The 278,518-nt window shown below is 45.9% G+C and overlaps 13 protein-coding genes and 1 long non-coding RNA gene across 18 annotated transcripts; 5 read left to right on the forward strand and 9 right to left on the reverse strand.

The window, feature by feature from the left end:
* Positions 1–5,785: 5,785 nt before the first annotated feature.
* On the reverse strand, positions 5,786–10,718 carry LOC136554591 (uncharacterized). Its single transcript, XR_010783353.1, has 2 exons — positions 9,467–10,718; positions 5,786–6,097 (listed from the first exon to the last, which is right to left on the reverse strand). It is a non-coding gene; the product is annotated as an uncharacterized lncRNA (long non-coding RNA).
* Positions 10,719–11,604: 886 nt separating this feature from the next.
* Positions 11,605–38,006, reverse strand: ZNF318 (zinc finger protein 318). Its single transcript, XM_066546663.1, has 10 exons — positions 37,638–38,006; positions 32,478–32,623; positions 27,030–27,663; positions 24,417–25,841; positions 21,888–21,987; positions 20,849–21,135; positions 17,459–17,662; positions 16,887–16,986; positions 15,775–15,893; positions 11,605–15,377 (listed from the first exon to the last, which is right to left on the reverse strand). The coding sequence occupies exons 1-10, from the start codon at positions 38,004–38,006 to the stop codon at positions 12,633–12,635; spliced, it is 6,129 nt and encodes a 2,042-aa protein (XP_066402760.1). The 3' UTR covers positions 11,605–12,632.
* A 7,383-nt stretch (positions 38,007–45,389) lies between these two features.
* Positions 45,390–61,594, forward strand: ABCC10 (ATP binding cassette subfamily C member 10). The gene is made up of 21 exons (XM_066546664.1): positions 45,390–45,550; positions 46,466–47,834; positions 49,109–49,336; positions 49,535–49,691; positions 50,385–50,524; positions 50,977–51,056; positions 51,195–51,366; positions 52,361–52,459; positions 52,677–52,866; positions 53,237–53,314; positions 53,699–53,890; positions 54,190–54,325; positions 54,704–54,899; positions 55,627–55,970; positions 56,122–56,291; positions 56,590–56,750; positions 57,165–57,418; positions 58,107–58,252; positions 58,706–58,803; positions 59,000–59,112; positions 61,090–61,594. Exons 1-21 carry the CDS (start codon positions 45,390–45,392, stop codon positions 61,223–61,225), a joined length of 4,620 nt encoding a protein of 1,539 aa, XP_066402761.1. The 3' UTR covers positions 61,226–61,594.
* A 661-nt stretch (positions 61,595–62,255) lies between these two features.
* Positions 62,256–72,209, reverse strand: DLK2 (delta like non-canonical Notch ligand 2). Its single transcript, XM_066547901.1, has 6 exons — positions 72,140–72,209; positions 69,888–69,989; positions 68,274–68,337; positions 65,745–65,875; positions 65,036–65,180; positions 62,256–64,460 (listed from the first exon to the last, which is right to left on the reverse strand). Exons 2-6 carry the CDS (start codon positions 69,958–69,960, stop codon positions 63,683–63,685), a joined length of 1,191 nt encoding a protein of 396 aa, XP_066403998.1. The 5' UTR covers positions 69,961–69,989; positions 72,140–72,209; the 3' UTR covers positions 62,256–63,682.
* Positions 72,210–82,828: 10,619 nt separating this feature from the next.
* On the forward strand, positions 82,829–122,990 carry TJAP1 (tight junction associated protein 1). 2 transcript variants are annotated; one of them, XM_066546665.1, is made up of 12 exons: positions 82,829–82,928; positions 83,902–83,976; positions 105,606–105,700; positions 107,806–107,859; positions 109,979–110,137; positions 113,170–113,198; positions 113,851–114,012; positions 114,618–114,684; positions 115,147–115,176; positions 116,423–116,530; positions 117,225–117,308; positions 118,991–122,990. In XM_066546665.1, the coding sequence occupies exons 5-12, from the start codon at positions 110,012–110,014 to the stop codon at positions 120,305–120,307; spliced, it is 1,923 nt and encodes a 640-aa protein (XP_066402762.1). In that variant the 5' UTR covers positions 82,829–82,928; positions 83,902–83,976; positions 105,606–105,700; positions 107,806–107,859; positions 109,979–110,011; the 3' UTR covers positions 120,308–122,990. The 2 variants fall into 2 exon arrangements, with proteins under 2 accessions (XP_066402762.1, XP_066402763.1); XM_066546666.1 differs by lacking the exon at positions 115,147–115,176.
* Positions 122,991–124,264: 1,274 nt separating this feature from the next.
* On the reverse strand, positions 124,265–130,484 carry LRRC73 (leucine rich repeat containing 73). Its single transcript, XM_066546667.1, has 6 exons — positions 130,108–130,484; positions 129,478–129,638; positions 128,302–128,424; positions 127,020–127,120; positions 126,290–126,473; positions 124,265–124,702 (listed from the first exon to the last, which is right to left on the reverse strand). The coding sequence occupies exons 1-6, from the start codon at positions 130,377–130,379 to the stop codon at positions 124,632–124,634; spliced, it is 912 nt and encodes a 303-aa protein (XP_066402764.1). The 5' UTR covers positions 130,380–130,484; the 3' UTR covers positions 124,265–124,631.
* Positions 130,485–135,213: 4,729 nt separating this feature from the next.
* Positions 135,214–140,425, reverse strand: YIPF3 (Yip1 domain family member 3). The gene is made up of 9 exons (XM_066546668.1): positions 140,311–140,425; positions 140,028–140,234; positions 139,839–139,945; positions 139,190–139,235; positions 138,814–138,906; positions 138,351–138,482; positions 137,721–137,834; positions 137,130–137,253; positions 135,214–135,719 (listed from the first exon to the last, which is right to left on the reverse strand). The coding sequence occupies exons 1-9, from the start codon at positions 140,389–140,391 to the stop codon at positions 135,598–135,600; spliced, it is 1,026 nt and encodes a 341-aa protein (XP_066402765.1). The 5' UTR covers positions 140,392–140,425; the 3' UTR covers positions 135,214–135,597.
* Positions 140,426–140,464: 39 nt separating this feature from the next.
* POLR1C (RNA polymerase I and III subunit C) lies at positions 140,465–143,885 on the forward strand. Its single transcript, XM_066547902.1, has 9 exons — positions 140,465–140,564; positions 140,647–140,718; positions 140,926–141,033; positions 141,568–141,700; positions 141,805–141,924; positions 142,128–142,280; positions 142,445–142,594; positions 143,126–143,242; positions 143,566–143,885. The coding sequence occupies exons 1-9, from the start codon at positions 140,496–140,498 to the stop codon at positions 143,682–143,684; spliced, it is 1,041 nt and encodes a 346-aa protein (XP_066403999.1). The 5' UTR covers positions 140,465–140,495; the 3' UTR covers positions 143,685–143,885.
* A 1,080-nt stretch (positions 143,886–144,965) lies between these two features.
* Positions 144,966–174,464, reverse strand: XPO5 (exportin 5). 4 transcript variants are annotated; one of them, XM_066546669.1, is made up of 33 exons: positions 174,203–174,464; positions 173,836–173,957; positions 173,142–173,214; positions 172,439–172,576; positions 171,947–172,129; positions 170,892–170,933; positions 170,028–170,054; positions 169,551–169,736; positions 168,795–168,871; positions 168,259–168,358; positions 166,768–166,851; positions 166,238–166,363; positions 165,925–166,015; positions 164,210–164,338; positions 163,352–163,467; positions 162,427–162,582; positions 161,971–162,012; positions 161,238–161,345; positions 159,777–159,976; positions 159,043–159,142; positions 157,989–158,170; positions 153,154–153,254; positions 152,135–152,231; positions 151,465–151,601; positions 150,782–150,879; positions 150,296–150,342; positions 150,026–150,120; positions 149,120–149,182; positions 148,540–148,622; positions 147,820–147,927; positions 147,502–147,639; positions 147,174–147,338; positions 144,966–146,668 (listed from the first exon to the last, which is right to left on the reverse strand). In XM_066546669.1, exons 1-33 carry the CDS (start codon positions 174,305–174,307, stop codon positions 146,528–146,530), a joined length of 3,660 nt encoding a protein of 1,219 aa, XP_066402766.1. In that variant the 5' UTR covers positions 174,308–174,464; the 3' UTR covers positions 144,966–146,527. The 4 variants fall into 4 exon arrangements, with proteins under 4 accessions (XP_066402766.1, XP_066402768.1, XP_066402769.1 ...); XM_066546671.1 differs by having other exon boundaries at positions 161,238–161,327; positions 174,203–174,463; XM_066546672.1 differs by lacking the exon at positions 170,892–170,933.
* An 81-nt stretch (positions 174,465–174,545) lies between these two features.
* Positions 174,546–184,022, forward strand: POLH (DNA polymerase eta). Its single transcript, XM_066546674.1, has 10 exons — positions 174,546–174,750; positions 174,849–174,983; positions 175,076–175,317; positions 175,579–175,748; positions 178,944–179,047; positions 179,890–180,009; positions 180,629–180,752; positions 181,383–181,448; positions 182,103–182,266; positions 183,052–184,022. The coding sequence occupies exons 1-10, from the start codon at positions 174,614–174,616 to the stop codon at positions 183,917–183,919; spliced, it is 2,130 nt and encodes a 709-aa protein (XP_066402771.1). The 5' UTR covers positions 174,546–174,613; the 3' UTR covers positions 183,920–184,022.
* A 2,117-nt stretch (positions 184,023–186,139) lies between these two features.
* Positions 186,140–196,780, reverse strand: GTPBP2 (GTP binding protein 2). The gene is made up of 12 exons (XM_066546675.1): positions 196,598–196,780; positions 194,332–194,358; positions 193,545–193,729; positions 193,126–193,234; positions 192,386–192,583; positions 191,935–192,109; positions 191,086–191,305; positions 190,525–190,660; positions 190,056–190,114; positions 189,151–189,322; positions 188,736–188,900; positions 186,140–188,352 (listed from the first exon to the last, which is right to left on the reverse strand). The coding sequence occupies exons 1-12, from the start codon at positions 196,778–196,780 to the stop codon at positions 188,155–188,157; spliced, it is 1,827 nt and encodes a 608-aa protein (XP_066402772.1). The 3' UTR covers positions 186,140–188,154.
* A 1,204-nt stretch (positions 196,781–197,984) lies between these two features.
* MAD2L1BP (MAD2L1 binding protein) lies at positions 197,985–199,320 on the forward strand. The gene is made up of 2 exons (XM_066547904.1): positions 197,985–198,170; positions 198,790–199,320. The coding sequence occupies exons 1-2, from the start codon at positions 197,985–197,987 to the stop codon at positions 199,318–199,320; spliced, it is 717 nt and encodes a 238-aa protein (XP_066404001.1).
* Positions 199,321–199,826: 506 nt separating this feature from the next.
* LOC136554600 (epoxide hydrolase 1-like) lies at positions 199,827–210,627 on the reverse strand. Its single transcript, XM_066546676.1, has 10 exons — positions 210,521–210,627; positions 209,188–209,211; positions 208,071–208,284; positions 207,097–207,277; positions 206,067–206,297; positions 205,564–205,693; positions 205,030–205,244; positions 203,040–203,148; positions 202,581–202,700; positions 199,827–201,642 (listed from the first exon to the last, which is right to left on the reverse strand). Exons 1-10 carry the CDS (start codon positions 210,547–210,549, stop codon positions 201,441–201,443), a joined length of 1,455 nt encoding a protein of 484 aa, XP_066402773.1. The 5' UTR covers positions 210,550–210,627; the 3' UTR covers positions 199,827–201,440.
* Positions 210,628–217,945: 7,318 nt separating this feature from the next.
* LOC136554260 (plasminogen-like) lies at positions 217,946–230,295 on the reverse strand. Its single transcript, XM_066546106.1, has 11 exons — positions 230,247–230,295; positions 227,307–227,442; positions 226,563–226,669; positions 225,404–225,518; positions 224,191–224,354; positions 223,497–223,626; positions 223,256–223,374; positions 221,646–221,808; positions 220,659–220,789; positions 219,666–219,825; positions 217,946–218,153 (listed from the first exon to the last, which is right to left on the reverse strand). The coding sequence occupies exons 1-11, from the start codon at positions 230,293–230,295 to the stop codon at positions 217,946–217,948; spliced, it is 1,482 nt and encodes a 493-aa protein (XP_066402203.1).
* Positions 230,296–278,518: the final 48,223 nt, after the last annotated feature.

A 278,518-nucleotide genomic window follows, 5' to 3' on the forward strand; every position in this document is an offset into this window, starting at 1 on the left:
CCTCTCCGCCGCGCAGCCCGCGCAGGAATGTGCGGCGGCCAGCGGCGTCGCGGCAACGGGCGGGGCAGGGGGAGAGGACGGGGCGGCGGAAGGGTCAAACCGCGCCAGGGAGCGAGAGTGCGTCCCCACCCTGCAGGACCCCGCTCATGGCCAAGACCACAAATCCCGGCATGCCTTGCGCGCGACACAGCCTTTCGCCAGGGGCGCCGGGTGCCGAATAAAATCAATAAAATAATAAAATCAATAAACGGAAGCCGTTTCAGTTCAATTACTAAATGGAATCCGCGGATCTCGTTTCTCCCTCTGCTCCGTGGCCTGGCGGCGCGGGCTGCAGGAGTGTCCCGGCCGGGCCGTGGCGTTCAGGGGCGTTGAAGGCAGTGCTGCGCGGGCTGAGCCTGCCCGACCACAGAAACTCCTGGAAGCGACGCTGGGGAGGCTTCCTTAAAAAATATTTTAAATTCGGGGGGCAGGGGAGGAGTGTAACAGCGTTCACTCTTTCCAGTTGCTCAGCCTGCTCCGAGGTGTGAAAAATGCGTATTGTGTGATTGGCTTTTTGCAAATATTAAAATGAGTATTATATGTGTTGTGTTAGAAAGGTATGCTGTATTAATTTTCTTAAATAGTGTGTTAAATATAGTTTTAGGTTATAACATAATGTCAAAGTAGAAACTATGCTATGTAAGATACTTTTTTTTTCTAAAGAAAGGACTCGCAGTGTCCTTTAGGACAGCAGCCCCAGGACACCTAAATCTTTCAGAGAAAGAGAATTTATTGCTCCATTATCAGAAGAAATGAACTTCTTCCCACCTCGCTCGGGCAGGATGACGCCGTCAGGATTAAGAGGAAGGAGTTGACACTGACCAGACAGAATCCTCTGTTTGAATGGAATTTATGCATCATGTATGAGATGTATGAATATGCAACAGGCTATTGCTTTTAAGGGTTAATCCTCTTTTAATGTGTGTCCTTTTTCGGGCTTATGCTGCCCAGAAAAAGGTACTCAGATGTCCATAACTCTTTGTTTCTATTGCCTCATATTGTCCTATTTCAAATTGTCCAAAATTTTTATTACTCTAATTATATTGTTATTTTTGTAACCATTTTATTACTATTAAACTTTTAAAATTTTAAAAAGAAGTGATTGGCATTTTTCAGAGGGAAAGCCGTGCACGTGGGTGCAGATCCATGCCCAGGAAAGTGAGCTCACTTGGGCCACAGGGGATGATCCCGCCCGCTCCCTGCAGCCCTGCCCGCCTGCCCGGGACACAGCAGACCCACAGAAAGCACGGCAGGAAAGGAGGCACGGATAAAAGGATATGTTGGGATGACTACACCATGCTAGGGAAAGCCAAAACCACTAGTGCCAAAAATGATCCCAGTCTGTCACCCACCAGCAGCGAGCTGGTGCTGCAGGAGGGGAGTCCTGCTCTTCATGAAACTGCCCTTGGCAGGCACAAAGCAGAAAAGCTGCACTCAAAATATGAAGGATCTTGTAGCCTGAAGGTAAAGGAGGATAAAGAGTAGGGATCTTAGCCACCAGTTCTACTACTAAAGACATGTCAGTCTACACATTTGGAGGAAAATTGCCTCCTAAAGACTAAAAGCTTAGTGTCAAAGGAATAATGCAAGCATTCTGCTTTGTGTATTTGCTTCTAGTTGTATAGTGGTTAGTACAGTGTAGCCACAGCCTGCTTCAGTTTTTTAAAAAGAAAAGAAATAAAGAGTTCTGGCAAGCTGCTTAATCACTGCTGGGCTGGGAGAATGACCTGATTTTCCTTTAGTCCATTCATTTTCAATTCAAAGCATCTCAGGTGCTGTGCTTGGGAGCCTTGCCTGGGTGGATAGTCTAAACTGGAGATCTGGGCAATTGGGATTTTCCTCACAAATTCAACGCTGCTGCTTAAAGCTTGTGACCTTTTGCTTGTTTGGTTGACTTGGGGGGTTCTGTTTGGTTTTTGTTTTGTTGTTTTGCTTTTGGGTTTTTTTTATTTTTATGTAATGGTTGAATTCACCTTGCTTGCATGGGTGGAAGTGTACAAATCTGGGCAGTAAGTCCACAGTCTGATTCTGCTCAGCTGCTCATGGTCATGAAAATGTTTAGCCCTTATTTCTGAACTTTTTTTTTTCTTTTCTAAATATAGGGTTTAAAAGCATTCACAGGAGCAAGCAGTACATGAAATAATTCATTTTGACACACTGACACTGTTCCCGTGTCCACTCCTGAATCTGCACACATTGAGAAGCAAAGATTTTGTGCTAATTTCATGAGGACATTTGCTGTCATCTTATATTTACTGCTCAGATAAGCATTGGCACAGAAGGGTCATATTCATCTTGGCACCCAGCTGATGACATCTGCCTTCTGAAACAAATAAATGTATTTCTCTCTTGGTTCAGTTGTGCCAACACTGCAGGGTAGGGACAGTTTGGAAGGCATTTTCTCCAGTCTTATCACTCAGTTCCGTAACTGCTTTAATGTCTCTTCTGTGCTGTGAGGACCAGCAGTTTCTTTAAAAACATAAGGATTTTGTGGCTGGGGAGAAGAACAGTTGGAGGTGTGATGCTAACCCAGAGCAGGCAGCTACAATTTTCTCCTGGGGACAGGAGTGAGTGCTTTGCTTTGTCATTGTCTCTTATCAGTCGTGATTTTTTCTTTTCCTATCTACATAGGGTTTTTCACCACACAAATTATGGAGGCATGGGAGGTGTGAATGGCCACTGTGCAGCATCCTGGCCCCCCTAGAAGAAATTAATTTTGACACTGGACAGTTTTTGAGTACAAGTGCTTCTTGAACAAAATCATATTGTCTTGAGCAGTCTGCTGTTGCACAGTGAGATGCAGAGTAACCTGCAGACAGGTTACTTCCGAAAGCAGCAGCCACTTGGGCTTTTGGCTCAGGGAAGGGCTGTAACTGGGGTAGATTTCCTTAGGCTACACAAGGCTCTGCAGACTTGTCAAGCTGCAGAACTGAGCTCAGCTCCCCTTGGGTTGTTCTCTCCCTGGGGTAGGTTTGTTACACCTACTTCCCTCACTCACAGAGACCTGGAGGACTGGGAGTCCAGTGTCCCTCAGGCAGCTGGACTGCAGTGTCCTGGCTGGAGCCATACATGACTCCCTGCACTGTGCCACCACTGGAAAAGCCAGGTACTACTGGTTTCTCCTATGGGGAGAAGCAAACCAGCCCAGACTGCTGCTCTCCTCTTCATGGGACCCCTGTAAACCCCTCCTGGCCCCTTTAGCCCTGGAGGGATGGGGCTGTGTGTGGTGGATATTGGTCAGGTGCTCCCAGGCTGTTAGTACAGGTTAAGGAAGTTGGCAGCCCATGCATGGCCTGAGATATATTTATTCTGAGAGGTGTGGGGTGCTCCCCTGCTTGGATGCCAATTGTCATTAAACAAAGACAATTGGTTTCGTGTGTACTTGCCTTTTGTGATTGATTGGTTTTGGTATTTGAGATGCTGTGAGCTCTGACTGAAGATAAACGACTTCCTCCTGTGCATATTCTCTCACAGTTAATAAAATAAGGCTGTAGCCCCTCCTTCAGCTTTGCACCAAAAGAACCTGGCACCAGTGTGGAGGAGGCTTGTTGAACTTGCCCAGGTCACTGAAGACACACCCTGATGGTTTAAACCTCACTTCCATAGCAAAGTTTGCCAAAACCAACAACTCTAAGGCAGGCTTTATTTCATTACAGACTAACTATTTTCACACAGTTTACACCACCCCACCTCAGGTCTTGCCCCACCTCAGGTTGGTTCTGTGGCTGTCAAAAATCCCATGACAGAGACATGAAATATGAAATCTGTACTTGCAGATCAGCATGAAACACACATGAGTGTTACCAGGTGTAGAGTAGTGAAGTGCTGCTAAGCACTTTAGTATCAAAATCAATTTTTTTACTAATTTCTCTGAGGATGCTGCAGCTTCTTCAGTGTGTGGATGCAACAGAATCCAGCCTCTGTGCTGCAGCTAAAAGCCCACTGTCTGCCAGCTGGATTTGCCAGCTATTGAGGAATGCCAGTTCTGGCTCAGAGCATGCTCTGGTTAGCCAAAAGGCCTGCTGGTGATACTGAAGGAAAGCAGAAACCACGAAAGACCAAGAGCAGGACAATGACAAATGACACTTCCCCTACTACTCACCCACCTTCTGACTACTTTCATCTCTCTGGACTTTCTTCAGTCCTTACTGTTGTGCCATGAGGTTCTGCCTGAGAGGATCAGAGAGCAGAGGGTGCCAGGGCCAGCTGGCAGGGGGACTGCCCAAGGTTGGTTATTGAGCAGATCCACAGCCTGTGGGTGCTTCTGTTATAGATGGATGAGATGATTGGCTCTCACAATTAAAAATTAACTATTGTGTGAATATTAAGAAAAGCTTTAGTGATGTATAGTTACATTATTGTGGTTTAGATGTCCTCTGTTCTCCCCATAGTTCCCTTTTCCCCCTGTATTGTTGCCATCAGACAGGTGGGGTTGTCTAGGACAGGTAAAAAAAAGGCTGCACATGTATCCCTTACATGGGGCAGTTGGGAATAGACAAGCTTGGTGCTTAGGGGGTGTGGCATGGCAACATCTGACCTCCAATCAAGTTACAAGAAAGCAGTTTCTACTGATAAATGGCATTAGTCCTGTTTCCATTTGCAGAAGTGCTGTTTTCTGGTTTTCTATGTGTTTGTCTGTGTGCCTGGCCATGTGCACACACACAGGTGTGTTTGTGTGCTTACTGGGAATACACACACAGCCTTCATGCTGCCTGGACCTGGTGAGACAAAGATGCAGGCAGCTTCACTTCTGTTGGGCTACCAGGTTTATCAACTCTAACCAACACTTCTACTGCAGGCAAGAGGTCATTTCTGCTAAAGAACACGATTAAAATGCAGCCTTTGTGTGGAAAATAATTTTTTCACTAGCTGTACAGACCATGTTCCTGAATATTTTCTGGAGCAGCTGGACCTCTGCTGCTGTGATGTTTTAATTATGATTAAAGTAGAGGCCATCCCTTCTAGGCAGGCTGTTTGAATTCACCCTGGATTACACCTCTATTGGCCAAAGGATATCAGTGCTATAGTAATTAGTTTATCAGTCAGCCTCTGCAGCAGTAATTAAGGAAGGAGAAAGAGAAAGTGGATCTATAACACAACAGGCTAAGAGCTGACAATTCAATACTTAGTATTATACTCATGGGTATGACTGACTGTGTGAAGTTTGTGTGGCAAAAATAAGAATTTCTAAAATGTTCTTCCTTGAGCAGCAGCAACAAGCTAGTTTGTGGGGTTTTAGTCATATATAAAGCAGGATGAGTCTATCTGCACACTGTAAAGCGATCTCTCACACACAATTTTCGAGAATAATCAACAGTTATAATAAATCTTTGGGGGAAAAAATAAGCACAGGCTGTCTTTATTCTTTTACATGCCTGGCAGCTGCTGTCAGGATATTTTTGTTGGTGAAACACAACACCACTTCCCTTGAGATGAAATACTTGTGACAAGAGTTAACAAGGCACTTCTGTGAACACATGACAAAGAAGTTTGCATGAATAATTTAACAGGGTAGCTGAGTTCAAAAATAGCTGCAAGATTCCAAATTAAGTATAGAGACAGGAGCTTTAAAAAGACTTTTTCCCTATTTTAAGCAGCTTTTCCAAGGGATACAGAAAGGCCCTATGAATCAAGAAGCTTCAGAATCCAGCACCCTCTCTTGCCACTATTAATACCTCGTAGTAGACTGCACTTTTTAAATCCTCTTTAGAGAATAATTTTTAAACCAACAACACTCAGGAATGAGTATGATTTCATAAAAGTTTAATGTTTGTTTTAAAAATAACACTATTTAATCGAGAGAAAGGAATCCACACATACAGAGTCTTCTTGGATGCTGGCAAAAGAACTTAAATTAGAGATATACCCATGACCAGCAGGTTTAACCAGTAAGAATATAGAGAAAGTTTCACTGATTAGTCACATTAATATTAAGAAAAAGAATGTGCCCTCCAAAGAGAGGAGCAAAAGATACCATTCCAGTCATGCAAATCTGCACTCACCTTCTCAGAACAGGTTTCCACAAGTCTGGTAATTCAAGATGACATTTTCTTAGCTCCTGTGGAAAGTAATCCAAAATACAAAGAGGGAAAGACTTGTTACAGCAAAAGATGTTCATCCTAAAATCCCACTTGCTGAAGCATCTGATGGGTTTGACTGTTACAATCCCAAATCTTAGGCCCTTTTAATTGTTTCCCTACCCTCTGCAGCAAAACCCTTCAATAGCTAAACAGCTGGTCTGGTAGGAATGTGTCAAGCTGCTAGACTGGAATGTTAATGGACAATGACTCAGACAGTCAGCCACTTGGCCGCTTTTGCTGTCATGTGCATCATCACAGCTCAGGTGCAGAGGGGGCACAGCTGGGGTTTGAGCCAGATAAGGGACAAGGGTGATAAAAAGACCCTTTGGAAGTGGGGTAGCTGGGGAGGCATTGGGACATTCACACATAGGCCTCATGCTCATCCCTCAAGACAGGGCATAAAATAGGCTGTCATGAGAGGCAGCTGTCATGTCTTAGAAGGTGTCATACACCACAGAGACCCCCAAAGTGCCCTCAAACTAATTTCTGAGGCTTTCACCTATCCTTTCTCTCTTTTTTCTTTTCTTTATACATTTTCTTGAATGTTATTTTTATGTGTCTGTATTGTTATGTTTCTACAGATAATAATCAAACCTACATACCACCTATCCTTGACAACCAAATTGTTCTGAAATAAACCTGGCAGATATATACATATACACACTGGTAATTTAGTGTCATTTCACTCTAATCCACCCCAAGGGATGTATTATTAACAAGAACCTCAGTTACCCCACTTTCAGGGATAGGTCATAACACAAGCATAATACAAAATGAAAACAGCTGTCAATGAACACTGTGAAGGTAGACAGTTCACTAGGAGAAGGGATTTGTAGGAAGTAGGATAACTAAAAGCCATGTATTTGATGCTTTAGTCTAGGATGCTAAACATATAAAGCGTAAGGTTTCATCTTACAAACCTGAAATAAACCTTCAACCTGTAAGCCTTTCTTGTATTCTGAAGCACAAATTTGACTCTTGGAGAAGTAATTACACTTACTATCTTGGATGATCTCTCTTCTGTAGACACTGTAGCAGCTTGAGGCAGGTTGTCCATGCCTGTATCTTGTATCAAATGCCAGACAGATCAAATGTGAATGATGAAGGACTATAGCAATGCAAATATGGGATTTTTTTTTTCACCCAGCCAAACTGAATCCATTGCATGACTTCATTCCACTGAATACGTACAACAGAAGTGTGAATTACTTTTGTAACCCTAGCTTGGATATGACAGGGACACACTGATTTTGAACCATTCCCTCACCTTGGTGAAGCAATACAACGTGTGAAACTAACTAGCAGAGAACATGAAATTTAAACAGTACCTGGAAAGCAGCACATTAAATGGGTTTAATTGCATTAAGCCTTCAGTTCTTAAGAGAAAATGCAGTGACAGATATTCCTTTGCTAATGGACTTTTTTTTCTCCACTAATCAAGCATGTCTAAATACCCATCTTGCAGGTGCCTAGCTACAAGACTCCTCTCATCTAATTATTGGCACTTACATTTAATTCCTGTTTTTTTCATCTCTGACAGGATACGAATACAGCTTAATGTGAGATCTGATATGAAGACCATCCCTATAATTTCTTTACCAGATAGCTATTACAGGGCTTTTCATCCACCACAGCTACCATGGCTCCTAAAGCATTATTTTGTTTCTACATTCATCTAAAGTTTGTAAGGAAATTAAACAGGGTGGTAACACAAATGGCTTGTAGTATTTCAGTGTTACTTAGGTTCTGGCTGAAACTCCCCCACAAAAGCAGCTTCTTGAAGAAAAACTGTATTTGATTAAGAATTGAAAACATTATCTTGTGTGCTCTACTGTCTGTAAAATGAAGATTCTTCAGTCAGGCTGCTGGAAAAGGGAATACTGTTTGCCTTGAAGCAGCTCTGATGCAGCTTTTATTTCCTGCAGGTGTTCAACTATTACCACCACCTGCCCAACCAATTCTAATGGCTCTGCTGTCTGCATCCACCATTGATGGACAGCTTCACAGGAATTGTAGCAGCAGCTTGACTCATTTTACCAGAGCCTAGAATGCTAACATACAGTAATCAGCCTTCTCATCACAAGCAAGATGACAGCCCAAGAAGAGGTGGAGGTGGGATCAGAAAACAAAACCCAGAAACTAATTCTAACTGTGGAGCCTTGGATTTCTGCTCTAAGGCAGAATATAACAGTCTGCAGCTGGGCTATTCTGCTCAAGTTGGTTACAAACATGAATACATTCATATTGTCTGAAAATAGCTGACAGAAAGGATCGTCTAGCAACCAGAACTTGCATCTCCCTCTTCTTCATGCCAGACAGAAGAGAGGAGTCAAGTAAAATAAATTTTATGGCTGCTTTGTACTCCCACACTGCTGGCACGTAGGCTGTTTGCACATAACCCAGCAGGCACAAAAGGACTGAGGTCTGTCTCAGAGAATAATTTTGCTCCCTTATACCTTTTGTAATGTTCTGAGAGAACATAATAACAATAATAGTAATAGTAATAATAATAATAAACCAGCACGGTATTACATCAGGCACCACATGAAAACCTGTCTCAAGTGACTCCTCTTGCTCTCTACATTAAAGAAATATAGTTCTGTCATGCTTTGGGATGCACTGGTTTGGTGGATGGTTGTGGTTTTTTGCTGCTACCATCACTTACTTTCACAGGTATTTCTAAAAACTGTTTGGGGTTTACCAGGGTAAAAAAATAATTGACCTTTGCCCACATTCCCTACTGTTTCCATGAGAAAGTTTAAGTTCTTTGTGAAGCTTCTCTTAGATAAGAATTAGGCATTTATTTCCACCCTTGGCAAAAATTAAGGAATCATAAAACCACAAAGATTGGAAAAGACTTCTAAGATGTTTGAATCCAACCATTAACCCAGCACCGTTGTGTTCACCGCTGACCCATGTGCCACATCCAAATGTCTTTTGAATACTTCCAGGGATGATGATTCAAGAAACAGCATGATAATTCTGCCAAACAGCAGAGACCTCATATCTTAATCTACTAATATAAAAGTATAATCTCTTATACATTTTACCACTAGAGCACAAATACATTTGGAAAAAATTTAGTAAGAAAATGATTGTTGCTACATTTCTTCCCTGCTCACACGCTATTTAAAATTCTAAACCAAACAAAAAATCCCCCCTAAAGCCTATCTACGGCTTAGTTAAAACTTGGTCAAAGACAAGATTCCAGCAAGCTAGAAGCAAGGTTTACCTACCCAACTGACTACCCCAGGAAAAATTACTGTGTTTTGCCTAAAACATTTGAAGATTTCTTCTCCTTTCCAAACGTACATTCAAAGAGACTGGAAGATGAATTAAAAACCCACCTGGCCTTAAAACAGATTGATAGGATGACTGCAGCTTTTCTATCTCTCTTCTCCCACTGCTTCTTAATCAAGCTTGGTTTTCCAACAAACTTCATCCAGGAGAAAGGATGTGCCGGCCTCCATCATGACAAACTAAAGGTTACAACATCAAATCGCTTAAGAGTTAATCCACTCTTCTTTAAATTTACTAGGTATTTGTGCCTGGTTTGAAGTAAAGATAGAAACATTCAAACTATATTGTTTCCTTCCTATCAGAAGCTTTCTGAAAACCAGGAAAAAGGTAATTTCTTGTGCTTTGTGCAGTTTTTAGAGAAGTATGTCAGGAAGGAGAGGTAATGTATTGCACCATTCAAACAGACAAGTAAATCCCCATTAACTCACCCCTCCTCCTGAGGATCTGGAAGAGTCCAAGGCCAGCCTAGAAATAAGGCTTCCCAGTCAGTGCACTATGCTACAGCTCTGTCAGCACAGGGAACGAGCACAGTGGATAAATCATTTACTGCAAGCCTCTGGAAATCACAGGGAAAAAAACAGGAAAAAAAGAAAGAAAAAAAAGAAAAAATACATAAATAAAAATACATGCCATTTCATGAAATTACAGTGTTAATGCCTCTTGTATGCCAATCTGCCTAGATGTCATCACCTACACCACCCATTATGTTCTTGGCCATTCCAGAGGTTCAAGGATTACTGTTTACTTCTTCCCCAAAAGAGACCAAGTTAATCTTCCTTCCAGGAGTAAAGAGCCCTACCTCCTCTCAGAGATAGACTAAAGGGCATGAAGAAAAGTAGTATTTAATTTGGACCACAGGAAAATTCATATTCTGGAAAGCTTTAGACATATATGGGGTAACAACTTCCAGTTTCTCCTTTGCAAAATTCTTGCTTGCCCTTGGCACTAGCTCCTCTCCATTCATGGCCAGCCACGTTCAGCACTGACCACGACCACTACTTGTAGAAGCAACTGTAGAGCACAGAACAAGGATAACAGAATTATATTGTCCTTTCCTCAAAAATAAAAGTTAATTTAAAAAATTAAGTTATACACAGATAACACAGCATTAAATAAGGTTGTCTGAAGACTGTCCACATTGCTGTTTGCCAGTGTATGCACTGAAACCTTCATGAAAACCAATCTGCAGAAGGAAACTAACCAGAAAGCATGTGTGTTTTACAAAACAACACTATCTAAAGTGCAGAACTCTAGAAAAATTCAGCCTTCCCTTTAATATTTTCCTTCCCTGCACTTACATCTCTCAATACAAGGCAGGTAAGAAAATCAATTCCCCTCTTCCTCTGTAGATTTACAAGAGACCAAGCACTTTACTGAAAAAATTGGAAAGAAAACACGGGGGAAAATTTATCTGTCAAATGCAAACAAACAAACTCAAGTGTATGATAAAAAATACAGGATAAAACCAAGAAGCAACTACAAAGGACTTTTTTATAAATCAGGATTTAAGCAATCTCTACTCATTGCCCAACTCCATTTTAAACTATCAAAGCATTTCAAACCTTGCTTGCTTTGGTTTTGACAGTCAATCAGCTATCTGATGAAAGTAGGGCAACAATACTAACAAAGATTTCCTATATTCAATGCAGTAACTGCTTAACATCATAAAACCAGCTCAAAGAGATTTTCTCAAAACTCTCTTCCTTTCTTAATTACTTTTTAACTGTTGACTTGACCATTTATACTAGATTTCCAAATTCAGCTTAGACAGTTCTTACATTTCTTGTATGAAAACACTGCAAGACTCGGAAACATTTCATACCTTCCACACATACAAGTCATGGAAAACGAAGACAAATGGTGATTTTGCCTTCTCCAAAGGTCCATGTGCAGGCAGTGATTACAGAAATTCAAGCTCTGCTGGGGTCCCTCCCTGATGCCCCACCTCTGGTTTTACACAGGGTTCAGGACTCCAAGCAGACTTCCACTGACGATGTTGACAGTAGCTCTACCATTGACTTCAGCTGGAAATAAACTGGTTTTTACTGAGCAGGCTAACTGTTGAGTATCTTCATCCTCTACAGTTTCTCAATTTTATCAACTACTACAGGAGTCAGAAACTAATTGAAAAAAAAAAACCACTTTTACTGAGTTAAGGAAAAAAAAGAAAACCAAGAAGAAAGCCTTGTTGACCTCCATATGTTTATTTTTTTAAACAATTTACAAATAAAAATGTTATATTTATCCAAGGAAACACATTGAATACTTTAGTCTTTTACAAGCTATACAAATGAGAATCATCACACTCAATAGCTCAAGGACCATTCAGGGTAGGCATGCATGTGTCTGTATCACATGAAGCGAGTCCAATTCCTGACACCAGGGTTCTGATCTTCTACTTCTTCAGAGCTGGTCAGCTGCTAAATGATTTAACACAAATAGTTACTGGATCACAATAAAATGAAAGAAAGCCCATTTCAAATCACGTAAGTGACCTCAATATGTCTGGTCCAGGTGTCAGGCCACAGAGCCTTACCGATTAGTTTTCTTCTCCAAAAGCCAGTCGGGACAGATTTTCTCCCCTTGCTTAGTGATGTGCCATCCATACATGTGCTTATACAATACACTGAAACACCTTAAGTACAGATGTAATACAACAGGAATTACAAAGCACAGAGACAGATAAACAGACAAAATCGACTCTGAACACATTCTTGCATTTCAAAACAACAGAAGTAATCGAACCCATGCATTACAGTTCAAAGAAATTTTGGGTTTTAGTTCTTCTGCAAGTCTCCATTTCCTCAGTTCTAAATTGCTATTCTTGAGCTTGTCTCAGCAGCTGGGCTACTCACGGTGCTACTGACACAAACTGGGTGAGCTGGAAATCTTTGACCAGGAATGGTCAAAGAGTAAAAGCCCCCAAAATAAAGAAGACGCACGCATTATAAACGAGATTCCATTTTAATAGCAGAGTGTAGAAAAGAAATTGGCAACAAAATTCACATGAAAAAACATTTTACACAATTAATTATGTACAGAATAAAGTATGTGACTGCCTTCTTATGATTTACGTTTCACTTTAGTCAAGTCCTACCACAGAATGCAAAATACACCCAAAACTCTCAGCTGGAACAAAAAGAAAAACAAACAAAAACCATATACATAATCCCAGCTCTGGCTCCTCAAATATTGGGACTGGCTGGGTTTACTTCAACCCACTGGGCTTTCTGCTATGCTTTCAGAAATTCCTGATTTCATTGTAGCTTCCAAACTACTGTCAGGAGCTTCTGTTTGCTCAGTCTTCTTGCTCAGGATGGTGCACATTCCCTTGCCTCCTGAGCCACCCACCTTCCCATGTGTTTCTTTGAGCCCAGGCGTTAAAGTTTCCACGCACCCAGAAACCTGACTTTCTGTGCTGCCTCTGTCACACCTCAGAGACAGCATTTCAACAGTGCCACCTTTGCTCTCCTTCACTTGCACAAGTATCTCAGACGTGGGAGAAATGCCCTGCATTTCTAGAACTGGCATGACCACTTCTGTAGTGTCACTATTTGAGGTCTGTGATCCAGGCTGCAGCATAGGTTTCTGAGAAATCCGTGTGCAAATTTTATCTTCACAACTATCAGAAGTCAATGTAGTAAAATCAGTAATCTCTGTTTCATTCACTGTTCTGTCAATGCCCACGTTTTTAACTTTACTGGACTCTAGCCTAATGGACGCAATAGTTTCTATTTTTGTGACTTCTTCTGTATTTTCCTTTAAAAGTCCTTCTGAAAGGATGCTGAAACATTCATGTTTTACCTTATTGTCTCCCAGATTTAAATCAGTGCTTTTCAACTCAAGATCTGCTTTCTGGGAGGGAGTCTTCATGTGTTTCACATCCTCTGATGGTCTCTTGAAAAGAAAATTATCTAATCTTGCATCAGATCCAGTGTGTCCTAATGACTTTTTTTCATTTTCAGCTACTAATTCTAGATTGGATCTGAGTTCAGCAATGTTCAAGCAGGTATTGACTAACCGTTCAATGCTCTCCTTCTGGGTTTGGTTATCTAACACTGTATGGCCCAAAGGTTTAGGTTTAACTTTTTCTTGAGCTTCTAATAGGGTACTTTTAGTTTTTGTCTGTCCCTCTATCAACTCTGAAGCATCAACCTCATTAGAACCAGATTTTATTTCTGGATTTGGAGTATTTGATAGATCCCAACTACTTTCAGAACAAGAATGAGTTGTGACTATCTGTTCTTTTCCATTACTAGTTCTGGAAGTGCCCCAGAGCAAGTCTGGACTATCAATTTCTGAGTGAGTTCTACAGTTATCATTTAACTTTACCAAATGGGAATTTCCCAAACTTTTAATTTCGCTCTGTGTCTCAGGTAACAAAGTCTTTGTGTGTAGACCATGCTTAGGCTTTACTGCTTTTATTTCCCAGTCTTTTGTCTCTGTCTCCAAGGTACCAGGAACATTTGTGTTTGTAACTGGAGTTTTATTTCCATCTTCCTGTCCAACCTTCTCTTGGACCTCAGATTTCTGTAGATCACAGAATTCCAGACAGCCTGCCTGCTCTCCACCTCCTGTATCAACAAGTCCACTTTCTGCAGGCATCTGGATACCAGAAACAGGTTTTTTTCCTGGTAATTCTGTGACTGACATTTCTGAGAGGTGAGGCTGAAGTGATTTCTTGCTCATTTCAGCCTGATTTTCAACAGGAACCAAACTCCCTGTCACTTGATTATTACACTGTGAGGAATCCACAGTCTCAGAATCCTCTTTCAACGAGGATGAGCTACTATTTGTTCTGTGATTTGCAGATGAATCTGCAGGTTTTGTTATGTTAGGGTTTTCTCCATTTGGAAGTGCAGAACTTGCAAGCTTGCTGTCAGCTGAACCCTTTCCACCACTACTGTAGAAAATATCATAGAGATCTTTAGCATTGGCTGTGGCCAAGCAAGAATTTCGTTTCTCTATCTTTTTTGCTTGTTCACTGAAAGCAGTTGAAGGTGGTGGTGGTCTCACAGGCATTGCCAACATTGTCTGTTCACTTTCAGACACACCTGGCGCTACTTCATCTGCGGGGATGAGAGCTGCTGGCTGGACTGCTGGTGGAGCATGAGGTGGAGGTAGTCTATCTGCAGGCTGAGAAGACTCATTTTTCTCTGCTGCTTTCAAATCCTCCTCTGAGCCTTTTAAAATTACTTCTTCTCCTCCAAAAGCTTTTGATATGATATCTGGAGGCAGCAGAAGATCTGCATTTGTTTCTTTTACCACTGGCAGTGGTTTGGTGGTAGTTCCAGAGGATTTTATGGATAAAAAGGTGTTCAGAGGTGGTGGTTTACTAACTGTTGGAGTATTGGACTTCCTGAAAATCATGGTGGGGACTGGTAAATTGGGAAGAATTTTTGTTGGTGTTGGTGTGGAAACAACTGGTATCCATGGGCTAGTGTGTGGAATAACAGTTTTCCCAGACAGCTTGATTTCAATGGGCTTTATATGGGATTTCACAGATTGACACTTGTTCTCCTCTTTGTTTCCTTCTGTATTCTCTTCCTTTGCAACAGTTCCTGGGGTTTTATCCTCTCTCTCAGTCTTTTTCCAGCTGAATTTCCCAAAGGAGGTCTGGCTTGGTGATTCCTTTTTCAATTCTTCTTTCTTTTCTTCTTTCTTCTCCTCCCCCTTCTCTTCCTTCTTTAGCTTTACCGTAATACCCATTTTTCGCCCAGAAGAATCAGTTTTGCCTTGAGTTTCATTATTCCCTTCTCCTGACTCTGGGCTGCTCTTTACTTCCTCCTTCTTTATTATTTTTGGGGTTTTCTCATCCTTCTCTTCCTTCTGTTTCTCAACCAGTTTCCGTTTCAGCTCATTTTGCCGCCTGCGCTCTGTCTCCAGAACCACAGCCAATCCTGCTTGACGGTCTAGATTTCGCCTCTCTTCATAGAGTGGGTTTTCATCTATGTATTTCTGTGGAAATAAACAGCAACATTTTAGCCACCAATTTTCATTTCCATGAAAAATAAATAAATAAATGCAGCTCTCTGACAATTCTGACTTGCTCAGTAAGTGCCATCTCAACACTAAGAGAACAGGGAACTTTTTCCTACCAAGAAACTGAGGTATTACAAACTGCTTGCAGCAGTGCTGTCACTTTACAGTACACACTGTTTCAGCTTCATGCAGATAAAATATCTCTATGTACTGGTGTAGTGGGAAGTTCTGCTTATTTAGTTCAGTAGAATGTAGTGAAGATAACCAAACACATATACTCCAAGAAGTTAAATGTCATTCTTCAGGAAAGGAAGACAGAACAAACAGAAGATAAGGTAGGGAACGTCTCTCGCCTAGCACATCAGTTACCAACCTTATACTTCTCATTGTGGGGATGACTTTTCACATGCTGCTCTGCTGAGATCTGATCTCCAAAAAATTCATGACAGAGCTGGCAATAATATCCAGTGATGGGAATCAGAAACTCAGAGCCTGAAAAGGCCAAAGAAAATTATCAGAGAAACAAAACCTAATAAGTGCCAAGCTCTTAACAAAGTTGGTCAAAGAACAACAGCAAAACCTCAAGCAATGTTCTTTTTGGAAAAGTTAATGCTGGTCTCCTTATAGTATCATAGGAACCACCACTACCAGGAACAAACATGCAAAGTGAAGAAGTTTATTACTATGGTTCAAGATTTAAGTGCTCTGCATCATATTAACCTACTTGAATACTCAGTTACCTTAACATTTCCTACAGCCTTGATCTATTTTCCATCTTTCTGATATAGTCTGCTCAAATACTAAATACCTGGTTTAGAAACAGAACACAAATATTTTTGTTGAAGTTCAGGAAAATTGCACCCTTGTGCCTAGAGAACCTGCTACAGTTATCTAAGACACTGCAGATTCTTCTTTAGTGGGCACTACCAGAAATATATAACAGATTAATAAAATGAATTGATCACTGGCAGGCCTTTTAGACATTCATATTTTAAATCCTATATTAATTTTCAACTCAGTTACAGCTCCTTCCAAGTGTCTGTCTCAGATTCTCTGTATCTGCACTATAACAAGTACTCATTAGTCAATTTTCAGGGAGACCTCTGCTAAAAATGTACTGAATGAAAGTCTGCTACGAGACTGTGTGGAATACTGTGCAAGATCTACCCAAATACTGCCAACTATTGTGGTCATGCTCTGAATTCTAATATGTTGGCAAAAATTATTTCAGAACTACACTGAAAGACAACTGGTATTCAAAATAAAAAACTAATCTCTAAAAAGAGAAGAAACCACACTTTTCCTACACTCTCGCTTCAAGACCTTTTACACAAGACCAGTCAAGAAACTAAATAATTTGCCTTTTTCCTAATAATACAGTATCTATATACCAAGGTAAAGTTTTGGAAATTCCTTTCCCTGAGCAAGTGGGACTTGCTGGAGGGCAAAGAGGGATGATAGCCAAGTTAATAAAAATCAACATACCTTTGGCAGGAACCGTTATCTTATCAATGCGTTTTATGGACTCTTGTTTGGTCTCGCTCTGGGTCTTCGAAGCCCAAGGTCTGTTGTAAGGATCCAGGGTCTATTTGCACAGTGACAGAGGTATATAGGCTCATATATTACACTAGCAAGGCAAGTACACTTGTCTTTTTCCTTTTTAATATCCTTTTAGAACACTGAACATTAAAATCAACGTGCAAATATTTACAACAACTTATTTCCCTCTCTTTTCCCTCCCACTTTGCAATTTACAATGACAAGATAACCTGTGAAAAGTGTAAAATGTAAATGACTGCAAAGAACAGGTAAACATGTGAAACACAAGTGGCAAACCTGAGCAAACTGAACACAGGCCCCATTTATACTATTTGGAATACACCAGTAGCTGTACAACTGCTCAAGTCCAACATTAGGGGAAAAGGATTTGGTAAGTTACTTCTTGGGTTTGTTATTACTTCAGGTTCTCTTGTAAAATGTAGTTCTGTGATGTATGTTTTAGTGTTAATATTCATAGCAATATGAAATGCACTTAGTGAAGGAAGCCTGCAACATACCTGTCTGTGTTTCTTATTATGCATGTGTGTGAAAAAGTCAAACATGGTCCCGCAGATGGTATTGCAGTCTTTGCACCAGTGGTTCCCTGCATCATAATATTCATAAATATTGGCCAACTGGAAAGGATGTTTGGAGGACTGTGAAGAGGATTCTGCTGGCTTCGGGCTTCTACCTCTCGATTTTTCATTAGTAGTTTTTGATTCCTAAATTGAACAGAAGGAAACACTTCTCTAAGACAAGGCAGGACAGACAAAATGCTCTAAAATTCAGAACCTGCCTCCAGCAGAAGCCATACACACAAAAAAAATATATCACCTGCTTTTCAGCGCCCAGGTTAATTCCACTGTTTCAGAGAGCTGGTATTGCCGACTAAGATGCTGCGTGGCTGCAGTGAAGAGGTTCCAATAAGGGTCCCAGATGTAATGGCTGGATGGTTGCAGGTAATCAAGGAACCAAATGAACAAATTCCCTGTGGCATGCACCCTTCCCACTTTATTGGTTTCACATAACAGTTCCAATTTACCATACTAGCCAAACAGTGCCCAGAAGACCTCAAATAGTTCCCCTAGAGGCATTCAGAAGTTACTGTAAAAGTAGTTTGGATGAAAGCAGAATGGAAAAGGAAGCAAAAATCAGGTGACTAAAAGTATTTAACTCCATCAGTTTTATCAGATTGAGTGTTCCTAAACTCTCCAGAAAACTTATTGTTTAATAATAAGAGAAAGATGGTGTTTTGTTAATTACCTAAGTATATAGGGTGAAGGATCTTGTGATTTAAACATGTGATGTTTGCACTTACATTGATCTGTACAGAAAGACGCCATATAGTGATATACAGACATTTCAGGACTCTATCCAAAATTAATACCAAACTAAACTTGTAGCAAAACAAATATTACCTGAAATATACCATGAATGAGCCCTGGTAATTTAGATTACAATAGTACTAGATGTATTTTGAGTTCTGAGTTACATTTTCAATGGCATAAAGTCCATCATGTTATCATTTTGCATGGCAGTCTGGAAAGAACAGCATGTTAATTTAGCAGACTCGAGTTGGTTGCATGATTTCCAAGTTATTCACTACCAGCACTGAACAAATTTATTTAAGCAGATTCAAAATTGTCAAATAACATCTGCCTTACTTTAAATTCCTTAACACCGCCCCCCACAACATGCACTGTAAATCAAAGAATGAAGAGACAGCCAGGCCACTATGCACCCCACAGATATCCATATCCCAATATATTCTAGTTCTTGGTAGCAGAATAAGAAGTGACCTCAGGAATATTTGCACATATTCTGTCAGCAAGAACATAGCAGACATTCTCTTGAACAATGAGATCAGCTTATGATCTGCAGGAGGTGCATGGAAGGATGTTCACAATGTCACACAAGCATCAATGTTTATGTTATTTATAGACATAGACCTATAAAAATACTATCTCAATCAAAACTTTAAAAATACAATATTTCTCAGACAGACAGGTGACAGTCCACTCTTAACTCCAGTTTGTGCATTACCCCAGCTCAAAGATGCCTCTATAATTTGCTACTATTTAGAGCCCAGACAGGGTGATCTGTCTGTTTAGCACAGTGACACTGGCTTAACCTCTGCATTGACTGTATAACTACAACACACAGACACAGGGTCAGCAGCAAGGGACCACAAGGTGCCTTGCAAATAAGCAGAAAGGCAAAAGCTTTTGCCCTCAGGTTGGCAGAGTCAACCAATCTCAGTGTTGAAAGGCCAGCACCATCCTTCTTTTCATGAAAAAAAGTTAATCAGAACTACAACGTGAATTGTAGTTCTGTAGAGGCTGAAGGCCATGTCCTATGTGCCTACATATGTATGAAAATACTCAATGTTCCTGTCCAGAACTCACAATTTTCCATGTTAAAATAAGGAACTACAAAAAGGAGATCAAGTCATTACGGGTTTGGACGACACAAACAATGCAAATTAAAATAATGAGAAGTATATTCACACATGCCATATCTCAAGAAAAGAAAACAATATAACTTAATGCAATGTAGGACTTAACAAACATTTTTGCCTACTTTAGTTTTATGAAGTGGTGATTGAAGCAAACAATTTGTTAAAGTAAGTGAACAGTAAACTTCAGAGATGTTTTGAGAAACAACAAAAAAAAACCAAAAGCAAGTCTTTAAATTAAAGATACCTAATGAGTTCTCAGACCACAATAAAGCATAAAGAAAATTTTACAGGATAAACAGATTTGAGTGGCTTTGGAGAAAATACAGAATCACAAAATGAGTAAGGTTGGAAGGGACCACAGTGGGTCATCTGATCCAACCTCCGTGCTGGAGCAGGGTCATCCCAGAGCACATGGCACAGGATTGTGTCCAGATGGTACTGGAATATCTCCAGTGAGAAAAGACTCCACAACCTCTCTGAACAATCTGTTCCAGTGCTCAGTCACCCACACAGTGAAGAAGTTCTTCCTCACATTCAGCTGGAACTTCCTGTGCATCAGTTTCTGCCCATTGCCTCTTGTCCTATTGCTCAGCACCACTGAGAAGAAGAACCTGGCTCCATGCTCTTGACATCCTCCCTTCAGATAAATTGATGAGGTGCCATTTCAGTTTTTCTTATATCTCTTACCCTACTAATGTTTTCCTCTCTGCAAAAAATATATATCTGCTAAGATCTACACAAAATTAATCTACAATTTCGCATTAGCTATTTCTGTTACATATTTGAATAAACATCTGAAAAGCAGGATAATTGATTTCCTGAATACAAGCATAACCTTTCAAATGGTAGTATCCATACTACTTTCAAAGTAAAACTATCTTCTGGAATGCTGGTACATCTAGCCCAGAGTAGTACAGACCACACCAGAGAGACCATACTGATGCATAATGACATTTCTGAAGAGAGAACATGTGTACATAAAAACCATCTTATGCTGACCATCATCTTTAAGTCTTGTGATTTGTTACTAATATTACCAAGTAAGAAGACCAACAAAGTTCCCAACTTTGAAAGAGCTTTACTGCTATAAACACTCCTATATGGCCTGAAAGGCCATGACAGAAATTTTGTAGAGAAAAAAGAAGTCTGTCCCCCTGGCATGGTATTGAGACCAAATAGCTATACACACTCATGATACTGTTCAATCCAACCAACACCTCAGCAATATCAACAGTAAGTGGTGCTGAACTGCACAAAACCTGAGGGACATTATATACACTGATACATCAACTCTCACCTGCATGCACTATCAAAGCCAGTATATGAGATGTGGTAACAAATGACACCAGACACCAAATGATCCTTTAGTAAATATCTGGGACCAGCTGTCTGCCCAGTGCCCTCTTCTCTTAGTGGGAAAATCATTAGCACACAAACTTGAAGACTTTACCTTGTTGGAGGAAGATGTTTTCTCTACAACTTTTGCATTTTCTGACTTGCTGTTCTTTTCCGAGGAATCTTTAGTTTCCACAGATGGTTTCCGGGGTTTTTCAAATATGTTAATCCCCAGGATTTGTGCTACTTTGTCAAGCTCAGACTGCTTCTTGTCAGCTGCATCAGATTCTTTATGCAGCTCTGCAATTTCCTTCATAATATTCTCTTGTAGTCGGTTCACCTCAACCAACAAGGGGTCTTTGTGTCCATCCTTCTCACGACGTTTTTTCCTCAACATCTCGCCTGAGCCAATCAAGGAAGCAGAAGAGTCAGAAATGCAAGAGGAAAACTGACTTTAGATCTGTACAATAATTCCAGCAACAAGTAAAATACTAATACAAAATATTAAGGCTAAATCTTCACTATAAAGTTGTAAAGATGGAACTGACTCTCAGGTACAGCATCACTAAATCTGCATGATGTGCATCTATAAGGATTATCATAATACACACCCTAAGAGAGGCACCATAATTCTCCAGAGTATAAATTTATCATCACTACTTCCCTGTGTGCCAAACAAGCAAAAGTTAAATTGCCTGTTCTAATCTGAAAGTATCATTTTCCAAAGATGAGGGAATTAAGTATTTACTTGGACCAAACAAGTTTTAAAGACACAAAAAATTAGCTCTCTTGAGAGAGGACTTTTCCATTTCCAGATAAGATTCATGAAAAATTGAAAGGCACAATAACATCTTCAGTCACTATTTCTCACTTCTTCTAAAGAAGCACTAAAATGCATAAAGTACAATTCCTTTAGCTTATCAAGGCAAGAAGATGCAAGAGCAACTGTCTGCTCAAATTTTGATGTAATTGATCTTAATATAGTAACTAGGTCACTCCTTTTTTATGAGTTGTGCATTGCCAGGAGCATGAAAATACATTATGGACAATTCTTATTTTGGTTCTCCTTCTCCTGTTAGATACCAGGACTTGTGACACATCCCAATGGGGGAGAAAAAAGAAGCAGGGGCTGGGAGGGTGGTAATGCACTTTACCTTGTTGTTTACGAAGCCTGTCCAATTCAGTCTTGAGATAGTAAAGCTTCTTCTGCCGCGCTTCTCGATCAGTCTTCAGTTTTTCTCTCTCTTCTATCACCTAAATAAATTGGAAGGTGTCTGGATTTTCTTCTCTTCCCAAGTTAAACAGTCTTGCAAGAATAACAGGAAGACCTCAGCTTTCCAGACACAGAACACTGCTCAGTATTCCCAAAATGCTCTTGAGTATTTTAACACAATAAATACACCTCTCCCTCTGTATCTGAAAGTAACTGTGTGGTCATGCTTCAACCCAGTTTGTAGGCAATTTTTTTTTTCTTTTGGGCAGTGTTTTCCTCCAAATTGCTCTGTTTGTTGCAACACTTCCCAAGGCCCTTAGGCTCAGCTGACTACCATCTACAGGGCTAATCGAGATCAAAGACAAATGGCTGTTCAAAACTCATGCAGAACCTCTACAGCTGGCATGTTCCATCAGCCTACACAGCCCTTCACCTTGCCTCCTGCTTTGACTCTGGCTCCTTTTAGCTGTTAGTTAGGTTTTGCTTCAATCTGACGTAAAACATCAGGATGAAATTTGTTTCTTGTTCAATAAGGTAAAAACTGTGGCATGAGGAGCTCACAAATCCTTTTTTCACTGGTTTTCATTGATTCTCATAGAAGGAAACAAAGCAATATGCTAAAATGAAACCTGAAAAGTTCTTTCAGTTTCTTTTCCAGCTTCATTCTTCAAGAGACAAATCCCATTTTTTTTACTTTTACAAGACTCTTAAAGCTTACTACAGACTCCTCCCTTAACAAACAAGTCATCTTGATCTTGACTTCCCTAGACAATCACTTCTACCACAGCAATGTCAATGTTGGCAGGATCCCCGAATCCTTCCTGAAGTAGTTCTACCAACACAGTTAAGCTACATCTTAAACAACATAAGAAATTTTTTTTATTATTATTTTGGCTTTGTATGCTTTTTTTATCATCAAAGCACCATTCTTTCCTTCTGAGTTTTCTGCAGTATGGGGGCATCAAGTGGAACATGCAAATTTTTATACTCCAAACCATCCCAACAAAAAAACAGTGGACTAAGCCCTAGACAAAGATTTCTGTAGTGCAGACAAAGCCTTAGAAGTTCTACCAAGATGCACAGATGAGCTACCAAGGTATGTCAGGGCAGGAGAAAAGCACACACCATAAGACAAGAGAGCTTTTCCAAAAGTACTAAATTACATTAAGAACAAAATTTCAGCTGTGTTAGCTGAAGAAATTATTATTCCTGCAAGAATTGGAAGCTCACTTATTTGCTGATTTAGCACTTCATACAAGTGAAGAAAAGGCTCTTATAATAAAAGATGATATTGCAGCCTCAATACCTAAAGGGGGCTTGAAAGAAAAATCGGTAGATATTTTACCAAGGTCTGTAGTCACAGGAAAAGTGGCAACAGTTTCAAACTAAAATAGGGTAGATTTAAACTGGATATAAAGGAAGCATTTCTTTTCAATGTGGATGGTGAGACATGGAAACAGGTTGCCCATAGAGACTGTGGACTCTCCAGCCCTGAAGTCTTCAAGGCCAGGTTGGATGGGGCTCTGAGCAATCTGGTCTAGAGGAATGTGTCCCTGCCTGTGGCAGTGGGGTTGGAACGAGATGGTTTTTAATTGTCCCCTCATACCCAAATAATTCTATGCTCTTATTTTAACAACAACGACCAAGTGGACACCAGTCTGAAAACTGAAACAACTTTTGGGAATCATCCAGTTCTTTGACAGATGTGTAAGTACAATTTCCTATTTTAAAATACATTCTTCCCCACTACTTTCTAATTATTGTACAAACCAAGATAATTAGAAGAGGAAAACACTAATACATATGACCCAAACTGGAGTCATACTTGGAGTCAGAGCCTCCGAGTAGTTTCCCCTAAATTCTTCTAGTTTTGTGATTTTTGTAAGAGAATTAATATAAATGTAGAGGGAAGATTGTAAGTGATGGTGAATGATGATACCCTTTAGTAGGTATTAAAGAATGCCTAATACAGATATAACTGTGGTATTTTGTACAATGTAGCATGTCCAGATGGAGCCTCCTGTGTTTCAGTGCCTCTTGTTCTGCCACTGAACACCAGTAAAAAAAGCCATTTCATTTTCTTTACACTGTCCCTTCAGATTTTTACATATCCCCAGATATCTTCAGGTATTTCAATACTAAATCTCAGCAGAATAAAGCCAAACTGTGGCTACCATGTGTTTTCTCTAAGATTTTGGCTGGTTCAAAGAAATTCAACTTTGTATTTGATTCCATCTGTTCTGTCATAGCCAATGGCATGCAACTTTGGGAGATTTAAAAATGCATTTTTTACAGGTGTCATTGAATATTACAGACAAATGCTTAGGGATATTTCACGGGAGTAAACTAGGTCGAACTATTTTTAAACTAAAGCAAATCCAAAAAAAAAGGTGCACCTTTAGAGAAAAAGCTTCTACCCCACCAATCATGCAATCCAACACAATCTGAAGTATCAGAATTCCTAACATACCTTCTGCTTTTGAGCTGCCCGATTTTTTTCATCCGACATCCTTTCTGTGGTATTTTTCAGGGAGTGTGACGACAGACGAAGGGGTGCTTTGGAATGAGAAGGAGTGGTAGGGACTTGAACAAGCACAGAACCATCTCTTTTTACATCAGGGACATCCTTTCCCAGAGAGACTGTCTCAATCACCCGGAGATTGGGACGCGTGGGGTTTGCTGACATGGCCATAGTAAGAAGACCGTGAGCTTCTGGTAGCGTAGGATTAGGCTGCTGGGCAGGGGGGTACATGGGCCAGCCAGGGGCTGCATATGCCATATAGTGCCCATATGCATCATATCCTGCAGGAGCCATTGTGGGAGGGGGATAGTTTTGGGAAATTTGAGCAGCAGTGTAGTGGGAATAGTTGGGAATTTGGTATTGGGAAACAGAAGTAGGTGTAGGTGGCAAACTAGCAGGAGTTGGTGGAATTGAAGGAATGAGAGAGACAGAAGGAAGAGGCTGTTCTGGTGCGTGTGGAGGTATCTCCTGTCCCACTGGGTTGCTCTTAGCATAGTCTGATTTGTGAAGAGAGGACGCATCTTTGGGCTGCGGGAAGGAGCCCGGAGGCGACGCTGAACGCTGCTGGCCTGACTCAGGAGAACGAGTGTCACTGCGGCTGCGGCGCAGCTCCCAGGCATCCAGCCTGCGAGCGTCCGAGGAGCGGCGATCCGGAGAACGAGACGCCAGCTTTTTGCCATGAAGGCGCTCCTGGGTACGAACAGCCAGTTTGCCAATTTCAGCAACACCAATGTCAAGTCCAATGGTTTTGAGCAAGTCGTGGATCTTTGCGTACTCTGCGTTTGGCTCTTCTAAAGGATCCATCTTGACAGCTGGAGCAGGAGAGGGAGGTGGGCTCATTTTCTGTATTATTATCTCATTGCCACAACTCACTGGGGGCTTCTCTATGGGGAGAGATTCAATTTTGGTCTCTTCATCCTCATCGCCATAAAGAAATTTCTCTTCGTCCTCAATGTCAGGAAAGCTACGCCTCCTCTTCTCCTGAGCACTGACAGAATCAGCCATCATGCCCAGAATTCGGGAGAAACCACTGCCATCCTGACTGGCCCTCTCATGAGGCAGCAGGAAGTCAGTATGGCGATCGGTGGGCTCTGACTTGGGTTCTACTTTTTCTTTGTGACTTAAGAAGCTTCCAAACTTCTCTTCAAATATCAAAGTGTCTTTGGGAGGCCCAGAGAGTGGGTTCCACTCACACAAACCTTCATGCAACTCCTTGTCTGAAGCCTCCACAAGAGAGCCTTGGTTAAACCGTTTGAGAAAGTTTTCCACTTCAGAAGCAAAAGGAGCTACGTCGTTGCTCTGGGGCAAAGAAGACTGACTAGAAAGAAGAGGAAGATCCTTGCTGGGGCCTGGACTGCTTGAAAAGCCCTCGGGCTGAAAGAGAGAAGATACTATTTACTTCTAAGACGCTATGCACCTCACAGAACAAAGGAACATGTTCATTTCTCCTTCAGTTCACAGCTGAATAAAAGTGTTAGAAGAGACAATATGCAGTTGAAAGAGAACACAGAAGATTACAAACCAAGTTGCCCGATGATTCTGGAATGCCCTGTCCAACAATGAATGCTTATCTCAGAGAACACACAAAATCACAATTATATTTCAAACTTTTTGCAAGCATAAGAACTGAAAATTAAAAACTGAAACCCTATTACATCATTTTGGATATGCTTTGAGTTTAGTCATAGTCACATAGGATTTCAATACCTTAAGTCAGATAAAAACTACTGCATTGAGGTTATTCTCAGTCACTTCTTCAGATATTCATAATTAATGCCATATTAAAGAGCATTTCCAGTAATAGGTATGGAATGGGATGCTCAGTATCTGAGCACTCCTGAGATAAGTATGTCACTATCAAACCAACACTGATCAGTAAAACAGGCAAATCAAAGTGATGTGTTAAAACACAAAAAGTCAGTTTATCACAGTAGTCACAGACATTTATCTGTGCATTGCTCTAATTTGGAGATTCAAATTTGGTATAGGTTTGGTACAAATTAAGTCCCAAACCTATAGTTCCAAACCTGATCCCAGCCTATAGTTCAAATGGAAAAAAATTAAGAAATTTAAAAGTTTTCAAACAGAGGTACTGAAGAAGCATTAGGCAGTTCTCTAAGTCTATAAAGAAACAAGAAAGAGACACTGCTACAGGGGAAGAGCTTCAATCAATATCTGACTGCCTGTGGTACTATGAGACAATGAGACCCAGTTTTTCTTTGAAAGCTAGCCCAGATCTCTGCATCATGGGTTGAATTTCCACAAAGACATTTTATTCTGTCTCAGACTATATATATATATGGGGGTGTGTGTGTGTATATATATATATATATATATAGGGGTGTATATATATATATGATTCCTGATTAAATGCCATAACAACCATTTAACGTTTCTAAAGCACTTCAAACTTTTACAGCCCTGCAGAAAGATACCTGTCCTCTTAAGGAAAGGGAAACAAAGATTTGGCTTTCCTATTTTGGAAAGCAAACTAACATTCTGTATCATGAAGTAACTGTTTTGGAAAGTAGAAGCACATAGACAGACATAAAGAGACCAAACCTGAACAGCAGACTCTACTTCCATCTCTACTCGTTTCTTCAAGATAGATTTTTTGGGCATGGGTGGGATTTCTTCAGGCCTGTATGTATAGCGAGGCTCAGAAGTCTGTAGTGTGTTAGTCAAGCCAGGGATGGTGTAGCCAGTGCCTGAAACATCATGATTCAAGTTTCTGCTGCGCTCTTCCTCTTCTCTTTTCCTCCTTGCACGGTCAAGCTCTCGGAATTCTTCATTCAGGTATGACGGGCTCAGGCTTCTACTACGGCTGCGGCTTCGCCTGCGGTAGTTCCGCGTTCCTGATGAGAAGCCCTGATGCTCTGCGCTCACACCATGCATCTTCTCATCCTTTTCATACCGTGGGCGCTTTATTTCTCGGCCCCTCTCCTCTGCCCTCAGTGGGTAGGGGGATCTCCTCAGTTTGTCACCATCTCTGTCAGATGCGCGAGGCAGCTCCTCCCGGCGGCCGTAGTGCGGGCTGTAATCTGAGCGGTGCAGGAAAACATCTCGGCTGCGGTAGTCCTCATTGTGCCTCGGGATGAAGGGACTCAAAGGCTGATCTTCATGGGCTGGGTATCTCTCAAGGCTGCGAGGACACGTGAGGCCTCTAGTGAATATTGGACCATCAGCCACATCATCCCTGTGTGAGAGAAACACAGAACAGAAGTATTTGAATCAGGTTAAATAAAGTCTTACTCCTACTCAAGGGTAAGAAATTTCCAAACCAGTTTCAAAATAACATCTCCCTTACTAAACAGAACTAACATTTTACGTACTTAAAATGCAGGGTAGAGAGGGAGAATTCTTTTTAATGGTACTGAAATCCCTCCTAGGAAGTTACCTGCAAATGCAGTGACATGAACAATTCAACTCATACTGAGGAATTAGAGCCTTGAAAAATTGATAGGATGGATTAGTTTCTGTGAATGTGAGAGACTACACATTTTAAAAAACCCTTACTATCATATTTCAGACCACAATCCCTTTCCTCGCCTCTCCCAGTCAGATGCCAAGGTCAGATTTCCTATGAATTATTCAAGGTATAATTCAGTTTCACACTGGCAAATGCAACCAGATCCTTTTTTTATCTTCAGCTGTGGACAAGGACCACAAATTCTACCAACATTTACTTTTGCAACAGATATGCAGACAGCACTGTCACTAATCACATGAACCCCATAACTAAAAAGAAGCACAGTTTCTGGTATCTATAAACCAAGGAGATTAAGTGTAATGGTACCATTCTTCTGTGCCAGCCTCTCTGCATTATTACAGTGGATGGTGCAACTGTCACAACATCAGAATAACCAGCTTCTTCTCTTGGAATATCTACTTTTGGACCAACTCCTACAGACACCTACAATTAGGGGTACTGTTTTGGCTAAGGCCTTTTCCTTGATGCTTAAAAACTTTTCTGCAACTTCTCTTCAGATAAGGCAGAAACAAACCAAACCACTTTAAAAGCTACAATCTGCTGGTTTTACTTATTGATATTTCAAAATCTAGCAAGATCATCCAAGAAAGAAAATGTGCTCCCTAAGTGACATCAATGAGACAGAAGACTCTTTCCTGAGTGAATCAATTTGAGATAAACTATGGATAATGGCCTGAATCCACAAAAATCACCTCCTCCTACTCCAAAAGGTCCCTCCATAGATTTGAGAAGGGACAAAATCAAGTCATGCCAGAAGACATCTTCAAAAAAATCTGCAAATAAATTACAGCCCCAGTTTTTCACAACAGACTAAAGAATAGCAGAGATGCACAGACAAGGTCTTTTTCCTGGGTATTTTCATAGTTTACACATGCATATTTAAGAACAAAATCAACACAAAACTTCACTTTACCTTGCATCATTGCAAAGCATTTATTAGGTACTTTATCAGTCCAACACATCTTATAAAACAAATCTGGCATGCACCTGTACCCATTGTATTACATGGTATCTTTCCAGTTTTCAGCAAACTACACATATCCACCTCCTCCAAAAGCACAAAAACATCTACAAATAGCTAAATTAAATTTCATAAATAAATGTTGGTTTCACCACCTACATAAAGGTATGTCTATTTCCAGTGGCACGTTTTCTGAGAGCCTGCTAAACCTGTACAAGCTGCATGAACACACTTGATGGAGTAACAGATATGTTTCACCATATACCTTCAGCTGATTTTTGTGCAAATAAAATTATTTAGATGCATGTCTGACAGCTGTTGCCTACAATTCAAACTGACTGCAGTGACAAAGCACAGGAATTTTTAATCATACTTTGGAAAGAAAGGAACAGCAAATCTATTGTATTTAAAACTAGCAAGACATTCCAAATACACTTTGAACAGCTAAAATGCAAATTTAAAACCTGAAAATTAAATACAGCTGTGGGAAAAATTATTTCTTGCCTTACAGAATTCTTTGAAACATGTTTTCTGTGCATACAGTCCAACAGAGTTACATCCCTCTTAACTGGTTTGCATGCTTTCAGCCAGTGAAGTTCACTACTAGCTACTGCATCCTCGAGAGAGGATACAAGGTGGTACCACTGTGACCATCCCAATTCCTTCACCAACAAAGAATCCATGAATCACTGGAACTTGCAGTTTCAGAGATGGAAAACAGACCACAGGCTACACACACATGATGCCTCAGAGACCTACAACTAGTGTAAGGTAATTTACTTTGTGGTGTATTTATTCACATACACAGAAATAGAAATAAATAGTGGTATTCTGCTGTCAGCAATCAACAGGACTCCACTTTAATACACAGTCTCTGAATAGGGAGTCAGATGAGCTGTTCATATTCCAGCCAACTGTTACTCTTGATATCATGCCAAAAAAACGCTATTTCAGAACACAGCCTAATGCAGACCAAGTCTCTGCAGTGATTTGGTCTATCTTTTGTATTAACCTCAGATGAAAGAATTGGTGGGATGCTCTCTAGAGCTTGTGCCAGCACAGATAGTAGTAGAATGTCTTAAAAATACTGAGAGCTGTACAGATGGAAGACGGGGAGAGAGAAAAAGATTTATTTCTCACTTTGACAGATTGAGGTTCTGGAAGACAAAAAAAACACTTATTGGTCCAAGCAGGAAACTGAAGCTGCTTAGGTGACCTTGACCTCACAGTCCAGCAGCATTCAGTGTGCCTATTTAGACATGTGCAGGAGACCAGCTTCCCTAGAAACATGGGGCAAGCTCTTACAGATGTTATAGGACAGACCTGCATGGGAACAAACACCCTTAGAAAGTCTCCTCAGACATCCTGAACATCCACTGCTGCAGGAGACTCTAAAAGCCTCCCTGATTTCTCTCCTTTGGTATTTTATTTCCTTTATAGACTAATGAATCTCTCTATCATCCCAAGGCCCTGTAAATTACAGAGAATAATGTGTCAAAGTGATTGCTTGAAATATCAAAGTAGAGTAGTTAGCAAAAATAGCTGAGAATAACTAAATTCAGAATTATTTGCTCCAATTACGTCAAAATACTTTAGGAAACACTTTTTTCTTTTGTCTTTTTTTTTTTTTTTTAATTAGAGTAAGAATGTACCACACACAAAATAAAAATGTGATAGAAGCAGTAACAGACCATTTTACAGCCCAGTGATAGACATAAAGTCAGTGTCCCAGTGCCAGGGCAGCCTCTCAGGGAAGGGAAAAAATACATGATGAAAAATACCTGATAAACAATGTTCTTAATCAAAAACCAAGTGTCTTTTGAAAACAAATAAAATGGCTAGCAGTGAAGAAACTTAGAATTCAGAAGCAGTACCTAGACAATTTAGGAAAAGCTAACAGGTGACTTGGTTGTCACATACTTTAAGCTTCTGGACAACGGGCAACACTCAGAAAAGCGCAGCCAGCACAGATTAGACAAAAAAACCCAAATGTAACAACATGAAGTTCTTGCATACTTACACTACAAATACAAGGAAGTCATTTAATGATTAAACTCTACATGGTCTCACTTTATCTTCTTCTCATTCTAACTCATCTGTCACTTTTAAACCTTCTCTGGAGTCTATTCTTACCATTCTGTTTCGCATCTATGGGTTCTGTAATAGAGAAGTCAACTTTTGTGATTTCTCACTCTTACATTAAATAAACTGCACTATACCTGATGTTATTTCTAACCATGCATCAGCACCACAGAAGAGGTTAAATCTAAAATCTCACCTGAGAACATGAAGCAATGGGACAAACACCACCATCCACTGCCCCCTCAAATGTACCTAATTTGCCAGAGAAGTGCCAGTTCCCAACATATCACTTCCTTTTCCTTCCAACCACTGTACTCTCCCTGAGCATACAAACTCATTTCATTTACAAGATTGCAGACTGCACAGGGGATTTACAAATCAAACACTGATGCCAGGAGAACTGAGGTAAAGGCATAAAAGTGACAGTAGCAAAACCCAAACTCTCATTTGGTTTTCTACACCTGCTGAAACTTAACTTTACACCTGAGAAAGACAGGAAATTCATTTCTTCTGCTCACTTCCCTCTCTCTCATATTTTTTTTAACAGTTGATGATATTTGCATCAAAAATGGAAGTGGTAATGGTTTTTGCTGTGCTGGATGCTTATCCCTGACCTGAAAGTGCAACTGTATGCTCCAGGGCACAAGCTATGCCATCTTTAATTTTGCAATTCAAAACAAAGAGAATTATTTGCACAATTTTCTGATTTTCTTTCCCCAGATTATACCGGTTCTCCTACTGAAGGCAAAGAGTTCCTAATTCTATTTCTAATATTTACACTTCACTCTTCACAGCAGTGAAGTATTTTAACACAAAAGAATTCTCTCCATTAACTGTTTCTCTCCAATTTCAGTCAAGGGATCCTAAGAATTCTAACACTTCCTTTATAATGTATGAGACTGTCTGACTATGTTCTCTTCTGCAAGGTTTTTAAAGTCAAAATAATAATCTCCTTCAAGCTGCTTTAAGAGTTTTCTTCTAGACTAGTCTCAAAAATCAGGAAAGTAGACAATTAAATGGGGAAGTTGAAGCTTTACATCATCTTTATACTAAACAACCTTCCTTTCAATAAGGACTAGGTAGGTTCATAAGAAACAGAAGGTGGCTGAAGCAGTAAATGTCAAATGAAGTGTCTCCATGTGACATCCACCCTTAAGGGGAAGGAAGCACTGGAGGGATTGACATCACATACCCTTCTGCAATATATCATGTGCATGCTTAGTTAATATGGGATTTAGAAGCAGCTGACAAAATTAAAGAACTATCTGTTTAGAGTTACACAGGCAGAGACTTTTGTTCAGGAATTCTCTGTACCACAACTTGCAAGAGGCTGGGGAAATATTCCTGGGAAGCACCACTCCATGCTTACCCTCATTCCCTAGGCATTCAGTGGGCTAATGAGATGTTTGATCTCATCCAACAGAGCCATTCCCACGCAGTTTCACCCAGGTGAATCCCCACGAGCAGAGGAGCATACCTGTCACTCAGGTTATCAATTGGTGAGCCCAGTCTATCAGGCAGCCTCCTTCGCTCCGGCGTGCCAATGCAATAGCGGTCATTACCAACAGTAATCCGCAAACTGTGCTCCAGGGAAGACTCAGAGCGGAGACTCGGAGAGCGCCTCTGTAAATTGAAGAGAGAGTGCAAGCCCATCAATCAGGGGATTTTAATCTCAGCCACAGAAAGGAAAGTGATTCTGCTCTGCTTAATAAATTCGACTTGGGGAGATGGCTCAATTAAAAAAATCAAACTAGAAGAACAACTGTTCCAAATACTTCAATTCTATTTAGTTACTAAATAAAGGGGAGGGTATTGACTGCATTTAACTTCTCATCCCAGGTGCTAACAACATGCTCCATATTGAAATTACCTAAAAATTTTCAACTCAAAAATACATTTCATAAATCCCCATTTTGGAAGATGTAAAATCAAAGAGAAAGTCACAAAGTTCCAAATTTACTGCTGTTCTCCTTTCTTTGTAGAGAAGAAGCAGCTAAATAAACATTGCATAAAAAACAGTGCCAGGAATTTCTGAATAAAGTGTCTGGATTTCTGGCCCTTTACAACTTTAGTAACAACATGAACCAGTGTAAACAAAGATTTTCCTTGCAGTGATGTTTTTAACAGTTTTCCTCACCTCATGCTGCTTTCAGCAGATAAGCACAACATAATACTAAAAACCAATGCCACTAGAAACACCTTCTATAGGTGTCTAAAATTCCCATTATCATTATTTAAAGCTGGTAAAGATAAACCAGAGTAAACTAAATAAACTTGCCTCGGAAAAACCTACAGCAGAGAAGACCTGAGCTCATTGCCTCTACACAGACCTTCCTTTGTACACATACACAGTACACAAAACACCATCACTGTTAAATTATGCTTAACTAGTAGTTATGCCTCACATTATTCTAGAATATAGCACCGGAATACAGAACTGATCAGAGTTAAGGGGAGTTCCATAAGAAACAGGTGAGACTGGCTAAAGACAGAGATACTTGATTTGCTTTTTTAAACCAACACAATATAGATTCTGCCTAACAGGAAGCAGTGAACCAGCTTCAGTTCTGCCAAACCAGTCATGCACTGCACACTGCTTTTACTGCTGAAAACTGCAGTAGCAAGCAGCAGGTGCACTGAGTGTCCACATCCACCCTGAGAGCATGCAGCAGGTTCAGCTCAATCCTCCAAGAGACCAAAGGAACAGTACATAATCTCCAACAAAAGCAAAAGAATTGCTTTACAAGTTTACCTAATAAAATTCACTTGCACTACAAATCTGTACTAGAATCCATTGGGCATATAGCTTTATTCTAAGCTAACATATTAGTGATTTCTGTTTTGTTCACTAAGTTGAATCCCAGCATTTATCAGAACACACTTTAATTACTTTTGAAGACCAACTGCCCTGTCCAGCACAATTGTCCAGCCCTGCAACAGCCTGGCTGAGAAACAACATATTCAAGGTGCATGTGTCTCATACAAACACATTCTGACTTGTGCCCATTGTAACACTGAATTTTGCTGGCTGCCTCAAGAAATTACTATCTTCAAGGCCATCTTCTCATCATCAAGACTGGGCATACAAATGACAATCACCTCCACTGAAGACAGTGAAGTGATGGTTACATCTCAGAACAAATTCTGAGCAAAGGAAAGAAATAGTTTACATTCAGAATGTTTGGGATGTTTGGATTGCTTATGACTGATCTATACAAATTGCCCAGAGACAGCAGTTAGGGCAGTAAATATTTGATCTTCATGATTTTTTTAATATTTTTTTTTAATTGGAGAAGCTCCACGTTTTTTTGTATCTGGAGCACTGAACACTACCACTAGTCATACCTATGTGTACACTGCACTGCATTTTTCTTCCTTCCTGCTCTGCCACCTAAACCACAGTTACCACTGCCGTATTACTGAACAGGTGGCATACCTGCTTGTCATTTCTCCATCCTCTGTTGACCCCACATGCTCCAGTCCTCTAATCTCAGCCAATTTTCTTACAAGAAAGCAAAGAAGCTAAAACCTTTAAAAAGAACAAGCACGCAGGTCAGCAGGGATAAATAAAAGCAGTATGTGTCAGCCTTGCAAGAACAAATGAAAGTCTGCCAAAATCTCTCACTGTAAAGCCCTGACCTTCCTCTCCTCCATTACATTTCTCAGTACTCACCCCAAACCTTTGCTGTCACTCCACGTTCTTCCAATCACCACAGTTTTCCTCAGCTATTAAGAAACTAACACCATCCCTGCTTACAACATCCAATACAGGGCTCCACTGCCTGCATCCCAGTTATGCACAACAAACTGTGCAACAATGCTGTAACCTGGAAATACATGTACTCCATCTCACAAATAATAATTTTTTTAAAAATCTCAACAACAAAAAAACCAAACCAAAACAACTCCCAGAAATAAGAAAATTTAGTAAGAAATCTCTGAGGCTGCTGCTTTCATACCTCAATTCATATATAGGATAGGGACAATGACCTGGAACTTGTACTCAAATTCATTTTCTCCATTTCAACCCCATGCCCTTATCCCATCAGTGTCTTCATTCTACATATTACATCTCCCACCCTTATGCATATGTTCTTCTCTTTCAAGTCCTCCCTCCTCACTGCAACCTAAATTCCTCTTCCTTGGGCTTCTGAATTCATGTCCTCTCAGTGACAGCTCCAAAATCCCACTTACTAATATATTTGTGTAACTTCCCAAATCTGCACATTTCATATTCTCAAGCTTCTGAAGAGAAGAGTCTTAAGTCATAAAATCTTAAAAATTTAATTAAAACTTTACCCTGACCAGTCATGATAACCCAAAATATCTGCTGTCTGCTCTGTTTCCATCACATTTAGTGCCACTCGTTGGAAAATGACAGCATAATCCCAGCTTTTATCTTTCTCTAATTAACACTACTTTTGTAAACAGTACTCTTAAAAAAATAAAACAAACCTAAATACGTATTTTATGCTTTCTAACATCACTTTGAAGAAGAAGTAGTGTCAGTTCTCAGTCAAACACCTGTTGGGGAACAAAAGCTTCCATGGAAAAAATGTGGATATTACACTCTAAGAATTACTTACAGCGGGCTTTACCAAACGCAAGAGTCAGCACAATATAGGTTGAAGAACTCTATTTAATTGTCTCAAGATCTCTTACTGTGACAATTGCTTCCTACAGAAGGGCTTTCCTTAAATGCAGTAATCCTGTAAATAAACAAAAAATCCATTTGGCTCATCAGTACAGCATTAGCTAACCTGCTAATAACCTGCTAATGCCGCCTAATTTCTAGGATAAATAGTTTCTCAATCCTTCTCTGAAGTTTCAACAGGCAAGAAAAAATCATCAATCTGTAACAATTTGCTGAGATGACTGATTTAACTTGAGCCAGGAGAGTGTAAAGTAACACAAGAAGAGCAGCGTTTGTCAAAAATAATGTTCGTGTAAAGTGGACATTTTTGGTGGCCTTCCCCCCCGATCAAAGAGGGAATGAGAGGTTTCTAGTAAAATCTCCTAGATCAAATTTCTCCAAGTCTGGACTACCAACACAGTCAGCAGCATTGAAAGTTTTGTTACAGCCAGCACAGGTTCACAGCCTATCGTGGATACAATGAAATGGGAGACTGAGTGATGAAGTCAGTTTAAGAAAGTTCTGTCCTGTATCCCAGGTTTGCCGCCCATCAGTTGTGAACATGCAACTGTCCATCAAGCCACAACACAAACTGACATGAATCAGACAGAAAAACATTTCCTCTTTAAAAACTACTTATTTTCATCGTGGATATTATTAGTAATGCAATTTGCAAGGGCACACAAAGGAAACTAAAGAGGATGGAGATAAGGGTGAAATACCACGTGAAAACAAATGGCCAGAGGCAAGTTTCATAGCCTGGCCTGGCTTAACTGTCCAAGATAACATTATCTTCCTGCATCTCCAGGGCAACTCACCTTTCAGTAAGAAATAACACCAATACCTGAATTTTAATGCCGCTACAATCACCCGTGACCTCTTCTATGGCTGCGGCTCCAAAGAAATTCGGTAAGAACCTGTATCACCATGATAAAGGGCAATCCCCATTCTCCCTTGGGAGAGTCCCATCAGGCGATGGACCAGGAGTTAACACACTTTTGTTGGACTTTCAGCTACATTGCTTCCTCACATCAGCCCACCCTGCCACTCACAAATCCACGTCTGAGCACACGGGAGAGGGCAGAATATACTACAAAGCAAGAGGGAAAGGCGAGTACACTGTTCTTTGCAACTGCATGTGTGCTGGATTGAGTGACCATGCAACCACTGCCTAGAGTACCCCAGTACGGAAATCTTTTCTTCACGGTAGCACAAATGCACAATGAACTTTCTACACACCACAGCTCAGAATCACCAGACAAAACAATCACTGCAGCAAGGAGCAAGAAGACAAAATCTAGGTGAGCCAATCCCGCAAAAAGAAAAAAAAAGTCACGCCAAAAAAAAAAAAAAAAAAAAACCCAAAAAACTTCACACTTTGATTTATGACGAAGGTGTCTGCATCCAAGATGCCATCCACCACAGACACCAAAACAGAGCTTCGCTTGCCCAAATCAGACTTTGCCAAGACAAAGTGAGAAGACTGGGAGACCCTGTGCACAGCCCCAGCTACAAAGTGGTGCCTACCAAAGAATCCCTCTCAAAGACATAAATCAGTAAGAGCCCTCTTTGTACGCCCGCCGTGACAGCAGGAAGAATTCAGACAAAGTACTCATTCAACATGCTGTCTAAAAAGTTATATTCCCATAAGTTAAACGATATTTATGCACTAAACCCAATGTGTTAAATGGAGGAAAATGACATCCTCTGCCTTAGCGAAAAGACAGCATCATCTTCGAACCTTCTCTAAAATGGCTCTAGCCAGTAAGACAAATAAAAACGCAATGGAAACTAGTGGGAAAACATCACTTAAAATGGAAATTTTTTTTTCCCCATTTGGCTCTCTAAGGAATAGGGGCAAATTGCCGCTCTCCCTCAGCACAGGGAGAGTCCGGGCCGGTGTAATTTTGCAAGGACCTGGCCGCGCCGGCTTAGGGGCTCTGACAGCCGCCCAGGCGGGGGCAGGGCCCGTACCGAGCCCCCTGGGTGCACCGCAGTATTTACCCGGCTGCTGCTGCCGCCGTCTCCGTGCTCGCTGCCCCGGCGGCCCCGGGGCCCGCCGAGCCCCGCTCCTCCCGGCGGCGACGGCAACCTCCGGCTGCGGTGCGGCGACGGGGACCGGCGGCAGGGCCCGCGGTGGCCCGATGGGGAGCGGTGGCGGCGAAGCGGCGGAGGACGGGGCGAAGCGGAGCGCGGCGGCGAGGCGGCGGCACAAGCGGCGGCGGGCATCGGCGGGGGAGGCCGGCCGTGGCCTGGCCCCGGCCCCGATGTGCTGAAGCGGGAGGCGCGGGACGCCGACGAGCCGCCCTCCTTCAGCCGGTGGGAGGAGGACGAGGACGAAGGGCCGGAGCGGCCGCTGCTGGAGCGGTACATGATGGCGCCAGCGGCCCGGGGGTCCCGCGGCTCCTCCGGCCCGGCCCCCCCGGCGTGCGCGCTCCCCGCCGCCCTGCGCGCTCCCGAGCCGGGCGGGGGAGGGGGAGCCCGGGCGGGGGGGGGCGGTGCCTGGGGACGCCCTCACAAAATGGCGGCCGGCGGTCGGGTGGGAGTTGGGAGGTGCTGCTGCTGTGTTCGGCCGTGCGGCTCCTCTTTGCCTCCCTTCGCGCCCCAGCGGCCGTGACTGGGGCACGCTCGGCTTTGGTGTTTTTTTGTTGTTTGGGATTTTTTTCGGTTGTTTGTTTACTTGTTTTTGTTGGGTTTTGTTCACTCCCCTACGCGCACGCACGGTGCTGCGGAGCTGGTCGGTACAGGTGGTGTTGTCTTCAAGCAGGAGTGTGTTGCAAAGCGAGCCTTGCCTGATCGATGACGGGTGCCGAGGCTAAGCCTCCAGCTCAGAAAACTCCTGAGCCAACTCCCGTGCTCTGGGCTGCCGGGAGCAGGGATGGCAGGGGAGGAAATGGCTTCTTCCCGCCTCCTCCCTCTCCCACCTGAGCACCGACCGCGCTTCCTGCGGGACAGCGGCCGGCACAGCTGCGACTCTTCTGCCACGGCTGAAACATTTCTCTTACTCTGTTCTGGGGCTGTCTCCAGAGAGGAAGGGGGTTTTGGTTTTCAATTAACTAAAATGGGGTAGCGGTCAAAAGAAGTGATAGCAGAGAAATGAAGGTTCTCCTAAAACTCTTCAGCTTCACTTCCAAAATCCACAAGCTTTTATATTTTGATTTGTAATTTGTTCTTAGCTGAATGACATGTGAGGGATTTTATTTGAAGAGCCAGTTGATTTCTGGCTGCAATTCTGCTTGTGTGTTTGGAAATGTATTTGCTCGAACATCACACCATTTTGAAGCATGCTATTTTATAAGTAGTAGCAACAAAGAGCAGCAGGATGATGATCTGTCTGATAAGATATTTCTGCTGGGAGTGGTTTACTACAATTGTAATAAAACTGACCCCCTTTAAGATTTTCTGAATGAGTGCATCACTACCCAGGCTCAGGAAATGCACTCAGTCATCAAAATAAACATGAGCTATTTAAAGACTTATTTTCTGCTACCATTGTCCTCTTCTCACCTCCTTTCTGTCCTAAGGCTTGCAGTGTCCCTCAGCGACCTTAATTCAACTAAGAATTCCTGGGATAAGGACTTCATCTTTGAGGATGTGCAGCAGACTGTGAATCTACTTCCTGTGGGACCAATGGATGCTCAGCCTGTTCCAATTAACTACCCTAAGCAACAGACTCAGTGACACCCAGAGAAGCAAAACACTTTGAGATAACCACAAAATTGGTGTGTATTTTGGAACTTCCCCTCTATTTTTTTGCGGTAGATCACATGCAAGTAGCTTATCCCTGTAAGGAATATACTGTTACCCAAATATGTTCTGTTACTTTATTCAAAGGAGGAACATGTTTTCATGCCTTAGTGTCAGGTGTCTGCATCAAGCACTCAGTCCGACCAACTGAAGTAAATAAAAATAGCTGCGTGTGATCAAAAGTGTGAGAAAAATTACTTGTTTGGTTTTGGACATCTCTTCCATGCTGTTGCTGTTTTTGATGTTAACAGCATTAGTTTTTAACTATAGTTTGATTTTAAAATGGACAAGTAAAGAGCCACAAACCTAAGAAACTCTGCAAAACATTTTTAAATTCAGCTTTCTACAATAGTTGGGCATCTAATACCTAAAAGTTTTGCAAAATGTCAGAAAATAATTTTTTTCTAACTTTTTTGCCTTATAGCCAAAGGAGGTCTACAGGAGTTATTCTGCTGGTTTTTGCTCATAGATTTTAGTGGCATTTGGAAGGTGAAAAAGTCCAGATAATAAAAACTGAAGAGAAAGTTCATTAAAGTGTCTTATCTGCACACCAATAAGAAAACTGCTCATGGGAGAAGTGGTAGAAAGAAAGCAAACACCCTGTGTGTTGTGATGTTAAGAGTTCCTAAGAGAAACATTCCATTTGTTGGAGACTGACCAGTGCTCATTAACATTTTCTAGCACCCTGTCATCTCACTGAGCATTGCCCTACAATTACAATTTATAATTGCAATTTATAAACTCATTTCCAACTAGATGTAGTATCATCTTTTAACCACATGCCTTACAAAGCTAAGTTTTTAAAGGGACTGAGCATCCCTAGTGGGGATCCAGTTAAATTATTCCTAAAATCAGTACTGAAATCTGAGCCCTATGGTGCAGAGCAAATTGAGACTTCTCACATCTTAGGAAGAGGAAGCACTACAGTTTGTCTCGGGGATTGAGAAAGTTAGGCAAGGTCCTTACCTGCTTTGCAGAGGTTTATGTAACATCTCTGCAACTGGTGCTCTAGGCTCTCACTGGATGACAGAGGTGCCAGTCAGTCTGTTCCAGTAGAAGTTCAGCTCCTGGACTCCTCTTTGGAATTCCAAGGCTCATAGTTGAACTTGCAATTAGCTGCTGCTTGGAGAGGTTTTAGCTAATTGGATGCCGAGGTCAATGTTGGGGTAATAAGGTATCTCTGAATTCTCGTTAGGCCCCAAATAACAAAGGGGAGTAAATGGCATTCAGAAAGAACAGAATAAGAAAAGTTAGGAGTAGCTTTGTATAAACAAGTAAACAGAAATCAGAATTGAAGTTAATTCAGGTTGAACTATTAGGTTAAGAAGCAGACCAGTACAAGAGAAAAAATTTTAATTGTAATTTTTTACCTTCTTGTATGAGTCAAGACTAGATCCAGGGGCATGAGACAACCATCTGATGTGGAATGGCTTGGCTATGAGTAACAACAAAGACAATTTCTGCGTTTCTATGACAGAATTGGTGTTCTCATGAGGCGATGCAGTAGAAGATACTAATCTGTCTTCTTGGCATTAATTTTTTTCCCTGGAAAACAGGGCATAATATCTATCTTGTGCCTTCAGGTCCAGGCAAATCAGCGTGTTCATGAAAAATTTTGGACTGAGCCGAGTAATCAAACCTTCCTCGGCTGTGTCGTCATGGAATTTGAGGATGGTTCAGCTGATAGCAGAGTCCTGGCTGGGAGCACAGAAAACACATCCAAACAGACAATTGCTTTCAGAGATTTTACAGCTATAATTACAAGGTTGATAATTCTGAATTTAAGGCTTGTCTAGGCTGGCTTCTGTTTCAGCTCAATATTTACTTATAGCTGGGAAGTGGAATGGGCATGCAGCCTACACTGATTCCCTGAGTCCTGGGATTGGTATTAAGTAATCTGTTACAAAACAAACTCATCAGAAAAGGGGGGGCAGTCTCCCTTTGCCAGATAGTGCTTCCTCACTGGGGATTTATCCATCTAGAGCATTAACAAACTCTGGATAATAGTGAATAAAATCTGGCCTGCATGGCCTGTGGGGGTGGATTAAATTAAACCTAATGTTGGTGGGGTTTTTTTGAATTTTGAATGCTCTGATTTTTTTAATAATTGCCAGGTGTATGATTATTTATAGTGTGCAAGGTACTTTGTATGCAATATCACCACCACTCCACGTGCCTGCACATCTTAAATCTGTCAGATATGTAGCAGTAGATGGTGTAGGCAGCAATATTCAGGAGCAGGAGAAATAGCCAAAAGGAAGGTGGAAAAGGAGGAATGTCTACTTAAATTCTTGCTGTGATGCTAATGCACTTACGCAGAACAGGCAAAGTGATTTCAGATCAGTTAAGGTGAGTTGGTATTTTCCTGTAGTTCCTTTTTTAATACCCTTTGTGTTTGTTTTCCCATATGAGTGTAGGCAATGCTGTCTGGACCAAAAAGGAATCTGTGGCATGTGAAAGTTTTCCATCCTTCAGGTGAAGTGATAAAGTTCATGGTTTTGAACCTGAAGAGTTTAGGAGAGATGAGCAAGCAGGATGCAGCACATGAAAAAAGAGAATGCTAAAATACAGAGTGGCTGAATGGAAAAGCTCTGAGAGTGATTAGTTCAGGGGTGAAAGGTTGTTCTTTGTTGATACCCAAGAACTCCTCTGGTATCTTAAGATGTGGAAAGTACTTGTGTAGTTGGTGTTGTGGGTATTTTGAGGGTATCTGGTTGGTTTTGGACATTTTTAAGTTGTTTGGGTTTGTTTGTTTGTTTTCATTTGGAAATAAATAAGACATCAGAACCATTAAATCTGAAATCAGCTTCACTTGTGTGCAATTCAGTGCTTCAACCTCACACAACCCCTACTTGCTGTTTTGAGAGTTTGCTGCTTTCACAGCATTTTCATTGAAGGGAAGCTTCTCTGAGCAGAGAGGACATAAAACTCAACTCTCAAGGCCTCCTCAGGAAAGTTAAGTCTAGAAACCTTTGGATGACCTGTGGAAAAGAGCAGGCTGGCCAAATACAGTGTACAGTGTGAGTAGCTTGGTCATGTAAAGGCAACCTTGTAACTCTGACACACAAAGATTGCTGTCAGGCATGTGAGAAAAGATTATTAAACAAGGAGGGAGGGGGAGAGAGAGCCTTGCAGAAAATGCACTCTCCTGCTCCTTTCAAGGAAGCCATGATTAGAGAGTAGTGTGGCCACTGAGCTCTTGCTCTTAGCTGCTGTTCCACACTCCCTTAGCCAGATTGCTCTGTTTTCTCTGGAAGGTCACTGATACTTTCCTTCCTCAGCACTGCACTGATAACACTCCAAGCTCAGAGAATGCTTTTTGTATCTCTGGTGAGTTGCATGTTGAAAGTAAAGTTTTCTACCTGTGGTGGTTATATGCTTATTTTCCCTGTCAGGAGCACTGAGGAAGGGTTTGGGACAGTTGAAACATTCAGATCATCTGCTATAAAAATCACCAATAGCAGCTAAAATTGCTAGGTAGTGTGGTGACATTTACAGCACCCTCCTGTTACTGTATAATAGTCCAGAGCAGATGGAGCTGGATATCCTCTCCAGTTTGCTTTCTCTCATCTGGAAAGTTGTGCGTTTACTCCCCCCACCCCAATGCAACATACTCTTATAGTAAAGAATGAGTGTCACATTTGGGGGTGCTGCTTGCATGTGTGTTCATGCTCCAGACAGTCACTGAACACAACACAGGTGAATCAGAGAGGATTTGTTTGCCCTGTGTTATTCAGATGGTTGTGTTAGGTTAACATCATGATCTCTCACTATGCCAGGAGAGCTCTGCCACTGTGAGTAGACCGATGTGTTATTGGCAAGGTGCTCTTATAGTAATGTTATTTTCATCTTGTAGTCTTCTGTCTTACAAGCAAAGAATGCTGTGCCTGTAAAAGTAAATTTATACCTGTAAAAGCACTGCCTGGGCTATACCTGCTGATGTTTGGGTAACACAGTGGTCCATAAATATTCCTGTCCTGGTTGACACAGTAACACTGCAAGTCTGTAATGTGCATCCGGTGTCTGTCAGTGTGTGTGAAAAATGCGTATTTTATGATTGGCTTTTTGCAAATATTAAAATGAATATTATATGTGTTATGTAGAAAGTTATACTGTATTAATTTTCTTAAGTAGTGTGTTATAGTTTTAGGTTATAACATAATGTTAAAATTGAAACTATACTATGTAAGATACTTTTTTTAAAGAAAGGAATGAGATATTCGCGCCTGAGACAGCAGCCACAGGACACCTAAATCTTTCAGAGAAAGAGAATTTATTGCTCCATTATCAGAAGAAACGAACTTCTTCCTGCCTCCCTCATCCCTGAAGATACCATCAGGATTAAGAGGAAGAAGTTGACACTGACCAGACAGGATCCTGTGTTTGAATAGAATTTATGCATAAGTGTATGAGATGTATGAATATGCAACAGGCTATTGCTTTTAAGGGTTAATCCTCTGTTAACGTGTGTCTTTTTTTGGGCTTATTTTGCCCAGAAAGAGGTACCTGGACTCTCCGTAATGCTTTGTTTTTATTGTCTCATATTGTCCTAAATCCTAATTGTCCAAATTTTTATTACTCTAATTATATTACTACTTTTATAACCATTCTATTACTATTAAACTTTTAAAATTCTAAAAACAAGTGATTGGCGTTTTTCACAGTGTGCAAACAGTTCAGGTGCTGTGAGCCAAAAATCATAGGAGAAGGAAGGGAGGGATGTGATCACCAGGACAGAACTAGAGGAATTTTGAGGAAAATCACGTTCATGGCTGGAACCTAACTTTTAGTTTGAGTAATTTATATTTTTTAACCGGAAGGTGGAAGTCTGAGCGGGCTGTGCGTGCTGCATTGGCTCGCTCTTGCCTCTGAGCTCGGCCTGCTGCTCCGGCCTGGGCTCGCCTCGCCGCTGCCGGGGCTGCGCCGCGTCCTCCGGGCCGCCAGGGGGCGGGCCCTGCGCCGCGGGGAGCCGAGGTACCGGGCCCGGGGGGCGGCGGGGACGGCGGGGGGCGCGCCCGGCCCGGGCACGTGGCGGCCGCAGCGCCGCCCCCGGCCCGGCTGGGAGGCCCCTGCTGGGGTGCTGCTGAGCCGGGGTGCTGCTGAGCCGGGGTGCTGCTGAGCCGAGCCGGGGTGCTGCTGTGCTCAGGGCCGCTGTGCCGAGGGCCGGTGTGCCGTGGTGCTGCCGTGGTGCTGCAGTGCCCCCGCTGTGCCCCCGCTGCGCCCCCGCTGTGCCGGAGTGCTGCCGTGCCGGCGTGCTGCCGTGCCCGGGTGCTGCAGTGCCCTCGCTGCGCCCAGCTCGGTGCAGCGCCCGGCCCGTGGCGCTCGGCCGGCCCCGGGCTGGAGATGGGACGGGCTGGTGTGAGCAGAAATCCCTGTAAAGCCGAGGCCTTGCCAGGTGTGCTTCAGTCCGCGGGGCGGCACACAGAGAGGGCTGGCGGGCCAGTCGGGTGTAGCTTACGGGTACCGCCTGCTTCAGGATGGGCACCAGCATCCTCCCTTGCCGTTTGGGGGATGTTTAATGTTACACGCTGCCTCAAGGAGTACCTTGGTGGGAAGTGTTGTGAACATGGAAATACAATGAATAGGTTATTGTTTAAGCAGCTCAAAATATTTTTCATGCCAATCCATAGACAGGAAAATACTTCCTTAGACGGGAAAATACTTCCTTATCCTACTTATAGAGGATAAACTTGCCATGGGAAAAAAAAAAATCAACCTGAAAATAAGAAAGCTTCAAACTCACAGGGCATTGCAGTCCTGGGGTGACTTAAGGGAATAAACAAGATAATTTATTTTCAGCTGGCCCTTGATCATTTTCTTAAGTAGATTATATGATAGTGAGTGAACAACAGCCGGGCTTGGACTATGATCCAGGAACTTGCTTCTAGCTCTGTTAATTACTCGTCACTCCATCTTCGACTGGGGCTGCAGTTCTTATGTTTTTTACCTCATGCTGCTTTTTCTTTACCCTAGGACATCCTGTCTCTCAGACTGAATTACCAGCAAAGGATGGAGAATATCCTGGCTAGCTTGTGTGGGACCAGCCCAGAAGATCCACTCCCTCTGTGGGTTCGTGGCAGCGTTGGCCATTGCTTTAACCAGCTGACACTAAGCGTGATTCCTCATGTGATCCTTGCAGTGGTCAGTGCCTGCTTCCTTGGCACTCCGAGGTATGACAACTGACTCGTCTGGCTCTTGATTGCTATGCAGGACTGGAGGTGGAGTGGAAAGGCTGGAAATTGTATCTCCCTATCACGTGCTGAATATGTAATTAGGGAAGGACACAATATTATAATGCTATTATATTTGTCAGCATCCATTTAAATTCAGTGTACAGAAAGGAATGCAGAAAGAATAGAGAGGATTGTAGGCATAAAATCACAGAAAGTAATTAGAAACTTTTTCAGTGAGTGAGGACTGGGGAAACTGGGAGTATTCTGGTAGAGGATATAAATCCAAGGTGGCATAGAAGATATATATAAGGCAATAAGGAGTTTGGAGAAATGCAGAATTGTTTTTCTGTTTACCCTCTTCTGAAATTCCTAAACATGACAACATTCACTGATACTGAAAGGCCACAAAGAATCCAGTGATAATGAAGTATTTTGATGGGCAATAGATTATAGACCTTACAAGCACAGCATCACTGAAACTCACAGTGATGAAAATAATGTTTCTAGAAAAAATATCTGACAAAGAAATCAAGGATGTGATGCAGGGAATTTCATCATCCAAAATTTGTGTTAAAGAGGTTAAATATACTTTTTCTTGCATTAATCCTCAAGGATTGGAGTCTGACCTGACCACAAAATATCATAGTTTGCAAACAAATGTCTGTAAAGAAATGCTTTTCTTTGGTAGCATCTAAATCTCTGGTGTTGACCAAAGAGTGGGCTATATTGACCTGATGTAGTTTAGCAATGCTTACAGTCAGAAAAAGTTACAGATCTAGGGAGGTGTATCCAGAAGGTTAAGTAGGAGTGGATGTATAAACATGGGGAAGAGGAGAGAAAGAAAGGACAGTACTGACGGAGAGGTAGAGGAATTCCAACTGTAATTTATTTCACTGCTCTTTCCTCCTCAAGGTCTGGCTCTGGTGTGCCTTGCAGGCCAAGCTGGGGGTGGAGAATCGCTACCTCCTTCATACTTGCTGGCTTGTTCCTTGCTGACACCATCCCAGCCACCATTTCCCAGCAGGAGCTGGGCCCCGTGTACCTGGAAGTGCTGGCCAATGGCACCGCTGCCCTGGCATGGCTGGTGCACGGCTTCGCTCTTCTCATGCTCCACAGATCCATTCACGGCTTTACCAGGGGCCCTGCAGCCCTGGTTCTCCTCACTCTCTTACCCCTACCTTCCTCCATCATCACCCTGCTGTGGTACTGCCAGAGGGGGACAGCTTGGTCCCCTGCCCACCCCGGTGCCTCCGCCAGGTTCACCATTCTGTGTCTGCAGCTGGCCTCTCTGCTTGCCTATGTGGTCAGCTACCTCTTCCCCACTGCTGCCAGGCAAGACTTCCTCTCCATCAATCGTTCCTGGCAAGAGGACCAGCCCGTCTCAGAGCCAGGGATCCCAGTGCCTGACCAGCAGAGAGTGGCAGAGGATGGTGAGAGCTGGCTCTCCCGCTTCTTTTACACCTGGATGAACCCCCTTATGAAGCGTGGCTACCAGCAGAAGCTGAACCAGCCACAGGACGTCTATGTGCTTCCTCACCAGCTCCAGGCTGCCAGGGTCTGCGACCGGTTCTACTCTTGCTGGCAGAAGAAGGCAGCTTTTCAGCAAGCAGAGGAGGAGACAGAGTCTCTTACCAGCCCAATCATTGCTGGAGGTGATGGGAGCAGTGGTGCTCCAGACAGCCCACACCATGCCCAGAAAGCTGTGCGCCTCCTGTCAGTCCTTCACGCGGCCTTTGGGTTTCGTTTCTACACCCTTGGACTTCTCAAGCTGGCTGACAGTCTGCTGGATTTTTCAGGTCCTCTGCTGCTGAACTTGCTGGTGAACTTCATGGAGTCACGGCAGGAGCCCTTGAGCCATGGGATTCTGTATGCCCTTGGGCTCTTTGCTGGCTCCTTCCTGGGCGCTCTCCTGCGGAGCCAGTTCAGGTATGAGATGAACAAGGTGGCTCTGATGGTGCGGGCTGCCGTCATCTCTGCCATCTACCGCAAGGCTCTGCGCGTCAGCAGCACCAGCCTTGCCCGCTTCACTGTGGGGGAAATTGTCAACTTCATGAGCACGGACACCGATAGGTTGGTCAACTTCTGCTACAGCTTCCATGAGTTGTGGAGCCTGCCTGTCCAGCTTGCCATTACCCTCTACCTCCTGTACCAGCAAGTGGGGATAGCCTTCCTGGGGGGCATGGCCCTGGCACTGCTGCTAGTGCCCATCAACAAGATCATAGCTAACCGCATCATGGTGAACAACGAGGAGATGCTGAAACACAAGGATACACGAGTCAAGGTGGGTGAGGGGCAGGGGTGTCTCTCTGAGTTTGTAATTTCTCCCTGTTTGTCCCAGAACATTGGCTTCTTGCCACTTAGTCATGGTCCAAAGCAGATTAATTGAATCACAGCTGTTGAGAAAAATGCCAGAAGGGGCACACACACAGACACACACATACACACATACACACACACACACACACACACACACACACACACACACACACACACACACACTTTGGTCAAAAGTGTTTCAGGGTGATGTAGTTTCACCTCCCATAAGATCGTGAACCTTTAATGCTTGTCTTGTCCCCTGGGCTAATTTAGGTTCCCTTGCAAGTTTCTTTTCTCTGTGTAGTAAAGGTCAGACTCCCAATGACTTCCTCTAGGTTTGCATCCATCCTATTGCTCCAGTGATGCCATCAGTGATGAAGTGGCTTTCAGTCTGGACAAGGGCAATGATCATGGATGTAATTTTATATGGCTCAAGGCTTGGCACTCTCAGTCATCTTTTCCACTGCTTTTCTCCTATTTGCAGTGCCATCTCTCCTCTCCACATTTGATTCCCACCTTTTAACATTGTATCTCTAATTTGAGGGGACAGCAGTTTCACTCATGCTTTGAAGCATGAAACTTATGTCAACTCCCTGCCAGAACTGTTGGCAGCTTTAAAAATACATATTTTCCCAACAGTAGGTGCATCTACTAGAGTTGTATCTGATGATGCTGAACTTTCTCCAACTGTTGTAAGACTGGTTTGCTGAATAAAGTCTCTTGTTAGTCTTCTTTAATGTTGGGCAGAGACACAGTCAGCTTGCTCTACTTATGCTGACCTGAGAACAGAAATGAGAGGACTGCATCCTGCAGGGACACCAGAGTTCTGGAAATGAGCCAGCCAGGCTCTGGATACAGACCAGCTGTGTCAGGGCAGGACCAGTCCCGAGAGTCAGATGTTATCTCAAGGCACTGTCAAGTCAGCACAAGTGAATAGTATCCAGGCTGGAGCTAGCAATTCCACACATCCCTTCACCTGTGTTGTTTATCTTTCACTGGGAAAGTAGTGTAATATTTTGCCTTTTTCTTGGTTGTGCACAGCATGGGTGGATGAAGAAGCTGGTGGGATGGATGAGCACAAAGTTTCCAATAGTTGTCACTTAGGTTTATGCCTTTGTTAGCAATAGATGGTTCCTGACATCTCTAGCTTGACCCTTAGCAGGAGACAGCTGCACACCCAGGCACAGCCCAGGTTGGCTGGGCACTGTTTGCCTGATGTTCTTTTCTCGTTGCCCGCAGCTAATGACAGAGTTCCTGTGTGGCATTCGGGTGATCAAGTTTTACGCCTGGGAGCAGCACTTCAGCACCAGGATAAAATCCTGCCGGGCTAAAGAGCTGCAGAAGCTGCGGGCCATCAGTTACCTGGATGCTTTGTGTGTGTACATGTGGGCAGCGCTCCCTGTTGTTATCTCCATTGCCATCTTTGTCACCTATGTCCTGTTGGGTCACCAGCTCACTGCCACAAAGGTGAGTAGGTAGTAGGGAGAGCTCCAAACTTGTGCAGAACACAGTCTATGCTGGAACTGCAATGCTGAGGCATCTTCTCTGGGAAATAAACCCAGCCCATGTCTCTCCACAGCTCTTCAGGCTCTCACTGGTGAAGCTGTTTGGAGGATACAGGGGAGGTGCTAGCTCCAGCTCATGGCTGTTTGCTTACCCATGCAGGTGTTCACAGCATTGGCCCTTGTTGGGATGCTTATTCTACCCCTTAACAGCTTCCCATGGGTGCTGAATGGGATCTTGGAGGCCAAAGTTTCCCTGGATCGAATCCAGCAATTCTTTGAACTCATGGACCAGGACCTGGAAGCTTATTATGCCCTAGGTAATGGTTAAGGAATCTGAGCTATCAGCAGACATTCAGAGCAGAGAGCTGAGGTGCAAGGCCCAGGGGCAGTGCTGGAGGGCAGCTGGCTGTCACCCTGTGATTCAGGATGTTCAGTTGGGTAGAGGCAGAGTGGATACATTTCTCTTAATTTCTGTGGAAAGCAGGAGATAAGGCTATAACATTCCACTTTACCAACCATAAGCCACTGCTTGTCCCAACAGAGCCATTAATGTCCAAGTAGAACAAGCAGCTCTGTCCTCTGACCAAAGCTCTTCTGACACTGAAGCCACCAACAAATATGGCTTCACATGGCAGAAAGGCTTGAGTGGCTGCCCCTCTCCTAAGCCATATTAGCTCCCTTTCCTTCTTTCATTGCCTTTGGCCAGCTCCCTGCCATTCTTTTACCTTCAGCAATAATAAAACCAGGTTATATCATTACAGTGTCTCCCTGACAGCCACATGTGTCTGGTGTGAGCTGGAGACAGAAGAGTTGGAAGAAGGGATGTATAAGTTTAAGGACAAGTCAGTAGGCAAGAGTCTCATTCTGTTGTTGGGTTAGGGGCATCATGCAGTGCCTCATCCATGGTCTCTGCATTTGGGAACAAAGCTGATGATATTTGTGATGCCAGGTGCCTTTAATTTTCTGGTATTCTCATAGCAATGCTTTGCTGTTTGGGTTTTCACTTGTAGATAACCCTTCAGATCCTGCTACTGCCATGGAGATGCAATGTGCAGACTTCTCATGGGTGCCAGCTGAGGAGGAGAGCACCAGGCAGCCCTCATCCACAGGCACTCTGCAACTGCACATCGAGAACCTGTCAGTGAGAAAGGTGAGCAAGGACATGGGAGGTAATAGAGAAAAATGCATTCGAGAAAAAATACTGGAAACTAGAAATAATGGAGCAGAGATGGCATGTTTTCCTCAGTCTAGGAGCTGTGCATCAAAATCTTCTCTAGGTCAAGCGGCACAGGACACTGAAAGGCTGAAAGGCACTAGAGAGCATCCATGCCTTACAGACAGGAGATTAACTAGTTCTCTCTGCTTTCTACTATTGCTGCTGGAGACAACTGGACAGGGAACAGAGCAGGGCTCTAGAGTTAACACTCCTTGCAAATCTGTGTCCTGTCATATCAGGAGTCTGACAACTGTACCCAGCTGCACTGCTGAACATGAGATGGTCCTAGCAGTCAGCTTCCTTACAGCCTACGTGTGGCTCAAGAAATCTGGACAAGCTACCCTGCATTAGCACATCAGGTTGCTTCTTTTCCTTTCCCTTTGCAGGGAATGCTCCTGGGTGTTGTTGGGAAGGTTGGCTCTGGCAAAAGCTCTCTGCTTGCAGCCATCACTGGAGAGCTCATTAAGTAAGTAGCCTAAAGAGTTTTCCCTGCCTGGTCCCTCCGTGTGGGAATTGTCCAGTGCTATCCCGACTTGTGGGTAATTTGGATCTGCCAGCTGTTTTTCTTTGTTGCCCTTTGTGCCCACTTCTGTTGTGCTTGCAGACAAGGTGGACGAGTGTATGTTTGTGACCTGGAGCAAGGATTTGGTCTGGCCACACAGGAGCCTTGGATACAGTTTACCACTGTGCGCAAAAACATCCTTTTTGGGCGGGAATATGATGGCAGGCTGTTCGAGGAGGTGCTGGAGGCCTGTGCCCTCTCTGAGGACCTAAATGTGAGTGCCTAGGCTGGAAACCTGCCTGGGCCTTCTTGGCAGGCTTTTACATCCATCCTGAGCCTCATGGGATCGGTGTTTATTGTTTCAGACTGCTGCTCCAATGTCCCATCACACAGTGTTGCTCTGATTACCAAGCCCACACCATTCCTAGTGTGCCCATACTTCTTTAAGGTGTGAAGTCAGTCTTGTAGCACTTTGGGTGGTTTCTTCTGCTGCTGAGCCAAAAGCTTTTCATGCTGGGGAAAGGAGTTGTTCTTGCAGAGCTGATGACTGTTGTGTTTTTCAGGCAGAACCTATCAGCAGCTGATGCTTTTTTGGGGGGAGGATCAGAAGCAACTTCTTTGGGGTTTTGAAGGGCTAAGTCAGTGCTCTTGACATATATTCTAAATTTGAGGTTTATGACTGTATTAGCCAGTAAACCTGGCTGTACATATGGTATATATAGGAATCTAGCCTTCTCCCAGTTTATAAGCTAATTTCTGATTTTCTGAAGTACCAAGCTTTAGCAGCTCCTGTTTATTTTGGCTGGAGCTATGAATACTCTGTAAAGGCATGATTTTTATTTGAGATTTTGTAAAATACACCTATGCTACCAAACTGAGAGGAAACTTATTTCCAGGTACTGAAAATTGGTAGTTTTTACTGCAATGCTGTTTGTAAGGACCCTGACATAATTTTGATGCAGACACAGCCCTTGTTCTCACAGAAAATTACTGTGAGCAATTACCTTGGACCAGAAGTTGCTCTCAATAGGTAGTTAAGATGTGACCACCCTGTTCTGGAGTGTAAGAGATTTGTGTTGCATAAATAAACCTTGCCGGTTTATTTATGCACTGTAGAACCAGTGCATAGATTGTTGCATTGTTTAATTGTTGGTAAGGTGTCAGCCTTAGAAATTACTGCCAGAGACTGGAGAGGGGCCCATGTATCCTGGTTTTGAGTCCCCAGCAGTTTCTTGTCCCTTTCTAAATTTTTTTCTTGAATATTTCAGATTTTACCAGCAGGTGACCAGACAGAGGTGGGTGAAAATGGTGTGACACTCAGTGGGGGACAGAAGGCTCGAATAGCCCTTGCCAGAGCTGTTTACCAGGTAAATAACAAGGGCATTATTGTGTGGCAGATCTTGCCAAGTCAAATATAAAGAGTCTGGAAGCACTCAGCTATACAGTTCTGGCAGCATGTCTTTAAAGCACATTGTGCTAGCCTAAAGGTGCTGCCACACAGAGACGCTTGAACTTTTCTGTACAGCACTGCCTGCTCCAGCAGGGCCAGCAGCTGTATCCTTTTTTCTTTTGTTCCCCTCCCAGGAGAAAGAACTTTACCTCCTTGATGATCCTCTGGCTGCTGTTGATGCAGATGTAGCCAAACATATTATGTGGAAATGCATTTTCGGAGTTCTCAAACATAAGACCAGGGTCCTTTGCACTCACAGGACAGAGTTTTTGGAGAAGGCCGATGCCTTGTTGCTGATGGACAATGGCAGGATAGTTAAGACAGGTACACTGTCTTCTCAGGCATTCACTTGTGCCTGTGTCTTGGAATGGCTTGAGGGGACTAGGATTGACTAGTGGGGAGTCCAGTGATAAAAGAGCACACTGAGAACACTGCATGTATGCAAAGATGGGGCGCAAGAGGATGTGCAGATGTATGGATGAAACAGGACAGCCCTAGATGTGGGGAGCTGATAAGGCAGAAAGAGTAACAGGTTGAATGGAGCGGAGCCTTCAATGGTACAGTTGCTGTACAACATAGGGAATATTATGAGGGAACAAAACTGGGTCATTTCAGAGCAAGAGGCTGTGGGAGGGTGGAAAGTTGTCACCCGCTCCTCACAGATGCTGAAGAATTTGCATGTCTCTCTCTGCAGGCACACCAGCTGATATCCTGCCACTCATTGAAGCCTTCCCCAAGTTCAAGGATACAGACAAGGGGGATAAGGATAAAGGTCTGTTCCTAATGAGCTTAAGGGTAGCTGGGGCAGCACAGCTGACCTTCCAGACAGAACCTGTACCTGATGGCTTTAGAGCAGAACTCCCATCATCTTGTTCTGCTGTGGCAGTGCTGATATGTGGGTGGTGTATACACAGAAGGACAGAAGGCCCACATATCATTGGGTATTGGTCTGGAGCAGTATTTGAACCTCTTGTTCCACTTGTAGTCCAGTTTTGGATGAAGAACTGCCAGGGTTGGCGCACCTGTCTTGAAAGAGGAGAGAAGAGGGGAAAAAAAGTGTCCCTCATAGTTTAGGCTTGCTCTGTTCACATTTAGGAACAGCTGCAGGAAGAATTTAACACTGAACTAACCTTTACTTTTGCATCTATACCCACAGCCCCTAATAATCAGGGACAGGAAGAGGCCATAAAGACAGAGGCAGAAGAACCAACCCAAAACCATAATCTCATCCACAAGGAGGAAGAGAAGAAAGAAGGGGCGGTGGCTTTTCAGGTGTACAAGGCCTATTGGATGGCAATGGGCAGCTGCTTAGCAATATCAATCCTCTTCTCACTGTTCCTGATGCAAGGTGAGGCAGTGACCCAGCAGCACATCTCTCTTTAGACACTCCTCTCCTCTTGTCTCATTCCCTGGCTGCATGGAGTCCAGAAGGAAAGATGCCAGGGCTTTGAACACTCACCTCTGTAGCAGTGCGGTGTTGCTGCTGCCCTCAAGGCTGTTCACTTGCTCCTGCTCTGCTACTGACAGGGGAAAGACTGTACTGGGCAGTGAGACTATGCAAAAGTTGTCCAGCAGCTTCCCCTTCAGCTTCATATTTGCTGATTCAGAAGCAGAATTTCTCTTTACATAGTCTGTCTTTCTCTGCAGCATCCAGAAATATCTCGGATTGGTGGCTGTCATACTGGATCTCCAGCATATCCCAGACAGCAAATACCTCTGTGATGGCCTGCTCAGCTTCCCTGCCTTCCCCAGAGCTGCTTCTCTTCTCCACTGCTGGGCTTGTGTAAGTAAATATGGTCCAGAGGTACCAAAGGGAGCAGGAAATGTCCTTAAGTGCATTTTGGGTGAAGATCCTGGAGAGCAGGGATAGATAAATTGACTACTTCACCTCAGAGGATGTGTGTGGCTGCCTTGACGAACAGAATCAAAATCCCTGACCTGATAATGTGCCAGAAAGGCTTCTGTCTGGGGCTGATGGAAGACCCCTAGCTGCATAGTAATCAGAGTATTTGTCCCAACATGCCAAAGGTGTGTAACAGGAGTATCAGGCTAAAGTATCCTGATTTCCCCTGGAGTATGCTCTTTGGGTTCTCGTGCCCTGTCTGTAAGTTTACTGTCAGGAGGATGTTGGCAGATTCGTAATCTTCCTCCTTTTTTCCAGTTCCCCCATTCAAGATCTGGACAAGACCCCAGCCCCTCCCAATGGCTCAGTGGATGTGAATTTCTACCTGATAGTTTATGGGAGCATTGCAGGGGCCAATTCCCTGTTCACCATTATTCGGGCGTTCCTCTTTGCTTATGGTGCTCTCCGGGCTGCCTCTGTCATTCACGACCGCCTGCTCCAAAGGGTTCTAAAGGTAATGGGCACAAAGTCCAGAGCAGCTCTGAGGCTCCTGCAAGCTGCCATTCTTCTCATAGCTGGGAGTACGGGTGTGGGAGATAGATTAAGGTTTCTATTGGTATTGGCTGGTAGGACTGTATTCCAAAGGGCTGCACCACAGCCAGCACAAGGGGCCAATGAGTGGGGTTCAAAATGTGTCCTGTTCATTCCATGGAAGGATGATTTACGGCTCCCACCTGCATCTGTTCACTCATTAGCCTTAGATGTATAGCCAGTCAAGTCCAAGTAGCTTTTACAGGATGGTGAGTTCAGGTTTAGATGAGATTGGAAGGAGTTATTAAGCAAGATCTGGGGCTGATGTTGGCATATGTCAGTTAACTTTATGTTTTTGGCTTCCTTGGGTCCTCAGGCTAGAGTTAGGATTAGGAGATTGGAAGTTCAGATTAGAGGCTAGATTTGCCTTGCTGCTGTTGGGCCATCGTGGTGTCTGAGTGCCTGCTTTCTCAGTAGCTGTCAGCCATTCGATACAGAAGGAGTGCTTCCTTTTTCCATGCAAACAGTATGTGAGTTGTTTGGCTGCTAGTGGATGCTGGCTTTGGAGGCTGAGGTAAGGAAGTGGGTTGTGGTGGCCACCTCCTTGTGGCCTTATCTGCTCCCCTTGGTGCTGCTCTCCTGCACACTGTTCTGTGGTTGGATCTCACAGCACCTGACTGGCTCTTACTGTCTGATTCCCTTACTGCCAGGCCACAGTCACCTTCTTTGACAGCACACCAACAGGCCGCATCCTGAACCGCTTCTCCTCAGACCTGTACTGTGTGGATGACAGCCTGCCATTCATCCTCAACATCTTCCTAGCCAACATCTACGGGCTCTTGGGCATGCTGGTGATAATGACCTATGGCCTCCCTTGGATTGGTCTGGTCTTGCTCCCTCTGGCTGTAGTCTACTTCTTCATCCAGCGCTATTACCGATTCACATCGCGGGAGCTGAAGCGCCTGCACAGCATCACCCTGTCTCCCATTTACACCCACTTCTCAGAGACCCTCTCGGGACTGAGCACCATCAGAGCCATGCGGGCAACAAAGAGGTGAGCAGGGAGCACAAGCACCCAGAGAGACAGAGGCTCAGAGCCAAGGCCTTCCTCTTGTGGGGCTGGTTATAGGATGGCTGAAATGCCCTTTGTTCAGGGCAGCAGGAGACGAATTTGATGATGCAAACCTCTGTTGTGTGCCTGACAGGTTTGAGTTGGAGAATCAGCTGCATCTGGAGCAGAACCAGCGCTGTCTCTTTGCCAGCAAAACAGTGATGGAGTGGCTGGACATCCGCTTGCAGATGATTGGGGTTGCTGTGGTTACTGCTATAGCAGGGATTGCCATCATCCAGCACCAGAAGCAGCTGGGAAATCCAGGTAGGCTGCCAGGGACTGATCTATGTCCACTCCTAGGCTGTGCCCAAGGGGTTCCTCCACTCCCAGCCCAGAGCTACACATTTTCCTACACTGGGGTAAGATCCAGAGCTCCTGCTTCCTTGCTAGCAAGTCACCCACAGTGTTGTGCTTCCATTCCTATCTCTGCTCCTGTGTGTCCCCAACCTCAAGTGTGACCCTAAGACTTCAGATTCGTGACTTTTCCTTTTTTTTTTTGTCTGCCCACATGTCAGCTCCTCCCCTGCCACTAACATTCTTGCTTATGCTTTTGTCCTCACAGGACTTGTGGGCCTGGCACTCTCATATGCCCTGTCTGTCACACACCTGCTCTCAGGCCTCATTGACAGTTTCACTCACACAGAAATGATGATGGTGAGTGTGGAGCGGACAGAGGAGTACACCACAGACATCCCTATGGAGCCTCAGGATAAATTTGTCCAGGTAAAAGCTCAAATGTGTTCTCAGGAGCCCATCTTCTGGCTCTTTGCCCTGCACTTGCCCCCCAGGGAGATCACAGGGTTCCAGTGAATGGGTGGAGGGCCGTCACCACAGAAACCACCTTGACCACTCATCTTTTACTAGTGTATTTCCTGGGGAGGCTGAATCTCTGGCAGGAACTGGTGAAGGTGGGAGTGATGGGAAGGAGTAGGGAAGCAGAACGAGTGCTAGATACAAGCTGTGATGGAAGAACAAGCCTAGGAGTGGGCTGGAGGTAGGACTGGGCTGTGTGTTGGTTCTTCTCAGAAGCCAAGCAACCATCTAAAGGGAAGGGTGGGGCTTGGACTGTGGGGAGGTGATGCTGAAGATGACAATCAATCATTATCACGCCCTTTCTTACCTGTGTATCCCTCTTAGGTTTCTGCTGACTGGCCAAGCAAGGGGCTTGTGGAGTTCCAGCAGGTGGTCCTGGCATACAGACCAGGCTTGCCTAATGCACTTGATGGCGTGAGCTTCACTATTTACCCTGGAGAGAAGCTGGGCATTGTGGGTCGCACAGGCTCTGGGAAATCCACCCTTTTCTTGGCCCTTTTCCGTATGGTGGAGATGAAATCAGGCCAGATTCTCCTTGATGGTGTTGACAGCCAGCTAGTGGGCTTGGAGGAGCTGAGGTATGGCTGAGCAGAGTGAAGGGTAGCTGATGGTGGCTGAGAGCTGTCAGTGGCTGGATGTCAAAGTAAAGAGTGAGGAGCAAAGGACTCACTGTTGTGGCCCCCTCTTCTCTGATTGTGGCAGCTTTTTATGAGTCTCTCTGTTGTTGCTCGACAGTTGTGCTAAGGAAACCAGGCTGAATATGTGACCCATGTCTCTGTGCCTCTAAGATTCATAGCAAACTAAGACATTGTAGCCATATTTCTCTTCACAGAGACAAGCAAGGCACAATTCTTCCCAAGAATATTCTTATCTCATTTGCTGTGCCTGTGTTTGTGCAAAAGTAGAATACAACATGAAGATTGTTTATGCAAAGTCATGGTGTTTTGTTTCCTTGGGCTATCAGGGCCGAGAGTGTGTGTGTGTGTGTGTGTGTGTTGGTACTGTCGGGTGACAGTCACGAGATTCAGTACAGTGTGTGCAGTTGAGTGCTTGGCAGATTCAGTTTTAGATGTATAGAATAATATAGCATAATAAAGTAATAAATTAACCTTCTAATATCAATAAAGTCAGATACATCATTCTCTCCCCTCGTCGGGGCCATCACAACATTGCTCTAAGACACCCCATGAAAAAAGAAGTAGCAGATCTTTGCTTTTCTGCAGAACCTATCCCATGAGCCCTCAGCTTTTGTTTGCTTGCTTGCAGATCTAGGCTGGCCATCATCCCTCAGGATCCATTTTTGTTCAGTGGCTCAATCAGAGAAAACCTGGATCCCCAGGGAAAACGGACGGATGCTGAGCTCCGCGAGGTGCTGGAGCAGTGCCACCTGTGGGATGCTGTTACTCAGATGGGTGAGATGGAAACCAGCAAGAAGCAGCTGATGAGTGCGGGCTCTGCAAGAGGAGGGAAGGGCTTAGCTCAGGCAGGGAGCTGAGGTGGATGCAGTAGGGAATGGGTTTAGGCAAGGTTAGAACCAGTGTGGGAACAGGTCTGTGGGACCCGGTGGCATTACCTGACATTTGGAGGCAAATGGACTGGCAGGTGATGGATTGGGTGGCAGAAGTTTGCTGATGAAATCAGGCCTCAGTGGGTGTTAGAGGAGCAGCTGAGAGATAAACCCTGCCTTAGTTCTAAGGGAACTGTGCCAGATGTTGCTCATGTCTAAGTGTAAAGGCTCCAGTTCCTGAGGCCTGGGCCTGAGCAGAATTGGGATTTTGTGTGTTACTGGGAAAACCTTGGACTGGTGGAGCTGTCTGGGGCCCTGTGTAGGTGATGCAGGTGACTGCTGATCTTGATCCCTGCAGGTGGACTGGACAGCGAGCTGGGAGAGAGGGGAAGGAGTCTGTCTGTGGGACAGAGGCAGCTGGTGTGTCTGGCCAGAGCCCTCCTGACGCAGGCCAAGGTGAGTGCCCTGCCCCCGTCGCAGCAAGGGGGAGGGTGACCTGCTGGTGGCTGCCTGGGGACACCAGAGGAGAGTGGCAGAGTTGGAGGTGTAATGGGAACAGATATCCTGTGCTAACTTCTCAGGCTATCTCTAGCCAGGGAGGGGGGCTCTGCTGTGGTGCCTGGGAGCTGCCTTCACTCTGTGTCCCTGGCAGGTGCTGTGCATCGATGAGGCCACAGCCAGCGTGGATCAGAAGACAGACCAGCTGCTGCAGCAGACCATCCGCCAGCGCTTCGCTGACAAAACTGTTCTGACAATTGCCCACAGGTATGGAAGAACCTCGGTGCCTAAATCATCCTGCCACTCTCAGGGAGAGGTGGCTTCACATGCCATGCCTGGGCCTCAAGCTGAGCATGGAGGTCTCTGTGATAAAGTTTTTTATGTGCCAAAGCTTGATCTTGCCTTTTGGCTTTTCTGCTGGGTGCTGGAACAACTGGATGTGAAAAGAGGAAAATGTTGTACCCAGAAGTTGGTGTCAGCAAAAGGCAAAATGAAGCATCATATCACAGATTTCTCTTCCTGGGACTGCCTGCTGGTAGGGCAGGTGAATCGTTCCTTGTGGTTCTGCCACATGAGGGCGAGGAGTAATGGAGAACTATCCTATGGAAAGGGGCGATGTGGAGACAGGGGAGGAGCCGGTGTCCCTGGCTCAGTAGAGGGCAGTGCAGGACAGCCAGCAGCAAAGGGCTGCAGCCAGCTCCTGGATGGTTCTGTCTTCTGAGTTTTAGTTCTAGCCTGCACCTTATGCCAGTGAGATAGACACTGCCCAGGCGGGACAGGACAACAGTGATTGCCTCCCATCAGAGAGATTAGGAGTAGAATCAGTGGATGGATGCAGCCAGAGGGAGGAGGGCAAAACATGAATACTGCAGAGAAGGGATGGATGAGCATTAGGTGATGTTTTCTGCTCTTACTCTTGCCAAGTGGAGGAGCGTTTGGAGGAGGGTTATGCAATTGTATGGAGGGTGTTTTCAAAGCACAGAGGTTACCACAAAAATAAAAATCAAATGAGCAGATGGCAGAGGCTGGTGTCCTGCTGCACAGGAGTGGGAGTGATGGATGACAGGCAGGGTGGGCTGGGCCTGGCAAGTGAATCAAGTGGGTCTTGTTAAATACATTATGTAGGAGGGAGGCAGGAGGGGTGTGAAGGGAATGTGGTTCCTACTCTAGGGATGTTAGGCATAAATAAAGTAGAAGTGCAAGGGCACTGTGGGCTGAGGTGTATGTTTGGGTTGGGTGTGGGGAGGCCACCTTTGATGGGGGAGTAATTAAAGAGGAGAAACAGCAGAGGAAGGAGTGGCAGAAGGCAAAGCAGCAAGACTGAGTTGAAGATGGCCCCAGCCCCTTTTCCACTGGGATGAAGAGCAATGGGGGAGAGCAGTAAGGAGAGAGAGGTGATGATGGGGTTGTTTTGTATCCATGGTTTTTCCATGCCATTCAGCTTTGGGTAAAATCCAGGATGGGAGGTGACTCTGGACTTGTCTCTTTCCCCTCCAAGTAATTTCTAGTACTGCAGCCTGCACTCTCTTGGAGATGAAGGTGTAACCAGAGTCTTGAACTCCATAACGCCTTTTACCTGCTCAAATCCTGTGTAGTGTCTTCCTTGTGATTTGCAGCTTCACAGGGCTGTAGTTTCACACTGAATGATGCACGACTGTGCAAAAACATTCCTGCTGTCCTGTGTTCCCTATCCAGAGCCAGAGGTTGCTGCTCTGCTGGCAGTCTGGGCAGACCTAGGCACATATCTGTGCAGTGGGTCCTGTGGTTGGCTGTCTGGCAAGTACAAATCTGGTGGTGGTGGTAGTATAAGCAAAGGTGCTAGACTGCAGAGGAATAACAGCTGATGCACAATTTCTGCTGCCCTTGGGAGGTGGCAGGTGAGGAAATGTTTGGGCAAATAAAGCAACTCATTAACCCCTGCGGGGATTGAGACATTTTGTGCAACCCCAGAATCAGACATGCCCTGAGCTTCCCCCCACAGAACTTCCCTCTGTGCTCCTGGTGCCCTGCCATGCCCAGCAGCTGGAAGGCATCACTGTGCTCTCCTAAGAGGTGCTGCACTTCAGCAGTGAGCAGAGGCTCTCTGGGGAGCTGCACTGCACTGTGGCCTTGAGCGCAGAGGGAGATCCTGCACAGCTCCTGATGCTGGCCATGTCTTGGGCTGCCCTTAACAGCAGGGGAAGCAGTATCCAGAGCTTCTCCTCAGATCCAACCAACATGTGTCCTGGCATTTGTTGTCCACAGGCTGAACACCATCCTGGACTCGGACCGTGTGCTGGTGATGCAGGCTGGGAGAGTGGCAGAGCTGGATTCACCCGCCCGCCTCAGCCAGAAAGATGGCTCCTTGTTCCAGCACCTCCTGCACAGCAGGCAGCAATGATCTCCCTCCTGGGCTCAGCCCAGGCAGCTCTTCCAGCTGGGTGCCTGGCATTCCTCACACCTCAGACACCAGCCCTGGCCCTGCAGGGCCAGGAGCTGCTGAGGTGAGGGAGGGGCTTATTCCTACCTGCAGGCAGCAGTTGTGTGTCCTCAGGGACAGGAGCATGGCACTGTGGCCTTTCCTTTAATAGGGAAGATGTGGCCTGCTGTTCACTGTTATGCAAGCCTGGTTGGTGGGATCCTGCTCCCCTCCAAGGCTTCCCTTTGAGATCACAGAGGGATTTTCTACTCACTGAAGAATCAGTAACTCCTAGTTTGAGACTTAGTCTGATGTATGCAATGTAAAATAAAGTGGTAATATCCTTGTGAAGCTGTTGATTCAGGTCCTTGGCCCTTTTCCTCACCAGACACTTATTTCCTTATGAGATACAAGAGTGGTGCCCTCTCTACATGAAGACAGCCCTACCTACCTCTGCTATTCCCAGAAGGCTTTTCCAAGCCCAGAAGGTTGCACCCAGGGACCTTGCTACTTTTCCTCTGGTTTTCAGTGGAGAAGGCCTTTCCCTGGAGGGGCTAGAATGCAATTGCATTAAAGGCTTCTAAGGCTAGTTTATTTGAAGACCACTCCCTCAAGGGAAATTCTCTATCCCTCCTGCCCTGCTCCCCGCTGCACAAAACCCACAGCTGCTTTCAGTTTTAGGATCTTGCTTTTGCCATAGGCACCTGGGACTCCTTCTTCCCAACACTGTTAAGGAAATGCCTAGCCCACACCTTTGCTATGCTGTCCAAGGGTAGGTGCCATTCGTTTCCCTGAAGCTGTAGGAGCCATCCCCATCCCTGCAGATGGAGAATAAGGCAGGACAACTCCTGTGCCACAGTCTGGGTTTGCATTCTTGAGGGAAGTGATGGAGATACTCAGATGCTCAGCAAGTTGCTGAGCAACCTGATCTACTTGGATCTGCTGAGAGCAGGAGGTTGGTGTTCAGAGGTCCCTTGCAACCTAAATTGTTTTATGATTCTCTGATACACTGTTTCTGAGCTTGTACTTGTTTTATTTGATAAAGGTACATAATCCATCCATGTATTAAAAAAATAATCTTTCTGATGAAGCCCCAGTCCCCTCTCCCAGGTCTCACTCCTGGCCTGAGCAGTCACTTGGCTCACTTCACACCACCTTGGACCCAGCTCTGCAACCCTACAAGCCAGTAGTAGGGTTTGGGTTGTGGGGAGTTTTGCCCCACTGCTTAGCTATTCATGCCCATGAGGAGGCACAGAAATCCCTGGTCCTGGGAGAGAGATTCAGGTCCTTATGCTTGCACACCAGACCAGCACAGGCAGGAACAGATCTTGTACAAAGGCTAAGTGACCTGACCATCTGCTGCCTCTCAGCCATGCTTTAGCAAAGGTGGAGAAGGCAGTGTTGTGTCTGCTTCCTGTGTTCATCCCAGGCTCACATCCACTGTGGGGAGTTCAGCCTTTGGTGTATTGAGGAACGCTGCAGTGACTGATTTGAGGTTAGAGCCAGCTGCCTGCCTCAGAGTGAATGGGAGAGGAAAGGAGGACCTGGATCATGTATTGCTCCTGAACCAGCCACAGCACAGCCTTGTCCCTCTCCAGCTTCACCTATGAGGACATATGAGAAGGACCAGCTCAGGCCCAGAGGAGAGCAAATAGTGAGGCAGAAGTGCACACTGCAGAGGCAAAGGATCTTGGTCATTTGTGGCCAGACCAGAAAGGACGGCTTAGTGAGTCAGAGAGACTCCTGGATTATCAGGAGGAAAGTACAGAACATGTTTATAATCCCCAAGTCTGACAGCAAGAGGAGGGTGCATCAGCCAGGGCAGAAGAAGGGCATGAGACCTGCAATGATTTTTGAAGTCTCTTTGAACTGGCTCACAGAACCACAAGGCCAGGGAGCAAGGGTGTTTGCTCACTCCCTAGGGACATGGCATCTGAAATGACAGCCTCCAGAAACAGCCAGGAACTACCCCATACAGTACTGTGGCAGGGAGACCCATGCAGCCACAACTGTATCAAAGGCCCCAGAAGAAGCATCCCAACACCAGCAGAAATGAGGATAAATCCCCTTCTCGTAGTCACAGAGAGGAGTTACAAAGGGTCTGGCAGTATTTGGGCTTGCAGGAGGGCTGTGCCCTCCTCAGCACTACCTGTCCTGTTTCTGAGAGCTGGATCAGATGACAGTGGTGCCTTGGCTGGCCCAACACAGCCCTGCCTTCAAATGCCATGAGTGCCAGCTGAGCCAGCCAGACAGGAGACAGCTCAGACCCAGGCAGGGCCATCACACCAATGCTCAACACCCAGGGTTTTGTTGACGTGTTTGCTGCCCTGGGAGCCCCTCCCTGCTGCCCAGTGGGTGCCAGTGTGGCTCCGCAGGGCGCAGTTCAAGGGGTTTGCCAGCACGATGACCTGCCAGGGCCTGGTTCAGAGTCCTCCCAGCTCACAGCTCTGTGGTCTTCCTTGGCTCAATCAAGATGGTGTTGAGCATGCCCACCTGACACTCCTGGTCTTGGAGCTTTCTTGCAGCCTGAGAAGGGCTTTGGCACCAGTTCGACCTTTGACGGCCTCTCTGCCAGTTCCTCAGCATTAGCAGGACAGTGATGAGGACCAGCACTGCTGTCAGCACCCCAAACACCAGCACTGTCACCAGCTGGGCTTCACTCAGCCCTGAGTCCCTTTGGGTCACCACCTCCTTCACAGAGATTTTCAACAACCCTCCCCCCGGCTCCTTCTCACTGTGGTTGGCCACACGCCGCCCTGTGACCACAGTCCTGATGGGCTCTGGCTGCGTCACTCCCGGCGTCTCACTTGTGGTGCTTTTCACGCCTCCAGCATTCTCATGGTTGGCAGGGTGGTAGGGAGGAGACCAGGTGGGCTCAGGGACGGAGATCTCACATGTCTTGCCAGTGAAACGGTCAGGACACAAGCAGTCATAGTCATTGATGCGGTCATAGCACTTTGCCCCATTTTTGCAGGGCTGGCTGGCGCAGTCGTTGATGTTGATGGTGCAGAAACGCCCCTCAAAGCCCACCTGGCACTGGCAGGAGAAGCGGTTGACGCCGTCGTGGCAGGTGGCCCCGTTGGCACAGGGGCGCATCAGGCAGTCGTCCACGTCGTGCTCACAGAGAGCCCCCACAAAGCCAGCCAGACACCGGCAGGTGAAGTTACTGGCAAAGCCATTTTCATCTTGGCATTGCCCACCATTCTTGCATGGAGACCTGTGTGGAGAGAGCAAGGATAGGTCATGGCCCTGGAGACCAAGCAGCTTCCCCTACCCCAGGGAGGTAAACAGAGCTGCTTGCATGGTCAGTGTGTCCAGCTCTCTCCGTGTGGGCAGCTATCTCTAGGAGAAGATTGGGTAGGAGTTTCTGTCTCCTTGAGTGAGAGGCCTCACTCCTCAAAGCTCCTCAAAGGCTCTGGCTGTGCACAGCCCCACCATCCACCAGGGAAGGTCTTCAGCTAAATGACCTGCAGAGGAAACATGCCCTCCTGATGCTCCCCAAAGGCATCATGGATGTTAGCTCATCATGCCTACAGCAGTTTGGCTGCCTGGGAGATAGGATGTCCCACGCATGATGAACAGATTCCTGTCCTCTTACAACAGGGCCAGGAATCTGTTCAGATTGCAACAAAGCCCTTTTCCTGGTGGGACCGTGCACTGCACGCTGCTAAACCAAAGACAAAGGTGATTTTGGCTTAACTCCATAACTGTACAGAAATTCACAGGTAACAAGCCAAGCTGGGCCTCCACTTGGCAGTGTGTGACCCAAAGTTAATGGTGTCTGTGTCTCACCCTGCCTTCTCACATGGCCCTGTCTTCATCTCACAGTCCTTCCCGTGGAAACCTTCCGGACACAAGCAGGAATACTCCCCATCTCGATCGTAGATGCACTGTGCCCCGTTCTGGCAGGGGGACTGGTGTTCACAGATGTGTATGTCTGAGGGGAAAAAAATGGTGTGAATTAGGGAGACAAGAGGGTTGATGTGGCCAACTCAGTGCAAACACAACCCACCAAACCCCCTGGGGATGGAGAAATGGCTGGAGCTTCTCTCTTCACCCCTCCAATAGGCACATGCAGCAACAGAAGTGCAGTGCCTGTGTGGTTGTGAAGATGCAGTGCATGCCAACTGTCTGACCAGTGGAGACCCCCTGGTACAGACAAGTCCCTGGGGATGGAGAAGGGGAGTCCCCCAGCCACCTGCTGAAGGCAGGAAGCCTTGGGAAAAGCAGGGAATGCTGCTTGGAGTCCTGATGCAGCACGGGAAATGCAATGAGTTCATCTGCTCCATTTCCCGAGGCTCTTGCCATACAGCCAGGGAACAAGTGTCAGCAGTCTGACCTCTTGCAGGAAGGGAATGGTCCCAGCTGTGGCTGCCAGGCAACATCCCATCTCCCAGGCAGCCAAAACGGCATCACCCAGGTGGCTTCTGGCTACGCTGGCTGACATATCCATGAGGGCGTGCTGGGCACCAGAGGAAGGGATGTCAAGCCCACGACTCACCTTTGTCACAGAACTTGCCAGCCCAGCCAGAGTGACAGATGCACTGCCAAGGCTGGTGGCACGTGCCGTGAAGACAGCCCGGCATGCGCACGCACTCCTCGCAGTACTCCCCCTCCCAGCCTGGATCACACCTACACGAGGACAGGGCAAAGCACCAAAATCAAATCAAATCAAATCAAATCCAAGCAGGGGCTGCACAAAAGCTGTCTGTGCACTGTGCAGGGCTCCTACAGGTACAGCAGTGCTCGGAAACCTTCCCAAAGGCCCCATGGACCTCCTAGCTCCCTCCTCCAGAGGTAAGTACTGATGTCTCATCTGCCCAAAGAAGCAAGCAGACAGAGCAGGCGCAGACACCCCCTGCAGCCAGGGTGGGTGAGTGGCCAGCAGCAGAGCTCAGCAGCTTCACTTTCACTGCCCACATCCCTCTGCTCTCCTCCAACCAGCCACTCTATATACACCCCTGCTCAGGAATTCCTGTGCCTCCCACAGCAGGCAGCCACTCTGACAGGCAGAGAGAAGCCCATTCCTAACTCTGAGCTTCCTGAGGGAAAGGGACAAGAGGCTGCTGAGGTCTGTGTGTTTCACTGCTCCTCTCTGCTTTATAATGTGTATCATTTTTTGTCTGGAGTGCACTGTAAGCCAGCAGTGAAACCTTGCTTGCTATGGCTGGTGCACAGAACAGACTCCTCAGCCAGCTCACAGGGGCAGCACAATGGGGGAACCTGCAGCACACAAGGAGCCTTCTGGCCCCAGAAGAGCAGGGCAGTGGCAATGCCTAAGTAAAGCCAAGCTGCATGGCTCCCGTGGCAGGCATCCCTCAGACCTGCCAGCTCCAAGGCAGAAAGCAAGTGATAACAAGATGAGAGCTGAGAGGAGGTGGCACCAAGCCACAACAAAAGATATACTCAAACCAGCACAAAATGAAACCCAACAAAAACAACACAGTTTCTAGAGTAAGGAAGGGGGTTCATTTTCATGGCTCATTTCAGCACAAAGTGTGGTGACTGCAGTTTTTTTGGGCTGGGCCACAGCTGCACTTTCAAACCTAGGCTGGCTGTGGTCACTTGTATGTAGTTCCAAAGAGATAAGGAGTGAGGAAAATGGTCAAAAAAATGTGTGTCTATATATATATATATATACACACACACACATATATTAATTAGAGGTTTTTCTATGAGACTGGAGATGATGCCATGGGCCTGGTATATTCTGGGGAATTACATTCATACCTGGACAGCCGTGAGCAGAGGGATGTGGATACACCCACCCCCCAGTACCTGCAAGGAGCAGGTGCTATCAACTCTTCCACTTCTCCAAAAGGGTGCTGGCCAACCTAAAAATTTCCAGGAAGGGGGCAAGGTAAGCAGCTAAGTCTCCTTGAGTTTGAGGTGATTTGAGGTACTGCCAAGCCACAGGGTTCAGTAAATGCTCTGGAGGCCTGAAATCAGCAGCAGCAATTCACGTGCAGAAAGGTCTGCAGCTGGGACACTTGCCACATGGTGACATGTGGCCTTTCTCACTGGGCTTTGCAGCACCCTGCTCCCCCAGGCAGCCACAGCTGCTGAAAGGGCTCAGGGAGGAGCTCTGCACAAACGGGGCCCAGCCAAACCAGAGCTGGACACTCCCCAGTGCAGCAGTCAGCAGGAACAAGTGGCCCAGCTGTGGTGTGACACCAGGGGCTGTCCTGTGAAAGGGCACTGACCATGCTCTGGTGAGGAGAACGGGGTGGCATTGAGCAGTCTGCCCCCTTGCACCCAAGGTGCCCCAGCCAGCCCAAAGCCAGCCTTTGCCCCCTGGTGCTGCCTTATAGAGCAGGGGCTGCAGATGGCCCTACAGTGGGACAACAGGCAGTGGGTCTGTGGCAGCCCAGAGCACTTATATGGGTGCTTCCCAGGCTGAAGTGCAGGCTCAGGCTCTGAGCTTTGACCCTGCAGGATCTGGGCACCAGCTGGAGCTGGGATGCCAAGTACCACATATGCACTTCTGCTGCTGTAGCTCACAGCTTACTGGTAAACCTTTTATGAAAAACATCCAGAGATCTCCACCACAGCTCAGACTTCTGAGAGGGGACCCCTGAAGCCCTCAGGTATATGCATGGCTGGAAGCCTTCTCTTCCATGCCCCAGGGAGAGCACCTCCATCTCAGTCAGTGAGGGGGCCAAGCAAGCTGGCCAACCCTCATGCCTGCTCTGCTGCCTGATGACTTTCCCTCATCATATCTGAGCCTAAAGGCTGCTTCCCATCACCCAGGCACGGCCAGGCTGTCCTAGGCTTCCCTCTAGACAGAAACGGCTCAGCAGAATAACAGTGCTCTGTGTGTGATGGTGGGCAGGGAGGCACTGGAGCAAAGGCTAGCGGAATCTCTCACTCCTGAGTGTGTCAGGTAAGAAGAGAGCAGAGTCATCAGTTCCAGATGTGGGTGAGTGGAGGAGGAGGTGCTTCAGCTCTGGGCAGGGGTGTAGGCACCAGGGACACAGTATCAAGGGGAGCAGTCACAGTCAGGAGCAGCAGAGAGCCAGACAAGCCATACCTGCACTTCCCATCCTGGTCACAGCAGCCATGGGCGAGATTGCAGCGCTCACTGCAGTCATCCCCTACAAGACAAGAGACATGTGAACTTGGGTTAAGCAGAGACTATAGATTATTCCAGATCTTTCCATGGCCCTGGGTGTTTCCTTAAGTGCTCAGCCTACCTGTCCCCAGAACTGTAAGGTGGGGCACCTTCCTTTCACTCACTGATGTCACACAAGAAATGAAGATTTCACAGTCCACTGTCTATAACTCTGTCTTTATTGAGAAATGGGGCTCTGCTTTAAAACTACCCAGCCTCTGGTCATCTTCCCCACCTTTTCTCTGCTGCCTCCCTTAGATTTTGGGCCCTTCTGGGCAAGAGCTGGGGTTGCCTGTGCATTAAGACAACCTGTGTAATAGGGACTGACCCACCTGGGACCTCGGTCTTGTAGTAAGTGTGGTGGGAAAGCTCAGGGCCAAGTACTGCAAGGGGCACAAAGGGGCCAAGGATGGAAATGGAAAGAATGGTTCTTCACCTCCCAGGATGTCGCTGTCTCCAAGGACAGCTATTGGCACTGAGCAGTCTGACAGGGGCTCCTGCCCTCTTCTGGGACCTGGTTGCCAGCACTCCCCTTCCAGCACAGGGAAGCAGGACTTGGCCTCACATGGGGCCAGGTATCCGGTTCTGTTTATTTATTTAAAAGCCACAGAAGCTGTAACTGAGCCATGGCCTCTCTGTGCCACTTCTCATCCTCTCCTTTGTGCAGGTGTTCCCTTTCATCTCCACCTTCCCCTCTTCCCCATCACTTGCTTGCATCTTAGCTCCACAGAGGAGCTGGTTCACTCTGGCTCCATGAGCAGCAAAACTAGAGCAGATGTCAAGAAGCAGGGGGTTTCTCCAGAAGACTTGTGCAAATCTTGTGCAGGCCAGGCCCAGGAGGTGAATGTCCTTACCTGAGCCCCTCCAGCCTGGACTGAAACAGATTAAAGCCCCCATGCCTCGAGATGCACTCAGGCTTCCCAAGCAGCATTTTGTGCTGCCTGGGAAAATGAGCAGGGGAAGAAATCCCCTGTGCATGCAATTTTGCTGCAGTGAGGCAGCAGGTCCCACTGCACAGGGTCAGAACCTCCTTTAAACAAGTCACTATGGAGCTGGAGCAGCATCCTAGGACTGCTCAGCCCCAAGCCTGGGTATTGCCACCTTTCCTATTTGTAACCATCTCTCCTGGCACAAGGCTTTGGGAATTCACTGCTTATCTAGAGCAGGGATAGAGCAAACTAATCTTTGGGAAAGGATTTTGTCTCACTGGATCCAGGGTTAGCTGTTCACTTTTGGGACCTTCTTTCCCCTGAGCAAGCTCATAGGGTGAATGGGTTCCCAAACCAAATGGGGAGAGAGCAGCAGGGATGTCTCTGTCAGTCTGCTCAGGCACTGCCACCCCTGTGGGCGAGAGTTTCTAAGGTGCCTCCAGTGTCACACCCCAGGTGATTTAACAACCAGGCAGCATTTTCTGCTTTTCCAAGTCAGAACATCTCGATTTTGCATGGGAAACTGAGGAGACTTCAGGAATGCCAAGGACAGGTTTGGAAAAATGGATATGAAAGAGAAGAACCCATGTCTACAGAGACTCACCTTGCACAAGCTGGTGATGGGCCAAGAGGATCCAAATCAAGGACATGAGCTGGAGACAGAAGCTCCTGAGCATGGTCAGTGTGGCCCCACCGAGATGAACACCTACAGAGAGAAAAAGAGCAAGCTCAGGAAAATCCCTTGGCTGACACCACAGGTCCTCTCTACTGCCTGGGAGTTTGAGTTGAAACATCCAGTTTTATACAGCCTTGTCACCACATTCCCCTCTGTTCCATCCAGACTCCTTCCTCTAAGTCAGCATTGGGGCACTAAGAATTAAAAAGCTTTTGAAAATGTGTGTACAGGAGAACCTAGAGTGCAGACTCAATCCTGAGTGTATAATAGCTCAGGCTGTTATAGCACACCTTGGAGCATCTGCCCCAGTAGCTGCTGTCAGGAGATCAGAAACCCAGAAACACCCACCCAGCTGTGGGGACCTTCACCTTCCCTCCCTAGATCTGGGACACTTCAGCTTTGTGTTAAATAAGGTCCTCCTGTGCACATTTGCATGAATAGATGGGCTCAGTGTTCTTGACAGTGCCCAGGCTGCTTTTCAAACCCTGCAGCAGAGCAGGGAGTCCAGTGGATCTAGCAGAGGAGCAGGCACAAAACAGCAGCCCTCTTTCACTGTCCAAGCAAGAGAGTGCATCAACAGGCACTAGAGCGGGGCTGCAGCCCCAGGCAGGAAATGTGAACACACATCTCTCACTAGGTGTGGTCCTTTTCCTCAGCTGTCCTGCAGAGAGCCCCGTCAGCCCAAGGTTCCTGCACCCATCTATTTTCCGACCGCCTCCTGCCCTCTTGAAGTAGCATTAAATACTTTCCAAAAATGCTTCATTCCCTCCCAGCCTTCTGGGGTTGTTAAGGGCAGGAAATTCGAGGGTGATATCATAAATATATTACTGTAATGAGATGGGAGGGGTTAAACAGTTCTGTTAAGAGAATGGTGAAGGTATGGAGCAGACTCTACCCAGCTGCGTGGGTGTGATGAACAGGGGCCATTCCACTTTCAGCTTGACTCTTCAGCTCTGGAAGGTTATGTTTGGTCCATAGTTGTGTGAGAGACTTCTAAGATGGGGACATAAGTCCTCCCACTCACATACACATGCATAGCAGGAAGAGGTTTTGGGGTCCCTGCTAAGAGCTTCACCTCCCTGGACCGGACAAAATAGCCCATAAAAGCAATGATGTTGCTTGAAGCATCTCTCCAGCAAACAAACCACCACCAACTAAGGATGCAGCATTTTCAGAGGGGCTACAGGATGTTACTGCCACTGCCCCAGCCAAATCCCACCATGGATTGCTGCATCTTCCCTCCCCACAGTCCCTTTGACAACATGCTTGCAGGACCCTCCTTTGCCTCCTGCCTCTAAATACTGGGCAGTGGCAAACAGCTGCTGCATTTCACGGGAGGGTGAAGCAATTGCTATGAAACTTATAAAATAATTTAGGGCTCAAGAGTGGTATCATGTTCCTTCAGGACTGTGAGAAGCACAAGCTCCGATCATATGCCATTGCAAAGGCTGTGTTTTCCCCATTGCAAAGGCTGATTTTCCTCCACAGCTCCCTACTCGAGGCACAGCCTCTCAGGCCTCCTGACCTAGTCACCCCGTGGGTGCTGCTCCCGCGGCACCTTGGCAGAGGTGCGCCTCGACCCGGACCCCGGCATCCTGGTTGGCAGCTGGTGCCCGGGAGAGGAGTGAGCAGCTTGCACCTGGGCAGGCCTGGCTTTGGGTCACACGGACACGGGCGACGGAGCTCCCTCCGTCCCACTCGTCCGCCTCTGCCTGGCCGGGCTGGGGGCTACCAGACCTCCGGGTGCTGCGAGGACGATCCCCGAGTCCATTAACCTCCCTTTCGAGGGTATCAGGGACCTCTGTGCGCTTGGGGACTACCAGGGACATCCCCAGGACGCGGCTCTCAGGCACTGCTGCAAGTCTGAAGCCTACCGGGACCCCTCCGGGCTGGGCTCCGGGGGCAGGGCTGGGAGCCCGGGGGATGCCGCGCCGCTGCGGCTCGCTGCGCCTGTCCCCCCGACCCCCTCCCCCCGGGGCTTCGGGACCACCCCAAGTCCCGGTGCCCCCCGGAGGGGCACGGCCACGGGGGGTTCGCCTTTCCCCCAGCCCCACCCCACCCCAGGGCTGCCCCGGAGGGACCCTCCGCGGAGCCCCGCCGGTGCCCCTGCGGCCGGGGCGGCGGCGGGGAAAGGGGGCCCGGCGGGGCTGGGGCGCTGCGGCTCCCCGGCCCCTGCTCACCTCGGCGTCGCGGCGGCTCGTGGGGCTATCGCGGGGCGCGGCGGCGGGGGGCGGCCATGCCCGGTGCGGCGGCGGCGGGGCTGGAGGCGCGGGGCTGCGGAGGGAGCTGCCGCCGCGTGTGCCGCGCCGCTCCGCCCGCCGCCGCCGCCGCCGCCGCCGTGCAGCCCCGGCCGCCTGCCAGCGGCTGCGTGTGCCTGCACATCCCCGCTCCCTCCCCGGGACATCCCGCCTCCCGCCGCCCCAAACCGCAGGCAGCCCCCGGCCCGGCCCGCCCTGCCCTGCCCGCTCACCCCTGCCCGCTCACCCCTGCCCTGCTCCCGCCGCCGGGGCCGGGGGGACCCCGGCACGGCCCCGCCCGCCCCCACCGCCCCGGGGGAGCCGCGGCTGCGAGGGCTCAGCGGCCCCGGCCCCCAGCAGCGATCGCGGAGCACCGAGAGGTGCCCGGGCCGGCGATCCCGCAGGGGCGCGCCCTCGCTGGGGTACCCCCGGCCGGGGCTCGGGGGATGCAGCGCTCGCCGCCCTCGCCTGGGCTGGGGCGCGGTCCCGCGGGGCACGGAGCCGCTCAGCCTGGCGCCCCTCTCGGAAATAGGTGCGCGATGATCCTAGCCTTCGTCTCGCTCAGATTATGTGAAATAATACGAATAACCAAAACCACCTCCTGCAGCCCCTCCCTGATGTCCCCGGGGTCCACTAAAACACCTCCACTGTAGGATTAAGAAGCCCCATCCTTAAAATAAAGGTTCAGCTTGTAGTAGTCACCCCCCAAAAAAGAAGCCATCCAGAGAAGCTGTGGTCCCCAGCATTTTTCTCGCTGCCACTCACGAGATGTGGACATCAGCACTTCAGTGGACAATAGGGAACAATAAGGCAACCGTGGGAGAGGATCTGGGCTGCCACATCTTCAGATGAAACAGCTGCCTGCTCTCCTCCTCACCTTGCATGGCCTTTCTGCTGCTTGACAAGATCATAGCCGTCACCTTCAAAGGTCCTAGCAATCCTTAATTAGATTACAAGCTCACATCACTCAGCTCTTTTCTACCCCTGTATCCCACAAGGTTTGCTCCTTTTCACCAGGAAGGAAGAACCATGTCCTACAGGCACTTAATGGATGCTTTCACACTCCATCTCATCTCATTAGACAAAGCTTAACCTCTCCCTGCTCTCGCCTTCTCTAGTCCCCCCCAGCTCTCTGCAATTCCTGACAGCCCTGTCAGCACCCTGTGGCAGCCATGGGTAGCTCTGCAGGTCCCAGGACCTAGTAAGAGACCAGGTGCAACCCCATCAAAGCCAAGGTCTCTGCCAGCTCTGAGTAGGGACCCCTCCTTGCTCATCCTTGGCATGCCTGGACAACACAACCTGACTGAGCGATAAAATGGGGGCCTACCACCCTGCCTACCTCTGCAGGAGCTGCCTCCTTCCTGCCTCCTTCCTGCTGTCCTGTCAGCCAGGAGCCCTGTTACTTTCCTTGCCCTCTTCCTCCTCCTGTCTCTATAACCCCATAGACAGAGGGACAGAGAAGTCCAAACCTCCTGCTTAGGTTGCTCCATCAGCTCTTCGGAAATTCGCAAGACAGGTGTGCACCAGCTCTGTCCTGAAATGCTTCCTGTAATTCTACATCTGTTCTCATCCCCTGCTCAGCCTGCTTCTGAGCCCTGATTCCTACCATGTCTGGAGTTTACAGCAAAAAGGAGAGGGGGAGGCTGAGGGCAAAGCACAGCTTCTGGTACTTGGTTTAAAACCAGACAGCCTCTCCTTCCATCACTACAGCTCTAGGACCTGGAATGATCCACATTTCTGCTCTGACACCCACAATACCCTGCCTCTTTGCCAGTCATGGTTGGAGGCCAAAGGTTTACTGGTGACACCTTCAACACTGAGTGTAGGCTGCTCGCCCTCACCTCCTCCTTGGCATCCTACTACCTTCACTAACTGTGTCAGATAGAGTACCACCTCCTGCAACATCCTCATCTGCTCCCGCATTCCTCGCTGGGATCTGCCCTGGTCCTGACCGCACTGCACTGCAATGTCATTGCCCCGGTGCCCTTAAACCTCACTTGCTTAAACGTGCCTGAGAAAACCCTCTGATGCTGTGTGTACATTTGAATGGGCAGAGAGGAGGGGGCCTGCAGAGGGACCCCGGCACATGCTGATATCCGTAAGCATCTGCGCCCACAGCACGAGCACTGTGAGAGAGGGAGATGGGGCTAGGGTGCAGCCAGCAGAATGGGACACCTGGCTCTCCCTGTGCTGCCTCTCTTGGAGGTGAGAGCTGTACCAGCAAGTCAGGGCTGTCCAGGCTGAGGAGATAAAGTTGGTTGCTGAAGATCTGAGCTCCAAGGAAGGGGAATGAAGAACAAAATCCAGGGTGGGATTTCAGAAGGTGAGATGTCTGAGGAAATAATGTGTTTTGTGGCTTTAGGTTTGGCTTTGAATGTGAGTATCACAGAGAGAAGCAGGCAGGGATGGATGGGAGTAAAAGGGGAATACAGAGGAGGGAGAAGAGACTCATGCAATATGAACCTTGGATGCACTCCTTCCTCCACACCAAAGGGCTCCAGTCCCATTCCCAGGCACTATCCTGTGTCTCAGGTTCGCTGTGTCAGTCCGTGGACTGCCCAGTACTATTTATTCAGAGCAGCTCTATTTGCAGACCCAAGAAGTGGGCATTGAAGGGATTCCTGTGGTTGGCTTATACCCTGCTCTACTAGGCTCTGATCCCTGCCGTGCCATCCCTAGAGGCGTCTCAGATGGAACAGCTGCTGGATCAGAATTAGGAAGGATTTTTTCCTAGCCATAAGAGTCCCTCCATGGCTTTTCCCTCCAGTGAAGGTAATCCCACAAAGCAGGGACCTGGAGTGGGAACTGGAGCAACCTCTTGTCATGGTTTTCCCTCCAATGCATGCTAGATGAAGACTCCCTCCCCCACCATCATCCCAACACACGGTCACCACTCACAGACAGAGGGAGGAATTACCTGTCAAAACCAGCTGAAGCTGCTTCCCTTTCTTCCGGAGTCTGGAACTTGCACCTTGGAGGCAGCCAGACATCAGGGACAAGAAGCAGATGGGCTGAGAAAACAGATAATGTTGCCTCTTCTCCTTCACAAAGAAGCCTTCTCCAGAGCAGAAACTCTTCCCTGTGCAGAAGCCCAGAGAAATTCACCCCTTCCTGCTCACTTTAATTCCTCAAGAAAGGCAGAAAAACAGCACAAAGAAGCTGGAGAAAGACTGCAAACACCTCTGAGCTGCCAACTCAAATGATCATCCTCTTCAGCTCTTGCTCTGGGTCACCCTCTCCGCCCTATGCACAGCACCAGCCCAGGGTCTCTAGGTTAAAACAAATGTTCTCCCCCATCCCACCCCCCTTGCTTTTCCAATTCCACCCCAGCCCACAACAAACAGCAGCTCGCTGGCCCTACAGCCATGTAACCCAACCCCAGCCATTGTTTCCCTTCCACGAGGTCTATATTTGACTTTGCAGCAGCACCGTGGCTGTGCATGTGTGTGTGTGTGTGTGCATGTGTGTGCACTCTCTGCACACACACACGCTCTGATACTTGTTCAGAGCCTCATTCCCCAGATGCCCGGGATTGCTTAGGAATAGCTTCCATGGGCAGTAGGTGTTTGTGCCTTCAGCGGGGAAGTGGAGGGGGCAGGCAAAAGAGAAGCAGGGAGGGGGTGGGAGTTAAAGGTAGAAAACCTCCTGGCTCTTTTCTCGCTCTTTGCACCATCTTGATGCTCTGCCACACTGTGGAGCATGGCCAGGCTGGCAGACAGTGATGCATGCACTCAACAGTGGAACTGATGGCATATCTGGGGAATGATGGAGAAAAGGACAAGCTGTGGTCTTGGTGACTCTATCTGGTGTTACCTTGCCCCAAGTTTTGCTCTCTGGTGGCAAAAGTGCTCTTAAGCCTCTAAAAACTTTTCAAATCTTCCTAGGCTGAGACCACCAGAAATGCCATTAGGAGGTACGAAATTCCCCTGGCCTGGTGGCTGTGCAAGGGATGCCTCAGGGAACGGGAGCTGCCCTTGGATTCACCTTCCTATGTTCCAGTACTGCACTAAGAGTAGCCATCCTGGGTTACCCCAAGATGTATTTTGTATTTGCCCAAAGCCTCCAGGAATGCTGCCCAAGTCCAATATCACAGTCTCTGTGACCCCAGAGTATCTGGGAACACTGCCTAGACTTGGCATGAGCTTCTTTTATTTCCTCCTTTTGTGACCTGCCAGGATGTAAGGCAAAATGAGAAAAAAAGTGCAATTCGAATGAATGACAGGGAGAATTACTTTCATCCTAAACACTGATGATCCAGTGAACTCATTGCCACTGGGTAAGAAGAAAAGGCATTCATTAAAAAAACCTGACTAGATATTTATATAGACAATGAGAATAAAAAGGAATGAACTCCAAAGAGCTATAAACCCTCTTGCTCCAGGGCATTGAAGACGAGTTCTAGGTGATGGTATAAGGAGCAGCTTTCCACAAGGGCACATTCTGCAGTAATTTTGTGCAGGGCAATGTTTGTACCTTTCCCTGAGCCATGCAGGCCCAGCCCTGGGAGACAAAGGATGCTGGCATGGGTAGGTATCATCCATGCATACCCGGTGCACACATTTACCATTAGCAAGGCTGAGGCAGGATGAACTCTGTGGATGCCCTGGTGGTGCCTGTGAGATGTCCTGGAGAGGTGATTCCCAGCTGCTCCAAGCCAAGTGTCAGCCTCCATCCAAGCTTCTGATCATCAGCTTGCTTCTCCTCCTCCCAGAGCCAGATGCAGGGAGTTCTCATCACCAGGGCTGCTGCTTCCAGAGGGGTGGTCTGCACTCTCCACTGGCCTCCAGGCAGCTGCTCTGTTGGGACTGACTAAAATCTGACTGCCTGCTGGACTGCTCCACTGAAAGGGATCCTCTGAATGTGGGAGAATGCATGTGTCACTGTGATGGACCCGAGTTCAGTACCCTACAGCCTTCAAACCTGCTGTGAGGAGCAGCAAAAGTAAGCTTAAGTCACACGTTATTTTTGAGATACAGATTCCTCAAATCCACCCTCAGTACTTCAATCCAAGACAAGACAAAGGTACCAGGGGAAAAAAAATTAAAAAGAAAGAATAAATACTAGAGGAAAAATACCTAGACTTGAAGAGGGGGGAAAGGAGAGTGATGTATGTATGGCGGGCAGTTAGAGAAAAGAGGTTTTACCTGTGTCCCCACAGCTCAAAAGGCTGAGTAAACCCCCTTCAAAAAACCCTCAGGAGTTCATGAGAAGGTATAGGATCTTGTTTTGCCCTGTGATTTCTGGCTTCCCTCTGGGTGCACGTACAATAGTTAATGTCAGGGCTCTCCCAAGGGCACTGATTCAGGGGGTGTACCCGTTCCCCCCACCTGCCTCCTGCTGCCAGGAGGAGGTCTGGAAGGGCTGGAGTGGGAAGGAGATGTCTGCCAGGCTTTCCCTTTGCTGGCACACACCCGTGGGTGCCTCAAAGCCCATCTCCAGCTATGCAGTCTCCCTTTGCCTTTCCAGCTGGCAGCTCTAGCAATGAAACCTCTTAATCTCACCAGGAGCACGCAAGCATTTCATGGAAGACTCTTGAAGCAAATCTTTTGTGCTTTCTTGGTGCTTGCCTCTGAGCTTGCTCCTGGGTGTTTACAGGGGATGGCATATCTTGGTGTTTGCAGTGAAACCTGGCAGGAGAGCCTGTTGCAGAGAATGTCAAGGTCATTTCATGAAACTGTGGCCTGTGCTTAGAAAGACTTGAACCCTGGCTGCAGAGGAGTCCATAATTAGCAGCCCCAGGGGATGTGGACGAGTGTTGGGAGGGAAGCTAATTGTAGACTGACTGTCTCCTTGGCCTTCAGCAGCTCCCGTGAAGCGAGAAGCGGTGTGCTCAGCCAAGCACCAAGCGTGTCCTAGGGAAAGGTAATTCCTCCCTGGCCTGCCTGGACCCGTCCCTATAAACAGCAAGAGCTCCACAGGGAGAGCAGTGCTGCAGATTTCATGAAAAAAAAAGTCTCTGTGAGTTGGAGGCGCATGCTAGCCACACAGAAGGGTTTTTTGAGAGACAACACACAGCCATGTGTGTCTACATGATAGAGTCCACGAGTCCCTGCTCTGCCTCAGAGGGCTTGGGGGATCAAGCCCTCCCCATTTGTGTTCCGTGGTGAAGTGCCAACCCCCGCACCCCCGTGTGGAGTGTCCTCCCCTTGCACATGGCAAGCACTGTGCCCAAACCTGGATGAAGCCCTGTCTGCCTGCACACACCAAGGAGAGCTGGTGTTACACCTAGCCCTCTGCCACCTCCCCATACGCTCCAGGAGGCATCCTCCCCCTTCCTCTCCACATACTTCTAACTCAGTTCATTTCAAACACTTTATTAGCATGACAAGCTAAACAAGTTTTGACGAAGGGGAAGGGAGGCAGAGCCCCTTGAGTCTTGGTCTGAGGCTGACACAGTGACTCCAGCCTTTGCTTCCAACAGGGTTTTGCCTTGCATTGGAGCAGGCATCCTGCCTGTCAGGCACATTCTCTCCACCCCTTCACCAAAGTAAATCACTGATCCAGGAGGGCCCTTCAGTCTCTGTTGCACAGCAGCACTCATGCTGGATTTAGCACCCAGTGGGGTGAAGAATTTACAGTGAGCTTTGGTGAGGCTAAGGTGAGGCTGCCAGGAGGAGAAACTGTGCAGTGTTGGGCAGCTCCTTCTGTAGGGAGCTGACCTCGAGGAGCTGTGGTGTGGGTTCCAGCTGGGAACTGAGTTTTTTTGGAAAAAATACCCTGAATAAGGTCACAGCCCAATAACTGTTCCCTTGCAGAGCCCTGCAACTGTGCAGAGTAAGAGCTGGAGGCACCTGTACAGGTCTCAGTGCGAGAGCTGGGATCGTGGCATGGAGCTGGCGGTGAGCAGAGAAATGAGTGGGATGCCACAAACAAATACTTGAGGTCAGAAAATCCCAATTTCAGCTGTCTGCCCCCAGGAGTGATGCAGCCAGCACAAAGTGAGTGCAGAGAGCACGAACACACCACTGCCAGGCTCTGCGCTCTGTGCCTCGCATCGAAATACTGCACCTCAGCAAGAGCTCACTGAGGCTTTTTGTGGCTAGTTAGAAATGGCCAGTAGGGGTCACTGATATATATTTATTTAATTCTATTTTTATACACACGCCTTTATAAATATATAGAAGACTTGCATAGGCAGCAATTGTAATGGGCAAGTATTGATGGGCAGCGTATCCTTCAAGCACAGAGGCTGGGGGAAAGTGCCCCTATGTATGTCTGAAATACCAGTGTGAGCTTCGTGCTCTGCTCTAACCTGTGATGGCATGAAACCACCGAGCTGTGCCAAGCACCCGGGTGCTGCAATGGTGGATTTTTGTCATTGCTCCCCAGTTCTGCCTTCACCTTCCGTTTCATATTCACAGAGGTGCTTTGAGAGAGATTCAAAAGATTCAGAGATTCAAGCCTTGAGGGCAGGATATTGTGTCTGCTTGTCTTTCTGTGCAGTGCCCAGCACAACTACATCCCAGCCACAGTGGGTGCCTTGGGCAGTCCCGTAAGACAAACAGCATTTTGGGTTGGGTTGGGTCATCACAGTTTTGTTCTTCAGGCACTGATGCTGGGGAACGTGTTTGCTTGTGAAAAGACTCCAGTGGTTTTTTGAGGGTTGAATCTCTATTAAACTCAAAATTGAGTCCCAGCCCTCACTTACGTGGTGGGATGGCCTGAACTATACACGTGGGTATGTTTTTAGCAACTGTTTTATTGGCGGGTTGGCTGTATTTGTCTGGTAGGTGTATGCTCCAGGCATACTGGCAGAATGTGTTTGGCTGTCCAATTCGGCATCCACAGACTTGTTTGACTGTCACAGGCTGGCAGTATTTCACTGATCTTATTGTTCCTGAAATGCTGTTAGTTTTGGGTGCTGAGCTCCTCTTGTATTGGCCTATCCCAGAGTGAAAACTCTGCTTAAACTAAGTTTCTGGTCTTTTGGTGGGCTCATCCATCCAAGAAACATCTTTTGCCTATGAGGCTTTCCCAGCTGATGTCTACTGGGGAATCCTCTATGCAACTGGAGTTAGAGAAGTAGCTGAGGAGGCAAGTGTTTCATAGGGGTCCCTTCACCACTGCAACTCTCAGGCAGGTGACAGCCTCCAAGTCAGCCACCAAGGGGCTGTCCAGCACTCGCCATCTTCCTCACTTGACCAGGTTTGATGGAAAACTTGAGAGGACCAAGCCTGCACTGCCTTCTTCTGGTGGGGAGACATTATTTCTCGCTTCTCCTTTTTCACTAGCCAAGACCATAGGCACTTCAGAGGGATTTGTCCTTCCACAGGGTGGCACCTGCCCCTCCAGGGGTTCATTTTATTCAGTTACAAGGGTCTATATAAAGTGCTGCCAGCTGGAAAGTATTTTGAAGAGATTCCTCCCTGCTCTTCACTAAGGGTCATAAATTCAGCTGGTATTTGAGAGAATCTCAAATGTACTTCCAGGACTGTTTGCTGAGGGCTTTACATCCGCCAGAGGCCCCTTAAAATAAAAGGATTATTGGGAGTCAAGTGTTAGATTACCTGGTGCTTGTTAATTGAACTTCAGAGGCTTTAGCGAGCAACTGGCTCTAGCAGGGAGCTGCACTTTGGTATTAATGGTGTTGTACAAATGAATCTAATGTAACCCAGCGTCATGGTTCTGCATCATGTCACAGCTCTAGGCTCAGGGCAATGCTGAGTCCAGCTCACAGGCATACCGGATATGGGGAAAGGCAAGGCGGATGTATGTGGAGAGGAAGCAGGATTGGGAACCAAGGCCTTTGGGATCTGAGGGAAGAGTGTTTTTTGGTGCTCGGAGCAGGTGACTGGTGCTCAGCCAGCCCAAGTCAAGTTCCTGTCTCCCTTTGGTGGTCTGACCTTGACATCTGATTTTGAGAAGAGTTGAATTTAATGGAAGCAGTCAATGACAAGACCATCTGAAAATCAGCCTCTCTTCTTCATTCAGGGATTATTTCACCTAGACTTGCCAAAAGTTTGAAGATCCTACTCTGACAAATCACTAAAAGAGAGCAAAGTACTCTAATCATTGCTGCCATCAGTGCTCACCCACGGAAACCTGAACAGACCACAGCTGTGAAGGCTCCAGGGCAGCAAGGCCCGGTGGAAATGAGAAACCTCATCAGCTATGAAAATTTCATCAGCTGGCGCTGTGGAAGCAAGAATCTGGAAGTGCAGAGCAGATGGGCAGCCTGGATTCTTGGAGCCATTGTCCTTCTGCTTGTTATCTGACTCCAGCACAGGGAGGATTTGGAGAATTTATGGGGGCACAAGTACTGAAGGCTCTCTTGAAATATCCCTGGCTGACGCGCGGTGTGGTGCAGACATTTTTGGACAATATTCCCAAGGTCATGGAAGTGGGGTCCTGCTGAGCACCTGTCTTTTATTGTGTAAGAGAGGAGACCATTTGGGCAGAGTTTGCAGTACTGTGAGCCTGGTACTACCTGAATGTAAATCTGAAGGCTTTGTAAATGTAGCAGTACCCTGAAGAACATCATGTAAGTTCTATCAGGACTTTTCTGAACCGGGCAAATGTCCTCAGAACTAGGCTCCATTGTTTACTGTGTGAATCATCAATTCATGAGATGTTTGTGAAAGAAAGGATAACAGGAAATGGAAGCAGTGGGTGAGTAAGTCTACAGACTGGGCATGAAAAGCAATGGAAAAAGTACCTGTCTGCGCTCAGAGTTGAATAAATGGGATGATTTGGTTAGAAATTAAAATGTACTGAGTTTTCAAAGACCCAAGATTAGAACAACACAGTGGAAGATTTTGCAAATGAATTCCAAAGCACATTCACAAATTGTGTCAGGGTTTGACTAGCTCTTGCCTGCCACACGCTGTCCTCAGCACCTCTCCTTTAAGAAGCAGGCAGTTGTCCTTGGGGCGTTTCAGGTGGGTTTCTCCATTTACTACTCCACCTTTCTGCCTCCCTCTCCACCTGCTCCCACGATTGGGTTTCTATTTCCCTAGCGACAGGCTGGGATACGCCCCAGGCCGTCGGGTCGTTTCTCGGGACACTTAGGAAGGGGCAGGAGCAGTTCCCGGCCCCCGGCACTGACAGCGACAGCTCCCGTCCCGCCACCCCTCAGGGTGTTCCCAGTTCCCGGGGCAGGCGGGAAGGGGCAGGAGCGGGTCCTGGTTCCCATCCTGCCACCCCTCAGTGTTCCCAGGTCCCGGGGCAGGCGGGAAGGGGCAGGAGCGGGTCCTGGTTCCCATCCTGCCACCCCTCAGTGTTCCCAAGTCCCGGGGCAGGCGGGAAGGGGCAGGAGCGGGTCCCGGTTCCCGGGCCCCGGCACTGACAGCAGCAGCACCCTTCCCACCGCCGCTCAGGGTGTTCCCAGTTCTCGGGGCAGGCGGGAAGGGGCAGGAGCGGTTCCCAGCTCCCATCCCGCCGCCTCTCAGGATGTTCCCGGGTTCCGGGGCAGGCGGGAAAGGGCAGGAGCGGTTCCCGGCTTCCGGCACTGACGGCGACAGCTCCGCTCCCGTCCCGTCCCGTCCCACCGCCCCTCGCGCTGCCAGGACCGCCCCGCCCCCCGCGCGTGCCGTCCGATGACGCAGCCGCGCCGCGACGTGGGGATTCCGCCGGATTACCCGGCGTGCCCCGCGGCAAAATGGCGGCCTGAGGCGAGAGAGCGGGGCAGGGGCCGGGCGGGGGCAAAGTTTGGAGCGGGCCCGAGGCGGGGCCGAACCGAGGCCGAACCGGCCGCAAAGTCACTGGGACCCCTGGTGGAGCCGAGCCCGACCGGGTCAGAGCCGGGCTGGGGCTCTGGGGGCGGGGAGCGGGGAGCGCGACCGGCTGGGAATGAAGCCCCGGGCGGGGCCCCCTGCGCTCCTGGGCCTCTGCGGGCTTCGGACGGTGCCCAGCGAGCGGGGTGGGCCTTTCTGTCCACGTGTGGGGCGAGGAATTGTAGAGTTCCCCGAGGACAGCGGGTTCGGGCGGGTCGCACCGTGGCCGGGCGGGGGCCGAGTGCGGGGTACGGCGAGGCCCCAGGGAAGGGACGGGCTCCGTGGGGAAGGGTGGTAATGCCACTGCCTCAGCCATCAGGGCGTTACGGAGCCCTTCCTCCCGGGGAGAGACCCGTGTCAGGGAGCAGGCACGGGATCGGCAGGCAGAACCTGGTGCACGCAGAGTATAGCTGTTTCTGAGCGATGGAGAGTTAGGTGGTGTGGGGAATGAAAAAGCAACATCTCTGCAGGGAGCAGGAGCTGCAAAGCAGAACAAGTCTGGGCCAGCAGGTGTGTTAAAGAGCCGGAGTGTAACTGGCAGAGGCCGGGTTGGAAGGGAAGAATCAGCATTCCTCTGGTGTCAGACTCGGCAAGGGTTAATGGGAAATTCTCTGCCAGCCTAGACATCCTCTCTAGTGCAAGGGGTGCTTCTCCCTGTAGAACCAATGTGCAGCCTCTGGGAACATGGGGAGACTTTAAAGGAAAACAGATGAATAGTAAATGCTGTACTGCTTCTGCCTCTGAGCTTGAGCACTCTGCCTAGAGCAGAGTAAAGGGCTGAGTGCTAATACACAGGTTTTTGGGTGTGCATGAGGTTGCATTGGTAGGCATCAGGGTGTGGAAATGATACACAAATCTGCCAAGGCTGAGAATGACCTAGATCTGAGAGATGCCAGGTGGATCTTGTCCACTGAAAAGAATCATCCATCACAGGAAGATAGATAGTTCTGTGCCAGTGAAAACTTTTCAGAGCTATGCATTTCTGTTTTACAGGTTTGGAGAAGGAACTGGGATAAAGGGCCTATATAAAATGAAGCCATGAATCCTCACTGAATCTTCAGAGAGCAGGTAAGAAAGCCAGGAATGATCTAATGCTGAGTCAGACTGTGTTCTTTTTGTATCACTACCTGAATTTTTGAGAACATGTGAACCACATACCTGAAACAGTGGCCTTCTTTGTGGTGTTCTCTGCATCATAGTAGGCCTGTATTGCCAGAATTGAGAGGCCAGGGGTGTCAGTGAAAGGGGAGTGACCCTGAGAAATTCAGCAAGAGCTTCTGGAAAGAAAGGTTCAGTTAAAGATGTAAGCCAGTGCTCTTGACATGCCATCTGGGAAAGCAATCTTTAATGTGCTCTATCAGTGCCAAAGTAGCCATGCTGTCTGTATCATTCACAAGGGATCTGCCCAGCCATAATCCAGATGAAATCCTTTCTGGTGATCCTGCTCTTGCAATAATGGCAGTGTCAAAGTTAGGTGGTTCTGGTGGCCCTCTGTTCTGTCAGGTTATTTGTTTCCACACAAATTTTCGCTGTTCCTGTGATGGGTGGTGCAGGTGTACCTGAGCTCACTGTTGAGATCCAGTTTAGAGGAGCAGCTATTTGGTACCCAGCAGCTGGTTTTTGATTGTACACTGTCAGATCACCTTTATAACAACTCCTTGCTCTCTTCTTCACTTCCCAGCGGATCACTGCAGAAAGCACCTATATCTATCCCAGCAGTGCTTTGCATACAGTGTGTTTTAGCTCCTGGGTGTTAAATCAGCACTTCAGCTACCAGGTCTTAGCTGTGGTATCAAGAGGAGTTTGTCATTCCTTCCCAGGCACCCAGTGCTCTTGGAATCCTGTGAATGCATTTCAGCAGGGCCAGAGGAGTTCCAAAGGGCAGCCCATGGTTATCTTCATCTTTAATATTAACAAGGCACTGGGTCAAGAGGGGATGAGTTACTTGCCAAGACCTGTTGCCTCTTCACTCTCCAAACCAGCTTTCTGAACTAAAGATGACCTTGCGTGCTTTTCCACTCTGTTTCAAGTTGTTTGTTGGCTGCTGCTAAGTCGCTTGCTTTGCAGCCAACAAACCTTCAGTTCTTATCTCTGCCATCCACCCTAAATACAGTCATGGTATAGCTTGTCAGGGAGATAGGCTAAAGCCTTGAAAAAGGTGTAGTCTTCTGCAAGTCTGCCTGCTTCTTGTCTCAGAGCAGAGCAAATCAAGTCAGATGGACAAATGATTTTTGTTTGGCTTGCTGGTCTGAATGATATCAGAGCTGGCTTGGAAAAAGGGCTTGTGGCAGCTGCTGTGGCATATAAAATTTTTTAAAAAGGCGAAGAAAGCCAAGCTATTTGAGAGGTAGCAAAGAAAACAAGTTTTAGTAAAATGTAACTGTATTTTTTGGTAGTTGATTAGATGCTTGTGAGTCTTAGAGCCTGATGGTTTTTCTGAAGGTGAGCTCCTTAACTTCTTAAAATGTCTGCCATGTTTTATGGAGAATCTGCTGAAAACTGGATTCTGAGATTTCCATGTGTCACCACATCTACAGTGTAGACCCAAGAAGCAGTTCTGGAGGTTATGTCCTGACTAATTTACTGTATTATGTATTTGTTGTCACGGGCCTCGCTTCTCCAGCACAGAGTGACAACAGAACTCTATGCCTTACGTGTTGCTGGGGGAAGTGCAACATGTAGAGGTCTCAAATGAGCCTGCGTGTGATGGACATTGAGGGTAGGATTCCTCTGCTAATAAATGAGGATCTGGCTTGACACCATTTTGATTCATCTTGCTTCTTTTACTGGGCTTGTCAGGACCTGGAATTCTCATAGTAGAGCAGATTTTCTTGACCATTTGACTTGATTAATGCTTTGAGAGTAAATTTAAGGTCCTGAAACTGGGTATATTCATCTCCTTGCTAGAGGGTTTTTGGTTGGCAAGGTATCTCCTTTCTGTATGACACCCTGAGCTGTGGAGAGAGAGTGCTTGTTGGCATTCAAGCCAGCTGTGTGTATTTCACAGGTAAATACCATGCTCTCTGAGATTCTTTTACGCAGGACTGCAGAGGAACTATGTGTGTAACCTATGCAAACAGGACAAATGCCTTAGGGCATGGAATCATCCATCCTGTTTCCCTGCCAGTTCCCCTACCTGAGGGCTTTTCCTTAGATCTAGATTGGCTGAGTCTGTAACTGTAGTAGGAAGAATGTTACTTTTTAAAGTTGAAATACCTTTACAGCTGGTTGGAGGGGAAGGGCGATGTTATGGTCAGAAAGATACCTCATTTCTGCCACAGATTTATTGTGTTCAGATCATTACTTTTCTTACTCTTCATTCTTTGCTTGGAAAAGACTAACACCAGTCTTACTAGGGATTTGAGGATGAACCCATAAGTGTGTAGATGCTTAGATACTGTGGTGTTGAATGCTTTAGTAAAGCTCAGTGGAGGAGAAATGAGAAGGGTATTTCAAGCTCTGACTTCAGAATGAAGCAGACCCCTGTGTGATGTATTGTCCTGTGTATTCTGTGGCATGGTGAAGTTGCTGTGGAGTGCAAGTCAGGCCCTGCCTTGTTCAAGGCAAGTGGGCACTCTGAGACCTCACGTTTTTGCCTTCCCAGGAGCTGTTTGCTTGTTTTGCTCACATCTAACCTTGCCTGAATATTTTTGACTTCTAAGATAGTTTTCTCTTTTTACTTAGTTGTTTGTTCCATTCTCAGAAACCGTGCTCTTCATTGTCAGGATGTTCATGTATGGTTTTATTCCAAGTATGCTCAGCCAGAGAGGGCCAAAAGCAGCAGCTTGCAGGATGTTTTGTAGTTGGAATGACATGAGCCAGCCTCTCTGGAGTGTCCTCCTGGGACAAGCTGCTCTTAGGAAGGAAATGGCGTGGAAAACCACGTAGGAGTGTGAGAATAGCTTTGCAATGGTTGGAATGCAGTATAAGCATCACTTGGGTGGGCTCAGTTTTCCTCTGCTTTTCAACAATGCTGGGTGCCAAGCCTAAGGAAGACTGCTGTGCAGGGGTAAAGGAGCTGGAATGTATTCTTCAGTTGAGGTGAATGCAATTCAGTGAAACTGATAGGCATCAAACTGAATAATGATTTTAAAGTATTTTCACATGATGTCTAATCTGTGGAAATTCACTACCACATAATAGCGCTGAGGCTAAGAGCTGAGCGGGATTCAGAAAGATCAAGCACTTAGGAGTGGAAATGTTCAGACTTGCTGTAGTTAAAGAACTTGTTTTAGAAGGTATATTTTTCAGACCTAATCCAATCTCTTAACATTTTGAAGAAATGGCAGTGTGTTCCATAATTGTCACTGAGGCTTCTTGCTCCAGCTACTAAACCACCTTAATGTATTGGTCTGTGTCAGGGGCAAGGTATTGAATCACTTACGTGCTATGTTAGGTTGCTCACTGACCTTGCTTTTTTGTGGTAACTGCATTAGGGGAAAAAAAAAGCCCAACAAATCACCAACCAAAGAACAAATCCACAAAGCACTGCAGCTGCTCTGATTAGTCCTGGTAGTTGAGGATTTTAAACTGGTGAAGAGCAGGGTCTGTGGAAAGATAGTGTGGTTCCTAGAGGAGGAGTGTCTTATGATAAACGTGGAGACTGCAGCTATTGTCATTTCATGCTGAGTGGTCAGGCAGAGCACTTGCTGCTTCTTCCCTTTGTTTATAAGAGGGGAAAGAATGTGTGGAGTTTGGCCTCTCCACGTTGCAGTCTTGGTGTGGACTTTGGTCTGTAAGGTGTCTGAAAGGCAGGGCTTTAAGGCTGTTCAAGTGACTTCTGGTATGTTGTAGCATGAGCCTCAATGTACTAATGTCTGTGAAGACAGTTTGTGTCCTGTGCTCATGTCCAATCTGTTGAGGATCAGGAGAATCATCAGTGCTGCAAGTAGGTATAAATTCAATTTGATGTATTGGCTAATAAAGATAGGTGGCAGTGGCATGAAAATATGTATAAAAAGTTGTGTGTTTGTAATGTTTGCCTAAATGCAAGGAGAGCTGAAGGAAAGAGTCTGTGTATTTGCAAAGACAGCAGCACAAGATCCTGGTATGGGCCCTATGGGCTTCTTTGGGAACAACATATGCTTTAGGGCACATGTCCTTAACCCTTTTGTGGCAGGGCTAACAGCTGAGAATAAACAGTTACTGACTTTCACGGAAGTTTTGTATTGCTTTTAAAGTGAAATGGTCAGGATTGGAAAGTAAGTTTTCCTGCAAGGCTTAGACTGATTTTTAGGCAGAAAGTATCTGACCAGCTTCTGGTGACAAGAGAGAACTGGTTTAAATTTTTGATTTCTTAAGGGTTAGCAAATTCAGACCTGGAAGTCCCACAGCAACTTCTATGTCTTTGGTTGAGTTCTGTATTTGTATTGGGAATGTTATAGGAATTATAACTGGATTTTCTTACTCTTGTGTTACAGTCTCAGTTGTCCAGCTGTGTTAATGTAACACTCATGCACAAATGGTTCTGAAATCAAAAGGGACAGATAAGGTAGTCTCTCTAACTATTGAGGAATTACACATAGACTCATAAAAAACCTTAGGCAAGTTTTACTTTATAGCATTTGTTTCAAAAGAATATAAGTTATTTTCCAAAGGGAATAATTAGATAATTGTTGTGGCTGTAAGGTTTTTGACCATTATTTTGGCATATGCTACTCAGAGTAACTGGTTTTGGACCTGCATATGTCTTACTTCACAAGCTCTCTGCAGTTCTCAAAGATGCCTTGCTGCTCTGTCTCCTGCATCAGATTTCTTCCTGCAGCTTTAGTGCTCATTAGTGATGACTCTGCTGCTGCCCAGCAGGAAGATTAAAAATATTCTAGGGAGATGAGTTGAAATCTGGTCTCTCACAACTGAATAGTGATTGCAGTTAAAGCTACTGTTCTGGGGTTTTTTCCCCTTGAGTATTTTATTTATAATTTTTTCATTATGGAGAACTCTTCTCCCTTCTCTTTTATCAGTGGGAGATTCGTACCCAGTGTATTGTATGAAAAGCATTTTCAAGTGGGGGAAAAAAAGTGGAAAATGACAGGATGTTTGTGCTTAAAATTAAGTTGTTCTAAGTAACCTTTCTTGAGAATGGACTTCAAGCTTACATCCTGCCTTTAAGTGCATTTATTTTTCTGAGCAGAAAGTGTCTTGTGCACTAAAGTATGCAAAATATCTTTATTTCACTTTTAAAATTTAAGCATCGCTTACACTACAGTTATGTGAATAGCGGGAGATGAAAACTTTGCTCAGAAGGGTTGTCTCAGGTAACTGCATTTTGCTAGAGATACACTCTGTTATTAGATGTTTGTGTAGGCACTCAATCCAATTTCTTCTATGACTGATGTGGAGAGTCATTTTTGGCACACGTCTCGTACCAGTTTGGTTTGATTCCTGAAAGCAAATCACCCTTTCTGGGCTGCAGAATTTTGGTAGATTCTACTTATAAGCATATTCATTTTTTCCATGATTAGATGATGCCTTTGCAAATAGGTTCCCAGATGTAAGTGAAATAGCTAGAACAGAATTCAGTGTCATCAAGGCCCCAGCTGGATGGGGCTGTATTATTGTGCAGCTCCAGAGGTGATTTACTGCCTGACTGACAACTCGCAATATAAACATTAGTCCAAGCATGATCTTGTCCCAAAGCCCCGCCTACGCAGGGAGCCAGGAGCCTTCCTGCCACGCGCCATAAATCGTTTATGGTTTGCTCATGCCCGTACATTTGAGAAGCAGCTGTGGAGGGGGGATTAGCAGTTTGCAGAAGGCCCGTGCGGGGCTAAATTAGGGTCTCTTGCTTTGGTGGTGAATACCAGTGTTGGAATAGCAGGAGTGCTTCTCAGCAGTGGAGGGCAATTTACTCTGGGAATGGGGGTGGGTACAGCGTATCTGTGGGGGTGCAGCAGCCAGGAGAGAGCGTTGGATTGCAATGCTCCAATTTGAGCTCTGAAGCCTGATTGATATCTGCCCAGCACTGTGTGGGGTTGAACAAGTCATTGTTAGTTCTGTGGGTTTAACATTTTATTTATAGATTTATTATTTCTACGTATTTTACACATATATATAGAGACACAAAATGTAAGCCTACCTCTTCTGTCTCCTAGGAGCTGAAGGATGATAGAGATTTTAGTGTTTTTTTTACAGTGTGAAGAGTGATTTCCCTTTTGCTAGCCCACGGTAGCAGAATCAAATGATATGCAAGGCCATTTGGGGCTTCACAACTAATTTTAAACTTTTATAAGAAGTTTTACTGTGCCATTTGGATTTACTACAGCTTTGCAACTTCAGCTCCCAAAGGAAAACTATTTTTGTGCTGGCTGCGATAATTTAAATTACCTTCTGGAGCTTCTAATGACTAACTCATGTTTATGGTGAAAGCTTCCATTTATCCAAACCCTGAAAGCACATTCTGTTTTGTAATATAACTCTAAATGAATTGATGCCTTATATCAATGGCAAGTACATTGGAGCCCAAAGTCAATTGGTACCTTCAAGTCTTGCTGTAATAAAAAGAATATGGAGGTTTTGCTGTACAGATGGGACTAGGCAGTACAGTTCAGAGATCTGTGTGCTGGCTGAAGGACCAGCTGCTGAGTAAAGCAGATATGAGTAGATCATTTTCAGCTGGGTTGGTTACTCATTAAGGAATTCTTTCTTGGGTGGGTTTGGTAAGAATCTAGGTGGAATGTGTCAGCAGAGTGTCCCCTCTATATGCATCAGCTGAACGTGAGTGCTTCCAGACTGTACCATGAGCATCCTTGGGGCCATGGGCAAAGACAGCGGGCTCTGGGTAAAGCAGGTGTTTGTTTCCAATATGACACAATTAGGAGACTTCTTACTATTTTATTGAAGCTTCTGCATGGGCTTCTCTCTCAAGTAAGACCATGTTCCTGGAGCTTTCTGCTGTGCTCGCTTCTGTTGGAGGTTTGGGGAGAGTAGCTGGAAGGGCTGATCCTAGGCTTATATTTCTTACGGCTCTTGGTGAAAGGCTTCATCTGCTGAGATGGAGGCCAGATAGCACCAAATATATTTGTGGCTGTTTGTGTGGGCATTTTGAGATTTGGAAGGCACTTTGCTAATGAGCTGTAGGTCATTTCATGTCAGATTGGCTGAGTTTCCATTGAGCTGGGTCTTTGTTGCGGCAATGCATATGAACTGTGTATGTTTGGGGATCCCTATTACCTATCTCAGATGGAGAGGGCTTTCCTTCTCTTTGCTACCTCCTCTCCTCCCCACAAGAAAAAAATCCTCACCCGGAGAGCTGTTAACCTCCAGATTGAATTAGAGGTTTTGCTGTTACTTATGTAGACCTTTCAGATGTATACAGAGGTTAGAGAGGGGCGTGGATATGTGATCGTATTTTGAGCTTTCCTTCCTTCTCCGTGTTTTTGATACTGAAGTTGGAATTCACCCTTCCCTTTCCCCGGGAACTGATGTGAAGGAATTGCTGTCACCCAGAGGAAAGCTCAATCGTCTTTGCCTCGAGGCCCTGCCCCTCCAGGTTAGGACTTTGCCTGACTTCTACGGGCAACAGTTTGTTTATGAGCTTTTGTTAGGTGTGGGTCTGAAGGGTACTACTGTTCAGGGCAGTGGAAATCTCAACTCAGCCACGATAGGGAAGGAGAGGAATAGAGTTAGTACAGTTAACTCATCCCCCCCCACACCCTCCTTTCTTCCCTGTTTCCTCACCTGCCCAGCTGTGTAGTAGGTTAGCAGTACGTGTCTGTTCTTATTCTTATGAAAGTAGACTTTGTTCTCTGAAGACTGCTAATCATGCCCCATGGGGGTGTAATCAGTTATAAGGTATTTAATACAGTGCAGGCGGGAACAGGCTGCCTGGCCGGGCTGGCAGATTGCAACACTACAATTATAAAGGGCCCCTTTCCCCCACTCACCCACCCACCGGTGGCAGGATGAGGGTACCTTGAAACAGTATTGAGTCTATGAAAAGCAAAGATGTAGTGGGGGAAGGGAGAGGAGAGGCTGTAGAGGCAGCTCCTATTCTGGGAAACAGGCAGACCTACATTCTGTGAGAGCTGCAGCCATTGCAGGTTGCACTGTTGAGACTTGTGGAGTTCGGGTGCCGTCGCCATCAAAGTGGATTGCACAGGGATGGCCCTTGGCAATGTGTAGAACAGCAGGGGCTTCTGTCCTGTTTGAAATGTGTTTTCTTTTGGTGGCTGGGGTTGGAGAGGTATGGAGTGGTTAGAAGGGGAGAAGCCCATTCTCCTGCATGCAGTGATTTAGACACCTAATCTGTAAATCCTGCCAGGCTTCTATTTATATCTTTGGATATAAATCTATTGGTAAATTTGGCCTTCCATGCCTCATTCTTCCAAGTACTGGAGCTACTGCAGTTTATGAAGTGAACAGGTAGCCTGAGGCCTTGAATTTCAACAGGCATGAGAAAGTCTACTGGACCTCAGTCTGGTCTGGTCTTGTTACTTAATATCAGATCATTTGCCTCTGTGAGGGCCTTGAAATGCACATGTGGGGTGTGGAGCAGCTGGGCCGCAAGCCTTATAAATCATCCCTGCTCCAGCAGCCTGCTAGATGCATGGGTATGTCTGTGGAGCTTATGGCTACATTGATCTTTCCCCTTTGAGGTTCCCTAGAGGTTACAGTGTTTCAGCCCTTAATTGGTTCTCTCTGAATTTCCTGACACTGTTTTGTGTCTGTTAGGTTCAAGTCAGATATATTCCTGCTGCAGTGCTCTTGAGAGTGTTGGTTTTCCTGTTTGGTGCTGTGAGAACACTGGCTATTGAATCTCAGAGTTAGTCCTTAGCACTGGGATGGATTTTTAAGGTTTTCAGGAGTGGGTTGTTTAGTTATGTTGCACAGAGTAAGTGCAGATTCACAGTGTGAATCTGGGGAGTTCACAATATAGTCTTGAGAATTCTGCTGACAGTTTCACATCTGAGGCATCCTTCAGAGTAACTTCATATTTGAGAATGTGAATTCTTTGGAAAGCTTTAGGATTTGTAGGAGTGCCGTATGAAGGAGGAATAATGTTTTTTCTGACTAGAGCACAGAGTCTCTTTGCAGCTCTAAAATGATGAGGTTCTGAGATAAGAGGTTACCTTATGTCTTGGATATTTGTACATTAAGTTTTTCTTCTCTTGATCACTGAAATGACCCGGTGTCAGTGCTGTAGTGGAAGAATGTTGTACAGTGAAGGTCAAATATGTGTGTGTGGGCAGTGGAGACAAGCATTTACAGAAGGATTTTGGGGTAATGAAGAAGTGCCTCCATCCCAGAAAAGCTACTTGACTTAAGGTAGGATGGTTTTCTAGGGGTAGAAAAAAACCTGGATCCTTCCAAGCATCCCTTTTGCCCAAAGTCAACTTCTTATTCAGCCCTGTTCCCTCATCTCAAGAGGTCTCAGTGTTATATTTGTCCCTTGTCTTAGAGGAAGAGTCAGGGAAATTCCCTTCTCAGGCTAGTGCACAGAGCTATTCCTGCCCTGGACTGTGGCTACTTTCCAGCCCGGGTGACAGCACTTCTCCCTGTGGCTTGCGTGCCCAATTGAGAACTCTCCTGCCTTGCTCTGTTTCTCTTGTCCCATTGGCTCAAGAAATTGCCTGCAGAACTTCACCCTCACACAAATGAATTCGGGGCTGAAGCTGTCCTTGAGGTCCTGACAGTGGCTGTGCAGGCAGTGTGGGGAGGGAGCATGGCGGGTGTCAGCAGGGTGGGTGTGTGGGCTTGCTACTTGTTTTCCTTCTCTGCCTGATGAGGAATGCAATGTGTTTGCCTTCCTTGGCCTGTGGTTGCAGCCGCATTCCTGCAGTGGGAGTCAGCACGGCGGCGGGCGGCGTGCTGTTCATGCCCCGTGGCTACATGCTTTCAGCTCCACATCAAAGGTGTATTTTGTGTGTAGCTTGTGCCATTCCTGGCCACACCTGGTGGCCTGCAGGCATGCAGGAGGTGGAGTCTGGCTGTGTTTGCAGATGGCATTCAGGGTTCAGACTTTTTGCTTGTGGAAAGGCTGGAGCTGAATCCATGCTAAACAACCCCAGGAATGCACCGGGAGAGCTGAGCGGCACAGTCACTCCAGGGGCATGTCCTAGCAGCAATGTTTCCTTTATAGCTGCAGCAAAATAACTCATGCCTGCTTCTCCAAAGGAACTGACTGTTTGCTTGGGTGTGTTGTAGGGTTTAATTTACACCCATAAGGCCAATTAAGGTTGGTTGGTCCCCCCTGCAGCCAGCGTGCTCTTGGCAATCAGTAGATGATTGAGTGGTTCGTGCTATGCAGCTCGCTGCTCAGTGCACGAGATGTCTGCCTGGAGATGGAATGGCTCTGGGATTTAACCCGGGCAGGAGTGCTTCCCCCAGTCAGTGGGTAAATGTTCTGCTTCTGTTCCAACTTCTTCTGGAAAATCTTTCTTTTTCTAGCTGGTACCCCAAGAGCTGAGGACAGGAAGTTTGCTGAAGGATGGCAGATCAGGATGTAGCTGTTATTTTGGGATCCTTGACATGATATCTGTTTTGACAAATGGTCACTAGTTTGCTATGCACCTATCATGCAAGCCGTCCTTGTCCTCTATGCAAGTCTTTCATTTGCCTGGCACAGAGGCTTGTGGAAGTACTAGCAGATCATCTTCTGTGTTCTGGGTAAGCCCTGGGCTGTTCATTACCCCATTTGCCTGGATCCTCTGCAGTTTCCCTTTTGGCAATTTCTAGTAGCCTGAAATTCTGTGACCTGCCAGTCATTTCCTTATTAAACTTAGTCTTCTGCAGAAGACCTCCCTACTGCCATCCTTAGGTAGTAGCAGGAATGAAAGAATTTGCTCTCAGAGGTTCTCTGGCTGTATAGCTTAGTTTTTGCTTTTTAGCTGTCGCTACACTCACCCCATGAGTCACCACAGAGCTCACTGCAAAGAGGTCCATGCCACCCTCTCTCCAGAAGGCCGTGTCACTTTTCAAAGCAGGATCTCAGTGATAGGTGTTTAAGGGAATGTTACTTGTTCCAAGGCTCATAGCATTGTGAAACAGTTGGAAATTATTCACATTGGGATCTCTTCTCTTGGTTTCATGTAAACTGTGCTTTTCATTTCAAACTAGTTGCCACTGACTCCATATGTGACTATTAGGGCTTGGATGCTGAGAGAGTGTGTTGTCTGTATCTTCATTTTCCTTCCTCTGTTCTGTAGTGGCAGGCTGGACAGTATGCCCTGCAGCAACAGGAGGTGGTAGCAAAATATAAGTAAGTCTAAAATCAGGTTACTGATAGAACATGGAAGTGTGTATAATCATTGCCATACTGCCTGTTTCAGCTTTGTCATGCAATACGGGCTATGGCTTCAAAGATGGATCTCTTGTTTACATACTGCTTCTGCTGACACTTTCCAGTTGCCAGGAAAGGAGTGAGGGAGCAAAAATGAAATAGATGTGATGTTGGCCAAGGAGGAAGTACAGATGATTATTTGCCTTTTTCCATCCTATCAGTGAGTTTTAATATGTTGTGAGAGAAAGTCACTAAGTCCTCGTTTTGGCTTCCCTGCTCTGGACTGCAAGGCTGTAGGAATCCAGGCCTCTGTGCTCCTGTGTCCGGGCAGTGTGTTCCTCTGGCTAGAGCTGTAACCCTCCCAAGTAGCTAGATCTCCCCCTGGTGGAACAGAGAGCAGAAGGCACTGCTACGGCTGGACGGTAAAACTGGGAATTGGTCTGATCCTGGGCACCTTGAGCCGGCAGCAGATGTGGTGTCCAGTTGAGACATTCCAGAGTCACAGACTCAGCAGAGCCGTGCTCGTGCAGCTGCACGAAGCTGAGGCGTGAGTGAACAGCTCACTACTGAGCAAACACCTGGCCTGTGCAACATCTGCCTGGCTATGTGCTGGCATTCCTCCGTGGCCTTTGCCCTTACCTTAGCAGTGAGCTACTGGCTCTTTGGGTTCTTGTCTGACGCTTGACAAAAAAAGGTACCTGGAATGTGGTGGCTTGCTTTCTTTAAGATATCTGGGGTTTATTAGTCCTCAGTTAGAGCCCCTTTGAGGATAGGTGATTTCACTTGTAGCTCAACTGTTTCTCATTCCCTGCTTGCTCTCTGAAGAGCTGCATAGGGTTTATTTATGGGGGATCTACAGGAAGGAGCCCTGGGTAGGAGAGGAGATTGTGTGTTTAGCATTACTAAAAAGGAGTGGTTTTCCTTAACCTTAGAATAGTATATGGACTTATGCTATCCCAAAGGACAACAGTGGTAAAGGCATTTCAGTTTTACAAGAGCAATGCCAGGCAGGGGATGTGAAGTAGACTGGAGAAGCTGACCTTGTGGTAAAACTGAAGTGATGGACCTTTGCTGCAATTGCCCCTTGAGACAATTGATGCTCATAATTAGCTTCAGCTGAAGAACAGCACTGGTGCTAGCAATGATGACAGATGTGGAGGGAGGCAGTTAATGGGAACTCTCTCTGACTCATCTGCCACAAAGAGAAGTTGTGTCTGAGGGAAGAGCTGAAGCAACCCAACTTGGTCACAAGTGGGGAATCTGTGGTTATCCCCCTCCAAGGGAGGAAGGTGAACTAGCAGGTACACTACAGTATGTACAGAAGGACAAGCAGTGCAGGCCATGACTGCTGGTGACGGGCAGCTTCCCTGTGCAGGGCAGGGGGTGGAGGTGTGAGTCCCCTCTGCTGTGGCTGAGGTCCTGCTGTTAAAAGGAGTGACTGGAGCCCAGGGGAGCAGGGAGAGAGGAGCTGCAGTCAGTTGCGTGCTTTACACAGGTCATCAGTGAAAGATAGATGGGTGGATCTGTTTGTTTTTCCTAAGCTGGATTAAACCATGTTGTATTTCTGTGACTGAACTCAGGATGAAATCTCTCAGTAATTCAGTGGTGCTGAAGACTAAGAGAACCATTAAAAAACCCAACCAAAACCAAAAAACCCAAACCAAACAAATGAGGCAAACTGAGGCAGATTAACTACAGGACCACACCACAAAAAAGAGGGAAGAAGCTCCAGGGTTACATGCTGCTTCAGGAGCCATGCTGCTGTATTGTTGACAGAGTTGAGACAAGTTTTGTGCCTGTTCCTGCCCCTGGCTCAGGCTCTGAATCTGCTAGGCCAAAAGCATGGATTTGAAAGCCATCTCCTTGTTCTGCCTTTGTTGCCTGTTGAGATGACTACTGCCAGTGTGTACAGGAGTGGATGCTCTAACACTCAGCATTGTGCCTGGATACAGAGGCTGAGTGGAAATCAATGAGGAATACTTGTTTTAGCCTCCAAAGTACGCAGTGCCTGTGACATGGGTTAAGTGGGAGATCTCTGTGCCTGGTAGGAATCCTGCTTTGCCAGGGAGTCAGTAGCAATACCACTTGTAACCTCTGGGAAGAGAAAGGGCCAGGATATAATCAGCTTTGGGAAAGGGCTGTGATAACCCCTTTTCTCTTTTATCCCTTTGGCTGGATAGTTTTACTCCTCAGACATCACTTTGCATCTCTCAGTGCTGCTCTGCTTTTCCCTGCCAGCTTACAGCAAGTTACTGCTCGTTGTAGGTGATGCAAGGTTCAGGCAGCTTGGTTGAAGAGCACCCCACTGCTGTCCTCACACAACACCGGTGTCACTGGTTGTACTTCATTATGCTGACTGCTGTATGTATTCAGTGCCACAGAGATCATAAAATATTTCTGTGCTGGGTCTTCTCTGATGAATAGCACAGAGGATGTCTCGAGTTCCCATGGCAATGCTTCTGAATGTGCTTCTGTCATCAAAGAAAGAGGGACTTCCAGATAATGAAGATTTGAGGATTTTGTATGAGAAAGGGGATGGTGGTGAAGCTGCATATAATTTGTCTGCCTGCCTTTGGATGTGCCTCTGACTGATACATAATCTGGAAAAAGAGGAAGCTGACATTTGGCTAATGGCAGAGATGGCCTGTGTCATGCAAGCTACAGCTGGACCCCTGGACATGCTTAACTGTTCAGCTACAGATGCAGCTGCACAATCACCCAACAGTTAAGCCTATACCATTCTCTGCCTCTCACATCTGACCATCTGCTAGGGAAAAGCTAATTAAACCAAAACGATTCTTGCTGGGATTAAACCCCAGCAGCAGAAAAAATTGAGTATAGTACAAATATTGTTCTACTACTGGATCAGGGCTGCTGCTTTATTTGTTCTTATAAAGAATTGCAGCTATTCAACTCATTTGCTGTCAGGTAGGTGTTTAGCTCATGCACACTTTCCTCTCTATTTTCTATCCCAGATCATTCTTGTTTTAAATGCAAGAAATAAGACTGTCTTGCTGATTTTTATTTTTTTTGCAGATCTTTCTTATGACAGCTGAATCTGTTTTTCTTTAACTTTGCAACTTAATGAAAAACCAGTGCAGCAGACTGGTTTTTTGTCCTAGTGCCTCAATTCCTCTACTTACTTGTGGAAACGAAATTGTTCCTACCTTCTTTGCATGTGTTTATGGTGACAGTGAATCCTAGACTTGGTGTGGGTCCACATAACTGTATAGTTACATCAGCGTGAAGCTGAGACTTAAGACCAGTTTATTGCAAAAATATATCTGAAACCCTTTGAGAATTGAAGTTTAAATCTTATAAAACCAAAAATGTGTAGGTTAGCAGCCAAATTTTGTATACCTACAATCTTTGATGCCATGTGGTTTGGGCTTCAAAACAGCTCTTTAAAAAAAGAAAAAAAAAGAAAAAAACTTACAATTCAGGTTGATTTCAGGGCTGCTCTGTGTACTCAAGTGACAGTTCACCACTTTATTCGAAGTTGTGGCACAATTTAGTTTCTGAAGGCCAATGAGGGATTTAGTTCTCTTCAAGGGTTTCTGAGAGGTTCTTGATGATGTCTTTCTGTGCTAAACTTGGAAAATTTGCATTGAAGAGGAAGTTAGTTCTACACATAGTAGTTCAGAGGCAGCAGTGGAAGGTGGCCCCGAGGAGAGAGAAATGGTTGTGTTGCTGGTATGGATGTGAAGAAGACTGGTAAGCTCGAAGAGACACAACTGAAAAAGCAGGTAGAGATGAAAGAGTGCCAAGAGAGTGAAGATAAATTTAATTTTGGTATCCAGGGGGAAGAGTTCGAATAGTTTTTAATGAGGAATGGAAAAAACACTACTAATTTTAGAATTGTTGAAATTTAATTTTGACAGATATGTTTCCTGGGGAAACGCTGTGGGAACTGAGGAGATGAGAGATGATGTTAGACTGTGAGTTTGTAGCATGTTAGGTCTGTGACCTGGGATTTGGTTTGTGTCTGTGCTTGCCCCACAGTTAACAGGAGAACATGTTGGTAGAAGAGGGTCAGTAGTGAGACTGCGCCTGGGGCAGTTAGATAACGTGCTCTAACTCCACACTCCAGTTGGCTCAGATAAGCTGTTGGTGAGCCATACCCTTAGGAATGGGCAAGTGGGGACCATTGGCTTCCCAGAACTGCCCCAGGGATGCTGGACATCAGCAAGCAAAAGCTGTGTGGGAGTATGGAAAACAGTGTACAGTGTGAGCATTTGTGATCACCTTTTCCATCTTGCTTGAGGAAAGTAGAGAAAATACTAAGCTGCACTGGTCTGAGCATTGTTATGATGTTTATTTGGCATAGGATTAATAAAACTTACAAGACATTTATATGTCAATACCTTTAGTGTCTTAATATACCTTGTATAGTGTAGTTAGCTTATTTTGATTGTGAGAGAGGCCACACTGTTGTGGGTTTGGGTTTTTTTGGAAGAAAAAACCCCAAACCAAACATAAAACCAACAAAACCTTTGGGAGTAGAAAAGTGCAAAAAAGGGTTAACATCAATATCAGTAAGGATTTTGCCATTGCAGGGAAGTTGGACTGATTTAACTTAATCAGATTAGAGACAGCTGTGATTATATTAGTGCAGCATTCCTGTATAGGCATCCTTAATTTAGTTTGTGTCTTGTATCTATCTATTTAACTTAAGTTGTTTCAATGTAAAGTGCTCTTAAACTGAATTAAGAACATTTGCCCAGGAGCGTTATACTGCTTTATATTATTTTCAAAGTCAATTTAATTTAGTACAGTATATACGTAGACAAGACCTTGGGGAAAAAGCTGATCCTTTTTATTACTTGCTGAACAGTCTGTCATGTTTGGCTGCAGCCATGTGATCATGGAATGAAAGAGCCTGTTGTGGTGCGTGTTGGTGGAGGATGGGTGAACTGATCATTGTAGCCTTTGTACAACTCTGTCATTCTTAGCTGTAGTGTTCAATTAAAGTAGGTTGATCCTCCTTGTAAGTGAGGCCTTTTTCTATTTAGAGCAGATGTGAGACCCCTATAATGTTAAGTTTTGTACTCTGCCTACCAATAAAAGTACCTGCAATGTGGTTAGTGTCCTGTCTGTTCAGTCAGCAAAAGCAACATCTTAAAACCTGGCACAAATGTTTAATGTTTGAAAAAACTCAGATGGCTGAGCAGGTTTGAGCTGAATTTTGCTACTGTTCTTCATCCATAGCTTGAAATAAATGTCACCCAATTTTGATGCTGTTTCTTTCCTGGTCTGTCTCCCAACGGTATGTGCCACCTGCTATTTGTGGTGACTTACACACATACAGAACTTATGGCCAAGGAATAAGTAAATACTGCAGATGTCAGTTCTCTTTCTGGTTGAAAAGGATAAATCTAGTCAATACATCTTGTGTTCTGCTTGCTGGTAAAGGCTCTGTGGGAACAAAACTGGCATGTGAATTACTCTGCAAGTGTGGTTGTAGTGATAGCATTTCAGAATAAAGCTGACTGCTGTAAACAGCCATTTTATTTCTTGAATTTGTTTTTGTCAGCACCTGCAAGCATTAGGGCTGGACTTAGCGCCTCCTCAGCATTGCAGATGCTCTGTAGGCTAGGTCACTGTAGCAACTTGTCCATCTGTCCTCTGTAAATAATGCAAATAATGTGCTCTGCTTCATTGTCCCACTGTGTAGATAGTGCGTAGTGTGTCAGCCATCTGTGCATCACTGAGAGCCTCGGACAGAGGGCACGTTTTGGAGAGTGGATTGTGGCAAGTGTAGCATTGAATGCTCCAGCAATGGAGCATTCTCTGGCATTACTGTATCTGTGCTAGAGTGGCAGCTCAGTGACATTCAGTTCCTGGCACTGAAGAGGTGGAGATTGCCGTTTGCCCAGAGCTTCTGAACTAAAGTTTGAAACAAGAGGACTGCTGATATTGCTGGGGGTTGTGTGGGACTCAGGGAATACTTACAGGGGCTGAGAATCTGCCTTTCATTAGTTGAAAACGTTAAGCTGCTTCTACCTTGTCCTAATTAAATGCCTTATGATTTTATGCTCTGGGAAGGCAATGTATGAATTTTCCCCCTCTTCTTCCCCTCCTACACAGCACAGGATATGACAGAGGTCTGGGAAAGGAATTCCTGCATGATGATTTTTGACAGAAATCCCCCTCTTCCACTTCTCTTCAAATGTTTGCTTGTGGTAGCTATTCCCTTGCTTGTGTTAGAGAAAGTTTAAGGCCATGACTCCCAAATTTCCCTCTTGTGAAGTATCAGCTTTATCCAGATACATGTTGTTAGAGTATCAAGATTTACTTTTTCTAGCTGGGTCCTAACACTCCCAGAAACTTTTGAGAGTTCTCCTAATCTCCATGAGTTTTTATCTAATGTTCTGGTATTTCTTTAAATTTCTGAGCAATGTACTCCAGAAGTCTTCTCATGGGAAATCTTAAAAGAACAGGAAAGAAGACAGAGTGAGGAAGGACATGAAGCCCAGGGTGCTAAGATGAAGAGACTCTGAAAGTTTGTAGCCTAAAGTACCTTGTGAGAGTTGGAAGGATCACTGAACAAACTAAACACGCTTCTGGTGTGTCAGCAGTTCTGAATGAGAAGCTGTCATTAGCCCTTGGTGTAGCTGTCTGTGCTAAAGGTAGCTTGGTAAATGACCTTTTGCTGAGCTGGTTCTTGTGCAATTTCAGGTGTAGCCATTAATGGTGGTTCTATGTTTTATATGTATTAAAAAGCTGGTGCTCATTTCCTGGTCAAAATCTCCCCTGGGTATTTTTATTCTCCATTAACATTCCTTCTGGGGATTGAATTCTGGTCCTTTGCTTCCTGTCCTGTTCCTGTTCAGATGTTAATCAGCTGTTGCCTTCTATTCCAGTTACATGTTAGTGATGCTAGCATTTCTTGGTCAATGTTGACCAGTCCTCGCTTCTATAAAAGAATTAGGGAAGCTGAGCTACTCTTAACACAGCAGAGAGTAGATAATAAAATGCACATTTAAGGGTGTGGAGTGCAACTGAATTATGGGGACTGAGATCTTTGTATTGTGGAAGGAGAGAGCAGGACTGTAAGAAAAGTGCGATTCTGATAATTTTAAAGAGAATTCTGCATGGTGCAGTGGATGTGACTGATACATGATATGTCCTGTGGTATTTCCATTCAACAGGAACTATGTATGACTGGAGTCCAGGGATTTCATTTTCTTTGGAAATGTGTTAGGTGTTAAGTAGGGCTTGTTACATGGACTGTTGTCCAACATCTAGCCTGATCCCTTTTTCTTGATAGCTCTTGGAATTGTTCCCATGCAGAGAACAGAGGTTTCTGCCTAACAGTCAAGGTCAATTGGTATGGAAAAGCAGGAATGAGCAATAATCCTCCTGAAATTCTATTTTAATCCAAGAGTCACTATAATGCTATTACTCAGCTCTGAATCCTGAGCATTAACATACAGGCAGAACTGAGATGTGAGTCTGCACTTGGAGCTGTCATCCTTTTATTTTAAAATGAGCTTCAACATAGCCAGCAGTAGAATGGATCTGAACATTCTTTTGAGATGCCTTCTCTGAATGAAAAGATCTTTCTCATTAAATGTTAAAGGGCCCTTTAATAACCTTGCAGTCCTTTTCTATTGTGCTTGGCACCAGCAGTCTACAGGTGCTGTTTTTAATTTCACACAGCTTGTTTTCCTGTCCTGGACAGACATCCCTTGGTGCAGCTATGGCATTGTCCATCTCCCTGGTTAGTTGTCTTGTCAGGCTTTCTGCAGCAGCTTCTCAGGTAGTCTGGCTTGAGACATCTGAAATCTAAGGTTTCCTCTGTCCATAAGCACAGGAAGGCAACTAGACAAAACTCTCTTGTGTTTGCTTTTCATGAAGCTAGTCAGGAAATACTGATACCTCCTAAAGCAGGATGTGCCAATATCCTGTATTGGATAGGCATGCAGAATATAGGTGGGCCCACAGAGAGCAATAGTCCAGGTTAACTGTGGTGATCAGATATGTGTCACAGGACATTTGGTTTTGTTACTTGTGGGTATTGTACCTGCAAGTTTTTGGAGTGTGCTGACTCTGATAGCCACAAAAAAATCTTTCTGTGGTGTTGCATTAGAAACAAATGTGACTGTGATTGTGTTATGGAATGTATTTTTTCATTATTGCAAGTTTATCTTTCTCAATAAAAAGCAGTGCTAAAGAAATGCTGCTGTTAAGAGGAAAAGCTGGAAAGGTGATACAGTACCTGAAATAAAAAACTGCATCTGCATCATAATCACTGTATTTCTCTTGAGGAAAGGACACTCAGCACTGGTCAGAAGGCTGTTTTATAAGGTCAGAAAAGGCAACACAAGAAAAGGTGATGATGAAGAAAAGCCTAAAAGTCCTCTGCCTCTTTGAAGGGAGTGTTCAGCTGCTGCAACTACAAGCAGGCAGAAGTTGTGTGCATCTTAGAACCAAAGTGTTGGCTACCTCAGGCCTCAAGGGGCTTGCCAAATATGAGGAAGACACTAGGTGCCTATAAATGTTGCCTTTTTTTATTTCTCTTGTTCTTGCCCTTTTTGTCCAAAGCATTCCTGTTTGAACCTTCCTTTCTCTGCCAGGGACCTCTGTCTTGTTACTGAAGATAAAGCAATGCTCATGGGTGGTGGTGTGGTTTTGTATGCATGCCAAGTGGCTGTTTATTCTGTACAGGGCCCACAGAGCTGTCTTAAGCAATTCTGTGCGAGATGACATCTGTTTGTGGTGTGTGGTAAAGGTTTTGCCTTTCTCAGATCACACAGAGAACAGAGCTACCCTGTAAGTGGATTTTACACTTAGGGATGCTCTCTGGTAAAGTCAGCTAGAGTCAGGTTTGTGTGCTGCCTGTGCAGCTGCACTCTGTCACTGCGTTGTGGTTAATCCCGGCTGGCAACCAAGTACCATGCAGGCACTTGGTCACTCTCCCCTCTGCCCCCAGGGGGATGGGGGGGAGAACTGGAAAAAAGTAAAACTTGTGGGTTGGGATTAGAGCTGTTTAATAATTCAAATAAAGTAAAATATAATAACAATTATAATGGCGAGAGGTTGTAATGGAGAGAGGGAGAGAGGAATAAAACCCAAGAAAAACAAGGGATACACAATGCAATTGGTCACCACCTGCTGACCAATGCCCAGCCTCTTCCTAAGCAGCAGTTGGCCCTTCCCAGCAGCTCCCCTCAGTTTATGTACTGAGCATGATGCCATTAAATATGGGATATTCCTTTGCTTGGTTTGAGTCAGCTGTCCTGACTGTGCTCCCTCTGAGCTTGGTCAGCTGTCCTGACTATGCTTCCTCCCAGCTTCTCATGCACCTTGTCACTGGCACAAGAAACTGAAAATTCCTTGAGTTCGAGTAAGCACTGCATAGTAACAGCTAAACCATCAGTGTGTTACCAACATCATTCTCATACCAAATCCCAACCACAGCTCTGTACCTGCTACCAGGAAGACAATTAACTCTGTGCCAGCTGTAACCAGGACATGGTGTCCCTGTGAAGAAAGAGTTTGTGTGTGTTTTGTCAGTGTGAGCCTTGTGGCCCTTGTAAGCCAATCCAGTGAAGTTGTTATTGTCAGTGATCTTAGAAATCCTACTGGAACAACAGTGGGTAATAGCTAGAAGACAATAGAATTGGACCTACTGCAGGTAATAGACTGGTAGAAAGAGGACTGTAAATGTTAAGGAGCATTACTGATGAGAGGTGGAAAGGATAAAAAGAACCACGAGTTTAAGTTTCCTCTTGTATTACAGTGCTAATTAAAATAGCTGAAGAGCTGCCTCCTGCTGTAGCTCCAGGCTAAAATTGAGCTTCTGCAGGGTAGTCTTAATGTGGACTTGACAGCAAGCTCCTTCAGAGAGACACTTGTGAATAGTGTGATGAGCAGAATTAGTGCCTTCTTCTATTTCTGGATATTACCTATATCCATTTCTGCCTTGGAGCACAAGGTCCATCTGTTCTGCAGAGAGTATCTGCTCCTCTCTGAACAGAGGTGTGGTGAATTGAACCACCTCGGGATTCTCACTGTGCTAGCAAGAGATGCTCAGGTATTGTAGATGAGGAGGCCTTTGCTGTGCTGTTCACTGCAGGGTTGTCTGCAAAACAAAATTAGGTTGGTGTGGAAGAGTGGATGGAGCAGAATGACAGTGACTGGATTCTTGATGGTGGACAGGAATGCAGGTGGGGAAGCAGGGACCCCTGGAGAAAAAACAGCTGCCTTTCTGAGGTCAGTTACTGGTCTGCACAGGCATCCTGCTTGGTGGAGAGACGGCTAAAAGAGCTGTGCTTTCTGGGATACAGTGAAGGCATGGAGCTTTTACAGTGAAGCCATTTTACCTGGCATTAGATAGTAGTCTGATGGTGCAGCAGTTTGCTGTTGACTTCTGCCCTGTCACCTGGCTATGGGTTGCTCTGAGCATGCCTGGTTGTTTCCATGTTTTGTGCTGATAGGTGACTGACACCAAGTTTCCTTTCTCATGTTTCAGGAGCTGTTGGCCAGATGCTGCGGAATACTGACAGGAGAAAGCTGATTCGGAGACAAACGACCAGAAATGTTTGGACACGTCGTCACTTTGGATCTGTAAGTCCTTGTTTGAGGGAAAGTTGTCTGGCAGCCCTGTGAGTTTTTAACTATCTATGGAAATTCTCAGATCATGAGGGTAGATTTCAAATCCTGGGTTTTTTTCCAGATAAGTGGGAATGAGATGGCAGGTAGCATAGTTACTGCCTCTAGGGTAGGAAGCAGGAGAGTTCTGTTTGAGCCTGAGGAACAGTGTGCTGAGAGACAGGGAGGCCCCTGGCAAGTTTGTTCTGAGCACAGCTGCAATGGAAACATACATGGACCCATGGGTGCAGCTGTTCCTGGAAACCTCTGTCTGTCTGCCATGTGGCTGGTGGTTATGCAATGATGCTGAACCACCTTCTAGGTTGGGAGTTGATGGAAAGTAGATTCAAACTATGCTGATCTGATCCCTCCTGGAGGTGCACGTTCTCCCTCTTTCTCCCATCATACTTTGCAGTTTGCCCCACAGAGCAGTTGCACTGTTGTGAAGCTGTTTTTCCGTGTGCTAGTTGAGACCCGACTCCAGCATTGTAGCAAGGAAAGTAGCCAGACAGCTTGTTGGGGCAGGGCCAGCACTGGGGCAGCTCTTCAGTTTGTTTTGGCAGAACCTGATTTTGCATGGTCCTGGTTGCCTGCTTGTTCCTTTCACCTTCAGTCTGACTCTCCCTGCATGTGTATATCTGCTCCACCCTGCCTCGTGTCCCACCTCCCAGGGCTTCATGCCACTGACATGGAAAAAGTAACATAGCAGCAGTAGTGTTTCAGGGAAAGGAAGGCTTTACTGAAGCCTTTACTCATGCCAGTGGCAGAGTGATGGCTACAAAGCTACTCTCTTACAGCTGACTAACCCAGATTAACCAAATTCTGTTCTTGTAGCGATGGGTACCTGTTGTGTTTGATTTCCACTGGCAACTAAGCATCACACAGCTGTTGACTCACTTCTTACCCCTCCGTGGGATGGGGAGAGATTTTGGAAAGAAGTAAAATTTTGTTGGTTGAGATACTGACAGTTAAATGGGACAGAAAAGGAGGGGATCATAATAAAATAAGTAGAATAGACAAAACAAGGGATGCACAGTGCAATTGCTCACCACCTCCTGACCAATGCCCAGCCAATTCCTGAGCAGTGGCCTGTGGCCACCTTTCCCCCTGGTTTGTATCCTGACCATGATACCATATGCTGTGGGACATCCCTTTGGACAGTGAGGGTCAGCTGTCCTGGCCATGTCACCTCTCAGCTTCTTGTGCCCCTCAGCCTACTCACTGATAGGGCGAGAATCTGAAGAATCTTTGCCTTAATGTAAACACTGCTTAGCAACATTTAAAACATCAATGTGTTATCAACATTATTCTCATCTGAAATCCAAAGCACAACACTTACTAGCTACTAGGAAGAAAATTAACTCTATCCCAGGCAAAACCAGTTAAATACCCCAGGCTTTGACCAGAGAGGAATGTTGTTTCTGAACCTGTTTTGTGTCCATGGTTGGCTGGATACTTTACAGAGGCCTGTTAACAGCAAGGTAGAGTATGATATGCTGCTTGATGGCAATCAGAGCGTGGCTTGCCTTCCTCTCCCTTGTGGAGGTGTGGGTTATCACAGCTCTAGGCACAAATGTTTTGGATTAAACAAAAGCCTGATAATTGCCAGCTCATTTGTGGGTGAAAAACACTGACTTAAAAGGATGAGTGAGATAATTATTAGCATCACCAAACTTCTGTTCCGAAGGCTTCACAGTTAGCATCCCTCTGCAGTGCCAGGGGAGATTAGCTGGGAGGGTCCCATTCTAGAGGAGGTTTGTTTAGTCGTTTCTGCAACCAGTGTTGCTTTGAAACCATTGCTTCATGAATTTTGAGTTTATGTGATTCCAGTTGCCTGAGTGCCTTTACATTTCCTTGCCATGTGCCTTTCCAGCTCTTGCTGGGCCATGTGGCCAGGTATTTTTAAGTTCATTTTCTTTACTTTCAGAAGATCTGATGTGGGCTGAGGCAGCTACCTGGAATGAGGTGGCCATCCCAGTTGTCCTCGGCTATAAATATTCCCTATGCCTTACATATTTGTGGGATGAGATTTCAAGCTGGCTGTTTTGGTGGATGCTTAGCTATTTGTTTCTCTTCTTCAGGTCATCTGAGTGAGTGTCCTGGCTTCATGAGGCTTTGAATTTGAGCCCAGGCTGGTAAGTGCTCATGTCCTTATGAACTAGAGAAATGATTGTGATTTCAGCTGGGCATATCTTCATGCACATCTCCTGTCCTTAGCCTGGCAGAAATTGAGAGAAGAGTCCCCTAGACCACCTGTTTGATAGCGGGCCATTTACAAAGCTTCTTCTGGCTTTTCTTTTTGAAAAAGAGAAATGTCTTCCCAGCAAATCAGACCTGATGCAGTTTAACACCACAACACAGACCTATCTGTTTCGCTTAGGGATGCAGTGAAATGTGCATTCAGTATTATGGATGTAATTTTTCTAAAATATTAGAGATCTCTGCATCTACTTGAGTCTTTTTAGGAGAAGGGACTTTGAGGGAATGACTGCAGCAAGGGGAAGTTCCCAGCATTCTGATGGGAGAGATTTACAGGTTAGTCCTAGGAAGTTGTTTGTGTTTGTGGAAAGGTTTGAGAAACTTTTGTGAGCTTGTGTTTATAGCAGAGTGAAGGATGGTTTGCAAATGTACCTGTGAAGTGTAAAGCCTGTTATGGCTTGGGACTGCTCTGTGCTTGGTGCAGACACCTGCCACTTGCCTTCCTCTCAGGGGACTCAGTCTGGGTATCAAAAGAGGCAGCTAGATAAGAATTGGAGAGAATTCTTGAGGATAAGAACTGGGGAGAATTCTCAAGGCTCTGTTAGACCATTACCATGTCTAACTCCACTGTCCTACATACAAAGCAAATGAAGTCTGCTGGGTCACGGGCCCCGTGGCAGCCATCGACTGCAGGTATGTAAAAGGGACTTGTGTGGCCCTGCTTGTGGAAGTGGGGAGAGGAGATGATCTGAGTGGACACAGGTCCTGCCTGCACTTTGAAGGTCTGCAGGTCAGGTGCTGAGGGTTGCAGAGATGCTGGGCATGCTGGGCTTGCTGGGTGTAAGGGTCTTGCAAGGGGAATGAGAATTGGGCACTTACTCCAAATATAGGACAGCTATGAATGATGCATATGTGGTCACTGGGAAAAGTCTGGAATTGGGCTCTGCAGCACTTGCTTGATAGCTCTGAGACTTCTTGTCTTGTGTACAACAGAGTGGTTTACATTTTGGCTGCTTGTAGGGAAGTCTTCCTGTCCTCAACTGCAGACCTAGAAGATGGAAAGAAAGCTGTCTTGTATACAAGACAGCTGCTTTTCTTCTACCCTATTTTTTGCTCTTGTACTGTTCCTGCAGCAGGAAGAATCACAGTATAGCTAGGGTGAAGGAACTAATCTTTCCACTAGTGGTACAGCTGCATGTCTACATATGTGCACTTATTCCCTCTAGGGGTGGTGAGGCACTGGACCAGGTTGCCTGGAGAGGTTGTGAACTCCTCATCGCTGAAGGTTCGAGGCCAGGCTGGATGGGGCTCTGAGCAACCTGGTCTAGTGGAAGATGTCCCTGTCCATGGCAGGGGGGTTGGAATAAGATGATCTTTAAGGTCCTTTCCAATCCAAACCATTCTGTGATTCTGTGTTGCAGAATCTCGCCTTAAGTACCAAGGGGTCAAAACTGCTACTCCCTAATTTGATGCCACCTGTGACTTGGGGGTTGTCTTTGTCTTTTCTGCCAGAGTAATCAGTTCTCCTTCTAACAAATCTCCTGTGGTCTGCTGCACTGGTCCCAGTGTAAGCCAAAAAATTCTGGGCTCTTTAATGGCTAAAGTCTCCTCCCACATAGTCCCTGCTGACAGTGACAGGACATGATCAATAACTCCTGCTCCAGCTGTCAGTGCTGCCTGTAAGGCTTGCAGTTTCCATATTGAAAAAGGCCTTTCCTAAAGAGCCTAATCAATATGCTGCTGTGAGGTCTGTTCTCATTTGCTATATATAATCTGGACACACAGCTACGTGAGTGAGCGTGTGTAGAGGGGGGAGAGGATGTGCCAGCCCTCTGCTCTCACTAGCTGGGAGAAGGACACAGCTGCCTCTTACTTTGCTCCCTCTCCTGCAGCTGCTGCTCAAGGCTTGTGGCTACATCCTTTACCTGCTCTATTAGCACTCTGCATGGGGACCTGCTCTGGGACTCCAGGGGAGCCAGATTCCTGCTGGGTCACTTCTAGGGTTGGATGGAGCAGCCGTGACTCTGTCTTGTGTGCCCTTTCTGCTGTTGGTAGGTAACCCGCTTTGGGAGCCACGCAGGTGGGAGGATGTCGAGCACGGCCCCGTCAAAGAAGCCTTACCGCAAGGCACCCCCGCAGCACCGCGAAATCCGACATGAGGTGCCCATCATTCGTGACGACCAGGATGGAGTGATCTTGGCTGAGCAGAGTCAGGTAACAACTTGCCGGGTGACAAAGGGCTTAACACCATTGCACCAGCAAATAGGGTTTAGTTACACCGAGGCAGGCCAGCTCGAGCAGGCAGAGGGGTTTGAGGTTTGCAACCTGAACTTCTCCTCATCGTGGTCCCTGGAGTCCAGCAGTGAGAAGGAAGTGGCAGGGTGCAGAGCAGAGTTGAACGTCAAGAGCCAGACTGCCTCTCCAGCGCTTCAGCGTGGTGGGAAGATGGGGCAGCGAAGTGGGAAGCGGTGCCCGAACCGCAGTCGTGGGCACCGCAGCAAATTTGTGAGCCGTAGCATGGAGACAGTTCTGGTGTCTGGAGATGAAAGACACCATCCCACTTGCTCCTTCAAGAGCAGAAGCCTGGAACGCTCACTTATATTTAAAGAGCCTCCTGAAGTCCTGACACCGAGGAAGTTTCGTGTCTCCTCTACACACCTGCCTCTCAAAGGGATCCTGAAGCAGACCAACATGACTGGCTCATGCCCTGAGAGCTTGTGCAAGTCCCGCTCAGTAGAGACGCTTTGCCACGGTCGTGGCTCACGCAAATACAGTGATCCTGAGCTCTGCCTCAGTCCTGGGGAGAAGCGCTCCCTGGAGCAAAGCAGCAGCAGGGCCGCTGGCTCTGTCAAGCGCAGGGGGAAGCTCACAGAGGAAAAACTGCAGTTCTCCAAATTCCTGGATGAGATTACCCAGCGGGTGCTGAGTCCCAGCCGCTTGCGCTCACTGGGAGAGACCAGGGGAGCAGAACAAGACCAGAACTCTCCCCGTTTCCCCAGAAGCTCTGTACCAGAAGGCCAAGGGGAAGGTCGCCTAAAAGGGGTCAAAAACAAGCATGCAACTGAAGGATCCCCCTGCCCAAGCAGAAGAAAAGCAGAAAAGAAAAGTGAGGGGCTGGGACTGGCTTCGGGCCAGAGAAAATATGCTGAGGAAGCTGAGAGAGCTTCCAGAATAAGAAAGAAACCTGCCCTTGGGAGGAAGGACAGTAAGGGAAAACCCCTTTCCTTGGAGAGAAGGGTAGTAGATCTATGTCAGTATGAGCTGCAGCAGCTGGCAGACGTGGGGCTGGCAGGGACATCCTCTGGGCAGCAGCATTCACTATCTTCATGGAAAAGCAGTGCAGAGGGCAGAAGGGATGAAAGCAGTCTCTGTTCACAGCTAATACAGCCACACCATCAGTGTGCTAAGCTTGGGCAGAAGCATACAGTGGAGCCGAACTACCCAGAGAAAGGATCCTGCTCCACTCCAACATGCTGGAGTCGGGAGGAGGGACCTACCCCATCTAGATCCTCCCCTTCCTTCAACCTGGCACTAAACAAGGTAGGTGCCAGGGTCACCGACTTGCAGGCAGGGCTCTCACAAAGGCCAAACCCCTACCTGGATCTCATCTAGTCTGGAATGCCAGGGCAGAGACTGAGAGCAGGCCTCATGTTGTGGGTGCTTAATCACCAGAGGCTGCTCTCTTGTGGGTGCCACTCATGGCTGTGCTAGAGGTTGGGTATATCTTCCTAGGAGTAACCAGCTTCCCTTTGGCCCCAAGAATTAAGGAAGGTAGAAACTGGTGCTTTCTCCCCACTGCAAACTTCCCAGTTGTTTGCTGGTTGGAGGCCCTTCAGGCTGCTGAGTAGTAGGTGTGTGCAGGCAGCTCCGTTGTCAGGAGGTGCTGGGATGTTCCTAGTGCTTTGTGTGTGCCCTGTGCCTATCTGCCTCAGGGTACTTGATCTTTGTATGATGGCTGTTTCAGGTCCTTTAAGCTTTCTCCTCTTTTCTGTAGCCTGCTTTGAGGCAATGCCATTACCCTGTATTAATAAGAATCACATTATCCCCTTTGCCTTGTCACTATCATCTGCTGTTTGTGTATTTGTGGGGGCAGGGGAGGCAGTTGCTTGATAATTCTGTGTGAATTAACTGATTTCCATGTGGAGTCAGGAGGTAAGAAAAGAATGGATTGATGCTTTGTCCTTAGGAACAGGAGGGTGTATGCAGGTGTTAAAGACCATTCTTTTAAAGTGTGAATTAATGAAGATAGCAGCCTCATGATGTCTTAGGGCCAGAACTGGGATGGTGTACTTTATGGAATTGTTAGCAGCTTGACTGTCCGACATGGTCTCTCAGCCCAGAGCTGACTGTGACACTTAATAGACTGTCTGAAGCGTGGCTGCACTTGGGTTTGTGAAGTGCTCCTGGTATCAACCACCAGAAATAATCCATGGGCAGTTTGGACTTTGTTAGAATGGTCAGAGTCTTGGCTTTCACAAAAAAAAAAAAGTTGTTTCTACTGCTAATTAATTATCTCCCAGCCATCCTGGCAGGCAGCAGCCATCTCATGGGTTAGCACAGAGAGCTCAGAATAGCTGAGCTGTGTGCTCTTGTCACTGCTCTCTGCCTTCTTGTTCTGCAGGGCCCTGCTCCAGCTATCTCTGGGGATCTTGCCCATAACATTTTCTTTTACAGGCTTTCCTGACCTTTAGTGCTTCTTCTGCTACCCCAGTATAGTTACAGTGGCTGGTTTCACGTCTGCAAAAAGAAACCTTTTTTTGCAGCACAATCTGGGTCATATAATTGGTAGCCACATTTTTCAGCTCCCAAATGATTCTCACTCATGATTTTTGTGGGGCTTCAGGGCCCCACAAGTGATTGCTGTGGTGACTAGTGAATCCTGTGTATGCTGGTCTGTGAGATTCCTGCTGCCCACCAGCTGTGGATGTGGAGGAAGCTGAAAGACCTAAGGTGGTGATGTTACCAAAGAGATGCTGAGATTGCACCATGGTAGGGTAAAGTTACCTAACTTGTGTGGTGGTTTCTAGTCTTCTACCCTGAACCAGAGCACACAGCGTGTTTTGGTATCAGACAGCTGAGCAGTGGGTACAAATCCTTCTAGTTCTAAGCTTGCCTAGTATGAACTGTCAGAGCAGGGGAGAAGGAGTCACAGCTAGGGTCTAGCAACCAAGACTGCCTTTTAGGACAGTGTGAGAGACCAACTCCTCTTCTAAAAGAATCTCACAGCTGTTTTCTTCCCTGTGCAGGAACCCTTGACGGATGCAGAAAGGATGAAGTAAGTGTCCTGCTCCCCCTTTATGCCTGTCATACTGCAACTGTGTGGGTGCTGATTCCTCACATCCTGCTTGTGCCACCTGTGCAGTGAAGCTGACTGGCCCTGCAGGCTCCTCTCAGATCTTCAATCTTCCTGGGGCCGTGTGGGCAGAGCTTTGGTCTGTGCCTTGCATGTCCCTCCCGCTGGAGGAGGAGGGAACATGGATCCCCAGTGCAGGTGCAGGCAGAGGAGTTGGTGGGTGTGAAAGAAAGTAGATTAAGTCTTTAACAGAGATGGAGAGAGGATTTTTCCCTTCTATTCATCCATCCTGGACTGGGATAAATTATTGATTGCTTTTCATTCATCAGTGAGGGACACTGGAGCTGTGCAGCTCATCTTTATGCAAGCACTGTAACCCAAGAGGGAGCTGGGAGCCATGGCTGGCCGGCTGGCATGTACTTCTTTGCCCCTGCTCCAAGAGTGTTTGTCTGTCTGTCCTGACAGAGATGTACCTCTTGCTTCATGCATTGGAGTCTCCTGAGTATTCAGTTCCTGACTTCCTGGGGCCCCTGTGAGGGCTCTTGGGCCCTGGTGCAGGGGAGTGGGGTGGGGGTGCTGGTGTGGAATCCTCCCTGTGCACTCAGTGGTTCCTTGCTCCTGGTTCCTGCCCCAGGCTACTGCAGCATGAGAATGAGGAGCTTCGCCGACGGCTGACATACGTGACTAACAAAATGGAGGCAATGGAGAGGGAACTGGAGTCAGGTCAGGACTACCTGGAGATGGAACTGGGCCAGAATCGTGAGGAGCTGGAGAAGTTCAAGGACAAATTCCGTAGGTACGACAAAGAAAATGAGAGGGGTAGAGTTAGAAAGATCCCTCACACCAAAGACTCCCTCAGCTGGTGTGAGCAGGTTGTGCCCTATTGTGCAAATCAAAGGTGTGCTGCATCCTTGAAAAGGTGCACCTCCAGACTCTAGGGGAGATAAAGGCTCTGCAGCCATTATTTCTTCCCAGGTACAGGAATGCTGCCAGCATGAAAGGCTGATGACAGGGAGTTTTTCATCTGTTGGATGTAAGCATGCGTGCAAAAAAAGCCACTGGTGGCTGCAAAAAAATACATCATTGCTTCACCTGAAAAGTACCTCAGTTAAAAATCAGTGCCAGTCACTGGCATGAGCATAGACATAGCTCAGAGGAGTCCTCCAAAGTCATCTACATCCCCTCCTGCAGGATCCTTTCACCCTGCCAGCCTCATCTTGCCTCCAGTAATTTGGGGTCTGAAGGCCATCATGTCTCAGAGGTGAGGCATAGTTAATATGCCTGATTGTCTTAGTAGCAGTCTTTCTGAGTTCTGGAGTTGGTAGTTTTCTTGGCACCTATGGAGCCAACTTGAGTAGATGCCTGAAATCCATTCCCAAGCATACAAACTTGTTTCTATAGGTTGCAGAACAGCTACACTGCTTCCCAGAGAACTAACCAAGACCTGGAGGAGAAGCTGCATGCCCTGGTGAGTGCCCTATTAAGTCACTAGAGAGATGAGGTGGAAGAGACCAGTCTGTGTTTGGAGCAGATGGGGGAAGGGGTCCTGTCCTTACCCAGCAGATGTGGCAGTGGGTGAGGGGTGAGATTCTGGCCATGATCATCTACTACCCATTCTGGCTGGTGTCATGAGTGGCTTTCTTGATTTACTGAGCCTGTACTTGGTCATGCACGAGAGCTTTGGTTCCTCACAACATAATTGCATGGTATTCCGTCATGTTGCTTCAGTCCCTCTCAAAAAGTGCCAGGGATGTGTCCGGGGTGGTCATCCTGGGAGGATGGGGGCAGTCAGAGCAGAGCCAATGTGCGTGTATGTCTGTTGTGTGCATTCATAACACTCATGGCTGTTTCTTTTCTCTCCCTCCCCCTCTCTTTCTCTTTCTCCTCCCCACGCTGCCGCTGGCACACTCTGGGCGCACTCACCTCTCAGGCCTCTCTCAGCCAAAGCTGGATTTTTGCAGTTGCGTCTTTTCGTTTGTGTGTTTTTCCTTTTTCCTCTTTACGTGTCTCAGCCTGTTGGTCTCATTGTCAATCCCACATACCCCATCTCAGATGGAGGGGCCCCAGCCCTCGTCCAGCCAAGGGCTCACCTGGTATCCAGCAGCTGCCCGCAGATGCAGCAGGTCCTAGCTTGCAGGGCTCCATCTTAAGAGTGTTTGACTCTGAGCCAGCTGGAGCATGACATGTTGGGAAGTGGTGCCCATAAGCTGCAGCACTGCATAAGGTGTGGATGGCTGTGAGCCTTGTTTGCTCCCTTTCCTTCCCCTTCTGAGCTGTGAGCAAGCAAGTCAAATAGCTGAGGTGCTGATTGCCTCTGTGTAGCCCAGGATGAGATTTCTTTGGTTCTAGAACTTGAATTTCTTGGGTTAATATTCACTAGCAATTATTCGTTGTGCTGGTGCCTGAAGAGACTGCATACTGGTGAAGTACTGGCTCCCCTATCCACTTGCCTGTTGCTGTGCTGTACCTGTGATGCACAGCTGGCCCTGCTGGTCACAGCTTCACAGCACCCTTGGGCGGTTTGGAAGAACTTCTTGAGACAGCGACAGCTTGGTTGTTCTGAGCTGCTGTCCCTCTTTGCTGTTACCTCTGAGTCTCTGGCAGCCCTGTACCTGAACTGTTAGGGAGTCTGAAGAGGCAAGGTTCCCTGCTTTATGGAGGACATTAGCTGAACTTCAAATGAAGCCACAGGTCCTTTAACTTACTAGAGCAAGGCTTAAACTCTTGCGAGATGGTGCCTCCCCCCTTTTGTCCATTCAGTTTTGACTGCTGGATCTTTTCAGGCAGTATTCTTGTTTTGGTTTCCCTAGGAAAGCCCCCCCAGGAAGGAGGGCTGGGTGTCACAATCTCAGAGGTCTTTGCTTTCAGTGTCAGGTTGAGATTGATTGCTCAAAACCACTAGCTTTTTGTGAGGCACCATGGGAACCAGAGGTGGAGAGGAAATACGCTGGTGCTGCAAGAAGAGATACTGCGTTAAGGCGATTCTGACTCAACCTCTTGTCTCTGTAGCTAGCAGAGCAGCTGGTCCCATTTGGCTTTTGGAATCACCTTCCTTTGAAGAGAGTTGTCTCCCTTGTCTGTCTGTCTGTCTGGAAGTTTTTTTGTGTCCCAGCTGAACATGTCATTGTGCTATGCTTGGGCTGAGGTGGGTGGTAAAGCCAGGTTCTGTGCTAGGAGGTTTTAAACCTGGTGTTCTTGCATCTCAGATTAAAAAGGCGGAAATGGACCGCAAGACGCTGGACTGGGAGATTGTAGAGCTCACTAATAAATTGCTTGATGCCAAAACCACCATCAATAAGCTGGAGGAACTCAATGTAAGTGTCAGTCTGCAAATGGCTGTGAAATTGTGTGAGGTGTGGGCTTTTCCTTTTGTTCAAAGTCATTAGTGTAAAGGAGCACATGAATGACTCCAGTGTGTATGGAAGTGCAGGAGCTGTACAGGATAGCAGGGACAGACAAACAGAAGAGGGTACGAGGGGTTGAACAGAGAAGAACGAATCTTCAAGTTTGATGTATTTGCTCTTTTGAGCTTAGGGTTTGACTTGAGTCTGGGCTGTACCTAAGGAGGGGTCATTCACTCCAGAGCTGGGAGGGAGCTGATGCCTTTTCTACACTATTAATATAGAAGTTCCTGGATCCAGTGCTTGTCTCTACTAACTGCTCTCAACTCCTTCCAATCTGTTTGCATCATTAGATATAGCTGAACTGTGGGATGGGAGAGAAAAGGTGTGATTTTTGGGGATGTTTAAAATCCCCAGAGGGAGTGGGGCTTGATACACTGACAGAGGATAAGCCAGGAACAAGGACTGGAGTTAAAAGGGACACCGTGGCTGAGTTGTAAGAAAATACATAAAAGTATAGGGAAGAGGGAATGGCAGTGCCCTCATGAACGATTCATCAGATGCCTCTTCTGGCTTCTGTTCAAACAGTATCTGGTCAGTTGGTGCCTTTTTGGGTAAGAGTTTGGGCAAGTCTGACAGTGTTGCACACCTGTGCCCTCTCTTGCAGGAACGCTATCGACAGGACTGTAACCTTGCAGTACAGCTGCTCAAGTGTAACAAGTCGCACTTCAGGAACCACAAGTTTGCTGACGTGAGTAGTAATCCTGCTGAGGTGGGGAAGAAGAAGGGCTCATGGACTTTGACTGCATTTTGCTTTCTCCACAGGGCTGCTGGCCTCTCATCCTTCAGTCTCAGAGGTGGGGGGAGGTTCCTGTTCCCACTCCTACTGAGAAGGCAGCACAGAGCTTCTGCCAGCTCCTCTTTCATGAGAGCTTCATTTCACAGTTCAGCCAGGAGCTGTTATAAAGAGCACAATAACCTTGAACTTGATAGTCTGCTGGGTGCATGCTGGTAGCTGGCAGGAGGACAGACCTCTCTCTTACTCTGCTCCATCCTTTTTCCTTCCTCTCCTGGCCACATGCAAGGGCCATACTGCTCATAAGAAGCAGCAGTAGTCTGACCCGATGACACTTATTACTCTGAGGAGAAATGTGTGAGGCAGCATTCAGGGTTTTCTAGGCCTTCTGAGCAGGAGAAGCTGGTGCCAACTCAACTCACTGCCCCCTGTGGGGAGGGATGAGGGTGTGGGCAGCTTAGCTCATCCTGCTCTCATCTCCTTTCACATTAGTAGCATCAATTCTTTAGTTGAAAGTATCGTCCAGGCCCTTAGCCCAGCTCTCTCTTTGCCATACCTCTAGTCTCTGTCCCTTCTTGTATTCCTCTCAGCAAAACTACATGCTTGTCTTTTTTAACTTAGCAGGTGACCACTTTGTCACCCTCCCCCATTGTGTCTCAAATTAGCACTCTTGAGGTCAGTGTATCAGTTACTGCTGAGGTAACCTTGACCTCTCTCCCAGCTGTCCCCCCTCTCTGGAGCTTTGAATTCTGCCCCCCAAAGCACTGTGTTCCACGTGGCTGCCACTGGAGGGAGTTTGGTGCTGAGCAGCTGTGCACACAGCCTGCCTCGCACCCAGCTGCTCTTATGCAGTGTGCCCTGCACGCCCAGATGTGGGTGCAGTTTCCTTCTGGCTGTGATGGGACAGACCTCGCTGTGCCACTGAGTGGCTTGGGGACCTCCACTCTCCGTGCTTCACTTGCCTGTGGTGACCCAGGTGAGGGCAGCTTGGCAGGGCAGTGGGGAGAGCAGTAGTGCCCATTTGCAGGATGAGGGGTAGTGCTTACCCCCTGGTGAGACCCCAGTCCAACAACTTTGGTAATAAGCCCTATGTTTGTCTCTCTGAAATGGAGAGAGTGAGGGAGCGGGGTGACGTGTTGGAGTTGGTAGAACACAGGAAGGCATCGATCCTGGTCTGTGGGCAGGCTGCCAAGGCAGCATGGCTGCAATTATGCATTCAGGGAGCACTGTGGATCTCAGCAGTGGGGGCTGTACAGTCACTTCAGTGCAACCACCCGCTGATTTTCCACAGATCAATAGACCCCTTCCTAGCATGTGCTGGCTGGGCCTTTTCTCTGTGCTCACAGGCATGTGAGACTGAGCCCATGTGCTGTCTTTACCTGTTTGCTTTGCCACATGGGGCCTGTGAACCATGGCCTAGAAGCATGACTGCTGTGACAGCTAGAGAGCCTTGTTAGTCACTCATGGGGCAGGTTTGCTTTGAAAAAAGATACTCTTCTGAAGGCAAGGTAGGTGAATGTTAGGGTCAAGATAATGACTACAAAATACACATGTAAGTTGGTTAGAAAAAGTAGATTATATGAAACTAAATTACTTGCATGGCAGCCCCCTTCTAATGTCACTTTCCTTCTCCCTAGCTTCCCTATGAGCTGCAGGACATGGTGAATAAGCATTTGCACAGTGCGCAGGAGTCTGCAGGCCCTGGCCAAGAGGCAGCCCACACCTTGGCTCCATCTGATGTTGTGCCCACCTCAGTCATCGCCAGAGTCTTGGAGAAACCAGAATCTCTGGTTCTGAATTCAGCTAAGTCTAGCAGTGGCAGCTGTCCCATGGCTGAGGATGTCTTTGTGCATGTGGACATGAGCGGAGCCCTTCCTGATGCCTGCAACAGTGCAGGGCAGATGGGGAAGGAGGGAGGAGATGCGGGGAAACAGCAGAATGGTGGCTGCAAGCCGCAGAGTAGTGTGGAAAGTGTGCCTGAGGAGGTGCCTGCCTTCGAGAAGCTAAGCCCATACCCTACTCCCTCACCTCCCCATCCTATGTACCCAGGGCGCAAAGTGATTGAGTTCTCTGAGGACAAGGTAAGGATCCCAAAGAACAGCCCCCTGCCCAACTGTACATATGCTACACGCCAGGCCATCTCCCTCAGCCTGGTGCAGAGTGAAGATGAGAGCTGTGACAGGCACCGGACACTCCCCAGCAGCCCTGCTTCCGAAGGACACCGTTCAGCCTCCAGCTGTTCCTGCCAGCAGTCCCCTAAAGCAGCCAGGGCTCACGGCTCTTCCCAGAGCAGCCCATTCAGCAGCCCTCCCCAAATCCCGAGCGCCTTTGCCAGCTCTGCCAGCTCTGAGGAGGACCTGCTGGCTAACTGGCAGCGAATGTTTGTGGATAAGGCACCCCCCACCTCGGAGCGAGTGCTGATGAACCGCACGGCTTTCAGCCGTGATACGGCCCCCGAGCTCCAGAAGAGGTTCAGCCGCTCCATGCAGGAGCTGGGTAGGGCAGCCTCAGCTTACTCGGATGGTGAGGAGTCTGCTCAGAGCTGCAGCTGGACCGTGAGCCGGGACTCAAGCGTGGACACAGACAGCACCGAGTCCAGAGCCCGCAGGAGCCATTTCTCCTCAGACTATGGTACAGATTTCTCCCAGGATGAAGCCCAGAAGCTGTTGCTTGAAAGCGGTGGAGGCACTGCTGAGCCTGAAAGCCCCTCACCAGAGAAGCACAAGGACTATGTAGACCTTGGCTTGCCTGAGAGCCCGGCTGAGGAGAGAGAAATGCTGCTCCAGGGAGACAAGGAGAGCAGCCAAGGAGGTGTCCAAGAGGAAAGCGGAGAAGGCAGGGTCAAGCCTCCTTTCAGTCGGCCGCACCGCAGCCCCAAGAGGATGGGGGTGCACCACTTACATCGCAAAGACAGTCTGACACAAGCCCAGGAACAGGGCAACCTTCTCACCTGAGGCACAGCAAGAACCAGCCATGCTTAGCAGAGCTGTGGGATGCCCCCCATCACTCCACCTGAGGGAGAAGCCTCCCTTAGTACCCTCCTCCCAGGGGAAATCTGCTCTGAGGTTTTATATTTATTCTCTTCTTTTGCTACCTGGAAGAGCTGGGATCTCCCTTGCCTGGCACCTCAGACCCTTAGTACAAGCACACGCAGTGTGCAGAAGCACACCCACTGCCCTGACACACTCACAGCTCTCTTCACAGCCTCACACTGGTGCCTGTACCAGAGCTAGTTCTTGGTACCCCTTGTCCTGGTGCCTGTGCCTCTTTTTGCTCTCATCCCCCTTCCCACTCAGGTACCTGAGGCCCTGGGTGCTCTCTTGTTGTTTCCCCACAGCTGCTCTGCTCTTTTTTAACTTGTGCCAACAGGGCAGAGTGCCTGTGTGGTGGTGTCTGATTCCCTGGGAGCCCCAGTGGCTGTGAGTGGGGCACGAGGACTCTCCCAGCAGATGGCTGTGTGCCGTGGGGATGAGCTGGGATTGCTGGTGTCTCATTTTCCTCCTGGTTTTGTTTTCCCCAGCCACCCACTGGGTGGGTCTTCAGAATCTGCCTCTGCAGGTCGCTGTTGTGTGTCTCCATGGCTGGGCTCGGCAGCTGGTCCCCACTGAAGCAATGCACGGGGGCTGGTGCTGTGCTGTGGGGCATGGGCGCTGCTTGCTGAGGTCGTTTGGGGAGGCAGTGCCTGCTGGGCTCTGGGGTTTGTGTTTGTGTGTCTCCTCCCTCACACCTCTTCCCCTGTTCTCTGTGCTGTTGTTTTGTTTGAACGGTGCTGATGCTTTGCTCTTGGGTGGGCTTCTTTCTTCTTTCCAAGCCTTTGGTTTTGGGGTGTATTGTTTTTTCTTTCCCCCACCCCGCATAAACAGACACAGCCGTTGGCAGCCGGTCTGATGCCTGCACTGAGGGTGTGTTGAGGAGTCTCGGCTATCAGAGCTGCACTTCCCTCTCATCCTGGCCTCCAGCCTGCAGAAACCCCTGCAGATTTAAGAATAAGGTTTTGCCCCAGGCAAGCAAGGCGTGAAGGATGCTACCGGATTTTCTGGGAAGGGCTTGGTGCAGGGCCAGCAGGGATGCGAGGGCAGCGTGCTGCGGAGCTGCTCCCTGCAGATGCACTACCTCATGGCTCGGCAGCAGCCCTTCACCAGGGTCTCCTTGCACGGCCCCTTCTCTGGGGGGCTCCAGGCTCTGGGGCCTCTCTGGGGCCTCCCTTCCTGGGTAGGGCTCTCTGCGTGTTTTTCCTAGCGTAGTGTGATACTGTGTGACTTTTCCTCTCAGTCTTGTGTGCTCAGTGTCTTGTTGGGGGGGAGGGAAGGGGAGAGGTCTGTAGATGTAGGTATTTTTTTTGAGGGCTTACAAAGCCCAGGCCTCCTGTTTTAATTTTGTCCTGTGCCCTTGTCTGTCTGGTGTTTCTTGGCTTCCATGGGAGTGCAGGGCAGAGAACAGCCCAGTTCCCTTCACCTTAGCCCCTTCAACCCTGCCCTCAGCCTGCTGTCTAGTTTTTGAGTTGGGTTTGTGTTGTCCTCTCACCCTACACCATGCGGGCTCTTCATTGGGCTGGAGGAGACCATCCTTCTCTCCAGGAGGGAGCATCTGTTCATATGCTTGCATCAAGATTTGCAGCCTAGAGCTTTCTGGGGGCCTGCTCCCCTCCCCAAACCCCTGTCTCTGTAAAGGGCTTGCAGCTTGTAGCTGGGGCCAGCCAGGGCTTCAGCTTGGGCCTGGAGGCTCCAGGGCCAGTGAAGGGGAGCTGCAGGCCTCTCTGGCAAGCTGTGTAGGTTGTTTTATGTACCCTAGGCAGAGCTGCTGCCTTGTTTCCCACTCACCTTGTTTCCCACCTGGAACAGTTGTAGAGTTGGATGCCACCCTCTGGTGGGGAAGTGGGACTCAGTATTTCACTGCAGTGTTTTGCTGTGCAGACAGGCTGAGAGTGGGAGCCTCCTCTGAGCCTGCAGAGTGTTTATCTCCCCTGTCCCAGTTGTGGAGGAGCAGGGGGTTGTCCTTGTGTTTGCTGCCATCAGCCACTCCACTGCTGCATTTCTTTTGTTCTTCTGCAGCACTGCTGAGGGTTTTCATCTTCAGCATCTGCCAGATCCTGCCTCACAGATGTCACTGGGGTTGGCTGCTCACTGAGTGAGTTGCTCTGGCTCTGAGGCTGCTGGTGGCCTGCAGTGAGGGAGGCATTGCCCACCAGGGCTCAGCCCCATCTCCCCTGAATCCTGGCATGCTGGCCAGTGGACAGAACTCTTTTGCTGAGGTAGCTGGTGCTGATGATGCTGAACAGAGCTGGCTTCGCTCTGCTTTTGGTCAAGGTAGACTGAAAAGCAAAACAGTGAAGTGGAGGGGTGGCAAAGGTATGCCCACCACCTCACCAGACACTTGTGCTTTGCAGCATTAGGATGCTGGCAGAGGTTGAGGGGGACTGGTGGCCTCAAGCAGCAGCAGAGCCCTCTCTTGACCTGTGGGCATTGTGTCCTCTGCACTCCTGCCCACCTCCAGCAGTATTGGCTCTGGGGCCTTGAGCCCGTCTGAGTTCCAGTGTCCCAACTCCAGACTGTTAATCTGTAACTAATGTGGGGGTTTTTTCTGAGATTTTCAAACTGATGTATATTTTAAGACCAGAAATAAACTATTTTAAAAGTAGATGGCAATGGCTATATTGTACTTGATAGTGGCTAAGACCTGGACTGGAATGATCCTGAGCATGTGAAGGTGTAGAGCTAGCTACTCATGGTACAGTGTCCCAAGTTTGTTGAACTGTGCATGCCACCCATTGTCTCGTCCGGAGAGAGCAATCCTGTGAGCTGGTGCTGTAAGAAGCCCTCAGTGTTACTTGTAAGATTCTGCCGACCTCATTTCACATATTTTGCTGGCTGTACTGGCTGATCTGCCTTGGCCGACCTCTACATTCTCATCTAGCATAGGATAAGGTGTAGCTAATCCTTTTAATAGCTGTTGGTTTTCTTGGAGTCCCAGCTTTTGGAGTCATCTGAGAGTACCACTTCACTTCAGAAACCAAATACCATACCCCCTTGCTGGGGTTCCTAAGAGGTTTATAATTCTAGATTCAGTATTGTGTGAGGAGGGAGGATCAGGGGTGACTGGACATATCCCTGTCTGGAAGCCTTCCAAACATGAGGCAGAGAGTTCGTGCAGGATGCTGATACAGACAATTGGAAGTGTTTCCTTTTCACGTTGAAGGGTGCTGCAGAGGTCACAGGGCTGTGATGAATTTTCCTCCGTCTCCCAAGTTAGCCTGCCTGTGCCTTTCTGAGCTGGCTACATGCAAGCCTAACACTAGAAAGAGTGTCTTGTTTCTTTGTCCCCGTAATTAATGATTTTATTCCTTGTTCCCTTGAGTAGCAGCTGCTACCACAATTTAATCTTCCAGCCTAATCTGAGCCTTGAAACACGATCTTCCTTGTCAGCAAGGACGCCTGGCAAAGCACAGGCAGCGCAATCCATGGTGCTACTGCGGGCTGAAGCCTTCACCAGGGTGTGCACGGCTGGTGTCAAGCTCCCTGCAGAGCTAGATTAGCCCAGCCCGCTTTCTCCTGGCCCGAGGGAGGGCCTGGAGGACAGAAAATTGGGCTGTCACCGACCTGTCCCCAGGGCCGGCGCCGAGTCGGGAGGCGCGGCAGAGCCGTGAGGCGGCGGGCGAGGGGCTGGCGCCCCCTGCCGGCGCTCCGGGTCCGCGGCTCCTGGCCGGGCCTGGCCTGGCCGGGCCCACAGCGTCCGCCCGCGCCTGGCACCTGCCGGTTGCTGTCGGCACCTCGCAGACCCTGCCCGTCCCTGCCGGTAGCTGTCAGCACCCCCCAGACCCTGCCGCTCTCTGCCCTTACCAGCTGGTCCCGGCCTGTCCCTGCCGGCACCCGCCCTCCCTGGGTCGCACAGTGGCGGAGGCGGACGCTGCCGAGTAGTGCCACCACATCTGTGACCTTTATAAAAGTCTCACCGCGACAGCAGTACAAGCGATAGAAAGGACATCTCTTATACACATCTGAATAAATACAGCCAGCGCCCTGCGGGCGCAGCCGGGCGTGGGGGTGGCAGGGCGGCGTGAGCTACACATGCGGCGACGGGGACAATCACAAGCGGCCGACGAGGCGTGTGAGGACACAGAGACGTGTGTAGAGACTCGCTTGGAGCAGGCTCCTGCGCTCAGAGCCCAGGGAGGCATCGGCAGGAGGTGAGATGTGTGACAAGAGGGCTGGGGAGCCCAGCCGAGGCTGGGGCTGGGGGAGCACGGCGCTCTCCTCGGCAGAAGCAGGCAGGGTAGCCCAGCTACATTTCTGTTTCTGCTAAGAGGCTGTCACCGAGGCCTGATGTCATCAGGACCATCTGGGAGCTGGAATCTGTGTGGAGAGAGGGAGAGAACCATGAGCCGTTCGGGCTGCCGGAGAGCGCTGGGCTGTACTCCAGATCCAGAGGTGAGGATGAGGAATTCAATCACAGCAGGGTGGGAAGAAAACTGCTGAGAGAAGTGGGAGATTAAGTGGGAGCTAGGCCTGCTCTGGCTACACAGCAGAACAGAATTGATTTTTGGGGGGAGGGAGAAAGCACAGACAGCAGCAAAAGGCCAGAGGAACTTCAGGTCTGAACCCCTGACATGCAGGTGATCCTGGTTGCACTGGCCCAGCCATGCCCTTGCCCAACCCTGCACAGGCCTTTAAATCTGCACTCATCGAGTGTTTCTCAGCAGAGAGACAGTGTCCAGGTGGGGCAGGCTTCAGGCTGCAAGCCAGCTAATGCCACACAGGGTGGTGGTGTTGCCTTCCCAAGAGCAGGGAATGCTGTGGGCAATCAGCCATGTTTCAGCAGCAGAGGCCTGGAAATAGTGAGTTTCTGCACTGCATGAATGGAGGGTTTGTGCAGCCCTCCCCTGCCTGCCTCGGGGAGGTGAGGGCAGCTTGCTGGCTCTGCCATGGCTCAGAGCCACAGGCAGGAACACTGTGACTCTCCCCACAGCAAGTGAATCAACTGCAAGGAGAATGGACCTGCATAGCAAGTAAGAAACTTAGCAGGGTACCAGTTTCCCATCCAGAAGCCTTTTGAAACTGAAAAAAAACCCTGTTTTTTCCTGGGTGGAAGGGAGATCTCTCATAGCAGTTCTGCACATTCAAAACTGCTGCAGGGGAATCTCTATTTCAGGAATCAATTTCTGTAAGCAAGATCCAAAACTTGGCCAAACTGTCACTAAATTATTTTTCTGGGTTTAATAGATGAGGATCCAGATGTTTTGAGGCTCAAGGATTGGTTGTGCTTGTCTACTGGTAGTCTGATATGAGAACTGTGAGGGGTGAAGGACAAATGAAGGTAAAAAAAAGCAAACCCTCAAACGAGCTGGATCACAAGGTAGGCATGACAAAATACAGTATCATATATGCAAACTACACAGAACAGGCTACTGCTATCTCTGTAATATACCTTTTTTCCATTACACGCAACAGACAGACAGTGGCACCTGGCTAACCCTTCACATGTTTGGGATGTAGAGATAGGAACAGCTGATGCTGTGCAGATTGCAAAGAGGTTCTGGAAACAGTGAGGAATGACACAAGTTTTGGCTAGGATATCTGGCAAAGGCTCCCAAGATCTTTAATATTCCTGCCCTTGAGTTTTAAGACTTTGAGATTTCGTTCTGCAGCATCAGAAAAAAGCCTCAGAGGTACCGTTTAGTCTCTTTGCAGCAGCTGCATTGTCCTTGGAGGCTGCCTTTCCAAGAGAGGCGCAGCCAACGCTGTTTAACATGAAGGTCATGCCTGGAGGTGTATGTATTCCATGGAGGTTGTATGCATTCCATGGAGATTTTATGTATTCCAGTTCATGGGGAAAAGGGACAGGTGCATTCACCAACCCCGCTGCAAGAGGTCAGTGCCACTGGAAACACCCGACACCTCAGGAGCCCCTCAGCTCCTACCCCCCACTCCCAGAGCTCTTACTGTTCTGGCAGATCCAGGGATTCTTCTCCCTGGCTGTGACTTCGTGGACCTCCGTCTCCTCCTCTTCCTCGCCCTCTGAGAGAAGATCAGAGATCTGCTGCTGCAGCTCAGGACTTATGTTGTTCTCTGCCAGGATGAGTGTCCGTAGGGCTGTGGGGTAATTCTCTACCATGTCCAGCAAGGTCTAGGGGGAGAGTAAGATAAGAAGGCTGACAAGCATCACAAGGGCTGAGCAGAAAGAGTGTCAGTGCTTTGTCTACCTGTGAATTCCAGCCCCCCTCTCCTTGCTTCTGCCTTCCCTTGACCTCCCTTCATCAGGCTTTATGAGAGACTGAAGACTTCCCATCTTCCTGTGGGAAGAGCTGAGTTTGGATTTTCTGGCTCTATCTAAAGAAGAAGGGACTGCTCTACACTGTTGCTGTCACACATCCAGGTCCATTCCCTCTTACCACTAGAAGCTGGAGATCTGAGAGTCTGTGCAACTGAACCTTGGCCTGTATTTGTCCACAGAGATTTAGTTCTGGTTCTCAGCCAAAAATCCAGCCTCATTTCTTCCAAGAAAAGAGCCAGGGGAAAGCAAGAACCCCCCTGGGTGCAGGGAGGGAAGGGGGTGCTTGTAGACTCCAGGGTGTGGTTGGAGGCAGGTGTGGGTCCTGGGGCCTCTGCAGACACCCCAGCCCTGGGCCCTTGAGCTGTCAGTGATGCTGTAGGGTAATTGTGAATTGCTCACCTGAGCTGACTGGTTGGTAAGTCCTGTTCCCTCCAAGTCCAGCACTTCGAGGGTTCGGCTGGAGGCCACAGCCACGGCGAGCATCCCGGCTACCTGGTCACCTGTGGGAGGAGCACACCAGGGATGTCAGCAGAGCCTGCCTTCCCTCTGTAATGCCACATGCCCTCATGCGCCTGAGGCTGCCATGGGAACATCCTCTGAATATTTCTGCCATCAGACAACCTTCCAAATCTGTTACCTCATGGTGGGAAAAAAGCTGTTAAAGGAGAAAAGAGACAAGGAAAGGTGCGCCATTTTGTGGTTATGGGAGCAGTCACTGATTATCAAGGGAACACTGTGAGATTGGTTTTATTCCCCAAAGAACCATATCTCCCCAAATCTTCTTCCTACTCAAGGAGGCAAGGGCCTTTAACAGTCCCTGTAAGGGCATCCCAGACACAGAATAGGAGCTGAATATTTCAGTCTAGGGAAAGGCTGGAATCAGACAGAGGACTCTGCACCAGCTGGCAGACTGCCTCCCTGGAAAAGGGGTAGACTTTGATGGGGGATGCAGCAGGATGAGGAGCATTGAAAATTGATGTTGGTGAAGAGATAAGACTCAGAATGTGTTCTGACATTCTCTGTTGAGTGTCAAGATGCCACACAACTGTGACACCTTCTCTTGGAACAAAACCAGCCTGCTGTCAAGAAACACCTGGGGCTTTTCCTGTCTAAGAGGAGGTACCTGGTCAGAGAAGAGGGCCTGGGGGAGGCTCTGCTGGCAGATAGGTTGAGGAGGGGAGTGTCATCCTGATGCTCAGGCACGGCCGGATCTCCTCCTCACCACCTTGTAGCAGAGCAGGAGAGAGTTTGTTTCTATGGCAACGAGTGCCAGGCTCTCCTCCTCCTCCCTGCTCCCCCAGGAAGATGAAGGGGGGAGCGCGGGGACATACTGCATCTGCCAAGCCAGCTTCAGCGCCCAGGGCTTCAGGGAAAAGGGAGACATAGAGGGTCAAACGTGACGACAAAGGCAGTGGAGTAGGCAAGGCACAGCCTCCCTTTTGCACCTCCCCACAGGGCATGTGGCCACCTCACACAAGCAGAGCAGTGACTGTGGCTTCTCCTAGAGCTGAAGGTGCCTGGGAGGGTGAACTTGCTGCTAGGGAACAGAGGGCACCTATGCAAGGAACTTCCCCATCCTGCTCTACCACCTTTCCAGAGCTTGGTCCCTGGCCCCCCACTGGTGCAGGTCACACAAACACTGAGAGGCAGGAGTGCTCCTCCTCCCCGGCCCCCAGCTTACCTAGGGGGTTGTAGTCCAGGTTCAGCACACGGAGCTGTGAGCTGTGAGCCACTGCAATGGCCAGGCGTCCCCAGCCTTTACTTGTGATGCCTGGGTTGGCGCTCAGTGTTAGCTCTTTGAGGCCTGGAGAAGAGAGAGAAGCCAAACCAGAGCCTTAGGGTCCCCAAAGCAGTCACAGGAGGACTTGTTCAGCTCACCAGAAGAGCTTTGGATTGTGTCCTCTGTACTCTGTAGGGCTTAAGGGCTTGGTTTGCTCTGACAATTGTCACGACATATTTCAGTGATCAGTGCAATATTTCACTGCCTTCAGCTGTGCCCTTCATCTAACTGTGCTGCAACTGCCCCATTTATCTGCCCTCCCAACCTGCATCCTGCTTACCCTAAATAGCAAACACAATGGAAAACGCAATGGAAACCAAGGGGTGTGTGAGAAAACTGATTGAGCAAAGAAGGTGGCATGAGGTGACAGGCTGGAGAGAGGATAACAGGGACAGTAGGCTCCAAAGCCTGCACCTGAGAGGGGTGGCCAGCAGAGATAACAGCATCAGTGGCATTGTGCGCACACAGAGGAGGAGGTGCTGGGAAAAGGTGGAAAGCACTTTGGAGAGTCAGAAGGAAGGAGTGGTATTACCTCAGCATATGCCAGCTCTCAGCTTGAGTGGGTCATTGGCCTCACACCACCAAAGATCATTCCCTGCAAAGACCTGAGTCTTGGCATGAAGGCTGTGACCATACAACTACACACTCATGGAATGCACCACAAACAGGGACAACTCCCAGGCCCTGATAATAAAGCTAAGTGCTGAGGTAGGGGCACACAGTATATTTATCTACAGTGATTATCAACACACAAATGCAAAATAATAAATTCCAAGTCCAAGCTGTCCTCTCCTCCAGTTTCAAATGCTGCTGACATGAACCAGAAGCAACCTGTTAGTCCCTGAGCTCCAAATTGCCAGCAGAACAGATCAGTAGCAGAAAGTCCAAACCTGCCCAAGGGAACCACTTGTCTATTGCTTGGCTTATCTGCTTTTCTTAAGTTAGGGGAAAGAAATCCTTAGCCCTGGCAAACCATAGAGCCTGCCTCCTCCAGGGCTGAGGATTTAGTGCTGCATACATCTGATCTATGTGAAAGCTCCACCAGTCATTGAGCAGCCCACAGCCCCTGGTGCTTACCAGACTTGGCCCCATCAGGCGGCAGGAGCCCACAGATAAGGTTGATGCCTTCATCACCCAGCATGCAGTCTCCTAGATCCAGAGCCACCAGCGAGGGGTGGATGGAGAGAGCAGGGTTGAGGAGGGCCAAGCCTGCATCTGTCAGGGGACTCCCATGGAGGCTGTGCAGGTAAAAGGGAAAATTACTACGGAGCCTTCTTCCTGGGGGCTAACTAACCTGACAGGGAGGAAGAAGCAGACAAAATGAGGTGGATGACAAATACTAACCCCAAGTGGGCAAAAAGCTTTGCAAAGCCTCTGTCGCTAGGGTGGGCTGGTCGCTACGGTGGCCCTTCTCTCCCGGCCGGGATGAGGGGCGCAGGGGATGCCAGCGTTGTAGGGGCAGCCCCACCACGGGGCTGGAGGACCGAGACTGAGAGGCAGGGCCGTGCCCAGCCGGCGGGGACAGAGGTGGCTCCCTCCCGGCCAGGTGATGGGCAGGGGCTTATCCTCCGCGGCATCAAGGGCATTTTCCCTCCGACAAGACTCAAATTCAGGGACTGGCCCCGAGCTGATAGTCCCCCGAAAGAGCCGTGCCCGCCCGGGAGAGGACCGGGACGCCCTCGGCAGCCCCCGCCGCACTATACTCACAAGAGGGACTGAACGGAGCGGTTCGTCTTCAGGGCCTCGGCCAGCTGCTTGACGCGGTTGATGTTGGAGACGATGCCCAGGTTGAGGTTGAGCTGGGCGAGGGAGCGGGACTCGGCCACCCCGCGGCAGACGTGCCCGAAGTCCCGCTCGGAGAGCTGGCAGCCCCGCAGCGACAGCAGCCGCACCGAGTTCTCCCGCAGGCTCTCGCAGATGTCTCGGATCTCCGCCCCCGACAGCGTCTCCCCGGAGATCTGGATAGACCCCGGCAGCATCTTCCCCCGGCTCGGAGCGCCGCCGATCCCGGGGCCGCGCAGCCCGGGGCAGAGCCGGGGGAGAGCCGCGCTGCGCGCTGCGGGCCGGGGCGGGCAACGCCGCCGCTGCTGCCGCCGCCGCTGCCGGGCAGTCCCGGCCCGGCCCACCGCGGCCCCGGGGGCGGCACCGCGCTGCCTCACCGGCGGCCGCCGTGCCGCCCCGCTCCGCCCGGCGGGGCGGTGTGACCCAGGGCAGCCATCGGCGGGGCTGATCCGCACCGGGACGCAGGGTCGCGCCGCCCCGCAGCGCCGGGCGGGGGCCGGGCAGCGCCGCGGGTCCCCGCCCCGCTCCGCCCGCACCTGCCGGGCCGCCCCGCCTTCCCCCGGCCGCCGCTCCGGGCCCTCCTCCCCGCCCGGCCAGCGCCTCCCCGCGCGACGGAGCAGGCGTGGAGGGGGGTCCGGCATCCCTCATCCCACCCCGGCATCCTGCCCGGCATCCCGGGCCCCGACGCCGCTCAATGCCTGCGAGGGGCGACGGCAGCGCCCGCTGGCACCTGCCCGCTGCCTTGAGGAGATGGCGGGGCCAGGGCCGGCCGGGCTGGGTCCCCGACACTGGGGGTGCAGGAGGGGAGGGAGTGTGTAAGAAGCACCTGGGAAAGGCTCTCCATGCCAGCCCTACTCCCACTTGGGGAAAGGGGCCCAAGCCATTGGTGCACTCTGGGGGCTTGGTCCGAGAAATTGTGGTGTTCCATGGCTTCAGTTGCCTTTAATACTTAAACTCACTAAACCTGAATCCTTGACCCATGACTTAGTGGTGAGGTCAGATCTGCTCCTCATGGCCCAGAGTGTGCAAGAGCCAGTGCTTGGAGGCAGCTGCCTGGAGGTGAAAGTTGGAGAGCTGGGGAAGGGCCACAAACTTCCTTATCCTTGAGCACACAGCCTCTGCCCTCAGCCTGACCTGAGGTATATGGGGCGCACCCCACCTCCTGCTAATTCACAGGTATGGATCACAGGGATTTGTCCCCTCTCTCCCCATTGAGTAATCCTGTACTTGGAGAGAAATAGGAAGCAGGGCCCCTGTGTTTTCAACTTCACTGAGCTGAAAAAGGAAGGCAGTGATGTGGAAATTAGGTTAAACCGCCTAAGTAGGCAGCTTTCTGCACGTAACTAATCTGGCTGCTGCATATAGCAGTGCTCAAATGAATTCCAGCCCAGTGGGTAACACTGGGACAAAACCAGGCTCCTCTGCTTGGTTTGCAGGCCAGGGCCCAGGAGAGGGGATGGAAAGGGAAGAGAAAAATAGGGTGTGGAGGGGGATATGGAGCACTTCTCCTCCATTGAAATGGAGGAGCAGATCACCTGAGCTGAGGATGCATATTAGGTCCTGGATGAGGTAAGGGGAGCAGCAGCTTTAAGACTTTGGCTTCAACTCGCAATGTGGGTATCACCACGCCCTTTGAGCAACCCGTGGCTGCTCTCTGGAGTACCTACACAGCCTCCTCTTTCTTTCTCTGTTGCACAGAGATGCATGACCTTGATACTGTTCTGCAAGATACACCAAGAACAGACCACTGGCCTCACACTTCATCTCTGCTGCAATATGAGCAGCAGCTGCAAGCATCCAGATGTGGTACAGCTGTGGTACTGTGGCTTTCAGAAATGCAGCAGCTCATCTCTAAGGTCACATTAAAAGACCCAGGTGAGAAGGCGATGCTACATATTACAGGATGGTGAGGGACAGAGTTTTCAGAATTATAGCCAGGGGGTAGCCAAGAAAATCCCAGCTGCTGCTACTGCATGCAGGTCAACTAGAAGGCTACACTCAGACTCACCTCTCAATTACCTCCAGGCACTACTCAACCCACACTTTTTTAAACAGACTATTATTAGAGAGGTGCTCGGAGGAGAGCCCCTGGGACATGTCCCACTTCCATTGCAGCAGCAGTCTTGAAACATTGATGAAGATGCTCTAGTGCCTCTTCACTGCCTGTTGTCAGGAGCCAGAGCACATTGAGGAGACAAGTATCCCACCTACTTTATGCTCAATTCATTGAAAAAGTGGCACAGGAGCTAATGGTCCAAAGTTTTGGCTCACCAAACCTAATACAGGGCTATGAAGAGGGGACTTTGGCAATGCTATTTTGTGTAGAACTAGGTATTTCTTCCTTGTCATGTGCAGTTAGCAGCAGGTATGAGGAAGGTCATTTATTGTTTACCTACCGGGGGCAGAAAGAGTGATGGCATTGAGAGTTAACACATAAACAGAGAAAAACAGTGGATGAACAGCAACTACAGTGAGAGAAGACACAGGAAACAAATGGGAGAAGAAAGAGCCCACCTGTAACCCAAAATCACAACTAAGGTGACCATTAGTACAAGGATAGACTGTAAGAAGAGTTGGACACTCAGGTACTGCATAGGAGAAGAGGAGGTCATAGATGCTTTAATATTAATTTTCAGCTTTAATATACAGCTTTCTCTTTCTAATCTGACAGCTTTGTATGTTTGTTCCATATTTAATAGAGGGGCTTACACGGAGCTACCTTTATTCAAAAGGGGGAAACGATGAGTGGGTTATTTCAGATTTGCTGCAAGGGAGAAGGGCAAAAATTATTTGAGATTTGCTGCAAGAGCTGTGGCAGGAAACAAAGACAGATATAGTATTGCACGATAGGGTTGTAAGGCATGTTCTGCTAACTAGAGGACTTGAGTAAGCACTGAGATGCCCTCCCACAAGGACTTCATTAAGCCTGCGTGCTCAGCATGCTCCCTGGAACTGCAGCATGCATGCATTTCTCTGAAAAAACATGTCCTTCTCTGTCAGTGAAAGGCAATGCTGAAGCTCTCAGCCGAACACTGAATTTCTGGCAGTAAAGAACAGTTCAGCTTCCAGCTGCTGCTGCACAAAGAATTAATCAGGGCTGAAGAACTGGAGCAGAGCAAGCCCCACAGGTTCCAAGAGGGTGGTTGGTTGTCACCCTGATCATGTCCCCAGCTGACACAACACACAAGCTGCTCAGGGGAAGCATGAGGAGTTTACTCACTGCTCTCTGTGCTTTGAGTGAAAACACAGGGCACAGCTTCACCCCTCTGGTTCAGCTGAGTGGCTCAGTGCAGGAGGGAGCAAAGCTGTTCTCCAATTGTGTCATAAATCAGCAATGGTACAAGATTGGTGCAGAATGATTTTTTTTTCTCAGCTGAACTTACTCCAGTGACAATTGTCTCCTTCTCCTTTCCTTCCCCCCTGCCTGTACTTCCAGAGTTTGCACCAAGAAAAATAGATCCATTCTAGGCTGCCAGGGCAAGAACTTGGAATTAGAAACAAACCTCCCATGGAGATATAAAGAGGGAAATACCAGAAGCAGCATTACAAACTGACATTTCCATTTTGTCAAGTTTTGAAGTAATAGAAATTCTAGGAGCTTAAAGTGGTTCAATTGGTCCAAAAAACCCCATGGAGACTACTAGCCAAAATAATTAACAATTCCCCCAAGTAGCTTGCTCTGAGTGCTCTTCTTCAGACAAAAATGTTTCCTAAGGAGGGGGGTCAGCAGGGGAGAAGAGAGTGAGGAAACCTGTCTGTTATATGTGTGAGTGTTAGCAGAGAAGCGTTTTGCTCTTGAAAGGGGGACAAATTATGAATGTGGGAATAAACAAATAGTGGAAAGTAGGTCTGTGACTGAAAATAATCAAGTCCTGTCCAGTGACATTTTTTTCAACTGAAGCAGATGAAAAACCTGATCACAGTAGCTGGCACTGTCTTCCTCTCTTTCATTGCACCTTGGCACTAGTCTGAATGCCACTACAGCTGCATCCTCTCCCATTAATATCAACAAGGGACCAAACAGTGCAGTTCTGACATACTGCCTTGTGCACTTGTGGGCACACCAGGAAAGGGCCATATCCTGGGTTTCTTCTGCCTGAGTGTAAAGATGACCTTCTCTGAGGGGTGGCTTCTCTCCCCCAGACATCCAGAACCACAGGGAGAGAAAAGATGAAAGCAGACCAATAGAAGTTCGAGCAGTGAGGGAAGGCTGAACTACTCAGTTGTGAGTTACTGCAGTGCAGGTAAGCCTAGACTGGGCTGCTCTGCTTACCCATCCTTACTGGAGATTTCCTGCATCAATACACTGGAGATTAATATGGCCACTCTATTTCCATTACACACTCTGCTACTTCTCCCTTTGTTAAATGGAAACACCAGAGGAAAGCTTGCCAGAGACTCTCAAGGCCCCAAGAGTCCTTTCAAACAAAGGTCTAGACTCAGCTTGAAAAGCCAGGCAGCACACAGCAGAATGGGTGTCTGGGGAACAGAATGCCACTCCTGCCCAGAGGTGACAGTCCCATGGCTGGGAGACATGAGGGCCAGCAGCACAAGGGTGGGCTGAACTGGCCTCCGAATAGAAATATCCACTGAAAACCATGCACAAATGTGCTGCCCTGCATGTCCCACAGAGCAACATGGCAGAAGGGTGGCAGGAACAAAGGGTATAGTGAAAGCGTGGAGACAGATACATTTCTGACATCCAGAGCAGAAGGGATGCTGAGGTGAGATAGCAGCTCGGACCAAGTGAAGAGAGAGGGATCAATAGGGAGTATGACAAGAAATAGCATGTGGTTAAACACTGTGCTGTTCCTGAAAATCACCAGAGAAAGTGAAGTTCCTGTGCCTTTTGAACTACTATGCCTTTGAAAAAGGTGCCCAAAATAGGACATGTCTCACAGAACATTTGAAGAAGGACAGCAGAAAATTGCAAAGAATCCTGCTTTGAGTCTAGGACAGGACAGATGAAGGCACAGAGACCCAAACACCATGCTCCCAATTAGACAAGCAGGCTCAAGCATAAGACATCACTCAGCACCAACATCAATTTAATTCTTCCCTCTTCAGGACAGGAACAGGGCAGATACTCCTGGAGTTACATCAGCAAGCGGAAAGAGGGCTAAGGAACAAACTGTGCTGGGAAATCCCAGCTAAACATGCAGGCAACAGAACCACTCTATTCAAGATAGCCCACACCTGGATGGGGGAAGAGTACAGCTCTTCTGAGTCACTGAGGTGTGACTCGCCTCTGCTGAGTCCACTCAGCTGCCCAAAACCTTAATGCAGAGGACAGGTCCAGGAAAACAAAACCAAGTTGTCTTCTTGCTGTTCTGTCCTGTTCCTAACAGGCAGCAGGTTACTGTGGCCCTATGCAGCCCCAAAAGTAGTGAAGGAAGCAAGTCCAAGTCTGTAAAACTAGAGGGTCAATGCGATGGCTTTGGCTGTTGTGTTCAGTACAGCATTGGAAACCACTGGAATGTCTCGGGCAACTCTCTGGAAGGGCGGCATGTTGGGTCCTTCTAATGTGTCCAGGATACCTGGAGAACAGAAAAAAGGGGAGAGAGGCAAGAGTTAGTTCAGATGATAATAGACAGCACATTTCTTCTTGCTTTCCTCTCTGTCCAGGTAGGGGTTGAGGGTGGCAAGGCCCAGAACAGGCAAAGCACTTGCAGGCAATGGGAGGAGACATCTAGCCCCAAAGACTGAACAGGAGTAACGCTTCCATCCAGAGACCACAGGGTACATACACATCAGAGCTTGTGCTCAGGGCAGAAAAACTGCATGTTCCCAAAAGGAACACAGACCCTTTTGCTTTGAGAGTGTCAGATCCAGTCCCCTGCCATTTGACCTGAATGCAGGTACTGCCAGAGATGTTGCCCTGCTGAGGGAAATTGATAAAATCCTGTTTCTACTTCATCCCAGCACAGATCTCGCTCTTAGACCAAGAGTCACTTTCATCCTGATATACACTTGCAGACTCACATCAGGAGCTGCAGCTGTGCTGCAATGTGGAATTTTTGTCACTGCAATGCACAGACCACGCTTGGCAGGAAATACACAGACCAATGCAATTGTCCTCAAGTCTCTGTCAATTACCCTCTTAAGACTGATAATCAGTTTTGGAGTGCTTTGAGGAAAATTGCTTGGAGTATATTCTATTCTATTTAATCCGCCAAAAAGCTGCAGATCAGAACCTTTGCCATAAGAACAGATTCAGGAAAGACAAGATTTATATCCAAAAGGACTTGTAATGCTATTAAGCTAATTATGAAGATTTATCAGAAATATCACAAATGGGTCTGGCTGCCTAAACTCATACAAGAGACTTGCAGAATTGCATATTTAGGGATATTTAGGGATCTGGAAACTCTCTAGAGATGGGGTGGGAGAAGATTTTTGCTTTGGTTTTTTTTTTTTTTTCCAAGGAAGTTGAGACTTTGTTAGGAGAAAAGAAGAAGAGATAGAAGGAGGATGTGAACATGCATGGCCTGGTTAACAGTATCAGCTGGGGAAGATACAGCTTCTACTATCTGCTAGATAGTAGAAGATACAGAAAGATGTTAAACAAAGAAGGAAAAACACTTATAACACATTTCCTGATCAGAGAAAAGCAACCCGACTTCAACAATATTCAGGAAAGGCCTGGACATCTGCATGAAAGAACATCAGTGCTGTTACACTTCACTTGTGCAGAACTAATTAGGGTCCTGCCTCACAAATTGGGTCTTAAGTGCTAAAACTCAGTGCACAGTAACTACCCCAATGTTTACCTGCTGCCCTATTTGAACAGTTTCTTCTAAAAAGCTAGTGGTAGTGATTTTAGAGTTGGAAACTGGCACAGATGCCCTAAGGGCAGATTCAACTGTCCATCCTTTCTCTCAGAGAGAGAAAAAACAACTTCTCTTCCCCCAAATCTAACAGGATGTCTTTGTATCTCCCTTGCTTACCTTCTACCACCTTGTGATAAGCAAAGTGCAGATAGAGGAGGAAAAGCATATGCAGAGCAGCAAGAGTCCCACACAGGATGAGCCGCTGGGTATGTCCCACGGTGCGTGACACCAACACGGCAACCTAGGAGAGAGGAGGTGATCAGAGACAGGGCACCTGTACCTGAGCCTCTGGCACTGCAGTCAGGAACACATGGAAGAACAGGTCAGGCAGCGAGAATCTGCAGGAACACTGCACTAAGTCTTTTTTGCAGTTTTCACCAACAAATTTGGAGTAATTTGGCACTGTTTTGTGTAGGTGAAATGTGCCAGTCTTGCCGAGAGTTCAGGATGCTCAGGCATGGCTCTCCACAGCAGCAAGGGCTGTAAGGGAGTAAACGAACCTCCTGTAGCTGTTAGAATGGGTGAGGATATTAATGGAAGCAGCACCTCCATACACCAGTGGCCAAATTATGCAGGAGCATAGTTTTCTCCACAGCAGTTTGCCTGGCTGTGAAATGAACCACCACACCACGGAACAGAAAGCAAATTCCACTTCCCTCCCTTTTTCTGTCCCAGGAAGAGGAGGACCCCAGGCTGCCTGTCCCTTACCATTCGTAGTGTAGAGAGTCCACCAACGACCAACCAGAAGATATAGAAGAGGGAGTGGAAGTGGATGTTATAGGTGACAAAGAGAGTGATGCAGTGTCCAAAAAGACCGTAGCCCTGACAAAACAAAAACGTCCATGTTACAAGCACCAGTCCCACACAAAGGGCCATTGATGAAGAGCAGAACAGCCTATTCCTGCAACACTTCACCATGGCAAAGCCTCACAAACCACTCATTCACTGCCCAACAGTCAACCAGAACAACAATGGCATCTCACACACAGATAATAGATCTGAAGGATTCACAGGCATGTCAGAGATTGCAACAAGGTGGGAAACAGAGGAAAGATCCTCCAATCCCAGAGAAACTGGAGTCTCCTGGCTTTTAACCACCAGGTTCTCAAATCAGGAAGTGCAAAGCAGGAGACCTGCACGAAGGAATTGCCTCTTTGTACTATTGCTGTGCCTGGGATGGGGCAGGTCAGAAGAACATCCTGGAATTCTGGGTTATTACAGTGCAGTTACCAGCAGTTACCAGCAGTTTACAAAGACTTTTCCTGGTCTTTGTGAAAAGCTTGTTCTGGAACACCATACAGCCAATGTGCATCAAAGGGTAGCTCCATGAGTACATACCAGCAGTGACAGCATCTGCACCATCGTGATTTGGGCATTGCACAGATATGCCAGGAAATACATGAAAGATGAGACGCCCAGCCAGTAACCGAAGCAGGTTCCAATGGCTGTGCCCATCAGTGTGCCTTCCCTCTGTGGAGACAGTATCAAGATGGGGAGAACAGTGACCTGCCAGCACCCAAATTAACCCCTGAGAGTCCCAGACACTTTGTCGGAATTATCAAATAGGTGGCCAGCAGCATTCAGGGGGGCCACAGGACCTACGCTCCAAGCTCTCCCAGCAGCAGTGTCAAGAGTTTCTGGTACATCTTTCCTCCCACCCCCAAACCAACATCCTCAAATCAATCTGCTTTTCAGCAAGATGCTTATTCAGTTATAGAAGAGGTTTCCTGTCCTTTTCTAGTGTCAGTACAGCAACCCAGAGCCCAGTCAAACCACCACTTATCACTGAAACTCGACGTACAATGATGGTGTCTGAGGTCTTCATTCCATGCAAAAGAATGGCCACCAGTGTGAAAACCAGCATGAGGGGTCCATACAGCTCGCCTGCAATCTTCTGCAGCAGGAGACAGGTGAGGGAAAGTTTGGTTAGAGCCTCTGAATATCATGGTCCCCACCACAGGCGATGTGAGAAGTGCACTGGATGGAGTTTATCACCTGAGGTTAGGTGACAGCACACTGAGGTTTGGAACAACCATGGAAAGGAGCTACAAACATTTTCAGGGAGAAGAACACCTAAGAAACTCAGTCCTTAATAATATGGATTATGGCAAGTTTTACAAGGTGCCTGTGGGACAGTCACTTGGCCATGGAGTCTGATTCAGCAAAAGGGAACTCACCTGTGGGAAATTAATCATCTTCACAGGAATCATGGACTCCAGCAGTCTGCCTCACAGGAAAACAGGGAATGACAACAGGAGCAGGAAGAACAACAGGATAGTTAACAAAATGCTTCATAAGTAAAAGATGCCATATACCCCTTACCAGTGCTTGCTATTGTGTTGACAGGCCTTGAGGGACAGAGGATTCTTTCTAAAGGGTGAGTCAAGGTCATTAAAGAAAGAAAACCTTACTGTCAGTGGGTTAACTTTGCTGAGAAGGGGCAGATTCAATGAAAATGTTTAGGAACCCACTCAGGGATGAGAGATCATTGACAGAACAGCAGGAAGGAAAGGTAACTTTCCTCAACAAGGCTCACAAAACTTTACCTTATTGAACACAACTGTGTTGCAAACCCAACAGAAGCCACATAAGGCAGCCAAGTAGAAAAAGAGCCCCTTCTCCTGCCCTGAGCAGCAATGCCAGGTGACAGGGCTGCCAGCCCAGCCATGGGACCTCACTAAGGCGAGCAGGACAACGCACAATGTGTTTGCCCATATGTGAGTCTTCCTGCAGGGCTGCCAGCCCTCTGCCGCTCGCTGGCTCGGAGCTGGCAGCCAGGCTCCTGCAGGCACGGAGCCGCTGCCTCCCCGCGCCGGGGCTGCCCACCTGGCTCGCACTTGGACGGGCTCCACATCGAAGTAGGGCCGGAGGATGTCGATGTTGGCGTAGAGGCTGAAGGCCCTGGAGGCTTGTCTCTTCCCCACCTGCCACATCTGCGGAGAGAAGGGAGCGGGCAGCGGCCGGGCGGGCAGGCAGGGGCCCCGGGGCCGGGGCCGGGCGGGGGACAGCACTCACCTGGTCAGCGACCTGCCGGCCCAGCTGCCCCCGCAGCCCCTTCATGCCCAGGAACTCCCCGTCCTCCTCCTCGCCGGCGCCCGCCTCGCCCTCCGCCTCCTCCTCCTCCTCCTCCTTCATGCGCTGGTGCATCTCCCCCATATCCTCGAAGCTGGAGCCCGATGTGTCGTCCATGTTCTCCATGTCGATGACAGCGGAGCCGCCACCCTGCGCCGGGGCACACACGGTGTCAGCACCCGCTCGGCCCCGCCAGGCCCCGCCGCCGCCCCCGGCCCGGCCCCACCTGCATGTTGTCCTCGAAGCCGCCCCATTCGGCGGCGGGGGCACCGCTCCTGCCACCGCCCGCCGCCCCCGGCGCGGCCATGATGCCCGTCCCGGCCCCGCCGCGCTGGCCCGGATGGGCGGGAGCCGGATGTGACGGCGGCCGTGGAGCCGCGGGCAGGGCCGGGAGCGCCGCCCATCGCCCTCATGGCGGCCCGGCGGGCCACGGACGAGATGCGGGACCGCGTGGTGCTGGGCGAGTTCGGCGTCCGCAACGTGAGCGAGGCCGGCGGGGCGGGACGGGGGGCGGCCGGCGCCCGCAGCCCCTCACGGCCCCGCCTGTGCCCTGTTCTCGCAGGTCCACACCACCGACTTCCCCGGCAACTACCCCGGCTACGATGACGCCTGGGACCAGCGGCGCTTCGAGGAGGTGGGTGAGCGGCGGCGGCGGCCGGGCTGCCTGTGGGTGTGCGGGGTCGGGCCCTGCGGCCGGGGCTGCCTGTGGGTGTGCGGGGTCGGGCCCTGCGGCCGGGGCTCTCTGTGGCTGTGCGGGGACGGGCCCTGCGGCCGGGGCTCTCTGTGGCTGTGCGGGGTCGGGCCCTGCGGGCGGCTGACCCGCGGTGCGCGGCTCCCGCAGGCGTTCCGCGTGGACGTGATCCGTGAGGAAGAGGACACCCTGGAGTTCGACATGGTGGGCATCGACGCCGCCATCGCCAACGCCTTCCGCCGCATCCTGCTCGCCGAGGTACCCGTGCTCACCTGGGGGGTGCCCGCCTACGACTTGCTTGACAGGGAGCGTGGAATGTCCAGCCTTGCCAGCCCCTGAGGACAGCTGCGGGTTTTGGAATGAAGCACACGTTCATTCCGCATGTGTGCCAGGAGCGCAAAGAGAATTAGGGCTTTAGCAGCATGGGCGATACCGCCTGCTGGTCCTGGGTGCTGTTGGTGGTGGCTGCGGGTCAGCCTTTTTCACACAGCTGTGTTGCCATCCCAACAGAAGCCACATAATGCTGCCAAGTACTAAAAGGTTGAGGATGCCTCAAAGCCCTTTCTCCTGCCCTTCACCTCTTGCGATTGATTGTGTGAAAAAACGGGGATGGGAGTTTGTGTGTAGATGGGGTATAAGGGTATATTGCATAGCCTGATTTGGCAGAAATACCACTCAAAATAGTCTGCATGGCAGTTACTTGTGGGAGAGGAGAGACACTTGAGCTGGATAATCTCTTGGCATGTAGTTCAGCTATTGTCTTAGGCTGACTTGATCTCTTGTCTCCCTGAGGTGCCAACGATGGCTGTAGAGAAGGTCTTTGTGTACAACAACACATCCATTGTGCAGGATGAAATTCTGGCTCATCGGTTGGGCCTCATCCCTATCCGAGCTGACCCCCGGCTCTTTGAGTACAGAAACCAAGGTGAGAATCTTCAATAGAATAGAAATATTGAAGGTTTCTCTCCAAGTAGGAAATCAGGGTCGTGTAAACTGAGCAGAAGTGTGATTTCCTATGCTTCTTCCCAGGAGATCAAGAAGGCACTGAAATTGATACTCTGCAGTTTCAGCTGAAAATCAAATGCAAACGAAACCCTCAGGCTGCCAAGGAATCATCTGATCCCGATGAACTCTATTTCAATCATAAAGGTGAGATTGCTCCTAATAATAGGTGCTGTTTTTTCTTTTTGGTCTTGGAAGACAGGACTTGGGCTGTTTTCTCAGCCCTGTGTGCTCACAGGGAGAGTTGATTCCATTCTGCTAAACTTAATTTTTGCTATCTCCAGTCTTGTACAAGTGAGTGACCTGCTTTGAGGCAGCAGCTGGCTGATGCTTTTGGCTTCTCTTTGCAGTGTACAGTAAACACATGACATGGGTGCCCTTGGGGAATCAGACAGACCTTTTTCCAGATGCTGACTTCCGACCTGTTCACGATGACATCCTCATTGCACTGTTGCGACCCGGACAGGAAATAGATGTGCTTATGCACTGTGTCAAGGGAATAGGTGAGTCCTGGCTCCTGGGGCAGTGGGACAAGGAATGGGAGTGCTTGGGCACTGCAGTGTGATGGGGAAGGGTGGAGAACTGGCTTTTCCCCTGGAACTTTAGGCCCCAGCATCCTTGTTCCCTGAGGCCTGCTCTCATTCTTCACTCTTAACTCTTCATACAGGTAAGGATCATGCCAAGTTTTCTCCTGTGGCCACAGCCAGCTATCGACTGCTTCCTGACATTACTCTCCTGCAGCCTATTGAGGATGAGGCAGCTGAGACGTTGCAGAAGTGCTTTTCCCCTGGGGTCATTGAGATCCAGAATATCAATGGTACTTTTTTCCTGTGCTAAGTGCCTTGTTCCTTGCGAGCTTTAGTAGAGAGGATTGGAGTTTAGAGCCAAACTTAGCAGAGACAAAACCACATCATGATGTTGCCTTGCTGATCAATGGTTCATGCTCTTCTGAGCCTGGTTTTATGGATGAGTGGCTGCCATGTGCACACGTGTTGGGTGATGAACAGGGATGTCCTGAAATAAATTGGATACCTGTCCACAGAGCTCTGCAGCTGCTGACTGCAGCTTCCAGTGCTGTTCAGTTGTGACACTGGGTAGTGAGCTTGCTAGTGAGCTGGAAAAGCAGCTGAGTGTGGAGAATTCTTGTGTCCTTCCAGGGGTGCATGTAGGCTTAGTGTTTGGGTTTTCCTGACAGGTTGGAGTTTCATGTTGGGTATATGCTAATTCTTGATATTGGTGTCTCCCAGCCTTTGGTGAGGGGGTAGTGCCTGTTTGAGGTAAGCATGTGCTGTATCCATAAGGTACCCACCTGCTGCAATTTTCCCATTTTGTTTCATCTTCCCTTTAGGAAAAAAGGTGGCAAGAGTAGCCAATGCACGTCTGGACACATTCAGCAGAGAAGTTTTCCGACACGAGGGTCTGAAAAACCTCGTGCGCCTGGCAAGAGTACGGAACCATTACATCTGTAAGTGCCCCGTTTTCCACAGAGTGCTGACATGGTTTGTGAGAACAAGCAGTGACTGGCCAGCATGCGTGGCTGGCTCTGTGCCTCTTCCCACCCTCAGCATCCAAACATTCAGAATGCGATGGGTAACTGCTTGCTTTGGGAATCTGGAAATTGAATCTGTTGGTGCTTCCTGCTGGCAAAGGTAGCTGCTTCTGGCTGTGAAGATCTGGCTTGTTGCTGTGAGGTGTAAGGGAAGGTGAGGGACAGCAGCATGGAGCCAGGTGCATGGAGGCTGAGGCGGCCTCATAGCTCTGCTGACTTGTGTCTGTGTCTCTGTGCAGTTTCTGTGGAGTCGACGGGTATCTTGCCTCCAGATGTGCTGGTGAGTGAAGCCATCAAGATCCTGATGGGAAAGTGTCAGCGTTTCCTCAATGAGCTGGACTCTGTGTCTATGGAGTGACCAGGCTGTAGCTGGGAAAGCAGAAACGTGAACTGCTGTTCTGGGCTTCCTGCACTTGCCTCCAGGGGAATTCCTCTTCCATAGGTAGGAGGCTTGTTAGGAGCTTGCCAGGAGTCCAAGGACTGTCTCTGGATTTTTCTATTGGTAATGAAACGCAGTGAGAAGATGCACTGAAATAAAGGTTTGTTTTTTTAAAAGCTGTCTCCTGTGCCATTCACAATTGTGAAACCATAATACATGGAGAAGAAAGTGGCAGCGTGTCTAACGATGAGTAACAGCAGTGAGGAGGACTGATGGGCAGCATAGTAAAGCACTTCACAGCAGGTCAGTGCAGTTTAACGAGCTGCTAACAGAGCATGGCTTTTTGTGGGTGTTTCAGACCAGCTCAGGGATAGTTAATATGGCAGAGAAAAGGCTGTACTGTCAGAGGACTGGAACACCTCTCCTATGAAGAAACCGAGAGAGCTGGGATTGTTCAGCCTGGAGAACAAGAAAGCTCCAGGGAGAACCTATTCTGGCCTTTCAGTATATCAAGGGGGCATGGGGAAAGACTTTACCAGGGTCTGTACCGACAGGCTAAGGGCCAACAGTTTTGAACTTGAGAAGGTAGGCTTATATTGAACATGATATTTTTTACAATGAGGATAGAGGTAAGTTGTCACAGGTTGCCCAGAGCTGTGAATGCCCCATCCCTGGAAGTGTTTAAGGCCAGGTTAGATGGGGCATTGAGCAACATGGTTGAGTATTAAGAGTTGAAAATGTCTTGGAGTATTGGTCTGTCCCAGTTGCTGAAGTCAAAGCACACCATAGTGCTAGACCTCAGCAAGTAAGTAGAATGAAAGTTCTGTTTCCTTGGGGTAGAATTACTTAGAGTGTAAAGATCCTGTTAGGGTGAACATGCTGTAGAGAGGAGGTACACTTGGCATCCTGGCTCCAACCCCAACCTGTCCCATGCCATGCCACAGACCCAGGCATGCCTAAGGGTTTTGCTTTGACAGCACATACCCCTGAAGCTGTAAGCTGGGACCTAGAATTAAAATAAACTAGCAGTGACAAATAAATACTTTAAAAATGCAATTTCCCCCTCACCTAATTAAACTATATAGTCCAGAATGGTTCACCCCCTCCCTGACAGTGTACTAACCACCAGCAAAGGTGCCCCCTTTTTGGTAACTGGAATAAGGAATGCTGAGAAATCTCCAGGCAGGCAGTCTGGTCAGACCAGAGGCCTCAGATCTTATTGAAACAGATGAAAGAATAAAAATGAAACATGACACCATGTGTATGAAACTGGAATAGCTTTACTGACATTCAGGTGTAACACAACCAGTTCAGAGACAGCTTCGGATTTAAACATTCCTACAAAAAAGGTTTAAAATCCATTTTACAAAAACCCCTTGTGTCTAGCATGAAGTCACAGAATGTTAAAAATATCACAACACAATAAATACACCCAGCCTTTGCTAGAGCCAGGAGCCATGTTAGCTCAGAGGTTAAAAAAGTTTGAGGCTAGGAAGAAAGTGGAGGGTGCTGGTGGAACAGCAGGGGCAGGAGGGTGAGTGGATGGCCAAGGCCTGCTCTTCCTATCTGCACTCCCACACCTCCCAACACCAGCCTTTTTGTCCAGTCTGTCCATGTGGAGACATCACTTCTCCACCTACCACAGTTTATTACTTGTTCTGTCTCCTGGATGGCAAAACTGCCAGCTAGCTCTGGACAGACCCTCCTAGCTCCTGGGCTAATTCTAGGATAGATTGTGTAGTATTTGTCATGTAAGAAGAACCAGCTTTGCAGACTGGAGTGGCGTCATTAGAGTCCCACCACAATCTAAAACCCAGTTTCTGACCTGGCTCCCCCTTGTAAACTGCAGTATCAAGCCCACCCCTCCTGCCCCACCATGTAATTCTCTGGGAAGTACCAAACTGGGTAAAAACAGGGCTACTGTCACCTCCACTGCAACAGGGCAAGGAGATCCCTTTTGGATTGCAGGTACTTCAGGCATTGGTCCAGATTTTATCTACCCTGTGCTGGCCAAGTTCTAGTCTACAGGGCATGGAAAAATGAAAAAAAAAAAAATTAAGAAAAAAATATGTCCTGCTCCCCCTGAGAGATGTCCAAGAAAGGCTGGCACAAAGTAAAAGCCTTCCATTTGGCTCTGGGTAGAACAAGCTGTATGATCATATCTATACATACATATGTATATATATGACAGTGTCTGCCTCTTTCTAGAGAGCAGTTGCACCTTAGAAAGGCTGATCTCACAGGAGATCCTAGAGCACTGCTAGGCTTCCTGGCACGCAGCCCTCAGCCCAAGGCTCAGCATCCTGGAGCGAAACGGATTCAGCAGAATTGCAGTCCGCTAGGGACAAGTGCTGATAAGCATGACAGGAGTGTCCAACGTGTTCCCTACAAAGCCTGGCTACTAGCACCCAGAGGAAGATTAGATTAGGGTAGCCCCTTTTCACATGGCACACTACTCTGCCTTTTGCATTAATCCTAAACCCCAAGGGCTGAAGAGGTGGAGCAAGAGTGACCCGAGGCTACAAGATGACAGGCTTTACCCTGAAGAGGTCTATGGACTCAGCTCCCACCTTGCAGAGAAGCAGAGGTCTAAAGATGCTCATCCAATGGAGGGGAAGGAGTCACGGGAAGAGCTTAATATTGACTGGTTCAAATGCCACTGCAGGCCCCATCCCAGTGTATGGAAGAGAAGGGAACAGGACCCGTAAGGGGCTTTATTCAGACAATGCTTGTGGAGGCAGTGACAAGGAGAATCTAATGTGCTTACTATGAGGAGAGACAAATTAAAAGGTAGGGGAGGAGATGGTTGCAGCATCCCAGGCTCAGGGTTCAAAGAGTACATTGAAGCCCCCTCCATCCTCGTTTTCTAGCACATCTGTCTCCAGTGATGGCTTCACCTTTTTGAAGAGAGACGGAAGGTTTCGGATATGAACCTCCTTGCGGAACTGCTCCCCAATGGGCTTCTGCAGAGGACAGACAGGCAGGCATCAATCATTTCTGTCTTCATACCCCCACACAGCTCAGGGGCAGCTTGCTTGCACATCAGAGGCAGAGCCCAGGTTCTCAGTAATCCCTAGGCCCAGACCCTGTGCTTGCATTTTGAGGAATTTCAGGCCTGGCCTGAGGTAACCTTTAGAATACCAGCTCCCCAGCTTCTAATTCAATGTCAAAGGCTCTATCACCACCATCCTCACAGAAGTCCAATGTCCACCCAGCAGCTTCAACCAAACATTTTAACACTGTTTCCCCGGGCACCCTTGTGCAAGGTACCCATCTGCTGCCTCTCAGTGAGAGGCCATTGCTGGAGGGGCTGCTCAGGACCTCCAGGGTGAAGAGAACAAACACTAAGAACATGCTGCAACAGCCTCCTGGCTGGGAAGGGGGGTGGTTGATGAGAGGAGGCAGGCTGGCTACCCCATCACTTCTGCAGCATACAGCTGTGAAATATTCCTCCAGGATATCACCTACCCCAATGCAACCTGAGATGAGGCGCTTGAAGTGATCCTTCCGGCGCTTGTCTGCCACTTTTTGCAGTGTTGGGTTGAGAAGCTTTGAATCAAACTGCTCCAAAGAGTCCAGCTGGATGTCTGGGACCTGCTCCATCACTGCCTTCAGCTCCCCATAGCGAGGGCGCTGCATGGAGAAGTACCATTAACACAGCTCTGCCACAGTAACAGCCTGGCCCTCACTGGGGCCAGTAACTCCTCTGCCCCTACCCACTAGGCATGGGATCACTTTTCCCCATTTCCCTCACATTCCTCAACCTCTCATTTGGATGAAGAACAGAATTTCTCACCAAGGCCTCGTAGATCTGGAAAGCCAAGTGGACAAGAGCTGCCATGCAGCCATCGTGCTGCCCATGTACCTGCAAGCCCTTGAGCACACTTGTGAAAAACCAGGACACAGCATCGGGAAGGAGGTTTCCTGGAAGCACCTGGGGAAGAAGCACTGTCAGCACTGAAGCAAGATACTGGTACATAACCACCTTTCTGCAACAGCTTGCTCTTCCTGAGGGAGAAGGTGCCCAGCGGTGAAGCAGCCACACTTCTCACAACATTGAGAGCTTTCTCTTCCAACCCTGCCAGAACTAATCCCTTCTTCCTCCCAGAGGTACCTGTTTGAGCAGTGGCCAGCAAAGCTGTGTTGTGGTTCTTTGGCAGGACAAGGTGTCCTTCCAGGACAGGGATGTGTAGGCAGTGATCAGCACTGCAGTGCAAACATCCTGAAAAGGAGTCAGAGAGGAAAATCGGTCAGAGGAACTATTTTCTACTTCCAGCATTCAAACCTGATGGGAGCCAAGAAGCAATCCAGAGAATGTGCAGGAGCTTCTGAGAATCCTGCATGTTACTGTTGCTCTAGCGAAAGGTGTTCACCCAGTGTGCACCATCAGAACCATGAGGGACCAGTGTTAAGTTAACCTGCTCCCTTCATCTCCCTGGGAAAGACCCTGGAGCACTCATGGACTCCCATCAGCTGCTATTCTCAAGTCACTACAAAAGCTTCTACAAGAGCTGCTGAGGCATCCACAGCAGAGAGTACAGGAAAAAAAAAAACTGGATGAAAACTGGGCCCCAGGATGAAGGTAGAGCCAGGGAGCACCCTGAGGGCTGAATATCCAGGGCCTCTTCCCCAGAAGGGATGAAGCTCTGTAGCTGTGTGTTATAACTGGATCCCAACCCATGTGCTTTGTGGCCTCTGCAAGGCCCTTAGAAACCATACATGTTCCTAACACTCCAGCAGCCTAGATCTCTGCAGCAGTGTCTGGCTGCAGAGCAGACAAGTGTGACAAAGAGTACAGAGAAAGGATGGTGGCAGTCAGAGCACACCCTCTTACCTCTTGCTTCATCAGACACTTGCCAAGCTCGGTGAGCTCTGCGTTGGCAGGGGGAGTCACCTCCGTGGCCATCGCCTCATCATCTGCAGAGCAAAGGCTGCACTGTGAATGTGGCCTCCAAAGGACTGAGGGGGACACAGGGAGGCTGCAAGAACTAAGCTGGGAGCCAGGAGACAGCACACAGAATCAGTGTCCTGGCACAGCTTACCCAGGACATCTCTTTTCACACAAAAAGCACCCACCCTTGGTGGGGCAGGAGGGGCATGCAATTGGCTACCTTCAGCTCTTGGGAAAGTGTTCACATCCCCCTCTGCTCCTCAGCCCACTTCTCAGAACCTTAAGAACCAGCTGCTCCAATATGGCACCTGTGAACCCTGCAGCACATTCCTTTCAAGGCTAGACTGGGTTTTTCTATGGCTCCCAGGCATGCTGGGCAGGACAGAGCTGAAGGCTTCTTTCCAAGCCTATACCCCTGATGCAAAACTTCCAGCATCATCCCAGCCTCCCGCTCAAGAAACAGGAAAGGAACAGTGTTGGTGTACACCAAGGGCAGGAAAGGCAAAGGTAGGCATTTACTTACCATCTCCATCTACAGCAGCAGTAGTGTTCTGTTCAACACCTTTCTTAGAAACACAGCAAACAGCTGCAAAAACAGTTGCAGGTCAGAGGAGCAGAAAAGGGAAGATGCTACTGCAGAACATGCAGAGATTATCCTACAGACTCTGATGGGCTCACAGCTGCTTCAAGCTCCCCCAGCTCTTACAGGTAATCTGAAGAATCAGAAACCCCAGTATAAAAGCTCAATACTGCACTACCTGGAAGGCTGTAACACCCCACCCACAGTACCTCCCCACAGTGGGAGGGCTTGCTTCCTACTACTGAGAACCAGGAATGTGCAAAACCATCTGAAAGCCATAACCCAAGAAGAACACTGACTTAAAGCAAAAAGGCCAGTCAAGAAAGGAGACAGAAGATTGAGATCTGTAATCTCCATGGAATCAATTTCCCCAGCCTTCCTGTACAAAGCCACGCTGACACAAAAATTCTGTTGGAGAAGGGGAACAGAAGGAAGACTGCTTTGGGGGACAGACTCCTCCCTTACACCTGGTTAGACACATGGCAACTGCCAGCAACAAAACTGCTCTACACTTGGCTTGTCCACAAATCCATGTCCTATACAGGGTTCCAAAGCACAGAATGGGAGAACCCAATTCTCTGCAGGACTGGATTCCTACAGGAATGTTGCCAAAACCATGGAGCCCTAAAAGCTAAAAAATGGAAGAATATATCTTCTGAAGGTTTTCAATTATCTAAAACTAGGTTTTAGCAAAGATTTTGGCAGGGCTGTATCACATCTGCATTCTCATGGTTATTTTACATTCTACTGATGGTTCTAATTAAGTTTACTGCACATTAGGAATTCCTGTTATCCACTCCAGGGAAAACTTCCCAAATATCTCAGGAGACTTAATCTGATTTCACTTACTGGCAAGATCCATGACTTCTCGAGTCAGCAGCCTGACCAGCTGTTCCTCAAGCATCTCCTGAGACTCAGGGTTGTCATCTGCAGCATCATCCTCACTGAGGAGAACAGGTTTTAGTTGACAGGAGCCCATGTCTTTAAGTACCCCTCCACCCTAACACAGGGAAGGAGTCACCAGTGTGTCTTCCAGCCCTTGCTAGCAGGGCTGCCCCTGGGCAAAGGGCCACATAAAAGACCCCATTTCCCTCTTTGTACCAAGGGATAGAAGCTTACCAGAGCATGCTTCGCTGGTTGATCACCTGCCATTTCTGGGACAACCTCTGTTCAAGACAGAAGGAAAGATTAAATCTGGACACAATGCAAAGAGACCCAAGCAATATCTGCTGGCAGAAGCACAAGAGCTTTAAATGTCATTTTGAATGGCAGGAGAACTGGTACCAAATGTGCTGGAATGTGGATGAGCTGTCATGAAAATGAGAGGACATGCAAAAAAACCCCATAAACAAACCCAAAAACTATCAGGGCTGCAGGTTGAGGAGTTCATTCCACAGGTTTGAACTGACAGCATGGGATGCTGTGCAACAGCCAGGGCTCAATACACTTTAAAGGCCCCTCTAAACATCATCAAAATCATTAAGCATCAAAGCTCTGTCCTCGTCTCTGCTGGCTCTGTAGAGACAGACATTCCCACATGTTGCTGCCAGCTGCTACAGGAGTCAGGGCTGCCAAGGAACAGGCACTGAACAAGCTATTTCTTACCATGTGCAGATAGGTGAAGAGTGGTCCCAGCATGGGGCAGACAAGGGTTTCGTAGTATTCTGCAGGGCAGGAAAGTACCAAGGGCTTCACAAACACACCTGCACAGACCAGTTAAGGAAGAGATCCAACACAGCCAGCTGTGCCCAAGGCAGCCCATTCCACTGGGAGGCCAAGGGACAGGCACTTGGAAGCCCACCTTCTCACAGCCCTGAATTAACAAGTGGCTTCTCTAAACAGCAAGAACATCAGTTATTCAGCTCTTTCCCTGAGAGTTCAGCTGAGAAAGTTAAAGGTGCTTAGCCCCCACTTCCCAGATGAAATGTCCAGCCCTGGAAAACAGGTTGGGAAACCCACATGATCTCCCAGAGAAGCACATCCTAATGTCAAGCTCCTCACTATCCAAGCCTCCTTGCCCCTCAGAAGGCACTGCTCACCTCTCACAGTGCCTCCAAACAAAGAACCACACATATCCTTGGCATTTATTCTGACCCCACACACTGCTCATTCCGCTCACACATAGGTGTGCCCTCCTAGCATCACACCTCACCCACACCAGGTGTATCCCTGTTTGTTTGCCTCCTCAATCACCCTTCTCTCTCTTGGCCATACTGAAAACAATGCAGGGTTTAAATTTATGTCTTCAGAGCCTCCCAAGCTGGCCTGAGACAGTGATGGAAGGATACGGAGCATGGGCCGCAGTCTGTAATCAGGAATGTTGTTGAGGTTGTTGAAAGCAGAGCTGAGGAGCTGGGTGGCAAGACCCTCAACAGTGTAGAAATCCTGTTGCATGGAGGGGCCTGCATTTCCCAGGATGTGAAAACTTCAACAAAAAACAAGCTAGTTACTCATCTGCCAGATAACAAGTACCCTGTCTCTGATCTGCAAAGGCTACAAGTACTATCATCTTGAGACTACACAGTTGTCACATTCCTAAACAAATACTACAGAGGAATTTCAGCACAGCATCTCTTTTTCTGGGATACCTGCAGAGGGACAATGAATTAAGCATTTAAGTACTACAAGGTGCTTTCAAGTGCTGATGTACCCTGACACATAATGAGGAGTGGCAAAAGAGACAAACGAGATAAGGATATCAGGTAAGCGCTCCAATCTGACTACCTAACTGCAGAAGAGCTAAAAGCAGATCACCATTTTGAGGTACTTTTTCCAGACTGTTCCATGTCTGTGTGGCAGGTTACAACCACTGTATATATGCCACCACTGCAGCTTGTACTTGGGTATTGCAAGATACAGCTCACATCAAAGGTCTACTCTAAAGGAAGCTAGGACCCCACAACAACCTGCTGCTCTGGCTGTGCAGTGCTGCATTGTGCTGAGATGTGGTGCTCTTACCAGTTGTCATAGAGGGTACAAAAGAAGCCCTGCATCCTTTCTAAGACTGTTTTGTAAACAGGAGAGTCATAAAGCTCCAACAAAGGCTGAGGGAGACCTGTGGGAAGGAATAAGCTTCAGTTACATTGATGAGAGAGCACGGTGCACCTTCAGAGCATGATGGGCAGGCCCCAGCCAGCTTGGCAACAGCAAGGGAAGCTCTTGGCAAGAGCCAAATACGAAGTGGTACAGCAACCCTGGGGCAGAAAAATCAGAGGTCAGCCAGGTTCAGGATGGTTGCACCCAGAGCAGAGGTGTTTCCACTGAGGTTGTTGCAGCTGCCTTGTTTCTCTGAAGTAGAACTTACTTGAGCTGTCAGAACCCAGTCAGCAGCAAAGCTGACAGTTGTTGCAGCTCCTCTAATAGTTCATCTCTCCAGGTTTGTATTCTTTGCCAGGATACATGCTACTGTTGAACTATGATATTAAAAAGTTGAGAGCAGAGATCATGGCCCAGCTGCTTTATGTGCAGGGGCCACCCACTTCTGCTTGGCTGCAAAGGTTCTGTGTTCACAAGCTCAAATCTGTTTTAAGAAGGCTCCAAAGGCCTCTTTCTAATATGCTGTCTAGAAAGAAACAAATGCCAGGGCCACACTGCACAATTTGGCTCTTGCCCTCCAGGACAGGTCTCTGCAGCAGCACTCAGGGCTCCTTCTCAGCAATAATTCTGCTCAAAGGCAGACAATTACAGCACCCTCCAGCCTCTGCAGCCTGAAATGCCATGTTGCAGAGACCACCATCACCCCACAGATGGGATAAGCAGTTTGGTAGTGTACCCTACAATGCATGCAGAAGAAACCAATGTGTCTGAGACCAGTAACTTATTTATATCTTAGTTTCAGCTGGTTCAAATCATAGCTGAGCTGCAAATACTATGAAGAAGCTCCAGCCCTATTTCACTTCCACTGTTATGGACAGATCACTAACTCAAATATCTCTAAAAATCTGCCCACACATTCCTCCTGAAGAGAAACCTCTTACCTAGAATGGCATTCTTCTCCACCTCCAGCATGTCCAAGGCCTTTGCAAATGTATCCCCCAGCCTGGCCACCATCTCTGGCGTGTAGAGGCTGTTGTGAGTCCTGAAACAGAAGAGCACTTGGTTTATACTCATGTAAATCAACCCCTTTTTGCCCTTGACAGTGGAATCCTCTCCTTCAGCTTGTGGGCAGCTCTTCTGAGGCAGATGATGAGGAAGGTGAGACCACGCACATGTGCATGGGATCCCCCTTCCCCACCTGCAAAAATATTGGGAAAGCTGACCCAACAGAGACATGGAGTGACACCACCTCATGTCCTGAATCTCCTGGCTGCCCCTTCCACTTATTTCAGTTCATCCCACCCCTTGCAAGCACCTGCAGCAAAAACTCCCAGCAATTCTCCAGATGATGCTGAGAACAACTTATTAGCTTGGCCAAAGGGATCCAAGAATGTATTTTTAAAACTGACAAGACATGGATTCTGTCATCTCAAAAGGTCTTCTGCACCTAAGGCCCCTGCAGAGGGAGGGGTTGCTTCAGCTCCAAAATACACACACTGCCCCTCAGGGATGGGTCACAGCCCCCAGAATGGCAGGTGGCATTGGAGAGACTCTAGTGAGACCATCAGTCTGATGAGATGTTACTCATGGCAGGCACACCTGCCCCCTGGACAACACATCCAGCTGGGAACAGTTCCAAATCATAGCAAGTGGCCACTGTCAGCTGTCTGCAAGGGCCACCAATTCAGCCATGGGTGGCTGCTTCTTGCCATCCAGGCCAAAATGGGTCCCCTCTCTCAGCCAGGGTACTGACACTCAGAGCTGGACTTGGCAGGGGTGTCTCTCTCACCTACCTCTCTCCTTTGAGATCTCAGACCTCCACTCTGGGTGTCGGCAGCTGCACACAGCACAAATCCTGCAGCCTCCTCCAAAACTGCAATGCCATTGTACCTGCTGCTAGAGGTGATCAAGGGCAACTCAGTATCTCCCCCTCAGCAGCGTTTCCCAAAGCAGGGGGTACATGGGAATGGCTGGGGGAAGGGAGGGTGGACAGACCTCAGGATGTTCTCCAGTCTCAGCTTTCACTCATGTAGTAATTGTTGGGTTTTGGGGTTTTTTCTAAAGGTCTACGTTCATCATTCTGGCAACTGTGATGCAGTGATGTCTGCCTGCCTTTGCAGAAAGCTCCAAAACCACAACTAGCCTGTTTCTCTCTGCAAGTGTTAAATACTCCCCTGCTCACTGCACATGAGGAAGGCAAGTATGTGAACTTCATGAGAAAGAGCTATAGAAATGACTTCTTAATGACTCTCATTCTGGGCTGGATCTTATACCATGCAACAGGCCTCAAAGGGGCACAAGCTGATTCTGCTTTGCCAAGAAGGGCTAGGGAACAGCCCAGCTTCCACACTGGTTAATGCTGCCCCACTGACTCAAAAAGCTGTACATTTCTGCTTGAGGCTATCCTGAAACCTAGCCACTAAAATAATCTCTTGTATGTCTCCTGTCCACTCCATGTCAGTGTTGGCTTTGCCTCATGCTGGGCAGAAGGCCAGTGGGGCAAATGCAGGGACTGCAATTGCAAAGGTGAACCCTGAAATCACAGAGCACTAACTCCAGCAGGACAGGTCAGACAGCCATATCCTGGAGGTCATGGTCCTTAGTTGTTTCAGAGTCCTTGGAGCGTTTTCTTAAGTTGGAGAGTTGGGAGGCAGATGTCCACTTACAGGGCAAGCTCTCTTAATACTTTAGCAAGTTCCCAGTAGGATTGGAGAGAAAATGGCCAACCACCCACTCCCTATGGGAGTTAAAAAGGCATCCAACAGCCCTCATGTATGATGATGTAGCCCCTAGGCATGTTCCAGCTGAGACTTATCAGCACTCCTGGGCACCCCACACACAGGAAAACAAACTAATTTCAAGAGACATTTATGCTTTAAAAAAGACAAGCAAAGGATATGGCAGGACTTGGGGAATTTTCAGTGATGGTGTCACAGCTCTGCTAGAAAGAGTATCTGATGCCTGGAGAGAACAGCTTGTAAACCAGAAGATGAGTCCTTTAGGACAGTCCATGATTGAAGAATCTTTTTCCAAAGTTGTCTACAATGAAAATGCCTACAGCATCCATGTCTACCCAAGAATTCTTTTACCAGCATTAATGCTTTAGTAAAGTCAGCATTTCATCATCAGGAGTTCCAAAAAAGCCTTTGTCTAAGTAAAGCATTTGCTGAGCCTGAGCACCTAATTTGCAACAAAACATGAGCAAAATCCCAGCACAATAAAGGCTCTGCACCAATCAGGTCATGCAGCTACTGACTGCAGAAATACACCAAGGTGGCTGAAAATCATGATTTGGGTTTAAATTCAGGAGTGAACATTTTAAGCCAGAAGCTAGAAAACACCTAAATGAAATGAGGTGCCACAGAGGACGGGAGAATCATTACTCTGAAAACTGCAAGCAGTGATTAATAAAGCAACCTCAAAATTAATTCATTTAACACAGCTACCAACACAGATACAAATACAGGTAGGCACAATAAGATGCCACTCAAAGCTACTTCATTATTCCATTACCTGGACTACCTCGTTCTTCTCAGTTTGATCTCACCCATGACCTCCCTTCAGGCTACTTACCACCCTGGCAAAGGCCCAATGGCTTAACAGCTTCACTGCCTCTGTCTGCTAACACAGCAGCAGAATGCCACACACTACCCAGAGAGCACCTGCTCAGCCTGGAAACCCCCTCTGTTAGCACACTGGTGCCTGACTTGGTGCCCAGTCCAGCTGCTCAGCAGGATCCATGCTACTGCTACTTGCACATCTGCTCACACAGAAGCCAACACAGCCTGCAGGGACTTCCATATCTCTGTCCCAGGGTTGCATGTGGGCAACACTGGATGCTGCTTATCCATACAGAAAGGTGCCTCATGGCACAGATCTCAGAGAAGCATCCATCCCCAGGTAGTAATGTAACTACATCCCTGAAGCATCCTAAAAACAGGCACTTTCCTGCCAGGCAGCCTTCCTCATATGCCCATACCTCCTGCCTGCCGACAGGCAGCTACAGATTCCATATTCTCCTGTGTGATCCATATTAAAGAGGGCTTGAGGACCACATACATGGAAAAAGCACCTGAAGTCAGCAAAGAACACAACAGGATCTCCACAGCACAAGATCCAGCTTTGCCAAAAAGATTTAAGCATCATCATCAACACTTGCACTGAACAACTAGGAGCTTGCAGTTGTTAAAGAGAGGCCTATATATCCAACAGCAACAATGGAAAAATATGAAGCATTAAGATCCACTGTTCTGAATACATCATTCATTAGTTCCTGTTGGAGCATCCAGCTTAAGAAAAGCCCAGATGCTTCTGAGTGAAGTACAGGTTACTACCATGTATACAGAAAATATTTTGGTCTGCAGGTGAGATGCTTGAACAACACAGATGCATTATCTTAAAAAAAGCCCAAACCAGCCATGGAGCCTCTTTATATCCTGGATAGAGAACAGAGCTCCTGTGTTCTTTTGGAGGTGCTAAAATCCAGGCACAGAGTTTCTGCTTCTTCACAGAAGTGTTGACAGAAGTTGGATGACAGTTTCCTAAGCTTGTTGCAACAGAGATCCCAAGTGATTTTACTGAGGCACAAGTTCTGAGAGGAAGAGTGACTGCACGAGGAAAAAATGTCTGTTGTAGCCTGCTCAGACCTTGGGCACTGGTTTAGTTGCTCTCACACAACATGACACGTGGCAGGCACTGGAAGAAATGGCATGAGGCTCCCACTACTCAGGACAACTCTACCTAACCTCTCCCAAAAGCTCATCAATAGGATCTTCAGCCTTCCAGGATAAAAGGCAAAAACACTTCAAGCACAATTCTGTAGGTCTACCTGGTCACTGGCCAAAGTACCACATACTGTGCTACAGAGTTTAGTGATGAGGAACACTGCCAGTGTGGGCCAAGACAGCATGTGCTTGTCCCAACAGTCCAGCATGTTGCTTCTTTCAGGAAGCAGCACATTCCTGAGCTCAGTGACTACTAAACATAATTGACTAGACAGAGCTCAGGCAACAGAGCCCCTTCCCTTACAAACCCAGGAGTTGAAAAATCTAAGTGGATCTGAAAACACTTTTTCTCAAAAGGCCCCTGCCAAGGACAGAGCAGCGAGTTTTCAAGTATGTAACATGTTATCTCACAAAATTGTCCCATTAAGTCTGGCAAACTCCCAGAGTCAGGAGTTGCCCTGAGAGAGACTTCTCCTTTGTAATTCTGGGAACCATGCTCTTCAGGATTTCCCTTTTCTGCCTTCTCTTGCTGCCCCAGACTGACACACCACTGGTGACACGCAGAGAGGCACTGCATGGTAGCAACAGCCTGAGAGTATGCATTCACTGATTCCAAGAGCAGACAGTGCTTCAGGAGGCTGCTGCTCATGGTCAGCCAAGCCAGCTTAATTTAACACTGAAGAGAGAACAACGTGAGCGGATGCGATGAGAGCTGGGACTGCCCTGGTGGTGACGGGAGAGGTGGCCTTGTAGGGGCTGGGGGCAGAGCAGAGATGTTAGCTGAGAAATCATTAACTGGGGGGGTAGAACTACAGCAGTGGCTCCCATTAGCTTTGATGGCCTCCTGCAGGCCAGGCCAATGAACACTCAGAAGGCTCCAGTTTGCACAGTGCCATTCCCCACTGTGAGCAGTCAGGAACAGTACTTGGGCACTGGCACCAGCACTATTCCCACTGGCTTCACTGGGCAAACCATGCTCTGAGCATTCCACTTATTTATCACAGTTTGGCTTTCAGAGCCAACATAAATGATTTCAAATCAACTTGACCCACCTTATGAGAGCAAGTAAATTGTCAAAAAGCTTCAGGACCTGCTCAGTGCAGGGATTACGGTACATTGGAGTTCCACTGGGCAGGTATCCCAAAAAGAATCCTCCAGCTTTTGCCTCTTCAGTAGCAGCAGGCCAACGAGCTCGTTTCACGACTCCCAGAATAGTGTACACACAAAAGCTTATCTGCAGCAAGAGATGTGGAGAAAGGATTTCTTATCCAGATCACAGTCTGAATCAACAGGCTTTCAGAGAAACACACCATTGTCCCATCTCAAAGGGAATGTTCTAGAATGAGCCTAACCGGGTGATAGGAACAAACTCTGGTGAGTTTGCTGCCAGAAAAATGCAGCAAATGATCATGCTGTACTCCATCACCTTCAGAGAGCCCTGGCCATGGCAGGATGGCCTAGGAATTCACTATCAGACAAAGCACCAATGCATACCATCTCAAGAGCATGCAAGCAGCAAGGCAGGCTGCTAAAAGTAAGGGTCTAGACCATCAGTTCCTCGTGTCCTTCATGAGGGAAGATGCAGTGCTGGGACAGATACAGGTTCTGAGATGACAGAACTGCATTAGCCCCAAATCACTCTATGGACTACATTTCAGTGTCTTCTACAGATCTGAGGACAGCAACTCCATTTGCTGTTCAAGTGAAGACTTTACACTAAAAATTCAACACAAATCTCCTCAGATGAATTAAATTATATTCTGTGCTCCAGTCTGAGCACAATGTTTTCCATACTGCCTGGTTTAAAAAGCACAATTCACTGTGCCATATTTCTAAAAATCATGCAAATGCATTGCTTCTCCAAAACCAAACTCTATTATAAGCAAAGAGCAGGAAACAGTCTGCTTCACTCTGATAAATAACGTCATTTTGCATGGCCTGAATGCTCTTTACTGTAGTTAAAAGAGCAAAGGCCAGCCTGTTGTTTTGCAATCTAAAGAAGTACATGATCAGGAGACCTCGTGTGCAATCACAAGAGAAATGGGGATGGAAGGAGGCAGGTCTCCTTTCATTAAGGATTACACCTCTCCTGGTAATGATACTCACTCTAGACCGGTTCAGGCCACTAGGATCTTCCAACACTGGATCAGCAATTTTGTTGTCTGCACCCACGTAGGATATAAAGGCTTCAGGATCTGAGAGGACTCTGGCAGCAGCAGAAGACAGCAATGGGATTATTGTTTGTACCAGACAATTTAAGCAGAGCTTTGCACTGGCAATGAACACCTCACAAATACAGAGCAGGCTAGAGAGGCTAGGTAGCACTCCATCCTGTACATGGGAACATGCCTGAAAAGCATCAGAGATGGGTATACTCTCCAAACATTATCAGTTCTCTTGGGCTGTGGACATCTAAAAGATTCAAATCTCTTATGAAGATAGCCCTGCTGGGAAAACTCTTGTGCAAGCCCAGCTACCCAGAGCTGCAAAACATCTCAGTTTTAGTAAGAACTCAGCTTCTTCCCTTCTCCTGGTGATGAGCAAGGATGTCTTTTATTTCTTATTTTCTGCAAATGCTTTGAGCATGCTGGGGAATGTTCCTTCATTACCTTAAGCAACTCTTACCCAGAAATTTTCAGCAAACAGCATTTAGTCTGTTGGCAGTTTCTGAACTGCAGAACTATTATCACAATCACTGCCCATAGCAGAGGAGGTCAAGAGGCAGCCCACCACCCTCCTATGGTTTGTGTGTTTCCTTACTGGGCACGGCATTACCTCTTCAACACCTGCAGCTCTAAGCTGGAGAAGAAATGACCCACAGAAAGAAAAGTAACCCATACCTCTGCATCTCTGGGGAGAGCCATAAGCCAGCCACAGGAGCCATGAGCTCCTCCAGGAAAGCCTTCTGTCGCTCATAGTCTTTAAACTGGTTGCTGATGAGGACAAGAGCCTCCATAAGAGCACACTTTTCCATCTGTGTCAGAAGGAGCTCATTTGACAGCAGCTGTTTCACGTGGTTGTACAACATCTCAAAGTTTGGCTAGAAAACACATCCAAGTGGAAAAGCATCATGCATCTTGTATGGAGGAGGGGCATGGGGGAGGTAGAGAAGGGGTGTCCTGTACAGCTGGAGAAGAATGGCTGTTACCTTTTCTCAACATAGCCATCTCCATCTCACACTCAAATTTCTCTGCATGTTCAGTCTAAGAGAACTTCCATTTTTCCCTACCCCTCTATCATTATCCTGCATTTATTTTACTTTAACTCTCCAGAATGACTGAAATAAGAGGAAATCTCTCCCTAGGCAGTTCTATCCCTTACAGCAGTGTCACACCTCAAAACAGTTCTGATGCTTTTATTTGCTCACAGAAAGCACCTTGCTTCTTTGGCCAGACTCAGGATTCATCCATCTCTTTACTTGTGGTAAGTAACAACTCATATGGTTACAATGAGTGCCACAGGAATTCTTGCACTTCTTCCCTTCCTTCTCCAGTTGCCACCATATCTATCCGTAATTTTGTACAAACATTAGCAACCATCCTCTTCAGCAAACTCCTCTGAACATCTTTTGGGGCAACTCTGGGTCCTTGGTCTTCTACTGAGGATGTTTGGGAAAGAGACAGTTATAGCTCAAGGACCAATAAAGTGGAACAAAACCCAACCCATTAGTTCTTAGCATCAATTACAGAATGCAGACTGGAACCTCTAAATTACCTTAATTAACATGCTTTAAAAATGTCTTTGTTTAAACTAGCAATGTCCTATGGTCCTCCCATAATCCTAGGTCCCACTCCACAGAAACACATCTAAAGAATGTTGGATGCAGAGACTGTTTACTTCAGAAAAATGAACAAAACAACAGCTCATGGAATTTAAACGTATTTGTCTTCTAATATCTTCAAGCTCGTCCAGAAAACAAATGCTCCGCTTTTTTTCCTATATGATTTTAAGTAACAGAAGAAAATCTAGTGATTAGCTATGCTAGAGTCTTCAGCTAAGGAATTAACTGAGACCAACACAGGTGATAACATGGACATTCAGCAAACATTCCCATAAAACCAATGCAGTGCTGCTTGTATCACCCCTTTCACATTTAACCCACCAATCTACAATTCAACTCCTCAGGCAGAAAATTTTTCAGTGGGGAAGAAAAGAAGTACAGGGAATGAACCACTTTGCCATTTGTGCAGGAGGAATGTCTCCTGCAAAGAAAGCAGAGACTGTAGCCAAGGAAGTTGAAGATCCCACAAAATCCAACTGAAACTGAGGCAAGACTCTTTGTGACAGTTGCATTTACATACCAGGACAAGCTGAGGGTAATCCCGGCACATCTTTATGATAGAGGAGCACGCATGCCTTCTGACATTCTTCACTGCTCGAGTTCTAGGAGCCTGGACAGACACAACAAACTTCAATGCAACAAAACAAAAGTTCAGCCAAATGCAGGGTATCTTCAAGAGACAAATTCATTACATATAAATTTCTGCACTGTTGAGCATAGATCAAAAAAACATCTCCATGCCTGCCCTGCTCCCTCCAAACAATCACACAGCAACCAAATTTCCTCTGAAGCAGTAGTCAATTCAAGCAGTCCGTGTTCAAACAAGCTGTACTTCAGGAGTGAGGATGCCATAGCTCTTACTCACTACTTCAAGACTCCAGGCACTCCTTAGGTAACTGGCAGGTTTAATGCCATCCTTCAGAGCTATTTATGCCAAGTACTGAAAGAATACCCAGAGCTAATGAAGGGATTTCACTCTCAGGAAGGCCAGCACTGACTGGGGAACTAAGTGCACTGGCCTTAGAGCACACCTGTGCCCTTCTAAGTTTGTGAGCCAAAGCTTAGTAGGGTATGTCAACCACAGAGATCAGCAATATCTAGACCCCCCAGCTTTTTCAGGAGCAGAACTATACTTGAGAAGCCTACTTCAGCAGAGTCTTCAGACTCAGAATGCTCGCTCCACTAGAATATGATTTGATCCAACTGTTACAACTCATTAGATAATAATTCAGTAGATAATAATTCAGACGTACCTTACTTTCTTCTACAACTTCAAAGGTAACTGAAGCAAACAGCTGTGAGAAAAGGGAGGAAAAATTAAAAAAATTGTATCATTTGTTAATATTTAGAACTCATGTCTCTTTGAGCTCAAGGAACAAGTAATAAGGATTTTAACGCAATTTCATGGAAGTCAGTGAAGAACCCCTGAGTGATCTGAAAGATGAATCATCAATACAGTGACGCCTTGAAATAAAACATGGCCAGAGCATGTAATTAATACTAAGATTAAAGGGTAAAAACTACAAAATTTGGGTTAATTGACATTACTCTTCTTGTGACAAGCCTCAGTCTTGGTTTCTCCCATCTTTAACATGAAGAACAGTCCTTCCCTGAGAGCAGCATCAAGAGGATTGACTACTGCAGTTTAATTCAAGAGCCCTGCACCACAAAAAGCTGATGTGATTTTAGCAGGGTCTGCATGTACCTACCTTGGAAAGTACTTGGGGGAGGTATTCTGGTCGGTAAGTGACAAACGGAAAGAGAGCAGAGACATTGGTGAGCACACAAGACAGGATCAGAGGATCTTTTGTTTCAAAATTAAGGACAAGCTGCAGCAGATCTATGCCATCATTCACAGGGATTTCCTACAAAGATAGCAAAAAGAAAGGAAAGAAAAAGGGAGGCAACACTCAATACTTCAACCTCTAGCATACTTCCTACAAAACCTAGGAAAAAGGCTAAGGCAAAAAAGACAGCAGCATCGCCACTGTTGATAGGACACTCTGGAGACATCAGTCTCTAGTCCCCATACTATTGCTTACACCTCTAGGAAAGGCAAATTTCCTCTCTCAGTCTGTCTCCCAATTCTCCTCTTGACACTGTCCAACAGATTTCAAGCTTAACCAACTGTGTTGACCTATGTAATTACTCTACTGTGATTAGATTGATGAGTATATGAGCAGTTTAATCTAATAAAAAAATCAAGTCAGTCTACATCAAACTGATCCTTCTGATTTGTCTGCTGTTGAACAAGAGAGAGAAAATTATCTCCTACTCTCTGGGCATAGTTTCTCTCATTTACTTAGAAATAATAAGAGGATAATTAAATAAACTCAAGAAATTTTTCCTTAAGTAATATCTTCTCCTCTAGCAAGGCACTATGTAAAAGCATGTCACCTGAGCACTCTCCGGTGACTTCTCATCCCACAGTGTCCAAAACTAAGACAGTATGAGTTTGTTGTCATCAAAAGAAGGGTCATTATTCCTCATGAGAACGGCTCACCAAACATTCTGGGTTTTGCATGGAGGTAACCAGCTACTACAAATTGCTCAAGGATAAGAGAACTGCAAAACCCCACTGGTGTCGACCCAGAAGCAAGCAAAAGAAAAGGCAGGAGCATGGGATACACATACATCTTTATCCATGGTTCGAAACATCTGGCTGATGACGCTCTCCGAGAAGAAGGTCATGGCATCCCACTGCACAAAGGATGGAGAGAAGATGGAGCAGAGACCTTCGCCTGTCTTAGCTGAAAGGAAGAGAACACTGGAGCTCTCACCATGCTCCTCAACAGCAGCCTGGTAAGTTCCTGTGCTGCAACACCTTAGCACTCACAAGTATTTTAAGCACACAGCTCTCCCTGCAGATGCCTGGCAGGGATGCACTGGGAGCAATTAAGGTAATCCCGTGTGATTTGCTTAATTCAAGTGAAGGCTCCTGAGGCATAAAACTTTGAGGTACTGTGCAGAGCAATATGAACAGATCACAGAAAGGAAAAGAAGGGAGACCACATGCCCAGACTCAGCACTGCAGGCAAGACTGCCCTCGGTGTGACTCTGCAGAGCACCAAGCAGCCTTCCTTCAGAGCAGGGAAAGCAAAGAGAATGACAAGGAATTTGCCAGATAATTTCCCTAACAAAAGTAATAAATACGTTACAAAGACAAAATGGCCCAAATAATTGTAAAATTGTATCAGAGGGACAGCTGTACCTGTTCTGCAGAGAGATTTGGGGGAAGGAAAGGAGAAGGGGAGGCTTTACATTACTTATGCCATATGTAGACTCCAAAGGGATATATTAAGGAAGGGGTGGGTTTGACTTAGTTTTGCTTTTAACTTGCAAAAACCTTAAAATCCTTAAAATCTACCATGGGGTCTTGGCTACCACTTAAAATATTCCAACAACATCAATAAAAAAAAGGCCAAGAAATTTCTTCTTGGCTTTAATTACAAAAACAAATCCCATATCCCTAATATTTTTCAGGTAACCTACAGTTCGTGGGTCCAGTATCAACAGGAGCTGTGAGTTGGTACTTCAGCCATTCACCAGCCATTTGGAAGCCAGTTAGAGGGTCCAGACGACAAGCCATCCTCATCACCTCCCCTTGCTGGGCTCGGAAAGCTGCAGGGAAAAAGCACACACCAAGAAACCAGCTGATGCTGCAAATTTTGCAGAGCCACGAACATTATGGACTTCTGCTTTGGCAACAGCTGTGTAGTGGGCACAGATACACAACCAGTAAAGCAGGTACAATAGGATGGGCAATTTTTGAAGTGATTTAAGCGGACTAAACAAATGACATACTAACATTAAAAAAAAGTACAATTAAAATGCAGTATGAATTATGAAAATCTATGCTGATGCCTTTTCCTGGTCTTAAAAAATTGAGAGCCAGACATGGTTAAAGGATAAGGGGTTTCTGCCTTGGTATTTTAATAAGGATCCTTATTGGTGCACCACTTTGCCAAGGTGTATCACTGTGGCACCTTTTACCTTGCCAAGGTAAAAATCCCTTATCCCTTAACAGTGTCTGGCTCTGAGTTTTTTAAGACCAGGAAAAGGCATCAATGCTCAACCAAATTTACTACAATTAAGCCTCTATTCTTCATTTAAAATATGCTTTCAACTATAAACAATTGCTGCTTACAGAGCACCTGGAGATACTGAGATTAAATACCACCATTAGATAACTATCACTTCCTTTAGCTAAACAGTTTCCTAGATTATTCAACTAATGACAAACAAACTTGATCTCAAAGCCCAGTTGCCTTGTTTTCAGTTTCAAAGATACTAAAAACAAAGTACAGAACAAGAATTTCACTTGTTCCAAAATATTCCAGTGTAAGATCACAAAAAAGAACCAGCTCTGCTAACTACACAAATGCAACTTGCATTGTTAATTAAAGTTGCGTTGCCAAGTAATTTTATTTTGTGTTTCAAATTAGTTATATATTCTTATATATGTGATGTCTTTAATATAACTTACCCTCTAAAACTATTTCAAATTCTGGCTTTGTGCATTTAGCTACTTTATATTTTCTATCCAAAAGAATTTCTTACAATAAGCGAAACTATCTAGTAAGCAATAAAAATGAAATGCTTAAAATCTTTACACATAAATGTAAAATGTAAAAATTTACGTAATTTCTTCCGTGGATCCTCCCACCCACCAAGTTAGTACCAAATGACACCAGCCAGTGAGAACCAACTTCAGTTTTGGGAAGATGAAAGAAAAAGTAAAATCACTAATATCCAGCACTAGTTTAAGATCCTTATTAAATTAGGCTATTGCAATTGCTCAGCTCTAGCTATTGGTACTAAACCAGAAGCTTCCTACCAGGACCAAGACAGATTCTTTCTGGAATGACATCTAAATTCTTTTGTAAACTGCCTTCCTCTCCTAACCTGAGCATGACTTGAGGCTGTTTAATTTCCTCCTCTAGGGGACCAAAAGACACATGTGCTTTGACACCAGTATGCTATTAGGCCATCTATCTGACCAGCCAGCAAAACAGCAAATAATAAAATTAAACACATGAGCTGCCCCAGGAAAATCCTAACTTAATTTACTCCAAGATCCAGACTTAAAAAGTTGAGAAACAAATGGAAGCTGCCAAGCCAATCTGCTAGGCTCCAAGCTCAGCCAGTGAAGTAAAAGCAGGAAGGACAGATAGACAACAGAATGCAGAAAGGTCATGGCAACTTACAGTTGAAGAAGGCATTGAAGTCCTCATCACTGTCAAAATCAAAACGGGAGTATTCACAGCTGGGGCTGTCTGCTTTGGAAGGAAAGCCCACCTGGAGACAAAGTGGAAAAGGTCAGGAAAAAAAGTCAACCATCACAGCTAACACCAGCTTCAAGGAAATGAAGGCTGGAGGCAAGGAGCAAGATAACAACTGTGCTCAGCAGCCTGGAGCTCATGTTTGGCCACAACACAACAAAAATGTCACTTCTTCCCCCATGACCACAGGCCACGTTCACCAGGCACCTTCCCAAAACCACCTGTGATTTCCACATACCTTCACCAGGTTGGTCATGGATGCACGGAGATACTTGGGAACAACAGCCAGCAACAAAGGGTCACGAGACAGAACTTCATGCCGAAAGAGGGCTCCCCATGTGATCTGGGTGGAAGAGCGCAGAAACTGGGGGAAGAAGAGAGGAAAGAGAGAAGCAGAACAGGATTTCAGTGCTGGAATTTCCACTGATAACATTAAGTGTTGCTATCAGAAAGCAACAGCAAATTATACTGACTATTAAGTTGAGGCCAAGGCACATTGAAGGCACACTGCAAATTCCCAGAAAGCCAAAAATCTTTAATACTAGGGCTGGTTGCAAATTTTGCATTTTCTACTCAGTTCTCCGTCAGGAAGTGCTCCTGATGGTGTGGTAATGGACTAGAAAACACTCTGCCTTCCAGGCCTTCAGCTGAAATGGAAAGCCTAGAGAGCAATATTTAGCAGCTGAAGTTCTGTAGTTTTCTACAGGCTAGCTCAATTATGCATTCACACACGCAGACACACATGAAATTTTTCAGCCCTTTACATACCTGGCTGGGATGGGTTGTGAAGGCTAAAAATGACTCAAGGTATTTCCCAAAGTTGGCTGGCGTTTCCACATTACAATCTGAGCCCTATGAGGAACATGAAGTATTTCAGACAAAATACTAACTTTATGGCAGGCTGGGCTCACAAATGGTATGTTTCAGGGTAAAGCAGGAGCACTACATCCAAGGCCATAGACTGTAAAGGAGCAGAGACAGAAACACTGAACAACTGATTTTTTTCTGAAACCAGTATAGCCCGAGGAACATCAAGTTCTGTTGACCAGCCTGGAGGTGCTGGAGACACCACCACCCTCATTCAAGAGTAACAGGTGACTTCTCACATAGTGGAGCTCCATTAAAACCAATTTTACAACCACTGCTGCTGCCATGAGTCACAATTTCACTTCTATTGGGTCAAACCCACACAGCAGAACCAAAGTAGTACAATTCAAACCAATGATTTTCACAGGAAAATACACCCAGATAATTTCACTAAATTTCTCCAATTTTTCTCCATTTTGTGTATTTAACATATGGGTATCCATGACCAGTAACTTTCTTGGAAGTTTGTCAGGAAATTAAGTTTTGCCCGGAGCCATAAACTCAAGGTTTTGCTTCTCAGAAATTATAACATGATCTGGTGCCCTCAAGATCCCTGAAATTGTACAGCTCAGTGCTGCCTCTCCCAAGTGAATCTGAATTAGCAAGCTCCATCTCATTACTTCATTATGGATTAACAGCTCCTACTGCCTAACAGCAAGTGGAGTCACTGCAAGCAGTAATGCACTCGGTATGCTGTCCATTCTTTTTAGGGATGAATTCTCAAAGGTTGTTTTTTGTTTTTTTTCTTTCCCTCCCTATGAGACTTTACTTTGCTCTATCTCTTTTACAGACTGGTTGCTTCAATCTCTTCACAAACAACATCTCTCAACAAGCCTGCCCTCTTCACTGTAGAAGCACTCAGCTGAATGGAGGGAGTGGGAATTCAGCACCAGCATGGCATGAACAGTATGAATTTGCATCTTCATCCCAACATTGACACAAAGCATTACAAAGATGAACAGCAGGAACAAAACCCGTTTCTTCCTTCAGCTTCAGAGAGTCTTGGTAGAAGAACAGACAGGTATACTCTCTGAGTTATTTTTATTGGGAAATTTAAAAGGCTTCCAATAGAAGAGTAATTTCCTGGACTAGATTTTCTGTAGCAGTAGTCAGCTAAAAACCTGACCAATTTTCAGTGAAGCTCAGCATTTTACAGAGGTTATAGGAAATGGTTCTTGATGACAGCAAAGCCCTAGCATCAATCAGGGTCCCTCCATTCTACATTCCTATGACTTGGTAGGACACAGTTAACCCACTTAAAAGCAGAGCCATTTCTGCCTTTTGGAAATGCAGGGAGAGAACCCTGGTCCTACCTTAGATCAGGGTTGCCTCAAGCCCCAGCCCTAAAAACTAGCCCTGCCAGTTTTGCTGTTGGTATTAATAAAGACTTACTAGCAACGCACATAGCTGGCTGCCCAACGCGCACAAAACTTGGCAAAGCCTCTTCAAGAAAACATAGTGCTTCTCCACCAGGCCTTCTCCATCTGCTGTCCTGGGAATGAGGGAAGAGGGAAAAACAGGATCACAGTTACTCATGCTGTAGCTGACAGGCACACTGCTGTCTATCTTGTAGACAGAAAGAGGACGAGAGCAATTTGATTTTATCACAGTGGGATTTTCTTTGCTATTATCAAGAAGTACTGGCATCTAAAACCTCTGAAATTGCCTCTTTGAAAGAGTCCTTCCTCTGGATCAGCTTCAGGCTAAAACAAAGTCGGGGAGCTGTGATATTTATACCTCCTTGTCTTTCAATTATGGGTTTGGGAAAAAAACCAACCCTGGTTTTCCAGGTTTTGCAAAAGAAATGGTGGTTTTGTTCTCTCCTATCCAGTCCCTGCTTCCTTTGCTTAAGCAGCAGTATCTTTTGCACCTACAAAGCCATTTGTATGCAGTATTGTGTGAAATCACAGCAGCACTAGGGTACTCACTGGGCAGCAGAGAGGATGCAGTGCATGGCAACATCTCCAAACAAGACCATCAGAGGCTTCCGATCCTCCAGCTTACCCTACACACAAAACACAACGCATGCTTCAATTAGAACTTATTTATTCTCATCTACATAAATATTTATTTCCATCTGCAAGGAAAATTAGGAGAGTCACAATTTTCTTTCCATCTAGGGAGAGGCTTACAGTCCACATATGACTGAAGTAAAAACTTTCCAAAATTCCAAGGTATCTGATCTAAGAAAATGTCTCCAAGCAATCCCACCACAGGAACTTTAAATGGCAAAACTGACCCTGAGACATTATCTTTTATTCACAGAAGACTGGCTAATTATTTATAGGCAGCTGATAAACACTCAGCCTTGACACTCATCTGCTTGTGAATGAATGGGTCAAAATCACCTGTTTAGATCCTGCTGTCATTTCTCTGAGCTGCCAGGTGACACAGCTGATGACACTATTTTCCACTTCACAGTTGTAGAAGTGGGGGGTAAAAGGTCAGTGAAGACCTCCAAGTTCAAACTGCAAGGAGAAGTGAGCACAGAATTTGGAGAGGGTTCTAATGGTTGCTCTGTGTATAGTGCTGGCGTGACATTCACACCAAATATCTTTAACAGAATCAGCTCAATTTGAATTTTGATTCTCAGATAAAAAGGCAAAGATAGCATTGCTCAGTCTAAAGAATTATATAGGAGAATAATAAAAGGGAGCCAGAAGAGTCAGAGAGGAAGAACTCACTTTCCTGCTGACAGCAATCAGGAGGCACTCTGCTGCTCCAACTTGGAGTTCAGGCTCATTTAGGAGCAGACACAACATCTCCAAGAGCTTGCAGTTGTCTGCTGTAATATGGCTTAGGGCTACCCAGTCAATGTAGCCAGCCAAAGTGTTGAGTGCTGCTATCCCCACACGACAGTTTGCCTGGGCCTGTGAACAGAGAGCAGGCACAAGGTCAGAGCCAGAGAAAAACAGCAATTCCCATCTAAAGCCACCCACTCCCTGAAATAACAGTACCAAGAACCCCCCTGAGAAAGTGAGAGATTTGGACCCTTCTGCCACTCCTCACTTGTCTCTTCTCAAGGGGTTTGTATTAAGTGTGAACAAATCCATCTGTGTGAAACTGCAGGCAACAACTTGAAAGCCTAGGAAAAGTCTAGTTCTAAGTAACCTAAATCTTAAGAATTACTAATGAGCTAACTCTCATGTAGCTCCACTCACCTTTGGTTCCTGAGCCAAATCAGTTTTCTGAAAAAGAAAACAAGAGAGGGTAAGTAACAGCTACAGCACACATTTCCACCCAGCCACTGCTGTACAGGCTTATCCTCAAGGACACAGCCAAAAAAGAGGCTGCATCACAGTCTCCCTCTCAGAACATTGCTGCAGCCAACAGTCACCTCTGCAGCCACCAGCTAGCTAAGATAAGAGGACTCTGAATTTCCAAGTTAAGCCACAATTCCCTTCTCATCCAAAAGGTAACACTCCAGTCAGCAGGCACCAGGGAGACACAGGAGACAAGAAGGAAAGGCATTTTGGTACTTCCTGGAGATTTCCAGGAAAGAAGCTTTTGTCCTTTTAAGAGCATCATACACCCAAAAGCCAGACTCTGAAAAGATGCTGGTGGCTTTTAAGATTCAAGTCTGAAAAGGTGTTTTGTTCATGGTCAGAAAGGCAGCTGGAGAGAGCTGGAGCAGCAACTTACAGCCTGACTCTGAGGCCTAGGACACTTAACAGCAACAATGCACTGCCTGTACCATCTTTTTGTCTAATGCAAACTAGTCCCTCAGATACTCAGTTTGATTTGGTTTTCAGTTGCAAAGACACCACAAGCATTTCTTTCTACTGTAAGCTTTTGGTCTGGCCTATTCACTGCAGTGATGTTTTTAATCAGCTTGAGTCCCAAACACCTCATATATGACCCACCTTACAAACATGTTTATCTATTAATCCATCATACTTATAAGCACTGCACACTATTATGGGCTTGGGGACCTATCCATCATCTCCCCCAGTCTGTGTGCAGACAGGTGAACACCCAACCCTCAGAAATGACTCTGTGCACAAATAGCCCAAAGATCTGCTAACCTGTGGAGAGGTGAGGACTTCTTGTTCCTGGGGTGCTCCAACCTTGCCAATCAGAAAGATTCCACCGTTAGCGGAAGCAGCCACACTTCAGAGCCTCAAGCATTGCAATGCAAACCTTACCTGGAAATGCATTTCAACCAGACTACGAAACACACAAGGGTCACCCTCCCATCACCATGAACTGCACAGAAAACTGGCTGCTCTACAGGATAGGGGGTTGCTCTGCCTGACAGTGCATCAGGAAGGTGTACAGAACACACGGAGAAAAAGGGTGTTTCATTGCTTCCCAGTTTCACATTTAGTATAACTCTGGATTTTAATTCATGGAAAAAAAGAATATGAGATATGACTAAGCAACTAGTTTCTAGTTTGGTTTCTCGACTGTGCTTCACTCTCAAATCCATTTCCTTTTCACAGGAACAGATGGGGGTAGAGACTCCCCTTCATCATCCATTGTGACTGACCTGCACATCTCTGATTCTAGGTAAGAATTCAGGAAAGAAGTCTGTTTACACAAAAATAGAGCATTCTTCACTGCAACTTTGCAAAAAAAGGGCTTCCTGACTTGAGCTCTTGGAGAAAAGGACCAGAGGCCCAGAAACATGTTGACACATGAGAAAGTCATGCATTTTGGTGCATCACCTCAAATGTAGGACTGCAGCATGAGAGAGCAGACGCGATTCCTGAATGGCATCTCTTAATTACTGTGTGTTACAAAAACCATCCCAAATTACCTGATTCTGCCACAACCACACCTTCATTTTGCTAAGCTGTACACCCCTACTGCCAGCACACATTCCAACAGCATGGATGAAGCATGAATCCACTCAAGCCATTTACACTAGCAAAATCAAAGTATCAACACTAATGCTATCAGCCTTGTGTGTTCAGTCTTTCTGATCAGCACCAGTTTCCTAGGCCACAGCAGATCCCTACCCCGGAGCGGCAGCAACAGATTTCAGTTTCTGCTCTTGCTTCCCCAGCAATTTGCCAGCTGCATCCCAATTCCTAAATGCTTCCAGCACAAACTAAACCCAAGGGAAGAAGACTCTTACCATGAGTCTGTACTTGTTGACATTCTGCTGCAGGGCAGTTAGTAGGAAGCTGAAGATCTTTTCCATGTTCTGGGTGAGGGTTTGCTGGATATCTCGTCGCCGCTGGGTAGGTAGAGTTTGAAAAGTCACCACATCCTCTGCCAAACGTAGGAGGATGAACATCACCAGTTCTGTCTGAGTTTCCTGATGTCCCAAAGTGAAATACACTCCATCAGCACAGTCCAAACATTAAAATTTCTAGAGACTAGCTCAAAGATGTGGAGAGAAAGCAAGCATGCATGAAGATAGAGGTCTCATGTTGAGAAAGTAAAACAGAAGGATGTCGCTCTCTCTGCTAGTCATCTCAAGATAGATTAATCTCACAGGGATTTTTGAGTCCATCACCAACCTGTCTCACTTGACCATGAGTGAGTTAGATTTTTCTCAGGTTGATGGAAGAATGAACCCCACCCTAAGAGCAAGCAAAAGAGACCAGACAGCTGTGTTTCATACCCCTTGCTTGGAAAGGGTATCCAGCTCCTTTAGCATGTCAGGCCAGTGCTGAGGCCATTCCCGCTTGATCATCTCCACCACAATGCGAGACAGCACATCCTTAATGTGACTTTCCTCCTCCAGGATACTTTGAGTTCCCTGTAACACAAAGGGGACAGTTACACAAAACAGCAAGCATCAGGCATTTATAACTCTGACCTGGGAAACAGTGTTTGCAAACATTCTAAACCACAGAAACTAAAACCAAAGCAAAACACAACACTGGGCAGCTCTTCATTGCAACTACCTTAGATGATACTCCTATGCTCCCAAGCATCCATAGCTAATAAACTCTGGGAACCAGACGGATTCGCCTCAAAAGAAGGTCCCTTGGTCATGACAGCAATCACAACAGAGAAAACACAACTAAGATAACGGCTTTAGTATTTTTGCAAAGGATAAGAACATTTGTAGCTACTGAATTTCCTTCTAAGAAAAGAAAAAATACTTTACATATGTTATACAAGCCTCACAATTTCCTGCCATGTGAGGTAACATAGCTGTTCACCTAACAAGACAGAGAAAAGCACTGAAACAACTAGAGACACAAAGTGAAAAAGCAATGAAAAGAAAAACTGAATTCAGATCCTCTGTGCTAATTAACTGGAGTATTTTTTACTTTTGCTCTCACATTTCAGGGCAGCCTGCGGGAGCAGGTACTTACACTGGATATGAGGCCCATAACATTGTTCTTTAGATAAACTTTTTCTAGGCGAGGCATATTGTTCCAACGGTATCTGTTAAAAATAAACAAACAAAAAAGAAACCAAGTCAAAACATCTGTAAGGATCTCTGACTTAATTCTCAAGGAACCATTGCTTCTTTACCTAAACTAGAGACACTACCACCTCCCTGCCTCTGCCAGCACCCAATCCCTTCATGAAAGGGCTGAGTTAAAACTGCTGCTGGCAAATGGGCATGCCCCACCGAGGTCAACAGACACCAGAACCAGCAGCAAAAGCACAAAGCATCAGGTCTGTAGAGGCGGCAGAGAAAGGAATCTCAGGACTGAACTAATACAAAGCCTCTTTGTTAGCAGGAGGCCAACGACAGACCTCTGCAAAGACCTACTGGAAAACCAGTGCTTGTTTTCATCTTTTGATGTTAACGTGTCTTACAGCTCAGTGAATTCACCTTCCCAACCTGCCGGAAAGCAAGTCTCTCTTTCTTTTACAGAATAATAAAAAAATCCAGAGCAGGACTGCAACTGTCCTCTGCTGCAGAACAAACTCCCTGCGTCCTGAAAGTGCCTCCCGGGGGTGGGAGGTGCCGGAATGGGCACAGATCCCACGCCAGAGCTGGGTGGCGGCAGGCTAGGACCCTTCCCAAGCTTGGCGGCACGGGACGAGCTGACTTACTTGACCACATGCTCCAGGATCTGCAGGCCGAAGTGCCGGACGATGGCCGTCTGCGTCTTCTCCGCCAGCTTCAGCCCGCAGGGCACGCAGATGGGGCACTTTTCCTTGAATTCTTCGCAGAACTAGGGGAGGAGGGCCGGGAAGCGCACACGCAGTTACACACCGGGGCAGGAGGTGGCAGCCCCATCCCTGGCGGAGCACGCCGGGCACACGCGGCCGCCCGACCCCCGCCGCCTGCTGACGGCTCCCGGCACTTCACGGGACGCCCGGGACCGGCACAGGCTCTCGCCCGCCCCGGGGCCGTGCGGACGGGGTGCCCGCGTGGCCGGAGCCCGGCGCCCTCCCTCCCTCCCTGGCCGGGCCGTACCTTGAGGGCCTCGAGGCGGTACCGCTGCGTGGACGCCGGGTCCATGATGACGGTCACGGCCTTCACTAGCTGCTCGCAGAGGCCGCTCACCTGCTCGGCGGACATGGCGGAGGCGGCGGGCGCGCGCCACCGGCCACCCACGGGAGGGACGAGCGGGGCGGCCGGGACGCAGCTCCGCGCATGCGCCTTGGGGGACACGGGGACACGGAGAGAACGCGGGCGCCGCGCACCGTCGCGGCGGGGACACGCGCACGCCCCACCGCACCCTGGAGAACTACGACTCCCGGCGTGCCCCACGCGGAAAGTAAGGGTGCCGCAAAGCGGCGGGCCAAGGCGGGGCTCTCCGCCCCACAGAGCGGGCGGTTATTCAATCCTTCATTCAGTCGGGCGGGAGCCGGTGGCGGCGGCGGGATGTCTCGGGGCCGGGAGCGCGTGGTGGCCCTGGTAGACATGGACTGCTTCTTTATGCAGGTGGAGCAGCGCCTCGACCCGCAGCTGCGCGGCCGCCCTTGCGCCGTGGTGCAGTACACCGAATGGCAGGGCGGCGGGTAGGTAGGCGAGCCGCCTTGGCGACCCCGACTCCTCGTCCCACCCCGCTCCCCGCGGGGCCGGGCCCGCCCTGCGCTTCACCTCCGTGTCTTGGCAGGATCATCGCGGTGAGCTACGAGGCGCGCGCCTTCGGCGTGTCCCGCGGGATGTGGGCGTCGGAGGCCCGGGCTCTGTGCCCCGAGCTGGCGCTGGCCCGGGTGCCGCAGGCGCGGGGCAAGGCGGACCTCACACGGTGAGAGCGGGGGCCGGGGGCGGCGGCGGCGGCGGCGCGGGCCTCCCTGGTGGCGCAGGGCGGCGGCTGAGCCCGTGCCCGCCGCCCGGCAGGTACCGGGAGGCCAGCGCGGAGGTGATGCAGGTGCTGTCGCGCTTCGCCGCCATCGAGCGCGCGAGCATCGACGAGGCGTACCTGGACCTGACGGGCAGCGCGCGCCACCGGCTGCGCGAGTTGCGCGGGCGCCCCCTGGCGGCCGCGCTGCTGCCCAGCACCTTCGTGCAGGGACTGCCCGCAGAGCCCGGCCCCGAGCCCGGCGGGAAGGGCGCGCACCGAGCTGATCCCGGCGGGAAGGGTACGCACCGACCCCCGCCCCCCCCGGGAAGGGCCCGCTCTGCCTGCTCTGACTCCTTCCAATTGAGAGCTTGTAAATGGGGTCTGCGTTTTCCGCAGTGAATAGCTTTTAAGGTGCACGTTCTCCTCCCTGTGGCTGGAATGCGCTTACGGAAGCCTGCGGCTGCTGGCTGGGACTGGCTGCTGCGGGTCCCTTTGCTGGGCTCAGCAAGAAGTGCCATATCGTGTCCCCTTTTGTATCCCTTTTGTATCCCTTTTCTAGAGGAGCTGCGGCAGCGTGGTTTGGATGAGTGGCTGGCGTCGCTGTCTTTCGATAACCCAGATTGTCCTGACCTGCAGCTGACCATGGGCGCAGTAATTGTGGAAGAAATTAGGGTGGCAGTGGAAGAAGCTACTGGATTCCGGTGTTCAGCTGGCATCTCGCACAACAAGGTATGTGCATAACACATCAGCCTGAATCTTCTGGGCTACAGAGTCAGAACATACTGTAGATGGTCTCTTATACTTAGGAGTCTCCTGTACAGAAGATGAACCAAGTTGGGAATGCAACCATTGTGATCACACCTTCAGAGAAATTATAAGACATCTGGAAATGGGAGGAGTTGTTTCCCCAGAGCTGTGGCCTGGGCAGTCAGCAATCCCCTCATTTACTGCCTGGATTCCTGGTGTACCCTAATGAGAGAGCTCACTAGGAATAAAAGGAGTTTAAGTCCTCTGGAGGTGTTTTCTCTAGAAAAAACAGAAGCATAAAGCAGGTAATCTTCACCTTGAGTTTCAGGCAACAGTCACTGTAGCCAGCTTCACTGACACAAATTCCCACTTACTCAGTGGCAGAAGAACACCAGATTGGGGCACTGAGGTGAGCTGGGTTGTTTTTTGTCTTTCTGGTGAATCAGTGTTTACCCTGCTGGCCATGGGGATTTGGGTGATGCTCAGCCAGCTGCCGAGAGCAGCCACAGCAGCACTTGGTGCATGACAGCAGCTGCAGAAACAAACGGACTTTGATGCTGCAGCTACAGAGGGTTTCCTGCTGGGTGAAATGCAGGCTGGTTTGCTGAGGCATCCCTTTTGCTCTGCAAAAGAGGGGCTTATTATACAGTAATGACTTTATAAAGGCAAGCTATGACTTTAAAAAAAAAAAAAAGGAAAGAAAGTGAAGACTAAATGGATGCTTTGGAGTTCAAGGAAGATATATTTCATTGACTGCTGCAGAAACAGCTGGTACTACTGCCAGCTGTACACAGGGATTGGAAGTGGTTCTGCACTGCTTAGTCTGAAACTAGAGACTGTGAGGCAGTGAGCTAGCTGAGGAATGTCACTGGTGCAGAAATTTCTAGTGGAAGCTATGTTCAATTTGCCTTTTTGCTTTCTTTAGTCAAGAGTAACAGAGAACTTCCCTGATATTCCTAGCAGCTTCTCCCAGCTTCCATTTTCTATGCCAGCATTTTGTTTTTTTTTTTTAAAGAGTAAGGACATTGTGATGTACTGTGCTATCCCCGAAGAACTGTGTATCTGTAGCAGCAAGCACAGTGCAGAGATCACCACAGCATACTTGTGGCTGTGCAGAACACTGTGCTGTGCTTCCACAGCCAGCTCACTTCAGTGGGTACAAACCTTTTCTGCAGAACAAAAGAGGTGCTCTCAGCAAACCAGCCCACCTTCCACCCAGCAGGAAACCCTCTGTAGCTACAGCATCAAAGTCAGCAAAGTCCGTTTGTTTCTGCAGCTGCTGTCATGCACCAAGAGCTCCAGTGGCTGCTCTCGGCAGCTGGCTGAGCATCACCCAAATCCCCATGGCCAGCAGGGTAAACGCTGACTCACCAGAAAGAGGAAAAGCAACCCCCCTCACCTCGGTGCCCCAATTTGGTCCTCTGCCACCGAGTTGGCTGGGAATTTGTGTCAGTAAAAACCATTCTCAAGCTACAACAACTGTTGCCTGAAACTCAAGGTGAAGATTATCTGCTTTATGCTTGTGTTTTTTCTACAGAAAATTCTCCCAAGGAACTGCTTTTCCCAATGAGGTACCTTGTTAGAGTACACCAGGAACTCAGATGATGAATGAGACCAAAAAATTAGGAAGCACCTGAAGGACAACAGCATGGCTTTCTCAAGAAGCACTCATGCCAATTCATTTATGTGCCCTCCTTGACAGCCTAAGTGGCCAAATGTGCAGGAAAGACTACAGATGTGAGGTGTCAACCTTAAAGTTTCCAACACACCTCACCCTGAGCTGAGTAACCTGGTGATGACACTGTAGCAGACAACGTAGCTGAATTTGTCTGAAGGGCATGCATGTAGCTGAAGAAAACATTACTGTTTCCCATAATGACTTTGTTAAATGAGGTGCCCTCAAATTGGGATGTTCAGAGTGGAATCCTGGGGGGATCTGTCCAAGGTCTGCTGAGAGCCAGCATTTTCACTGAAGCCTACAGAGAGGGAACAGCTGTATGAATTCAGGTGTTGCACAGATGAGGCTCAGGGCCTGGGCTGTGAAAATTCTGAGATGAAATTAGAGTTGAAAATTCTGAGCTTGAAAAACCTTAGAGTCAGTCTGAAATCACCAAACAGCGCTTCTTATGCTACTCTTATGCTCATTGACTGTTTTTGTGGTTTATAGAAAAAAAGCAACCAGCAGGATTTTGGCTGAGTCACAGTAAGTCAGGAAGTAGCCGGGAGTTGTGGACAAGCAGCAGGATGAGTCAGTAATATAAGTGGTCTTGTAGAAATGCCAAATCCTGTTTCAGCATGTGCAGTTTACAGAAGGTGTCAGAAAAAGTAAATGATTTCTCCCCATGAAGTCTCAGTGATTGGTTTCACTTGCAGCACGTCACTTTATGAGGTGGGTAAACTTGGAAGTCTCCAGCCAGACAAGAAAAACAGTGATTGGACATCTGAAAAGGGATCTACTTTGTCTAGAAATTATTTCAAATGTATGTAAGCCTGTAAAATGGGCTGTTAATAAAGGCCATAGCTCAATAAGCAGGCAAGAAATTTTGCTTAGTTACAGGATGTGTGGCAAAGCCCTGAAAGAGAAAGTTATTAGAGTTGTTCAATAAAACCTCAAACACCCAGCTAAATGCACTTCAAGCTGGTCTGTGTATTTTTGACCCTGTGGTAGCTTAGAGTGGGAAAGGAAGCTGTATAGAAGAGCAGCCCTTCCAGGCTAGCAATTCTGCATTTTAAAGGTTTCCTTTTGCAGCACTATGCTGTTGCAGACCTCACAGAGAGAAGATTAAAATAGTGACATTGAGAAAAAGCAAGACAAACACAGAAGATGAAGGAAAAAGGCATAGTGAGAGACATAGCCTGGGGGAGGACCATGGGCATGCTGTGGAACCTCTAGCATGCTTGCCTGATGGAAAACTATAGCAACCACAACAGATGAAAGATGTTTATCTGCCTGGAGCAGGAGTCCAGCAATTCACAGAACTAAAGCCTGGAAGCAGCTAATGCATGTCACACCCTGAGGTGGATACTGCCTAAGAGCAAGCAGTGGTGCACCCTGCACATATTCCTAGCAGCTATTCCAAGCTCTTAGAGGTGATGTAGCACAAGCTGTTAAGTAGAGTCACATAGGCCAGTGCACAGTGTATAATAACAGAGTTTCCACCCTTTTCTGTGTTACAGACACTGGCAAAGCTGGCCTGTGGGTTGAACAAGCCCAACCGGCAGACGCTGGTGTCTGCACGGTTTGTGCCGCAGCTCTTCAGCCAACTGCCCGTCAGCAGCATGTAAGTACCAGGGAGCTGCTGCTGCTTCTCCTCAGCACAGCAATGGGAGCTCACTGACAGCAGCCAGCAGAGGCTCTCAGCTCCACACTAACTGCTTGGCAATGCTCCTAACAAACAGAGGGAATGCTGCCAGTGATCTCTTGTGGCTGTGAGTGACAATTCAGGGGGAGTGTGCTTGGGAAGTACAGCCCTGCTGGTGAACGGACCACAGTCCATAATCCCACCAGCAGCCTGTGGGCATCCTTTCCCAGGGTAAGGCTGTGCTCAGGATGTCTGCTGGGGTGCGTAGGTGTAAGCCAGAAGCAACTGTAAGCAAGGAGGCCATAGCTGTTGACTATGTGTGACTGACAGCTGTCCTCACAGAGAGCAGATGTGATTTGCTTTTTAGCATCCACACTGTGCACAAGTACTTTTCCTGGTGTAGGGAAGTGTTACCAGCACTGCTTCTCCAGAGGAATGGATCCCTAATCCTGCTCTCCAGGCCTGCACTGCTGCTCTCTGCTTTCTGTGTCTTGCAAGGGATGGAGAAGGATGTGTGTGGGAAAGGGTCCTGTCTTTGTAGGAAGAAGGAAGCTGTATGTGAGGCATTCTTCAGAGCATAGTTTGGGATCAGATAGAGCTGAGGGAGAAGCACTAAAATTGGGGGACCTAAGGAGCAGTTCCTACATCAACTCCTATGTGTCCTTTTACTATGATCAGAAGAGCCAGGTGTTCCTTTTGTCCTGCTAGTTCCTAGCAGCTTCTAGTTGTCCTTATCTAGGAACAGCTGCTGCAATGAGATTTGTCACAGTGTCCACATGATGCTTCATCTGTGTGTTTTTTCCTTTGTTTCTCTGCCGTAGCCGTAACCTGGGAGGCAAGCTTGGCACTGCTATCACAGACATCCTGGGAGTGGAGTACTTCGGGGAGCTGACACATTTCAGTGAGACTGAGCTCCAGACACATTTTGGAGACAAAACTGGGTAATGATGAACCACTCACCACAACTTGGCTCTTGGCAGGAATTGAGCCTTCCTTTCAGTCACAGAACCTTGTTCTGCTGTGATTAGGAAAGGTTGGAAGGTAAAACTTCAGTGATATCTTTGGGAAGCATTGATCTATTGGGCCCACAGCAGGTTTCCAGTCTTGCCTGCTCCCAGGCACGCACCCTCCCCAGGATCATATTTTGCTTGTCAGCCAGTGCCTCAGCCTTCCTCTACGGCATCCAAGGGTGGGGTCAAAGGGCTGGTTCTCTGCAGGCTGGAAAGAGGGCAGTCTTGACAGTCTCATCATAGAGGAAATTACAAGGCCAGGCTGGAGCCAGAAACACAACTTCTGGGCCCAGAACAGTTGGACAGCCCTGCAGACTGGTGAACTGTTGCCACTTGAGGAGAAGAGGTGGAGGAGTTGTGCTGACAGGCAGCTGTGGCCTGAAAGACTCCTGCCTGTTCAGCTGTGGCTGTGACTCTAGAGTTGAGGATGAGAGACAGTGACAGCTTGCACTGAGTTGAAAGCAGGGCTCAGCAGGAGACTGACGTGCTGCCCATTGATGCCTGCCTGTCTGTAGCTGCCTTAACCTCATCGGTTCCCTGTGGCTTTCAGGTCTTGGCTCTATGACTTGTGCAGAGGAATTGAAGAGGAACCTGTCAAAAACCGGTACCTGCCCCAGTCTATTGGCTGCAGCAAGAATTTCCCTGGGAAGTCAGCCCTGGCCACACAGAAGGCGGTAGGAGAAGCCTACATCTAGCATAAGGCTTGGCTTTCACACTGGAGAAGATAAGAATACTAAAAACAGACTAGCTTGCAAAACTGCTGCTTTTCTGCACAATTATACCCTGAAACTCAGACTAGAGGCTCAGTGTGAGAAGGTGGTTTGAGCTCTGGAAGTCCCTGTTGACAGAAATGCATTGACAAACTCCTGCACAAAGAGGTCCATCCTGGTTGTAACTTCCATGAGCAAAACTGGGCCTGTGCTGTTCGAAAGTTATTCACAGTGCCAAGCTTCAAGAGCATGGATGTTAGAAGGAAGGTAACTAGCCCAAAGAAAGAGGCAGGATGCACTTTAGCTATTAGGTGGGGTACGCTTCCCATGTAGGAAGATGGAAAGAGAAATCCAGGACAGGGAACCTAGGTTACTTGGCAAAGTCTAGTAGTAATGCAGGGCTTGTATGGTATTTATAATGTCCTTGCCTGTGGTGTTGAATCTCAGCTGGGCTGATTTGTCAAGGTCTACTACAGATATGGGGCCTTACAAAAGTCTGTCCATTCCAGTCTGATTCCCCCCCAACATTCCCCTTGTACTGTGGTACTGCTGTGAGCAGAGGCCCAACCTGTCTGTTACCCCTGCTTTGTCCAGGTGCAGCACTGGCTCCTGCAGCTGGCCTTGGAGCTGGAGTCCAGACTAAACAAGGACAGGAGCCAGGTAAGGAGGGGAGGCACAGGGACACAAGGAGGCACGTTTGCATCATGAGTGGTTTGCAGGAGTCTGAGGGTGGTATGTGGGAGGGGAGGAAATCTGCTCACCCACAGATGTGTGCCTGTGTGCTGAGGTGTCCCAAGAAGAGAGGTGTGCAGGAACATGGCCGGGCAGGATGGTTTTGCCCCAGGACACTCCAGGGTTAAGAATAGTCCTTGTCCCATGCTTTAGGACGAAGGGATCTGAAAGCCACTGCACCTTCCTTCTGCTGCACTGCTGCTCCCTTGCAAGCCCTTTGCTGACACAGGTGTGCCCATGGCTGTGAGAGGGAGCACTGTGCTGCTATCTGACGGTAGGCTGCAGGCCAGGGTGGGAGCAATCCACCAGCTTTGGCACTGCAGCAGGGCCAAAAAAACTGTGGAGCTGCCTTTGAGGGAAAGCAAGGACTAGCTGCTTCCCATCCTGTGTGGCACAGCTGTGCAAGCACTTGTGTATCCCATCCCTTGGCAATCAGGCCGGGCGGGACATGTCCCACCCCACCCTCGGGAGATGGCAGGGGGCGGAGGGCTGGGCAGGGCTCCAGGCTGGGAACAGTCCCCTCGGCTGTTCCTGCCCCTTCCTGCAGGAGTCGCTGGAAGCACAGCTCTGCTCTCCCGGCAGAACCACCGCGTGGCCCGGCAGCTGATGGTGGTGATCCGCCAGCAAGGGGACACCCGCGTGTCACGCCTGTGTGCCCTGTCCCGCTACGACGCACAGAAAATGTGCAACGACGCCTTCACCCTCATCCAAACCTGCAATGCGGCTGGGGCTCACCAGGCAGCATGGTGAGTGTGGGGCAACGTGGGACACCTCTGTCAGGACTGGTTCTGATGTGGGAGGTACTGGACAAGCCAGGGACCTATTGGGAAGGAACTCACGTTAATTTGAGTGGCAGGAAAAGTGATTCCCAGCACCCTCACAGTAGAGTGCAGAGACCTTTAAGCAGTAGGACAGCCTGGCCTCTTCTGAGCCCCACATCTGGTGAGACACTTCTGTACTTGGAGTTAGGATTGCCACTGGCTGGGGTTTGTCCAGCTGAAGTGAGGCTGTCCTGGCCCTGCTGGGCTGAAGAAATAAGCTAAGCTTTGTTGTCCTATCCTAAGGGCAAAGCTTTTGTGAGGAAGCCGTTGGGGCAGGAAGAAAAATTAAAGTGCACAACTCCTTCAGCATTTTCTTCTTTCCTTCCTTCTGCTCTGCAGTGAAGACAAGAAGGTCCTGTCTGTTAAACTCTGACAAGGCTGCTGCTCCTTTAACGTGCTCTCATCTTAGAGCAGCTTCAGCCTGTAGTGGACTGAAAGTCCAGGCTGGCAGTTGGCTGCTCCTGCTCCAGTGCCCTTCCTTTGGGAATTGCTGCTTTGGAAAGAGGGGTTCTGCTTTGCCCAGCACAGCCTGCTTTGTCTGTTCTGGAGGTAGCAATACTAACTTTGTCAGAGCAAACATCTGTCCCAGCCCTTGCCAGATACTACAGTTCCCCTGTCTGTGAATGTTTTGTGTTGTTTGAAGTCTTACCTCAAAAGATTTCTTGCTTTCCAGGCTGGTGTCTGAGCTGATGTTGGTCTGTCCTTTGCAGGTCTCCACCGCTGATTTCAGTGCAACTCTCAGCAAGCAAGTTCTCGGAGCCTGTCACCCTCTCTACAGGCATTGCCACATTCCTGACGGGTGATGCCCAGCCTGATGGCACTGCCACCACCAGCCAAAACTCCATGTCCTGTGGGAGGGCCAGGGTCAAGTTCTTTAGGAGCCCGAGCAAAGAGCTTCGGCAGAAGCCAGCTAGTGCTATTGAGTCCTTCTTCCAAAAGGCAGCAGAACGGCAGCTGTCACAGGCAGTGGCAGCACCCAGCCTGCCCACTGCTGCCACTGCAGAGCCAGCTGTGCCCAGCTCCCCAGAGCAGCAAGAGAGAGCTGCTGTTGCCTTGCCTGTTGGATTTGCCTCTGTACAGAGTGACCTGGAGTCCCCTGTGAAGCAGGATCCCAGCGATGCCAGCCCTACTTCTCTGTACAAGAGGCTTCGCCGGGAGAAGTTGCCATCAGATGCCACACAAACACCCTCAACTCCACCCAGCTCCAGGACCCTTCTGAAATTCCAGCCAGCTGTGGAGGGAAATGAGCAGAATTTGCCACCCTCTCCTGAGCTCGCCCTGCTGCCTCCTGCCTCTCCGGGGGACCAGCAGCGCTGTGAGAAGTGTGGCCAGCTCGTGCTGGTGTGGGAGTTCCCAGAGCACATGGACTACCACTTTGCTCTGGAGCTGCAAAGCTCTTTCCTGGAGCCCAGCCCTCCCATGGCTCCAGAAGCAGCTCCCAATGCAAAGGCTGTGGCTTCCAGGTCTCCTGCCAAGGCAAAGAATAAGCCCAAGACTCCAGCAGGATCTAGTACAAAACGACCCAAAGAAGGTGTGACAAGAACTTTAGATTTTTTCTTTAAGCCCTCACCTCCTTAACTCTCAGCCACACTGGGTGTTTTTAAAGAATCAGTATTTTTAAATAATCAGTGTTTTTAAAGAATCGGTGCTTTTAAATACAGTTCAAAGTTTTTATACTGCCTGTCAGGTTTTAATGCCAAAAAGTCTAAATTATCTTCACCCCAAGTCTAAGAGGAACTGGAACTCATGAATTGTGTAGATGTAGCCTGTTTAGCTGGTGGCAGCTAAGCCTGCCTCTGCCTGCCTGGTGCTACTAGAAGCTGCACAGTACTGTCACCTACACCTCTTATCATAGGTATTTGCATGCCATCACTGCACAGTAATTCTGTTCCTCCTATAAAAGCAGCTACTGTAAGTGCAGCAGCTTATCCCAGGGAATCTCCAGCTAAGCCTTGGCTTGAACCCCTGTCTAATCACTCTGTATAAAACCTTCAACTCGTGGTTCTACTCTGGCTGCAGTTGCAGGCCTTGTCCTTACTGTGTAATTTATATGTGATAGCTTAGGCCAATTGTTCCTTCTCCCCTCCATCAGGAAGACAGTGATTTTTATTCCCTCCTTCCCACACCCCAGGATTTATTTTATAGATGGTTTAACAATTCCCTCTGTGTAGCAGTCCATTGCATTATGCTTATCAGCAGCTCAGGAGTACACAAGGAAGACTACTCCTGTCATAAAAGATTTAAGGAAGTAGTTGCTGCAGAGGCACACCTTTTGATGGGTTCTTTGAAAACTCTGCACTAATTCATAATAATTGCTATTGAGACATAAACAAGTCTACTGTTAGAGTCCTTGCTAGAAGGGAGAGAAAACATGCCAAGAGTCACAAAGAACACTGTGAAAGCTTTTGTTTGGTGTAGAGTGCATAACCACATTTTTCCCCCTCCCAGACTCTGAGTGATACTAGACACAACTTGCTGACAGGTACCTGTTCTGACTGGGCTCTGCCAAATGACTTTTCAGCTCCTTGAGCCATAGGCCACAATACAGTGGCCACTCCAGAGCTCCACAGATTACAACAGGCAACAAAGCAGAGTATCATGGAGGGTATGAGCAGGCACTGAGAGGGTGAGACTGGCTCCAGGGCAAGAGAAGTGCCCTCAGCTGCCTGGCAGGGCTCAGCTCTGCTACACTGCAAGCTGCCTGGAGCCTGCCAGAAGCTCTGCTGCCCATAATTTGAACGTGGCTCTTTGGGCGGGGGGAAGAATGTGCCACGTCAAGGCAGCTCTGGGTGGGGTTAGGAATCGAATTTCAGGGAGTTTCATCAGCTGCGGGCTTCCCTTCCTTGGGCAGGCAGGGAGAGAGCCTTTCAGGCAGCAGATAATTGATGCAAACTGCAGCTGTGTATATATGTGCTGTTTTCTGACCTGCATCATCCTAAATGCAGCTGTTGAGGTGCTCTCTCCTTCCAGCAGACATGCTGTGCTGGGATGCTGCTGCATTATTGTCAGTGGAGTCTAATACTTGACATCACAGTCATGAAATTTCAAGAACAAGAAATTCATTCTGGTGTGTGCAGCTGTGGTAATAAGTAGAGGAAGGAATTATGAAGTCACTCCCACTAATGACAGTCCTAACATTGCAAAGTGACAAATTTCCCAAAGTCCTCACGTGAAGAGAACCAGTCTGGCAGGATTGTCTCATCTCCTGTGACAGTGGCACATCTCATTTCCTAAGTGTCTGGCAGGACTGGACTCTGCAGATGCCACTATGTGACACAAAAACAAGTCTAGAAGAGGCAAATCCTTTTGGTCACAAGTCATCTTCACAGGGAAACCTTTCTGCCTCTACTTGTCCCAAGGAAACAACCTGTTCTCATGGAGACAAGGCAGTCATGACCCCTTGATAAGGTCGAAGCTATTTTAGAAACAAATCACCGGTTAGATGTGTGCCCTAGAAAGCGTCCCTTTAATTAGGCTCTGGGGGAATTTGTGACTGTGAGGAGGCTCTTGCCACAGCCCAAAGTCCCGCCCACGGCAGCCCAAAGTGCTGTGCTCAGGGTGACGTGGCTGCTGTCACCTCAGGCTGCACACCCAGGCTTACTCAGATAAGCCGGGAGCGCAGGGTTGTAAACAGCAGCGCGTGCATTCTTTCCACACCACGGCGGTATTTATAGGGCTGAACGCAGGAAGCTTAGGAATGGGTGAAGGGTAGCCAGCTCCAACTGTGACCCAGCTCCAAGGGCAGCAGGGTAAGAGCCCAGCTCCACCCTCCCTCATTATACAACTCAGCCAGCAAGCTCAATAAAACATCTTTATTCTGTACATTTATATAGATGCTTGGAGAACAGGGACAATCCCCAGCATTAGAAAAATTCAAGACAACAAAACAGCAATTATGAAGAGCATGGCACCAAGAACAGCTGTCATGCCACAGATGGCAGGGATGAGGTGAGACCAGCCATCAGCTGTTTCAGAAAAGGTCACAGCACCCCCCTTTGGGGCAGAAAACACCAGTGCAGAAGAGTACAAAGAGCTGGAGTCCCCCATCCCCAGCCAACTCTCTTTGTGACACTAGCACCAAAGGGAAGAGCCTGCTGGCAGCTGGGGCCTGTCCTTCTCGCAGGCATTGGCGAAAAGACTGTGTCATTGGATTACCCAGCCCACTGCCAGAATGGGAAAAAAAGAGATCCTGCTTGAGCAGGCAACTCCTTTCTCTCTGCTGGGGATGCAGCAGTTTTCAGCTGGATTGGTGCTCCCTCCAAGGGACACGTTACTCCTGCAACTATTAAGCTGCCTTTCCTTCATTTATGCCACCACTTGCCAGGCTTCCCCCCACCTCAGCACGCTCTTGGCAGGGTGCAGCCCCCATCTTCCTGCCCCACGACAGCCTCGCCCAGTGCAGAGACCCCCAGCCCCACACAGCAGCACCTGTGCCAGCAGCCCAGCAGCAGAACTGCTCTCAGCATGGCACAAGGGCCACTTGGGTGTCCAAGTGCTGTCACAGGCCCTCAGCCTTCTCTTCAGTCAGGGCTAGCAGGCCACCACACCAACCAGCAGGGCTTGCTGAAGGCCTTTTGCTCACAGCAGACACATTTGGTCTAACAGTCAACAATAAAACCAAAAGCCTATGTACAGCTTTACAGACCCTGCTGCACCCTCCAGGCTGCAGAGCAGAGCTGCAAGACAGAGTGGGAGACCTGTGCTCCACTCTACATACAGAGTCCTTGCTGGCAACATCAGCTTCCCTCTGACAACAAACACTGGTGGCAATGGAAAGAAAGGAATTCTTGCTCCAAGAGAAATAAAACCATGCCACTGTCAAAACAGAAGTTACCTGGTTTTGTGTAGGTAGCAGCCTGTCCTCCTCACACATTAAGGCAAGCGTGTGAGGAACAAGGTGGGCTGCGAGCAGCCACACCAGGGAGCCCACTGCAAACCACTGCTACCAATGTGCAGATGGCACCTTCAGGTGAACATCCATGGAAACAACCTGCTCACACCAGCACAGGCCTGGGCCCTGCTCTGCTCCACAGAATAGCCTCCTGTCCAGCTGCTGCAAGGAACAGATCCAAGTACAAACTCTCTCTTCATGATGTTATGTCAGGAGGCTGTGCCACTCAGAGCAGCCACAGCTTCCTGGAAGTCATAAAGAGGGATGCTGAAGAAATGTGTACATGTGAGTGCGGAACAGGACATCTGTCCAACAGTAAGACACTCAGATTGGAGTAACGCAAAACCAATGCACAAATGGACGCACAGCAGATTAAAGCCAACCAAGATTCAAACGTTAAAAAGTGTCCTGAACACATTCTGAGAGGTTCAGCCAAGCCCCTGATGTGGGTAGCATGGTCTGTTCCATCCCCTGCCCAGAAGGATGTACTGAAGCATCATTTGAGAGAATGCTGTTATCAACTCAGTGCTCAGACAGCAAAAATGGGACCAGACCTTGTGTCAGAGATGGAAAAGCATCCCTTTGCTGCTTGTCTTCAAGGTTGCTGCACCTCCCAACCAGCAATTTCAAACAGTAAACAAAGCCAATACTTGCTTGCCCAGGTCTGCAGGTACCTCTGATCTATTCTGAAGGAATCTATTCCAAATGAAAGCTGCAGGTGATGTGGAGAACATGCTTAACTTGTCCCACGTATGGCACTGAATGGAAGAAATTCTCTCATGCTCCATCTCACAGTGCAGAGGAGGGACATCCACACTAGAACGGGACAGCAGCAGCTCCAGGCATTGCTCAGAAAGCCACAGGAGCTTCCAGCCTTCTCCCTGGGTGCTGGTGAGTGGAGATTTCTCTGACCTACTGGTAGTCAGAAGCTCAGCTGTCCAGGCCCCAGGGACTCCTCCACGCCGTTTTCTTTGGTGGTGATGGCTTGGAGGTTAGTGACATGCCCAATGCCTTTGGTGACTCCTTCACGGAAAAGTAGTTTGGCTCCAATCTTCAAGTATTCAGGATGCTTGATGAACCTGAAACAGACAACTGCCTTCTCTCCTGTCCGCAGCTTGTCCTGAAAAGAAAAATGGGAGAGCTTAGACCCATCTCCCAAGCTGATGCATGCAGGCAGAGGTACATGTGGATGGTAAGATGATGAGGCAAATGAGCAGCCTTCTTCAGATTGCAAGGCTTCAGCCCTTCCCATTACTGTATACATAAGAAGAGACAGGAAGACACAAGCCCTGAAGAATAGAGTTCACCTCTCTTCTTTAACATGTTTGGAGGAAAAGCAACCAAATGGGCAGGATAAAGGGATAGAGTCTGCTCTAGGAAGGGACACAGCTACTCAAAATACCAGCAGACCCCAGCTTTACTAGAGGGTGTAGTGGAATCTTAACAAACCCAACAAACCCCACAGGGAGGTCCATCTTCCTCCCCTTTCTTCCCATGGCCTACCTTTCCATGGATCTTCTCTACAATAGCTGTCTGTCGCACATTCCCCACATGCACCGTCACCTGAAACCCCTTCCGGAAAGTTGTGGCATGGAATAACAGCACGATCTCAGCTTCAAACACTGAGCAGATGGTGGGGTTCATTTCTGGGCTCACCATCACCATGCCCTGCAGAAAAACCCCAGGCTTAGACCAGTCCCCTTGCTTCTGAACAGCCCCCAAAACCGCAAATACACCTCCACTCTGTGACTTGGGCTTACATCCCATTCTCAAATTTGTACTCACTGTAATTTGTAACCTGGCCATTTCCTCCCCTTCCAGCAAGTTTCCTGCAAACATTTGTACTTCATTCCCACCCTACCACTGGGGGATGCCTAGGGAAGCCTCCAGCCGTGCTCACGGCAAGAGCAGGACTAACCTTGCGCAGCAGGGAGCGGTCGAAGGGTCCGAGGGCCAGGGTGGCTGCCTGCCCGGCCCGCAGCACACGGCAGGCAGAGCGGTTCCGCTGGATGCTGCACACTTTCAGCCGAAGGAACTTCCCATCGTCAGTGGGACCAACCACCAAGTTCTCCCCTTCTCGGCAGATCCCACTGCCCAGGGTGGAAGAGCAGGACACAGTTAATCAGGAGACAAAGACATTTCACCCTCAAAGATCAACCTGAACAAATTCCCCAGGGCCAAGTCTTTGGACTCTTACCCTGGACCAACTAACAGGGAGATAAAGCTGCTGAGAATCAGGATTTCTTACAGCAGGAGTGAAAGTCACACTAGCACTCTTACGAATCCCAGGTACAGAGGGGGGCCATTGTACCCCCAGTGCTCTGCCACAGCTTTGTTTCTGGTGGAGAGACCTCAGATGACACTCCTTCAGTGTGGGTGTGCTGATGGCCAGACTGCTCTGATTGCTTCCGAATATGGAGGGACAGCTGCCTTTTCATGAGGTAGTGTGCAGTTAACCCCTGCTGGAATCAGAGGATCTACCTTTCACATTTCCTCCCCCCACCTGAGGAAGGAAGAAAGCAACTCCTTGGGATCATGCCTAACCTCTGCCAACTCTAGATTCCAGCATGCCTTCTTTCAGCTTGCTTCAGGACACATTCCTTATCCAGCAACTTTAGAGCAGACTGTCTGCTTGCCACCACATGACCAATGGTCTGCTCATGTCACTTCCCAACACCCTGTAGGGCTCTACTCTCACTTGAGTCAGTGGCAACAATCAGAACTGAGCCTCACACGGCTTCTACTTCTGCAGCAGGTGATTCTAACCTTGTGGGAACTCCAGCAACCATTCACATCCACACGTATCTGCCTAGGCTCACTTACCTTGACAGAGTTCCTCCCACAACAGTCCCCACCTCTGGCACCGTATAAATTTCATCAACCTGCAGCAAGGCACCAAGAATAAGCTGTTTAGATAGACAGCTATGAAACAGCACTCCAGAATGAGGACAAAGAGCCCGCCCCTTGGGTGGAAGGAGGTGATCTCTCTGCTGGTCATCAGATACCATCTCAGAGCTTCACCAGCACTTACTACCTACCCATTAGAGGAACAAAGCTCTTCCTTTTAAATATCAACCAGAGAAATGATTGTATCCTGAGACAGACATCTCATGGTTACGACAGATTCAGCCTATCAGGCTTTTATCAAGGACCAAGTCCTTTTTTTAATGTCTCTCAATAGTCCAGGAGTTCACCACATCTCTACCCATGGTGTCCAAATTCCCCAAACGTCTCTCCCATGGCACAGCAATAAGTCCAGTATCAGTGCTAGAAGCAAATGACCCTTACCCACCTGAAATTCTGTATGTTGCTGCATTAACTCTTCCTGCTCTTTACTGTTGGTCAGTGGAGGGAGGATGTTGAGGAAGACTTTCAAGAGATCCAGGTTCTCCCCAGAAACACTGGACAGTGTGAAGATTGGGGTGATGCTGTCAGACACAAGTAGACAGAAATAAGCAGAAGGCCACAGCACAATTCCAGAAGGTTTCTGGGATTCTGAATCTACTGAGACCCACAGGAAGATGGATACTGTACCAGAAAGTGGCTAAAGCAGGAAGGCTAGATACAACTCCACAGTAACCCCTGCCTCAATATTTGTTTGAGGCATCAATCCCTTGTCAACACACACTTTACTCATGAAGAAGTAACTCTAATGCAGCCTTTGCTCCCAGAGCCCAGAAAAAAGTTTGGGAGCAGAAAATGCCTTCTTGGAGAATGCCTAGGTAGGAAACCTGACAAGGAGCAGAGATGTTCAAGATGTAGCCACCTTCCTTGTGTTCACCCTTCCCCAGCTCCGCATGGCAGCCCAGCCTGAATTGTCTGCTCCCAACAGAAGAAAGGAACAGTCCCTTACTTGGGAGATTGTGCAAACTGTTGTGCTGCTGTAACTGCATCGTCGTCTGAATTCACAAGCAGGGGGAGCTTGTTGCAGCCTGGCTGCTTCAGGATTCGTTCCAGCTGCTTCACTGTCCGTTCCACGGTGGCTTTTGAACACAAGTCGACTTTGCTGATGACAATGAAGAAGGGGACCTTGAGGGCCATGGCCAAGCCCAAGTGCTCTCGTGTTGTGCCCGCTGCAGGAGACAAGTGAGAGTGTAGGTGCAACAGCAGTCACCCCTGTAGCTTCTTTATACTGATAGCTGTCTCCTGGCTATCCCACGGGCCCACTCTAGAGATTTTACTGTAACTGCTTACTTCATGATACATTGAAAAAGCACAGTTATTCTTTTAAACAAAACTAAACATCAGTCCAGAAAAATAAAAACTACCAAGAAATTTTGTGACTGATCTGTCTGCTTCAGAAAGATGCAGCAGTTTGCATTCTTTGACCAAAGTTTGCCAGAGAACAGTTACAAAAATGTCTGAGATATATGTGGGAGAACTCCAGATGCCTTTTTACAAGACTTTGGGATCCAGCACCTCTAAGAATATTCAAAGTTGTTTTCTTTTCTGAGAAACACTGCCCCAAATCCCAAACAAATCCTCTCAGTCCAGGGTACAGTTTAATGTGGTCTACAGCCGGTAAGAGGATCCCAGATCTACTCCCCTCTCAGGCACTCATAGACACTGGCTTACAAGTAGAAGCTTACAAATGAATAAACTTTTCTGAAAGCCATTCACAGCTCACAAGGACCCATTGCCCCCCATTCTCCATTCCTCTTCACATGTTGCACTCAGTCCATGCAGGCAGGGCAACACTCACCAATGCCAGTGTTGGCACTAACCACCAGCATGGCAAAGTCTGGGCAGTAGCTGGTGAGGCCAAAGATGGTTGTTTTCAGATACTTGTGGTGGCCAGCCAGGTCAATGAAAGTGATCATTTTGGAAGAACTCTCACAGATCTCTTCTGCTGTCCGGGAGTCACTGTAATTTACCACCTAAGGGATAAGGAGCTTTTGAGAGAGGCAGCCCCAGCAGGCATGTAAAGAAAACCCTTATCTATCCACTTTGATGTCAGAATTACTAAGTAGAGATCATCCACCATCGGTGCAAGAAACAGTGTCTGCTGCAAACATACAACCAACACTCAGGTTCAGCTTAAGGTATAGAGAACTGTGCCACGTCTCTTCCCTCCTGTCCCACTCACAGGTCTAACAGGACGGTAATCCTAGTCTCCTCCAGCTTTCTGAGTTCAGCAACCGGCTCTCTCTTACCTCTCCTTTGCTGTTGAAGCCGAGGATCTCAAAGCTGATGCTTGATGTTCTTCCTGACTGGATTTCATGGAGATGCCGAAAGAGGTTGAGGCGTGCTCTGCCCCGCCCATTGTCCAGCTCTCCTTGTGTTAGGACACCCAACAGTGTTGACTTCCCTGAGTCTACATTCCCTAGGACAGCTACTCGGAGGTCTAGGAACTACAGGAAAAAGAACAAAGAAATCATTACACTTAACCACTGAGTGCACAAGCACTACTGGGCAGTGGAAATGCAGCTCAGAGAGCTTCCCTACATCAGGGACAATGTGCAATTAAATCTTGCTCAGATTCTGCTCCCAGCAAACCACTGCCCAGCAGTCATGATACACTCTCTAGAGTTGAGATGTGACATATCAGGCTTTGACATCACAAAAAAGGCTATTTGTTGCAGCAGATCTCTAAATCCTTCCTTTTTTGCACATGGGTCTGCATCAGAACCACTGCAATAGAAGCCAAATAATTTTTCACCTCTGATCCAGGCAATCTTCTGCACTGACATCTGCCTCAATCACAGTCTTGGAGATAAGAAGCATTATCATCAAGCCTCCCTCTGGCAGCCCTTTAAAGCATCTGCTATGGCCCAAACTATGACAAAGTGCCTCTAGGGTTTGGGCTCCCATCCCAAAAGGAAGCTGCTCATACTGCTCGTACAAAGCCTCTAGGTCTCCAGCAGGAGAAGACAGCCAAACCACAGGTCCCTACCTGCTGGTTGTCAGGCACCTTTCGGACAAGCACCTCTGTTATCTTCCTTGGAACATCGCTGTCGTAATCGACCTCCCTCTCCCGCAGCACCGTAATGTCAGCCCCAACCCTGCCACAAAGACATAAGGAAGGAGTGAGACACATTTGTACTTAGCAGCTCTTACACCTCTGCAATAACAGCTGACTAGGATAATAGCTGGGTTGCACCTCTAGGATAACAGCTAAGTGAATGGGATGAAGGCTGGGGATAACAGGGAAGGAGCCTCAAGCTTCTAGACAGAAGCCCTCTAACTTTCCTCATGAGCCTCAGGACTGAAGGAATGTCAGTCATACAGGGGCTTTGTAGGATGGAGCTGCCAGCTGCTCGGGGGACCCCAGGGAGTCACGCTGGTGGCCCTGCAGACAAAAGGAGCACATACTTCTCTGCCATGCGGCGCAGCGTCTTGAGCGAGGCTCGCATCTCCTCCTCCGAGAGGCCCACCAGCAGCCCGTTGTCCTCCACGCCGATCTGATAGACGGCCTCCCCTCGGCCCTCCTGCAGCCGCCACTTCATCTGGGTCACCAGGTGCTCAAAGCGGTACTGCGAGGGGTTCACCAGCTTCAGCTGTTTAACAGAGGGGCAGTTCTAGTCACAGCCTGGATGCAGAGGCAATCCCATTGCCCAATTCTGTGAAGCAATGTTCCCAACTCTGACCCACCCCTAGAAAGCACAGCCTGTATCAGTGTCTGAACAGAAGCCATGGGACTGGTGAGAAGGGGTTTCACAAAGGTACAAATATATGGTAGAGGAATTTTCCTGCATCCTGACAAGGGGATCTGTACCCTGTCTGCTGCAGGGTTAAAGACAGCACTCTAGGACTAATCTATGATCCAGGAACCAATAAGTGCAAATGGCAGAGCAGCCACAAGAAAGTGGCAAATCATTTTCAGGGATATCTGCATCTCTCTCTCAAGAACAATACAATAAGCATCACATACTAGAAGAGATTCCTAAAAATCAGTACTGAGATCAAGCTTTTCCAGCTCAGCAGACTGGGTAAAGCTTGGCACAGAGACACAGAAGATGAATGGTAGTTCCTTAGTGTAGCGTCCACTCTTCTGTCCCTTCCTTAACCATGTTACCCATAGGCTGTCTTTGGTGAAGTTACTCACTGCAAAATAACCCTCTGGGAGGAAGACCTCCTTCTGCAATCTCAAAAGACTCACCTTGTACTCGATGTTCCCATCTTCTGCCTGGTCAGAGAATGAAACAAGACAGAAGAGTTAGATGCTGTGCCCACAGGGACTTCTACAGGCACCAGCTGCCCATATATTCTGAAACTGGTGCTGAAGATTTCAAAGAGAGGGAAAGTGGCAGAAGGAGACTGTGTTAGGTCCCAGCCTTCTGCCATTCTTTCCTACACTCAACTAGAACTTTCCTTATGGTTTGTTTGTGCTGTTTGTATCCCACATCATGAACACCAAAGGACAAAACTAGATTGGGGCACAAGGGTAATACTATCCAGGGGGAAATTTTTTTCTGGACAGTAAAGAATAGGGCCAGTCTAACAGTCACAGAGAAAGAGAGAATTCCAGTTTTAAAAGTTACAGGCCAGCATATAATTTAAAGTCTCCCCCCTCACCCATCTATGACCCACAAAATGTCAAACACAGCATCCCACTCCCACCCTATCCAGCAGCTTCCATCCATCCAATGTGCACATAAACAGGGCCCTGAGAACAAAAGCTTCTGCTTCCTCTCTTGCTCAATGATACTCTCCCTCACTCAATTAGTTTTTCACTGACTTCCTTCTACAACTTTATGAATCTTCTCTCTGCAAGGAAGGACTACAGACATAAAGAAGCAAGGTAATGACTCACCTGCCAGCTAGTCACTGGCCAGAGTTCTGGAGAACCAGACCTGATTGGGACTGTCTGTACACAATATGCTCAGAAGTACTTTCTCAGGGAAGGCCAGATTGGGTTGTAACAGAAAGGTCTGGGTACTCATCAAGCTCAATTCAACCAAAACAGGCTCCAGCTTATCAAAGAGAATATCTAATTTTACAATTAGATATACAATATTTAAGTAATTTTTCCCAGTGATTCAGTATAAGGACCACTAAGAAAGGGCTGGAGCCTGCAGGCAGCCACATACTCTGTCAGACTAAATGGGGCTGGCAACAGTAAGCACTTCCTTTTCCTCTGGATACCTATTTGCATGTCAGGAGAGGCAACAGCCCTCTCCTTGCCTTCCAGCTCAGCTCTTAACCACAGCGGTGCTTACAGTGGCAAAAGGCCAACATAAGTTCTCAACTGTCAGCTCAGTTCTCTGGCAGCAGAGCTGTGCTGTGAGACGAAGGTACTTGTAGCAGGTTTTCCTCTCTTGCCATCTACCAGCTTTCCAGTTCTAAGCAAAACCCATTCACCTACTGCACTGTCATCTAAATAAGGGAGTGGGTCTTCTCCAAGGCACTTGAGACTAGAAAAGCAAACAAGCCTCGACTTGCTGGGGCACACACCGCACAGGGTAGCCAGAAACAGGAAGCTGAGTTGAAACCACAGGGGACTCTACAGCCTCCAGCTGAAAGGAACAAGAACTAAACTGCGGCTACAGGGCACAGTCCTGCCCGTGGAGAAGATCTAACAGCAGCAAAGTGCTGTTTTCACATCTTCCCAAGAGTCCCAGGCCTGCCTTGTGGAGGAATTGCTCCCTCCCAGCACAGGCTATTATATATTTTACAGAAAGTTCACTGACAGGGGCCAAGCAATTGAGTCTGAGCCAACATCATTCTGCCCACAGTGACAGTTCTATGAGAGTGGTGACAACTGCCCCAGCTGAGCACACATCCGCGGTACTACCAATGCCACTTCTTCCTGCTGCAAGAGCCAAGTGCCTCACCCTCTGTCCATGGCACCTGCAGCCCTATGGAAGGAACCAGCTGTCAAATTAGCTGGGAAGGGAGTCACCGGGACCCGTCTGGCAGCTGGAAAGGGGCTCAGACCCACCAGATCGTCTCTCGGGGAGGGAGAGATGCAAACGGGATGTTTGGAACTACGAGGCTAGCAAAGCTTTTTTTCCGAAGCTATTTCAATGGGAGGCGGCAAAGCGCCCACAGACAGACGCCAGGCAGTGCGATACGACTGACGGACAGGCTCCGGTGGAGCCCGCAGGGACCTCGCTAGCACCAGGGGCGCGAGAAGGGCCCGAAGGAGAGCCCGGGGCAGGCGGGCACACCGGGGCTGCAGGACAGCTCCTAGGGCTGCTGTCAGCCCGACCGACTCCGGCACGGCCCCGCACCAGCACTGCCGGCACCTCCAGCCAGACCCTCCACCAACCTGTGGGGTCCGGCCGTGGCACCGACCCGCTCCAGGGGACACCGACCTCCGGCACCTCCGGCCCCTCCCGCCCCTGAGCGGCAGCGGCCCCCGCCCCCGGGCCTGGTCTCCCTCCCTCCGCGGCTGACGGGACGCGGCGGCTGCCGGAGCTCACCTCGGGCGGCAGGTACGGGGGGTTGTTGGCCTTCCCTCCGCGGCTCCGCCCGTTCTTCTTCTTCGTCTTCGAGCCGCCGCCGCCACCAGGCGCGGGCCCCCCGCGCCCGCGCAGCGCTGCGCTTGCCCCGCCGCCCGCCGGTCGACAGCAGCCCCCGAACAGCTCTGACACCCGCGAGTCCATGGCGGACACCGCGGCCCCGCCGCCCCCTGCAGCGCCCGCTCCGCTCCCCGCCCGGCCCCGCCGGCCCGGCTCCGGCGTCACCGACCGCCGCGCGGCGCCCCGGGAAAGCGAGTCCCGCCCGCCCACAACGCCGAGAACGCTCCGCGCGCCTCCCGCTCGAAACTACACCTCCCGGCGTGCCCCACGGCGCAACCAGCTCGCTCCCGTACGGGTTCCATCCGCGGGGGTTGATGGGAGTTGGAGTCCAAGGGAGAGGGCGCCGCCTGTCGACCGCGGCCGACAACGCGCGGGATGCCACCGCTCCCCGGACCCCGCTCGCCGGGATCTGCGAACGCCCGTGGGTTATCCCTTTCGCAGTTCACAGCCCCGGGTTCTCTGGTTATTGACATCGAGCGATCAGTCATTTTGGATTCGGGAAACTGGGGCACTTTCGAAGCTGTTTGGCATTGGAGGTACCTCATGACTACGCAGAGGTAGCAGCCCAACACAGAGCGATCCCAAAGCACACATTAAGATCTAACCGAGGGGGCGGCCGGAACAGCAAAAGAACCTCTAGCTATGCGCCGCATCCCCTCAATTCCCAGTCTCCAGTTCCACGGCCACTGCGCCTTCCCTTTCCCCGCCGCATGCCCTGGGAGAGCGACTCTGGATCATTGTTCGTGTACAACCGACACCCTCCGTGGCGCTCCGCACAGGTGGCCGCGGTTCCTGTAAAGCAGCCTCGGAGCGGCTCCTCTCGCCATCCCGCCCTCCACTCGCCGTGTGCTGGAGGCGGCACCCAATGGGGCGGCAAGCACAATGTTTCCAAACACGGCACTCCCTGCACGCTCTCCGCCTCCCCGTGGCAGCGCGAAGGCGGCTCCTCTGCACGACAGCGGAGCCGCCAGGGCTGCCGGGAGCGGGGCGGGGGACAGCGGAGCCGCTTCCTGCAGCCATCCCCGGACAGCACTGCAGGAAGCAGCCTGAGATCCCGGCACAGCCTCAGCCGGGCGCTCCCGGGACGGGAGCGGGCGGGGTAGCGGAGGGGCGGGGCTACTCAGAGACCCCGCCTCCCACCACGCCCATCGCGCGGCGCGGCCCGTGCGCCGCTCCCGTGAGGCTGCGCGGCGGCGGCGGCATTTAAACCGCGGCGGCCGTTGGGGGTGGTGTGTGTGCTACGGGTTTCTCGCTCCCGGTGCTGGCGGGCCTGGATCGCGGCAGCCACATGGGGCCTCGGGGAGACAGGGCGCTGCTGGGCAGCCCCGCCGTGGCCGTGGCCTTCCCGGGAGCTGTGTGCCGGGGCAGCGGCTACCGCTTCGCCTGCGAGCTTCTGAAGCACGTCCTGCACCAGCGGAACCAGCTCCCGCTGCCCTACGAGCAGCTGGCCTACTTCTGCCGGCGGGCGGCCCAGGTGAGGCGCGGCGGCCGCGGGGTCCGACCCGTGCTCGGGGGCGGCCTCTGGGCCGGGGATTGGGAGGGCCGTGGCGTTTGAGGTTTGCTTGTGAGCTCCCGGTCTCGCTCGGGGATTCGTACGGCAACGTGCTTTCATTTTAAAGTAAAGCGCTTGTTGTGGCTGCATCTCTAAATGTTACCTCTTCTTTTCAAAACGAGGCAAAATCAGCGGTAAGTTCAGGCTGCTGAAGGTGCCGACAAATTGCTCTTAATTGATTGTTTCCTGCTTTCCGCTCAAAGCATGTCGCTGCTTTGTTACCTCTAAGCAAAAACCAAACAAATTACTGTTAAGAGATTTCAGGGGTGGCTGATCTTTGAAAGATGGGCTTCTACTTTCTATTGGAATTCATCAGTAGCGCGATTCAGATTCTAACTGAGTAGCTATGGATTGTGCTTTTGTGTTCCTCTTGCATCTCCTGATTTGGGAGAAGATGTGCGTCTTCCTCAATTGGGTACCTGTAGCTCTCAAAATGAACACAAACTGCTTGTTCCTTCACTCTCTGGGATGGGCCCTGCTTTCTGCAGAGTATAATATATGTTCATAACTAAATGTGTTAATGTGAATTTTTATTTTCGAGGGTGGAGATGGAATTGAGAAACCACATTCCCTGGGCCTAGCAAGCAGAAAGTGCCAGCAGTTGCTGACGGAGCTGGAGGGATTGTTCCAGCACCTGGAAGTCATGTTTAGTCTGACGCTGGTTCCTCGGGTTCTTTTCCTACTTGGAGGCAATGTCATGAACCCCAAGGAGCTCTATGAGCTGAATTTGGAGGGGTTCTGTGAGGGCTCTGCTGAAGAGAGCCTCCAGACCGCGCCCTGTGTTCGCCAGCTCTTTCACCGCCTGTTTGTTGCTGATGTCTTCAGTGAACTTAAGGCTCTCCCTGTGACAGGCACTCTTGTCCTGGTCCAGGGCCACCGTGACTGTGGTGTTGAGTGGTTCCGGCCCAAGCTCAACTACCAAGTGCCGAGCCGAGGGAGGAAGCTGACTGTTAAGTTGTCCTGTGATGGAGACCTCCACGTCAGTGCCTCACCTCCACGGCACACAGCACCTGCTTGGGAGGACTATGTCTGGTTCCAAGCACCAGTGACCCTCAAAGGCTTTAGTGAATGAATGGTTTCCGTAGAAATTTAACTGGAATATTGAATACTTTTTTTTTCTTTAGGTGTTAATTTTAGCAAATGTAACCATGTATTTTTGAATCATGTCTGCCTGAATTTTTTTTTTCTTCATGGTGTCTACTGCCTTCCTGTATCTTGCTGTGCTCCTCTATTGTCCTTATTTCCTGAGTTGTTGTTGAAGGCAAATCCACTTTAAGGCACAGTTGCACAGAGGTCCAACAATTAATTCTTTAGGGACCTGATCTATGACCCGGGATGAATTAATGTGTCGGGAGTAAAGCTTCCCTGCTGAGTGCTTGCTGACCTGGATACATACAATCTCCTCCTGAGTTTTAATATCGCCGTTTTCTGACCCTGCCTTTGCCATGTTACCCATAGGCTGTCTTAGGTGAAGTTACTTCCTGCAAAATAACTCTGGGAGGAAATCCTGCAGTCCTTAAAAGGCTCCCCACAGCAGGAAAACCAGCGAGCAAAACCGGACCGGCACACAAAGGTAACATTGTTGCAGAAGAGGGATTTATTCCAGCTAGTAAAGAATAGGGCAGGATGAAGGCAGTTCCTCTGCAAAGGGCTGGAGCTGCCGGGGCTGCTGTGGAGATGGGCGGAGCCGCTTCCAGGGGCCCTCTGGCAACTCTACAAGCAACAGCCGCAGCTCCCGAAGCTGCCTCAGCTGCCGTGGTGTGCACCTCCTTTGAGTACTCAAGTGCTTGTCCATCTATTTGGTAAAATTACACTTTCCTATAACTCACTTTCTGTTCCTTAACACTCCAAAGTAAGCAACTGAAAGATCTTGTAACTAGTGCTGTCTTGGAGATGGAAAGAGACTGGTACTGTGGAGGCAGGGTAGCAATAAACAATTTCTTTTTTTTACTAATCTTTGCTGAACAGCCCTGACAATTGGTTAGATATAAGATTAAAAGTAAGCAGTTTCTTTGCTAACCTTCTTTAGAGAAAGTTAAAAGTGCTGCTGCAATAATGGAAGATTACTCTCACTCAAGGAAGAAACTTCGACTTAAACGTTTCTGAAATGCATAGAAATCAGGGGAATGTGATCAAGTTTAGCACTATTTTTACCTACCAAATTCGTGTTCTTAGTCAGACTGTATTACCTAGAGTCAGAACTTGAGTCTGTTCTTCTGGGCTGGTGTCTACTGCAGAACAGGACAGGGAGAAAAGCCCTGGGAGCAGTGTGTTAAACTAGATATCTGCTGGAATCAGTCAGCTGGGCTGTTATCTGTGCTGCAATGAGCTTTCAGTAGCTTGAAATAACTCCATCCCACTTGAAGAGAAAGGTGAGCCTACTTGGTAGTGAGGGTACTTGCTGTTACTAGTCAAAAATGCACAATGGGGTGGTTAAAAGTCCTTTGTGAAGAGGATGAAGGTTGAAGTAAACCTCTACACTTGGTGCATATTTTAACTTTGACCTTTTGGATGGAATGAGATGATACAAGTAGTAGGAACTTAATTTGGAATTTTTGAGCTTGGAGAACACTAGAGTGCCCTCTCTGCTGTAGTATCCATTAATATATGTTTAGAGTGTGCAGTAGCTGCTTCTTAAGCTCGTTCTAGGGGAAAAACTTGGGAGTGATGAAAGCTGCCTTACGTGCAGCTGCCCACTTGAATATGGAATCTCAGGCCTCTTGAAGGAAAAATATAACTTGAATGTAGGAGTGTTTGTGCTCAGGAGATCAAAACCTTTTATGCTTCCACCAAAGCTGCTTGTAACACATGTTTAAGAATGCAGGTGCCCAAGTGTTTAAAGAAGCTTTTAACAGAAGCCTTGGCCAGTTCCTTTCACCTCTCTTCCTCAGTTGAGTGCAATGTTACTGCAATAAACTGTTTACGTATTCTGTTATACTTGAACTATGAATGCAGCAATGATAGGGTGCTGGTAACTAAGGAACACAAGATGCTCTTTGGATTTTTGTTAAGTTTTTTTTCTTATGACAACATTACAAATTGATTTTAAAAATCAGGACTGTAATTATTATCAAAATAAAATGCTGGCTTCTATATGTGATTATTTTGAGCGATTAAACAAATCCAGTCTAAAGGTTCTGCCACTGGTAGAACCACTTGTTTCCATTCTATGCATATATTTCAACAGCACGCTCACAGCTGTTCCACTTTTCGGACAAACTGCATGATGTCTTGTGCCAGGAGCTTTGGTTCCTCAAAGGCAGCAAAATGCCCTCCACGTGGCATGTAAGTGTAAGTGACAATGTTCTTGTAGACATCCTTTGCCCAGACACGTGGTACATGTACAATCTCCTGAGGAAAAGCTGCAATCCCTGTGGGAACGTATACGCTAACCCTGGAAGACATAAGGTAATTGCTGAAACAAGTCTTGGGGGAAGTCTATAAAAACCTCTGTCTCTGGGAACACATTCACTGGACAAGTTTCCCCACTTTGTGCGGTGCACCCCCTGGTCTGCACTCCACTGAGGAGCTTCATTTCTATTCAGGTATCATTGAGTTTTAGAAGATGATATCTGTAGAGGTGCAAAGTAGAGCCAAGTTTGCACACAGGTTGATCTTGAAATGTTCCCCATCTTTAACTTTTGTAAGTGTTGTGCTACATGGCAAGATACCACACCTCCTTGAGAAATAAGCCAGCTCCTGTTTGCTTTAGAATATGATACCAGATGCATAATAAATGACTCTCTGGAGTGGAAAGGGGCTGGTTCAGTCCTCCAAGAAAAAGACTCCCCCACTTGTTCAGATGATCAGTTACTTGTCTGCTCAGCAACATTTTGTGGTCAGCCTCTCTTAGCATCATCTTAATGAACCAGCTGTCACAAGGTGCTGGGTTTCAAGTACTGCTCAAGTTGCTACCCCAGGTTTGTGCTTAACTCTTGTAGTTCTTAGCTTATTCTGCAGCAAGCAGTAGCCTTCCTAATTCAGTTTGTACTTCTCTCTTAGGTGTGCCCATGATCTTCTGTTTTGTTTTCACTGAACTGGGCTACAAGTCACATTTGTTTGGTGAATAAGTATACAGACTTGTATTTTGAACACACAAGACTTTGCTTGGTGCTTTAAGTCTTTTGCATTGTCTTGGCTGCAAGCTACCTTGTGTGCATTATAGGTTCAAAAGAAAAGTGACCCTTAACTATATTTATCAAAAGCAAGTAAGAATTTGGACTTTCATTTTTCTCAGAATTAAATGTGCTGTTGTAAGTGATCTAACTGTTGATACAGGCAAATGTTTCAACCTCATTTGCAAATTTGCCTTGCAACTTGCCACATAATTACCTGTTATGAATTCTTGGGTCCTTGGAAAAGTTTTCCTTGTAGTATCGCATTGAGGACACAATGGAGGATGTCACCCAATAAATCATCACATTGGTCAAAAGCTCATCAAGAGAGTATTTGCTGTTGAGAGAGAGAGGATGAAATTTAACTGGAAGCTGTTCCTCAGTGCTCTATGCTGGGCTCATGCCCTGAAGAACTGCTGTCCCTCTTAATCTCCACTTATTTTCAAGCAGCAGATTAGCTGGCACCTGTGTGTTTAGAGCAAAGCCCCCTGGTGTTGAAGCAGTAGTGTGCAGGCAGTCTGCCCTAAGTTTAAACTAGTGCTTGTCATGTCAGCCTTTCTTCCCTAAATTTCAGCTTTGACAGGCTAGTATCTTACCTGTATCCTCATATTAGTTCCCACCAGTCATTCTTTTAATGAGACTTCTCACAAAATAACATCATAACCTAACATCTTACCTTTCCAAGCCTCCATCATCTTTATGCAGAAATGATTTGTCTGTCCAGGTTGAGAATTTCTCCATAATATATGCAGCAAGCCCCACTGGGGAGTCATTCAGTCCACAACCTAAGTGAGGAGAAGAGCTGTTGTAGTTGCCTGGCATTGCAATACTTCAGTGCAAGTTAAACTAGACTTTCATGAAGAGTTCAGAGTTTTCTAGAGAATTCAGTAGAGAGTCTGTATTTATCTATCCCTTATAGTACTTTATTTGTGATAAATTCCCTGCAGAGGAATTCTGGCTGTATCTGAGGGCACTAAAATTCAGATAATTCCTATACAAAAGAAGCTGGGAGTTAGGGAAGTTCCATTGGCTTCTTGGTGATGTGTGGCAGAAGGAGCAAAATCAGATGTAAAGAGATGGCAGTCTGAAAAGAAATTTCAGATAAAATATTTGGGAGCATTATCCTGCTTAGGATGGTATGTATTCTGATTCTAAAATATATTTATGAAACAGGGCTAACAAGAATACATCAGATTCAGAACATCACGAATATAATGGATTCTGTGTTTTTGCTTTTCATTTTTTTTTTTTTAGAGTTTGCAAAATTGCCTTAATCTTTGATCCAGCTGATTTTTGAGAGCACTACCCTTGACTCATGGAATCTCTCATATGGGAGCAGCCAAACTTGAACCCACTTAAACTCCTTTGAGCTTTGTTGATATCAGTTTTTATTGGCTGATTTTATTAACCAGTCACTTATAAACCAAAGCTTGGATAACTGTCAGTTTTACATCTAATTATTAACTTATTCATAGAGAAGTTAGGATCTTCTTAAAGGGTACAGATGTCAGCACAGATTTTTGTGATTCTCTCCCTGCCCTGGAACTTGTGGATTTATTCCTGTGCTTGGATTCTCATGTTGACTAGTTTTAATTCTTTTCTTAAGGCAGTTCAATTTCTTAAGAATTCTGGGGAAGGAGCCTCCACAAAATATTATTATAAATTACTTATATAAGTTAGTGGATCTACAGCTGTTTGATTCTGCCAAAGCTGAGTCTTGAAGCTTATTTCCCTATGATATTATCCCCTGTAAATCAATTCTCCTTGTTTAAAAAATTCTGTCAGATTTCTGATCAGAGAGAGACTAAACATACTAATGTTCTTTTTTTTTTTTTTTTTTTTTTTTTTTTTTTTTTTTGTGAATCCCTTTACTTTTTGGCCCTTAAAAACACCCAAGCAACCAGAAACACCACCACCACAACAACTCCCTCCCACTTGGTATATTGTTTATCTCCTTTTATTTCTTGGGGTTTGCAATCACTTCAAGCAATAGTCTAGGCATTCTTTGATGTTCCTGTTTGAGCTGCTTCTCCTTTGGTGAATTGCTGGGATGGGGGACTGTTTGCTCTCTGATGTCCAAATCTGACACCAGCCTGAGACAGCTCTGCTGTCTTTCCTGATGAGAGATGACTTCAATAAAGCAATACCCCAGAATCCTCTCTAGTGGGGACTGATGCAAAGAGTTCCTCTTAGCATTATGAAATAGCCGTATCTTTCTTCACAGTCCTTATCCACTGGCCCCAGGACGTCAGCATTCTGGCTTTTCAGGTGTTTGAGCTTTGTCTACCTTTTTGAAACTTTCACATTGCACCTCTTTGCTTGTGATATTTTTCTTGTTTTTAGCCCCATTTACTTCTCAAAGCTTCAATTTCAGAACCCTGTGTTTTACTTTTGAAGGACTCTATGGAAATGGGCTCATTCTCAAGGAAAGTGGTGTGCTATTTAAAAGACCTTGAAAAGATATACTTGAAATCTCCATCTTTTTTTGAGTGGTTTCTTTTAGCTTCATTTTATACAGTTCTCATCCCCATAAACTCATTACTGCCATGAGTCTTGCACTCAAGTCACCAGAAGTCATTGCTTCTCAAATTTGGCTGCCCTTTGTTTTCATGTACCACAGGTGATTAGTGTAGCATGTTCACAGGGATACAGAGAAGGTACGTTACCTGCAGTGTCTGGTTTGGTGGCTTGGATGTGTAAGTATCCAGACTCTCGTAGGACATCATATACATTTTTCTGCATGAAAGGGTAGAAACGTCGAGCATCTTCCCTGCTGAAGCCTACAAGCCACGGTACATAAGCCCCAAGCATTGTACGAATCATCTTTCCCAAACCTTGTGTGGTGATGAAAACAAGATTCAGATGAAGCCCTTTCACAGACCTAAAAGTAAGTTAAGGAATAGAGGGTTAAATCAAGCAATTTTCTGTCTCCAAGTTTTCTAGAAAATAAGTCTGACTGCAGCTGTGAGATAAACACTGGACTGCATCAAATACACAAAGCCCTTCAGATTAATCATGATTTTAAAAAAAAATCAGTACAAAGCATATGAATGCAATTGAATATACAGGATGGGGTTGTCCCTGAAGGAAACAGCAGAAGAGAATGAGAAGCAGGGCAAACAGAAGGTAGGACTATGGAGCCAGAAGGTAGGGTAGGAATTGGAGGCAGCTTTTCTGCACTGATTTCCTTTGCTACTTACTGTGGCAGCATCTGGGCCATGTTAGTGGTAATGCGAGATCCCCAGTCCCCTCCCTGTAGGTAGTATTCCTTGAAGCCCAATCTGTTCATCAGCTTATGGAATATCCGAGCAGTTGCTATGGAGTCAAACTCTATAGGTAAAGGGAAACACAGGAGAACTGTTGGTCCTAGTGTTCCTCCCCTGGCCAAAGACTGTGACCTGACTGAGGCATGTGTGTGTGGGTCTGTGGGAAGGGACAGTGTGCAATGCTGCTCTGCCTCACTCCTTGGAAAGAAAGTGAACACAAGATGAAAGGAATTCAGTGGAAAACAAAATCAGACCTGACTTCCAGTTACCATTGTGTTGCAAATCTCCACAGCCAGCCCCAGAGCCTCAGCCACATGGGCCTTAGTGAAGAGCCAGGCATTTGCACTACAAACTGCAGTGCCCAGGGCTGCCTGGGATAGTTGAGGTGTTTGTTACTCCAAAAACTGCAATTCCAACAGAGCCTTTTCATTGCTTACCTTTCTGGTGAGAGGCCTCTGAGAAAGCATATCCTGGGATGGAGGGGCAGATGACCTCAAACACCACATCACCCTCATTCAGGCCGTGCTTGGCTGGCTCCGTGAGCAGAGGGATGATCTTGTAGAACTCATAGAAGGAGCCAGGCCAGCCGTGGACCATCAGCAGAGGTCGAACAGCTTGACCATGAGGAACATAGGATGGCTTCACATGGATAAAATGGATATCAATCCCTGCCACACATCCAAGAAAGAAAAATTAAAGCTCTGGGACCAGTTTCTGCTCGGTATTCTGTAGAAGGAGGGAGGCAAAACTGTAAGTGGCATATAGAGCAGAAGTTCCACAATCAGCCTGCTGCAAGACGGTACCTGGCTGAAAGGGGATGCCTGGCATAGTATTGGTTGTCTTATTTTTTACATACACACAGAGATATTGACCCCAGCCACAGATATTGGGGTCACTGGAGATTAGCATCCATCTCCTGAGAAACTGGACTCACAGTATATAAGTAAGAACTGCACTTGAATGCACAGCACAATGGGGGTAAGATACATGCAAAAACATTACAGTAATTAAAGGTGAAACATGAAAAAGGGCATGATAGAAGCCTAACATAGAGATCAATTATGTAAAGTCTTTCTACCCTAATCTAGAGATAATTTATGTAAGGTCTGGCTAAGCTTACCTGGCTAAACTACTGTGTGGTGGGGAGGGATATTCCAGCCTCAGTCTGGCTAAATTTCACAGTTTTCAAAGGTGGCTTCAAGGCAATCACCGAAGAGCATGTCATTGTTAGTTAGCATGGGTTAGCCAGATGAATCCCATCTTGAAGCAGACCTAATCTTATTCCCACTGTGTAATGAACTTAATCCCTATAAGGTTATTAATAATAGAGCCTCCACTAGTTGTATTTCACTTGTATCACGAAGCTGTTATGCATAGGTTATCTCAAATATCATCACTTTTTACATCTCCCCCGTCTTGCTGTGCATTTCCAAGTGAGACCCATTCAAGGCACAGAGGCCCCCTCACCTTCAATGGTGGTGTGGAAGTGGGGGTATTTGTTCAGCACTTCCACTTGCTTGCGCCAGTCAAACTGATTCCTCCAGTAGTCCACCACCTTCCGCAGGTAGCTGGAGTTGAAGCCGTAGTGGAAGGCAGCTCCTTCCACGTGTGGTGTGAAGCGGAACCGATCCAGGCGCTGGTGCAGATCCTGTGGAAGGGAGCCCTTCTTGCCAGGCTGGCCAGCTGATGCCATGTGCCCTATGCCAGGGCAGGCACAGACAGGCTCTCCTGGCTCTGCTGGCTTTTGTATTGCTCTCTGGGACACCACAAGCCCTCCTGCAGAAGTGCCATACTCTAATTGACCATCTGAATTGTTTGTATGTGGAATACAATTTTCTACAGGTTACAAGTTCCCCATGGGCACCCAGGAGAACTGGGTCTTACTCTTGGCTTGCTGCTAACTCACTTCAGGGTTTTTGGTGCTATGAGCTTGGCAGCACTGCTGGCTGGGAGAATAAGAATCTCACCTTGAGCTGCTGGCTGCTGCTTGGTGAGATAGAGACAAGCATGCAGGGATGGAGGAGCTATGACTCAGTCAAGACACCATCCCTCTTCAGCCTTACAGCCCTTTCCTCTGTGGAAGCCCCTCAGTCCTGCCCTACTGGTGCCACTGCTGTCCCAATGCCCTCCTTCCCTGCTCCACCATCCACAGACCCACTGTGAAGTCGGCTGCTCAAAGCATGGCCTTTCTGCAGGAGAAGCCCCAGCTTGCACAGAGGGGCTGCTGTCTCAGAAAGTCTTTAGGGGACATTGCAATGTACCAGAGCTCAAATCCCCTTTGTAAAGAATGGTGAGCCAGAGCATCACCTAATGGAGCTGGGCAGCTGCCCTGGCACATGGAAGTGCCCTGCTGTCAGCCCCAAGGCATCACCTTGAGGCAGTGGGGTGGGTGATGGACTGCCTCCCCTTTCTGCCCCTCCTTCTCCCCCAGGCAGCTGTACCTCGATTTCTTTGTCAGATGTTTCAATCTTGAAGGGACGGATGCTTGTGTCTTCTTTCCCTTTGGGGGGCCTTTCTCCAGCGCCCCACCACCCGTCACCCATGTCAATAGTCTTGATCTTGCGTCCAGATCTGAGCCAGTAGAGCAGCATCCCTCCAACCCCCAGGGCGGCCACAGGGACCAGGACTGCATTCTTCTGAGAGTAGTCAAAAGGCCTGGGGAGGCACAAAATTGGTTGTGCTCAACAACAGCAGTGTCAAAGGCACTTTTGCTGAGGCTTGGTTGCACATCCATAGGGGCTGAGCAGGGACAAAAGCCTCCAAATCCCAGGCAGTCAGCAGCGATTGGTTATTTCTGTTATTTTTGAAGATCACAAGTAAGATTTGGGGCAGGGTTCTATCTACCAAGGCTTCTTAGGGGTCTCAAGTCCTTGCTGATCAGGACTTGCTGATTACAAGTCCACTTTGTCCCTTTCCTTGTGAACCAGGATGCCCAGGGGGACAAAGTTCAATAGGATATGGGCCAAGCTACTTGGAGGCAGGTGCTGCAGTGAATGAGACAGTAACAGCTGGACTTTTATTACTGGACAGTAACAGTCCAGTAATAAAAACTGATTTTGTAGATTCCCAGAGTGGGCTGAGAAGCAGGAGGAGAAACAAAAGTCTTCAGCTGCTGAAGAAAGCTAGATGCGCTGGACATGCTCCTCTTGCCAGTGCTTCGTACACAGCTGCCCTACAGAGTCAATCATCTCTTAGGGCAATCCTGGCTCTCCCCCCTAGCTCTCAAGTAAGGAGTGTCTGCTGGTGCTCCTGTTTCTGTTCTGAACAGCAAGATGCCACACTTGAGGTGTGGGAGCCAAGCTGCCAGAGCTGGAGTTGACAGACATGCAGTCCTAAATGTAGTGTACCTTCCTACCCCTCTGACTTGTGTTTCAAGTTCCCCAGCTTCCCTTGGGGATTAGTAGAGGTGTTGGGGGCTCCTGCAGGGGGCTGCAAGGGGGCTGTGAGTGAAGATTTTGTTGTTGTTGTCATCCAGAGTACAGAAGAGATGACACTGTGCCCCAGTCAGGGCTGTATCCAAAAGAGGAGACTGCAGCATAGAACAGCTATTCCACTCACCTGATCCGGGACATGATGCTCTCCCTATAAAAAAGGAAAAACCAGAAAGATCTTTACAGTCTGATAGTGTTGTCATATTCCAACCCTTCTGTATGGTGCAAAAAATGCCCCCTGCCAGCACCACTCATTTCCTAGGGATGTGATCACAAGCTCTTCAGCCACCTGGCAACATCTGCCATTATTTTTTGTACTCTTTGGATAGGATAGGCAGAGAGGGGCTCACAAAGCACTGCCTCTGTACAAAGAGACAGTGTTTTTGGGCTGTGCTTTAGCTAGATAATTTGTTGCCATAATATTCCCTCCTTCAGCACAACTTAGATGAAAGGCAGTAAACAGCTGCATTGGTGTCCTTGCAGTGTTTCATCCTGTGAGCAGCTGTGTAACTTCGGCCAAGAAAATCCTTTACTTTGACTGCTGTGTTGCAATAGGTGCACAGCCTCAGCAGGGCAATTCCGAGCTCCAGGGCTGGTCTGCTCCCAGCCACGTGGTGCTGATCGTGCTGCAGGGCTGGCACCAGCAGATGCTTGTGGACCCTTCCCTGTCCAGAGTTTAAGGAGCTGCTGTACCTTTGACACTTCTAGCTACTCCTGACTGGATATCAAGCCTTTAGGTCTCCCCTGTCTGCTAGGAAAAGAAAGTATCCTCCTTGGTTCACTAAGCCTAGCAGCTTCTGGTACAAAAGCACAATCTAAAATCTAGCAACAATAGAAGCAAGTCTTGTTACTCTGCCTTGTGGAAGGCAGCTACATTAGGGAGTTCTTTGGTACAATAATTATAGTACTTTGAGAAAAAAAACCAAAACAAATGCCAAAAAGGAAAAAGACTTGCTAATTCATGAAAAACCAACTTCACTCAGTGTTTGTTATCCCCTAGAATTGTTTCCCTCTGCTGTCTGAAGTGCAGAACCTGGAGCCTGTACTGGATATCTCAGTAACCTCCAAGGCAATTTGCTCACACTTGCTGAAACAGCCTATGCTTGGTTTTTTTTCCCCTTAAATCACTTCCAGGCATGGAAGACCAGGGCTCCTAAGAACAAACAGCTTATGCAACAGGTAGGAGTATCCCCCTGCACTTACATCCGGGAGGTCGGTGAGCAGAGGTGTGAGAGCAGCTATCAAGGCAGCAGCACTAAACCCCGCTCTAACAAAGCCAGCTGCCAGAAGCAGCTCTCTGACACAAACAAGGCTCAGTGGATCAGCACCTTCTCCGCACTCGAGCTCAGGAGACCTCAGCTCCTGCTCCCACTCTCCCACGACCCTCCCGGGGCTTTCACGCAGCCCCGGGCGCGGGGAGCCCAGTCTGGATCCCTGCTCCCGTGCCGAGGAGATCTCACCATGCGTTTGGAAGGCTCTCCCGCCACATGTCTGCTGCTCCCTGCCTGGCCGCTGCTCCGACACACTCCCAGCTTCTCCTCTCCGGCTTTCTCTTCCGCAGTGACGTTTTCTCGGGGACAACGCAACCACATCGTCCCTCAGTGCCACCTATGGCCCGAGTGTGCAGCTGCAAACCGAGCTCCGTCCAGGCCGAGCCCTGCATGCAGCAGGAACAGCCCTGAGTGCCCCAGTGCCGCTGGATGCCGAACACACCGAGAGCGGCCCTGCCGAGGCTGTCCTGAGCTCCTCGGCTCGGGCTGCGGCAGCACCGCATCCCCACGGCAAGGCCAGCTGGGTTATACCGCCCGTACAGAGCCCTGCGGCGGGATCTACAGCCAGCAGCCTGAGGGAAGGATTCTTCACTCTCCCCAGCGCTACTGAGACCACACCTGGATTGCCACAGCCACTTCTGGCCTTGCTGGTTGAAGACGGACTGGAGAGGGCCCAGCTTTGGGGGTGCAGGGCCACCAAACTGCTGGCTGGGCCATGTGGTGTATGAGGAAGGTGAAGAAGCATCTTCATCCTGGAGAGGAAAGAGTAAAGGGTGGGATCTTATTGCTGTCTACAGTTAACCAGTGAAAAGCTGAGGGAAAATGGACCCAGACTCATCCCGGAGAAGCAGCAAGTGAAGGATAAAAGGCAAGAACCCAAATTGTAACAAGAGAAGTTAAGGTTAGATATGAGGAGAAATTAGTCCTCCACCGAGGTATTCAGATGCTGAGACATGGCTCCAGAGAGGATGTGGGATTTTCACCCTTGGGGGCATTCTAAATTTGACAGGAACAAGGCACTGAGCAGTCTGACAGAGCTGAACCTGTTCTGAGCAGGTGTTGGCATGAGCTCACCTCCAGGTGGCCCTCGCAACCTGTACATCACTTGGCTGCATTCCAGGTGCACCCATGATTTGCAGCAGCCGAAACATAAAGGAAAAGTTCAGTTTTTAATTTTTTACAGAAATCAATGCTATGTTTTAGTTCAGGTGCTGAGATTTCATTTTCCTTGTGGTTGGTAAAATAGTCCTGGATAAAGGCATCTCTTTCATAGGAATTTGACAACTTGGGTAAATGAGAGTTCAAAGCCTAAGGAGTATTGGGTGGGGGGAAAGTGACCAGAAGAGCAGTATGGAAAAAAGAATTCATACATGAAAGTGGAAGATGAATCACTGACATATTATGCACCATGCTCAGTATTTTGCCCTTTACATTTTCAACATGTACTTCAGTAAGGACTATTCTCGTTGCTTCCACAAGTGGAAGGGCAGCGGCAGGGAGACTGTCACCAGGGTTTTATTTGCTTACAGTCAAGAAAGAATGATATTCATCCTTCTGTTGCTTTGTTCTGCCTCTCAGAAGCCTCTAGTTAAAGATTCTTTCTAATGTGCTCTGTTATTAAGCTTCCAAATAAAATACATTAGTGGAAGGCTTTATAAACAAAAGAGAGAATTACAAGAGTAAGAGGAACAAAAATGAACTACAGCTTTCTAGCTTTTTTATGTTGACAGCTTATGTTCCCAGGCAAGTATATAGCAAAAGAAGCATTTACACTGCATAAAATCCACAATAACCCCATGGGTTTCCTAAATCAAAATGTTGTTAAATCAAACATTTGTAATGTGCATAAGTAGTGACTCATGTTTATGCCTTCAGTTATTTACCAATGTTTATGAATCCAGTCTCCGTGGCAAAAAGCACGTGAAACACTCCCAAGCTCTCCACAATTGGGGAGTCAACAATGGTTCAAAATGAAATGTTTACTAAGTTCTTCCACATGAACACTGGAAGAACCTCTGATTATCCAGGCAGATTCCAGAGCTGATGATTGCTACTTCTTGGTGCTAACTTGCTCCCATTTTGTTGTTTTGTGCTGCAACCCCTGAGTACTGTGCAGCCTGCCTGCGTCTCCTTGCAGCACAGCGCAGCAACTCTGAGACTGCACGAACCTGGGTGTCCTTTCTGCTGCAACTTCTGTGACTTCCCTGGCTTCAGGACATGAGTTTGGATTTGAACAACTACATTGCCATCAGGATGTGTCATGGATGGCATTGGATGCAAATATTCCCGATGTGAAGGGGCACCATTACTGCCTTCTGCCATGAACCGTGGTCACTTTGCCATTATTACTCACAGCGCCTCTCACTCTGAGGTGCCATGTGAAGCTTGATTGGCTACTGACCAATTTGGGGTGGTCAAAGCTTCTGTGCAGAGTAGCACTTTAGATGTGCATAGGCACTCTCCAAGCCATTTTCATTCAAACAGCCCTCAAGAATTTTTTAGCATGTGGTTGATTTCTCATTATTGATTTTATAATCACTATGTGCCCTTGGACATTCACACTCAGCCCTACCCTTTTGTTAAGAAATTAGCATACCAAACCACAGAGCTGAAGGTGGTAATACCACACCCTGCAACAGAATTGATTAAGTTACAAGGACAGAGGCTTTTTGAAGGTTTTACTGGGGAAATGAAATAAAGTTTTCTGAAGAGAAAGCACATGGTAAAGGACTCTAGTCTTTTAAGCATACTGTTTCATACTGTTGCATGAAAATTTTAAGCTTGTTAGAGGGGGGAGAACTGATCCCTCTCCCTGCTCCAACATGTGATCAAAGTACTGGAAGTGTGTGGGAAGTGGGCTTCCTAACAATGCCCAAGAAGGAGCTGATACCCTGTTGGTCTTCTCCCAGATTATTGTTATTTGTTCCAAAATGTAGAGATCAAGCCCCAGACAAAAAAAACTCTCAGAACCACCCCCAGCTTACAAGTTCAAGTATCAAAAATAGTTGTGTAAATTATCCAATATTAGATAATATTAAACTTCACAGAAGGAAAGTGTCACCTCCAAGAACACAATGGAAATCATGGATGATCTGCTTGACACCTTGGGTGCTGAAAGATTGCTGCATGCATTTTCCCCACAGAGCCTGATTGTCCTGCAGTTTTTGGACTCAAGAGCTGCTGGAGGGAATGAACTTCATAAAGGGATATTAACTAGATTTATGAATAGCAGCTGCCTCCCTACAGGAGTTTCAGCATGCTTTCTTCTTCTTTCCTTTCTTCTCTATCTACTAGATGGGAGCAGGAAAGGTGCCAGTGCGGTGGTTCTGGTCTGTTGTACGGTGATATGGGGTGGCTGTCAGAGGCTGGATGAGCTGAGTGTCTCAAACCAATGCTGTGTGGTTGGGTGTGTGGCTGGGTCAGGTCTTGCTTCTGGTGAGACAGTGCCCCACCCCCAGACCCCCAGCCTGGCTGAGCTGTCAATCAATCAATCAATCACTCACTAGAGGCTGTACTAACCCAGCTCCTGATTCTTTCCAGCTGTCGACAGGGAAGGATTAAAAGAAAGATTTAAGTTGGAGAGCCACTGAAGGGCTTGGTTAAGTTGAAAAGGCTTGTGGTCTGAAATCATGACCCTGAAAATGATATGCTGAGGAGGTTGGCATGAATAAGTTTTATTTTCTCTTTAACTCCCACCCCTGAGGCAATCCAGATCATTTTAGTAGTAAAATTGTGCTATATGTCATTTCCCATGATGTCCATTGACCTTTTCTCTCTCCCTGAGTACAGGTTCTGGAAATCTCCCTGAAACCTGCTTGGTGGGAAGAATAAGGGTGGTGATCTGGGACATGTGTATTTGTTTGGGTTGTAGGGATACCTGGACATGGAAGATTGTGGAGACCAAAAGTCAAGGTGGCCTAAATTGAATTCGCCAAGCTTTTTCTGGAACTTGGCTTACAAGTCCAACAAGTATCACAAATAGTTGTATGAATTATCTAATGTTAGAGAATGCTAAACCTCAAAGTAGGAAAATGATGCCTCCAGGAGGACAGGGAATCACAGATGATCTGCTGGATTTCTTTAGGTGCTAAAAGACTGCTGCATGAACTCACCCCCTGGAGCCTGATTATCCTGTGATTTTTGGATTCATGAGATGGTGGGGGGAAAAGAACTGTATAAAAAGATGTTAATTATGTTTTATTGGTATATCAATTGCCCTTTACAGGAGTTTCAATATGCTTTCCTCTTTCCTTTCTACTCTGCCTGCTAGATGGGACCCTGATGAGACCAAAAGAGGAAAGGTCCCAGTGCCGTGGTCCTCGTTGATGTTTTGAGATGCAAGATCCTTGTCAGAGGCTGGGTAAGTTTAGCGTCCTCAGCCACTTTTTGGGGTGCTTGAAATGCTTGCTTATGTGCTGCTAGGTGAGGTGGTGCCCGGCCCTGCCCCCAGACCCCTCAGCCCTGGCAGAGCTGTCAATCAATCAATCAATCAATCAATCACTGACATGGGAGTGTGGTGCTAACCCAGCCCCTGACTGGCCAAGCCACTGGAAGTCTCTCCTCAGGAGAAAGATCCATGGAGGCTTAATGGAGCACAGGGCCAGCACATGGTCTGGACCCTGCCAGCTTCCTGGAGTTCCTATCTCACCCCCAATGGAATCCTAGGAGGTGGTAGCTCCATATGTGTTCTTCTAAATCTCTTCTGTCTTTCTGTCTTTCTTTCTCTGTCTCTCTCTCTCTTTCTTATCCTAATTCTCTTTTCACGGAACTTTGTGGGTAATGTAAGATCTCATAGGTTTAAAGGTTTCTAGGTGAAATGGACTAAGTAAATTTTAAGTACTAAATTAATGCTAAGTACTGCTATGATAGGTGAATGTGGTGTCATATTTAATCCTTTTGCCAAGGTCCCTTTATTTTCTGTGCTTTTGCCAGTGAGCTTTTTTGTGATTTTTCACCTCTTGAGAGTATCTGGTTGGGATTTCTCTTTGTGCCAACTAGTGTAAAGGAACCTTCAATTTAATTCCTGGATTAAGTATTTGGGGTGTAACAGGGGTGAAGTAGGAGCCTTACAGCTGCTGTCACATGCAACCATGTTGAATCACACAGGTACAACAGGGACACTCTGACAGACAGTAACAATTGCTCAGCTTGGCTACTGCTTTGCAATAGCTACTTACACTCAGCCAGTAGAGGTATTTATTTAGAATTCGTATGAATTATTACATACTTTTTAAAACCAGTCATAAAACCATACTTGGAATGTTGTTTCTGACACAGGGACTGCTTTCCAGAAAAATTAGCCAGCATCCAGATTCAGTGGGAAGCCACTGCATTCTTGATCCAAGAAACAAAACCAGGAAATTGGGCAAAACCAGGCTTTGATGGCTGGGTACAGTCCAGTCCCCAAGAGGTGACTCCATTTTGGACAAATCCGTTCTACTCTTGGCAGACCAGAGGTTCTCCAACTTCAGCCTAGGGAGGAAAAGAGAGTATGAAGTAACTTCTCTAGTAATGGGGACACTAGCCATGCAAACAGCAAAACACTGGCAGGAATAATATTGTAGCTCCAAAGGCTTTAAAATGTGACTGACACAAGGACTGTAGAAAGTGTTTTATTAGACTTGCTGGAGTAAAATAATTGGGGGTGAAAAACCCCTTGTCTCTAAGCATCCAGGCCATGCTCTTGGTCTGAAGATCCACCAGTCATGGGTGTGAGTACATCCCCAGATCACTGTGAGATCAATTACACACAAAAAAATGGAACTTTCCTAATTTTCCATATCCCCGATCTACATGATCTGGACAAATAATTTAACTGAATGCTTTAAATTCCTTGAAATGCAGGCATAGCAGGACATGAATACCTGTGTCTGATGATTTTTGACTCTACCAATGAACACACTGCCCACAGTCTCTAAGTCAGTATATTACAGTATATATACAGTATATTCAGTATATTACAGGCTTTGCTTCAGGTGAGTGGGATATTCACAACACTGGGCTAATATGAGTAAGATATTACCTTACACAATTTTCCTGCTTTTCTGGTTGACTGTGTGGGTTAAGGAAAAAAAAATGCTGTGTATACCTCAGTTCCTAGGCTTCATGCAGAAATGTTGAGCTTCTGAAACTATTTCTGAGCCTCGAAAGTCCAAATTACATGCATTTACCTGCTTATAGTCAAAGTTAGATTATTCTTACCCCACAGTTATCTATGCTTCCCAAAGTAAATTCACCACAAAATTAATGATTTTTAACGCTTCCATTCATAAATCCAGGGTGATTATATATTGATATCAAGGAACTTTAGGCTAAACATTTTCTGTAACCTATTGCTAATATCAGGAAAGACTTCAAGATTTTTGCTAAATTGGTATCAGTGAGCACTTTCATGAGAGAAACATATTTCAGCAGCCCATTAGACTGAAGGAGCAACTTTTGCTTCCAAGGACTTTGCTACAGGTTCTTCTTTTCTGCTGCATGTAAGAAGAGCACCCAACTCAATTTAGAAATGTCTCTTTTGTTCAACCCTACCACCTTTATTTGCAAAATAAGTAACTCATGCAAAGCTCCACTATACTTTAAGAAATGTCATACCACTTAGACAAATGTGAGCTGTCAATTAAAGAAGTAACAAAACAGGACAGAGCAAAACCTCATTTATCTAATTTTGAAAAACAAATCTGCCTTTGAACAATACAAGCTAAGGTCACCCTCCTGAAAACATAAAGCACAACACAAGCAAAATTCTTATGATAATAAAAGTCACATATTTCAATAGCACACAGCTGGAGAAATACTAGAAATGTCTTTTTTCCTCTTGTTTACCTAAATGAAAAAGGTGAATTTCTTTAGAATGCACTGTAAAATGACATAGGCTACAGGATATATACTAACTAGAGAGCACTTGCTGCAAAATGCAGCAGTACAGATCAGAGAGCTGCAGGAGGGATGTAATTGTTGCATTGCAAGCCTAGTCAGTGAACTGGTTTTGGCTTAGATAGAGTTAATTCTCTTCTTAGTAGCTGGTAGAGTGCCGTGTTTTAGGTTTAATATCAGAATAGCAATTATAACACTGATATTTTGGTTGTTACTACATAGTGCTTACGCTAACTCAAGGACTTTTCAGCTTCCCCTCTCTGCCAGTGAGGAGGTGCACAAGAAGCTGGGCAGAAGCACGACCAGGACAGCTGACCTGGCCTGGCCACAGGGATGTTCCATCCCATAGAACAACATGCATAAGCATTACATGCACTGGATGGAGCCACTAATTGCTGCTCAGGGACAGGCTGGGCATTGGTCAGCAATTGTATTGGGCATCACTTTTGTTCCTTGGGTTTTATCTCTCTCTCATGTTTTCATTACAATTATTACTATTATTATTGCCACTATTATTATTGTAGTTATTGCACATCATTTTGTTTCAATTATTATACTATTCTTATCTCATGAGTCTTACTTTTTCAAAATTCTCCTTCCCATTAAAGAAGGGATGGGGGAATGAGTGAGCAGCTGCATGGTACTTAGTTTCTGGCTGTGGTTAAACCATGACACTCAAGAATAATTTTGACAAGTTGCTATTTCCTTTACCATAGACACTACAGGAGGTGATGCTTATAGCCAGCTGTTACCAGATGTGGTGGGTGTAGTCCAGCCAATGTTTTGTTCCATCATTCCAGGGGAGGCATTCGATGCAGGCTCTTGTGCATGATCATTACACCTCTTGAGTTTGCAGTACTCCCATATCGTGTTGGGGTCAGTGGTGAAACACCACGGGCTGCTGTCACCATCTGGGTTTCTACAATAGTTGTCCCTCAAATCCCTGCACAAATAAAGTCAACAGTCATGCTGCATAAGACTGAAAGTAAGCACAGGAATATCTTGACAAAAGAATGTACTATGTGCATCTACTATGTACAAATAATAGATTTATTTGTTTTACTTTTGGCCAGATATCCTATTACCAGCAAGAACATCAGTGGTTGTGATGCTAGTGAAGAGTTGTATTTCACATGTGCATTGGAATCCTAAATATATTTATGCATAAGGAAACAATTCAACTACTGGCTTATATCTGGCTATAATATTTCAATGTACTAATACCTAAATAATTACCCTACATGGCAATTAAAAAAAAATTACAAGTAGGTGTGTGTAAGCATACACAATTGTCAGAATGTGTGAACTAGTAATAAATATGCAAGAAAATTCATACTATTGTGGGGAACTTAGGCTTTTCCAAAATTTTTTAAATGTTAAAAGGTTCCTTCTCATATTCAGAAGAATGGCAAACAAATGCTTATGCAATTGATCCCCTCTTACACCCCAAAACCCCATTTCTACTGAATGGGGTAGTCCTCTACTGACTTCAGTGAGAGGAATCCCATGTCTGTGCTGGTTGGGGCATGGGGGAGTAGAATTTCTCTTTTCAATAATTTGCAGAGTTGCAGTATTTCCCCCTCCTAAATCACAGCATGGTCTCAGAATAAAAAATAACTGAAATGCTTTTTCTCTGAATATGACAGAACACGTAAATTCCACATTTTCCCAGCTTGATTTTAATTTCCTAAAATGTTTTTGAAAGATATCATCCCCTCTGAGGATATTCCAGTTTTTTTGTGCCAAAATAGAACTGAAAATTTCAAATTATTTAGCATGACAGCATAAAAAGGGCAAAAAATTAGAAAAGTATCAATCTTCCTACTCATAATCCACTAAGCATGATAGGTTTCGTCACAATTGCTCCTGTAATCCTTTTGCTCTCCTGCCCTTACTAAAAACTGGCACATTAGTGATTTTAGTGATTTTGATTAGCTTGTCACTGCTCCAGTCATTCCTGGTGCAGTTTTGTTAATCTGAAGAGGATAAATCAAGGGGGAATTTCAGTGCACACAATTCTGGGTGCCCAATTCCAATGGCAAAGAACACTTAGTTGGCATTTCTAAGCATAACCTATCTGACTGGGTTTTTTGTATCATAAATGATGTGTCCTGCCCAGATTAAATCATTAGAAAGGCCACAACAGCAAGTCTCAAATTCATAAACAAAACACATATTTCAGTAGATGCCTTGTCTCTTGATGCAAGTCTCCTGGTGTTGCTTGCAGAAGATCATATTTAAGAGTAAGGGACACAGCTATATTTTACTCAGAATTTGGATAACAAGAAAACACAATTCTTACAAACGAGACTAACAGAAAACATTTCTGTATCTTAGAAAAGTTCTCTTTTATTGATATATTCCCTAGCAGTGTTTTAAAGCATAGCTGTGCAAGGATAATACAACCAGCAGCAGTTATTGCCAGAGAAAGCGAGAAAAGGTGAGATAAACGTACGCGTCCGGGAATCTCTCTGGGGTTTTTATATGCCTGTGTGGGAACATGGAGCTCCAGGCCTGGCACTTCTTCCCTGATACAGTGACAGAAGTTGTGCCACGATAACTCTGCCCTTTGCCTCGGTAGCACTCCTCTGTTAGGGGAGCTTGTACAGGCACATCTGCAGCAAACAACAGAAACTGGTCTTTGGCATCGTAATTTTAATGTTCTTACTGAGCAGGCACAAGAAACCTCAAACACACAGGATGACAAAATGAATGACTCGTTTATGCAGAGAATATCCAGTGAAGTCATCACACCTGCAGCAGAAGGGCATTTCCAAAGATACTGAGAAAACTTTCAGTTTTAACATCTTACATTAGATGTTTTTCAGTGAAGGGTTCACCAGTTTCATTTTGGCGTAAGTGAACGTGTCAGAATTAAAGATTAGAAAGTTCTCATGCAAAATCCTCAAAGATTAGATACTGGTGATTTTGCCCATGATATTTCTCAAACAGACATTATGTTAAACTTCAGTCTCTCTATTATCCTTTGGATTGTAAGACTTTCTTGTTAATTTTGTGCTTAAATGAATGAATGTTTCAATGTGATTTTTAATTGCATTGAAAGCTCTTGTTGCCTCATTTGTGGTTAACTTCTAAAAATAGGAGTTAATTTTGTTTAGCAATTTTTTATCCCTTTAAACCTTTTAATTTTTCATTGAATTTGCTATAAATGGCCTACCTTTGGAAAGAAAGGAATATAAAAACATAAATATCTTTCATCCTGTAACTCTTCTGTCAATTCTGCTTGTGATTTGTACCTTTCACTGTATTTCCCTAACCACTCAAAGTTTAATATTTGGCAAATTTTGCAACATGCCAGGCAGACAAACATTAAGAGTGATAAAGTGACTGAAAAAAAAAAAAAGAGATTTAGCACATTTATAATATGAAACAATGACTCTTTCACTGTTTTAAAGTCCTTATCTCAGTTACAGTCCACTATTCATACCAGCAATCCCTTGTTCTGTTCTGTCACAGGGAGGAATTGTGCAATATTCCCATCTAATGTTGCTGTTGGTGGTGTAGCACCAAGGCTTCTTCTCTCCATCAGGGTTTCTGCAGTAGTTTTCCTCTAAGCCCCTTAAACAAGAAACAGGAATGCTGACTTTAAACCAGTCACAGAAATCCAGAAGAGTTGTGTGCATGACTATTAGAACTACTGCATGCAGAATTCAACTCAGTGGTATATTTATTCCTTTTGGAGATTGGTTAACCCATGCATCACTCCTCTGGGACTAATCAATGGTCTTTAACTTCGCAGTCTGAATGCTGAATGTATAGGAAGAACTTTTCCGATGCTTACACTTTCTGCTCTTGTTGTTGAGGTCAAGATGCAGCAGTAAGAGCTGACTTCAAAACACAAGGCACTGATATCCCTGAGATTACAGTAAGAGCCAGGCAAGGCTGGAATGTGTACATAGGAACACTGGTGCACGCTGCTTTCTGCCCTGTGAGAGCGTACAGGGTTCCAGCTCCCTAGGAAAACTTGCAGGATCAAACTACAGAGCTATAACCCAGGTCAGTTCCAGCTATTCCTGCACATCAGTAATGCTCTGCAAACCCAGCTCCTCTGACCTTGGAGCACAAGGATGTATGGGAGTATGTTGTCATTGGATCATCACTCTTCAGAAGAGTAATGCATTGAAGATGTGCCAAAACACAGCCAAAGGATTTTTAGCATAAAAGTAGTGAACTAACTATAGCTCTGCTGTGGGATGTGGAGGAGACAAGTGAGAAAAATGCATCAGAATAAACAGGGAGGCAGAAAAAATATGAAGAGCAAGACCTGAACAGAAGTAATGAGCACTGACAAACAGTGAGAATTACAACTTAACAGCATAAATGAGGAAAACCTGTCCTCCTCTTGCCTCTGCATCTAGATTAATAGGGAACAACTGTTCTTTGGTATTTGTTAGAATGATGAGGCTCAGCATACTTGCAGGGGTATCTGTCAGGAACCCAGCCGTGTTTGTGAGGAAACTGCGTGTTCCAGTGTTGACAGGCATTTCCCGACTCAGTGATGGCTATCCTTCCTCGATAGTCTTCTCCTCTCCCTGAAAGACACTGGGAGTCCAGGCCAGAGACTGGTGGGGGTGTAGCTGTTACAGGAAAAGAAGAAAAAGAAAAGGAAAAGGAAGGGGAGGAAAATATTGTTAAGTAGTGCTTTCAAAAATATATAAATGCCTTTGTTTTGGTAATGTTGAAGATGTATTTTTTTCTTTCAGCAGAGGTTACACTGGTTAAAAGCCATGTCAAAATCAAAGAGGACATTTTTATGGGCCTCCAGACTGCCAAATGGATGTCCTGTGTGTGCCCTTTTACAGCAGCCAGTAAATAACTTGGCTGGGTTGAGCCAGACTCTGTGCCTACTGTCCCCTGAGAGCAGAGCAGGAAAGGCAGTGAGTAGTCTTGCACAGTCTTGTAAACCTGAGACGGAGTTTTATTGAGTATTGTATTACAATAATACAATACACACAGGTAGTGTGGAAGGGCAGAAAGGACCAAGAAGAAATTGTGAGAGAAAGCAGAGCAGCCTTCAGAGCTAAACCTCTGGAGTCAGTGTACTGGGGAAGAGGGACAGAAGGAATAGTGAAAAAAAGTAAGAAAGTGAGATGGTCTGCCATGTAGGGAACAGCAAATAAAACAAGAGTAATGATCAGAGGCATAGAACCTGCAGAGGGCAAATGGAAAATGAACTTACAGCAAATACTTATACAGAATTCCCTAAGGACATGAGTATGACCCTAAAAGGTTGGTATGTTCCTTAAGCTTTAAGTTTTATGCACAGGATGGAAATGTTATGGTAACGGTCACAATTTATCATAGAAAAGTCTATAAAGAGTTATTCTGTCATCAGTAATTGAGCATGCTAAGTGAACTACATATAGCAAACACACACCACTGCTTAGAGCACTGGCAAGTGCAGATACATAAGAAAGCAATCTCTAGAGAGAAAAACCACTCTTTAATTGTTTTTTCTTGAAGTGCAATCTAGTTCTACAATAGGGAATGTTACCTCTTAATTCAGTGCCTTGGAAATATCCAGATTTAGTGTGCTCAACTTAATGGGTTAAGCTAGCTCACTGATAAGCCAGGTTTTTCTCCTGAGGCCTGAACCTGTTTCTCAAGATTCATACCTTGCTAAGAAAAAGGCAGTGCTGGCTGTGCAGATCAGACCCACATAAAATATCACAGTATAACCACATGGTAATTTAGATGATTTCTATGAGTTAGCAGAAACTACCACCTGATTTAACCTTAATGTCTTGCCTCCCAGGTAAGATGAAAAGTAAAATGGTTAAAGGCAAATTATGGTTTCCCATAACATCTTTGGCCATACTGCATTTTGTGACACCTTCAGGCTCACTGACCATACATGATTTTACATTATAGAAATTTAATGAGTGATTCTGCTTAATTATGTGCACTTTCCCTGATTCACAGAGATACCTGTAGGTTACTCAGAACTGTGGTTTCTTTTCTTTCCCCTCCCTGCATAATTTTAATGAGCTACCCTCTGGAGTGATCTCAGGAAATCAGACTCACTGCACCGAGGAATGTTGCAATATTCCCAGCGTTTATTCGGGTTGGTAGTGAAACACCAGGGCCGAAGTTCACCATCAGGATTGCGGCAATAATTCATCTTCAGATCCTTCTCTGGATAGCTGTACATTGAAAATGGAGAGAAACTTGGGAGTCAGCAACAGCCACGTGCAGCAATGAGGCTGTCTGCAGGCAGGCTCTCCCAGGCTCTGGGGGAATGAATTTGGTGCTGAGTGTCACTCACTGTTTCAGGATAAATCCATGCATATGAGGCTCTTGCACATCCCAGCGCTGGCACTCCAGTCCAGACTCTGTTCTGGAAACTTCTCCATGGTAATCCTCACCATTACACTGCATGCACTCTCCCAGAGGTGCTAGGCAGAAGGAAAAGAAGCAAGGAACACACCAGCCTATTCAGGGAGGATTATGCTGAAAGGACAAGTGGGGTTTGCTCCAGCTAACAATGAAAGGAGTTCAGAAAGCTGTGCATTACAGCCTGGCCAAATCAGTAATGCTTCTGAGTATGTTTCACTTGCAGGGAGGAATTTGTCATGTATCTGCATGTACTGTTAGCAATAGGAGTTCAGTGTGTTGCACGGCACTTGGGTCAGTCTTTACCCTTGTTACAATTAAATAAATTACTGGTGTAAGAGCAATATAGTCCTTACCCAGATCATTGCAGTTCTCTGCCAGTAGAGTAAAATGTAGTAAGACAGATAAAGATAAAGCAAACAATATCAGCAAATTTAGTTCTTCCATATTTACAAAATAACTTTGATAACTCAAGCCAATTAGGAAAACAACCCCTCTGTTGAGAACTTCTTAAGTTCATCTTGATTTAAATTCTAATTTGAAAAAATCTGTAGAAATAAAGCACAAAACAGTAACAGGAATAATATTACCTATTTGAACATCCCTTTTCTGAAAAGTAAATATACCTTCTCCAGTGTGCATGACCTGGTCCTCACACTCTGGGATGGCACAGTAATCAAATCTCCTGACAGGATCTGTTGTGTAACACCAGGGTCCATTTTCATCTGCATCAGGGTTTCTGCAGTAATTTTCTTCCAACCCTGCATCAGGGTGTTTTTCAGGTGTATAACTGTAATAGTATTAAATTTCTATTTTAATGCCAGTACTTTAGTGGCGTGGAAGGGAAAAGTTCAACCTGCTCATCTAGCTGGGAATTTTATTCATTCACAGTAAAAATGAGAGAAACTGGTTTCCCATTGTAAGCCATAAATGAAAACTGAAAAATCATTCCTAACTACAATTATTAGTAGCTTTTTCCCTAGCCCCAGTTGCTGGTAAGAAGTGAGCTTACAGCCTGTAAGGACAATGACAGTCTCAAAGGACAATTGTTGTCTTTAATATGTGCATCCAGTTGATCTAATCCGCTCACTGCAACCTGTGGCTCTGTCATGTGTTTGTCTTAATGGACCTGCTTTAAAAGTTGTGTGTTTCTAGAGACTATTCACCAAACACAACTAGGTCTCACAGAGATCTGAAGCAAGTGAAGCTAGGCTTCTTCCTACAGCAACCTTCCCAGAGAAGACTAAATTACTTTTAAATTATCTGAACAAGAGTATCCGAGTGTATTTAATTAGAATAAAACCAAAATATTCTCTTTAAAAAACTTCAACATAGATGAGAGGAAATGAGTCCTCTGCTTCCCCACTTGCTTCAGTGAGCCCAATGGCAGCCAGCCCTGAGAAGACTCTACCTAGCCAGATCCATTTGGTCCTTGGATACTTTTCTTTTTTTTTTTTTTTTTTTTTTTGACTATCTGTATGGCAGGTAGGAGGAGCCTAGAGTTGGACAGATATCACTTTATACAGAGGAGAGTAATTCTGACCCCACTGTTACCAATACCAAAAATCTTCATCGTGTTGAGAGAAGGAGCATTTAATCTGCTTAAGACACCTCACTTTTAGTCACAACTTCTCTAGCTGACAATGCATCCTTTCCTTATCCAGATCATTGCAGTAGAGTCAAAAGTAACAAGACAGGTAAAGATAAAGCTGTTTCTAAAAGTCACCTGACAACAGGATTGGATAACTTGCACTATAAATCTGTGTATATGTATATATGAAGATGAGGAAACTTGGAAAAGGTTCAGAACAGCAAAAAGAAATGTAAATAGAGACATACTTTGGTTTGTGGGGCATTTTTTCTGCCCACTTCTGGCATGGAATACCCCTCTGAGTCTTGGCTTCTGTTCCTCTGTAGTCTGTCCCAATCCCTCTTTTACACTGCATAAGGTAAACTGAAATAGAATCAAATTTGTAAATTCAGTGGTGTTATAACATTCATTGGTACCAAAAATCTGCAGATATAACTGAGGCTCATCTGTACATGATGGACCATGTTTTACTCGTGTTTTGAACCTCTTGTGCCTGCAAACATTCTATAATGTATTTTAAAATAAATTGGTTACAGCTACTAGGCATCTAAAGATAGACATTCTGAAGCATTGTTATAAAGCTATATAATCAAGTAAAGAGGACAGCTATATCAAGTTTTTGATGTGCAAAATAATGCAGGCTTATACTATCATAATACAGGGATAAATAGGAATGTCTTTCAGCAGCAGCTGGGGATTCTTGGATAGGCGTTGTTCATAAGCATATTTGCAGCGTGGGTGTCATCCAGCTATCCCTTTAAGTCAGAAAATACTTAGTTATCAAAATGCACTTATCACATAAGGACCCCAAACTTTTGATTAATCTTAGCCTTGGACTCTCCCAGGTGTTTTTCTAGTGGGATTCCAAGACCGAGCATACAAATCATGTCAATGGTGCTTTTATTGGCAACAGACACTGTAAATCTCCAGTTATTGAGGACAGTGATCTTGATTTCCCCTTCCTTTTCCCCATTCTTGTTTGTACAAGAAGAATCTCCCCAAACCTCAAAATATAAAATGGAAATGTTAGAGCAAGGACAGGAGACCAATCTGCTAGGAAAAAATGGGTTCCTCCTAAATTATTTTAGCCTGTCTAAATAATAAAGCTGGACACATCTGACACCCAGGGAGAGGAGATGAAGACTATATAACTGGGTCTGGGAGGAAGGCAACAAGTAACTTCCCAGTTCAAATGGCACATGGAGACCACCATGGATCTAGGCCTAGGTATTTGATCCCTCTTGAACAACATTTTTAGTAATGTGGCTTCTTCCTGTTTGTCCCCCAAATTCTCTATTAGTTTTCTGCCCTAGAGAGGGATTTGCTCCAGCACTGCAGCAGGGAACAGAAGGATGCCATTAGAATAGGCTTGATGAGTAAATATGTTACGTCTTACTGTGCACATACTTATCTTCTCATAAAGAACTGTGTCTGTGCTGGCAAATGTCACTGTCATTTTAGCATTTTCAGCCAGTGTTAAACACTGTAGCTTTTTCCTGGTGAATAGGAAAGCCCTGTTGAAATTGAGAAGGAAGCAATATTGACATAGGAAGCAATATTTTAAATTCATTTCAAATTATTAAACTTATAAGTATTTTTCTATAAATTATTAATTTGCTAGCACTGTCTTATATTCATTCTTATCTTTCAGATACTGCACTCAGTATTTTAGACAAGTAAGAGGTTAGGTTTATCTACTACTCTCAGGTGGCTCACTTATTCAGGATATATGACTTCATGAATAAATTATTGGGTGGGGAACTAGAAACTGCATTGGCAAAACATTATCGACATCATCCTAGCTGCTCAGGTTAGTTACTGTCCCTACAATGAACTAGAAACCTTGCACTCTTGTGAAACAAAGCAGCATCCAGCTAGAGAGGCTCAATCAGCTCTCCATGTAATGTTGGATAAGAATGGGAACTTGAGTATTTACTATAAAATGAGCAGTACATTGTAAATCCTCTCTTTATTTGATCTTGTGGTAATTTATGGCTGGAGATAAGTCACAAGCTAAAGGCACAGCATGGGAGACACTGCTGTAGGCAGACCTGCAGCAGAATGGGGATGAGGTTCTGAGTAAAGGTAGGAACATATCATTGATATGCAGACACCTGCAATGGTGCAGTCTTAAGATTCAACAGAAATTACCTGCAGGTAAAATTTCTTTCAGCTTCACATTTGTCTGCGCATTCTTTTTCATTATTTGTCTCGTAAAACTGTTTGTTTCGAGTAAGTATCCAAACACCATCTGTTCTTGAATAGTCATCCAGTATATCTCCTTTCACTAGAAGGGAAGGAAAGGAATCAGACATTACAAATGAGAATTCTGCAGTTAAGAAGATATCTGTATTTCAGTCCCATTTTCCATGTAGCTTGGACAGGTGAAGACAATTTATTTTGCATAATTCTGGGTAAAAGATGATAAACTCTGCGGTTATTTCTGTCTCTTGACAGAATCACAGCTGAATGGCTGCAACATGTCATGGGAAGAATGAGGCAGAAGAAAGATGTAGAGGCAATTCTGATTAGAGTTATGCATGCGTTTGAAGCTAAAAGCAAAAAATGGGAAACAAGAGTGAGCGGGAATGGAGAGAGAGACTAAGTGGTGTCAACACCAACCAGAGAAAGATGAAGGGAAGTGATACCCATAATCAAGGTTTTGGAGAAGCACGAATTAGGTGGATGGGAGATTATGACCTGTGGATTGTGCAATCCCTGCAGCTTCATTGGTCACTGCCTAGCTGTTTGTCCCAACATGTCTTGCCCTAGAGCAAGACACCTCAATCACAAAGTTACTATACAGCCTTTTACAATGCCCACCATTGTTTTATTGCAATGGGTTGAGCAGACTTAGTAATGAAATTGTCAGGCTACATCTCTGTTGCAACAAATTAACCCAAGATTTTAAATTAGTAAATCAGTTAGTATTATTAGATCTGAAAGTGACATATGCATAAGATTTATATTATCTACGTGCTAATAATTCTAACACACCTCTAAAATACTGTAGCTCAAAATAGAGTTTACCACCTAATTGATTTTTTCTTTTTATGTCTAAAATGATTGTATATTTCTGTTTCTAATTTCTACAAGAGTTTATTTCCATCTCCAGCATCAGGTTACAGTGTTGCACAAGTGAGTTTAATTGGTCATATGGTTTAATTATTTCATTTTTTTCACTATACATTATTATTGACAGATGCAGGAAGTTCATAATTTTATACAGCATGCTCACAGGTAATGTTGTGAATTTTTCATTTACACACTCATATTAGGGCTGAATTCACTGCAACATCACTCCAGTGTTACTAATTCCCATGATATATGGGCCATTCATCACCTACCTCCATATGACACAGATTCACACAAAATAAAAGATATTTTGGCCACTAATGAAAATAAGATTATGCATTGCCTGAGGGCAGAGTTGGCTCAATGCTATAAAACCTGCATGGTTCAAGAAATCCCTGACACTGAGGCTTCCCCTATCTAGTCTTACTGTTACAGTAGGGCTATGCAGAGCACCAATAGCCTAGCCCACTAATTTCTCCTGATGGAGTAATAGACAAGTGCTTCCTTTCTTGAATTTTTTCCTAATTTAACTGAGGCAACTTTTCCAGGGGACCAGAAAAAGAAAATTCTCTTTTCCAAATTTTATTTACTCATCTTAAAATTCTCTATTTTTTCAAAGAGCTCTACTTTAGATACTATTCCTTTTCACTGACTATAAGAAAAAAATTATTGCAGTTGGATTGAGAATAAATACGTGGGAATTTGGATGACATGTATAAAATAAAAGTCAACATAGATTGGCAGAAACTTAGATAATAGAAAAGAAAAGGTGATGCTGGTTGCCTTAAAAACACTGCAAAATGGAAACTTAAGAAAAGAATATAAGAGATTTTAAATGTATCAGAGAGTATATTAGTCCAACAAAAATCTATATAAACCCAGATATTGCATAGGATAATTGAACAGAATATTCAAATGCATGTGAACAAACAAATTTCTTAATTTCCATAAGCATCTTTCCAGATTTGACCAATACTAACACAGAAGATATAAAAATTGGCTTTAAGGAAGTTGCGGACCGTCACTTTTGAGCAAGTCAGCTAGAGCTGATAACAATGAACAAATAAAACCCCCCACTTTCTCAGTTGTCTTTTATCACCTTGTACAATCACACAATGATATGTCCCTGGTATTCTGACCTGAACTATTAAAAACTCATAAAAACTGTACTGATATGTATTTATCAGTACTTTTTAAAAGTCATTTAAGTGCCATGCAATTATACATAATTTCAAAGTACAAGAGAGTATGGTATCTGATTGAAATCCGATTGAAATATTTACAGCATATGGAGTATTTATTTACAGAATTTGTAGATAAGCTTGAAATCCATATATTACCATCAGTGGAATATATTATCATCTTTTGGAACTGTAAGAAAGAATTCTGGACATATTCCTGGAGAAGGTGATCTAGGTTACTGGGGAGTAAATTTCTACCTAGTGCCCTCAGGAAGAATAAGGGAGAACACTTCATTGTGTTTGACAACAGCAAATGTGAAATTGTTTGAATATAAAGAAGCCTGTTAATTTAAAATTTTGTTTTAAATATTCCATTTCAAAGCTTTAAAACTCCTGTCATAAAGGATGAAAATCAGTATCACTGTGCTTAACAATGCTTGGCAGTAAACACCACTTTACCTTTAGCGTTTGATCCAAAGCCTGCTGAAATTAGAGCTAACTTCTGACTGACTGCTGTGGGTTTTGCACAAGCCTTTGACAGGCTGCTTCCCAAGGGTGCCCACATCTCTGGCCATGGGAAAGGTTTGCCTGGGGCCATTAGTTGCCCATGCAGGCACCAAGGCAGCTGGTCTGCTGTTGCTAATGAACACAACCCTGGGGCAACCACGGCTCTCTCTTTGCTCAACAACAGCTCTTTCTGACCAGCTAGGCCCAAACCCATCATTGTCCAGGAAAAGAGTGACACATTGACTTGGGGACCTACCTTCACCACACAGAGCCTGCTAGTGTTTGGCCCCAGTCCCAACCAGGCAAGCAGAAGGCAAAGGGCTCTTACCTGAGCTGAGCAAGAAAAGGAAGAGAAAGGCAGCTTTGCTAATCCCCATTTTGGCCCAGCTGGTGGGTGCTGGAAGTTGCGTCTGTTGGTGCACAAAGTTTTATTGACTTGCACTGGAGTGAGGCAGCATCAAACAAACAAGACAGGAGGATTAAGTTAATCATTCTCCTGTGCTGTGCCCCCCCTGCCATGGTGTGGCTATCAAAACAACCTTGAATTGGATGGATTACCAAATCAGGCTCAATAATTTCTACTGTATACTGGGAAATGTGAAGGCACTTTCTTCTTTTGTGGGACATGTTTTTTTTTTTTTTTTTCCTCAGATTGCTTGGCATCACTTTGTTAAGGTAAAGATGAGGATCATAGTGGTGGAAAGTATGGGAACAAGACACAGTCCACACACCTAATTCTATATAGTCCTGGGTATTCAGCTTTAGGTCTCAATGGTATTTCCAGTCAGAGACTTGGACTGCTTTAGATTGAAACTGCTGCTGACTTGTGCTCCTGTGTAAGTCAGTCCCCCAAAACAGACCCTGAGAATGCTAACTTCTTATCAGAATTGTTTTTAACACCCTCCCATGCCCTTTCTGGAGGAAAAAAGATACTTCCCTCAGGCCTTTTCTGTTTCTGGTTTAGTTTTTGTTGTTCATGACTTGGGAGGTTGTTCATAACTTAGGTTCAGTGTATGATGTGCCTTTGGCCTCCAGGCAAAGCTGCTCATATCTCAAGTCTGCCCAGACCTCAGGGTGTGTGCAGGGTGCCCTATGCATTTCAGCAACATCTGTCACATCTGTCAACCCCATGGGGCTCAGCTAAGGCAAGCCAGGCATTGCCAGCCATAGTGCCTTCAGGAATTTCCACTGGCCTGTCTGGCTAGTCAGGGTAGCCTTTAGCTGGGATTGGGTGGGAGGAAGGTGGGAGCCTTGTATATTCCCCTCTGTGCTGGGAGTCACCCGGGTAAAGGCAGTGGCCAAAAGGTAAACGGCTCCAGGGCACGGGTGGGACATGCACCCTGGGCTGCTGAGGAGGCAGTAGGGAAGTGGCCTTTTAATGGGCTTTTTGCCTGAGTTTTGTCACACTGCAGAGGGCTCTTAGCCAATATGTAACCTGTAGTGAGAACAGGCAGGAGTGACACTAGCAGGAGAACAAGTCTTTGGTCCTAACTGTTTTCTGCTGAGCTGTGTCTATATGCCAACATATCCACAGCTCATCTACATCCCAACCTACACAGTCAGGTTTTGAGCTTATCATTCAACATGTGTCACATCTGACAGAAGGATATTCCCACAGGGATGATCCTACAAGGCTTCAGAAAATCAGTGGTTGAACAGAGAAAAGAACCCAAAATTTCTCTGAAGACCCTCATGGTGGAAGCAATCACCAATCACCACTGATTTCTGCTTGGCCAGCCAGCCACTCTGTACCCTCCAAGCAGCATGTCAGCACATGCACAGGTGAATCCCAGGGCCACATGGCTGTGGGAGAGACAGGCTGTCCTCATGGAAGCCAGGAGCTGCTCACAGAGCCATTATGGGGACATGAATGGGAGGAAGCAGGACTAGGGGACCATTTGGGGGAGATGGGTAGAAGGGCATGCAGGACCTGATTCCCCAGTTTAATACAGCAGAGAAGTGGGGTTACCAAGAGATGCAGTGGGACGTGATGAGCAGGGATAAGAACTACGGGAAGCCAAGCCTCGCTTTTTCTGTCATTGACAGCACTACCTGCTCTGTCCTCAGGTTGCAAATACCATAGATTACAGATGCAGAAGTCTGAAACCACTCTAGATCTGCTAGCAAGTAGCATGGAAATGTCTTTTGTCTTGGAGTTAATTTAAATCTTAGAACAATCAAAAGCAGAGAGATTTTTATGCCCATGTTCTAATAACAACAAATAAAATCACATCTTTGCTGATGAAAACTATGCTGCAATCCCACTTCAGGCTGTGTGAGATTTTCTGGAGAACGTGCTGTGCTGGCAATGTCCAGAGGGGTGCAGCAGACGATAGCTTTTGGAAAAAGTGAGTGACATCAAATCCCCAGCATGGAAAAAGTGTCAGACCACACTCAGGATACGTTGTCAGGTGATGTTTGTCCACAAACTAGCTCATATTGCAGCTCAAAGCTTATAAGGAAATTTGTTGTTCACAAATATGCTTTGCTTTTCTTTCTCAGTTTCCCCTTTTCCTTCCTACCTTAATATAACAGGTTTCAAATTGATTGGTTTGAACTTATATAAATAGGTTCAAAAGCTTTATTTTCTCAATGCAATACTCTGTGTAGGAAAGACAGCATGCAAGTGTGAAATAGATTAAAAACAGAATGAGAAAGAATGACAGGAAAAAAGCCAAATGTAATATTAATCACTGAAAAGTACTCAAAAACATAATAAAGGTTATGATTCAGTGAAAAGTAGAGTCTCTTTGGAGCAGAGAAAAGCTCACAATTTTGTGAGAAAATAGCACAGATTTAATGAAAATTAGGAAAATTAGAAGGACAAGAAATTACTAGATTGCAAAGAAAAATAAATGTTGATAAAACAAATAAGTAAGATTAAGTGAGAATAAGTTCAGGATAATGTTCTTAAAATTAATTTGGAAAAACACAGATAAAGAGCTGAACAATAATGAAAACATTAAAAAAAGAAAAGGATTTGAATGTCCAGTATCAAATTATAAAATACTTTCTTTTGGCTTTCAGCTTGGAGAAAGAAAGATTTGTACACACTTGCTCATTCTATACTTTGCTAGAGAACATCATGCAGCTCTGCTGCACTGGCTTGGAGTGTGTGTTTTCTGTAAGAGCTGAGCAGAGGATTTGTTATTTAATCACGGTGCTACTTCCAACCACTGATTCACTCAATGCTGTCAGTGGGATCACAGGGCTTTTAGACAGGCCTTGTGTAAGTTTTCATCATCCTGTACTTGGCACTGTGAGGTCACACCTCAAGTGCTGTGTCCAGCTGTGGGCCCTTCACTGCAAGAAGGACATTGGGGCCCTGGAACAAGTCCAGAGGAGGGCAGTGGAGCTGGTGAAGGGTCTGGGACACAACTCCTGTGAGGAGTGACTGAGGGAACTGGGGGTGTTTAGCTGGGAGAAAGGGAGGCTCAGGGAAGACCTGAAACTTTGCCTGGGGAAGTTTTCGGATCTTCATGACTAGAAACTTCAGAAACAGGTTTGATAAACATCTGACAGACCATTTTAGATCTGTACATGTTCTTACACCATGATGGTTGAACTCAATAGTCTTTTTTATTGCCTTTTTCTTCTCATTCTGTGAATTTGATTTGTCACACCTAAACAATTCCTCAGCACACCTATAGAGCAACTCTCCATAAGCCATTACCAATAATGCTTCTTTCTCTGTTGAATGGCTTTTGCACCTTCTGTCTTCCTTCTCCACTGATACACTCAGCTTACAGACATGAAGAGAAGAATCACATTTCCAGAACTCCAGACCCATTCACTTAAGAGTTGGGCTTGATGAACCTTGTGAGTCCCTTCCAACTCAGAATATTCTGTGATTCTTGAAATGCTTGCATTGCCACAGCACTGGGCCCATTTCCTGCCTTGGTTATATCTACATGCCCTGCTCAGCTGGCAGGCTGCAGCTCTGTGCTCTGGGTCTGTGGGTCACTAGAAGAGCACTTTGGTTTCCTTTGGGAAAAGTACAGCACACTGAATCCTTGCTCCAGGAAGACTGACTGATCAGAATAACTCGCTTCAAAGAAAGAAAAATCTTTTCCAAATCACTCTGGGAACAGACAGCAATCTCCTTTCTCAAGACATCTCCAGTATGAGCCTACAAGCAACATCATTTCACTCAAGTGACAGCTTCCTCTGCCCCAGGGGCACACCAAGCACAGTTGGTTTGCCCCTGCTTTTCACAACATAATTGCAACTTCTGTAGTTACCTCGCCTTGACAGCTCTGTTGTTTTCAGCTGGGGTGCCCCCCAGCTATGATGAGGGATGCAAGTCAGACTTGTTTAGGCCTGATCCCTGGCCTCTGCCAGTTCTGCAGCTGAGGAGGGAGACTGTGTCCTCCTGGCATCCACCAGACTGGGCTCTGGCTCTCACCCAGCAGCTGCTTTCCTGCCTCAGGCTCTCATACACCCAGCTTCTCAGCACCACAGGCATTACCAGTCTGCTCCCAGCACTGCTGAAAGCTCTTCACTTGGAATAGCTGGATAGTAGCATTATCAGATAATAAAATACTTTAGGAAAACATCTTGACTAAAATGACCTTACTAAATAAGAGACTGATACTTTAGTTTATATGGCCCTAACATATTGGTAAATGAATGAGACCCACTGAAAGGACTGAGTATTCTCATGGAGTGTACTCAGAGGAATGATGCCCTTGTCCCTTATCCACATAAGCAGCTGCTGTCCAAGCAAAACTCCTTTCAAAACTGAACATTGCTATAGCTTTTTACCTTTGAGGAAGGTTTGAGGTGCAGGCCTAGAACTCATTTCCTCCTGCAATTGTTTGTTCTTGTATTTTCTTCCCCTGCATGTGAATACCAACAACTGAATCTTTAATTTGAAATGTAGTCTATACCCCCAAGTTTGGGCCCTTTCCTATACCAACTGAAGAAGAAATGAGCCCCAGCAGCCACCTAATCAGTCTCCCTTCCTTCAAACAGAATCAACTCTATAATATCCTTCCTGACTGCTGCTTTTAACCCCAGGTTAAAAACCTCCCAGGACACCCTTCTCAGGAAAGCAACTAGCAACTATCCTTACTGTTAAGATTTTCCTATGTCTAACCTAAAGGGTTTTGCCTTAGTATAGTTCTTTCGTATCTTACAGCATGTGGGGAATTAACAAGGCATCAAATAGCAGAATTGCAAAAAAAATAATAGTACAATCCAGAATAGTACACGCCTCATAGTTTCTACTAGTTCCTCTGCATGGATGGGTTAGGTTTACATAATATAGCAAATATAATGGCTGGTTCTTTTGAAATGCATTCAGACAACTGGATGCAATACTAAGTTTGAAGCATATTCAGAATACTTCAAGTAAACCACACATAAATAATACACATATTTAATACTCATGTAAATTATTAATATTAATTCCATATTAATGATAAATATCAGCACTGCTAAAGCAAGCAGGGATATGATGGTAGTGCCTCAAAAAGCTCAGATAACAAGTATCTGAGCTGACATTATTGTGCTGACTGCTCAGAGTGTCTCATAGCCCTCTACAGAGCCACAGCCTTATGGCCACTCCTGTGACATTTGGCCCTAGACTCTTCGCTTGTGCTTCAGTTGTACCAGCCATGCTGTTCCTTATCCCAGCAAAGCTTTCACACAAGCAATGCAAGAAGGGCTGCCAGGGCTGCGTCCCTGATGTTTACTGCGTTTTTCTTGTCTATCCTCCTCCTTCAAGTGGTCCTCAAACATCTTCGTAGTAGCCACAGACAAAGCCAGAGACCTGGTGGTGCTCTGACATGTTATATGATAAATCCCCTCCTGGCAGACGATAAACCTTGGGCTAAGGGCTCACTTCCAGAAATTTAGTTCCTAAAAAAGCCTGCCCCAGGATGACTTTACAGAAGCAGGTCTCCTAGCCCTGCTGTGAACTATTCTCAGGCAGGGAGTGTGGCAGCTCCTGCAGAGCATGAAGGTGCCTGCACAGCCAACCAGGAGAAGGCTGTGCTGGGGAGCTGCCTGAGCCAGGCAGGCACTTCCCATGCTTTGGCTCCTGCACCCTCCCTGCTTCAGGGATCACTGGCTGGAGACAACCAGGGTAGGAGCAGGGAATCAAACAGCAAGGCACAAATCCTTTCCTGCTGCAAGGACCATGGAGAAAACAGTTTTGCTCCCTCCCTGGGGAGCCTGGCTTTGTGGGGCCCAGGGCTGGTCAGGGCTGTGGGGACCTGGAGAGCAGCCCTGCTGCAGCACTCCATGTCCTGGAGCATGGGGGAGCACTGTGTGCCTGGGCAGGGACAGCCAGGGCTCGTGGTACCTGACAGCTACAGGACAGGGAACTGAGGAAACAGGAGCTCATTTCTGTCCATCTAGCACCCATGCCATCCTCTGCACTTCTCCCTAGACTGATCTGCCATTCAGCTCTGCGGGAAAGAGTCCAAGGTCAGAGGCATTTCTGTAGAGAAAAATCTGCAAATGCAGTTTCATTCAGCAGAGAAACTGAAAGTTCAGAACACCTGACTGCCTCTTATCTTTGCTTGCACAAATGCAAAGGACCTTTTTCCCTGATTTTTTTCTGTGCTTACGTCTACTGTGACTTTTCCTGAATGGTGCTGTGCAGGGATCTGGAGTGGCACAGGGAAAACTGGCGCAATTGCCTCTTACAGCCCTTGGGAAGAACTTACTCTATTTGTGGAGACATTTCACTGGGCAGAGAGATAAAAATCTGCTATGACATCTATTAGTACGTGTTTTATTTGGTTTCAAGTAAATGTCAAAACTGACCATAAGAACAAAACAAGCTTCAATGCTGGACGATATTTTACATGCACTTTGTATAGGCTACATAGCTCTACCTTCACCTTGTTTTCTTCGTATTTCTCAGGTATTATGTTGCAGTTTTTCTGTCCTAAATTAAGCTTCCCTGTGAGGGAAATCTTGTTCCTTCTCATCTGAGAAGCACACTTCCCACCCAAACCTCTCCTTTCTCCCTGAGAGACAGGGTAGTGATCAGCTGCATATGCTGTCATAGGTCACTTGTCAGTGACTGAGAGTCACCAGCATGAAGTAAATACCAAACAAGTGCAGTTTGATATACAACATATGTTGAATTAAAATGAACTGCCAGCAGTCACGTGAGTTCAGAGGTAATGTTGTCTGGCAAAACAAAGACAATATACTGTTTGTCCAATTGTAACTAACGTGTGAAGGGTTGTCTGATGTCTATGGCTTCTGCTCTCCAGCAAATCTGAAACTTAGTTTGTGTTGTTGGCAACTGGGTTTTCTAGAAAAATAAAATAGTAGTATCTTTCTTGTACAGGATAAGTTTTTAGGAAATCACAAGAGCTGAAACTATTTCACCTTTAAAACCCCCCTAGAATACATGCTTTTGGATATAGTTCCTTTCAATAGCAGTCTTATTTTCCTTGGAAACAACTTTATTTGACATTAAATTCCTACAGCAGAAGCCACTGCCCTTTTTATTAGGCCATGCTGGCCATTCCATGCTGTAATGAACTATTTTTGTACTCTTCCCTCTTCTGACGTAAGGTCATGCCACGTTCTTCCCTGATGAGTTACCAAACAGCTTCTTAGCACCACAATCCTCTGTCCTCTGTGCAGCTGTTGCCCAGGTTCTCCTCTTGCTTCTCCCCTGCTTCTGGAGTTTCAGACTGTGAGATGATGCAGATTTGTTCCTTGAGACACTGTGCTTTTTTTTAACAGCAGAGACTGAAACAATCCAGTCTTTAGCTCTGTTGCTTCTTGGCTAGAGACACCAGAGAAGGTATTTGTGTAAAAAAGGATCTAAACTGGCTGCCTATTGTGAGAGTGAGGAGATACCTACCTATGTAAAGGTAGGACAAGTCCAGATGATGTCCCTTGGGACAGTTACAGAAAATGTTTTCCTTTCCTCTTCCCCTGCAATCAAACCTCCATGTGTGAGAACACATCCAGGGACAGAATGCTCAGTAAATGATAAAGAAAGCAGTGCAACCTCTCAACCATCTGCAAAACTTGCAGATTTTGGGACTTGCAAATGCCTTTTTAAAATTTAGCCTCACATTTGCAAATTCAATGCATACTTAGGTACCCTGGGAAAGAGGCCTTGATGTTCAGAGGCATTGTGCAAATGTGATTTCTATTCTGCAAATGTGATTTCTATTCTGCAGCCAGGCTTCACATTAACAATGCAAAACAAGCCCACTTGATCTGGAGAACCAGAAATTAATTTAGCTGTCCATCTTGGGAATCCTTCCAGGAAGCATATTAGCTTTTATCACCCTTTTCACAGGGAGATAAACTGTTGCTTATGTTTGAAAAATATCTTTTCTTTCAGCAACCTTGCCTACTGCTAGAAGAAAAGAGAAAAGAGGGTTGCTACTAAAGCAGCATCTATACTTTTGTTCACAGTCAAGAGTGTTTGGTATTGCTGTGATAATATGTCTGGCAGATAGAGTGTGCAGTTGGATCAGAACACTATTTAAAATTCAACAGCTCAGCTGTGTGGCTTGTTCAACAAATTGTTCCTCACACAGAGCAAAACCAGGCTTTTTCATCTACTTTTATGGTGCACACTTTTAGTGGTCAGATTAGCAATTTATATATGTACATCTTAAGCAAAAAGGGATAGATAAGCTATGACCAGATCATCTTTAGAAAGCTTAGATACCCAGCATCAGTAAAAACATCCATAAAAACAGGGCTTGAGGACTAAAGAACATATATAGAAGTGCAGCTTATGCTGGGCAGGGCACAGCCAGCACCTGTATTGCTGTGAACTCTTCCATAACTAAATCTATTTTGGGGTATTTTTGTCACCTTAACTGCATGATAACAATTTAGGTGGAAAAAGTCTATCTGTTCAGTTACCTTCTGAAGATGTGGGAATCATTTTGAGAATGAGAATCCTTTGATTCTCAGGGTTCCACCCCTTGCAAATCAAGGTAGAAAAGACTTTATTTGCTTGTTCATGCTGTAATGGTGGTCTAAGAACATGGGCAAGACAAGATTTATAGGTGGACTTAGTATTTTTCTCTTAGATTCACTATTACAGTTGAAAAAATAAGTCAAGTTTTGTGCACGCAAGTCCTTCCTTGGGCCTTAAAGCTCATCTAATTTTTACAGCCATGCCAGCTGTAAAAATAGGTTGGGCCAATAAAACAAGTAGCAGGAGAATCAAGAGATGCACAGGGGTGAGACAGAGCAGGTTGGTTCACACACACTGCAAGAGCTTACTATTTACTTTGAAGGAAGTCTTTTGTACAGGCTTAATCAGAATACTAAAATATAACCTAGATAGCCAATTCCATTTTATAATAAATATGCAGAGATCAATATGTTTTATATGATCCTGGAATTACAGATGATCTAGAAATATTGAAATGTTGTTTAATTTTTTTTTCATTATTCCTCTAAGAAAAGCAGGACTTGTAACAGATTCTTATTTTCTCCCTTATGCAAGAGTTCTCACACACAGGACACCAAACTGCTGACTGGATTTAACACAAAATTTTTTAAACAAGAACATCTGGTTGAAAAAGATTTCTGTTTAAGAGCAAACCAGCATTTTGAACAATTTTTTGACTCTTGTACAATAGTTGGTTGAAACAAATCAGTTAATTTTTTTAAAAAAATCTTGATTATGTTAAAAGCCACCACCAACTTCTGAAAATTATTATTAAAAATATTTGTATGTTTCAGATTTAAAACCATGATAAACTAGAAAACTTAGTTCACAGGCAAGGGTGAGATTGAGAATTTAGCAGATGAGTTTAATAATTAATAATAAACTAGTTACTGATGGTATAGTATCTGTACCCCTACTATGGAGAAAGGTTTTACGAGGAAGGTATAAAATCCTTACTATCTTACCTGACATGCAAGATATTTCTGACTATAGATCAAAAACGATAAAGTTTTGCAACCTATGTCTTCTAAACCAGTATATAACAGAGAAGTATGTTGGCTATCATAACAAAGTGCACCATCCCTGAAAACCAAACAGAGTGAAAAAAAATTACAGAAACCCAAATCAGATTAGTAGTCTTAAACTAATCTAATTGTCTACTGAATTGTAAATACTGATAATAAAAACTGCCTGGGTAAGTAAATCATCCTTTATCAAATTCTTCTGGTTTTCAAAGTAGTTTTTATTTATTTGAGTTGTTTGGGTTTTTATCCCTCTCTCTCTCAAGCTCCCCATTTTATAGGATTTTCATATGAGAAGTAAAATGAATATTTATGCACTGTTAGTCTTTGTTATTTAGAATAAGTCTTTTAGTAAAAATGGGAGGTAAAATCAACATAGAAACAAGGCAAGTTTTTGAAAGACCTAGCTAAAAGTTTTACCAGTTTCTGTTACGTACATGTAAGGTTGTTAAGCACAGCATGAGTGAAACCATAGACATTAAGTGCATAGTAATTAAGATGAAAGAACAGTGATATTTTTAGGGGAGTAATATAGATAATTAATTTTGTAATGCCTTAATGCTTTGAGTTTGAAAGCTTTGTAAGTCAAGTAATGAAAGAACTTTTAGTCTTACATCTTTTTGAGCTAATGAAGTCAAGACACTTGCAAAATTCATGTTGAACTACTGTTACTCTTCTAATAATAGGAGTGCTGAAAGTACAGTATTATCCAGTCAAATAGGATAATGAAAGTCTCCTGAGTATACCCTCTAATGCATATTACATGTGTAAAGTGGAATCTTTAATGATAAAAACTGCAAGTTTGTGTTCAGTTATAAAGTGAACTGTTGCACTAGTGTTCTCTCTGATACATAACATCTGCTTAGCTCTTGCTAAGATGTTAACACGTGTTAGGTTTTTATTTTCTTTGAAAACTTACTAGGTAATAATACCTGTCCTATGCCTTTTTAGTCTACCAATGTGCATTTATTACAGTAAATAACCCCTATACATATTTTTAGGGAATAGCCATTCAATTGCTCTTTTTCATCTGTACAAAATATGCAATGTGGGAAATAACGAAGGGGTTTGCTTAAAAGCTTTTTCAGCTCTACTGAACTGAAGCAGAAGTAGCAAATGAGGACAGTGGATAAAAGGCAGCAACTTCTTAACTGATAATATTGTACAGCTAACCTGGCTTTAGGGCTGCAATGAAATAGTGCACTTCTATCCATATATGTCATTGTAAGCAATAAAATTTGGCCATTGGAATTTAAAAAGCAGATGCTGAAGAATTAAAAAAGGAGTCAGGCTGGATTTTGATATCTTTGTTGACTCTACAGAGAAATTAACAAAAAATGCATTAAAAAAATAATGTTACAAACACCAAAATTCACCACTCAGTGAAAAGTTTAAAAAAATATTTCCAAGTATTGTGTGTTCTCCAAGAAGATCAAGAGGATGAAAGTCTTGTGCATTGGATATTTGAATCTAGTCCAGAGTAGTAGTTACTTAAACACAGGGTGAAAATTACTCCTGGGGCTATGAGTGCAGATGTTTTTTTTGGGAATATTGACATTTCTAGACAGCTTGTCAGTCTTCTTCTTAAAGATGATCCTTCATTATGTTCTCAGAAAAAAAAGCAATGCTCCTTGTGGTGCATTCCAGGAGTGGTATTGTTTGTACACAGGGACAACTGTCATTGCAATGAGGCACTGAAGAATGAATGTGCCAGTGCAAAACAAAATATTAAAATAACTATACTAAGATTTGATTTGCATGGCAAAGAATTAAATGCATTATAGCTTCTTTGTTTTCTTTTCCGCTATTGCATGTCTTAAATGATGAAGAAGTAAAACCTATTTATGTATCCTAACAGATAATGGGGCAACCTTTCACAGCCTCACTGTGATATAAATTATTTCCATAAGCTGGGATATGACTGTTTAAAGCAAAGTACCTATTACTATTTTAGAATCCCTAGGGAATTCTCATGAGGCTCCAGCTGTCATTTGAGAAAGAACTGGACCTCCTACACATCCTGTAACTTTTTTGCTGGCAAGAACCTGAAGATTTCTAAATGACCCTAACATTTTCTTTTTGGGTAGTTAAATCCTACCTCTGATGTGTACAGACTGAGACAAGGTGGGTACTGAGGATCTGATACCATTTTTGCTTTGCACTGTAATTAGTTGTTAACAACAATGCTGAAGACTTGCCTCAACCGGCCCAATGGAGAAGTCTTTGACACCCCATGTGTTACTGGCATCTTTGACACCCCATATGGACACCCCATGTGTTACTGGTGTCCTTGACACCCCATATGGACACCCCATATGTTACTGGTGTCTTTGACACCCCATATATTACTGGATCTTGTGTCCTCCAGTGCTGAGACTCAGGAACAGTTCTGAATTTGCCATACACAAAACTGAAGGAAGAGTCCCTTCCATTTGCACCAAATCAGACCCTGAAAAAATCACATCTAGTGCCAATTGCCAAGTATAAGAAACTTCTGAAACAGAAGGCTTCTTTGCTGACTATTTTATTTAGCCTGCATAGCATCTGGAGGGGAAAATAATCCTCATGCTTGGCAGTTGCTGTGATGGCTGTTAGGTAAATTCTGAGGATGGGGACTACCAAAGCCACATACTAAATGTTCTAGGGGATGGAGGCTACCAAAGCCACATACTGCTGTCTAAAAGGCATTCACAGCCAAAGCCTGCCAATGGAGAACATCTCCCATAATTTAGCTTGATGTCTTCACAGCCTATGGGAGTCCCTGAGAAAAAACTGGTAGTATGGCCATTAATAATATAGATCAGTGAAAAAGGCTGAGAGCACAAAGGACCCAGAACAAATACAGACTTTATGAGAGATTCAGCTGCACAGAGAAGGGGGTGTTTTAAATGGATGCTTCATGTGTTTTTATTGTAGAATGCACTGAAATACAGAGCATACTGAAAGTGGGGAACAAGCTATCTCATTGGCTAATTATTAGAAGGTTAGTTTATTTTAATTTATAATGGATTATTTTTTTCCCTTCGATTTTTATGTAATTTTTTTGTAGCAGTTGAAATCTTATATTTTCAATCTGCATACTGCTTTCCAGGAGAGGGCAGTCCATTCCCAGGATCAGTTGCCTCCCACCACGTTCTTAATCCAAGAAATGTCCAAAGACAGAAAGTTTCTTTTTGGCGGGGCACAACCAAGACCCCAAGATGTGGCTACATTTTATACAAAGCTGTCTTGGATAAGAAAAACTAAATTTCTCCACTGTCTCCCTGAAGAAGAAAGAATGCAAATATGCTACTGGAAGTACATCAGTAACCAGTAATGTGCAGAAAGGAGGCACAGAAGTGGAATGAATGTATAACCAGAGCTGGACAAGGGCTAATGAATGCCATATCAGAACTTTGGCCAGGAAGGGTTCTCTCTATCACACAGTTAGTGTGAGTTTAACAAGGGCAAGTGCCAGATTCTGCACGAGTGATAGGGCAACCCAGGTTGTGTGTATAGACTGGGGAACGAGAAACTGGAGAGCAGCGCCACAGAAAGGGACCTGGGCTCTGGGTCAATGGCAAGTTGAACATGAGCCAGCAGTGCCCTGGCAGCCAGGAGGCCCAACCCTGTCCTGGGGAGCATCAGGCACAGCATTGCCACAATCCCAAGTGAAGGGATTGTCCTGCTCTGCTCTGCACTCAGCCTTGCCCCAAGTGCTGGGAGCATGATATCTTTGTTGACTCTATGTACTCAATGTAAAAAAGACATTAAGCAACTAGAGAATGTCTGAAGAACAACCATGAGTATGATGAAGGGCCTTGAGGGGAAGACTTATGAGGAGCAGCTGAGGTCACTTGGTTCCTTGAGCCTGGAAAAGAGGAGACTGAGGGGAGACCTCACTGTGTTCTTTAACATTCTCACAAGGGGAAGAGGAGAGACAGGTACAGATCTCTTTTCTATGGTGACCAGTGACTTGAGGAAATGGCTTGAAACTGAATTGGAGAGGTTTAGGTTGGATATTAGGAAAAGATTTTTCACCCAGAGGGTGGTTGGGCATTGGAACAGGCTCTCCAGGGATATGGTCAGAGCACTAAGCTTTACAGAGTTCAAGAAACATTTGGACAATACTCTCAGGGACCATGGTGTGACTCTTGGGGTGTCTTGCACTGGTCCAGGAGTTTGGCTCAGTGATCCTGCTGGGTCCCTTTCAACTCAGCATATTCTATGATTCTAAGAATCTATAAGGGCATTAAAGCTCTAGACACAGACAGAAGCTAAGACTGGACTTTCATTTAATTGTAATTTCATTCTTCAATGCATTTCATTACTTTTCATATTTTTACAGAACAATGTCGGGGTTTTTTCTGAAAACACAACGTATTGAGTCAGAGTGTGTTTCTTCCCTTACAAACATGCCTGTGCTCCTTCTATTTGTCTCTGCCAGGTATGTGATTCACCTAAGAGAGCTTTGAAGTCTGCTCTGGAGTAAAAAGCAGGGTAGCCACATCAACAAGATAGAGCAGCTAAAGTAATTAGCCTAACCAGAGTCTGGAGAGACACTCCCCAGCTCGTCTGAGATAGTGTGCTCAGGTGTGGCATCTCATGGGCACTGACATCCGCAGCAGATACTGACTCCTGAGCTGGGGTGGCAGCACCACTGAGGTGCTCAGCAGCAGTTAGTGAGTGCTCTTGTGGCACTGCACTGTAACCTGCACTGCAGGATGTAATTTACAAATGTAATAAATCTCAAGGAAGGAGAAGGTGATTTCTTCCACAAAACGTCAAAGGAGCTGATTTTAGCCCTTCAAACTCATTCTCTCATGAACCCCATTTGCTCATGCTCCTACACACAGGCATGTGAAGCACCTCTTGGTCTGGACCTCTGCATCCAAGTGGTCTGCCCAGGATCACCAATGGGGCACAAGGGATTCTGGCTCCTGAGTCCCCATCATGTCTCTACGATTCTTTTTGATTTGCAATGGCTAAAAATTTTTGGACAGATCTTTTACCTCATTTAGGGTCAGGGATGTAATGGGGCCGTCCTTTTCTGCAGTCTGTCATCCTGATCAGTTACAGAAAAAGGAATGGCACAATGGGGTGTGCAGTCATGTAGCTAGAATGCTATAAAAGGAAGGTCAAGGCATGGTAGATACCTTTCAGCTCTTACATTTTAGTTGAAGGCTAAAGCATGTATCACCTGAGTAATAATCTAAGAATTAAACTGTAAAGACTGACAGAATATTTTAATTTTCTTGGAGAATCAAACAGAAACTTGAAATACAGTCATAAACAATAGTACAGCAAATCAGTGAATATATTGACAGGATCAAATTATTAGAAAAATAAGCTTCTAAGAGCAATGTACTTTCAACAGGCTTGTAATAAGGATAGAAAAAGATTATCATTGTCAGTGGGCTAGGGTGAAAAACTTCATAGAGATGAAGAACAGAGGAATTCACTGCCAGAGAATTGTACTCATTGTTTTTATTAGGAAGGCACTATTAGGTTAGGAATATGTATGAAACTTTGAATTGAATCTCAGTTCACTTTTCTATCAGGAAATGTGACCTAGATATTTCCTAAATTATTTTAGTGCATTTTCTATCACACCATCTACCCACATTATAGTCAATCCACTTTCTAGAGGAGATTCTGAGGATGTATCCTCCAAAGGGCATAAATGACTACACCACAGTCTCTGTTCCCTCCTACTCTTCAGTGGTACCTGTACTGGCTAGGTGGGCAATTATAAATAATTATGCATATAAATAAGTGTGCAAAAGAAAGACTAAGTTTGAGAAATTTTTCTTTTGTAGTACTCAAAGGGAATTTTTTGTTAGCTGAATTTTCCTTTTCCAGATAATTTTACCTCCCTCTTCCCCTTCATTGAGAGTTTTAATCCTGTGAACTTGAGGAAGCACTATAATTTCTGTTTGTTTCTGAATTTGCTTTCATTAATCTGTGGTTGTGCCTTATGACATCTCCCTTGCCCTAGCCCTCTCCCTAGTCCTAAACCATCTGCCACTCTTGCCAGACCTCAGGTATAACCTGCCACAGTGCCAGGATCATACTTTCTGTTGTTGATTCAGATAATTTCACAAATGACCATCTTCTCCTCAGCAGCAACATCTACAGCCCATCTCAGAGGGTGATCTGTGTCCATGCCCAGAACCGGGTGTACCACTAACTCCCTAGATAAATATCTATGTTCTTTTCCTTGTACTTCACTCATCCCAATGCTGGAATGTTTGTGTAATGATCCTAGTTCCCCCAGCCCAGCTGGTAATGATTTCAGTGTCAGGGTGTGCTTTGTTGAAGAGGGGACAAAGACTACGTCTGTCCAAGTAAACGAAACGTGACCAGAGCCCGGACCTGCATGCTGTCCCGTGATGGTGCAAGCTGTTCAAATGTTAGCACATTCCCTGGCACAGCTCTGGCCCAGGCATGGTCTCACAGAGTGACAAGACATGATTTGGGAGCTGGCAGGGTCTGGGGGCCTTTTCAGTGAGCAGGGCAATTGTTCACTTCTTTCTTGATAAAACCCAGCAGCGTTGGTAGAGCCTTAACCACCGGCTGTGCAAGTGTTCTGACTGGAGAAGTGATGCCCCACAAAGTGGCATTCCTGCTTATTGACATTCATGAGAACATAGATGCAACTGTAGAAACCAATTCTCTTTTTTTTTCTTTTAAATTCCCATTTAAATGGAACCACTTCTTTCATAAGTAGGATTTTACCATAAAAGTAAAAAGGTTTTTCTTTATCAGAAACTGAGAAAACAAAAGGTAAGTCCTGTATAATTTTTAGGTTGAAGGACACATGAGCACATATGGATGTGAATTTGAGTGAGGACTCCCAATGAACAATAGTTATAATGAATTCAGTGATCATTTCCCCACATATGAGCTTGCACTGTGATGATTGGATAGGACAGCAATCACTGGGTGGGACAGTGAGGGGAATGGTCTTTTTCTCCCCAGGAATTAAAAGAGCTCAATTAATTTTTGCATCCTGAGTCAGAACAGGGACAGTACCTCCAACAGTTTCACAAACAGAATAATTTCATACACACAAAAAACTGTTGATCAGAAAAGAGTGATTTAGGATGGAACATAAAATAAGACATGAGTTGTTGGCAGGTTTGAACAGAGATTTATGTAGGAAGAAGTCAGAACACACTGGGAGGATTTGGGGGAAAAAGACTGATGAGAAAGCTGAAAAAGAGTCAGTTAAATTAACAGTATTTGTCTTATCGTTGCTGTTACAGTTTACAGCTAATGGTAGCCTTGCTACAAATTGTGATTACTTTGCCATATAAAACACAGTCCAGGCCACTGATGAATGACAAGCTGTTCAATTTTTCCATCTATTGCTCTCTAAAGCACTTTAAAGGCTATTGCAGTTCTCACAAATATTTATAAAGAGATGCTTTTGGAAAGTAGACAGCTATTTTGCCATATGTCTGAATTGCTGTTCTTCAATATGTTCCTGAAGAGTAATGACAACTCTTAAAATTTCAAGGGCAGTTTAAAGGGATCCTCTTCATTTACATTTAGTCCACAATTTGTGAAAAAAATAACTGAAGGGTCATATTTAATATTTGGAAACATGATTTTTTTAAAATCCAGCACATACTCTCTACTTTTAAGTATTGTAAGGCAATTGTGTGGAAAGTAAGAGCAGCTGGCTAACATAACACAAACAATGGAAACCAAACATAGGCATTTGGGAAACCCCTTACTGCTCTGTTGTGACAATGTGGCATCTACCAAGCTCCAGGCTTGCCATTTCTTTCCTGGGAAAGAAACTGACCCATGGTAATTCAAATTTCTGTATTGACATATCAGCATGTGTAATGAACAGCAGAAATCAGTCCCTTAATTTCATTTATTATTTAAATTTTAAAAATCCCCCCTGCCCCCTCAGTATTTAGGAAATATGTAAAAGTGAGTTAGAAACAGCATACAGATTAGTAAGCAGTCACAGGAATGATTGAGAACAGAGACCAGAAGGCATTTTTAAGGGTGTCTGGAACAACTTCATGCAACAGATGGTACTTGGTAGGAGCACTTGCATTTCAATTTCACGTTAGCATGCTGCGTTTGTTTGTATGCAAAGCCTTCACATACAGCTAAAAAATTTCTTGAAATAAAATTTTTCATGAGTAAGATTTAGGACATTAATGTCCAGGATTTAAAAAAAAAAAAAATCCTTTTTTTTTATTTCCTCATTTTCACTTTCCCACAACCCACATGAAATAAGAAATTTGGAGTCCAGCAGTTTAATTTTACCACCTATCTTTAGTTGTGTTCTTTCTGACAAATTCTTATATTTTCTTACAGCTAAAAGGAAAAGTAGAAGCCTCTAATTTGTCAATCAGCAGACTCTAAATCTTCAGCATCACATGCCCCAGTGATCAAGAGTCTCAATTTTCTACCCCTGGCTGAGAAAGATTTGCAGCATGCACACAAGATCAATAAACAATCAGTGGTGCTGAAGAGAGTTTTAGCAGAGACTTTTACATGATCCTACTCCACCAGGCTGAGAACTGTAGCATTAGGGAGGTTGAATGAGAGGCTGAAAAGAAAAATGTGAAAAGTCAGCTGGAAAAACAAAATTGGAGAGAGCAGGAAAAAGTGAGAATAAGAGACAAGGAAAAGGTATGACAAGAAGCACTACAGGCCACAGAGAAGTAGAAGTACTCTATCCTTAGTAGAAGCCAAACCTAAGTCCTTTCTTCTATGCATTGTAACTGGACTTTGTCAAACTACATTTTAGTGATTCATATGAATAAATCCAGTCTTAACAATAAAAATGCTCTAAATTCACATGTAAAGCAAATGACTGATTCAAAATAAAACAAACACAGAAGGATCTGAATGTTGTTTCATTTTTAAATATTTCTTGCTCTCATGTTTACACTCTGGAATGCCACAGTAATTCAGTGTGGTGTCAGGACTAGTTGTGAAACACCATGGTCTATTTTCATTCCCATCAGGTTTCCTGCAGTACTTTTTTTTAAACCCCACATGAATGAAAATTTAATCTCTAAATTTGTAATGGAAAGGAAAATATAATTACAGAATAAGTGAAGCTTTTTTGTTTTTTATTTTTTCCAAATGTTTCTGGCTCAGTTCATGCAAGCTGAAAGCCAAGAAAATGGATGGTCCCCTTGTGGATCCGCTGTGTTTGCCTGAATATTTTTCCATAAGATAAGCTGGCATAAAACGTCTCTCCATTGCCTGCCCTGGAAGAACCACCAGACACATACCCACAGTTTACAGGAAATTCAACAGTCTCTTCTGTATTTTTAAAATTAGAAATGTATTAATTAATTAATTAATTAATTAATATTATGATTTAGTTTTATATTACTGTATGCAACAGTAATTGCATACAGTAATATGCAATTATTTCTATATTTTCATGCAGGTTCAGCTATTTGACTTTCATTGCCATACCTATTGTTCTAACCTACAAGGTTTAAAAGAGGTTCACATAAAGAACTGTTGACTTTTTTTTTTTTTTGAAGATGTAGAGAGGAAACCAATTAAACAACAGAATTTTCCAGTAACACACATGATACCTGTTTGAGTCCATCTGAAGAGCAAACAGGCCTTCTTGCATGCTTCTCATATAGTAACCTCAACATATTGGCAGAAAAAGGTGCATCAATAGAATGATCCTATTTCAGTTTCATTTCTCGCGGACTATCTGTTACCTAACCAAAAAAATCCTGTCTTCATTTAAGGATGTGTAAGTGAGTGGTATTTTTTCCAAGTGTGTGTTTTGCCTGAACAAGAACCACAAAACTGGAAGCATATGATACCATTTTAATCAAAATGGGGTGAATTGCAGTGTCTTCAAAGCATATTTGTCTTTCTTACTTTTGTGGTAAGAGATAAAAGTCAGAGTGAGAGATATGTGGAGGAAATTATACACTATAAATTGACCTCAGCAAAAAGCAACTGCCTTTGATAATCCATGGTATAGTATTACTTAAAGTATGCTAATAATGGATATTTCAGAAATGATCACTCATAATATTTAGACAAATATGACAGGATCAAACATTGATGTGTGGATTGTGCTACCCACCCAGTTCTGGCACAGCACCCTCTTCAGAATTCTGTCTTTTATTCCTCTGTAATATCCTGCCCCCTCCTTTCTTTTTTTTTCTTTTTCCACTCTAGAAGATAAAGTGAAACAAAATACACCACTGATGAATCAGTATCACTTTATATATGCCTTACCTAACTGACATTCTGCACTTGTTGTAACATATTTAGCAAATTTCAAACCCTGATCCTACAGAAACATGCATGTTATTCCACCACCATCAATGAAGTAAAATTAGAGATATTAACAAAGGAAACTCATTAAAGTTGTATTGTTTTCAACAGGAAGACCCTGTTGAAACCAAGAGAGGAAAACACATGAAAGTCAATAGTCTGTTTTGTTCAAGCTGTTCTGCTGCTGCTTCTGACACATGTGACTTTATCTCCAGCTTCTCGTGTAGCATTTGCATTAAAATGTTATTTCTTTCATTTGCATTAGTGGTGACAAACAGAATGAAGCTCATCCTCCTGGGAGTGGTACGGGGTAATGTTGCTGGAATAGGTAGTGAGGAACACAGGAGAAGGCAGGGCAAAGACAGAGCCTTTAGCAGCACAGAGTATTGCTTCTGAAGATGAATATTAGCTTAGTGCATAGCAGAGGGCTCTTCCCAATCAATGCCTTGACACCTTGCACTATGCCATTTTAGATCTCACTTGCTACCTGCTGTGCCTTGCTCACAGCAGAGCCATGAGGATAAATATATGCAAAATTATAAATTAATCAAATGTGATATGAAGGAGGGCCTTGGAAGGATGTAGACAGTGAGGCAGAACACTTCTCTGACAGCCCCTTACAGGATTATAAAGCAATGAATTTGTGAGCCATCTGTGACTCTTTGAATCTCTAATCTCAAATTCTGTGTGTGCTTCAAAATAGTTCCAGTTCATCTACTCATTCATTTTTTCTCATAAAGAATGTACATTCTATCTGGTTCAAGCTGAACAGAAGAGTATTTGGGTGGGATGCATACTCAAATGGAAGAGAGAATTAACTGAATCTCTAAGCAGAAGCAAGAAAAGGAAAATGTGGCTTAAACACCTGTCTGACAGGGACTTTAAAATAAAAATGTAAAGAACTGGTTTCAAAACACCAGCAATACTTATCATCGTGGTTTGAAGCCCATTCCATTATAGGCACAGGAAAATTGATTAGGACAACAACAAAAATAAAAAATGGATCTATTTGCTTTGCAGACACCTCTCTTAGAAATGAAACGGGGTAATCAAAGATATTTAAGCAGCACAATACTGCAATAACTGGAAGTAATAAGGATAATAAAATTTAATAACAGTTTTTAATAACCCAAAGTACACAGAGCACATCCTTGCTATGCTTTACAACTTTTTCTATGCTTTTGTCACGTGGTATTTCTGAATTATTACAGAATTGTACAAAATGTATTTACCTTCTTGTTGCTATATCTTAAAAATGCAGTTACAACAGCAAAATAGGCTTTTTAATGTTTAAATGAAAGCATACATTTTGATGCTACATGAAAGATGATTGTGTACTGTGTTTACTGAACTATTTACCCCAAATGTCCAAAACTTTTACAGATTATAAAATAAAATATAAATAATAAAATATAATTAAATAAAATATAAATGCTTTTAAAAGTTTATCAGATTACTTAGCATTTTGTAAAGGTAACTACATTTCCCTAAAAACCAAATCCTGCAAGATTTTGATAACTGAAAATTATTTTAAAATCTTCTAACGTCTATTTTGGTCCTATTTTTATATGCAATAAGAAATCTTCATTAACATGTAGCCATAGAAAAGAGGGAATGTTTTGTGCCTTTACTCATAGTGCTTTTTAAAAGCTTGGATTTCAGAAAAGGAGGATTAAAATTAGGATTGCTAAATTGTGAAACATTTCTTAGCAACAGATGAGCAGATACAGGAGCAGTTCCAGATTTCAATGGTGTTCAATAGGTGTCATTTTAACTGAGATCAAATAGAACTTTGTTTTAGACTTTTGAAAGTCTCATTCTAAGAATGTCAGGGACACATTGGCATCTAGACTGTATCCTTTCCCCAAAAGCACCTATAAAGGGATAACCAGGGAGTGACCATGCATAACAGGGTATCCAAATAGGACAGTTTTTCAGCCATTTTCATATCAGTGTGATTACACCCTAATTTCTCAAGCCTGATACTACTCTAGTGGTACTTGGGTTCTATATCTTAATCCCCTCCTTAAATCATAGAGAATTTTGCAGCAGCTTGTTAGGAGCATGGCACTCATTTTCATGCCTGTGCCAGCACCTCCAAAAGTTATTCCTCAAAGAAAAAGTTATATCTGCAGATTCTGTTGACAGGTCTTTAATGTGGAACACAAGTACTAATATTTGTGCATTAAATCTATATATGACTATTTTCAGAAAATAGATGAATAATTTAATAAAGACTCTTGATTTTTGTAAGTCTCAGCTACCATAGGTCCGATGCTCTGGCAGTGACTGCAGTTGGTCAGGAAATCTGAAAATCACAATGTGACTTCACAAACTTGACAGTGAAAATACCTGGGTTTGACTTTACTAATTCAAATGTAAGGGCAAATAAATATTTCCTGAGCATAGAAATGTAAGAGAAAGACAGCTTTCTTAATCCCTATTTCAGCCCAGCTGGCTGAGCTTGAAGCTGTGTGTGTGAGTGCATAAACTTTTATTGATTCCCACCAGAGTTATGCATCAGCAAACAAGTGTGATAAATGAAGTTAATAATTTCCTCTGTTCCAATCTCCATTTTTTAATCTCCAAACATGACCTGGAATGTAAGATGTTACAAAATAACATTTAAATGTTTGCACTAGGTGTTGGGAAAGGTAAAAGGTGCTTTTGTCTTACTAAATATGTTTATTTATCTTAACTAAAATATAGATAATATTGCTGAAAATCATGGACAATGCCTCTGAGCAGAATCCTGGTCTCTGCATGTTCAAGCCTGATTGTCTGTGCTATAAAAGGTTTACCAACATGATAAGGAACACAGGACTGAAAAGGACCTTCAATCTATTTCCCTGCAATTGGAGAGCTGTATCATGCCATCATACATAAAAAAATTATCAAAGTTCATTGTAAAATGGTGTATGTTGAAATCTTATCTCCTATATACTACTCTAAGCAGGAAGGCTGCTTTTAACTCTTTCAGACCTGGTAAAAACCACAAAAGCAGGGACTGAGGTAAACTGGGAAGCAGTCTCAAACTTCTCTGATAGGATCTCCTAACAGAAGTGTGTGTGCTGAAAGCTGTTAGAAAGTGCCTGCAATGCCTAGTATTGCACTGTATTGACTCCCTGGAGTCCCAGTGGCTTATTTAAAATGACTTTCACTTGTGGAAGTTCCTAGCTCCATGAACAGAGGAAAGATGCTTTCGTCTAGGGAGGTAGGTGCCACCTGGAAACCAAACTCATGGCAGATGGTGAAAACCAGTTCACCAGAGGGAGAAAAGGCAGCACATAAGGTTTAAGTCTCCTTGACTTGTCAATTGCTCTGCAACTGCAGTTTTCTAGAAAGAAGGACAGAAAACACTGCAAAATGCACAATAGCCCTGTCATTTTGACCTCAGTGGTCAAACTTACTAGCCAGGCCCTCAAGCACTTAGGGTCTCCATGGATCGGCTGTATGATGGAATAATTAACATTGATCACAAGCTTGGCCATGTCCAGGCACCCTCAAGGACAGGAATAGCATTCCACATTATCTTGACAAGCTGGAGATGCAATCAGGGGGAAAAGGGCAGTATAAAGGCCTTGATTTTATCCGGATAGAATAATTATGGAAAATTTAGTGGAAAATAGGTAGATGTATAGGAAATGTGTGAAAAGGAGACTGATCACTCTGATTGTTCACAACTTGAAAAGGGTTAGTACCAAGATCATCCAGTTTTGACATAACATTTCCAAAGGGAGTTATGGAAATGAGAGAAGATGCTAAGAATGGTCAATAATCTTGAAATATTATTTGTGAAAAAAGCCTGCAAGATAGGTTTCTTGACATTAAGACAAAACTAGTAGTTCTTTGGCAGTGGGTAGGTAGATATTCAGATGTTCAAGAGACTCTGTTTTCATGATGGATATGCTTAAATTTAAATTTGGAAGACTCAAGGCAGACATAAAGCATCACCAGCAGTTCAAGGGAGGTGATTGTCCCATTCTGCTTTGCACTGGTGTGACCTCACCTCAAACATTGGGTGCAATTTTGGGTGCCACTATGTAAGAAGGATATAAAGCTCTTAGAGTGTTCAAAAGAGGGCAATGAAGATGGTGAAGGGCCTTGAGGGGAAGCTGTATGATGAGCAGCTGAGGTCACTGGGTCTGTTCAGCCTGGAGGAGACTGAGGGCAGACCTCAGTGCAGTTACAGCTTCCTTGTGAGGGGAAGAGGAGGGGCAGGCACTGATCTCTGCTCTGTGGTGCCCAGTGACAGGACCCAAGGGAATGGACTGGAGTTGTGTCAGGGGAGGTTTAGGCTGGGTATTAGGAAAAGGTTCATCACCCAGAGGGTGGGTGGGCACTGGAACAGCTCCCCAGGGAAGTGGTCACAGCACCAGCCTGACAGAGTTCGAGAAGCGTTTGGACAAAGCTCTCAGGCACATGGTGTGACTCTTTGAGGTGGTGCTGTGCAGGGCCAGGAGAGTGACTGGATGACCCTTGGGGCTCCCTTCCAACTCTGTATGTTCTGTGATTCTGTGATCTGTCATGGCGCAAAAAGAAAGTTCTGAATTAAAACAGCTGAAAAGATATCTTAAGTATAGGTAACAAACCTCTCATAGGACTGATGTAGAAAAAGTTGCACTATTGTAGGTGAGAAGGATAGAAGAGGTGGACTTGAGTTTTGAATGGACAACCAAAATAAGATTTTAAAAAAATTCTACTTACTAAGTTCAAATAGTGAAACCTCAGAATTTTAGAGGGAAAACATTACCCAAAATGAAGAGGAGGATGAAGGGATTGTCCAAAAGATAGATTAATAGAGGGACTTTCTGAAACTCAGGACCTCTCCTGAGCCCCAGCATTCGGTCAGGTGAAATGGCAGCACCTGGGGGATATACAGTAAGATCTTTTGGGATCTTACTTGTACTAAAAAAGAAATGTAGAGTTCAACCCACTTTAGATAAAGTTATTAGGTAAATACTGATTTCTAATTAGTCTGTAACTAATTAGTCACCATTCAGATTCCCTTTCCAACCAGCTGAGGAATATGTATTTCAAAACAGTTTGTCTGACTACACATATATATCTACTTTGGGATGAGCCACATCCTGGGAATTCTCATTTCTCTCATTGACTACAAAAGGAACTTAGTGTGATGAACTTGTCAGGAGACATCTACCCTGTAGATCTCTGCATTTGATCAGATAAATCCACCTACAGTGTACATAGTTACATTGCTTCATTTCCATTTGTTCCCAAGCATATGCTGAGCAAGTTCTCATCCTACTTCAACATGCTCACCATATTCCCAATAATGGGGTGGGAAGAGCTGAGAACCTTTGGGCATTTTAATTTACTTTTTTTTTTTTTTCCTCCTCCTGAGATACTAGGTGAAAGAACTGATTTCTCATCAAATTGGTTTGGGCTGACCATACATGCTTTCTTTGAACCAGGCAGTCAAGAAGAATCTCTTCTACCATAATGCAAGCTTTTATATATGACTACAGACTCTTACGTGTGCTACCTTTCTATTTTTTTTGACATTTCTTCTTTCTTATAACTAGGTAGCCTAATGTTTCAGCCATTTCATTAAGTTTGGGGGAAGAATACTGACAATCATGTGGCAAAAGATAGCTGAGAAAACAAAAAGGAGAAGTACTTTCCCTTGCCTGAAAAAGGAAAAGACTCTGAGGAAGAGATATTTGCAGGAGTGAGAGATATTTTTCATTATAGGCAGGAGTCACCTAGTTGGCTTTGACGATCCTCAGAAGCTGCTTCAGAAGTTTTAGCATTTTGACATTTTCTTGAAACAGGACAGTACATGCCTGTGATGTTTTTTTTTGTGATGACCTGTGAGGCCCTGTGGTGCAGGCTATTACTTATGATGATTGCAATATATAAGCAGCTTTGCCACTCAAAGCCTTTAGTCAGGATGTAAAATTGATAGAGCATTCATTTGTGCAGTTTTCCTTAGTAGTAGCCCTCATAAACACTTTGACAAAGTTTCCTTATTTTCTATATTACAGACATGTTCATACTATCAAAACAGGTTTTTGATCATTGCTTTATTCTTTTTATTATTTAGCTTTTATTGTCCCATCATTAACTGGTAAGATATCCTTTCCTCTTCACAAACCAAAACAAAAAAGCTAAACAGGCAAATGAACTAACTACTGCTATGTTTCATTCAATATGTACGTGAAAACAGATCATCCAAGTGCTGCTGCAATCAAAGGGAGCTGTCACAGATTTCAATGTAGTCAAAATATCATCGCTGGCAATGTACAGATAACTGACCACATTTTAAAATGTAAATGTGTAAAGAAGAGAAACTGAATAATAGCTGGTCTATTTGTAGTGCTTTATCAATATTTTCAGGTCAAAGTAACATAACTTCTTTTTGTGTGATTCTTCTAAAGCATTGTTATGAGCTTAACAAAAAGATTTGCTCCAGAACATATTTGCTTAAGGTACGGCATCTAAGTCTAAACTCATGCACACTTTTAAAACTCAGGTTAGTTTACTGAAATATCTTTGATGTTATCATCCATCATTTATTTCCTTAAAATAACAGTGTAAATTGCTACTGTTGAGAATATACATGCTGATATTAAAAAAACCAGAATATTATTAATATTTGTTTGTGGATGAATTCAGTTCATGTTTCAAGATATCTCGAGTCAAACTTCACAAAAAAAATCTGTTTTACTCTGGGGTACTGTGCTGAGAAATTACATACATCTTTCTGAAGTTTTCACAATTCCTCATCCAGTAATAATATCTGAGGACAAAGAATAACATAAGAAAGTAATTTTTTTGCCATTGGAAGCACACACACGCATGCACGCAGGCGCGCACACACACACATACACGTCACAAGTTCAGCTCTTTTTTGTAGCAGGCATCATGTGAAACTATAAGGAAGAGCCTCTCCTTTCAAAGAATCAGGAGAGCTCTCAGGCTCTCCTTTAGGCTCTTTAAGGCTGCACAAATATTATAGTAACACTGACATGCTAACTTCCACTGGTACTCTTTCCTTTCAATAGTGCCCCCTTTTTAACTATATCAATTTGTCATGCTCACTATTCTTGTTTATTACTCAAGACAGTGAGGACTGAAAATCACCACTCCAGAATGTGTAACAGCAATGAAAATCTCTCTTCTCCACAAATTGTTTTCATTTCCTGAGGGAAAAAGCAAAAAGAGGAGTAAAATGCATACCTTCCATATATCTTCTAATTGTTCTACCTCCAATTTACAAAATATTTTACTGTTGTTGCAATTAACGAGTGTTCTATAAGAAAAGTGGGAGGCAGCCTTTTGTCCTTAGGCAGCAAAAAGCCATACAGTGTAAGTACAGACATGTGATCTGAAATCATTCTTCAGTTTGGGCAGAAGATAGTACTGAAACATTTTTTACTCCTGAATCTGCCTTGGTCTTTGGATCAGCCAAAGGGATGGAAGTTAAAGTAGGCTTTGCTTTTAAAAGCACTGAAACTGAACTTTTGCTGATCCAACCCACCCTTTGATCTTACGACACATCTGCATAAATTTTCCTTAAGAAAGGGCTGTTCTGTGGATGCATGGAATAGTGCTGCTTATGAATTTTTATTTGGAAAAAAGGCATTAACAGAACAAGTTCAAAAATTACAAAGGTCCTGGTAACCACAACATCGCATGTAGGCAGGAGGTATTTGGTTTCTAACTGAGTTAATTTCCAACTCCTTTGGTATTTCCTAGCCCATTGCACTGAGCTAAATTTATGTGGAAACTTGACTCTAGTCCCTTCTCTTTCCCCTTCACTTCTTTCTCCCTCGTTGGAATGATTAAAAGGACCAGAAAGGAAAAAGAGGAGTGACTCAAGATTGAAATGTCAGTGCTGATGGAGAGGAGAGCTGTGCAATGGAGAATTTAAACATGATACCCAGAGAGAGATTTTCACCTGCTTTCATTTGCAAAGTCACAGAAACATTGCAGAGCAATGTAGCTGTTATTTCCAGAGCTGGATGGCTCTCATGATATGAATGGTGTCTTGCTAATTTGAACTGGCCTGCAATGCTAAACAGAGTAACAACAAGGAAGGTATGAGTTAAGGTAAGAAAATTCAAGGTCTTTTTCTTATCTTGAAGCTTGTGAGACAGATAACTAAATCATTGGCACTTTCCTTCTCTTCCCAGGAAAGTAACTGGTTATTGAAGTAAGAACAGCTCACAATAGCTTTGTCTTGAATATATCCTACTCTTGAGGCTGCAAAGGTTTGACCCTGGCAAGTGTATTGAAGGATTCCTGCGTCATTAAAACCAGGTGAAAAAATAGGTGCAGACACAAAATAAAAAGCAGAAGACTAAACACTTAAGAAGGCAGTGACAGAAATATTGGCAATAAAAGGACAATAAGAGACAAAGCTGTGAAAATGCTACGAAGTGCATTAAATGCAAGACAAAAATCAAGGTTTCACATCCACTTGAAGACGTGAAACCTTGATGATCTAGAAGACATCAGTATCCAGTATTTATAAAAGCCTTAACATTTTATTTAATGTGCAAACATATTTTACAGAAAAAACCTGTGCACACAGCATATACACCATGCATGCACACTGACATGCATGCTCACACATCATGTACATTCACTGCTCTTTCTGCTAGTATGACCTGTGGTCTCACTCCAGTTGCTGCGCTTAAACCTCCATACACAGAATAAAATATCACCATTTTCAAAAAGCAGAAATGGAGTTTTATAAGGTGGTGGATAGAGGCACAAGGTAAAAGGGTGAAAACTTGTGGGCAGCTTGACAAGTAAAGTTACACATGCAAGCAAAGCAAAACAAGGAATTTATTCACCATTCCCCATGGGCAGGCAGGTGTGCAGCCATCCCTAGGAAAGCAGGGCTCTGTCGCATGTAACAGTCACTTGGGAAGACAGACAGCATCACTCTGAATGTTGCCTCTTGCCTCTTCTTCCACCAGCTTTAGATGCTGAGTATGACTCCACATGACACAGGATATCCCAGGATATCCCTGTGGTCACTTGGGGCCAGCTCTCCTGACAGTGTCCCTTCCCAGCTCCCTGTGCACACCCAGCCCACTCACTGCTAGGGTGGTGGGAGAGACAGAAAAGGCCTCAGCTTTGTGTAAGCTGTGCTCAGCAGTAACCAAAACACCCCTGTGTTATCAGCACTGTTTCCAGCACAAATCCAAACCACAGCCCCTTACCAGCTACTGTGAAGAAAATCAACTCTGTCCCAGTCAAAACCAGCACTGGATGAAAGCAAGCGTAGGGAACATGAAAGGAAACAATGGTACAAGTAAACGGAAAATTAGACACACAGCTTCCATTGTAAATGTATTTTATTAGGGTAGGAAAAATAATTTCAGTACCCAGCTCTTCATACATTCTCAGGCTGACATTACATGGAGCCAGCAGCAAGTCATGGTCTCCATGGAGTGCAAGTACCTGCACAGCTTCCTTCCACCATGTACACGTAGGCAAAGCTATTTTCTTCCCAACTCTGCATTTTTTCCTTCTGATATCTGATGTTTCTCAGCTCTCCACTGATAAATATATTGCAATGACAGTGAAAAAGGAGTAGGATAGCAGTCATGGGGAGTGGTGGAACAGACAGTAGGCACAGTGTTGTTCACAGTGTTGCAGTGTTCACTTGTTTTCCAAAGTGAATGAGCTTGGTGACCTTTAAATCTGTTTCTGCTGCTTCTGCAGTTTGTTTTTTACCCTCTGCCACTCCACCCAAGCCACTGGACCCTGTTATACGTTCGACACATCACAATTCTGGAACAGGCCATTATATATGCAGTAAGTAGAAAAGTTTTTTTTAACTTTTGTGGTTTACTTTCTTTAGGTTCCAGTCTTGCCTGGGGTTATTGATTTCTTTGGTAATTCTTTTTTTCTTTTTTTGTACAAGATCTGAAAGAACTGTTTATTATTAATTGTGACTATCATCCTGATCAGTATTGCTATGAGTTCTCCTGGCAGTGCTTGGGACCCAGGGCTTGGTGCCATCCAGCCCAGCATGGCAGGAGAAAGGGCCTTGGAGGTAAAATGGAGTAGAAAGGATAAAAAAATCTTGATCAAGTTTAGGGAAAAAGAGAGTGGCAAGGCTGAAAGCCTTGATCACTTACACCCTTTGCAGAGCTCTGTGCAACTTCCTTACATAGCACCTATGATAATGCCATACCACCCACCTTTCCATCTCTGCTGGAAGCCTGCAGAGGAGCAGGGGGCTGCTGTATTCTGCATGTGCCCCTGGTCCAGACACCTCTGTGGGATGGCACCCCCAGTCCTGCACACTGAACCCCAGCTCCAGATGACCCACTTTGCACAAAGCAGAGTTTGTTCCACTCCTGAGAGTAAGGCAGAGGTGTCAACACGTGCTTATCTGCTTCCTTGATTAGTGATTAGTGAGGTTTTGCTTGTTCACAGCTTTAGAAATGAAAAGTATTGTCTGTCTGCTGAGAGTTCTGGTTACATGAGTTACTGGTGAGCCTCAAGGCATGCTCCCACTGAATATGTGGAGCAGTTGGTATTTTAAGTATCTAGCCTCTATGATTGTGTCCAGATTACTGTAGAACTGAGTTCAACTTAAAAATAAAATAACCTCTGTGTTTTCAGTAGAAAGTGAGTTCTCCTTTTCTGGTCATAAAACTTTATTTTGTACTTGTTCATGCTTTCCTGATCTGTGAAGCCCAAAGGTCTAGTGCATTATCAGAGGTGCTTTAGGCTAGGCTGGGAGCTATATCTTAGGGGAAGTAAAAAATAATTTTGTTTCTCTCTTTCTTTTTTTTCTTTCCCTGGTGCTTGGGATGTGTATTTGTTATCCTATGGATGAGAACAAGCAACTAGACTGGATTATTTGAAGATATCAATATTGTCTGGATTTGAGAAAAATTGACTGAAGTGCTTACATATTATTACTGTACAATTTTACAGCTACTTACATCAAGCTTATCTCAGTGTAGTAAGAACTTAAATAATTTCTGTATTGAGAGATGATTTTGCTGGCAAATAAAACCAAGATGATGGTCTGCAGCAGCTTTTCTTATGTATCTAATGTATGCAAATTTAAAATTTTTGGGGATATATGAGGGCAAACATAAAAAACCCCATTTAATATCCCAAAAAATAATTTAAAAATATTTTTAATTTTTAAATCTACTTTGATTAATTAGTAAAATATTCATTTTCCAAGTACATGGAAAATTCAGATAATCTGGAATTTAAAGTGTCAAACAGGATGGCTTAACCTTCACAATACAAAAAGCTGTGGTGCTTTAATATACTATTGCCAGCGTTGGACCATTTGCTTTCAGCTGTCTGCTCTGAGGGGTCACTCTCCTAAAAGAGCACATCATCTGAGCCCTGGGCACATCATGCCAGCCTCTGGGCAAAGCTGCTTGGCTGATTTGAAAAGCCCCCATGTGCTGGGGCTCAGCCATGCACTCAGGCGAGAAACCTGCCAGTGACACTGGGGTAGACTGGCAGCAGTCACCTGCAGCAACCCCTGCAGTGCAAGGGACAGCTTGGAAATGGCCACTTTTCAAGCCATTACAGCTGTTCCCAAATAAAACCTATTTAGATTGCAGCCAGATAAAATGTTTCAGCTGTCCCTGAGACTAGATCACACCTCAGATTATTCACACAATTGACCCACCCCTCCATTCTGCCATTAACGGGCTGGTTTGTTTTCTTGCTCATGCAATGTAATGGAACAGGGGAGCTGGGCAGGAAAAGGACCGGGTGGTGAGGCAGCAGCAAACAGCTGGGATGATAACCTTTTCATCCAGCTCATCACAAGAGTTCACCTCATTCTCCTTTATGGAGCACATTGATGTGACTAAGGCAGCAGAGGAGAGTGGGAGCTGGGACCTGCAGTGGTACTGATGTGCCTGGGTACATCCATACAGTCAGTCCCTGGCTGTGTGACTGCCAGGCTGGTAGGGATGAGGCCATCCTCAGATGGCCAGAGATGTGACTGCTTCCCACACGTCTGCTTGCCTTCTCACAGGCTGGTGTGAGCTCCCACACCTCTCTGTGCTTGTCAGCAATGGATCACTGAGTGCTCTGCCCACACAAAACCTGCGGGCTCAGGGCACAGGGACTGCTTCACCAGGCAGAGTCGGTGCCAGTGCTGCTCTGCAGCAGAAGCAGGGTGCTTTGGTGAGCCAAGGGGAAAGGCAGGTGAAGTCTCCCTGTCCCCAAAGACAATGCCACAGCTCCCATCAGTACCAAGGAATTCCCCACAGTTGTTCTTCTCAGCTGGTCATCCATAATAACTCTGGTCAGAAGGGCAGATACTGTCAGAGACAAGCTCTGTCACCTCTGAGTCACCTCAGTGAGTCACCTCCGTCTGGCCTTGCCGCTGGCTATGGAGTCCCCAGCTGCAGCCCAGCGTGGGAAGGCACAGTCTCCTTTTGTGAATCGTCTTTTCTTCCAGTGTCCTGCTGCTGCTGCTCCTTTGGCTCCTGCCCCAGCATGGCTCACCCATGCTTGTCTCTCTCTCTGGGGTGCCCCAGCTGGCTCTTCTGCCCATAAAAAGTCAGGCAGCAAATCATTCCTTGGAGAGTGGTAAGCAAACACACAGCAAGCCTGGTTTTTACTTGTCTTGTGATAGGGTTGGAGGAAAATGACTTGGGCTCAGCATGTGATGCATTTAGATGGACACAGAAAAAGGTGCAACTTCTCCTGGCTTGAGTACAGAGCTGCAGCTCCTGGAGCCTGATAGGCTGCTCTGACCAGGGAGTTTGGTGAATGAGCTGAACCAATGAGCCCATCCATCCGTTTCACTGAGGAGCAAGAAAGGGCTTTACACTGAGCCTGAGCTGCTGGAGCCAGCTATGCCTCAGGCTGCTCCTCTGCCAGGGATAAGCAGGAAAGAAAAAAGGGACAGAGAACTGAGGGGGTCTAACACAGACAGTAAAGCCAAAAAATTTACAAACAAGTTTGGAAACACTTCAAAATATCAGGAATGGCAGAGAAGGCTTCTACACTGTCCGCCAGTTTCTCTGGATCATATCTTAGTGCAGATAAAAAAAAAAAAGATGAGTCATGCAACTTTGATGAAAGCCTTCTCTGCCATTCTAATAGCTATTTGGTTTTACATGGAGAGTAGTCTTTAGGGCACAAGAAGGGCATTACAAACAAATGAAATTATTTAACAGAAATAAAATTATTTTGTGCACATGCTGAAATAGAGTAAGAAGTTCTGCCTCTATATATGATGCAAATATCCTTTTGTTCTAATTGCCTGTCTATCCAGAAGAAGTCCTTCTAGTTTTATGACCTTTTAAATCCCTTCCTTTTCAAGGAACAAGCTGGCATTCAGCATCAGAGGAAAGGATCCAAGTTCAGAGGCGTCTTTGTAGAGAAAAACCCATGAACGCAGTTTCTCTCAAAGGAGAAATTGAGTGTTCAGGGTTCTTGGCTAACTGTCATGCTTGTCCCTACAGATGCACAAATGTAACACTAGCAAGGACCTTTTACATATTTTTTCCATGCTTCACTGTGTTCTTTTCACTGTGTTCACTGTGACTTTTTCTGCTGGGTACAGGGTTGGAAGATGGACTAACAAACAGACTGTATGTTAGTATAATCACATTTTTTTAGATCCTCTGGATGAATATGTGAGTTTTGCATTTCACTCTAAAGCATTTCATTAGGCAACTGAGTAGCATAATAACTGTTCCCATTTATAAAATGATTTTTATCTTTCTTTAACATGACAGAACTACTGAATATGCAAATATCAAAACAAAGTCCAACCAAGTATTTTGCAGTTCTTTATATCTAGTTTGTGGTTTCTACATAGCTAAAACATATATATGTGTGTATATAATTATACCTGTATATATATCTCAGCATCAGGTTGAACAAACTCAACTGAAAAAAATCTTACTTATGGTTTTTAGATTGTCTTGGAAGTGTGGGACATCACAATTGGTTGTGACCCAGGCAGCTGGTGTGAATGTTGACTGAAGGGCAGGATTACAATTCTACAGAGACAAAACTCAGAGAAGGACAGAAATCCCCTTTTATTTCTTGCAGGGCTCAGGTCTGTTTGCTTTTCAGTGTCTTGTTGATGGCACAGCTTGCTGACTCTGAGAGAAGGGAGAAAGTGGGAAGGAAGTGCAGATTGTCAGTTTACAGAAGATCTTTGGAGGAACTGATGCAGGACTGCTCTGGCAGGTCACATTGCATTGTCATTGCATAGTTCAATCTGCATAATTTTTCATTTTACACATAATTGCAGTTTCTAACACTAACAGGATAAATGTGAGGTCCTAACCTCTCACTGATACACTTATGGTGTAATATGAAGTGATTCTAAGATAATTTCTCCCACATCAGGTAGCTGATTCCTGGAGGACACTCCAGATAAAAATAAGACATGTTTCCATGTTCTTCCTGTGTATACCTAATGAAAAGTTCAGTTAAGGACTATTAAATAATATGCAAGAATCTGCTATGCAGGAGCTATTAAAACATTACAACACAACCAGCTACTTTTGGCAAATACAGTAATCCAAACCACCTTGGGCATAGTTTTAAATCTGTTCATCTTTAGATTCATTACCTGAGTTGCACATGCCAGTGTATTTTACAAACACATCCTTTTAAAGTATAAGTAACATATTCATATGGGTATGTACAGATAAGAAATGTACAGATAGCAATAAATAGCAAATAACACGACATATGAGTTTTGCACCACAGAAACAGGATGATACAAGTTTTAGAAAGGAAGCACACACAGGAATTCTAGGCAGAATAAGTTACTTAAAATGAAAATGAGACATGGAGAAATGTCCATCATGGTGTCTCTGAGGCAACAGCATGGGCACAGGCTTGTTTACAGGGCAGAGTATTGCAATATTCCTCAGTTTTATCTTGGAGAAAGAGTTTCCCACAAGGACTCTCTGTTATGATTAAAGCACTGTAAATCCTTTTTTTCTAGAATTTTTTGTTTGTGGTTTAGAGGGTTTTTTTTGCACTGATCAATACAGTGAGGGACCTACCTGTGGTCTGTCCTGCTCTCCTGGGCTAGCACTCAGGGAAGAGCTGGTGCCCTGTGGGGTGCAGCTGGGAGTGGCTGGCACTTGCACAAGCCATCCTCAGGTGGGAGAGGCTGGCTGCTGCTCTGAGGAAGTGTTGGGCAGATTCTGACTCTGGACATTAAAGAACACATATTTGGGATTTGTACTGGAGGAGCGGTAAGGAGTTTCTGTAGTGTAGAGGCTGACAAAGCAGAAAAGGAGGGGCACATTTTAAACATAATAGTCTTAATTTACTTCTAAAGTACATAAATGTGTCAGGAGGCACATATGGACAATAAGAAAACTTACCTGTATCACTCCAGATGTCAGCTTTAAAACTCTGTATTCTGGAATGAGGATTTCTTCCAGATAGAAGCCTGACCAAATTGCTTTATTTGGTTATTATAGCTTTGGGCTACAATAGCCCAAAAGGGGCTAGGTGAGAATTGGAATTGGCCAAAATTGTTATTCATTTAACACTTACATTATAGCAAGTGAAAAACTTCAGTCAGATTATCCAGCATTGTTATTTAAAAAAAAAAAGTAAATGGTGGTTTCTGTCCCAAAGGATGAACTGTCTAAAAGATAAGACATATGTGACTGGATAAAATCAACAAATAGATCAGACCTGGTCAGAAAAGAGCAGAAAAAGCAGGTAAGTGGTTAAGGCTTGTCTGGTTTGTTCTCAATCAGGAACACCTCCTACAGTTTCCCAAATATGTGGCTTCTGAGATCACAGGTTTTTTCCACTTCAAAAAAAAAAAAAGAAGTTTTTGCCTGGTGATCCTGCCCTTTGGGAGTGCAATCACTTTCAATACTGTTGCTTTATGCATTACACTTAAAGGACAAGTGATAGAAGATGAGGAAGAGTCTCTCAGAGTAGCTCCAGTCAGTCCTGCTGCTGCTGAGAGGCAACAGAAGAGAACTTCAGACCCAAGTGGCAATGTTGCATATTGGTTTTTGTGGACATGCCCTGCTAACTGCCAAGGTCTGTGTTTCTTTTTTTAGCAGCTTAGATGGCTTTTACCAAGCATAAATATAGACTGCACAAATAGTGAGAAGCTATTTTTGAATATTTTGGTCACTGCTAAATAGAGAATTGCTAATCCAGGCATTCAGAAGTCATGATTCAGGTCCCCAAAATGAAAAGACTGGCCTAAGTATATGTAAATCCTTTTTTATTTTCACTCTGGTTTGCTTACTGAAACTTCAGAATATTTCTGGATCATGTCTTCGAGAACAATTCTACAAAACTGAACACAATGATTTAATCTGAATTTGTATTTGTCTCTAATTCACACAGTTCCTGGAACTGTGACTTAAAAAAATTATTCCCGATGCTCTGAGGCAAGATAATTCCTTTGCTCATCTGCCTAAGTGTTTGTTATAAAAGTAGCTGAAGTCTCTTGAATCAAAACTGGAAACCGTGAGCAGAGAGAGCAGCAGAGGACCAAGGCACCATTCACCTCCCACCTTCCTTTGTCTTCACAAATTAGATGTGAGGAGAGCTCAGTGCCTGCTCTTTGCAGGGCTGACAGCCCACGGCAGAGCAGCAACAGCCCTCTGAGCGAGGCACTCACTCATAGAGCAGAAACACATCCTCAGTGTCACACAGCACACAAACTCTGCGGCACAAATGTCAAATACTCTGAGCAATTCTTACAACAGGCATTTGCATGAACTTGTTTGATGAATGTTTTGTACAAGTAATTCTAATTTGTGACGCATTTGGGAGGGTTTTTTTTTTTTTTTTTGTTTTGCAATTTTAAAAGCAGTTCATAAGCAGAACATGGGTCTTTGTCCAGTGAAAGGAAAATAATATGTTGCTTGTTCAGTTGTAACCTTAAGCCCAATATGTTTTAGTACATCCTCAGCTTCTACTCCCAGCAAATTTTAAACTTGGCCAATGTTGCTACTGCCTGAGACTTCCTGCAAGAATGGTTTATTGTCTCGTCATTTCTCATCATTCCCTTGGAACAACCCATTTTTAAGCAATCAGTGTCACAAGAGATGGTGACTCTCTCATGTCTAAGAGCTCTTGCAAATATATTTTTGTGGACAAAGTACCCTTCATTCACTATTGTATTTTTCCTGGAAACACCTCAAAACCAAATTCATACAGGGGTAATATACTGGCCTTTTCAACAGTGCAGATTAGCAAATTTCTCTTTTATAAAATACTTCCAGCATTCCTTTGTACTGCAAACTGGTCTTTGCTGAAAATAAACAAATTTGTCCTAGCACCTAATATCTATTATTGGTTCAGTAGTGTTTCATCAAATACCTGTTCTAATTTCTGCTCGCTCTTGTGAGCAACATGTTTTACTTTACAGGGGCATCCTTTTGCCTTAATAAATTGACTAAATGCATTTCTGTAAAAATAATGCTGGGCTATTTTTGCCTGCAGCTCTCAATGATGGCTGCGTGCTGCTTTAACCCTCCCTCCAGCTTAAAAGCTTTGGAGTTTGCTTGATACCTTTGAGGAAACAAATAGTCTGGCAGGGAAGGGCAAGGGCAGGGCTTGCATCACCCTGACCCGTTCCTGCTTGTTAAGCCAGCTCGACAGCCCAAGTCAGATGTTACACCTTCCCTAAACAGGTGGAACTTGAATGCTCCTCCTAGTGTTCTAGACAGCCAGGACGTAAGAACCAGAGTCCCTGAACATTTTCTTCTGGGCTTTCTTCTTGTGGCTGAGTGCTGATGTCCAACCAGGGGCAGAGCCCTTCCCTGTCACACTGAGTGTGCCCTACCCTGCAGATTCCAGCCAGTTTGTGGTGTGGCTGTGACTCAGCCCAGAGCAGCCTGAAGGTCAGGTTGGGACAGGCCACGCGCTCTGCCCCGACCCACGGAGGAGGGGATGGAGCCCTTGTGCAAAGGAGGGACGAGCAGAAGCTCTGCAGCACAATTCCCCTTGGGCTCCTGGCAGGTCAGCACTCCACAGGCCAGGAGCAAGGCAGCCTGCAGCAAACATGAGCTGGCCCAGGACAAGCCTGGCCTTTTGCTGCAACTTCACTCTCCTGCTGCAACTTCACCCTCCTGCAAAACCACGGGCATTTCTTGCCCAGTCACTGCTGAATTTGTAGTTCTTTGATTTTGCCAATGTTCTGTTTGAGCTTCAGCCCTATCACATGCAGATTGAATGCATACCTACCTACCTTTGCAAAGGTGTTCACGGATATTAAACATTGCATTTCCCTCTGTGCCTCTGTGCCTTTCCATTTTACACAGAAAATGAAAATGAGACCAGCTTAATTTAAAGACCTTGAATTGGAATGAAATTGTTAGCATTAATTATCTTATATGGATGGAGGCTGGGGGGGCTGGAAAAATTTCTAATCTAGCACTTTAAGGAAATGTGAACCTTGAACATCAAGGGTTGCTAGTGGCACAAAAAAGTACATGCATGCTTTTGTTTATAGGCAAGGAATCTGGGTACTGCTCTGATAATATATTTGGCTGATGGGAAGCATGCAGCTGGAGAAGTATTCAACAGCTCAACCATGCAGCCTGTTCCTCAGTAAGTCCCTTGCCCTTGGAAAAGAAAAAAAAAAGCATCTTTCTAGCTCTGAAGCTGGGACTTTGTTTATTGACCAGAATAAACTTTTTTCCTTCTTGTAAGCACAATAAATGACACTTTCACAGTAAGCTAATGATGGGTGTCTATAATGTATGGCAGTAGCAGCCCTATTATTGGTGTAGTTATACTGGTAAAAAATGCACACATTATTATAGTTTTATGTTGCAATGGAAAGAGATTCAATTATGCTCATAAGCAATGCTGGAGTTGTATTCATAGCTCTGCCAGTTTGCCTCACTATAAATACACCAAGAAAACCTTTTCTCAGCTTGTCAGATTGCACAGAAATAAAGATCACTCTCAAGGAGAATGCTTTGGAACAAAGTGCTATGTGATTCAAGCATGTGGAAGCTGAAAAAATCTAGCAATATGCAGAGGTGAGAAGCATGGTTCATAAAGGCATCATAATAAATTACATAATCTAAAGAATAATCAATCAGTTATTTTAAGGCAGACTTCTTAGTTTGAAAAAAAATCAATTAAATTCAGCTCAAGCAAGCATTTTTAAATGAATACTTAACCCAGGTTAAGATTAGGCTCAAGTTATACCAAAATGGCAGTGCCTACAACATCCTCTTGTTTCTGCTGTTCCATCCTTTTTATATCTGCTGCTCATAACTATGATTACTAACAGAACCTACCACTAAATACCCCACTTAGATGTGCCCTGTCATGGCTGTAATTGTATTTATTACATATTTCTTAATCATGCCCCCATATTCTACAACAGAAATATTACAGTTCTAGATTAAAATGAAATGAAAATAAATAAAATAAAAATAAAATGAAATTTTAAAAAGGACAAAATATATTACAAAGAGGCTGTTAGAAAACCTAGCAGACTTGCTTTGTAAACATCTTGTAGGTAAGATGGCTGATTCCTTATGCCTCTGAGTACACAAACTGTACATTTTAATAGTAACTTTCAGATTATTTTTATATGCCCACAGCCACATTTTCATAATCAGCTTCTAGGACTCTGATGGCCAATGTGAGCACAAACCTTTTATACTGAGCTTTCATATTTATGCAGAAATGCAAGGCTCCATGAATGTGAAGTTGGCAATCAGATTCACTTCTGGTTTGTGCTAAAAATTGCAAATTGTATAATGTGAAGAAAACTTGTCAGTTCACTTTAAGTTACCAAAATGCTGATGATCAAGTAGGAAAGACATTCAATGGTATATTTAATAGGCTGCTTCTTACTGCTTTCTCCGGCAAAAATATTTTAAATTCAAATAAAGATCATTTGGCAGCTCACAGGAAACAAGACTCTGTGATGATGTGACACCCACAGCTTGCAACTTTCTAGGACACTCATACTCACTGCATTACATCAGAGTAATTCTGATAGCTCTGCCCTTATCCTTTTTAGACAAGTGATGAGGCAGGCAAAACATCACTTTCTGAAGGCTATCTGAGCTCTACTTCAGGGAGAGAGATCCATTCACAGTTAAATCCTCTTACTCAACACCCTCAACACCGTGGTTGGCAGGCTGTTGTGGATACAACCAGGAGATCTGGAATAGCTGCAATTATCACAGCCATGAAATGTAACTCTGAAAAATAATGGTGATATCAATAGTGATATCAATAACCTGCCACACTAAAAGTGCTTACAGGTTATTTTCAAATACAGGTAGTGTGATAATTAAAATACATCAGAAATCTCAGCAGAGGTACAGTGCCATGAATAGGGAATGGCACAGAGCCATTTCTCTTTTGGTTGGGCAAACCTCACTGAGAAAAAACAACTGCTGAAATCAGAGGAGTCTAAGATTTTCAGAATCTGGCTTTGTACAAATGATTATGGGTGTCACATTCACTCTCTGCAGAGCAGTAAAGCTGACCACAACCAAATAATGACAGGCTTGGTTCATTTGACGAGTAAAATGCAATGGTATATGATTTATACAGTTTGAATATCAGGATTTCGTATAACTTAAAATGCAAAAGCATGGCTAATGTTACTTGTTTTTCAGAAGTTTCTTAAAACAATCCATGTTGTTCAAGTATAAAATAAAAAAAATTTAAAAAGCAGTATCATTGGTCTTGCTGTAAAACCTCCTTAGTAGGAAATGGTACAACTTTGGAAAGGAAGGTGCTCACAAAGCTGTGATTTCACCCACATATTTGGTGTGAACTTCTTCTGACAGAAAGTTACAATTTAGCTGGCAGAAATGGCTACTTAACAGCATTATAAATGATATATTTTAGAATAACTTAATTCTTACCAGCAATAGTTCTTTATTAAAAATTCATTAATTTAAAATCACCACAATTGGTAACAAAATTATAAATAGTACCAAAAGTTTTTGGTGCTGTGTGCTTTTAAATAGTTGTGTTTCCTAGGGAACTTTCTGTTTAAGGGATTGCTTGTAATTCAAAAGTATTTATGAGATCAGCCACAGAATGGCTGAGGTGCACAGGTTCCCCTGGAGATCACCTCATCCCAACACTCTGCTTAAAGCAGGGTGAGCAGGAGCAGGTACTTCAGGGCTACAACTACTCAGGTTTGGAATATCTCTAAGGATGGTGATTCCACAACCTCTCTGAGCAACCTGTGCCATTGTTTGACCACTCTGACAATAAGGAAAGTTTTTCTCAAGTTTAGACCGAATTTTTCATGGTTTATCCACTACTTCTAATCCTTTCACAAGACACCACTGAAAAGAGCCTGGCTCCATCTTCTTTACTCTGCCCCATCAGTTACTTATACACATTGCTAATATCCTTCCTGAGCCTTCTCTTCCCCAGGCTGAACATTTCCAGCTTCTCTCCTCAGGTCTCAGATGCTCCATACCCTTCATTACCTTTATGGTCTTTTGCTGGACTCATTCCTGCATGTCCCTATCTCTTTTGTGATAGGGAGCCCAGAATTAAGCTCTCATTTGGAGGTGGTTTAGAAAAGTACAAATACAAATTTTAATGCAAAAGTTTGAACTGAAATATTATTGTTGACATTTGAAATCCAGGTAAGAATAGCAATGCAATTCTTCTATTAACCATAACTGTACATTTAGAAATATAGTATGTATTAGAGTCATCTTCCACAGCTTATAGAATACATAACTCCTCATTCTGTGAGTAGTCATCTATGCTTAATGAAGACCATGACTGCCCCAGACAGATGGGCTATAGCCCAAATGTCCATCTAAAGAGTTAGCTGGAAGATCAATGCTTCTATGATCTCATCTCTAGGCAGGTTACAGCTATCCAACATGTGATGAAGTTTTGCAAGTGATCCATATTGAATGCTTCCAACAGGTGAAGAAGCACGCTCCAGCCAGGAGTCCTTCTCCAACACTACAGAATGAATAATGTGCTGAAAACTGGGTGCTGCATCTCCAGATCAGCATTTTTCTCCTAGAAGATTTTCTCCTTTTTCTCCATTTTCTCCTTTCTGTGTGCCACAACATCCATGCACTGTTGGAAAGCTGGAGCCTTTTAAGCAAGTTTAGTCTGTTTTATGTTAGTGCCTCAATGCTTATGCCAAGTAGTAGGGCTAATTGACTGGTAGCTCTGCTGAGCTTAGGGGTGGAAGAAATTTCCCTCCTGGACTTCACACTATCCATAGATAAACAGCAGAAGCAGGGCTCAAACATGCCATAGCATTGAGCCTGCAAGAGAGGAGGAACCAAGCAATTACAGACCCTCAGCTTCAGCAAGGTCATATTGTTCTCAAACAAAACATTATCTCATTCTATTTTCTTTGGACAGGAAGAAAAACTAACAAAATTTTGACCCCTTTGTATTTCTGATTATCACCACGGCTGAAAAGCAACCACAGTGGATTTGAGAGGCTTTGGACTGAAATAAAGAATTAAAATAGCTACTCCTAAAATTTATCAATGCCCATTGTATCCTGACAGTCATAGAGAAATCCACCCAAAGGTGTTGAGAGAAGCCATCTTTTAAACAAACAGCTCAGCAGAAAATATCACATGGGTCTCAGCTCCCTAACACAAAGGTCATAATCTGGATTCCTCAACTGGCTGTAGCGGGAAAGACTGCTGTGCCAGGACAGCATATTAATGACATCACATCATTCCACAGTTATTTCAAGTGCTGTGTGCTATGTCTCCTAGCATGGATGTGCCTTAAAATAAGCATCAATTCCTGAGAGGAAGAAGAAATGCAAATCAATTATAGAAATAATGATAGGGGCCAATAAGACTCAAATGAGAATAAAAAGCTCTGAATGCATCAAAATAATGTCAATGGCAGGCAATTACCTCTTTATAGTGTTTTGTACTGTAGGAGCTGTATAAGTATTTAGAAGGATGAAAATAGTTATATTAACAATGAAAGAACAGCTTTTTTGAAGTAATGAAAAAAATTAAATGAAAAAATAATAAAACCTGAGGCACTGCAGAATGGGCCACAACAGGGAGTTGTAGATTAAGATACTATTTTACTATGTTCCAGTTAGGAGGGCTTTGCAGCAAATAATTCCTTTTGATGTTCACCAGAACTGAGCCATCAACAGGATTACACCACAAAACTCACCTTGTGAAGTTGTGGGGAAGACATTATTCCAGATGATTCAGAGCAAAAGGAGGAAATGAATCCTATAAACATTTGTATGTATGAGTAACTGTTCTCCCAGGGTTGTCCCACTGATTTCAGTATGCCTATTATATAAGTGAACTGATGTGTATGTAAGTGTTTGCAAGGATTAACATTTAATGAAGATTAAAATTTTCTCATGGCTGCTTATAACTCCGTCCAGCTGATACAACTGCCAGGACCTGCTGGGGTAAAGGAAAATGCCAGCTACACTGCTCTTCTGTGATTACTCTCACTTATAAAAAGAGCTGTGAGAAGGAAGAGACAGCTTCTGTCTTCCTAGAGAGGGAAGTTTGATACAAATCTCACAGCTGTTTTCTGCTGGGATAATGCAGCTGCTGTAAGGCAGGCATAGAATCTCAGCTGCACAACCAGATATTTTAAAAAGATATAGTCTGGAACTTTTTTGGTGCTTTCTGGGCTGATGAAAATAAGAAGCATCACTTTATAAAATTTGGTATAAGCAACTAGTCAAACTTGCAGGATGCTTGAACAGTTGAAAGAGTTGCATGCAACAATGCATTGAATTGCACTGTCAGGCACATACAGAAGACAGATGGATATGCTCTGGGCCTACAAATAGGGTTTCAAAGAATTGGCCCCAGCTCTTCACTGGAGCTTCTTTGAACATGAAATTAATGCAGTGAACACAAATGCAGACAAGCATTTGGTTTTGTTTATAAATGCCCCATGGCTGCTCACTGAGTGTGTCTATTATACAGCCGGGGAAAGAATTAAAATATGATTTAGCAGGAGCCAAGGTAGCTTTAAGCAAGCTTACTCTGTTGTTGATAGTCAAGTTCAAATAGCACTGAATTCAGTGCAGCTGATTTTCACAGGTCCAAAATCAGTTATTGTGAAGATATAAACTGCTGTAGCCAGACTGCTATACGCGTGTCAACATTTTCAGTTTCAGATAATTTCTAAGTCCAGTGCCTTGGTACCTTTGAAGAGCAGCCAGTGGGTTTAGCTATGCCCAGCTTTACAAAGACTGGGCCCAGAGACCAGCTTTGCACAGTAAAAGCATACAGCTTCAAGCACAACTGGATCTTGTACTTCTCTCATATGGGTCGTGCCATTTTATTAATGCAGAGGCAGTGCTACATAGAGTTGCTTTTTAGGATGGGAAGTACGTAAAAAATAATGCCCAGTTGAAGTGATAAAACAATAATCACAGGAATGTGTCTGACCTCATGGTACTCTTACTAACAAATTCTCCTTTAATAGTGGTGAATTAATGGTATTGAGCCCTGTGCAATCTGACATGCAGCCTGTGAGATGACAGAGCTCAGACAGAAATATTCCACCTCCGTCAAGTCAGCTGGCTCCTATTACAGCACGGGTGTTAAACCATGCTGCTGAACAAGCTTTGGCAGCTCCCATGCCAGCTTCCCAAGTGAATGAATCACAGCAGTAACGGGTGATTGAACAGGGCTATATACAGTGGGACTCCTTAATTTCTGTCAGCTTCACACTTCAAATCAATTGCAGCAAAGCTCAGGTTAGATAACACTGAAAAGTGGGTTCTGTTTCTTTCAATGCCACCCCCAACCTGATCTTCTGTGAGAACAACGAGACTGTGGATGGAGGAGTGAGTCTGCATATGCCCAGGTAGAAACACATCTTGGTGTTTTATTTGGACTCTGGAGATGCAAGTTGCAATGTCTGCATAAGAAATGGTGTCAGGTTGCGTTCTAGATATTAAAAGCAGGTATTGTTCATGTTTTACTCTTCATTGCATTGCAGAAGAGCATTTCTAATCTATGACCAAGAAAAAATGAATATTCTGTCTTCAGCACATTTTACTAAAACTAGACTAACTATACCTAGCAGGCTGTTTTCTAATGTCTGATTAAATTAGCTCTTACTTTTAAATAGTTTTTATTAGAATTAAAATAAATAACTTATTTGAAGGAAAAACAAATTGTACAAAGCTAGTTTTGTCAAGAATTTGATTTTTTTTGCATGCAGTTCACACAGTGAAGAAAAATCTGATTACTAGATTTTGTTTACTGACTTAAGAAAACCCAAAATCAAGTTGTGCCTTATTCTGTGCAACATTCATAATGTGAAAAAAAAAGTTTGGAAGTTTTGCCTTGTGACAGGTACCAGGGGAAAAATTTTCAAATATATTTTAAAAACATATTTATTTACCTACATGGACCAAATATTTCTTTGTCTTCATTAGGACTTTTTGTATATAGAAAACACCTGGACAAATGGCAGATGGCAAAAGCACAGCTGCATGTACAATTGTGCCTGATACCTGTGATGACTTGAGGAGGAAGAAACAACAGAATATACGCCCCAGGAATCAATAGAAATTTCAAGGGTAGTTGCAGTAGAAATTTGAAAATGCTATTTCAAAGACCTATTTTTGTTATTAGGATGCTATTGCCATTTAAAATTTCTATTGCAAGTTCTAGGACTGCCACTGTAATAAAAGGCATGTTGCTAGAATAAAAAGCAATTCCTAAGCAATTGAGCATCTGCTAAATCATAAAGCCAGATGTTTCCTGAAAAAAGAAGAAAATTAATTCTAAAACTTCTGAAAACAGAAGTTAAACTGAAATTAGTTTGTCTATTTTGACAGTTACTTGTTTCCTGGTTTGTTTTTTTTACCTGGAATTTTGGAGTCATGATTTTGCCACATCAGACAATAAAATCCATTTTATATTTTAATAGAAATATTTTTAACTCTAATATTTTAACTCTATTTTCTTACAGACAGATGCTACTTATTGTGATGTATATTTTAACTTTGTGCCTTCTTCTCTTCCAGTAGTAGAACCAGAGTGAAAGTGAAATTTATCCGTTTCCATGCACCTATGAAATATTGATACATTTAGACTCAGAAACTGGCGGTCAGGAAGTCTTTGAAATATGATATTCCTTAAAATAAGCAAAAATAATTTTTTTTTTGTATATCATTTTTTTAAGACCTCTGTATTGCCTTGAAATTTTTTCTCTGCCAAATATTATCTGTTTCTAGGCTCTGAGATTCTTATGTCATCTGTTGTTTCCTGTACTATCACTTCCAAATATTCCTGCATCTCTTAATTTCTTCACAAGTTCTCTGTATGGCCATTCATAAACTTCTTCTCTTACAATCTTCTCCTTGATGCCAGGAGCTATGTTCCTCACTATGGTCAATTGCAGATAAAGAAGCATGTCTGTATCAAATTTACAGCCTTGCTTTGCTTGGCCAGTATCTGTAGTTCTAGGATATTTTCTGTGATATACCACAAGAATGGGATGCAATGCAATATGCTGGGTTGCTCTAAAGGGAAAGGGGAAAATGTGTACAGGGAAGAGTTTTCTGGACCACCTTGTTTGAGAGGTTGCAGTGAACCCCAGTTTACTACAGTAAACTATCTTAATATTTACAGAAAGTAGTGGCAGTGGTCAGTATCCATTTCTCCTTTTGTCAAGGGCCCTTGGGATGTCTCCACTTCCACACCATCCCATCTATGGCAAAATGCAGTATCGGATTTAATGAAAACGGTTTTGATAGAAGAAGCCAAGAAGCTGAAACATTTAGCAAAATGTTTGCTAAATACGTCTCTGCAAAATGATTGCTAAATACGTCTCTGCCCTGCAAACAGCTGCAGAGATGGTGTGAGACAATGATCCCTAACTGAAAAGAATGTTCAAATTTAATCTGTAGCGTTGACTCTTTGTTATTTGTGATTATACAAAGAACACATGCATACTGTGAAGTAAGCAGCTTTACCTTAGATAATGCATGCTTTTTATGGAGATAGCAACTAATTTTTTAGGTTAGCACCTCAGAATTTTTGACCTTCAGCTATGGTTTCTAAGTTTTGTTCACCATGACAGACTGGCGGGACTGTATTGTGTGTATCTGCCATTGGAACTGCTTTATGGTTTTGGGCTCAGGTACTCTAGCAAAAGTCTTTAACATGCTAAATACTGCCTTTTTCCATTACATGAGGTATCTTAACTAATAATTCTTGATAATGCTGTATCTTAACTAATAATTCTTGTAAATGCTGAGTGTCTTGATGTTTCAATGTCATGATCATCAGGGTCATGGTGATTTGGTTATCTTGACCTACAGAAAAGAGTCTAAGTGGCTTCCTGCATAATGATATTTAGCTGGTACTGCATTTTAAAGCATGCATTCATTAAGATTATAAATAATAGATAGTATTAAGATTATACAGTAGAAGTATATCCTGTATTTCAGCGTTAGAAAAATTATTTTATTTTCAAGGGACTGTTGAATTTGTTTCCTAAACTTTGACAGAGAGGTGGACAACTTTATTTCACGAACAGTGACTTCACAGCTGAATTTTGGTATCAGACTAGAAAGGTGCAAATTTCTTGTACAGCTAATGAAGGAACTGGTGCAAAAATGCAGAATCTAGAACTGATTCTAGTCCAAGGTCAAATTTCACCCATCAGAAATAATGCATGTGCTTTGTGTACACATTACTGATGCCAGGGTTTGTTGCTGTGCTTCCAGTCCCGTAACCCAGAAGGTGAGGCTCCCTCGAGAGCCGATTCCAACAATTAAACGACCCTTGGCACTTTTCTGCCTTTGACGTGAGTTAATATCGATATTGATATTCCAGCCAACCTACAGTTAAGGAAATCACATTTTCCTCTCTGTATTTCCAGCTGGATAACCTGGCTCCAGTTCTCTGTCCGAGGCTGATAACCAGCGCTGCTGGAGGGTTTAAAAAGTCCAGGTTCATAAATTCAAACAAGTTACTCTGTCAGCAGCAGACATAAAAGACAGCAGGTTATTCTTCCATGCATGCCCCCAAAGGGGACCTCAGGGGTCTCTCAGCCCTCCACCTCCCTGGATCCGGCCGCGGTCGCTCCAGCCTCCGCAGGCCCCGCACTTGGGGCGAGCATGGCTGCAGGGAGCGGGCACCTGTTGAGGGAAACCATCATCCCCTCAGCAGTAATATTGTTCTTCTCTGTGTGCCAGCGGTGTGGGAGCGAGCAGCGGCAGGGACCGCGGCGCCCGCAGGCAGCGCCTGACAGCTCCACCACAGGGGCACGGAGGGGGCGGCAGCGTCACCGCCCCGCCTCGGGATAACCGCGGCCCCTCGCGGGGAAGTGCGGGGATGTAATTTCCACGGTGCCGGAGGGAAGCGCCGCCGTCCCACAGCCCGTCCCGACCCCGCGGCCGAGAGAGGGAAACCCGCACCAGGAGCCGCCCCCAGCCGGGCCGCGGAGGAGCGGGCGCCTCTGGCGCGGCCG

The sequence above is a fragment of the Molothrus aeneus genome, chromosome 3 (assembly GCF_037042795.1).
Source record: "Molothrus aeneus isolate 106 chromosome 3, BPBGC_Maene_1.0, whole genome shotgun sequence".
NCBI classification, from domain to species: domain Eukaryota; kingdom Metazoa; phylum Chordata; class Aves; order Passeriformes; family Icteridae; genus Molothrus; species Molothrus aeneus.

What these genes read in the sequence shown, in the direction of transcription:
- GTPBP2 (XM_066546675.1), bottom strand. Translation starts at nt 196,780, where the DNA reads ATGGACTCGCGGGTGTCAGAGCTGTTCGGGGGCTGCTGTCGACCGGCG. An exon ending in CCCCGTACCTGCCGCCCGAG is followed by an intron (nt 194,359 to 196,597) that starts GTGAGCTCCGGC and finishes TTCTCTGACCAG; the next exon opens with GCAGAAGATGGGAACATCGA. An exon ending in CTGCGCCGCATGGCAGAGAA is followed by an intron (nt 193,235 to 193,544) that starts GTATGTGCTCCT and finishes TCTTTGTGGCAG; the next exon opens with GGTTGGGGCTGACATTACGG.
- DLK2 (XM_066547901.1), bottom strand. Translation starts at nt 69,960, where the DNA reads ATGCTCAGGAGCTTCTGTCTCCAGCTCATGTCCTTGATTTGGATCCTC. An exon ending in GACCAGGATGGGAAGTGCAG is followed by an intron (nt 65,876 to 68,273) that starts GTATGGCTTGTC and finishes GTCCTCGTGTAG; the next exon opens with GTGTGATCCAGGCTGGGAGG. An exon ending in TGGCAAGTTCTGTGACAAAG is followed by an intron (nt 65,181 to 65,744) that starts GTGAGTCGTGGG and finishes TTTTCCCCTCAG; the next exon opens with ACATACACATCTGTGAACAC.
- XPO5 (XM_066546669.1), bottom strand. Translation starts at nt 174,307, where the DNA reads ATGTCCGCCGAGCAGGTGAGCGGCCTCTGCGAGCAGCTAGTGAAGGCC. An exon ending in TCAACAAGTACAGACTCATG is followed by an intron (nt 170,934 to 171,946) that starts GTAAGAGTCTTC and finishes CTGATTGGCAAG; the next exon opens with GTTGGAGCACCCCAGGAACA. An exon ending in TGTACCCTCTATGACAACTG is followed by an intron (nt 151,602 to 152,134) that starts GTAAGAGCACCA and finishes TTTTTGTTGAAG; the next exon opens with TTTTCACATCCTGGGAAATG.
- LOC136554260 (XM_066546106.1), bottom strand. Translation starts at nt 230,295, where the DNA reads ATGGGGATTAGCAAAGCTGCCTTTCTCTTCCTTTTCTTGCTCAGCTCA. An exon ending in TTGCAACATTCCTCGGTGCA is followed by an intron (nt 221,809 to 223,255) that starts GTGAGTCTGATT and finishes TTCCTGTAACAG; the next exon opens with CTACACCCCCACCAGTCTCT. An exon ending in AACAGAACAAGGGATTGCTG is followed by an intron (nt 219,826 to 220,658) that starts GTATGAATAGTG and finishes TGTTTGCTGCAG; the next exon opens with ATGTGCCTGTACAAGCTCCC.
- ABCC10 (XM_066546664.1), top strand. Translation starts at nt 45,390, where the DNA reads ATGGAGAATATCCTGGCTAGCTTGTGTGGGACCAGCCCAGAAGATCCA. An exon ending in AGAACCTGTCAGTGAGAAAG is followed by an intron (nt 50,525 to 50,976) that starts GTGAGCAAGGAC and finishes TTCCCTTTGCAG; the next exon opens with GGAATGCTCCTGGGTGTTGT. An exon ending in CCCTCTCTGAGGACCTAAAT is followed by an intron (nt 51,367 to 52,360) that starts GTGAGTGCCTAG and finishes TGAATATTTCAG; the next exon opens with ATTTTACCAGCAGGTGACCA.
- TJAP1 (XM_066546665.1), top strand. Translation starts at nt 110,012, where the DNA reads ATGTCGAGCACGGCCCCGTCAAAGAAGCCTTACCGCAAGGCACCCCCG. An exon ending in TTCAAGGACAAATTCCGTAG is followed by an intron (nt 114,013 to 114,617) that starts GTACGACAAAGA and finishes TTGTTTCTATAG; the next exon opens with GTTGCAGAACAGCTACACTG. An exon ending in ATAAGCTGGAGGAACTCAAT is followed by an intron (nt 116,531 to 117,224) that starts GTAAGTGTCAGT and finishes CCTCTCTTGCAG; the next exon opens with GAACGCTATCGACAGGACTG.
- LOC136554600 (XM_066546676.1), bottom strand. Translation starts at nt 210,549, where the DNA reads ATGTGGCGGGAGAGCCTTCCAAACGCATG. An exon ending in GAGAGCCTTCCAAACGCATG is followed by an intron (nt 209,212 to 210,520) that starts GTGAGATCTCCT and finishes CCTTTTTTATAG; the next exon opens with GGAGAGCATCATGTCCCGGA. An exon ending in CACCAAACCAGACACTGCAG is followed by an intron (nt 203,149 to 205,029) that starts GTAACGTACCTT and finishes CTCCTCACTTAG; the next exon opens with GTTGTGGACTGAATGACTCC.
- LRRC73 (XM_066546667.1), bottom strand. Translation starts at nt 130,379, where the DNA reads ATGCTGCCGGGGTCTATCCAGATCTCCGGGGAGACGCTGTCGGGGGCG. An exon ending in TTACCAACCAGTCAGCTCAG is followed by an intron (nt 126,474 to 127,019) that starts GTGAGCAATTCA and finishes CTCTCCCCCTAG; the next exon opens with ACCTTGCTGGACATGGTAGA. An exon ending in TCCCTGGATCTGCCAGAACA is followed by an intron (nt 124,703 to 126,289) that starts GTAAGAGCTCTG and finishes CTCTCCACACAG; the next exon opens with ATTCCAGCTCCCAGATGGTC.
- MAD2L1BP (XM_066547904.1), top strand. Translation starts at nt 197,985, where the DNA reads ATGGGGCCTCGGGGAGACAGGGCGCTGCTGGGCAGCCCCGCCGTGGCC. An exon ending in TCTGCCGGCGGGCGGCCCAG is followed by an intron (nt 198,171 to 198,789) that starts GTGAGGCGCGGC and finishes TTTATTTTCGAG; the next exon opens with GGTGGAGATGGAATTGAGAA.
- ZNF318 (XM_066546663.1), bottom strand. Translation starts at nt 38,006, where the DNA reads ATGTACCGCTCCAGCAGCGGCCGCTCCGGCCCTTCGTCCTCGTCCTCC. An exon ending in ATAATAAGAAACACAGACAG is followed by an intron (nt 16,987 to 17,458) that starts GTATGTTGCAGG and finishes CTGTGCAAATAG; the next exon opens with ACCCTGGATCCTTACAACAG. An exon ending in GATAACGGTTCCTGCCAAAG is followed by an intron (nt 15,894 to 16,886) that starts GTATGTTGATTT and finishes TGGCCTTTTCAG; the next exon opens with GCTCTGAGTTTCTGATTCCC.
- POLH (XM_066546674.1), top strand. Translation starts at nt 174,614, where the DNA reads ATGTCTCGGGGCCGGGAGCGCGTGGTGGCCCTGGTAGACATGGACTGC. An exon ending in ACCGAATGGCAGGGCGGCGG is followed by an intron (nt 174,751 to 174,848) that starts GTAGGTAGGCGA and finishes GTGTCTTGGCAG; the next exon opens with GATCATCGCGGTGAGCTACG. An exon ending in TAAACAAGGACAGGAGCCAG is followed by an intron (nt 181,449 to 182,102) that starts GTAAGGAGGGGA and finishes CTCTCCCGGCAG; the next exon opens with AACCACCGCGTGGCCCGGCA.
- YIPF3 (XM_066546668.1), bottom strand. Translation starts at nt 140,391, where the DNA reads ATGGCCGCGCCGGGGGCGGCGGGCGGTGGCAGGAGCGGTGCCCCCGCC. An exon ending in GCTTCGAGGACAACATGCAG is followed by an intron (nt 140,235 to 140,310) that starts GTGGGGCCGGGC and finishes GCCCCGGCGCAG; the next exon opens with GGTGGCGGCTCCGCTGTCAT. An exon ending in AGATGATTAATTTCCCACAG is followed by an intron (nt 138,907 to 139,189) that starts GTGAGTTCCCTT and finishes CTCCTGCTGCAG; the next exon opens with AAGATTGCAGGCGAGCTGTA.
- POLR1C (XM_066547902.1), top strand. Translation starts at nt 140,496, where the DNA reads ATGGCGGCCCGGCGGGCCACGGACGAGATGCGGGACCGCGTGGTGCTG. An exon ending in ACCAGCGGCGCTTCGAGGAG is followed by an intron (nt 140,719 to 140,925) that starts GTGGGTGAGCGG and finishes CGGCTCCCGCAG; the next exon opens with GCGTTCCGCGTGGACGTGAT. An exon ending in AGTACGGAACCATTACATCT is followed by an intron (nt 143,243 to 143,565) that starts GTAAGTGCCCCG and finishes GTCTCTGTGCAG; the next exon opens with TTTCTGTGGAGTCGACGGGT.